This window comes from Diospyros lotus, chromosome 1 (assembly GCF_014633365.1).
Source record: "Diospyros lotus cultivar Yz01 chromosome 1, ASM1463336v1, whole genome shotgun sequence".
NCBI lineage: Eukaryota > Viridiplantae > Streptophyta > Magnoliopsida > Ericales > Ebenaceae > Diospyros > Diospyros lotus.
The window spans coordinates 34,074,818-34,326,710 of record NC_068338.1 but is presented as its reverse complement, the minus strand read 5'-3'; the positions used below and the strand labels follow the sequence as shown (position 1 = coordinate 34,326,710).

The 251,893-nt window shown below is 36.3% G+C and overlaps 17 protein-coding genes and 2 long non-coding RNA genes across 37 annotated transcripts; 10 read left to right on the top strand and 9 right to left on the bottom strand.

Moving 5' to 3' along the window:
* The first annotated feature begins 11,934 nt into the window (after positions 1-11,934).
* LOC127813563 (uncharacterized) lies at positions 11,935-16,537 on the top strand. The gene is made up of 9 exons (XM_052354933.1): positions 11,935-12,089; positions 12,206-12,271; positions 12,416-12,820; positions 12,903-13,161; positions 13,350-13,407; positions 15,251-15,337; positions 15,472-15,612; positions 15,736-15,874; positions 16,099-16,537. Exons 1-9 carry the CDS (start codon positions 12,016-12,018, stop codon positions 16,310-16,312), a joined length of 1,443 nt encoding a protein of 480 aa, XP_052210893.1. The 5' UTR covers positions 11,935-12,015; the 3' UTR covers positions 16,313-16,537.
* A 3,776-nt stretch (positions 16,538-20,313) lies between these two features.
* LOC127799490 (E3 ubiquitin-protein ligase HEL2) lies at positions 20,314-27,930 on the top strand. Of its 2 annotated transcripts, none has more exons than XM_052333572.1 (8): positions 20,314-20,551; positions 20,711-20,952; positions 21,338-21,640; positions 24,863-25,071; positions 25,161-25,209; positions 25,287-25,376; positions 25,494-25,556; positions 25,767-27,930. In XM_052333572.1, the coding sequence occupies exons 2-8, from the start codon at positions 20,785-20,787 to the stop codon at positions 27,426-27,428; spliced, it is 2,544 nt and encodes an 847-aa protein (XP_052189532.1). In that variant the 5' UTR covers positions 20,314-20,551; positions 20,711-20,784; the 3' UTR covers positions 27,429-27,930. The 2 variants fall into 2 exon arrangements, with proteins under 2 accessions (XP_052189532.1, XP_052189522.1); XM_052333562.1 differs by having other exon boundaries at positions 20,700-20,952.
* A 730-nt stretch (positions 27,931-28,660) lies between these two features.
* On the top strand, positions 28,661-45,994 carry LOC127799469 (uncharacterized). Of its 4 annotated transcripts, XM_052333528.1 has the most exons (20): positions 28,661-28,899; positions 29,143-29,447; positions 29,590-29,707; positions 31,611-31,693; positions 33,009-33,217; positions 33,323-33,452; positions 34,211-34,293; positions 35,402-35,614; positions 35,975-36,334; positions 36,758-36,929; positions 38,123-38,311; positions 39,769-39,972; positions 40,047-40,139; positions 40,956-41,164; positions 41,745-42,299; positions 42,402-42,482; positions 42,594-42,679; positions 44,113-44,853; positions 45,140-45,293; positions 45,400-45,994. In XM_052333528.1, the coding sequence occupies exons 1-20, from the start codon at positions 28,773-28,775 to the stop codon at positions 45,482-45,484; spliced, it is 4,197 nt and encodes a 1,398-aa protein (XP_052189488.1). In that variant the 5' UTR covers positions 28,661-28,772; the 3' UTR covers positions 45,485-45,994. The 4 variants fall into 4 exon arrangements, with proteins under 4 accessions (XP_052189488.1, XP_052189504.1, XP_052189512.1 ...); XM_052333544.1 differs by lacking the exon at positions 28,661-28,899 and having other exon boundaries at positions 29,304-29,447; positions 29,600-29,707; XM_052333552.1 differs by lacking the exon at positions 28,661-28,899 and having other exon boundaries at positions 29,304-29,447; positions 29,587-29,707; positions 31,611-31,676.
* A 4,611-nt stretch (positions 45,995-50,605) lies between these two features.
* On the top strand, positions 50,606-52,415 carry LOC127790663 (pectinesterase 4-like). The gene is made up of 2 exons (XM_052320292.1): positions 50,606-51,632; positions 51,727-52,415. Exons 1-2 carry the CDS (start codon positions 50,606-50,608, stop codon positions 52,413-52,415), a joined length of 1,716 nt encoding a protein of 571 aa, XP_052176252.1.
* A 741-nt stretch (positions 52,416-53,156) lies between these two features.
* LOC127798041 (acyl transferase 4) lies at positions 53,157-55,916 on the top strand. The gene is made up of 2 exons (XM_052331329.1): positions 53,157-53,719; positions 54,823-55,916. The coding sequence occupies exons 1-2, from the start codon at positions 53,303-53,305 to the stop codon at positions 55,702-55,704; spliced, it is 1,299 nt and encodes a 432-aa protein (XP_052187289.1). The 5' UTR covers positions 53,157-53,302; the 3' UTR covers positions 55,705-55,916.
* Positions 55,917-58,514: 2,598 nt separating this feature from the next.
* On the top strand, positions 58,515-65,732 carry LOC127789918 (ABC transporter B family member 11-like). 2 transcript variants are annotated; one of them, XM_052319016.1, is made up of 13 exons: positions 58,515-58,677; positions 59,821-60,244; positions 60,439-60,493; positions 60,618-60,793; positions 60,889-61,110; positions 61,199-61,437; positions 61,531-62,056; positions 62,155-62,428; positions 62,829-63,712; positions 63,845-64,111; positions 64,193-64,456; positions 64,577-64,870; positions 64,967-65,732. In XM_052319016.1, exons 2-13 carry the CDS (start codon positions 59,906-59,908, stop codon positions 65,315-65,317), a joined length of 3,891 nt encoding a protein of 1,296 aa, XP_052174976.1. In that variant the 5' UTR covers positions 58,515-58,677; positions 59,821-59,905; the 3' UTR covers positions 65,318-65,732. The 2 variants fall into 2 exon arrangements, with proteins under 2 accessions (XP_052174976.1, XP_052174985.1); XM_052319025.1 differs by lacking the exon at positions 58,515-58,677 and adding an exon at positions 58,715-58,985.
* Positions 65,733-67,931: 2,199 nt separating this feature from the next.
* LOC127789911 (protoporphyrinogen oxidase 1, chloroplastic) lies at positions 67,932-76,587 on the bottom strand. The gene is made up of 9 exons (XM_052319004.1): positions 76,042-76,587; positions 73,403-73,588; positions 73,170-73,254; positions 71,285-71,432; positions 71,110-71,190; positions 70,765-70,936; positions 69,251-69,410; positions 68,988-69,091; positions 67,932-68,367 (listed from the first exon to the last, which is right to left on the bottom strand). The coding sequence occupies exons 1-9, from the start codon at positions 76,513-76,515 to the stop codon at positions 68,068-68,070; spliced, it is 1,710 nt and encodes a 569-aa protein (XP_052174964.1). The 5' UTR covers positions 76,516-76,587; the 3' UTR covers positions 67,932-68,067.
* A 5,642-nt stretch (positions 76,588-82,229) lies between these two features.
* LOC127789903 (uncharacterized) lies at positions 82,230-87,663 on the bottom strand. Its single transcript, XM_052318992.1, has 7 exons — positions 87,442-87,663; positions 86,512-86,730; positions 84,595-84,736; positions 84,076-84,164; positions 83,840-83,894; positions 83,600-83,685; positions 82,230-82,576 (listed from the first exon to the last, which is right to left on the bottom strand). The coding sequence occupies exons 1-7, from the start codon at positions 87,508-87,510 to the stop codon at positions 82,421-82,423; spliced, it is 816 nt and encodes a 271-aa protein (XP_052174952.1). The 5' UTR covers positions 87,511-87,663; the 3' UTR covers positions 82,230-82,420.
* A 2,845-nt stretch (positions 87,664-90,508) lies between these two features.
* LOC127789885 (uncharacterized) lies at positions 90,509-163,219 on the bottom strand. Of its 4 annotated transcripts, none has more exons than XM_052318971.1 (20): positions 162,658-163,219; positions 162,418-162,504; positions 161,717-161,848; positions 145,266-145,337; positions 143,312-143,382; positions 143,114-143,213; positions 142,906-143,004; positions 130,808-130,934; positions 119,912-120,045; positions 119,767-119,826; positions 119,269-119,504; positions 110,553-110,982; positions 109,051-109,374; positions 108,297-108,899; positions 108,039-108,212; positions 102,195-102,425; positions 101,815-102,098; positions 100,258-100,506; positions 91,413-91,539; positions 90,509-90,732 (listed from the first exon to the last, which is right to left on the bottom strand). In XM_052318971.1, exons 1-19 carry the CDS (start codon positions 162,805-162,807, stop codon positions 91,413-91,415), a joined length of 3,690 nt encoding a protein of 1,229 aa, XP_052174931.1. In that variant the 5' UTR covers positions 162,808-163,219; the 3' UTR covers positions 90,509-90,732. The 4 variants fall into 4 exon arrangements, with proteins under 4 accessions (XP_052174931.1, XP_052174913.1, XP_052174922.1 ...); XM_052318953.1 differs by having other exon boundaries at positions 91,417-91,539; XM_052318962.1 differs by lacking the exon at positions 162,418-162,504 and having other exon boundaries at positions 91,417-91,539.
* Positions 163,220-164,288: 1,069 nt separating this feature from the next.
* LOC127789879 (TPR repeat-containing protein ZIP4) lies at positions 164,289-173,285 on the bottom strand. The gene is made up of 5 exons (XM_052318942.1): positions 171,891-173,285; positions 166,229-166,418; positions 166,083-166,115; positions 165,364-165,984; positions 164,289-165,219 (listed from the first exon to the last, which is right to left on the bottom strand). Exons 1-5 carry the CDS (start codon positions 173,207-173,209, stop codon positions 164,557-164,559), a joined length of 2,826 nt encoding a protein of 941 aa, XP_052174902.1. The 5' UTR covers positions 173,210-173,285; the 3' UTR covers positions 164,289-164,556.
* Positions 173,286-177,791: 4,506 nt separating this feature from the next.
* Positions 177,792-184,659, bottom strand: LOC127789864 (FRIGIDA-like protein 3). 3 transcript variants are annotated; one of them, XM_052318922.1, is made up of 5 exons: positions 184,497-184,646; positions 184,153-184,260; positions 180,204-181,263; positions 178,776-178,948; positions 177,792-178,401 (listed from the first exon to the last, which is right to left on the bottom strand). In XM_052318922.1, exons 3-5 carry the CDS (start codon positions 181,249-181,251, stop codon positions 177,979-177,981), a joined length of 1,644 nt encoding a protein of 547 aa, XP_052174882.1. In that variant the 5' UTR covers positions 181,252-181,263; positions 184,153-184,260; positions 184,497-184,646; the 3' UTR covers positions 177,792-177,978. The 3 variants fall into 3 exon arrangements, with proteins under 3 accessions (XP_052174882.1, XP_052174889.1, XP_052174876.1); XM_052318929.1 differs by having other exon boundaries at positions 184,153-184,243; positions 184,497-184,642; XM_052318916.1 differs by lacking the exon at positions 184,153-184,260 and having other exon boundaries at positions 184,497-184,659.
* A 2,175-nt stretch (positions 184,660-186,834) lies between these two features.
* Positions 186,835-189,424, bottom strand: LOC127793247 (UDP-glycosyltransferase 74G1-like). 2 transcript variants are annotated; one of them, XR_008021287.1, is made up of 3 exons: positions 188,771-189,424; positions 187,408-188,202; positions 186,835-187,194 (listed from the first exon to the last, which is right to left on the bottom strand). XR_008021287.1 is itself a non-coding variant. In XM_052324084.1 (2 exons), the coding sequence occupies exons 1-2, from the start codon at positions 189,422-189,424 to the stop codon at positions 187,474-187,476; spliced, it is 1,383 nt and encodes a 460-aa protein (XP_052180044.1). In that variant the 3' UTR covers positions 187,308-187,473. The 2 variants fall into 2 exon arrangements, 1 of the variants encoding a protein (XP_052180044.1); XM_052324084.1 differs by lacking the exon at positions 186,835-187,194 and having other exon boundaries at positions 187,308-188,202.
* On the top strand, positions 188,134-189,614 carry LOC127793258 (uncharacterized). The gene is made up of 2 exons (XR_008021290.1): positions 188,134-188,282; positions 188,790-189,614. It is a non-coding gene; the product is annotated as an uncharacterized LOC127793258 (long non-coding RNA).
* Positions 189,615-199,478: 9,864 nt separating this feature from the next.
* Positions 199,479-205,689, top strand: LOC127801709 (acyl-coenzyme A thioesterase 2, chloroplastic). Its single transcript, XM_052337066.1, has 5 exons — positions 199,479-200,032; positions 202,362-202,539; positions 203,860-204,329; positions 205,070-205,198; positions 205,330-205,689. The coding sequence occupies exons 1-5, from the start codon at positions 199,658-199,660 to the stop codon at positions 205,495-205,497; spliced, it is 1,320 nt and encodes a 439-aa protein (XP_052193026.1). The 5' UTR covers positions 199,479-199,657; the 3' UTR covers positions 205,498-205,689.
* Positions 205,690-206,406: 717 nt separating this feature from the next.
* On the bottom strand, positions 206,407-212,098 carry LOC127801708 (formin-like protein 1). Its single transcript, XM_052337064.1, is given in 5 exon segments — positions 206,407-207,413; positions 208,443-208,687; positions 209,519-209,599; positions 209,602-209,717; positions 209,826-212,098. Coding segments are annotated over 5 exon segments (3,249 nt in total). The 5' UTR covers positions 211,838-212,098; the 3' UTR covers positions 206,407-206,618.
* Positions 212,099-216,478: 4,380 nt separating this feature from the next.
* On the bottom strand, positions 216,479-227,218 carry LOC127812931 (mediator of RNA polymerase II transcription subunit 19a-like). 4 transcript variants are annotated; one of them, XM_052353547.1, is made up of 8 exons: positions 226,934-227,216; positions 225,506-225,551; positions 223,763-224,052; positions 223,343-223,570; positions 222,648-222,707; positions 221,458-221,596; positions 217,612-217,662; positions 216,479-217,453 (listed from the first exon to the last, which is right to left on the bottom strand). In XM_052353547.1, exons 2-6 carry the CDS (start codon positions 225,534-225,536, stop codon positions 221,546-221,548), a joined length of 660 nt encoding a protein of 219 aa, XP_052209507.1. In that variant the 5' UTR covers positions 225,537-225,551; positions 226,934-227,216; the 3' UTR covers positions 216,479-217,453; positions 217,612-217,662; positions 221,458-221,545. The 4 variants fall into 4 exon arrangements, with proteins under 4 accessions (XP_052209507.1, XP_052209498.1, XP_052209489.1 ...); XM_052353538.1 differs by having other exon boundaries at positions 216,479-217,414; XM_052353529.1 differs by having other exon boundaries at positions 216,479-217,662.
* A 1,665-nt stretch (positions 227,219-228,883) lies between these two features.
* LOC127793020 (ribonuclease 2-like) lies at positions 228,884-236,918 on the top strand. The gene is made up of 9 exons (XM_052323761.1): positions 228,884-229,184; positions 231,778-231,806; positions 232,009-232,082; positions 232,634-232,735; positions 232,842-232,845; positions 233,595-233,686; positions 234,974-235,135; positions 235,700-235,796; positions 236,501-236,918. Exons 1-9 carry the CDS (start codon positions 228,979-228,981, stop codon positions 236,551-236,553), a joined length of 819 nt encoding a protein of 272 aa, XP_052179721.1. The 5' UTR covers positions 228,884-228,978; the 3' UTR covers positions 236,554-236,918.
* A 574-nt stretch (positions 236,919-237,492) lies between these two features.
* LOC127812195 (uncharacterized) lies at positions 237,493-245,225 on the bottom strand. Of its 5 annotated transcripts, none has more exons than XM_052352598.1 (6): positions 244,941-245,225; positions 240,733-240,985; positions 238,954-240,071; positions 238,312-238,441; positions 237,934-238,191; positions 237,493-237,836 (listed from the first exon to the last, which is right to left on the bottom strand). In XM_052352598.1, the coding sequence occupies exons 2-4, from the start codon at positions 240,962-240,964 to the stop codon at positions 238,358-238,360; spliced, it is 1,434 nt and encodes a 477-aa protein (XP_052208558.1). In that variant the 5' UTR covers positions 240,965-240,985; positions 244,941-245,225; the 3' UTR covers positions 237,493-237,836; positions 237,934-238,191; positions 238,312-238,357. The 5 variants fall into 5 exon arrangements, with proteins under 5 accessions (XP_052208558.1, XP_052208539.1, XP_052208524.1 ...); XM_052352579.1 differs by having other exon boundaries at positions 237,493-237,857; positions 240,733-241,085; positions 244,941-245,224; XM_052352564.1 differs by having other exon boundaries at positions 240,733-241,085; positions 244,941-245,224.
* LOC127812223 (uncharacterized) lies at positions 242,490-246,335 on the top strand. Its single transcript, XR_008025843.1, has 2 exons — positions 242,490-242,627; positions 245,791-246,335. It is a non-coding gene; the product is annotated as an uncharacterized LOC127812223 (long non-coding RNA).
* Positions 246,336-251,893: the final 5,558 nt, after the last annotated feature.

Here is a 251,893-nt window from a genome sequence, read left to right as displayed (position 1 = left end):
TGCATCAAAAAATAAATTATTCAATTTATTGAATACATTAAATAAATATTTTGCAATTAAAAAATAAAAAAATATACCTTATACATTAAACAACAAATAAAATTATCCCTCCAAACGAGTGGACTGTCTTTAAAACCTATTTGTCAAACAAAAAAATTTTCAAACTCCTTCTGGCATCTAAATATAGCATATAAATATTTAGGAGTTAAAAAATAAAAAAATATATCTTACACATTAAACAGCAAATAAATATGATTAATGATGATTTCAGTGTTAATTCAATATTTTACATTCAATTTATTGAATACAGGCACCAAAAAATAAATTATTCAATAATAATTTATTTAATTTATTTAATAGAACAATTTTAATGCATCAAAAAATAAATTATTCAATTTATTGAATACACCAGATAAATATTTAGGAATACAACAGATAAATATTTTTTGGTGCAGATTCTAATGCACCAAAAATAAAGTATTCAATAATAATATATTAAACTTATTAAATACAACAAGTTTCAATGCATCAAAAAAATAATTTATTCAATCTATTGAATATAGCAGTTCTAATGCATCAAAAAATAAGTTATTCAATTTATTAAATACAACAGATAAATATTTAAAAAATAAAAAAAATATATCTTACACATTAAATAGCAGATAAAATTACCCCTACAAATGAGTGGAACTTCTTTGGAACCTGTTTGTCAAACAAAAAAAATTTCAAGCTCCTTATGGCATCTGAATACAACATATAGTGATTAAATAAAATACATAATTATTCAATAATAATTTATTCAATTTATTAAATACAACAAGTTTCAATGCATCAAAAAATGAATTACTCAATTTATTGAATATAGCAGTTCCAATGCATCAAAAAATAAATTATTCAATTTATTGAATACAACAAATAAATATTTAGCAATTAAAAAGTAAAAAAATATATCTTACACATTAAACAACAGATAAAATTACTCTTCCAAACGAGTGGACTGTCTTTGGAACCTGTTTGTCAAAAAAACAAATTTTCAAGCTCCTTCTGGCATCTAAATACAGCATATAAATTGTAATACCCCGAGAGCCCAAAGAAGTTAGTATATATCGAGGATAGTGTAAGAAATGAAACAACACCAGCTGGATACCTTTTGGGCTGAATGTTGGTAAAGAACTCCCAAGTTAAGCGTGCTTAACCTGGGGTAATCCAGGGATGGGTGACCCCCCTGGGAAGTTCGTGTAGGCCCATCAGGGTAAGTTGTTCCGGTCCTTCCTATCGTTCGATCGGGTCGTTACAAATGGTATCAGAGCCGACCCTTGGCGAAGGCGATCCGATGAGGGCGGGGAGTGGCGCCGGGGCTTGAGGGCCTGTACAAGGAGCAGCTTCTGGCAGGCTTCTAGGATGGCAGCCCCCAAGGGGAGAAGATCTGGGACCAGTTGTAAGGTCGCATGACGAGGATGTCATGTGCTCAAGGGGAGAGAATGTAATACCCTGAGAGCCCAGAGAAGTTAGTATATATCGAGAATAGTGTAAGAAAGGAAACAACACCAGCTGGATACCTTTTGGGCTGAATGTTTGCAAAGAACTCCCAAGTTAAGCGTGCTTAACCTGGGGTAATCCAGGGATGGGTGACCCCCCTGGGAAGTTCGTGTAGGCCCATCAGGGTAAGTTGTTCCGGTCCTTCCTATCGTTCGATCGGGTCGTTACATAAATATTTAGGAATAAAAAATAAAAATATATATCTTACACATTAAACAACAAATAAATATGATTGATGATGATTTCAATGTTAATTCAATATCTTACATTCAATTTATTGAATACAGGCACCAAAAAATAAATTATTCAATTATGATTTATTTAGTTTATTGAATACAACAGTTTTAATGTATCAAAAAATAAATTATTCAATTTATTGAATACAACAGATAAATATTTAGGAATACAACAGATAAATATTTTTTTGGTGCAGATTCCAATGCACCAAAAAATAAAGTATTCAATAATAATGTATTAAACTTATTAAATACAACAAGTTTCAATGCACCAAAAAATAAATTATTCAATTTATTGAATATAACAGTTCTAATGCATAAAAAAATAAGTTATTCAATTTATTAAATACAATAAATAAATATTTAGGAATTAAGAAATAAAAAAACATATCTTACAAATTAAGTAGCATGTAAAATTACCCCTCCAAACAAATGGAACGTCTTTGGAACCTGTTTGTCGAACAAAAAAAATTATTTGCTCCCTAAATGGCATCTGAATACAACAGATAAATATTTAGAAATACAACAGATAAATATTCTTCATTTAACCAATTTCTCTGCAAACTAAAACTGAGACATAGTATTTGCCATCGCTCAAATACTGCATATGCTGAGATATGTTGACAACACTCGGGCAAATTGGGCGTTCAAGATACGAGTCATCCAGAAGTAAGAAGTTTACAGTTATCATAACCAGAACGAGGTTAACAACATCATTTTAGTATTGTCTGACAAAGATGTAAGTTCGAAAAAGGCTATTTTTTGTTCTTACCATACACTTTTGTTGTTTTTGCTAATATATAATATGTGTAATGTGTCATTTATCATGTTGTGCAGGGGACATGAATGCATGCAATTGACCTATGTAGGTCTTTTTTTGAAGAAACCTGTATTCAGTCATGGACAACTATACGTTGCAATATCAAAAGTTACAAGTCGCAGTGGATTGAAGATACTAATATGTGATAAAGAGGGTGAACAAACAACTTCGACCACAAATGTTATATGCAAAGAAGTCTTCCAAAATTTATTTTAATCACAATGAAATAAAATTGTTGTTTCTTCACTAATTCATGTAGTATATTAAATTTACTATAATGTGTATTTCATATTTTGAACTATTATTATATATATATATATATTTGTTAAATATTGTATCTCGTGCATCGCACGGGGCAAGAACTAGTAAAGTTAAAAAATAAAATTATAACATTTAAGTTATATATAAAATTATAATATTTAACATTTAAAATTATAAAAAAAATAAATTTCAATTAATTAAATTATATATAAAATAAAGATAATTTAAATAATTAATTATATAAATGATAATAATAAAATTTTCAAAATTGATTATCCATACATACTTCACATATTCCTCATGACAATCAATTATTACATTCAAAACATGTCAAATTTTTAAAAAATTAATAAAATAAAATAAAATTATAACATTTAAGTTATATATAAAATTATAACATTTAAAATTATAAAAAAATTAATTAAATTATATATAAAATAAAAATAATTTAAATAATCAATTAATTATATAAATTATAATAGTCAAATTTTCAAAATTGATTATCTATACACGATTTCATATCTTCTTCCTTATAATTAATTATCACAATCAAGATAAGTCAAAAAATTTTGAAAGCAACAAAAAAAAAAGGTTAAAAATAACTATTAATTGAAAATTTTAATGCTATGATGACTTCCAAAAAATTAAATTGTTACACAAAATCTATTCACATTGATATGACTTTACATATTTTTTCTGACAATCAATTACCACATTCAAGGCATGTCAAATTTTTAAGAAAGCAACAAAAAAAAAAGTTAAAAAATAAAATTATAATATTTAAGTTATATATAAAATTATAACATTTAAAATTATCAAAAAAATAAATTTAAATTAATTAAACTATATATATAAAAAAATAAAGATAATTTAAATAATTAATTAATTATATAAATGATAATAATAAAATTTTTAAAATTAATTATCCATATATGACTTCACATATTTATCCTGTCAATAATAAAAATATAAAACATAATAAATTTTTCAAAAGAAATACAAGAACATATGATAAATATAAATAGCCTATACAAAATATTAATTTTGTCAAAATAACTTAAAAGACTTATTTAAAAAAATAAATTTAAATTAATTAAATGATATATATATAATAAATATAATTTAAATAATCAATTAATTATATAAATTATAATAATCAAATTTTCAAAATTGATTATTTATATATAATTTTACATCATTTTCCTAACAATTAATTACCACATTTAAGATAGGTTAAAACTTTTTGAAAGTAACAAAAAAAATAAAGTTAAAAAATAACTATTAACTAAAAAACTTAATGCTAGGACAACTTCCAAAAAATTAAGTTGTTACAAAAAATCTGTTCACATTGACAAATCAAAAACACGATTAAAATTAATTGATTGAAAACTAAAAGCACGATTAAACTAATTAAATAAATGATAATAATCAATTAAGTTATATATAAAATTATAACATTTAAAATTTAAAAAAATTAAATTAAATTAATTAAATTATAAAATTATATAAAACTATAACATTTAAAATTATAAACAAATAAATAAATTAAACTATATATAAAATAAAGATAATTTAAATAATCAATTAATTATATAAATGACAATAATCAAAATTTCAAAATTGATTATTCATAGATGATTTTACATTTTTCTCTTAGAAAACGTAAAGTTAAAATAACTATTAATTGAAAATTTTAATGCTATGACAACTTTCAAAGAATTAAATTATTACACAAAATCCGTGTAACGGCCCGCCTCCCGGAGCCTCTACCGCAGATAGAGGATTCGTGAGAGGGTCAATATTAAAATGATATCGAACAATAACGCACCTATAACACACACACAATCCCTATTAAAATCATAATCTCTTTTTATTATAACATCTCATAAATATCTTTACAAAACCATTCATCTCTTGGGCCCACCTGGGCTTACACAACATACGACAATCTTAAAAAAACGTAAACATTAACCTTAATAGAAGTGCAACGACATCCAGGATCTAGTTTCGGGAGAGCTCTGCACTTGCTATCATGACACGACGGTCTGGACCCAAACCCCAATGAACGTACCTGGAATGATGTAAAACAACATGAGTCGCAAGACTCAGCAAGTTCTAGAAAGAAAGGCTGAGGGTTTAGGATAAGACTCTTCCCACGACACCCCATACAATTCATGCCAATGCAGTCACACCATGTCCTGATTCATACGTGCCTTACTTCTACATGCATAACATAAAATTAGCTGCACATAAGGAATTAGGGGCCCACATAAGTCACACATTGGCACCCAAGTCCCGCATATAAACATGTTGTAGCCTAACATAGGCTACCATTTCATTTCCATTCCACCTTAGTTTCTTTGTCATTGTCGTCTTATCCTTCCGTTGCCGTGGGACTCTAACCCCCGGTCTTGTTATTGACGTGGGACTCTAATCCTTGGTCTTGTTGTTGCCGTGGGACTCTAACCCCCGGTCTTTTCCTAATACTCGTTACATCCTGACATAAGTCTGTACTCTCGACGCCTGGCACGGTACTCTCGTCCAGATAAACGATAATAATAAAATCATGTAATGCAACACGTAAGAAATGCAATGGCCGTTGTAGCATAAACGTGATGTCAAGGCCCCCATAAACCAAGCATCAGGCCCTGCTACGCCTCACATAGGAATACACACATGCAGCATGCTTTAAATGCATATGCTCACCTAGGATACCCAAATTGACTCTTAGACCAACCGGGTCATGCAAATGCTCATACATCCCATCACACACAAAGCATGTCCCCACGTGAATGCAACACAGCCATTTGTAGCACACACGTCATGAAATGCACAAACCAAGGCGGGAATCTGGAGTACCAGCGCTTCTGGCCGTCTAGCGCTTATCGTAACAACCAATGACTGGCGCTCATACATCCAGCCATCAACTGCCACGACCCACGGTCGACAGTCAGTGGCTTTGTACCCATACCCTTAGACACACTTACTAACACTATTAACTTTATATTCTCTAAACTTAACATCACATAACATTTCTCCATAACTTTTCATGTGCATAACCATATAGCATCATGATACCATTCTCATTTCCTTCTCATTCGCAAAAAACCATCTCAACTTACATAATAGACTTTTAACATATTTCCATAATATCATATCATTTTCTAAGAACCTATCCCCAGTAGGTTCGGCATCATTCCCAAGGAAAATAGAGCGATACAAAGCTCCGTAACGATCAAAATGAAAGACACCAAGATAACTCTGCTTAACTTATTCCGTCAACAATAATCTCATTAATAAAATATAAATCATAAGGTGGTTGCCACGCAGATTATTATTATTAAAGCATGGAACCGAGTTGGTGAGGGAGGGTTTAGAATACAAGAAACCTCGAAGACTATAACGGGAAATAAATAACGTGAGAAAAGAGTTAGGAGTTTGCCTTTATTTAGCTGATTCTGGCTTTCCTTGCGCTCCCGTTGCAAAGTAAAATGTTCTACATAAAATAAAAAGATGATGGCTCTATTTAATTAAATCTAATCATTTAATTTAATCATGAAAAATCCATAATTTATATATACGATATCTCTAAGTAATTTTACTCACTCACCTAATTACCTTTAGAATCAAATAATCCCAAAATCTCCTAATTTTTCTTCAATTTCTCCAATTTTTCTCTACTCCTTCCTTCACTGCTCGCAGCCCTTGCTCCCTCCCATTTCTTCTTCATCTTCTGCTCCCAGATTTCACGCCCACAGAAGCCACCACCCTTTTATAGATAAATTCTTTTTAATTTTTAATTTAATTCTTATAATCCATAATTAATCTCATCGATTTCATTCTCAAGTTTAATCATAACCTTTTGACTTAATTGTAAAGTAATTAAAATTTAAAGAAAATTAAATGAAAGTTGAAGTCCGCCTTGCGTCCCACGCTGATGCTCCCAATTTTTTAAAATATATTGATATAATATTAAATAATTTTTTTTTCTATTATATAATATATTTTTTTACTACCATAACTTATATGTGTGTATATATATATATATATTAATTATATGTCTATATCCATGCATTCACGTGTGAGCAGCTTCTTCATTTCCTTATTACTAATTTTTTATTTATTTTTAATATAATATTGAATCCAAATTTTCCAATTTCCTTTTATTCGTAAATATGATTATTTTAATACCTTTAAATATATTCCTTAAACCATGAATCCTCAATAAATCATTTCTCCAAAATTTTCATATATCTCAAAATATCCTCAAATACTACAATTAATTATTACTACTTATTTCTAAATTTTTGAGATATTACAATCCGTTTACATTGACAAATCAGAAATACTATTAAAACTAATTGGTTAAAAATAAGAAAAAATCGTTAAACTAATTAAATAAATCATAATAATTAATTAATTTATATATAAAAATATAACATTTAAAATTATAATAAAATAAATTTAAATTAATTAAACTATATTTAAAATAAAAATAATTTAAATAATTAATTAATTATATAAATGATAATATTCAAATTTTTGAAATTGATTATCCATACATGACTTCACATATTTCTCCTGTCAATCAATGACCACATTCAAGACAAGTCAAATTTTTAAGAAAGTAATAAAAAAATAAAGTTAAGAAAAATAAAATTATAACATTTAAAATTATAAAATAAATAAATAAATTAAATTATATATAAAATAAATATAATTTAAATAATTAATTAATTATATAAATGACAATAATAAAATTTTTGAAATTGATTATCAATATATGACTTTACATATTTCTCTTGACAATCAATTACCACATTCAAGATAGATCAAATTTTCAAGAAAGTTACAAAAATAAATAAAATTAAAAAATAAAATTATAATACTTAAGTTATATATAAAATTATAATATTTAAAATTATAAAAAAATTAAATTAATTAAACTATATATAAAAAATAAAGATAATTTAAATAATTAATTAATTAATTATATAAATGATAATAATCAAATTTTCAAAATTAATTATCCAGTTCACATATTCCTCTTATCAATAATAAAAATTTAAAACATAATAATTTTTTTAAAAGAAATATGACAACATATGATAAATATAAAGAGCCTATACAAAATATTAATTTTGTCAAAATAACTTTAACGACTTATTTAAAATAATCCAATTTTACCTAAATAACTAATTTAACATAACCTACCAATTAATTATTTTTCAAAATTAAGTAATAACATAAACTTATATAAGATTTTCACTATTTTTGTATGGTTTTGAAACTAATTAAGGGTTTTAGAGTTTTGATTGGTGGCTTTATTGAGAGAGAATGAGAGATAAATTATGGGAAATAAAATAAAAAATTAAATTTATTATTTTTTTAAAATTTACTTGGCAGTCGGTATCCAATGGTATTAATTGATATCTCAAGATTTCTCCCGATTTAAAAAAAATCTTATTTTTCTATAATTTATTTTAATTAAATTCTTATATTAATATTTAAGAATTAATAATATGGATTAGATATTATCTCTTCATATACCATGCTTACACCCAAGCACTATTAAGCTAAAAAAGTTATTTATAGGTTTCAAGAATTACACGTTTTCTACAAATTTAACCTTAATTAATGATCTACAAAAATTTTATTTCAAGTAAGAAAAAAAAATAAAACATAATAAAATATCAAAATAGAAACTAAAAATGAGCTGGAAAAGAATTTGACGACTGTTTTGTTATAATATATACTAGTGGTTCACCCATGCGATGCATGGGTATTGTAAAAAAATAATAATTATTAAAGTGAAAGTTATATAATTTATTTGGTAGTTACAATAAATGAAAATCACAATAAAGAAGTAAAAAATAAATAAAATAATCGTGTTATAATCATGAAAATACAACAAAAGGATCACATATTTTGAAAGATTTCCTTATATGCATTCAAGGGTAGACGAACAATTAAAAACACATAACTCTATTCTGAAACCATGTAAAAAATAAACTTAAATTAACATGTAATACAATAAATAATGCGTAAAAAATAAAAAAATTATACAATAACAGGAAAAAAAAAGAAATAAACGATAACCAACCTATTTATTCTGAAATATGTATTCAAGGATAGATATTTTTTTTTTATTTTCACGTATATTTGTCTCATATGTGCTTACCATACAAACCCTCAAGGCCTAATTTTTCTTAGTTGCATTTACATCATTCACTTGATAGAATAATGGTGCTATGTTACACCAAAAGACCAAACTAAGTAAAAAAATACGGTTAAATTTTACTAAATAAAAGTAAAAAAGAATAGAAAATTTGAGAAGAAGAATCGAGAAAGGAGAAGAGAAGAAATGGAAGGGTTGAACGGGAATGGAGAGGAAGAAAATAGAGATATTTGCTTTCTTTTATTAATTTATCTTTCTTCAAATTCTCTTATTTCTCTTAATTTATCAAATTACATGCCACCATTAAATTTCTCTTTTTTCCCACACTTTGCTACACAATTCGAATCTTATTTAACAAAATTTTCAAAACACAAATTTAATTTGAATTTAATTTCTCTAATTCCAACATATAGCATATCTTCAGAGTAGATTAAGGGGGAAAATGAGAATTAAATAAATGACAATAATCAATTAAGTTGAAAAATAAAATTATGACATTTAAAATTATAAAAAATAAATTTAAATTAATTAAATTGTAAGTAAAATAAAGATAATTTAAATAATCAATTAATTATATGAATAATAATAATTAAATTTTCAAAATTAATTATCCATATATGACTTTACATATTTCTCCTAACAATTAATTATCACATTTAAAACTGGTCAAATTTTTAAGGAAGCAAAAAAAAAAAAGTTAAAAAAGAAAATTATAACATTTAAGTTATATATAAAATTATAATATTTAAAATTATAAAAAAAATAATTTAAATTAATTAAACTATATATAAAATAAAGATAATTTAAATAATCAATTAATTATATAAATGATAATAATCAAATTTTTAAAATTGATTATCCATGACTTTATATATTTCTTCTCGCAATTAATAACCATATTTAAGACAGGTCAAATTTTTAAGAAAATAATTAAAAAAAAGTTAAAAAATAAAATTATAATATTTAAATTATATATAACATTAAAAAATATAAAAAATAAATTTAAATTAATTAAACTATATATAAAATAAGAATAATTTAAATAATTAATTATATAAATGATAATAATTAAATTTTCAAAATTGATTATTCATACATGGCTTTACATATTTCTCCTGACAATCAATTACTATATTTAAGATGGATCAAATTTTTAAGAAAGCAACAAAAAAAATAAAGTTAAAAAATAAAATTACAACATTTAAGTTATATATAAAATTATAACATTTAAAATTATAATAAAATAAATCTAAATTAATTAAACTATATAAAATAAAGATAATTTAAATAATTAATTAATTATATAAATGATAATAATCAAATTTTCAAAATTAATTATACACACATGACTTTACATATTTCTCCTGACAATCAATTACCACATTTAAGACATATCACATTTTTTAAAAAACAACAAACAAAAATAAAGTTTTATATAAAATTATAACATTTAAAATTATAAAAAATAAATTTAAAATAATGAAACTATATATAAAATAAAGATAATTTAAATAATTAATTAATTATATAAATAATAATACTCAAAATTTTAAAATTGATTATCCATACATGACTTTACATATTCCTCCTAACAATCAATTATCACATTTAAGATATGTCACATTTTTTAAAAAATAACAAAAAAAATAAAGTTAAAAAATAAAATTATAATATTTAAGTTATATATAAAATTATAACATTTAAAATTATAAAAAAAATAAAAATAATTAAACTATATATAAATAAAAAAAAAAAATTTACTTCGCAGTCGGTATTCGACGGTATAACCTAATATATCAAGATTTCTCCCGATTTAAAAAGTCTCATTTTTTTATAATTTATTTCAATTAAAATTTTATGTTAATATTTAAAAATTAATAATATGGATAAATTAATAATATTTATCTTGCCTTTTCATATACCAACATGCTTATATATTCTTCAAAACACTATTCAATCATGAAAAAAACCATTTACATGTTTCAAGAACTACATGTTTTTCACAAATGTAGACTTAATTAATGATCTATAAAAATTTCATTTTGGGTAAACAAAAAAATTTAAAAAATATAATAAAATATCAAAATAGTAACTGAAAATGGGCGGGAAAAAAATTGACGACTGTTTTGTTATCTAAGCCCACACTGCCTTTTTTTTCTTTTTTATCAAAGTTAACCGTACTCTATTTTCATTTTCCTCGTGTCTGATAAATAAAAATTATATTATCCAAAATCAATAATATAAAAAATTATATTATTCGACATCATCGACAACATAAAAAATAAATTGTATTATCCAACATCCACAACATAACATTATTATTTGATGTAATTTACCCGTTCATGGTTGTTCAAACATGCACCATTTTGGGTGGAGAGGGTAAAATTGGCAACTAGTCCCAAGTGTTCCCGACTGCTGGAAGTCGAGAATCAGGTTCCATGGCCGCGACCATACATTTTCGTGTGTGTATATATATATATATATGTAAGTGTGTGTGAGTGTATGTGTGTATATATATATATATAGGTGTTTTCGTGTGTGTATATAAATATATAGGTGTGTTTGTGTGTGTGTATATATATATATACACACACAAAAACACATGGCCGCGGCCATGAAACTTGGTTCCTATACACACACAAAAACATATGGCCGCGGCCATGAAACTTGGTTCCTATATATATATATATATCTATCTGTGTGTGTATTCGGGGGAGAGAGAAAGAGAGATGGGTGCAATAAGAGAGATGGAGAAAATGGTGCCTGCGCTGTGGCTGTGAAGAGTAAAAGGGAAGGAGTTGTGGGTGGCTGTGAAGGGTAAAATAGTACTTTTGAAAGATGCTGGGTGAATTTTGGCGGGAGTGGCTGTGAAGAGCAATAGTATGGCTGTGAATAGAATTTTCATTTAGAGAAGGGTCTAAAGGCTGGTGGTGCGCCGATCAGACGGAAGCCGTTTAGGGCGTGAGTTGAGAGACTGAAGGATGGAATGTCGGTGCAAGTTCTGGCTCCCAAAGAAGAACAGGTTCTGTGCCAACGCTCCTCTCCACAATTCCTCGTAATTCTCTCTCTCTCTCTCTCTCATGATTGCTTTCCTCTTCGCTTTGATGCTCCCCGTCATTGCTGATACTGATGGCCCATGGCTTTTCTCGGTTATGTGATCTGAGGGCTTAGGTTCTGCGGAAATCACACGGCGAGGTCTGATGCCCAGTGGGTTCCATGCCCGATCGACCCTTCTCAGTAATCCATCTCTCTTCCTCGCTGTCTTTGATTTTCCTCCCTCTTCGTCGTCTTCTTCTTCCTCTTTCTTTTCTATGTTTTTTTTTTTTTCTCTCGTTTTCACTTTACCGAAACCCTAAATTTCTCCCCCTTTTGTTCTACCAGTACTGTTCTAAAAGAAAATCTCGACGGACATCTCAGAAGATGCCCATTGTTGAAACAAGTTCACTTGTTGTCGCTGCAACCTTTCTACCAAAAGGGGATCAATGCTGGCACTGATGATGATGATGGTGGTGGTGGTGGAGGAGAAACGCATGGAAACAAAGAACAGATGGTCAGACCCAGGGGAGTCAAAGATTTCTTCCCCTCGAATAACTCCTCTTCTGGGCCGGTGGGTTGCGGCGTTTCCTCCGAAGCGAAGAGGATTGCTGTGTACAGTATGACCGCAACTGAACTATGCGCATTAATCGGCAAAATCCAGTCTGTTCATGCTTCAATATGTAGGGATATCCGAGAGTCGTACAGAATACCCAAGGCTTGTGGTGCATGGATTAATCGGCAAGTGGATGGGTACGCGGATTCACTATTTCCCTGAAACGAATGAAGTATTTCTGTTAGGATTGCTGGTAAAGATGAGTTATTTTGTTTGTAGGAAATTACCATTTCAAGAAAAACATGTTTTGCAACAATCTTCAATTCTTGGGAACTTGGAAGAATTTGGGGTGTTAAAGAATTTCAATGGGGAAATATCAAGGGATTGCCATTTATTTGACGTGCCATTTGATGACGGTGCTAATGTCCCTGCGGTGGTCGAGTTTGGTGCTGGGAGGGGTTACTTGACACAGGTTCTTGCTGACTGTTATGGAATCAAGCAAGTGTTTCTTGTTGAAAGAAAGGCATACAAGTTTAAGGTTAGTCAATAAAATGGAAAAACTTCCTTCATTGATTTACTGGTCTCAACTTCATTTCTAGACAACTTAAGACTGAGAAAAGTTCTTGAGCAATTGATAGGAGCAAATAGCTAAGCTTTGTTATCACTCTGAGCTTAGATTGATTAAGACCTTATTTACTTTTATTGGCATGAATATTCTACTTCAAGGCTGATCGAAGTTTGCGACAGAAAGAGAGCTTGAAATTAGAACGTTTGAGAATCGACAGTAAGGCTTTTGAATATCCTGCTTTTGGAGTGTTGTTTTATGCTTCTGGTTGATCTCTTTCATGCCTTTTTCTTTTTGTAATATTTTGCATTCAATAAATTTGACGAGGATAAATTGTGGATTAGATAATGGTTATTTTTCAATATTCTAACCCTGCCACAAAGTTATATCAATAAACTGCCATGTAACATGTACTTGAAAAATAATTTGATATGCTAACATAAAAACTTTGCCCCCCTCATTTGTTCTGTTTTTGTTCTTTTATCCTAAGAGGTTTTTGGTACTCCTTTAAACCCAAAGATTGGTGGGATTAATTTCTCCTGCAGGACTTAATGTGTAGTTAGAGGCTTTGTTTTTATAGGCAAAGGAATAATGGTATATTTGAGTCTTTGCATACATCAACGAGTATGGAAAACTTGCATATATTTGGTAGTTTTTCCTTTAGTTATCTACAAACATACAAACATGAGTGTAGCAACCCCAAAATATTAGCATATTATCCAAAAAAGAAAAAGAAAATTATTCTCAACTTCATCACACTGAAGAATAGAAAAAAACCAAACCACTTAACATTCAGCATTTCTTCTCCAGTGGTAAGTTCGCTGGTTTTACAAAACTGGGCCCAGTGTAGTTAAAAGTGAGTGCATGGCTCGCCTAAGTGCTCAGGTGACTCAAGGTGCAGGGGAAGCGCCTCACCTACTGCTAGGCAAGGCTCCTTCACTCAGGTGCTGCCTAGGCAAGCACCTCTGCTGAGATGTGAAGTGCAGCAAGCGCACGCCTAGGCTGTAATGAATCAAAATCAAAAGAAAAAATTGAAAAGTCTCTGAGTGTAATAGGAAGAGTAAAATGAAGAGGAAAATGCAAAGCCAAAGAAGAAAAGCGGATGCACCTGACGACTCCTGTTGTATGCTGTTCATGTTGCTTTTTCGTCATTGTTGCACTGTTTCTCAGTTAGTGTTTTAACTTTTCAGTTAGTCACTGTTGCGTTTTGTTCTATGATATGTATATATAATTTGTTCTAAACTTTTAGTCAATACTCAGTTAATATTTTCAACAAAAGAATTATATATGTTTGCTACAACTGTAAGCTTGTAACAGCATAACTTATTACTTCATATATGCTATTGTTTGTATGTTAATATTATATATTATATGAATTTATATAATTATGTAACTTATATTTTTTGTGTGAATATTTATATTATATCGTTTGTTTGTTTTCCTATAAGTATTTAACATTGTTTATTTTTTATATAAATATTGAACATTTGTTTTATGTCTATTATCTTTTTCATATTAAATATATTTTTTATTAATTTTTGTAAAATTTAATGCCTTGCTTCGGTCAGGTGAGCGCTTTTTAGCGCTTAGCTCCTCAGACAATATAAGGTTCATAGCGCCTTAAGGGCGCCTTTCACCCTTGACTACCTTAACCAGGCCTTAAGGCAAATTTTTGAGCCTGGTGCGAGAAAATATTCACTGTAACAGTGATGTCAGGTCATTTTGCTAACGTAGTATAACAATCTAACCAAATTAGCCATACGTATTAGTTGCGACTGCCTATTGTTTTGGATTTGTTTATTTGTAAATATTAGAGAATTTCATATTGTAACTCAGTAGTCTGAATAATAACATGTGCATTGGTTGGTGATATGATTTCCCACCATGATTATTGATATTTCTCTCCTAGTGTACCCTGCATGTTTATATAATGTATTAAGCATAGGTTTTACATCAGAATTTATCAATGAAAAGGATCCTTTGCCATGTATTTGCTGCAGTTCGGTTGCAAATTCTCATAATTTCCACTGCTCTTAGTATATGAAGTTTTCAACTTTTGCAGTTGAGGATTTAAAATTGAACGCCGTTGAGGCTTTGCAAGGAATTCCTTATTTGGCAATTGGTAAACATCTTTGTGGCCCTGCAACAGGTAGTGGAACTTTTTGTGCATAAGTTGAACTTTGGAAGTTCACTGTACTTGATGTTGTTGAATTAAATAACTAGTAGCTGTATAAGATTATGACTGCGTCAGCCATCTAAGAGTAGTTCGACTTTTTTTTGCAGATATGACTCTAAGATGTTGCCTTGCGGAACATCATAATCAGGGCCCTGCTGCCCAGGGCAATGGCAATGCCGGTTGTCACCTGAGAGGCCTGGCAATAGCAACATGCTGTCATCATATTTGCCAGTGGAAGCATTACATAAGTAAGCTTTTCATCAAAATATTTTAGTCATAACACACACCCTCACGGACATGTACCTCAATGTTTGTTTTAAGATAATGCAGGATCTCCTGTTTTTCAAAATGTTGTACCCAACTAACTGCAGATAAGAAATACCTATCAAATCTGGGAATAACCAAGGAAGATTTCCATGCAATCACATGGTTTACGAGCTGGGCAGTAGATGCAGCTCATGATTCAGATCTTTCGGCTGCTGTCAACTACAATTCGGCTCAGCAGATCATGTAATGGCACATTTCCCCCCAAGTGAATTCTGCTCTATCCTCCTATTAATTGCACAGTGATGTTTTCTCTTATTTTCTTGTTTGTAACCAATTTCTTGAGGGAAAGTGATGGCTTTTTTTTTTTTTCTTTTTTCCCTCTCTCTCTCTGTGGTTTTGTGCTTGAAAATTCTGTGCGAATCCCAGTAGTAATTCGTATGGCATATTTCATTTGTCATGTTTGGCAGTGGAGAGGATGATGATGCACATGGTGGTGTTGAAGAGATGTTCAGGAAAATGAGCGGTGTGGAGAGGGCTGTACTCGGCTTCATGTGCAAGGATATCATTGACATGGGGAGGTTGATGTGGATGAAGGAACTTGGATTAGATGATGCTGCTTTTCTCAAGTATATCCCATTTCACATCTCTCCTGAAAACCGGATGCTAATTGCCAGGGTGTGACTACGGTAACTTGTGAGTGAAACTTCAGACTGCCTTTTTTACAGCTTTGAAGGGAGGTTGATAGCGTTTTAAGATCCATTCTTGGCTAGAGAACCTTCTATATATATATACTATATATATATCATTGTTTTCTTTCTTTTTCTGTTTTCTTTTACTATTTTAAGCTTTCCACCCTGCATCTTGTGACTGAATTTCCTCCTTTTTTTTGAAAAAAATAATTGGGAATGCAAATTTGTAGGATTATTGATGTTGATTTATAAGTAAGCTGTTAATTTCATTCAAATTTGATTCATGGTGTGTGATGTGTAGGATACCTACCGCATCTACGTTTGTGCGCTTTCCTTTAATTAAAGCCAAATTTGGGTTGTCAGTTAATGGTATTTTATTGGAAATTTTTAAACTCATTTAGGATGTAACAAATTTTAACATTTAATATTTTATTATACCCATTAAAATGTCACACTTAGTTGAGTCATTCGAGTTTAAAAAAATAAAAACACAATAGCTTTAATTAATTTATGTATTTGGTCCCTGTCTTTCTCTTTCCCCCTGCCTCCCTTTAGCCCCTCCTTCGCTCATAGTGTACCTGGTGATATGATATTTTAGAGGACTTGTCTTTCAGCCCAACATCAACGATGCTGATGTTTAAATTATTAGGCTAAATAATAACATTATCAGGCTTTTGATTTTTAAATTATTGCTAAATTCATAAGGAGTGATTTATAATTCAAAGTGATAAAATGAGTTATTTTCCGAATCTTAAACCTAAATCTTAAATCCTTCTAAACAAATTAATGCACCTTTCGTATTTTGTTTTTCAATAAGTTATAACATTATTTTTATTTTTTAAAATATAATAAGTACATTTTATCTAAAATTATATTTAATATATTCACTAAAGGGTAGCATAAAATGTTTAGATATTTCTTAAATCTTCAACTTTTTAAACAATAATTAATGGATCACTGTCTTGGTTTAAACTATTGTACGAGTATTGTTATTTCTTCTTATTTGACCAAATTCAATGGTTTTAGACTTTTAGGCGGTTTTTGGCTTATTGGTTTCATCACTTACAAGTTATTTTTAAGATATTATTTGTTAAAATGAGTAAGATAATATTTTATTAAGATAAAGTTCAAGATAATTTATCTAAAAAGATATAAATTTATCTTGAAAGTTTAAGACAATAAGTTATGTGATTTTTTTAAAAAAAATTAACAAATATTATAAAAAATATTTTTATTTGTAATACTTTTCATATTTCATATTTTTCAGTTTATATTTTAGTTAATAAACACTATCTAAGTAGGGTTTGTTAACTAAGATATGTGATGAAAAAAAGTTAAATATGGGAAATATTTCAAATGTTTATTTTTTTGAACACGTTTGTTAAATTTATCTGACATTTCTTAGAAAATCATCACGTGAATTCTTATTTTACTTTTAACAGATAAATTCATTTGGTCCCTCCTTAAATAAATTTGTTTGATATTTCACATATAAGCTTAAATTTTTTATATAATTAATGTCATTTAATATATTTTTAAATTATCATATATTTTGACAATTTTTAAAATTTAAATAAAATTATTCATTTGCCTCATTTTTTAAATTTAACTTTCTCTCTCTCTATATATTTTATTATCTAATACAAATTCTTTTCATCAATTTTTTAAATTATTTTATTCAATTTTATATATATTATCTATTCTAAAAATATATTTTAGTAATTTTTAATTATCTATGTGGAATTCTTGTAAGTCCATCAATAATTATTTTTACTTCTTGAGTTTTTTTAAAATTTATTTTTTAATATGAATTTAAAAAATTAAATATTATTTTTAATTTTTTTAACAATTCACATTAATCATAAAATACTATTTTAATCATAAATTTATTTTTAAAATTAATATACAGTTTTGAATGAATTTAGTAATAAGAATATTTTGATAAAAAAAAATAAAATTATCTTGGGTTGATTGCCCTTGCACGGCTTTGGGTGCTGGTACCCTCAATTATGTCAGGGAAAGTAAATCACAAATTGAGTCTTTGTCTTTTTGGCCCTTGTGTAGGACCAAAATCAAACTCACAATCCATCGGATTAACATTGACATGTTATTCATCTGACTGTTCGACCTATGCTTTGAGGTAAAAATATATATATATATATTTATATATCTTATCTTGATGCTTATCATATGCATTTAACAAATATATGAAAAAAAATACAATTTTAAATGGATTCTAAAAGATTTAACAAATAGTTTTATATAAATCTTTAAAAGTTTTACAAGCTTATCTTGATCATTTTATATTTTAATCCAAAAAATATTCTAACTTTATATTGATTTTTCCTTATCTTACTCATTTTAACAAGCACTACCTTATTTCATAAGATATATGACTTATTTTATCACACGTTTATCAAATTTTAAAAGATTAAGAGGTGGTTTGGCTTATCTTTTTTTCAACACAACTTAAAAGTTGGATAGCATTTAAATTGATACTATGTTTGGATAAATACATTTTTAAACTATTAGTTAATAGTTATGTGTTTGATTTAAAATAGCTGATAAGCTATAAGATATTTACAAAAAAACAAAAATAGACATGTTGAATAATACAAATAAAATTGATAAAAATAATATTTTTAATAAAAATATTAAATATATTAATTCAATATACATTAATATATATATATATATAATGAACTGGAATTATAGACGAATGAGGTAGTTGGGGTGACGACGAAAAGAGACGATGATAAAGGCAATGGATGACAGACTGGGGCAAGGGTGATGGATGACGATGGAATTAAAGAAGGCAAAGAGATGAATAATGATATAGGTGAGAAATGTGTGTTTTGTTTTAGGATAAATACATAATTTTATCGATTAACGCAATAAGCTCCTAGCAACATTTTTGGAAAAGTTAGGGGTAACTTTTGCCAAACGCTGGTCAATTGGCTTTCAAGGTACACAACATTTAAATTATTAGATGTTGTCAAACACTTCAAAAAAATAAGCTATACAACTTATGAAGTAAATCAATAACTTATAAACGGTCAAAATGATAAGCCAAACACCTTTAAAATACTATTGAACTTATAAGCTATTGAGCTTCGTTTCAACAGTCAACATCGTTGTTGACATCGTCTCGAGTTTGGCTGGTCAATTGCCATCGTCCATCGCCTCCTCCATTGTCGACATCCTCCCCCATTGTTGTGTATGTGTATATATATATATTTAATAATCACTATATTTAATATATATATATATTGTATTATATATATTTTTTAACAATTGTGTATAATTTATTAATATATAAATATTAATTTATAATTTATTTTTATTAAAATAATATATTTATAAATTTTATTTATACTATTTAGTAATATGTTCATTTCTATTTTTTTTATTAAGTTATAATAATTTATCAAATTTTTAAACCAAACACATAATTATATAAATGACATTTTAAAGTATATTTATTTAAATACATTATCAATTTAAATATTATTTAACTTTTAAATTATACACAAATTATAAATATAAGGGGTTATTATCCTCTAAAAAAAAACAAAAAGGAAAGCCAAAGAGCCTCTTAGTTGGATCCTTTCCATCATCTTGGAAGTTGTTATTGTTGTTATTATTATCTTTGGTTTTTCTTGGATCTGGCTTCTTAATTTTATTTTGATTGTTAATTAATTAATTAAAATATATATTATATTAATTAGTATTAAGGGTAATATTAATTATTGTGTTAATAGTAATGGTTAAGTAATAGGAAATATATTGTATTTTTAGGTAATGTGTATTTTAAATATTTAAATAATTTTATTGATTGATAATTTTATTTTTTAATAAAAATAATTAATATTTCGCACGTGATAGTAATAATAAAAGAACCATCCCGAGTTTGTGGTTTCTTCGTGGGCACGGAAAGATAAAAATTCTCCGTAAATAAAAGAAAAACAATAAGTTGGAAAATCTTCACAATTCTCAAGTACGTGATTGAGCTTCGTTTCAAGAGTCGATATTAGTATTTAACAGAGTTTGCCGTGCGTCTGCGCTGTAGCGTTCGTTCTTGTTGTGCCTTTTGACTCGACGGACTTCCCGACCTTTAGTCTTCGATCGCCACTCATCCTCCCCGCCAATTTTCTGATTCTCAAATCGTCTCGATTCGATTCGGCCTGGTTGGAAGAGCAATCGCCATCGTTCTTCAGACGTCCGTTTTCAGGTTCTCCCTCCGTTATCATTTGTCTGTTAGTCTTCTCCTTTTAGTAAACGGATATCCATCTCGAATGTTGGCTTTTCTATTTCTTGATTTCTTTATTTATTTCGTGAACACATCAATACATCTTTCCAATTTGTTATTCGTTTTCAAGGAAAACCCTAGATCGTCTCGGCGGCTTCAGTCTTCGGCCTATCCGTTGGTATATTGTTCTTGATCTTGTATTCGATAGGGAGAGCATGGACGATAGCTGTGCGGTGTGCGCCGATAGCTTGGAATGGGTCGCGTATGGAAGTTGTGGTCACAAGGATGTCTGTTCCACCTGCGTGGCTCGCCTTCGGTTCATCTGTAATGATCCCCGTTGTTGTATATGCAAGACCGAATCCGACCTCGTCTTCGTCACCAAGGTTCGCTTTATATTCTGTAAATCCCCGTCGAAGCATACTACTTTTTGAATCTTTTCGCCAGTATCATATTCACATGATATTTGCACTCACTTTCCTCTTTAGATCCTAATTGGATTGCACCATCGTGTTTGTGTGGGGTGCTTTGTGCTTCATAGAATTAGTCTTTTCATATTAAACCTATGCAATTAGGAATTAGCATTACTGCGCTGTAGCATTCTCATATGATTTTCTCCCCCTCTCGCCCTGCCCCTTTAGGTTATGGAAACTATCTCCCAGTTTGATAAACAAGGCTACCTTAGCTTTGGGAAAACTTGTTTAGTTTTAACTTCAATTTCAATTTTCAACGATGACTGCTCTTGATGCTTTTCAATTGCTTGTTTTACAGGCTTTAGGAGATTATACTAGGATGATCAATGATTTCTCAATTTTTCCATCGGAGTTAAAAGAAGGTCGAGTTGGTTCATATTGGTACCATGAGGACACTCGAGCCATTTTTGATGACTTGGACCACTATAGGATGATCAAGGCAATGTGTAGGCTCTCATGTAGTGTATGTGACAAGATGGAAGAGCGTCCCCATGATGGACCAAAGAGGCGGGCAAGGTTTCGGAACATTGAGCAGCTGAAGGGCCATTTGTTTCATCAGCATAGGTTGCTTATGTGCAGCCTCTGCCTGGAAGGCAGGAAGGTGATGCCTTTGATTGTGTGTTTGTGTGTGCGGATTTTCCACATTCTCCCCCACGCTATTTATCATCTTACTTTCTTGTTAGTTGATATGCTACAAGCTTTAATTTCACCTTTTTTTTGTGAGTAATAGTCATTGTGCAAATGTTCCACCAGTTCATTGTGAATGAGAAGAATAGAAAATGTACAATGCCTGAAGAACACATATTGCATATTATGTATATTGTTCCGGAATGTCATCTTGTATGTATGTGCACATATGCAACTGTATTTGCATATTTACCAATAAAGGTCAAGATCAGACTTTTACGGTTTTCAATCACAAGTATGGATAGAATTTGGGAATTAGAAATTGTTAATTTACCAGTAATTTGTTTAATATATATATTTCAGGACCCTTATGGTAGCTAGATGTGTGGAGTAGGTTGTAACAAGTAAGGGGTAGCATAACAGGAAGCTGTTAGCAAAGCTGATACAGTTAGATCGGTTGGAAGGTTGTAACAGAAATAACAATAGGAGCCAAGGGTGTTAGGCAGGTGAAGGTAGTTGTAATGAGGATGGACCTATATTAGGGGTTTTCCCTCTCAATGAGAATTATGGATGAATTTGTTGATGAAATTCCAGAACATCTCTCCCTCAATACCCTCTAATCTCTTTCTCACTCAATCCTGTCTCTCTCTCTCTCGTTCTCTCTTTCTTCCTTAGAATCAAACCTTAATTCTCCTCATTAAGGAGAATTCCCTTGCCAGGTTTGAGATCTTAACAATATAGAAAGGAAATATGCCCTGTGATTGAAACTAGAGGTTGCTTTATGTTCATAAGCTAGATAGAGAAAAAGTATTCTAATATGTGGTGGTTCGATGATGCACATGGTAATATCATTCTAGTAGAAAAGCCCAAAGAGAGGTGGAAATGGTAGGAAGAACATTAAAGAGGGCACATATTTAATGTCGTGTTGGGGATGTTTAGTATTGTTAAATGTTAATGTGTTTTTCTATATCTGATGTATTTGTATAGGGAACATGAGTATTGGTATAGGGAACATGAGTATTGAATTTATTTACTTATTTGACTTTGGTAAATGCTAAGATTTTTTTAGGCTGCAGGACACAATCATATCGATCTTCTTTGATTTGGACTTGTTTTTGCTTTGACAGTTTAATTCACTGAATGAAATTGATCATACTGGGGCAATGTTGGATGCTGGTGAGGTGTTCCTCACTAGTTGATTGTGTACGAGAGCATGTGTACACGTGTCTTCTTTTGTGTTTGTCAAGTTGTAGTATTAATGGCATTATGATTGCAATTATTGTCTTCTCCTTTTCCATGTACCGTATCATTAACATAAATAACTCGATCTTTTAGATTTTCAAGCCCCCTCACCCATTTCCTTCTATAAGAAGGCGTAAGGGAATATTTTAGACTACTAATTCTTTATTTTTTTTTTGTTTTCCCTACTTAACTCATGGGTCAGCCTAGCACTTAGCTTAAGCATACTTTATCTCCATAGGTCTCTTAACATATTTTGAATTAACTAGCGACTTAATGTTAGACCATCCTGAACAACTCGCCAACATTTTAATTTTAATATTTGACGGTTCTACTATTCAAGCTTTTGCCTGATGACATTTTGCTGCGTGTTGTCGACTGGAAGAATTAAACACTGTTTCTGCCAAAATCCCTGCTATTGTTGTCCATTTTCATCCAACTAATGATAGATTTCCCTGAGAGCTTACTCGACAGTTCATGGCCAACAGTCAATAGTCCTGTTTCCTGCTTTTGGGTTCTCTCTTTTTGGTTCCTGCTCTGTGTATATTATAGGCTTTTCTTTCTAACACCTAGAGCTTCTAAAACATAGCCACTTGGCTCATTTTAGCCTTCATTTAGCTACCCCACACTTATATTTCAATGGTTTTTTAAATTAACTACCATTGATTGTAGGCATTTCTCTAGCATTCATATCTTGTTCTCCTTTCCTTTCCAATATCATTTCCATGATCTCCATATGCTTAGTCTAGGTTAGTGAACTTACCATATAGGCTGTTAGTTTTTTCATGCACTCATCATTTGCGCACATGCTACTATGTTTGCTCAACCCCTTTAGGCTAAATCATTTGGCGTTTTTACTTTTTTTAGCCAATTTGATCATTAATAACTGTCATTCTCTAGGGTGGAAATCATTTACCTTAGAATCTTGTAGGCAATTTCATTATAAATTCCTTTTTTTTTGCTTGTTAGTATAAATTCCTTTGTTGCAACCCACTGTCTCTTGTTAGGCCTACATGGTTTTCATTAGCATATCATGCCCAGAGCCATAATTTCACCAGAGAAAGCAAAACAATACATAACGACAACAAGCCGACAACTTTCAAACTTGTACATAATTATAATGCTTATTCATGCTATTTTAGGATTGCATACCCACTTGTCATTTCACTAAGTATGCTTATCACTTAGCTGTTACATGACTTCAAATTATGTGTATTAGCTTGTGTACAAACATTTATACAAGTTTACAGCATAAATACATAGCTCAGCAACATGCTCATGTGTTCATGTATTAGTCACTTCATGCTCATGTGTTCGTGTAAATCAAATTCATGCCCAGCAACAAGTTTTGGCAAATATATTGTGTGCTAATTTCTCACAACACATGCTATGAAAACCACATCTAGGCTAGCCAAATGCATGCACAAAGGAGGTAATATCCCCATAAGCACGTTTATCTTGCTGTACATATGTTGTGGCTGCTTCAGCTAGCTTAAATGGGTTGCTTTCTTGCTCAAAATTGCAAGAGATTCAAGTTATCAAAACATGCAACACCGACTGCAACTCTGAAACTTACCCACACACTGTTCTTACTCTTTTACAGCTATAATCTCTATACAAACAATATGTGTAAATTCTAGCCAAAATTCAAGGAAAAAACATTGCACAACAAATGAATCCTCCCTCCCTTGTTGTTGCCTCTTCCAAAGCTTTCTCAACAAGAAAATATACAAACCTGAAATGGGAGGTGTGAGGTGTACAGATGTGCACCCATAGCTTTAAAAAAATACACTTTGGGTGACTTGAGTTTACTTAATTGCTCTTGGACTCCCATAAAAATGCCACAATACCTGAGGCAAACATAGTTGCCAACTCCACTGAGTGGGATACAAGCTTGTGATTGTTATTGTTGTTGTCTAACCTTGTTATCTTATTAGCTTCACATGAAATGGATCAGGTATTTATCTGCGAACAAAAGCTATACACTAGAGCACAATTGAATCAGCATATAAATACGGGTGACTCGGAGGTGGATGGAACTGAGAGTGAAAGAGGTGGTTTTATGGGGCATCCTATGTGTGAATTTTGCAGAAGCCCCTTTTATGGGGATAATGAACTGTACTTGCATTTGTCTACTGAACATTATACCTGTCACATATGCCAAAGGTGAGATATCTGGTTTCTTAAAGTACATGATCTTTTGCTTTTCATAAAAAACAAGCAAGCTTACACCAGCCTTAAACTGTTCCTCACAGACAGCATCCTGGACAGTACGAATACTATAAAAACTACGATGATTTGGAGGTATGCTACTTCTGGATTTTGTTAGGTAATTTTAGATACAAATTATATATATGAATATTTTCTTTTTTCTCGGACAGCTCCACTTCCAACGAGAGCATTTCTTATGCGAACATGAGGCATGCCTTGCTAAGAAGTTTGTCGTCTTTCAATCCGAAGCTGAATTGAAGGTGATTTCTGACAGCCTATATGGAATAGTATTCTGGAATATGTTTTCCCTTTTGGGAGTTTCCACCTCAAGAAGTTTCTCGTTTTCAATCATTTAATCGCGTGACTCTAAATTTCAGAGACATAATACTATGGAGCATGGAGGGCGTATGTCACGTTCTAAGCGAAATGCTGCTCTTCAGGCATGTTTGGCGTTCTACATATAGCATTAAATATCAATCTATTTATTTCTCAAGAATCTTATTCATGCTGCTGTTTCTTGTCCTGTCTAAAGTTCACCTCAATTTTTTAACTTTGAAGCTGAACTTGTCAACATTTCTGGTCCTGCTATATCTTTCCTTCTGTTCGTAGGCACAAACATGCTAACTGATCTCTTTCTTTTCTATTCCCAGATACCAACCAGTTTCCAATATCGGCGAAGTAATGAACGAGATACCCGTCGTGGAAGGCGGCAGACATTTCATCATGATCATTCAGAAGAACAACTCTCATTGGCCATCCAAGCAAGTTATGAAACAGCTAATGCAGATTCAACATTTCTTGATCCGTCATTGTCGATCACACAAGTAGTTTCTGATCATGAAGATGCAAATGATGTTAATCCAATTATTCAACCATTTGAATTGCTAGCTACCACAGATTCGGAACAACCATCAAGATACCTTCAGGCCTTGTCACATAAGTCAAGAAATGCTCCATTGGAGGAGTCTTCCTTTCCTCCCCTGTTGACGACATCTGGAAGCAGTCAACAAAAACCCAAATGTGAGCCAGAAAGTTCACATAGGAACTCAATGGCAGCGCATCTTCGCAAGCAGAACAACAGCAAGGTAACGGTCTCCAATTCAGCTCAGGCTTGGCAGGCTGTGAGTCGTGCAGCTGTGCCATCAGCTACTGGTCCTACCCACGCTAGGGATGGTGCAACTGGATTATCTTCTACATCTAGACAGAACAAGTCAGCAACAGAAAGTAGGCTTGGACCTTCTACTTATTCAAGTTTGGCTCAGGTTCAACCAACATCATCAGTTCATGAGCCAACAACATTTGCTAGTTCAAGGAAAATGGGCATCACCAGTAGGATGAACCACTCCACATCTGCCCCAGACCTTGCCAGTATTTCATCTTTTGTTCCATACACTTCTGATTTCCCACCAGTCTCTGCAACACAAGTTCGCAAGTTGCCGACAAGTGGCCAGGCTATGCTGAAAGTGGAAGATGTCCATGCTACAAACAAGTCTTTGGTAGAGAGAATACGTTCTGCACTAGAATTTGATGAAGTGAAATACACCGCATTTAAGGAGATATCTGGAGAGTATCGCCAGGGTTTAATGGATGCTGAGACTTATCTAGGTTACGTGTATCAGTTTAGCTTGTCACACCTTGTCATTGACTTGGCTAGACTTTGCCCTGATGTTAAGAAGCAGAGAGAACTTATTGAGGCTTATAATGTTGCATCCCTAAGCAATGGCCTAGAAAATGGTTGGGGCAAGGGCAGCGCCCATATGAAAGGCAGTAATAGGTCCAATAAAGGTAAAGGGAAGTCAGATACCGAGGACAGCAGTTCACGGGATTACTTAGCAGATAACATTATAAGTACCGTGAAAAAATTGCAGTCAAGCTACAAGCCTTCGGAAGAGGAGGTTGAGGTACTGACAAAGGATGGATACCGTACTGCCAAAGGCAAATCAAAGGTCATGTCTGATGAGCCACAAGCAGAAATGAATGCTTCGAAACAACCCGCTGTAAAGCTGAAAGACAAAAATGGTTCCCACTCAAGTGTTGCAGAATCTAATCAAAATTCAGGTGATGCTGGTAGGAAAAGTAAGCCGCGGAAGAAAACGTCAAAGTTTCACAGGGCTCGTCTGGGGGATGGCTCAGTCGCAGCATTCTTGGATCTTAACAATTCTGACCCTGACCCTGACCCTGATCTCGATTCAAATCCAAGTGAAAGCGATTCAAACAATAGACCGACTGAAGCTTTGCCTGTGCATGGTGTTTGGCGAAATGGCGGTGGTCATAGACTATTAGCAATGAGTGCTCGAAGTGCCAAGAAGTAGCCCCTGGCTGAAGCTTTGCCTGTGCCCGACTGAAGCTTTGCCTGTACAAGTTCAGCTGGCCTATCTAATTTGAATGCTTAAAGAGATGGATTTGTTGTGTCAAATAGCGCCTTTAAAACTCATGTATGGTTCCCCGAGCAATATTACATGATGATTATGCCTCACTATTGGTGATGAATAGAGCAAATGCAGCATTGAATGCTTGGGGCTGGTAGCTATTTCTCATCCAGGCGTGGTGTTCTCACAATCTTGCAGCGTTTTTTGTGCTAATGCAGAAGTGTAGAGCAGGGGGGCAAGGAAGGTTTCACCTTTTCTTTTTTATTTTTTGCACTTCGTAGCATACTAAAAATATCGGTTCAATCAATTGAGAATGCGTCGGCTACCCTCCGGTTGGCGAGATTGGATCCTGGAGTGTTTTTGGTTATCTACTATTGTGTCTCTTTTTTTTCATAAAGACTGTTGGTTGAAGTTTGATGAAGAAACATAATTGTTTTGAAGTTTATTTCTAGTTTGCACTTTTTGGAGTATGGATGGACTTGGGATTTCATTTAGTTGCAGATTTTGTTGAGAGATGCATAAAACTCATTTTTGGTGGATGGAATGGACATCGGAAAATGCCGATTGTGTATATACAGTTGAATCCCCCATCCCCATGCGCATTAGCCATTTTAAAGAAAATCCACGTACGCAAATTGCTATATTAATAGTTTCAGCAGAATATAATATCTCACGCGTTTTAAGGTTGATCCCCAAATTAGTTCACCAGTCCAGTGTTCTTCCTTTGTTTTTTATTTGTGGGTCTTTTTAACCCTTTCTTTTCAATTAAACTTGAATTATTCGTTATTTTTGTGTTTGTTCTCTTTCTTAAGTAGTCTTAGTTTCTTCCTGCTCGCAGTTGTTTTTTAATCTTATATATATGTGTTGGTTTATATTCAAAACAAAGCATAAATTGTTGTAATATATATGTATATATAAGTTGATAAATGAACTGATTTATACAATATTGATTGAGTTTAGTTTTTTGGAAATTTATTTGATAATTTTATAAATAGGATAGTAAAATCCAAGTTTGAACACATTTTTTTATTTTTTAAAAATTTTATAAACCATAGTATCGATTCCAATGTATGGTAAGTCAATAGAAAAACACATTTACAATTTTATAGCTTCCTACAAACAAGAAAAATACCGAACACTAATCACAAGTTCAATTGTATATATGCATTGCATACGAAGAAGTAGTGGAATGCGGGCTGCAACCCATTAAAACCAGCGAACGTTTGTAAAGGAAGGAAGAGCGAAACAAAAAGGCGGGCATATCGGCGGCGGCGGCGGCGGCGGCGGATGGACATGTCGCCCGACGGAAAGAGCGATTGCCGCCTCCGCAGCGGGGCGTACCTCGGCGAAATCTCCGCCCTATGTGTCGCCGACTTTCCTCCTCATCTCTCTTATCCTCCTTACCTACTCGCCGGTAGTACTCCTTTCTCTTTCCTTCGCCTCTTTCTTCTCCTTTCGTTAGGTCTTTCTGTTTTCCGGGCTTTCACTCGAGCTTCTTCTTGCTTAGTTCCTCACAGAATACGCACTTTCATACGTTTTTCAATTCAACTACGGTTTGGTTCAGCTTTTCACTGGACAGTAAAAATCTCAGTGCAACTCGTGATCTTCATCCTTGTCTGGTTTTGCAATATGCTGAATGCCTTCTTTGAGTGCGCAGGGACGGGTTCGGAGCTTCTACTCTATGATTCGGGAACGGGAGAATTGGTTGAATCGTTTCACGTGTTCCAAGGCATTCGAGTGCATGGAATTGCTTGTAGATCTTTTAGTGGCAAAGGCGAATCCTCGTCGTCTCAGCTTGAGTTCAAGATTGCTGTGTTTGGGGAAAGAAAGCTGAAAATGTTTACTTTGTGCACTGACACGGAGTTGCTGGCCGGAGATCAGCCACCTGCAGTAACTCGTTTCAGCTTATTCCAGTCGTTACCGAAATTTAGTCATTGGGTTTTAGATGCTTGCTTCTTGAAGGTAACTAGTTCAAACTTTCCTGTTACTGAAATCCTAAACGTATATAATCTTTGCTGCTAAAATAAAACTAGTTCTGACTTTTTTCTACTCCCAACTCTTATAGTTTTTACTCTTTTTTATTTTGTGTTTGAATTGGTAGTAGGACTATGCAGGTTCTCTGCTCGAAGGAAGTAATTGTCTTGCTATAGGGTGCAGTGACAACTCCGTCTACATCTGGGATTACCTGAGACAAAGAGTAATTTTTGAAGTCAGATGCCCAGGTTAGTTTTCCCTAGATTATTAATCCTGGATTCACTCCTTATGTTGGCAAATCAAGCCAACCCTCACGTGACCCCCACAAAGCAGGGAGCCTGTGCACTGGGGACACCCTTGAACTATTTTCCCAAGTGGCTAATCTTCATTGCCCTCTGGATTCAATTCTGAAAAAAAAAAAGAAGAGACTTTTCTTTGCTTAAATGGAATCACATGTTCTGCTGCTATTGAGCCTAAGGATTTCCATGCAATACTCAAATTGTGTTGACAGAGAATCAAGTCTCTCCACTATTCATCTAAGTTTCACACATCATCTTAACCAGCGATTTGCAAAGACACTCTTACCTCCCTCCAGCCTTTCCACAAAAGGGATCATCTTGGCTAAAGGATACGTGTGTACTACATAGTTCCTTCATCTGTGCTAGGATCTATTTTCTTACCTGTTTGAAGTAAGTGTCTTTGACGCGTTGCCTAGGAATATCTCTTTGATGTGGTATCTCCTATGAACAATGTTGGCAAGCATATTGGAATAAATAAACATTGACAATGTTGTATTTGAATGATGTTAAGGCTTACTACCCTCTAGTGGGGCTATGGTTCTATTGGAGGGTAGTGCTGGTTGTGGCCTGAATTTGGGTTGTGACAGTATCTCCTATGAACAATGTCTCCTCAACATACCTTTCCCTCAGTAGAACTACCTTCTGAGCAATGCACCTAGGTTATTTACCTTGAGTATGCTAGGTCCAAGGAAAAATTGAGAGGTCATTCTACTTTTGACAATTTCACTGGGACTTATAGGGATTTTGTAGCAAGAAGGGACCCCCTGCCTTAGCTAGCATGGAGAGAGACACTAAAAGAGATAATATATGTTTCCTAAAATCCAGCAACAAGCAGAGTCGTAAATGCCGCTGCTTCCACATGGGAAGGACCAAATATTACTGGCTTAGATTTGTCAGAAAAGGTTATACCTACTGAGGCACAAAATAATATACTTCTCTTTTATATACTTAAATAATTAGATCCTATCCCAGCTAGATCCTCGCAAGGAGAAGGTTGCATAGAAATACGTCTCCCCCGAGCCTTACAAAGTGGGGAGCCTTGTGCAATTGGGACACTCTTTTTAAGTAATTAGATCCTTTCACATCTTTGCAATAATTGTCTTCACCCAAGCTCAGGTGTTGACCCCACAGTCTTTTTACTGATATAAAGAGAAGTCATCTTCCTTACAAGCAAGAAGATCCCGTTAGAGCATACATAATACATTCTGCTCCTCTCTCTCAGTTACCTCAGTGCTCTCCCACCCCTCCTTTAGCACTCCAGCTTTCACTGGTTTCAGTGACTGTCATTACCTCATAGAGCAACAGAACTTGATCCCTCTATCATCGATCATACTATTGATGCTGTATTTATCTGTATATCTTTTGAAGTAGACATCACAGGATGTTCACAAAATATGCATGAAAAACCAATTTTGACCCAAGAAACCTAATCAAGCCTTTTGATCCAGTTATAGAGACCCTAGACCTTTAGCATATTTGACCTTAAAACCTGGGTCATCCTCTTCTCTCTTTACTCTCTTTTGGTTGCTTCAGTTCTCTTCCAATTTTCACCATTCCCCTCACCTTGCTCCATTTCTCTCTTTATCCTCTTGTGTGCTCCAGTACTCTAGCAGCCTCACTACCACAGTTATTGGTATTCCCAAGACCTTGCCATCATAGGGAGACCTGCCATAAGACATATCTAAACACCTCCAAATTGATATTGGTATTTTAGTTTTGGCTAGAGTATTACATTTACAAGTACATGAGGCGTAATAAGTCTACTGAATATATCAAATTATCAACTATCAAGCACAAAGGGACAAGTACGAAGTTTTCATTCTTTTGACTTTGTTTATTTATTCACTTACAGATAAGTGTCTTTTATACTCCATGCGTATTTGGGGTGATGAACTTGAAGCTCTTCGTATTGCATCTGGTACGATCTACAATGAGGTACTTGTATTGAACTTTATGGCAATGTTTTTCTCCAAAATTACTACATGCCATCACTATTTTAGATAGATTTGATTATTGTGGACTTTACCTTTAGTCTCAAGCTTATTGATCTGATTAGAAATTGTTATTTATTTTGGTCTGTTTATTTATTTTTCTATTTAAAAAAATCATTTCTATAATCTCAAGATTGATCTGCCAATATTTTATTTTTTTATCACTATAAATTAATAGAAGGGTAGCCATGGCACAGGTTATTGATGCTGCACTTGTATCCCTTTTTTTCTCTGCCCAATTGATTCCATTAGCGAGCAATAATGGAATAATTCCTTCATAATTCAGGAAATATGGAGACATAAGTCACATGGATAGAGCAAATCTTGCTTGAACTGTCCCTATCATGACAAATACTTAAATTATCCAGTTCAGATAGAGACTTATTTAACAATTGCCTAACCACATCCATTACAACTTCTATTAACCAAAGGAGCAAAATCTTAGCTATTATGGATGTAACAAAACAAGATATTTGAGATGGTAGGTAGTAGGAACAATGCTATGGGTGATTTAGATGAGATTCATGTTCTCCATGCTTTTCTTAATGCCAAAATAAAACAAATCTTAGTATTAGACATTGATTGGTCTGATTCTGCATTGCTTTTTTTTTAAAATAAAGACAGGGTTTTCTGTTTTTGAAAGAGAGCCCCCTTTTTTAAGTCTTGTTCAGTTGCTATGTAATATGTGCTTAAATGGCTCCAGCAGTACTTACCACTCATTTCTCTTACCTTGAATCTCACTTGCTATGTACCCACTATTTCATGTTTGGATTTTCTGAATGGTGTTACTGAGTTCCCAACTCCATACAAATGCAACCCACTGCTATATAAAAATGAGATTTTCCATACTTGTAAAGATGAATACTGCTAGGGTTCAGAAAGTGATTGTTGACTGTTTGGTCAATGTATTTGTTCAAGATTGTTCTCATCTTGGTTTACCTTATTGTCAATTAAATTGTGATTTAGAGGGCAGGCTAGATTTTACCTTGTTGACAAATAGCTTCTTCTGTTTTTTAATTTTTTTGGTCATCTGTTTCAACTTTCAACTATCTACCATTCTGAATGTGGCCTGACTCCAACATGCAGCTGTTATTAACATGACATGTGCTTCAAACAAAATTCTAAGCAATATAAATTTGTGTACAAATAATTCTGCAAATTAATATTCTGATATCATGTCATGTATTTCTGTTCTAAAGTTGAAAATTTTCTTCTAGTTGTATCTTCAAATGAACAAAGATAACTTGTTGGTATTGCAGATTATTGTGTGGAAAGTGCTTCCTCACAACTGCGTTTCCTTGGAAAACCCTGTTAAACTGATCAGTTCATTGGGCAAAGATCTCCATCTTCGTGGTCAACAATATGAAACTGTTTCTATGTGTCGACTTGCTGGACACGAGGGTTCCATATTTCGCATTGCTTGGTCCCATGATGGATCCAAACTGGTATCTGTCTCTGATGATCGTAGGTGTGTAAGACATATCTTGACTGGTACTACTAAACTTCTTGTTCCATGGTCTCTTAGACTTTAGTGACGAGGCTCATGATAACATTAGCATTTTTGGTAGTACAGTGCTCGTCTCTGGGAAATTCATGCTGAAAGGAAAGAACCAGATACAGTGGAGATACTTGTCTCTCACTCAATTGGCCCTGTACTATTTGGACACACTGCTCGGGTTTGGGACTGCTGTATATTTGATTCTGTGAGCTCTGGAAACTCTTAATCTACAGCTTCAAAACTACCTTCCTCATAAATAGGGTTTTGGAATACAGACCATAAAGCAGTCTATTTCTGAGATACTTGCTCCCTTCTTCTGAAAGGATGCTATTTATGCATACAACGGACAAAGTGTTGTTTTTTGTGTTTCCTCAGATAAATTTCTTGTTGGGTCGTTTGGAATAGTGTGATTATTATGCTAAATCTATTTCTGGTTTCTACCACAAATTCTGTAAATACCAGCGTACTGAGCTAATGGTCAAACTGAAAGTAGCATTGGTGCAACTGGAAGAAAAATAACGAATTTCTCCATATGGTTCCTATGTAATTTTAGCTGAACATTCTGCCAGACACTTTCACTTAGCAGCATTTGCGTGTGAAAGACAACCAATGTTGTGAGTTGTTCAACTTTGGCCTCTGCTATACTTCTTGTAATAGTTTCACCAATTATGGAGTTTTTATACATTCAACAATGGTCATGTTTTTTCTAAACCAGATGTATAAAGGAAATTGGCCCCTCCTTCATGAGCTGATATTGATTTATTAAGTATTTACATTTTGACTAGTAAATGGTTTCATGAAATTGGCCATCATTTCTGTCCTTCCAAAGTTAAAGCCTCTCTCTCTCTCTCTCTCTCTCGCTGTGTTTTTCAAGACACAAAGTTGGTGTCTTTAACTCTTGATACTTTTAATGCAGAGATTGAAGTAGTTTATGAACTAACTTATTTGTGGGGCTTCGCTCAGGTAATAGTCACTGCTGGCGAGGATTGTACATGTCGCATATGGGGACTGGATGGTAACCAGCTTAAGATAATAAGGGAGCATATGTAAGTTGTAAACATTTGTCATGCATACTGTTTTGGATCTGACGCTCTACAACTTCAAATACGAGGCCTTAAATTCTTTATATTATACCATTTTGTAACTAGACTTGCTAATATCATATATCATTAGCCGCATAATGCGAAAGCCACAGCTGTGCATGTGTACCAAATGAGGTGTCCGTGGTTTTGGCATTCTCGTGACTTGCTGATTGACTTGATTGTCCAAATTTCCACTTGTAGTTAAGACTCTTTTAATTCCCTGCGTATCAGTTTATTTTATTTATTTATTTTACTTTTTTAAATTTGAGTTGTAAGAAGCAGGGCCTAAAGCTGTAAATGGAATGGATGCTTGATATGAGATGATGTTGAAACAGTTCAGATAACTAACAATTTACATGCCATAATACAAGTATGCCCGATTCATCATCTCATCCAAATTATTTAATTGTTTGGTTGGTGAGATCAATTTGTCCTGCCAATGCTTTCAGCAAAACTGTGTGGCTTACGGAAATATTCTCTTATTTATTAGATTACCACACAAAAAACAAGTTAAAAAAAGAAAAAAAAGTAAAGAAAGGAAGTTACTCTTGCTATCTGTGGTTGAGTTCCTTTAACACTTTGTGTTAAAGATATTACTTATTATCAAAGCCAGTCCCAAGTCCCAGATAAAGAGAGTTGCATTAGGTAGCCTTTCATGTAGCTGACCCACCTAGTGTGATTAAGGCTTGATTTGCTACTGTTGTTTATTCTTAGCATCTATGCATCTTTCCCTATCTAATTTGCCATCTATTTCAGCATCTATTTCAGCATCATTTGCATGATCTTTTGTCCCACTTGCATGACTTTCTTGTACTACATGGTATTTTCATTGCAAGGCATCCTGTTTCAAGTCACTTGATTTATCAATTGGTAGTTTTGGAGTTTTTTGTTACTTGTTCAATCAATTGGTTTTGTGTGCATTACTATAACATAACTGTGAGTTCCAACTATGGGAATTGTGCTTCAGCTAGCTCATCCATTGAATATTAAGCAACTTAATATTTATCTGTAATTTGATATTTCCTATGTTATTTAGCATTTTTTTCCTAATCTGTGTTTTTTAACCGTGCAGTGGGCGGGGAATATGGCGATGCACGTATGTTCCAAACTCTTCACTTCTTATTACTGCAGGGTTTGACTCTGCAGTAAAAGCACAGAAGCTGCACACTTCTCCTCTCAAAAACCCAGAGAGTTGTGTTGAGGACATAAAAGAGCTCCCTGGAAAAACGAAGTTTCTCACTGTTCATATCCCACGTCCATCAGAGTATATAGGACCAATGGACAGGTGAACCTTTTACAGCATTAGTGTGCTCTTAGCTACAAGAGAAAAAGCAAGAACAATTCTCTCTACTTAAGTGCTGGTGGTGGCATTTGTTGGTAACATACTAGTGGACTTACACAATGTACACAGATGAGCCTATATCTTGTTAATGTTTCTCTGATTGTGATCATCAAGAAGATGATGACAACATCAAGTTGTCCATGAATGTTAATTTGGACAAATTGTTGAGTAACATCCTGTATAAAATCAAAACTAGTAATGACTTGGATACATTTGGATTTTAGTTCATCTTCTTCCCCTTTTCCTATCATCTCAGTGAGGTCTTCATTTAATGGTATTCTGACCCCTTTGAACATTGTGCAGCAAAAGTGAATATGTAAGGTGCTTGCATTTTGCACGTGAAGACACCCTTTATGTTGCCACAAACAATGGTTACCTGTACCATACTAAACTATTTGACACGGGAAATGTAAAATGGACCAAACTTGTCCAGGTCAATGAAGCAGTACCAATTGTTTGTATGGACCTGTTATCAACAAGTTCATCTGACTATCCTAGCACAACTGAAGATTGGGTTGCTGTTGGAGATGGTAAAGGGCACATGACTGTTGTCAGCATTATCAATGATGCTCATACTCCTAAAGTCAGCTTCACTTTTACCTGGTCAGCTGGACCAGAGAGACAACTCTTGGGTACCTATTGGTGCAAGTCACTTAGTAGTAGGTACATTGCGATTCCTTGCTTTTAAGCAATAAGCATGTGTATGTTGCTTCCAGGGTTTACTTAATAAAGCATCTCCATTTGACTGCTGAGAATATTTTAGGTCTAATCATGAAAAGATCGAGACATCACTTATTCACAATTTGTGTGTGCTTTTTATGCTAAAAGCTTGTTGCGTGTGTCTGCATGTGTACTCTCGACACCAAGGCCCAAGAAATTATTATGAACTGTTATGATTGTTAGACTGGTCTTCATTGCCAATGAGATATAGATGGAATCAAGATGATTCTCTAATATGAATTTCATCTCTTACTGTATTACGAGTGCTTGGTTAATGTTAGTTTATGACTACCTAACTGCTCTTACTCCATTGTTAAGCTGTAAAAGGTGTGAAAACTCATTTATTTCAGATTTTTTATCATGCAGATTCATCTTTACCTCTGATCCTAGAGGAATGCTGAGGTTATGGAGGTTAAGAGATTCATTGCAATCTGTTTCACACAGTTCAAGGCAAAGGTGTGATGTGTTGCTAATAGCTGAGTTTAAATCGTGCTTTGGAATACGAATAATGTGTTTGGATGCATCTTTTGAAGAGGAGGTATTTGTTTCTCCCTTCTACAAACTTTGTTTTGACTGAAATTGCTTGCTTTGTGGTCTTTAAGTTGTTTCCTGTTAAATTGTCAATGGACATGTTATGCAAAGTTCAGACTACAGTCACATCACATGCAACCACTAAAGTAACCTAATCAAATGTTTTTTTTACTAGCCAGTCTCATTCAACTTTTTTTTTTGCACATCATTTTAATTTATTTTAAATTTGTCCGTCCATATATGATATCTTGTTTTCCCCATGTCTGGATTTCTTATCCAAGAATGAAATGACCTTAGAAAGTGGAACTACTGTAATAAAATAATAAGCAGTATGATACACTGGGATGTCAAAATTCCATTGCCAATGAAATTGATATTATGATAATCAGTAAAACATAAATGCCTCAACATGGTGAGAGATACTCTACAGTTTTTTCAATGGTTTTAATTCTGCTGTATTTCTATGTGCTTTTTCCACTTTTTCCTTTTTTTTTTCTTTTCCTAATTTTGGTGCAAGTTTGCTGACAGGTTTTTAAGAGCAATGATTCAAGATGGTCACCATATTAAGGGAAATAAATCTGTTTGTTGGAATTGATGTTGTAAGATAAGAGAGCGAAAAGGATCAATACACAGCCAAAAGCTTGGTGCATAGAAACCAGAGAGAGAGAACTCTAATTAGCAAAATATTTACCGCAAAGTGAAAAAATAAATAAGTGATTACAACTTCTTGCATCAATTTCATATATGAGAACCCCTAAGAACTTCAAATTCTACCCACCAAGCAATCTACTCTCAACTGTGCATAATATCATAATAAAGAACACAAAAAAGACAAAAGCCCCTTAAAAAAAGCAGTTACTGTTTCCTGAACTGTATTGCTACAGGACTTGATATGATGTCTACTCCTGCATCAAATAAAGAGGAGGATAAATGTTGTTTCCTGAGATTCTGAGTAAGAGGGTCCGTTAGTCAAAATTGCAACTGTGATGTGATTACAGATTGAACAGTAAAGAATCCAGAGAATTAGACATGGAGAAATTTGTTTTAGTGATACATGGGCGACATTTTCATGCATCAAGCTTGAAGATGGATTTTGAATGTTGATGTGACATTTTCATGCATCAAGCTTGAAGATGGATTTTAAATGTTGATGTTATATCTATCTATTCCTTATTGTATTTTGTAGTTAACTTTTTTCAGGTGCTGGTCTGTGGAGATCTCCGTGGTAATTTGGTGTTATTCCCTTTGGCAAAGGACCTGTTGAATACATCTGTTGCATCAGAAGTGAAAATATCTACCTTAAATTATTTCAAAGGAGCACATGGAATATCAAGTGTATGCAGCATTGCAGTAACTAATTTCAGTTCCAATCAAGTTGACATACACTCGGTATGGCCCAGTTGAACAAGTTTGTGAAAAAAGATGCAACTTATTTTTTGTGCTTTTTTCCTTATTGTCATGTCAAGGAGCCATGGAAAACAAAGTTGCTATAATTAATTGCTTAAAAGTTCCTCAGCAAAAAAAAAAAAAAAAAATTGCTTACAAGTTAGAACATTGAGAAATAACATTTTGCCTAACCCATCATCTTCCAGAAGTAACAGATAAAGGCATTGTTTCATTATAATCCAAAAATATTTCACATATACTAGATGGTGGTGATACCGTTTGGAGTTTGTTGTGTTTTTGCATTGAGTACATTCTAGAAGACTTAGGAGGAATCGGGAGAATACAAGAGTGATTCAAGCGGCTTAAATAAACTAAGTTAGGGAGAGACTAACTTAAGTTGTATGTATGAGGGGTGTATTAGACTTTGTGTAGTCTAGTGTAAAGCCTTGTAATTTCTGCCCTAAGTTGTCTATAAATAGAGACATATGTGGGCAGTCGCGGTATCATTCATTTTATCTGTATACGAGTACTGTAAAATTGAGAGGAAAGTCTAGAAAGATAGTGCTTTGTAATCTTGATTGTGTTGTACTTGTGTGAGAGGGTTTATTGTACTGATTCCTAAAGGATTTCTAGTGGATTGCTCTCGGGAACTAAAGGCCAGATGTAGGATTGCAATTGCAATCTGAACCAGGATAAATCGCTCTATCTCTTGTTTGGTTTGCATGTCTCTTACCCTATTTCCATTACTGATTTATATTTCTGTCATTGAGATTGGTTCGTGTGTGTGGTTGTGATTTGAGTGATCCTAGTGCTTCTAATTGTAACAGAGTTTGTGTGTCAGCTTTTTTGTTCTTAGTTTGCTTTTTTTGGTTGTTTTGAGAGGGGGGGGGGGGGGGGGGGGGCATATGCTATTTGGATATGACAGAGATGGACAAAATTCAGAATATTTACATCAATCTCTCACTAAACATTTTGGGCCTAGAGCTATGCTCCTAGAAAAATGTTCAGTGTGCAAGTTTGGGAACATAATAGTGAATTTAGCAGTCCTAGTGATCAGAATATATTTTTCCTAATTCTCTAAAATGTTCTTTTAAGAGGAAAGAAACTTATATGGTCAATAAATAAATAAATTTGGATATTAGAGTTTTGGCTTGAAAACTGATTAAATAAATAACTGTCATGTTCCAAGAAATATGTTCTTGTATAATTAATTTGAAGTCTATTTGTTAAAATGATAATAGATATAAAAGTATCTTGAATTCGATTATAAAATCTACAAGTTTATGCTGTTGCATCCTATTCTAGAACACGTGGTGTACAGCGTTCCTATCACCTACCAAAATGAAAATTAATTTTATGAAAGAAGTCCTATTACTTCCTCTTATAGATATTCAATTAAAACAGTAGGATATTATTGTGCGTTCATGTATGAATTTGTTTTCAATTTCATTGTTCTCCAGACTGGAGGAGATGGGTGCATATGCTACATGGAATATGATAGAGATCGGCAAAGCTTGGAATTTTTAGGGATGAAACAAGTGAAAGAATTGAGTCTGGTTCAATGTCTCTTTGATAGTACCTTCTCTGATGATTCAAGTAGCAGTTATGCAATAGGCTTTTCATCAACTAACTTCCTGATATGGAACTTAATGACCGAAGCAAAGGTAACCCCCAGCTCTGTCTCTCTATTCCTTCCAACTTATTTATGTCGCATTCCTTAATTTTCATATCCAAGCAGATTGTTCAAGTTCCCTGTGGTGGATGGCGTAGGCCCTACTCCTATTATCTTGGGGATGTGCCTGAAACACAGAACTGCTTTGCATTTGTCAAGGTTTGTTCTTTTTCCTGCTTTATTTTTTCCCTTAGAGATAATTTGGAAAGTAAATGATAAGTACCCCATCTATGTTTAGTCCACCTTGTTACAAATCATGCATGTGCAGATGGTGGGACTGTTACTAATAGTTTTACTTGCTGATGATTATCAATAATCTTGATGCTCTGAGGCAAGGATTATAATATTAGCTTACAATATGAATAATCTTGATCCTTGACTGAAACTGCTCCCTTTTTGTTGAGTTCTTGACCAGGGTGAAGGATTTTGGTGTATTAGGACGGTTTGATATGATCTTGAGATTATATTCTCTAATCACTAATTCATACTTCCAATTTCAGTTGTTTCCTGAGTTGCCATACAATGTATCAATCGGGCATATTTTCTCAACTTGTTTTTTATCCTGTCAACTTGACCACTGTTTAATGGTTTTATAAGACAATATTTTATGTTAATTAAGTGCTTGTCAGATTAATACCTCCCCCCCAAATGTGCTGTTATCGTACATGCATGCTTGTATGTTTATTTTTCTATTTGCCTATTTTTGTTGGACTTATTTACCTGTTTACTTGTTATTATTGAATAAACTTTTTACTTAGTAGTTAGTACAATGTAGTAAAGAGCTTTAAAGAGGCTAGCTACATTTTAAATATGCTACATACTTGTTAAAGAAGGCTTTCTAAAAGTTCTCATGTTGCTGTGATTTTTAAAAGATTTATGACTTACATCCATCAAATGGAAAGAGAAATTTCTACTAACCTTCATCTTCTAGTTTAGTTTTATTTTTTCATTGTTAATTGCTTTGTTTCTTTATAGGATGAAGTCATTCATATTCATAGGTACTGGATACTGGACACTGAGAGGAAGATATATCCTCGCAATCTGCATTTGCAATTCCATGGGAGAGAGACGCATTCCATATGCTTTGTTTCTGAAGATTCACTGTCTAGTTCAAAGCAAGTTCTCTTTTCTAAATCCTGTTGGGTTGCGACTGGGTGTGAAGATGGAACTGTGAGGCTGACTAGGTAGGTAATGTGTAAAATTTGACTAAGAACTGGATGTTAGGTGATAGATTTTTTTTACTTGTATTTTTTATTGCATTATCAAGTTTTGTTTGGCTTTGACTACAATGGTGACTACAAACCTCTGTCTGATGGGATGTCTACACTGCATATTTATTTACATATTGATATATGCTTGATGAGTGTGGACACATGATTGTGAACTAAGTGATAAGCCCAAAGGACCAAATATGTTAGCAATGGGTTCAAAGGATATCCATATTGGTCGTTGGTGACCTGTATGTTTGGCAAATGTCCATGTACATTATCCTAGCAACTCAACTAGGGATTAGAAGAGGTGGTGAGGTGGAGAATAAACACCTTGTTATAAAATAATTGGGAATTCTGGGGTTATTGATTTAATTCTTCCTCCCATCTTTTCAGTATTTGTAATTCTTGAGTGTTCTGCATAACTACAAAATTTGTATGCCAGAAGAAAATAACTGTATTGTTGTATATTTTTATATTGTTTTTCTTTGTTAGTATTGTTTATTTGATATATCTCAGCTGCAATGTGTGGCTAATAAAATAACCAATACTGCAGGTACGATTCAAGCATTGAGAAATGGTCTGCATCGAAACTTCTTGGGGAACATATTGGAGGATCAGCAGTGAGGTCTATATGTTTTGTGTCAAAAGTACATAGAATTGCAACAGATGTGACTGCCATGCCTGATGGGATAAATGCACAAACTTTTCCTTTTGATGATAGAGAGAATCCTAGCTTATTAATTTCTGTTGGTGCAAAGCGAGTCCTTACTTGTTGGAAACAAAAGAATGGAACGACAAAATTCAAGGAAGAAGCTGCAGTAATCAGCCTAGATTCTGGAGCCGGAACTGGTTTGAAGCATTCATCGGGGATGTTGTCAACAATGTCATTCCAGTGGCTTTCCTCTGACATGCCAACTAAGTCCTGCAGCACCTGTGATACCAGAGGGAACTCTGAGAAAGATGTAGGAGCAGCTGAGAATGTTTTTGGTTCCAGGGCATCTCACTTGGCGCCTATTCCAGATGACAGGATGAGGGAATCACAAAACTATGAAAATGATTGGAGATACCTGGCTGTTACAGCTTTTCTTGTTAAATCTGCTTACTCCAGGTGGACCAAGATTACAATAATAGCCTTTTGTGCTTAGGATATTAATAGTCCAAGTGTCCAACTGACTTTGATGACGCTGTCTCTTTGTTGTCACTCTTTCAGGTCAACTGTCTGCTTTGTTGTTGTCGCATCTTCAGATGCCACACTCACATTACGAGCTCTCTTGTTACCCTATAGGCTGTGGTATGCATAAAGCTGATCTTTATTTGCTTTCTGTGAAGGTTTGCCTTCATCTTTTAACCTTTATGGCATTATCCTTTATTCTTTGTTATTTCTATTGTTGCCTGGTTGCAGGTTTGATATTGCATCATTGGTTTCCCTGTCATCACCTGTTCTGACACTCCAGCATGTCATTGTTCCTATGGGTTTGCCATCTGAAGGTTAGTCTACCTTTTGGGTTCTTTTGATAATTTGATTAAAGATTTGAGTAAGTATGTGGAAACATCATGATCAAGAACAACAATAATCACAAGCCTTAATCACTAAACGTAGGTTGGCTGAATAAGAATGAGTATGATTGGGTTTGGACCAAGTACCCCTTCCTTCATCCCTGTCCATGCTTCCTATTTTTCCTATCCATTAATGTGCTCCTCCTTGTTGAGTAATTTTCTTAAGTCTCCAAGTAACCAATAGCCATTACATACTTGCTACCCAATCAATTTATATAAAAGTTTAAAAATAATTTATTCCTAAAAATTATTTGTATTCTCAACTATGTTTTTTCTACCATATTAATGTCGACATTTCAAATTACTACTAAATTTTTTAAAAAATGAAATGATGCAATAAAATAAATTGACAGATAAAGTAATTTGAATATTCAAAATGAAAATCTAAGAAAATAAAACATAATTGATAAAACATCATATGGCCAAATTTGACAATAAGGAGATCTAAACATTGAAAAGATAAATTATTTTCAGACAAAAATCTTATATCTAGACAAAAAACAAGATTATATGTATATAGAATAAAAACGTTTTTTTTTTTCACAAATATATGCAAGTCGAGGCGGGTCAAAGGACCATATATATGTCCTCTGGTGAGAAATGTTTTCTCTTGTTCGTTCTCATCCAAGGTCATATTTGGGGTTGGAGAGAGACCTGTTGCCGTCCCTACCTGAGTCTGTTTATTGACTGTAAATAAGGAACACCTTCAACATTAGAATTGTTGAGGAAATTACTCAATTCACAACGGAGTTAATTATTGTAGAAACATCAAGTCATAAATTTCTTCTGAATGTCATTGACGTTTGGAATAGACCAATGCTTGACAAACACAACTGTGCCTGTAAAAACAACTCCTGCAGTGGTTGACAGGATGCAAGTTTAGAATTCTAATTCAATGGTACACTTTCAAGCTTGGCTTTTGTTTTTTAGAAGTAGTTTGCTTTACTAAAACAGAATATGACAGTTCAAATTCTATTCAATGTCTACAACAGTTATCAGTACTTATTTGCATTGTTTTCTACCTCTGTCAATGTTTATTTTATTATTATTTTTGTTTTAAAGGATGGCTACTCTTTTGAACTCCAAGAGCATCAAGTTGTCCAGCTGTCTGTATCTTATATTCCTGCACTCAGTTATATTCTTTAATTTTTACGGTAAAAATACATTTTCACTGTTTAGGCTTCAAGCTTTCAAAATCAACCAACCCACAACTATGAATGCTGCGCTTCCTTTGGGCCTTCTTTTGATTTGCTTTCAATCCTTAAAAGAATGGGTTCATATACTAGTTGAAAGAATCTTAAATTTAGGTATGTTGATACTCTTGCCTGTAAAGGTTAACGATTATTTTAGAACTTGATTTGCAGACAATGTTCACACTGGAAGCTTGTATCTTGTAATTAGTGGATATACTGATGGGAGTATTGCCTTTTGGGATCTGACTGAAAGAGTCGACAATTTTATCCAGTCAGTTTCAGATTTTCAAATAGAAAAATCAATAGATTGTCAGAGAAGGCCACGCACTGGAAGGGGAAGCCAAGGTGGACGGTGGTGGAAAGCATTAGGCGGCAGCTTTGCTTCTAAAAGCCCATGTGATAATTTGAGCACGGGTAGAACAGTTGATAAAAGTGACCGGAGTATGCTAAAAACTTTTGAATGTGGAACCCCATCAAAGTTTATCCGTCCTGATACATGTGCGGCAACTAATGATCACTGTAGTTATATTGCTCCTCTTGCACAAGGGAAAACAAATGATTCCTCACTGGAATCATGCATGATATCGCCGTTACAAGTTCTGAGTAATGTTCATCAATCTGGGGTCAATTGTCTTCACGTTTCAAATGTCCATAATACTATAGATTCCAATTTTGGCCATCTGTACCATGTTGTAAGTGGAGGTGATGATCAAGCAATTGACTGTTTACTGTTTGATTTGCAAATACTACCATTAAGCTCCTATCCCAATAACAAGGACCGGGAAATCGGGAACGGTGTCAGGAAATGTGAAAATACTATCAGCTTGGTTAACTGTGGCCACAACCAAAATTACATTATGAGAGTTTTATGCCATGAAACAGTCACCTCAGCTCACAGCTCTGCCGTAAAAGGTACCGTATCAAATGCCTAAATGTGCAGTAACATGTATTTTTTCGGAATCTTAATAACACCAAGGTGGTTTTCATTTATTGTTGACTTGTTAGATGCCCTTTAGGCATTCGTGTTCATAACATATCCGGTTAGATGTCTCTTAGTCTATCATCTTTATTTACTGGCCGCGATTCAAGGACAGACGTGAACCTTTTTGTACTCTTGAGCAATTTCTTATTTTGAGAAATTACTTAATAGAAGCATGAGCCTGATGACGAACTAAAACTGGTTTTCCATGTTGTGAAGGAATTTGGACGGATGGGTGCTGGGTGTTCTCAACTGGTCTTGATCAGCGCATCCGGTGTTGGCGCCTTGGGGAGCATGGGAAGCTCGTCGAGCATACCCAACTAATCATTAGTGTGCCAGAGCCTGAATCACTGGATGCTAGAGCCTGTGACAAGTAAGAAACTTGTCTAGTTCCCTCCTGCTGCTGGTATTTCACAATCAGGATTAATCGTTGTAGTTCATTGTTTCTTCACTCTCGTGTTGTTCTTGTTTCATTCCAGAGACTCTTATCAAATTGTAGTAGCTGGAAGAGGGATGCAGATGGTGGAGTTCTCGACCTCTTCTCCCAAGGAAGACGAAGACTGAACATGCCCCTGACTGAAAGTCATGCTCAAATCCAGACATTTTGGTCTGAATTCAATAACTAACATGGCTGCTGTCCCCCAGCTTTGTGGCGAAGAACTCAAGTCAGAGTTTTCCAGGCTCTTCTAAAGACCAGCCCTGCGCGTCACCGTGAACATTTTCAGTCAAAGGCTCTCTATAGAATAGTTTTGTTCAATTTTGGTGTCTGATCGTACTGCCATTTTAGATTGTTGCTTTTGCTTTTAATAATCATAATGCCTCTGACTGAAAGGCATGCTCAAATCCAGAGATTTTGGTCTGGATTCAATAACTAACATGGCTGCTGTCCCCCAGCTTTGCGGCGAAGAACTCAAGTCAAAGTTTTCCAGGCTCTTCTAAAGACCAGCCCTGCGCGTCACCGTGAACATTTTGAGTCAAAGGCTCTCTATAGAATAATTTTGTTCAATTTTTGTGTCTGATCGTACTGCCATTTTAGATTGTTGCTTTTGCTTTTAATAATCATAATTAACAAAACTGATGTTTGTTTATACAACCCTTTTATTATTTCTTTTCATTACCATGCCATCCATTTCATTCATCAATCCAACCTTGTGTGGCTGGAAATACAATATAAAAATATTTATTCAAACGTATTCAATCGTGCTTATACAATTTTCTAATAAAATATATAAATATATTTTGACCAAATATGATGTTAAGTTTTTATTTTTTATTATTAAATTTTTAAAACATAACATCATTATCAAATGAAATTAAAAAAAAAAAATCATTATCAAATGAATTAAAGTTTAGCCTCGGTGTCAACTTTGAACTATTAAAATTTCATAACTATGCGCCCAAAACACAAAATGCATATATTTGGTCACATTTTTGTTTATTTTTGAAAGAAAGATCAATTGTGTGAATAAGGACACAATATATTGTTTTCTAACTTATTGATAAGAGGTAATATTTTTGTTATTTAGGGTATTTATTGTGAGTTTTATATAATATTATAGACTCTTTTTAGTACATAAAAAACACATTAAACTGTCTCATGCATGAGAAAAATTAAATCTGCGGTTCATATTTAATATGAAGTGTTGGTCAGATTATACCACCTAAGTCACTTTTGATGGTATAGTTACATTTTTTTTAATGTATTAAAAAGTTAGTTTTTACTCCTTTCAATTTTAAAGTATATAATATTAAGGATATATATAAATACATACATACATATATATATATATATCATCATTTTCTTAAACATAACTACTATTAGCCTATCAAATTACTTGTCCCGTTTATTATTTTTGTGTGTAGATATAATCAAAATTAGGGGTTAGTAATTATCAAACTCAACAATAGTAACAATAAATTATATATCGCACATTGTATAAGCTGATGTATGTTCATTTTTTTACAGTTCCCTTCAATAATTAAAAAATATAACGTTTAATAATTGATATTGTCGATATTCAGAATTAGCGGACCGTGATTTCTAGGCCGCAATGAGAAAATAAGTCAAAACGCAAAGAAGAGAAACAAAGTAGAATGTACATGAAAGTTTTTACGTGGATCGGCCAGAATAATGCCTACTCCACGACTGTTCTCTGGATATTCGGCACAGTCACAGTATATCATTTTTTTTTTCTTTATAATAGTTTTTGACTCCTATTTATAGTGTGAGGTGTTTACAATTTATATAAAATTCAAAATAATGTGATAATATTATGGAGACAAGATATTATTATCGATTCCATAAAATCGGGAGTGAGATCCGTATTACAAGGGATCTTGTCTGCTTTAGATAAAGTAGGTGGGTCCCGACCTCCAGTTGTTCTATGATTTTATTGTTATGCGAGTTAGAAATATTGCTGAGAGCTCGCTCGATTAGACCAATGAGCTGGGAGCATCATTGGGAGCTTGTTTGGTTCCACAATTTAAGTCTGGGTCTTAGCGACGTGTGATCTTGTTCTGACATGCTTGACCTTGGGCTTTTAGGGATTGGGCCGACTTGCTGGTCGTGTCCAACCCATAAGGAATGATGCAAAAAATACTCATAACAGATATATAAAATATCAAGATTTAAAATTATTGTTTTAAATATTTATTTTAATGAAACATTAGTGCGTGTATGAATGTGTCTATTTTCTTTAGTAAATGTCACATCATTAAAATGCATCAAATTAATCATAATACATAAATATAATATTTGGTCTCTCAACAATTAAAAAATTTAACATTTCACTCATGATATGAAAAAAGACCAAATTTGATATTAAAAAAAGATCTAAATTTCATAAAATGTCTAAAAATATTAAAAAAAATATAATTTCATAAAAGTCCTAAAAATAATAATAAAAAACTTAAATTTCATAAAAGACAAAAATTCATAACAAAAAAACTTTAAAATACTCAAAAAATTTTGATAGCATTTATTTTGTCATTACTTATTTAAAACCTCATTTGACAGTTTGTGAGCAAGATTCATGGATTCATTGAAGTTTGTTATTTTTTATTTGAATTTTTGTTATCACAATTTTCATTAGATCATTTTTATAATTTTTTTTGAATATTATTAGGTCCTTTTTTTTTAATAAATTTTTAAAGTCTTTTTATGAAATTTGAATTTTTTTATATATTATGTAGGTTTTTTTATGAAATTTAAATATTTTTTTATTAAATTTAATCTTTTTTCATATCAAGAATTAAATGTCAATTTTTTTTAATTTTGATAGGCTAAATATTATATTTATGTATTAAGTTTAAATTAATGTGTATCGCTCATGTAGTATTTTAAAATAATGACTTTATTTACTTTTGAAAATACTTAAAATAATTAAAATATTAAATCTTAACATTTTTTATATCAAGAATTAAACGTAATATTTATAAATTCTTAAAGGGCGTATGTATCAAGCCTCCATTATAATATATTTTCTCCATGCACGACTTATGTATGTAAGTTTGTATGTGTTGACGTTCAATTTCAGTCGACCCTGATTCGTTTTGAGTCGTGATGAGTAGATCCAAAGTGTCAAGAAGAAGAATATGAAGGTTTTAGATGTGAGTCAACACCAGAATTTTTACATGGTTCGGTCAGAACGCTACCTACTCCACGACCGTACTTTGATTATTTTCTCAGGATGACGGTGTCTGATTATTCTTCCTGTCCCTCATGATATTTATGATTCTTATTTATACTGAGGGGACATTTACAATTTAGATAACATATAGAAATACAATGATTACATAATGGGAGATAAACAACCCTTATTATCTACACAAAACTAGGAGTGAGATCCTCATTACGAGGGGCATGGGCTATTGCAGATAAAGTGAATAGTCCTACCTCTGACTTCTCAGCAGCTTTACCACTTATGCGAGCTGGCGATTTTAGGCCAGCGACCTGGACGGTCCAGCGAACTGAGGGTTTTATTAGGAGCTCGTTAGTCGATCGTTGAGAGCTCGCTAGGGGGCTTTACCAAGAGCTCGCAAGGTGTTTGCTTTCGAGCTTCTGGCTTCGATGGTGTATGAACTTCCTTTAACGAGGTCGCCTGGACTTTCTAGGCTCTGGGTGATTGGGCCGTCCCATTGGACTGAGCCCGACCCACGAGGAGTGAAGCGAGAATGGCATACAACAGTATGTATGTAACTATTACTTGTTGGCTTAATACATATTTTAGTCCCTGGAATAATAAAAAAAATGGCTTTAAGAATATCAACTAAATTGTGTTCAGTATTCATCTTTGAACAAAATAATTTTATACACTTTTAGTCCCTAGCTTAACCGATGTTAACTTTGCCTCGTCACTGACACGTCACTCCTCAGCATTGCCACATCACCACGGCTTAATGGATTTTTTAGTCTCTAGACTAATTAAAAAAATAGTTTTAAGAATATCAATTAAATTGTACTCACTATTCATTTCTGGACAAAATAATTTTATACATTTTTAGTCCCTGACTTAACCGACGTTAACTGAGATGTTAACTTTGCTTCGTTACACTGCCACGTTATTGACACGCCACTATCATGTCACTCATAATATCCACGTATGCTATCCATATTTTTATTAAAAAAAAAAAAACATCTACACACACCTAGCCATGGCTGTCGGCGACCTTGGGGAGCCATTTTCCCCCATTCTCCCTCTTTTCTCGTTTTAGACCATTCTTGCCTCTGCACCTGTTGTCGATTCAGCAATTGATGGTCGCCTCGAAATAGCTGGGGGTCGGGGACCCTAAACCTAACGGTCAGGGAACGACTGGGGGTCAGGGGACCAAGCTTCTAGGGTTCCCTAACCCCCAACAGCCGATGGCCATGGCAGCCAGTAGCAGACCGCTAGGTTCCTGGTCCCAGCCACCTCCCCATGGCCGTGGTCAGGAAGCCCAACTGTGGAGACATTTTTCTTTTTTATAAAAATAAGGACAATAGATGTGGATATTATGAGTGATGTGGCAACGTGATGAGATAAAGTTAACATCTTAGTTAATGTTGGTTAAGTCAGAGATTAAAAGTGTATAAAATTATTTTGTCCAGTGATGAATAATGAGCACAATTTAGTTGATATCTTTAAAACTATTTTTTTGATTAGTCTAGGGACTAAAAAATGTATTAAGCCGTGGTAGTGCTGATGAGTGACGTGACAGCACGACGAAGCAAAGTTAATGTCTCAGTTAACGGTAGTTAAGTTAGGGAATAAAAGTGTATAAAATTATTTTATCTATAGATAAATAATAAACGCAATTAATTGATATCTTTAAAATTATTTTTTTTATTAGCACGAGAACTAAAATATGTATTAAGTCTTACACGTTCAACCCATTCCCTCCAATATCGGAAGAAGTGTTGATTTTAGCCACAAATGAAGAAAGCGGAGGACGTACGTTCATGGAGGCTGCATGGCCATGCACCGAAAATTAACAAGCTGACCGAATCCCTCGCAGAGGCAGCCGGAAAATGCCTATTTTGGGGGGGGGGGCTCCGATCACCCTTTAAATACCCCTCCCCTCCATCCCAACCTTCCCAAGCTCACCCATTTCCTCTTCAATAAAATTATTTCTTCTTTTTGTCCCCAAACGATTTTAATTTCCCTTCCTCTCCTCGAGAGACGGGGGATTTAAAATTCAGGGGCAAAAATGGTGAGCAAAGCAGTAGCTTCTTTAGCATCTATCATCCTCGTTGCCTGCGTCATCGCCGGCGTCGTCTGCCTAGTCAACCGCAGCGGCGACTCCCACGACGGCGATCATGGTACTAACATTTCCACGTCCTCCAAAGCCGTCGCCAGCATCTGCTCAACCACCAGTTACAAGGACGCTTGCGTGAACAGCCTCGAAAATGTGGGCAAGAACGAGAGCGCCACCGCCAAGGACTACATCATCGCCGCCATTCAGGCCACCATCGAAGAGGCCAAGAAGTCCATCAAAGCCGCAGAGTCCGTCAAGACCGACGGCGGCAAGGACCCCCGCGACGCCATGGCCGTGGAGGACTGCAAGGACTTGCTGGAATTCGCCATTGAGGACCTCCAAGCAGCCTTCTCCTTCGTCGGCGACAGCGACTTGCACACCATAAACGATCGCCTTTTCGACCTCCGAAACTGGTTGTCAGCCGTCGTTTCCTACCAGCAAACCTGCCTCGACCAGATCGGCGAGCCCCAGTACAAGGATCCGATGGAGCATGGCTTGTTAAATGCCACTCAGCTCACCAGCAATGCCCTCACCATTGTTTCCCAGCTCGGCGAGATCCTCAAAGCCTTCCACATCGATATTGAATTGCCGAAGGGCGCCGATACCGGCCGCAGGCTCATGGAACTGAGCGTGGTCGGGCACGATGATTATCCCTCGTGGTTCCCGGCCGGCGACAGGAAGCTTCTCCAGGCGGGTCGGGCAAAACCGAACGCAGTGGTGGCTCAAGACGGGTCTGGGCAGTACAAGACGGTCGGTGGGGCGGTGAACGCAATCCCGCGGAAGAGCAAGAACAGATGGGTGATCTACATCAAGGCCGGTGTCTACAGGGAGAGCGTCATTTTGCCCAAAGACGCCACCAACGTCTACATGTACGGCGATGGACCCACCAAGACCATCATTTCCGGTTCCAAGAACTTCGCCATTAATAAGATAACAACCATGAACACTGCCACTTTCGGTACGTATCTGATTAATGGCGATTAAACCCATTTCAATTTGCTAGCTAAATGTATATCTAATGACTATATAAATATATTATATATATATATGCATGGATGCAGCTGCAATTGGACAGGGATTCATTGCCAAGGGAATAGGGTTCCGCAACACAGCCGGTCCGCAAGGGCATCAGGCCGTCGCATTCCGAAGCCAGTCCGATTTGTCGGCTTACTTCGACTGCCGGTTCGAGGGCTACCAAGACACTCTATACTACCAGACCAATCGTCAATTCTACCGCAACTGCGTAGTGAGTGGCACCATCGACTTCATCTTCGGCCGAGGCGCCGCCGTGATCCAGAACAGCGAGATCATCGTCAGGATGCCCCTACCGAACCAGCTCAACACCGTCACCGCCGACGGCACAAAAGAAGCCTTCGCCATCTCCGGAGTGGTTCTCCAGAACTGCAAGATCGTGGCAGAGCCTCAGCTCTTCCCCAACAGGTTCAAGATCAAGAGCTACCTCGGCCGGCCTTGGGACAAATTCTCGACGACGGCAGTGATGGAGAGCGAGGTCGGCGATTTGATCGATCCGGAGGGGTGGACCATCTGGAGCGGCTCCAACAACCACCAGACGGCGAAGTATCTGGAGTACGGAAACCGCGGCGCGGGCTCGAACACCAACCGAAGGGCCAAATGGACCAGAGTGATTAAGAAGAACGAGGCTCTTAAATACACTCCATCCGTTTTCCTCGAAGGAGGAAAGAAGGCCGTGAAATGGGTGCAAGGTACCGGTCTTCCGGTCACCATGGGACTTACATATTGAGCGATGGATCAATATTACTCGTTCACCACCATGCATGAAGAAGACGATGATCGAGGAGAAGAAAAAACTATATAACTACAGATAGACAGATGGGGAGAGAGAGAGATTGAGATTACATATGTAACATTAATTAATTATTTAATTCTCTCAATGAAACTTTCCTGCTGATTTGTCTGTAACTACTAACTTCCTTCTTTGCCCCTACTCTCCCTCTCTCTTAATTGGTGAAAAATGTTTTTTTTAATATTTATTTTTATAAAAAATTTGAAAAAAAATTTGATTTTCAATTAACTCATAAATTGGGACGGGACGTATAAATTTTTGAAAAATTGTGTTTAGTAATTAAATCTCTAAATTAATAAAAAAAAAAACTGAAAATATGTATTTCAGAATTTTTTTAATTAAGTTTAATTCACTTTTGAAAAAAAATGTATTTTTTAAATCTCTATTTTTATTTAGAAAATACGTATTTAAATATATTTTTAAATTTCTCATTTGGGTAAATTCCACTCAAAGGAAATTCAACAAAAAGACAAAAACACCCTTAACATTTTTAAAAATGATAATAACCTTTCCTTTTCATAACTTTCCATTAAAAAAAAAAAAAAAGTGACTATTTTACACGGCTAAACAACCTCTGGGACTTGGCCTTTACGCTTACGATCAATAGTATTCTTCTCGTAATAGAAGCAACCATCTGCCTTGCAAATATAGCCCCACCAAACAGAGTACAAACTTGTAAGCAAAGAGATCAGAGCCAGTTTCTAAATTTTTAAACTTTATCAGCGAATGGATGGAGCTCGATCGCATCCACACCCTTGTGTGTATATATATATATATGTATTAGCATCAAGTAATCTTCTACATGTCAAGCGATATTGGAGAAGATGAATTTCTGTGTGATCAGATCAGGCAGAGGCTTCGTCGCGCCGTCTAGGGTTACACCATCCGGCGTGCTCAGTCTGTCTGTGATCGACAGCTTGCCGGTCCTGCGATGCTACGCTCGGACGCTGCACGTCTTCAAATATGGGCCCCGAGCAGCGCAAGTCATAAAAGACGCGTTGGCCAAGGCGTTGGTTTCTTACTTCCCTCTCGCGGGCAGACTCGAGAGCTCGGGCGCCGGCCAGCTGCTTCAGATCGCGTGCTCCGGCGAAGGCGTTTGGTTTGTAGAAGCATCTGCAAACTGTGAGCTTGCTTCCGTCGATTACTTCGATGATGTATTGTCTATCCCGTACGATGAGCTGCTTCCTGAGGATCATCCTCCCCAAACTGATGAAGCTCGACGTCCCCTCGTGTTAATGCAAGTAAGCCTTCATATATCCCGTCCACTGGCTTCATTTAATTCACTAATTATATATGTATCAAAATGTCATTTACATTTATAATTTTATTAAATTTTCGTTCCATATATATAATCACTTTCAATATGCTTAACTTAGTAATAATTAACCCCTACATAAAGATATAAATTAATTTGATCTCTAGATTCCATTATGCGTTTACGCCAAGTATATAAACAATTTTTTTTTCTGAATATATAATTATATATATTATATAATTTGCATTGTTGATCTGGTTGCCGACACTTTTCCTAGTGTTTGCTCATCAGTCATCCAGGATGTCGACGTTTGATTTCGGCCGACCGTGATTCGCTTTAGGCCACGGTGAGTCAATCCAAAAATACCGAGAAGGAAGGAAAATCCCTCCCCCCAAAATTCCAAGCGTGTACACCAGAATCTTTTACGTGGTTCGGCCAGAACGATGCCTAGTCCACGGCCGCCATCTAATTATTCTCTCAGAGTGGCGGTATCTGATTATTCTTTTTTGTCTTTCTTGCCCCTCATGGTCTCTTTGATTCTCATTTATATTGAGGGGCTTTTACAATTTAGATAATATATAAAAATACAGTGATTGTATAATGGGGGACAAACAGTTCTTATCGCCTTCACAAGACCGGGAGTGGGATCCTCATTACGAGGGGCATGGGCTGTTACAGATAAAGTGATCGGACCCTACCTCTGACTTCTCAGCAGCTTTGCCACTCATGCGAGCTGGAGGTTTTAGGCCAGCGACCTGGATGGGCTAGCGATCTAGAGGATATTTCAGGAGCTCGTTAGTCGATTGCTCCGAGCTCGTTGGGGGATTACCGAGAGCTCGCCATATGCTCGCTTTACGAGTTCCGGATCTTTGGTGGAGGCTGGACCTTTCTTGACGAGGTCGTCCGGGCCTTCTTGGCCTTGGGTGATTGGGCCGGTCTATCGGACCGAGTTTGACCCATGCAGGGTGATGTGAGAAATACATATAACACATGACAGAATAAAAAAATAAAAATAGAGAATAATTTCAGAAGGATGCACCATACATATAATTAATTAATTAATTAATTAGTTGTACTTTTTTCATTCAGGTGACTCAATTTGCATGTGATGGCTTCGTTATTGGCCTCTCATTCTGCCACAGCCTCTGTGACGGTCTGGGCGCTGCCCAATTCTTGCGTGCCGTCGGCGAGCTTGCCAGAGGCTTTGACCATCCCAATGTCTCGCCTGTGTGGCACAGAGACTTTCTTCGTCTGTTGGAACAACAAAAGGGGGAAACATTTGCCTCCGAATTGCACCCAAAACGGCCATTGCCATCGCCGCCTCTCCTTCCGCAGCCCACTTACAGGCTCGAGCAGGCCAACATAGACATTCCACTGGACCATATCAATCAGCTCAAACGGAAATTCCACGAGTCGACAGGCCGAACATGCTCATCCTTCGAGGTCATAGCCGCTACGCTGTTGAAGCATCGAACGCAGGCCGCAATAAGCAACGCACAAGTAGTGAAGCTGGTGTTCTTTGCAAACTGCCGCCAGTTGGTGGAGCCGGCCCTGCCGAAAGGCTTCTACGGGAACTGCTTCTTTCCAGTGTCCGTCACCGCCTCGAGCGAGACCCTCTCAGAATCAGATAACGCTCACGAAGCGGTGAAGATGATCCAGGAAGCTAAGGCTAGGCTGCCGGTCGAATTTGCCAAATGGGCGAAGGGGGAGGCTGAGGAGGACCCCTTCGCGCCGCCGCTGGGCTACACCACGCTGTTCATATCGGAGTGGGGGCGGCTAGGGTTTAACGAGGTGGACTACGGGTGGGGCCCGCCCATCCACGTGGTTCCGATCCAAGGGTCACCGATCATACCCGTCGGAATCGTGGCTTCGCTGCCGTCGCCGAAGAAAGGCGTCCGGCTTATGACGTGGTGCGTCGACGGGCCCCATCTCCGGACATTTCTCAGTCAAATGGCAACTCACCTCCAATAAATACGGCATTGGCCCTTTCTTCTTGACATGTGAAGAAATTTATGCTCGTCAAAGCTGTTTGCTTTTCGTATTCTAGATGTGTGCGTGTACGTGTGCTCTTATTTTTTGTAATCTCATTCTGGATTTATGGCATTGTTTTGATATCTTTGGCTGTTTTGTTATCAATATTAGAATATATTCATTGAATTGACTATATACGAACCATAGAGGGGTGTGGGGTGTCGTTAACGGCCCAAATGGTCACAACTCACAACCCAAGTACGGGGAATATTATTTTGTGCATGTGGTGTGGGACCCCCCCCCCCCCCCCCCCCCCACCAGTCAAATTGGAGGGAGCAGAGAGGGTAGGGGTCGTCCCGAGTGGATTTGGCATTTGGGGTGAGGTGTTCGCATAATAATACAAAACTCTTAAAGTTAAAATATAAAGGGTTTGTAAACTTTCAAATAAATACTGTTTTAAAATATAAATCAAACTAAATTAAAATGAAAAACGATGGTTTAATACCCTTTTTGTTAAATATTTCAAACTGAATTAAATTATTTTAATATATAAATCAAACACTACCATTAATTAATTATACTTGATTAGTTCAATTTAACTATTTAAATTAATAATTTATTATATTATTTGTGTCAAAAACATAATAATTATTCGATATAAACAAATTAAGAAAGAACTTGAGTTCATTGAAGAGGTGGAATCCAGAGACACCCACCATCTACTAGCTCGCGTAGGGGGGGCGTGTAACACATGCATGGTGGGTGTCATCAAAGTGACCACCAGCGTTTCAATTTCAAAAGCAGTGGTGCAATCCCATTCCCACTGGCCAGCCTCTAGAATTTGAGAGATTCAAATGGAAAATTCTTTTAAGGGATGCTTCAAATGGATTTGAATAATTGAAAAGTATTTATTTTATGACTACTATTGCTGTTTAGGTGAAGCAGTATTAAACGGTTCACGTACGTAAGCTGACGTACGTGCATATATAGTTTTATGAGAGATTATATAATCCATCGAAATCTTAAATTCTAATGGAAATGCGTAGGCTAAATAAAATAGGTAAACATCTTATCTATTGTCTTGCAAATAAAGAAAGAAAAAAAAGGAGAAAGTGGGTCCAAAAGTTGGTGCCCAATGCCCATTGCCATTTCTTTCTTACTTTCTTTCTTCGCCTCGCCCCACCCACTATTAATAAGTACTTAAAAGTTTACAGACTTTTATTACATATGGACATGTTTGTGACGCGGGCATTGCTTCTGGTGACGCATTACCCCCTCACCGCCGACGGGCTGGCTGGCTAAGTGCTAACCCATAACCTATAAAATAGTCAAATATTTCTTGCAAGCAATTAAAACCCGTGGGATGACGTATGGGATGACAATATCTGTGCATTCTAATTCTATTTTTAGAAATTTAATTAAAAATTAGCCCCAACTACTGCCGGTGCTTCACAATCAAACAATTAATTTCATGAAACTTCTGGACTTGTTAAATAAAGGTCTATAAATAAATAAATAAATAAATAAATAAAAGATTTATACATAATATTCATGAATTTGAAAAAAAAAATATTGAGACCTTAATTTTCAATTACAGTTTGATTGCGTTAAAATATTAAAAATTTTGCTTTAGACCCGTGTTTGTTTAAGTAGTATTTGTGTATTAATATATATTGGGTTGTGTGTTATGTTGATGTAAATTTATAATACATTAATTAATATATAATATTACTTTAAATATCAAAATTAAATTGTTAAGTAGTTACGTTTTTATTATCTATTCTGAAATGTTATTTAAACATGTTATCTTTTTTGATATTCGTGCATTAATATATTATATTATGTATTAAATCAATACAAAATGTTATCCCAAATATAAAAAAAAATGGGTATTCGAGTAACATTTTTGACATAAAAATAATGAAGAATATATACAACTCTTCAAGTCATAAAATTAGTATAAAATAAAAATAAAAATAAAATTCTATTGAGTGACAAGTCACGCGCTTCTAGATTTCGAGATGAAACAAGGAATGAGTATAATGCTTACTTAATTAAAAAATAATTATTATTTTGAGATATATTAAAAACATAAATAATCTTTTATATTGTTCATTGAAAATCAAACTCAAATAAGGATTAAAAATTTGGTATTTCAAATACGAACCGTGAGAGTGGGGGGACAGTTAAGTTAACCATGCATACTTAAATAGAATTTAAGAATAATTAAAATTAGATTTAAATTTGTCTACTCAGATCCAATGAATTAATTAGGTAACAATTAAAGTTTAAATTTACTAATGGCGGCTAACGAGCAAGTGTTGATTTTCCTAATAATAATAATAATAATGCCCGCCCACGTACACTAAGTAATGAGACAGATAATGGTCTCTTTAGTTTACCTGCCAGAAGCATGACTCCAGTGGGCTCCGTCCGTCGCAGAGGGTTGGTTTCTTTCTTTCTTTCTTGGCCATCAAGGTTTTAAAGCCTTCAACCAACATCTATACGATTACTACGACTATACGATAGATAGGATAATAATAATAATAATTAATAAACCAAACCCAATGAATTATATCTTAGTTAGGTTTGGTAAAGTTTGACGGCCAAGCAGAGGTTCGGAGGGGTTCGTGTGTCTTGCGCTTCAAGAAAGCCGAATTCAAATCCGGCGACGTTTCTCTTTCCTTGAATTTTTTTGAATTTTTTGGCAGCGTTAGTTAAATGCGGAAGAAAAAAGCCAACTGTCCTCACGCAATCTATCTACATGTCAGTATCTAGGCTCGCCGCTATAAATACTAGAATAAACTAATCAATGGAAATGTCGAGTCTGTTGAAAGAGGATTTCCATCCTGATTTCACGGAGCAGAGAGCCAGGCAGGCAAGGGCTCCATCTCAACCGATCGATTTACAGAAGAAATATTGCCAGGGAGATTTTCACCTACAAAAGACGACGAGTCAGTCGAGTACAGAGAGGTGAGTTGTCGATACTGATGACGATGGTGATGAATGATGCGTTTCTGTTTTTCCACCTTCTACTCCATTCCACCTACTACTTTTCCTTTCTCTTTTCCTTTTTGGAATCACGAGAGCGCTACATTCGCTGGCCTGCGTCTATGATGTGAGAGAGAAGCGCTTGGATCCTCTGCTTGTCATCATCCATCCATCCATCCTTGTTCTTAAATGACATCATGAGATGATTAATTCCGATCATCCTGCTGCCATTATTGGCCTGGCGACAATCTTCAGTTCTGCCTGCTGAGTACTCTGAATCTCTTCTTCATGTACTTACTTCTCTTGCCTTGATTTAATTCTCCTCCGATTTCTCAACTTCCTTCGTCGTCCGAAAAATCCACTCACCAGTCACCGCGGGGAAAGAGTTCAGTTCAGTCTTGATTAATTAATTATTTTCGCTCTTCCGTGTTGAACTTCTGATCACGAAGAAAATGCTGTAACCTTTTTCTTCATCGTCGGTGATTATTTGTTGAGTACAGGAGTGTTTTCTTTTCCTTTTTTTTTTTTTTTATTTCTATGAAAAAATATCCCCTCTCTGACTTACAAACCAGATCTTCTTCATCTCTCTCTCTCTCTCTCTCTCTCTCTCTCTCTGCCTGACCAGGTCTCATCCCCTCACTTATTCACGGGCAGTGATCTAGACACAAATCCAGTCGATAGCAATAAGTTAGCTGGCCTTTTCGTGTGTAGAAAAAACGATGAGTATTAAACGCTGGTTGTAAATTTGTTTCATTTTCTCTCTATAAAAAGTTTTTCTTTCTTTGTTTTCTGACAGCCAAAGAAAAGTCTTTGCTCTGATTCGCTTAAGGAAACTTCAATTTTTTTTTTTTTAATCAAGATCGTGCTATTTCTTTCTTTAGTTTATATCAGCACAAATAGACTTATAAATATATATATATATTTGACTATATAGTCTATATATATTTGACTACTGTGAGGGAGAGCTCCCGGATCAACTAGATATTGGATTTTCCTTGAGCATTGCATCCTCTTGTTGCTTTTGACCCGTTGTCTTTATTAATTAAGATTATTATTATTTTCAAAGATGTTCATGTTTTTCTACCATTATAAATTCACACCTGCTACTGATTTGACCTTTTCCAGCTGCGGCTCGTAGTTTGCTATTCTGGGAGGAATTAAAATTCTGAGTTAGTGCGGGGGAGGATAACATATACTTGAAGGTGATAAAATGGCCGACGAGAATGGCTTGGTCGGTGATAAAGATATGCACAAGGCCGCCAAATCAAAAAGCTCTGCACTGGAAACAGAAGCTGGGACAAGCTCTGGTACAAATGCGGATCGGCATGACTCGAAGAAGACTAAGGAACATCAGAGCACCAAAACGGTTCCATTTTACAAACTGTTCGCTTTTGCAGACTCCATAGATGTTACCCTGATGATCGTTGGTACGATAGGTGCTGTTGGCAATGGCTTGTGTATGCCGCTTATGACAATTCTCTTTGGGGAATTGGTTGATTCTTTTGGACAAAACCAAAATAACAACCATGTGGTTGACGCAGTTTCCAAGGTATGAATCAGTGAGGAATCTTACTTTTCCTCGTATTTTTCTTCATTTGTATAGTGGGAAAGATGCCCGACCGACATGACAGTTCGCCATACTATCTGATTCACAGTGGTTCATATTTAGCAAATTTTGGGAAATTTTTTTTATCTCTTCTTCTTGTTGGATGACAAAATATGATTTGATTAATTGTGTTTCAGGTATCATTGAAATTTGTCTATTTGGCCATGGGATCTGGTGCAGCAGCGTTCCTCCGTAAGTACATCCAACCTATATGTATTTCAAATGTTGGCAAAGTTTGTTCAAAAGGGGACAGTATTAAATTACCATTCTTACCAGTATTTTGAATGGAAAATCTTCTTTTTTGTTTGTTTGTTAGAGGTGGCTTGCTGGATGGTAACAGGAGAGCGACAAGCTGCAAGAATAAGGAGCCTTTACTTGAAAACTATAATCAGACAAGATATTGCTTTCTTTGACAAAGAAACTAATACAGGAGAAGTTATAGGTCGAATGTCAGGTGACACTGTTCTCATCCAAGATGCCATGGGGGAGAAGGTATTACTGCCCTCCTCAAACAACTAAAATCTACAAATCGTGATGCCATATTTTCTTGCATTAAACTCATATCGCTCTGTCTTCCTTGAATGCAGGTTGGGAAGTTTATACAGCTGACCTCCACATTTTTGGGAGGCTTTGTGATTGCATTTATCAAGGGGTGGCTTCTCACTCTTGTCCTGTTGACCTCTATTCCTCTACTAGTAATAGCTGGTGGTGCCACGGCCATGGCCATATCCAAAATGGCATCCCAAGGACAAAATGCTTACGCTAAAGCGGCAATCATAGTTGAACAAACTATTGGGTCCATCAGAACTGTATGTAATTAATCCAGATGTGTTTAACTGGTCTCCCCTTTCGGCCTTTCCACCTAAGTACTTACAACGATTTTTGTTTCCTATCTAGGTTGCGTCCTTTACCGGGGAGAAACAAGCGGTAATTAATTACAATAAATCTCTTGTAGATGCTTACAACTCAGGTATTCAAGAAGGCTTAGCTGCAGGATTGGGTTTTGGAGCAGTTATGTTTGTCGTGTTCAGCACCTATTCTTTGGCAATATGGTTTGGTGCAAAGATGATATTGGAAAAGCATTATACTGGTGGTGAAGTGCTCAATGTAATTGTTGCTGTGTTGACTGGTTCCATGTGAGTGTTGCTTCCGACCTTAGTTTCTTGAACAATGTCTGAGATATATTTCAAATTCATTTACAAGGATTTGGTATGATATGGCTGTTTCAGGTCCCTTGGGCAGGCATCTCCCAGCATGAGTGCATTCGCCGCAGGTCAAGCTGCAGCATATAAGATGTTTGAAACCATAAATAGGAAGCCAGAGATAGATGCATATGACACCCGTGGAAAGAAGCTGGATGACATTCGTGGTGACATAGGATTAAGGGATGTTTATTTTAGTTATCCAGCCAGACCAGATGAGCAAATATTCTCCGGATTTTCACTTTCCATTGTGAGTGGCGTAACAGCAGCTTTGGTTGGACAGAGTGGAAGTGGAAAGTCAACAGTAATCAGTCTGATAGAGAGATTTTATGATCCACAAGCTGGTGAAGTTCTTATAGATGGTATTAATCTCAAGGAGTTCCAGCTGAAGTGGATCAGGGAAAAAATTGGTCTTGTAAGCCAAGAGCCTGTGTTGTTCGCATGCAGCATCAAGGATAACATAGCCTACGGGAAAGATGGTGCAACCATTGAAGAGATTAGAGCAGCAGCTGAGCTAGCAAATGCTGCTAAATTCATTGACAAACTGCCGCAGGTTCTAACTCTTACTTTTGATTACTTTATCCAGCTTATTCAGTTTAATGAGCTTGTTAATTCTTTATTCTGACTTGAGATTTTAATGTTTGTATTTAGGGGTTGGACACCATGGTGGGTGAGCATGGGACTCAGTTGTCTGGTGGACAGAAGCAGAGAGTTGCCATAGCCAGAGCAATTCTAAAAGACCCACGAATTTTACTCCTAGATGAAGCCACAAGTGCACTAGATGCAGAATCTGAGAGGATCGTTCAAGAGGCTTTAGATAGGATAATGAACAACAGAACAACCGTAATTGTGGCCCATCGGTTGAGCACAGTAAGGAATGCCGACATGATCGCAGTGATTCACAGAGGGAAGTTAGTTGAAAAAGGTACTTCTCAATACTGTCGCTAATTAGTTTACAAGTTAATGAGGGGAAAGCAATCGTGAACGTATATCTGAGAAAACCTGTTCTTTCACGCCTTCAGCCTTTGCTAACTGAAGACGTTTCCCAAATTTTGACAAAACCCCTAAATAACCACAAATAGTTCTATGAACCATGTTCTTTTTCTATCATCTGCTACATTTCCTGCTTCGATTTACTATTTAAATTCCTTAGCATATTAAAGCACTTTTTGCGATACTTCACAGCTAGCGGGAATTTCCAAGGAATAGTCCAGTTTCTGTATCCAGATTATTTTTTCTTGTTCGTTTAATAGATTTACATTTAGACCACAGTTATGATAAATAAATATTCCTCGTGCTAAGTGCTTTGCGTGTTAATCTATCAGGTTCGCACTCTGAACTACTTGAGAATCCAGAAGGAGCATACTCTCAGCTTATACGGTTGCAAGAGGTGAACAAAGATTCTGAACAAGCTGCAACAAACCAAGAGAAATCAGACTCCATAACAGAACAAAGTAGACAATCAAGCCAAAGAATGTCATTCCTCCGTTCCATAAGCCGCGGATCCTCTGGGGCAGGAAATAGCAGCCGCCACCTTTCAGTTTCATTTGGTCTACCTACGGGACTTAATGTTCCTGAAACTGCAGTGACAGAAACTGAAAACTCTTACCTACAATCATCAGAAAAGCCACCAGAAGTCCCGCTAAGACGACTTGCCTATCTCAATAAGCCAGAGGTACCTGTGCTGATAGCGGGATCTGTAGCAGCTATTGTTAATGGCTCAATAATGCCAATTTTTGGTCTATTGATTTCTACTGTGATTAAAACATTTTATGAGCCTCCCCATGAACTAAGAAAAGATTCAAAGTTTTGGGCACTCATGTTTCTCATCCTTGGACTGGCATCATTATTGGCATTTCCAACACGGACATACTTCTTCTCCGTGGCTGGTTGTAAGTTGATTGGAAGGATCAGATCAATGTGTTTTGAAAAGGTCGTTCACATGGAGGTTGGTTGGTTTGATGAACCTCAGCACTCGAGTGGAGCAATTGGAGCGAGACTTTCTGCTGATGCAGCTACTGTGCGAGCTCTAGTTGGGGATGCACTTGCTCAGCTTGTTCAAGACTCTGCATCAGTAGTTGCAGGATTGATCATTGCCTTTACAGCAAGTTGGCAACTGGCACTGATTGTCCTTGCCTTGATACCTCTGATAGGGTTGAATGGTTTTGTTCAAGTGAAGTTCATGAAAGGTTTCAGTGCAGATGCAAAGGTTTGCACCATTTAATTTCAGTTTTGCCCTACGTGTATATATATATATATATATATATTTGATCCAAAGATTCTTAAGATGCTCTTTTTGTTCACCAATAATTCATTACAATCTAAGTGTATTTTGGTACAGATGATGTATGAGGAAGCAAGTCAAGTAGCCAATGATGCTGTTGGAAGTATAAGAACAGTTGCTTCTTTCTGTGCCGAAGAAAAAGTCATGGAACTGTACAGGAAGAAATGTGAAGGACCCATGAAGACAGGGATAAGACAAGGATTGATTAGTGGCATAGGTTTTGGGACATCTTTTGCTTTGCTATTTTGTGTCTATGCTACCAGCTTCTATGCCGGAGCACGGCTAGTTGAGGATGGTAAAACAACATTCGCAGATGTTTTCCGAGTGAGTACATATTCCACATTATCCATAAAGAGTTCATTCTCTTATTTAACTAGACTAAAGTTTTTTCTTGTGGTCTTCTAGGTTTTCTTTGCTCTCACCATGGCAGCTATTGGAATTTCTCAATCAAGCTCCTTAGCTCCTGATTCTTCTAAAGCCAAGGCGGCTTCTGCTTCCATATTTGCCATTCTTGACAGGAAGTCGGAGATAGACCCAAGTGATGAGTCCGGGATGACTTTAGAAAGCGTAACGGGTGAAATTGAGCTTCGACATATAAGCTTCAAGTACCCAACTAGGCCAGATATTCAAATTTTCCGTGATCTCAGTTTGACCATTCATAGTGGCAAGGTAATAATCCTATTCCCCCCACCTACCAACAAACACACGCATTCCATATTCAAAGAGGCATTTGTTTGTCATGGTACAATATTAACTCCAATTTGTATTGCTATGAATCTCATCCTTCAGACAGTAGCACTGGTTGGAGAAAGTGGAAGCGGGAAGTCAACAGTTATAGCTCTATTGCAAAGATTTTACGATCCTGATTCAGGTCATATTACACTCGATGGAATTGAGATTCAGAGGTTGCAATTGAAATGGCTGAGGCAGCAGATGGGTCTGGTCAGCCAAGAGCCGGTCTTGTTTAATGACACAATCCGTGCTAACATTGCATATGGAAAGGATGGTAATGCAACAGAGGCAGAAATCTTAGCTGCATCAGAGCTGGCAAATGCCCACAAGTTTATCAGCGGTTTACAACAGGTAAGAGCACAGTGGAAGCAGTTGGAATTAGTTTCCATGATTTCAAAGTCACTGGTTGTTTATAGGAGCTCTTTTTACGTATTGGATTATTTGCAGGGGTACGATACAGTGGTAGGCGAGCGAGGAGTGCAACTGTCTGGTGGACAGAAGCAAAGAGTAGCGATTGCTCGTGCCATGGTAAAGAGTCCGAAGATACTGCTCCTGGACGAGGCCACAAGCGCGCTGGATGCCGAGTCGGAGAGAGTGGTTCAAGATGCATTAGACCGGGCGATGGTGAACAGGACAACGGTGGTGGTGGCACATAGGCTGTCCACAATCAAGAATGCGGATGTGATTGCGGTGGTCCAAAATGGTGTCATAGTAGAGAAGGGAAGGCATGACACTCTGATTAAAGTTAAAGATGGTTTCTACGCCTCATTAGTGGCGCTTCACATGAGCGCTTCATAATTGAGGGACAGAAGAAAGCGTCTTCCTTTCCTTTCCTTTCCACACACGGGCTTCTTCTCTTAGCTCTGCAAAATCTTTCCACTTCTTTATTAAATTAAAGGTAGCAAGCTGCAAGTTCCCCCCCTTTTTTTGGAGCCCACTAGTGGGGATTCTTGGGTCGACTCGCACCATATACAGTGGAATCGATATTTAAAGTATCATTACTTACCTTTTTAATACCTTTAAAAAGGTTTGTAATGTCTTTTTGTTGTTGTAAGACCTTGCTAAAAGTAGTTCAGTTTGCAGAATTTTTGTATCTTTTGTTCATATGTTATATTATTGGCATTAGAAATGTGTAGAGATTCAGGTAAATGCAATTGACTTTGGCTGGGAAGATTAGCCACCCAATAAAATTAATACTTGGTACATTCCATTAGCATTTTTGTTATATGTAAATTAAGACTTAAGCACTAGTAGATGTGACGTTGATCTATAATATTTTTGGATACTATTGATAAATGATTGAAAAATATGTGAAAAATAGTTATATATACTATTATATAAATAAATACTCTATTTTAGTGTCTTGAGGTTATGTTAATAAAGTATCTTTTAAAATATCTTTTAATTTTTTTTTTAAAAATAAAAATTAACTATGTTAATAAAATTTAAATTTATAACTTTTAATAACTAATTCATAAACAATTTTATCACTACACATTTTGTTTAAAATTTTACACAAAAAAAATAAAAAATAAACTGCAATTATCAAGCCCTACCTAATAAAATTAATTTAAATTTTTTTCTATTAAAACATAAATAATTCATTTGCTTGTTCAAATCATACTATCAGTGTTATTTTAATCAACAACTTAGTTTGGTCAACTTTATCAATGAATGATAAAGGCTAACGATTATTTTTACGCAATCTTATTTTTGGTATTTTAATTTTTGATTAAATGTTTTCTTTTCTATGATAAAGATTAAAGAGAATTTGACTCCATACCATTTATTTTGAAGAGTAAAATCTGAAAAGTTTTAACATTTTTTTTTTGTGTGTGTGTGTGTGTGATAACCTATTTAATATCTCAATTTTGATTGAGATAATAAAGATAATATGATTAAATTATTTACTTAATTTCAATTCCATATTATTTTTTGGTGATTTATCTAAACAATGAAATGAAATTCCAATTATAGTGGAATCATTTTAATGTTAACAAATTAGTTCCAATCAAGTTGTCAAAGTTACAAAAAAGACTGAACAAACAATAAATTGATACTCGATGAGAAATAGATTTTAAAATAAGAAATTATAGGATTTCTCAAAATTCCCTTTTTGTCCATCTAAAACTTATTATAATTTATGTAAACGAATTTCATTATTTTTGTTTGGCTTGATAAAAAATTTGGAAGAAAATTTTGATTGACATCATTGCCTATTAAAGAATTATATTATAAACAATAACACTTGAATAAGTTTATTAAAGAAAAATACTATTGATACTCTATGAGTTACATCATATAGATAAAATATTTAAAATACCTTTTATCTAAGGTGAGGCGATATGAAACGGTGAGACATATGACTAAGATACCCTTCATCTAAGGTGGTGAGGCGCGAGAGGTATTTTTATCATTTATGATTTATAATGTAGCTCATAAAATACGTATAGCATGGTCTTTCATTAAATTATGTCTAGAAACAATGATAAATTGAAAAACAAACTTAAACCATAAGGGTGTTATTATTTCAATATCATAATAAATAAAAATTGAAAAAATCGCTAAAGCTAATTTTCTCCATCAAATTTTAATTGAGAGAAAAAAAATTCTATAAATCCATTCCTAAACCAATTCACTGCTCTTCGATTCACACGACCATTCAAGTCACATCCTAATAATTCTATGATGAATGATCTTAGCTTTTCTCTTGGTATTCCTTGCAATGATAGCCCCTATAAATCCTTCCAAAATCTTACCTTCACATCTAATCCTTAACCAACTTGTGGGTCGTCACATACATTCACAATATTCAATTCTTCTATAATTAACTACTTTTTTTAATCTTACCTTCACATCTAATCCTTAACCAACTTGTGGGTCGTCACATACATTCACAATATTCAATTCTTCTATAATTAACTACTTTTTTTATTCGGCAAGTAATTTTTCTACAACTACTTTAACAGTGATAACCCTATCTTACAACCTCTTGACACATCTACTACCTCATCTTTTAAACTGTTATTCATAATAATCCTCCTACAAACATTTTATGAGCACTAAAGTTCATCTCTTGAAGGCAAATACCAATGATTTGTCTTTTGATCATTTGTATATACCACTTCCATGGATTTTTCTACATTTCAACCTTCCATCATCCAATCTCTATTTTGGTCTTAAACTAATTCTTTATTCGCAATCACCTATAGAAATGCAAGACCCCATATGAATTTAACACATTTCATTGGAGCATTGATGCAACCACTAACACATTTCTTCCATGTACTCATCCAACTTCAGTTAATTTTTCACTTCATAACTTTACAGTCTCTCTCTCTCTCTCTATATATATATATATATATGTATATATATGCGCGCGCACATACATATTATTAGACAAAAAAGAACAAGTTTGAATGTTTTTAAGTTAAATAGCAAGCTGAAATGCACCAAAAAAGACAAAATATAGGGTCCAAAAGGCCAAAAACTAAATTCTACTCATGAATGCACTCATACTCAAAATCCCTAAAAACCAAAAATGTGCACTATTTGTACACATACTGTGACAAAAAATCAGTGACCTCAGATGCAACCTCATAAGCACCTTCCACGCATCTGCCCAAGGCCACACCAGTTACATAATTGCCCCCAAGAAAAAGTCCTTTTGACCCACTGTTCCTGAGAGCAGACCTTGCAGCATCAAGGATATCAAAATGACCAACAAGGAACTGTGGGATAGCTTGTGGCCAGACTCTCACCCCAAGAATAAGTGGATCCTTTGCTTTAGCATCTATGAGCATCTTCCTCAGGTCACGGTCAACCGCTTCCACAAGTTGGCTCTGTGTCTGATAAGGGTTTGTTTTTCCAAAGAATGCCAAGGAAGAAAAGGCACGTTAGAATGAATATAAGAACCCAGAACAAAACCATCAAAAGCAAATAAAAATAGGAATAGAAAGGTCCACTGGAACATAAGGCAGACTTAAACAAATCACAAACCAATGAGGTTGAAAAGATCCAATATTGCGTGGTTGATTCTTTCCTTCTTTCTTTGGGTGCTTCAAGTTTGACACATTCAAATCTTATCTAACAGCATATACTAAGGGAAAGCTAGAGCCTGAGAAGGGTGGGCTGAACCTATGACCAGTGCCTCATGGGTGGGATGGGGATTGACTTATGACTGGGACCCTGTCCCCAGGTGTATTGGTAATAAGCAGCAGATGTTGAGACTGCAGCGAGGCTCAGGAAGATAAAAAAGCATAGCAGAATAAATTGGGGGAAAAAAAGGCAAAAAGGACGGTTGCTATAGACCCCAGCTTCCAATCACTTAACCAGATAAGATGTTTGCATGAGATTCAAAATGAAGCCTAATCAACTAGATTTTTACCTAACATCACAGACCTACCACTCAAACGTTCAAAACATCTACCTCACAATAAGTCAAAAACTTATTGAAAAGTTTTCTCACTTTTGAGATAATTCCAGGATTTGTAGCCCCTCCAATGTAGTTCAACAGCAGAATTCTTCCTGGTGGAGCTCGGTTGGGAAAGAGTGATGAGCTGTATATGGTTCCTGCAGCAAAGCTCACTTATATTCAACTTTCACTGTATTTCTATAATTAAATAATTTTATTTTTCATTTGTAAACCTCCACCAGGGTATAGATTTATGAAGTAAAACTAAGAATAATTAATAGTCATGGTCATCATTGCTGTCAATAAAGCAGATTTACCCAAAGTTTCAACCCCTTGGCTGCGAGGATGCAACTGGCCAAATCCCTTCAGTTCACCATCTATCAGACATTCACTGCGAATGGCCTCTTTTGGATATGAAATAGATACTGCTGCAACCGGTGGATAATAGAACTTTGACAGTGCATCTGCTGCAGTAGCCTGCAACCACATTGAATATAAGGTCAACATGCTAAAAATTCATAGGGGAAAAAAAGCTACCAAAGGTTTTACTTGAAACTAAAAATATAGGAAGCTATAATAATGACTACAAACAAGAATCTGCTCATTTTTTTCCATGGCAAATAAATTCAAGACATTCATTAACCTAACTTTACATGACAAATTTGGCTTTGGACTTGAAACTTACCACCAGTTGTTTCACATTCTGCCATACTCAGGACTAAGTCCTAGTAAATTTAGGAAAAGAAACCAATTGTTCCAGATAAGAAAAGAAATTTCAAAGGACCAGTTGTCAAGCAATCAGGAGGTGCATGGTCAACCTATTATATGGCCTACAATAAAAGCCATACCAACATGACAGCGCATGGCATTTTAGACACTAGAAACATATTTTCGTTTGATGCTTTGAGATCAGCATAATTTTCCACAGCCTCAGGATAACAAACATAGCACGAGTAGAATGATAGCCCAAGTAAGACTACCGTACTACAAACCTCTAAACATTTCATGAGCATACCAGGAGGTTTGATATATTGCATTACCAAGAATCTAGTAGTAACTAAAAAGATGGAACCAGGAGTGTTCCTCCAGTCAACTCGATTGCCACTTAATTTATGAATATAAAAAACATGAAAAATGGTACCACAGTTATATTGTCGTAATTAACAGCCATTTTGATGATATTTTTGTTTGTCTAATATATAGATATTAACATTCAAAATATATATATATATATAGATATTTAATGAATTACACAACTGCATATAAAGACTATACAAAATTTTAATGATCACTACTTACCCAAAATAATAAAAAATTAATCAGACAATTTTTTATGTAAGTGAGAACAAAACTTATTCAGCTGATTTACAAGCTATAAAGGATAAAAAGAGAATGTTTAAATTATTATAACACGGTGACACAGAAGACTAATGTGAGGTAGAGTTGCGATCAGCCAAACATAAACTTGCTCCTTGTAGTAAATTTAAATAAAATGGAGATCCAAAGGAGAGGATTTGGGAAACATTGCAAGGTAATCCAACACTCAAATTTGAATGGAAGAATGTAGTTTCAACCTAATCCATTTAGGAGCTTTCTGGTTGAGAGAAGCAAAGGCAAAATAAAAATGCCATAACAGGTTCAGGACTAACACACTAGCACACAGCCCATTTGAGGAAAAAACAAAGGGGAAAAAATGGGAAGATTGTGAGGTAAATGCACCAATCAAATCTGAATAAAAAAATAGAATTCCAACACAACTCACTTAGGAACTTTCTAATTATAAGCACAAGCAAAATAGAGAAGTCAACACATGATCAAGAGTGCAACATACTGAAAGAGGTTGTAACAAACTGCTTGCTACATAGGATGGAACAGTCATTACAACACTCCGGCTCTGCAGACACACCAATCCTTCTGCTGTTTCATATGTCAAACCATACCTTCCATTTTCCAATTTTACAATACTTGAAAGCTTCCAAGAGAATTTTATTTTGCTACCCAACCTGAAAATTTTACAATACTTGAAGGGTGTTAAAATGCACATGCAGGTAGAAAATCAGGGGAGAGTTCTATTATTTATTTTATGATAAGAAGAAATTTCCATTATAGCCACAAGTACTAATAAACCAACTTGAACATTCGCATCCCAATATCTGAAATATGGGCAATAGGATACCTTGCAGAAATTGCATCAGGTAACATGGTCAGTCCCTTCCTAAATGACCCAACTGTTTGGCCCTTTGGTTTTGGTAGACGCCTGCAAAAAGACCAGACACAGTGACTCAACATATCCACATGAAAAGATGGAGAAAAGAAATACAAGATAAGCCTGAGAACATATGTAATATTACGCATCTCGAGGCAGCTTTGGACTACTAGATCTTTTTTGGATTGCTTTGAAGGTACCCCCAATGATACTACCACCATTTTGCTCTAGGTTCCAAACTTTTCCAAATGCTGCTTTCATACTGAGTTTTGAGGGATTACCTGCATAAACACCTGCAAAAGGAAGGATGTTGACCACAATAAAGATCTGGAATGCAGTAACAAGAGGCCAACTGTTGAACCCACCACAAAGCTAAGAAACTAACTTTGTTTCACAACCTTCTGCAACACTTGGATAAGCAACTTCATTACATAATAAATAAGAGAAGGGCAGAAGGATCAATTTTCTGAGCTATCAAAAAGGCCTCTCATAATACCAGTTGCTCAAAACAACTTAACTGCAGAAGTGCCACGATAGTTCCATCTCCTCTCCCTAGCATCAGAGCACATTTTATCCATAAAATACAACAAAAAAAAATCCCAATAAACATACTAACGAACACAAATACTCCAGGTTGAGTTCTTAAAACAAGAATCCATATGCTATAAAGGCATTTTGTGAATTCAAAATCATGTTTTATCATCATCAACTTGACCTTAAGCGACAGGGATGAGCATCACAATATCTTAATGGACTACCTAGATTGTGTCCATTAAGATAAGTGATCATCCTAATAAAGTAAAATATATATATATATATATATATGAAACCAGTATCTTTGCCACCTTTTTCCACAAAATAATCTAGGCAGTCCAAATTAATGTCCTTCAAAATCAGAAGCCTATAAAACCTCTATATTCTTATCTGACACGAACACCTTCTCATTCTTCAGAAGTGATTATCTTAATCTTGCCTTTCACATTCCCAAACACCTCACACTCCCACCTTTCAGACCCTCTTTCAATAACTTCCACTTCTTCGAAAAGAGAGCCTCTACCACATAATTTGACCACCAACCCCTAAGCCACATGTTTCCAAACTAAAAATGAGAGGGCCAATCTTGAGACTATCACAATCATGAAAAACAAATATATGGTCCAACACAATTTGTGACAAACAAAAGACTGAGAAACTTAGGAAATTTTACTCCAAGTCCTCCAAACTATCGAAATAATAAATAACCAATTCCTTTACCAATTGTATGACCCAAAACAAACAAGAAGAGTGGAATGAACAGAAACATCAATAACACTTTCATCTCATGTTCAACCAGTTATCATATGCATTAAATTCCATGTATCTTTTAAGAATAGAATTGAAACAAAAATACTTACCCTTTTGGGTAGAAAAAAGGATAGTGATACAGAACCCAAACCAAAGACAGTAATCCCGATTGCTCGAAACCAATAGCAATATTCAATATTATTCATCAAAGTCTTTCCTTCTATACTTCACTAAAGAATTATTTATAGACAACTGATAGATAAAAACCTATTCTAACTATGATTCCTTGATATAATCTAATTAAGATTATAAAGGTAATCCCTATCTAATTAGGATTCTAGGAAATAAAAGAAATTCAAACAAACTAGGAAACAAATTAAAATAAAGAAACTAATAAAACAGATATTAATTTCTACTTTTATGTCGAAAATATTGTTTCCCAAAATATTTGTCTTTATGATATTCATTAGATAGGTTCACCATACATGATAAGCTCGATACTTTATTATCCAGTTGGAATTTTAACAACAGCAGTTTAAGACCATGTCTTGTATAAGTTCTCTACAAGCAGTACAGTTTTTTTTTTTTTTTCTTTTCTAACTTATTTACTCCCTTTGCACATGAGTTATGGTCCATTTTACCAACAAAAAAAAAAAAAGAAAGAAAGAAAGAAAAAAGGAAAAACAAAAACAAAAAAGGAATCCAAGGAAATTTGTAAGTTGCTTCAGACTGCTATGACATATTACCTGAACAAAATGGCTCTATCAAGCGCTCAAAAACCTCATCACCAAGGTTACGATGCACAAACTCCTCCACAGATTCCTCATGACCCTGTTACCTTCGTCAAATTATCCATAAAACACAAGAAATGACAATGAAGCACATAGACATGAGAGGAGAATTGCTTTCAAGTTATAAGTATGTGGAACTAATAAATCATAGTCAGTGAAGAAGGGGAGTGGACAGGAGGAGTACAAACTGGTGGAGGAGGTCGAAAGCCAAGAGCACCAAAGCCTGCCCTGAGTTTCCCACCAAAGCTCATCAAGTCAAAGAAGGGGAGATCACTTGGCTTGGAGGGTACAGGTCTTAATTTACTGTCCCATAATACAAAACGTGGTGCATTAGGGTCACCCAACACTAAATCATCCTTCAAACCACTATCTACCTGCAAGTTATATATATGGCATAAGATTGTATAAGCATTAGCTTTAGGAGTAGAAGAAACAAACCAACAAAAATATTAAATACTAGAAAGAAAAGAAGAGAAAAGAAGAAAGCACATTGATGAATATTGGTAGTACTTATCCTACAACTACATTTCTGGTGAAAAAAGTGGATGCACATACTTTGTGTGCTAGAAAGTTCTAGATTCTTTTCTCCATCTCCCTCTCTCTTCTTACTCCTCTTCCTTTGTGATTTTTAGGAGTATAATATGTGATCTGTTAGGGGTTTAATGTGTGAAATGTGATTTATTAAGATATAGACATTAATGAATGCCTCAAGACTTTCATTGAAGTTTTGGTTTTCTTGTCTAATGTGTTTTATTAAGGTATGCAAATGTGTCTGCATATCATACACAGTGCCTATTTCTCTAGCAGTCAAGTAATTCTGACAACAGCCAGTCAGCCACCCAAATAGAAGCCAATGATGACTACTCATATGGTGGTTAAAATTTTTGGGAATCAATTCAGCAATTAATTCACTCCCAAAATATATAAGAAAGGCAGAAGAAAACATAGTGCAAGACAGAGTTACTTTATACTGACCTAAGTGGCTGTGCTCCTTTACTAGCTCCACCAAGATGCATCACCACTATACTACATGACTACACTAACATTTTGAGTACTTTTAAGTTTTTTATTTATTTTATTTTTTTTGGTTGAGAAGTGCGTTAAGTTTATTTAATAGTGATACACAGTTATAACTGCTATTATTTTTAGTTAGCTAACAGATACACAGGAACAATTGAATTTGTTTGTATGCATCAACAAGAACCTAGCTAGATTACACTATATTTTTGGTTTGTGGATATAGGAACAATTCAGTTTGGTACAAAAAAAATGTTTCGATTTCATATTTCTGTTATTATTTTGTATTTTAACAGTTATTTATGAAAAGTTGAATAAAAAGCATTTATTCAGTGACTGCTCGTGAATTTCTGAAATTGTCACAAAAATTATGACAGCTTCAAACACTTAATTTCTGATTTCCTTTTTCTTCTCTGCTTTTTTTCTTCAGCTTCTACCTATCAGAAAAGATAAGAAAAACATCATAACAAGCCCTATTCCCGCTAGGTTGGATTGGCTAAAAAATTGTCATGTATCTTCCTTAATATACTATTACCAAGTATTGATGAAAAAGCTACAGCTTCCTTATTTCTCTCTCTCTTTTTTTTTTTTTGACATTTTGATGTTTGCCGCCAATATGTTGAAGAGAAGAACTGGTTTAAAAACTAATGAGTAGTGTAAGGCTTTGTTTGGGAGGAAGTTAGTAATAGAATGGAGTGAAAACAAAAAGGTGGAAAAAAATAGCGGAATGGAATGTAAAATATTTTCTCTTTGCTTGGGAACCAATAAATGATAATTATACTCTCTCAATAGATACGCAATTAAATGAGGTTAACTCAGTGGTACTCTAATGTACAAGGCTCCTTGCTTTGTGAGGGTTATTTGTATGCAATTTTCCCCTTACTTTTTTACAAAGAGATTGTTTGCACAACTCAAACCCATGACCAGCCAGTCAGAAAGAAACAACTTTAAAATTACTAACAAAGTTCACCCTCAACTTTCATTTAGTCTAATTTTTACTTCAATTAGTAAGCATGCTTACAAATTTACTAATAAATGAAAAGTGCCATTAAATCTTGTATTTGAATAGATCAGATGGACAAACATAAGTACCCTGATGGCATTAGTACTGCAGGAGCATCACTTGAGAGTACTCACAACATCTAGTTAACATCCAATAGTTTGTGCAATATTTCATTTATTCTATGGAATAATGATCAGTGCAAATAAACTGAGATCTCAACTAAGTCAATTGGGAATCAATCCCATAAATGACCATTAAATACAAATACAATAAGAAATTTAATGAATAGATCTGCTAAATTATCTTCATGCTACTTTCTCAATATCTCCTCTTGCTTTTCCAGCATATCTCAAATATAATGATATTTTGGATCAACTGAGACATTTAATTTTATATAGGATCTAGAAGATCATCATGTACACATAAAGGTTGTGGGAGCCCGATGTATGTTTTAGGCCAAAATCTTACTTATGTAAGGGCCATTAGAAAGAGAAATAAATAGATAGATTCTTGTTAAAGGTAAATTTGAATTTTCATAAAATTATTAACATTAATATTATTATCATAGAAAAATAAAATTCTCAATCAATTCTGCACTGGAGAAACGAAAAATAGGGCATTAGAAAAGAATTGATGAAAATTATGTATAACCCTTTTGCATGCGTCCATTTTCATTCTCTATTTCCAGAACACATTGTAGAAGTAAATTACCACCTAATAAATTCACAGCACCCAGAGAAAAAGAACGCGCAAACTACACATTATTTTGGCACATTGGACGACTCATGCGGGAAACCTAAAACTTACCACCATGGTGAGCATCGGATCAGATGGCTGGAAGCTGTTGGGACCTTCTTCCCAAAGATAGCCGTCCCTTTCCACGGTTATGATGTTGCCGCCGCCTCGATCTCTGGCCTCCGTAACGATGAAATTCGGAGCGACATCAGCGTGCTTGGTAGCCAGAGCCTGCGCGATGCTGAGACCACTGATACCGGCGCCAACAATCACGCAATCCAGCGCGGATTCGCCATTCCCAAAGTTGTCGGCACCGACCTTGGACTGAGCAATTTTTGAATCCTCGGCAATCGAGCATCGGAACTTCCGGCACTGACAACCGACTCCGTTTCTGGCAAGCTTTGATCGAAATGGACAACATATTGAGTTCTTTGAATGGCGAATGCTCGCCGGACCTAAGGTGGAGGGTATCGCTCGGCGATTTGGAGCGGGAGATAGACACCGCCAATTGCAGGCTATACGCTGAAAGTCGGGCACCGTAGTCATTGCGATCGGCGGAGCCAGACGCGTTCAGCTTTGAGTATCCTTCACTTCTGGCAACTCATTATCTTTTAGGGAGAACCTTTGATGTAAAGCGCTCACACTATTCTTGCTTGCTCTCGCACAACCGTCCGTTGACAATAAAGATATTTACGCTGATACCCCCTCAACTATAGAGAAATATCGGTCTTTAAGGGTCTTTAAACTGAAAGTGTTTTCCTTCGCACTAGAGATGGTAATTGTAATCGAAATCGTGGGGAATCAAATCGAAATCGAATCGATCAACGCGGTTAAAAATCATTTGACTGGATAATGATTTGGTTCGAGGAAAAACCGAACACTGTTTCAATGGGTATGGTTTGGTTATGGTTTTCACTAAAATCAAACCAAAACCCGAACCGAAACCAAACCGAATGGTGGGTAACTGAATCGAACCGAATATATATATATAATATATTATATATATAATATATTATATACAACCCCACCCACCTAAGCCCAGCCCACCTGAGGCTAGCCCACCCCAACCCAATTGCCTTGCTTGCAAACCCTTCTCCCATTCTCTTCTACTTTCTCTCTCAACCTCACTCTCACTCTCTCTCACCCTCGCTGCCTCTCGCTCTTCCACCCGCCTCCGCCCTTGTTCTCTACATGTCTCTTGCTCTCGCTCGCCCTCGCTGGATCTCTTTTGCTCTTGCTAGGGCCCGGCCCCTACTCTCGCTTGCCCTCAATCTCTCTCACATTTTCTGCCTCATTTCTCTTGCTCCTCCCCGCGAGCTCGCCAATCGCCCTCACTCTCTGCATCTCTCTTGCTCTCGCTAGGGCTTGGCCCTCTTGCTCTCGCTCGCCCTCGATCTCTCTCACCCTCGCTGCCTCTCGCTCTCTGCCTCATCTCTCTTTATATTAATTTATTTTTTATATTTATAATTTTGTTAGATAGAGTTGGCTCATTCATTTCAGATGGATATGCATCAATTTACGAAGAATATATTAATGTTGTTGATGAAGGTATTAACTTTCGTAGCTAATTTCTTTTTAGCTTAAATTACAATTTAGTTATACATATATTAATTTATTGATTTTAACAATTGTAGGTTTGAAAATGTGATTTTATATCCAATAAGTTTTGTAACTTTATGCAATAATAAGATAATTTTATTAGAATTTATCTTTGTTTGTTGTGAAATTATCAAAAAAATTTATGAATGCTATTTGTCTTTGTTTGTTGATATAGATTAAACTAAAAAAACCATGGTTAAACCGAAACTGAATGGTTTGGTTATGGTTTTAAATTTTTAAAACCAAATGGGTAATGGTTTGGTTTTGGTTTTAGTAATTTAAGTTTGATTTGGTTATGGTTTTGGCAAAAATCGAAACTAAACCAAACCATTGCCAACCCTACTTCACACCCCAACGTTAACACCATTACTTGAGTTTTCCAATTTTACCCTCGATGTTCATCCATCCATTTTGAGTAGGGGTGATAATTCGTGTTGACGGGTCGTAATCGTGTCGTGTCAAGACACACGTATAACATGTATCAGGCTAACCCGAACACGACCCGTTTAATAATCGTGTCAAATTTCTTAAATCCAAACACGACACGTTTATTAAATGTGTAACACGACACGACCCGTTTAACTAAACGTGTCGTGTCGTGTCACCTGTTAACTTGTTTAACCCGTTTAATTTAAACGAGTCGTGTTGTGTCACCTGTTAAACGTGTTATTTAGTTTTAAACATGTTATTTCGTGTATAATCATGTTAACGTGTTCAGATCAACCCACTAACTCTTTTAATTAAACGTGTCATTTCGTATATAATCGTGTTAACGTGTTCGGATCAACCCATTAACACGTTTAATTAAACATATCATTTCGTGTCTAAACGAGTTAGACGGGTTGACCCGACTAAGACATGAAACTAATTGTGTCATAAACGGGTTGACTCGTTTATGACCCAAACCCGATTAACCTCAACCCTAACCCGGTTAACTCCGTGTCGTGTCGTGTCATGTAATCAACTCGTGTCCAAAATTGTCGACCCTAATTTTGAGTCACTAACCCACGCATACGCATGAATTAACATCCAATTACAACTTAATAACTGATTTGAAGTTATATAATCAATTTTGACCCGAAATATATAAACAATATCAAAATCTTGCTAATTTTTAGAATATTTTTTGTACTTCTGGGCTACTTGTTCTTCAAAATTTGTTAAAAATAAATTTAATAAATCTTACAAGTTTGATCTCCTGCTCGCGTCACACATTTCTTATCTTGCCCGTTGTGGACGTGTCACTCCCAAATTTCATTGAAGACAACACCCCCACCCCTTGAACACCTCTATTGATCGTACCCTCTTACCCCCTAATCTCTTGAACATAGCCCCCTACCCCTGAACACCCGTTCCCACCCCTACACACAATTATCTCGCGCATAAGATGATTTAATAATTTTTTTAATATTATTATAATATTTTATAAATATTATATTTCTATTTATTAAATAATATTATAAATAAATTATAATTTAAGAATATTTTATAAAAAAATAAATTTAATTTATTATTTGTATCAAATATTATTTATAGTGCCCAATTCAAACGCTGACAATGACTTAAAACAAATAAATCATCATGAAAAATAATTATTAAAATTTAAAATTTTAATTTTAAAAGCTTCAGTTTAACCACAAAAATTAAATAGAAATTATAATTTCAATTAATAAAATAGTCATCTATCTAGTATTTATTTTATTTTGTTTAGATTTTAAAATAATTAAAAAAATTAATGTGTTTTATTGTAATTTTTTTCCCTTTCAATAAATCAGACTTTTTTTTATTAAAAACTCTCCTCAATTTTTATTTTTTTATTTATTTACTTTTTATTTTTTTTAATGAGATTTTAACTGCCAGCCTAACCATTTTTTTATTTTAATTTTCACATTTCAACCCCTCCTAAAACAACTCCCCTACAAACACCCAAACAACCATCGGAGCCCCCACCCCAATCAAAACAATTTATAAAAATAAAATTAATGTCTCAGTTGATCCCACCCTCAAATCAATCAGCCTTATCCTCTCAAATCAAAACTCTCTTGTATTAGTCAGCCTCCACTCTTAAATCAGAATCCACACCCGAACAACCCCCAAGCCCCCACCCTTGAATCAGAACAATTTCTAAGAATAAAATTAATATATCAGTTGACACCCACCCTCAAATCAACCAGCTCCTACCCTCTCAAATCAAAACTCTCTTGTATTAGCCGGCTCTCACTCTTAAATTAGAATCCTTCCTCTTTTCAGTAAAATTATGTCAATTAGCCCCTCAGCCCCAAATTAGAATCTCCCTTTTCTTTTTCTCAATAAAATCATGTCAACTGTCCCTACCCCCAAATTAAAAATCTCATCCCCTTCTTCATCAGTATTTAAACCTTAATTTTCTCACAGAATTCCACTCCATTTAAACATCACATCCTTGAAGATTTCTCACTTTTTCTTTTGAAAATTTCTCACATTATTATTTTTATTAATTTTGATAATTTATTTTTCATCTCTTCTTACCTTAATATATTTCATTTTGTCACCACTTTTGGTATATTATTCATATTTTGTATTTTATTTTCACTCATTTTTTTGCTTAAATGACACTTGTTTATATTTAATTTTCATCAACTTTAGAGTATTAATTTTTACTAGTTTAGAAAATCATTAATTAACTAATACATAATTATTTTTTTTTATAAATTTTACCTAATACAAATTGTTATTTACTGGTAGTATTAAAACCTTACTTTGTGGTTAATTTATTAATGCCTTGTGTTGTCCCAATATGTTATTTCTAATTAGAGCGTAACTTTTTTTGTAGGGGTGGAATCACAAAGTTCTGATAATGTGTATATTTCTTAAGTTTCCATTGGTTGAATTCCAAAAATTGGCCAGGTATTTAAATCACATGAGGAGGCGTACACTTTTTACAATGCATATGCACGAGAAGCGGGTTTTAGCACTCGAATCGCAAACAAAAAAAAAAGAAAAGGAAATGGGGTAAAACCATATGGAACTTATTTGTTTGTTCTAAGGAGGGAAAAACAGACGAAACCTATCAGATGGGTTGCAAAAATGCTGTGCCACAGGTTGTTGAAAGAAACTGTGAACATACATGAGTTGGGTGCAATGCTAGATTGTCAGTGGTAAAGAACAAACTAGCAATAGTTGGGTGGTTAGACAATTTGTGAAGGAACATAACCATTGTTTAACTGTTTCCAGTAGAGTACATTTGTTAAGATCACACCGAAATGTCCCAGCCACCAAAAAAGCACTTGCTTAACAATTTTCGGAAACCAATATACCAACATGTCAACAATTGCGACTCATGGAAATAGAGTCGGGCAGTCCATCATCAATGGGTTGTACTGAGAAAGATATCAGGAACTATGAAAGGGATTTACGTCAACAACAAATGGGTCATGATGCTGAAACACTAATCGAGCATTTCACATTTGAGAAAGAAAAAAATTCAAACTTTTTATTTGATTACAATACGGACTCGGACCTTAGAATGATTCGTTGTTTTTGAACTGATTCTGAATCAAGAAGATCATATGCCTTCTTTGGTGATGTCGTGGTGTTTGATACAACCTACAATACCAACAAGTACTCGATGATTTTTGCCCCATTTGTTGGTGTAAACCACTATGGCCAGATCATTATCTTTGGGTGTGGATTATTGAGTGATGAGACGGCTGAATCATTTGTTTGGTTGTTGTTAAAATTCTTAGAAGCCATGCCAAATCAAGCGACCCCTACTGTTATAATCACTGATCAAGATGTTGCAATTTCGAAGGCTATCTTGATGGTGTTGCTATTCACTCTGCATTGATTTTGCTTGTGGCATATTTTGAACAAGTTTTCAGAAAAATTCAACGCCATACTATATAAAGAGCAGTATCACAAGTTGGTGAATACCATTAAATAGTCTGAATCGCCCGAGAAGTTTGAATAGCAATGGATTGAGCTAATGGAGACCACTAATTTGGACAGTAATGAATGATTGATCAACATGTACGAAATAAGCAATTGATGGGTACCAATGTATGTCGAACATGTATTCAGTGCAGAAATGTCTAGCAGCCAAATAGTTAAAAACAATTACTCATTTTTAAAGAGATATGTCAACAGAAATAATTCATTGATGGATTTCATTAAGCAATATAAACAATACTTAATACGAATAATAGATCAAATTTATTTATAAATAATATTTAAAAAATATTAAATTATCTTATACACGGGATAATTGTGTGTGGGGGGTGAAAGGGTAGAGAGGTGTTCAGGGGTGAAGGGTGTTGTCTTCAATAAAATTTGAGAGTGACACGTCCACGTCGAGCAAGATAAGAATGTCTGACGCGAGCAGGAGATCAAACTTGATAGATCTTAATATTTTATTGTGCTACTAAAAGTTTTAGATTATAAATTTATAATTGAATAAATTTGAAAATTAAGACTCAGAGTTTCATAAATAAAGTTGAAGATTAGACAATTTAAGAGTTTCATAAATGAAGTTGAAGATTAGACAATTTAAGAGTTACTTAATACAAATAATCTTGAACTCATATATTGCAAATTCAATAAGTGCATAATTTACTTACCTTAAAATTGCTAGTCCAACTCACTATGAAAACCAATCAATCAAGGAATTTTTGCTCATCTCGAAATTCTCACTATATCAGGCAAAAATGTTAAGATTAGAGCAGCATAGTTTCCATTAATTATCTTGAGCACATTGGTTCCATAATCTAGAAATTACAAAGCTTTAAGCTTATCTAGAGAGATCAAGGCTGTGTGGATCATTAATTCTTTCAGCGAGGGCTTTAAATTTGACTCCATGGCTGTATATTGATACAGATCATCCATCTAATGGAAGCTCCCCACAATTGACAATTCTGCAAGGCAACTCAGGGCGATCGTATCTGCCTGTCTCCTGGGATTCGAGCTTCCGTACAACATCCATTCCATCAATAACATTCCCAAAAACAACGTGTCGATTGTCCAACCATGGAGTCTACAAAATGCAAAGTAAGAGCATTATGATTATATTTAAGCAAAAGATTATTCACCTTCACCTAATACAATTGAGGTTTAGATCTTTCAACTATGAAGAAATTTTTTGGGTTCAGCAGTGGTTGAATAATCAGAAGTATCTACAAGCCAGACCAATACAAACAACAGCCTGCACCAGACATTATTTGCAAAAAGGATGGGGATAAGGTCTGTCAAACCTCCTTTTTTTTTTTTTTTGCTTGAAGCAGGTTCGGCAATCAAAAAACTCCACTCCACCATATTCAATGTTCCATTCAAATACATAACTAAATGTATGCCAATTGGTCAAAGTAAATAGGTGTATCTCACAGGCGCGCGCGCATCTATATATCAATCTACTGACTGCATCCAGATGAGTATCTTTTAGGCCATTGCATTTCCTCAACCTTGCCTAGGCATAAGCTCTCACAAAAATCAAGGCAGATGTAGCAGAATCTGGTCTTCATGCATGTTGGCAAATAACTGAGAATACACTCAATATGCTAGGTCAGACTTTGTCTTAACTGTGGAACTAACTAAAGCTAAAGGTTTCCTCTTCCTACATCCTTTTTAAAAAATGGAAATAAGTTGTATCATATCACATCCAGATTTTCTTCCAGTATCAGTGTCATTCTTATCAATTTTGGTAGGCCAATCTGATGAGTTCATTGATGGGCTAGTATGATGGTTCTAATGATATGTGTGGTGCAAAAGAATGACATATTAACTGACTCCTTCATTTGGCAAGTGACCAATGTTCATGGTTTATTTATTAAAAAAATAGGTTGATCCACAGAGTAAAGTTTTCCAAGAAAGCTTCAATTTCTGTAAGGCGTTCTGAGTGAAGCATTATATCTCAAACTCACCGTTTCTACTATATTCATTCTATTTCTACCATCACTAGAAGCACTAAAGGGGCCTCTGTGGTGGAAGGAAGCCACATTTTCCCTTGAAAATGAAAAGGATATGTCAGTAATGTAACAGAGAAAGGACGCATATGTTGTACCTTAACTGTGCAAATAAAGAATTGGCTGCCATTTGTGTTTGGACCCGCGTTGGCCATGCTCAACACCCCTGGTCCAACATGCTTCACTGCAAATAATTACACTAAAAATATCAGTACTTCGTATACAACATGAACCTGACCATTTGAAGCTGAGAAAAGACAAGATGAGTATAGCATTCTTCACTGAGCATGTATGAAGGAATTGAAGTATTCTCATTTATTCTGAGGATTAACACTCACAGTTGAAATTCTCATCTTCGAAACTACGACCATAAATACTGATTCCTCCAGTGCCCTGCAGCCAGTTTACATCATAATTTTGTTGGACATGGCATTGTACTTAAAAAACCTTCCTCCTCCCCCCCCCCCCCCCCCAAAAAAAAAAAAATAATAATAATAATAATAATAAAAAAAAAAATCAAACCCAAGAAAGGAAAAAGAAAAATTGCTGGCACATAGAGAGCAAGAGAGTTCACATTTCCTTCAGTGAAGTCCCCTCCTTGGATCATGAAATCTTTGATAATGCGGTGGAAGTAGCATCCTTTGTAACCATATCCTTTCTCCCCTGTATGCATTATTTTGGAATAAATTCAAATGAAACATTCAATTCACTGTAAAAAATTTCTACTAGCAATAGCAATAACATTATCCAAGCATTTCTTGATAAGTCAATGTCTCAACTGCAATGTCCAATACCTTTCTAACAACAGAGGAACATGGTGAGATTAAAATCACCTATACAGAATGTCCAACATTCAAATTTTACAGCAACTGATAACTGCTTTGACCATTAACAACAATGCCCATATCTAGCAACATATACATGTTTCTAAAATCACAGAATTGCTTTCTTCCTTGACAGTATTACTAACACAATACTAGAGGAAGTAAAAAACAACATGAATTTACCATGTTTTCTTACTAATGGCATAACTTAGGGTTAGATTGATATTAACATGTCTAAAAATTGAAAGGACTATCAAAGCAGAGCTTGCCTGTGCACAAGATGCGAAAATTCTCAACAGTTTTTGGAACAACATCTCCAAACAGCCCCATAACAATCCTACCAATTGGTTCACCCCCAATGTCTACATCAAAGAAGCACTTGGTTGTCACTTTTGCTTGCAGCTCTAGATCCTAAAAAGAAACATCATGTTAGGGGTTAGAAGCAAACCAGGAACTAACAACAATAAAAAAGAAAAAATGGGGAGCAGAATGAGTAAAAGCACTACATATATGAGTTGAAAACTGTAGGGGATTAATAATGCATCTTTAGATGATAATTCCACAAAAATATTCCTAAAAAATGTTATCAGGGTTTCAAACAGAAAAATGACTAATGGTACTGTATTTCATAATATATATATTATTAGCAAAATGGTAAATCAAGATGACTTGGAACCTCTTCTTTTTATTATTTTGTTATAGATACATGACAGTGAAACTATTGCCCTCTGATTTTCTGATCTAAATCCTGTGGCCATGTTCACAGAAATAATTCATTATGCAATTCACTTTTGCAGTAATGAATTATTGCAAGTAACAACTTTACAGAAACTTCTCCCCTGCACAACCTTCTTCTTAGAAACTTGATATAAAAACTACAAAACATCCATGGCACATAGAATCAATTTCACAGAACTAAAACACCTTCAGCTACTTGTCATCACACAGCAATAGAAATAGAAGCAGTACCTCCAACCTGACCAAAAACAGAAACAGAAATAACAAAACAAAAATAACATATAACAAAAGTTCTGCAGAATAATAGCATGATAGCACATCCAACACTAACCACCAACCAGGGGCGGATCCACCATGGTTTCACTGGGGGGACAATTGACCCCTTTGCAAATTGTCAGTATTAACTATCTTCGCAAGCATGTAGCTAACGCCCCCTCTTCTAAAAACAATAAGAAACCTAACCATCATGTTAAGGAACTTCAAACCTCAATTCAACATAAGCAATGCCTTATATCTATAGCTATAAAGAGCACTTATTTTTCTGTGCTCACCATATTACCCTCAATAATGGGGAAGGCTGTCTTAGCAGTTAGCACCACCAAGGGGGTATCATTGCTAAGGTATGTCCCATGGTATCATGGTTTCAGGCCCAGGCCATGACAAATGGCTACTGATATCATACTGAAACCACAACAGTGTCATAGAGACGTTCGATTTGGGACTGAACAGGTTTTGGGGGATGGGAATCTGATTTGTATAGGCTGAACTGTTAGACAGTTGGCATTTTAATTTCATCATATTGGTTTATTGTTTTTTATCAGTTTTTTCAGTTTCTATTCCCTTCATTTTCTCTTTTGACTTTGTTAAAGTTAGTTGCTATTTTTCTGAAGTTAGTGGCTGCGTATGGCTCAGATAATGGCAGCATTTTCTCATCAGTTTTACCCACTATGTTTAGTGGCAAGTCTTTAGGAAAGTTGGTTATTTTCCTTGTATATAAAGACTGCAATCAATGAAAGAAGTATGCTGGTTTTTTTAATCACTTTGTGTCCTTGTTTCAATTATTGCTTCTCTGTTTTTTCAACATGAACTCACCACATCATCAGCGAGTTTAGTATTAAGGCATTAACCAAATCATCTTCTTCATTGAAATTGAAGTCATTATTTCAGTTAAGGACTTCATTACTGGTTAATTACCCAACTTTCAAAGAAGTGTTCATCCAAATAATGACCATTTTGGCTCTGAAGAACATAAGAACTTATTGGACAAGTCCACAAGTTTCACCACAAGCACATTAATTAACCTATCAAGTTCAATCACAAGCTGGGTTCGGAAATTATTTCCCAAACCAGCTGGGTTCCATAATTCGAATCCGTAAAGAACAGGGTTTAATGTTTAGTGATTAGAAAAACAAAAGGCTAAGTCCAAAGTGATGAGCTGTGGTACTTACTTTCACCATAGAGTTGATGCACACCAACCTTCGGCTTGCAACTGAAGGCAATTTGGAAAGTTGTGGAAGGGAAAAGCCTGATGAATAGTGACATCTTGATGTCAACGACACCCCTGAGAAGGCCAGGGTTTTTGGTTGAAAATAACTTGGATGCAAATGTTTTGTTCCAGAAACCATAGTTGGTCTTGCAACACTCAAAACATCTCCGTCAGACCAGCCCTGAAAAGCAATAAATTTACAGCTTGCATGAATCCTACACAACACAAAAGTTCGAAGAATAAATTGTAGCAGCTTAAGAGCTAGCCAGCCCATTTAAGGAAAAGCAACCCTTACATTGAAAAGAGGTTGCTGGTCAACTCTTTCCGGATAGAATGTGCCACATGCTTAATGAAAAGGATCTAATCATGAAACTAAAACTCAGCCTTTCAAGGTATTAGCAGGTTTCTTGCTTTTTTTTTTTTTTCCTATGGTGACATGAATATTTAGCAATATTTTTTCTTGGTAAATATAGCGTTTTACTTAAACGTTTTTATTTTTTTCGGCCATCCACATTGTGAACAGCATTTTAAGAGAAGGGAACCATTTCTAGGTTTGCACAAACTATATTCACAAGAAAAGCAAGTAAAGGCTCCCACCACTAACAAATTCAACTGTAAATGAAAATGCTAGATGCACTGATACGCTGTTAGAAATGTAGCAGGAGTAGGGTGTAAAAACCAATTAAAAAAAAAAAAAAAAGCATTCCAAAAACCTAAAGATTCATCTGAAGGAGCGAGTACGAATATCCCTATTAGTGTAAACTGCGGCCATTCTAGTTGCGAGAAAGCATTAAACCACGTAGAAATCGCAGCAGTGTATCGGTTCCATTGATGCAATACAACAAACGAATATAGAAATAGAGAGAGAAGCATATGATAGAAGCGGCCGGACCTTGGACCGGAGATGCAAACGCGGAGAATGCGCCGACACCAATTGGAGCCCCGATAATGGAGAGGCCATGGCCGACTACTACGAGTCCTCGTCTGGTCTTTGGTTTCGAAATTCGAACTAAGCTTTCAGCAGAGGCGTCCGTATAGGAAAAGGATAAGGCTCCTGGTCGGCACCACTCTGCACAAATGGCGGGGTTGGGATTTGATCACGATGGGCTTTGTCCGGGCGATATTTGCATAGGATGTTCAAATTGCTATTATTAAAATCAATTCTTTATTCAAATACTTTAATAACTTATTGAATTTTGGTACTTTTCCATACAATCTTACCCAACACCCTTACACACAAACCGAATGACAAAAATACCATTCAGTCAATTACAAAATATCTCTCTTTTCACTTCCTCTGCTCCAGCAACTATTTTTTTGTTGCCGACTCTTTCGTCATTGGCTTATCTCTCACCACTGCATCATCTTTCTCGCTGCCACCTCTCGTCACTGCATCATCTCTTTCGTTGCCACTACACATTCCTCCATCTATTGTGATAACAGAGAAAAGGATGTGCAGCGACAACAAAAGGTTAGTTGCTAGAGTAAGGGAAAGGAAGAGAAAAAAGAAGAATGAACAAAATTTTACAGTATATTGTGATATTTTGATGTGTGTATGAACCTATATGTACAAGTAGTAAAATCCTTATTTATTATAAAATTTGTTTATAAAAAGTTTAAAGTTCATATGATTTTGAAATTAGTAGAGGTGTCTGTCAATCCAATTATGTGGGTGATTTAACTTGTTGTCTATTAACATAACTTGATATGATCTATTATTATAATAAGCAATTTGTGTCAACATAACTTGAATATATAGGATTATGTTAAGTTAAGGATATACAACCCGTGATCTAGTCCAACACTCTTACGGGCCAACAACTCATGGCATGGCTCAACAAGACCAATTTGACCCATATGAATAATTTTTTAAAAAAATTATAAAATTAAAAAAAATTAATAAACCAAGTAATCTTTATAATAATTTAAATTTTGAAATTAATATCATATTAAATATTTAGTTGATTAGTGGTTACCCTTTAAAACATTAGACACTATTCTTATTAATAGTATTACAATTGATTGCAATAAATTTAAACTATATTTTCAAAATTATAAGTCCAATTTAAAGATTTAAAAATACCGTCAAGTCTAAATAGTCTCACTAGTATTTTAAGAAAATAATTGATGAATTATGGAATGTATGTAAATGTTAACATTATAATAATAACACATAAGAAGAAAAAATAGCAACACATGCAAATAATTCAATCAATTGTATTTTTCTTCAAAACTTATAATCAATTCAATAATAAAATACTTGAAATTTCAATTCAATCGCAAGGAATAGCTACCGATGAGAACCCTTCAAATGCACCACAAGTTTCAAACTTTAAATGCACTTTTTTTAATCAATTATATATTTCCTCATTTGACGCAATCAAATGAATGGTAAAATGTTTAAAATTTCATGATTCAATTGCAAAAAAATTCTTGCAAATGCACCACAAACTTCAAATGAATGCATTCATTTGAAATTTAAACTTTCAAATTTCAAGTTAAGGATCTCAATTTGTTTGTTCTGTTCAATATATTGTGATCTCTCATTTAATATCATTTTTTTGCTATTCGACTTTTGTTTTAACTTTGCACTCTAGTATTTTGTATTATTTATATTTCTTACTATAAGTTTAAACCCTTAATTATTTGATTATCATAAACATTTATTAATGATCATCCAGCCTTTATCGATTCTAGAGTGCCTGTAAAAATGCTTATCGCAACTGAAATTATAAAAAACTTTAGAAAATCAATAAATTTGACAATTGATTGTGATTTGTGAGTAAATTTATTATAAATAAAATAAATGTAAATAGTTTGGAAATTGCAATTTAAATTTCAAAACTGAAAAGAGATGAATCACCAAAATAATTGAAAGTTTATTTAATTTTTTTTAAACAAATAAAAATATGTTTTATTTATATTTTAAAATACTTGTAAATTATTTTTTTAAGAAAATCAATACATTATTTTTTTTAAACATTTTTTTAAGAAACATTTTAAAATACTTGTAAACATTTTTAAACATAAATACTCCCGTTTGACCCAAAACCTAATCCACTAAGACTAAGGCCAGCTTGGCCCAGCAAGACCTTTTTATTAACACACGTGAAAAAATGTATAATATAGTCGTAATAAAATTTTGTATACAGATAATAATTTATTGTGTTAATAATTATTATTTTATATTTTTGTGCATAAAAAATCAACCTATAAGATTTGACACTTATAATTTATTGTGGTAATATTTATTATTTTATATTTTTATACATAAAAGTCAACTTATAAGATTTGACACTTATAATTTAAAATTTGACATTATTTACAAAAATAATCTCGAGTATATACGTAAGAGAAAGAATATTCATATTGTTCTGATTATTTTCAAACTCAAGTAATACACACGTGTAAGGATGCAGGACGCGCACTAAATTGTCACGATCACATTAAAATTTGTGATATAGAATATTTATATAAATTTATTGAGTATGAATACAAACATGATTTAAGCCACTACATATATGAAATAACATAACGCAGCCAACTTCATAATTCATAATCTGCACAACACCTAACCTCACCTACCACGGGGGTTGAGTTGTAGTCCCCCCTAGTGCTAGGTAGGTGGTAACACTAATAAACTTGAGGCTCCAATTTGTGTCTCAATCGAACATAATTAGATAACCCCGAATGCACACAAGAGACTTGACATCGACGTGCTACCATTATCTCAAACATCGAAACGATGATCTGATCACAAGCTTCAACAATTCTACATTGTTGAGGCAACGTCTGCCCTACCGAGTATTAACGCAGAGTTGGGGTTTGCTATTTTGAGTCTGTCCATGTACATTATTGATATGAGAGAGAGGTGATCATATCTGAATATGAGGTATCTATAGCTTTGAATTCATATCTATGTTTCAGGACCATCTACATTACATCTATATCACTACAAATTGTTTTTTTTTTTTTTGGGGGGCGGGGGGGTTTACCAGCTTTACATAAGATAAAAAGCAAGCTTTAACAGACGCTGTTCAACGCCTGAGATCATTTATCTATCCTAATGTTGTTGCAGAGATGACCAAGTTCAGGCCTTGCATTCATCCACAATGCGAACTTCATCTCCGCCGGGGAAGTGCTGTAAAGGTAGGATCTAAATGTGATGAGGAAGAAGTATCTCCTGCAAACACACAAAAAGACAAATGTTAGCATAAACAACTAGCCCTGCCCTGGCCTCCATCCCTTCACAGTAATGTAAAGTTGTTATTATTATTATTTAATTTTTCAATTTGGCTGATGGTTGACATGGAGATGCATGACTGAACAGTATTTCATGACATATTGGTAGTGCAGATGCATAAACAAGAGAAATTTTTAATTCAGTGGAATAAATGGGCTAGTTATCTGCAACTTCAAATCCATTTAATTTTGGGTTAGGACGACAATGCATTCGATAAATTCATATCAACGATATCTTACAGTCATGCAATGGACATGACAGTTTTGTGGACTAGCTCAACCAATAGAGGCATGCAGAAATAAGAATCGATCAAATGCATGCAGTTACAAGATTGCGTCACCATCTGAATCAAAACCAGGGTCCACACAAACTGCTGCCTTTTAAGTTACAACAATATAGAAACTGCATTTAGGGTAATCAACTTGACCTCAAGTGAATCAGAAGCAAAAGCTCTGGCAAGATTAACTAAATTTATCCCTATCAATGGAACCCGAGGCCACTTTCATATTAAAAGAGAGGATGAAAACATAGTTCCAAGTAGCTAGAGCTGTTAGATAACAAAGTTCCAAGTAGCTAGAGCTGTTAGATTTCAGCGCTTCATCTTAATTGGGAACACAAACCTACCTTAGGGCCTTAATGCCCATATCCATAAGACATGCTCGTTGCTCATCGTCGCCATCTGGAAACTTCTCGAGTTCCTTACTATAATAAAGGATATCATCTCGCAAATGGCCAGCACCTGCACACCTGTACGTCCAATCCTTTTTATTAGGTGCTAGTACAGATTAAAAGAAATAAATGTGCAGCCTCAATGAAATCGGTCAAAAGGAGCATTTGTATAAAATGTGTTTGGTTAGGCTACTCCCGCCTATACAGAAAGAATATGACCATTGTCATCCTCCAAACTAGAAAAAAGATCATTTATATTGATTTGTCTTTCAGAAAAGTAGCAATAATGACAAAGAGAAGACTCCATTACCTTTACCTCATCTCCACCCATGCCTTCTACTAAATTACATGTAAAGAACCTATCTTTCCCAAAAAAATTGGTGCAATTTTGTTCAAGAAAAGAGTTACATATTCAAGAGGAAGAGGTCCCTCAAAAATCATGCTTAGAATTCTTTTTAACCTAGGTAGCATTCAAGTCCAACTTTTCCTATCCTCATTCTAACTGTCCCAGGTCTGCTCCTCTTGCTCCTACTGTCCTACATCTGATAATCCTCATACTATAGATTATTCCAATCTTGCTATTGTGCTTCGAAAGGGAGCTAGGTCACATGCTCAACATCCAATATCTAACTCTTTTCTTGTCAGTCCTTATTGCCTTCCTATCATGATTTGTCTTCCATATCTATGACTGCAAAGATACAAAAACACAACCCAAATGGAGGAGAAATCATGGCCCAGGAAATGGAAGCACTTCGTAGAGATAATATTAGGAACTTGTACATTCCACTAGGGAAGAAACCCATAAGGGTGCAAGTGGATATTCACTTTAGCATAAAATATTGAGATTGTGGACATGTGCAATCCAAGATAAGGTAGCAATAGGATATTTTTAACTTACAAGATTGTAAGACATTTGAACATCTGTAGCAAACATGAACTCCATTACACTCGTGTTCTCCTGTTTTTCATTAGTGATGTTTTCCCTTGAGGCAAACCTTAACTGGATCCTCCATCTTTTAGTGTGAAATTTCTTTCTTTATGGTGACCAGATGAGAATCTTTCATGGATATTACACAGGCCTCTCTCTCAGCCAAAAGGGAAGGTGACATTATGAAAAAGCATAGAGAACATTATTAACAACCTCTGAAAGGAAGGGTTTGGGAGATCTGCTGGAGCAATGCATAAGCATGGGAAGACAAAATGATAAGTTGTTATAGTGATCGAAAGAGGAAATAGAGAGCACAAAGAGTAATTTCAAACTAGTCTCATTCTTTCCTTCATCACTAAGATGCACCAAGCAAGTCAAGAACAGCTCCTTTGGTATATTCTATAGATGTTTTACTTAAAATGAATGAAATAGCAGATAGACAAAAAGAAGTATCTTCCTGTAACCACACAAAAGGGAAAATGAGAAGTGTTTGTTCAGACTATGAATACAACTCTTTTGCATCTTCGAAGAGCCTTCTGTTTTCTTCTCACCAATTGTACCACAAAGACAAAAAGGGTACTAGTCCAAGCAACTCTTTCTCAGCACCTTGGACAACCACATCTCACAAAGTAAATCCTTCAGTGAGTCTGACATCACTCATTGAACACAAAAAACAGAGTAAATGAGACTACACTTAGTAGGCAATAAAACAGTGAAGAAAGAAGCTTTGATACAGACATGGATACAGACAAGGACAAGGAAACAAACATGGACATGGTAAGTTCGAAAAAAAATAAAAAAGAAAAAAGGATATACAGATACAACAGGAATACTGTGAAAAGAAAAACTAATTTTCATACTTTTATTAACAATGTTCATAAATATAATAACCAAAAACAAAAGAAAAAATATTGAAAAAGTATCAGTAATCCAATGAAGATACCATTCATTTTATAACAATGATAGCATATAAAACTATCAAAAATACCACTACTCCAACATAAAGAAACCATTAAATCAATACTAGTGGTATATTCTAAAAAGAATCTCTGTAAAACATGCAAACAAAAATAATCCCTTCCCTTGATCCACACTTAAAAAGCACATATAGGGATAGAAGACACTAAAAAAATATGACATGGAAAAGTGATGACACGGAAGACTAACAACACAAGGAAAATGTTGGCATATATTGTGTGTAGTGGGTATAGCTTCCAAATTATTGCAATATTTTGCAGGAACTTGTGTCACCTAAAAGATTAATTTTTGGTGCAAACAAGTACAGATAAATACATAAAGAGGCCAACCACCTAAACTCCAGTTAGACTCAATTTGCCAGACCAGAGTCATAGCCACCATTATTGCAAATAGTCTTTCTTGAACATATCTGAGGACCAGAGTCTGCAACAACGGAGGGCTAATCTTACCTTATAAATAAAAGAAGAATTTATTACGAATTCAAGTCTGTTTGCTAACTTACAGAGAAAACTATGTCCATTCACTTTAAAAGTTCAGATCCAGAAATATATTTCAGCCATGACAAGATTTTTCACATATATACACTGACTGCAAGATGCATGACCTTAATGGAGTGGCAAGATAAAGTAACACATAATCTCTTTTAATAAGTAAAATATAAATAAAAATATAAATGCTATGGCACCTATTGCAATAATAAATGAAACTATGTAACTTGTCATATTTTATGGCCTACATGATGTTATGGTATTACCTGCAACTAGGTAAAACAAAGTTTGATAAATTCAGTTAAATTAACACAAGAAAGACAAATAGAAATGTGTTGATGTGAGAAAATCAAGAAGAAAAGGAAGGCATCGTTCAAGGAAAAAGGGAAAGGAAAGCAGCGTTCAAGGAGAAAAGGAAAGAATCCTTTCCCACGTCTGTTTCCATCATGCTGTTAGGAAGTTTCTTAAAATCTTCTAAATCTTGTTCTTTTGAATAGTTTTCTAATCTCAAATTAGGTTACTTTCCTAAATGTATTTTATGGTAACCCTCTCTGTTGTAATATTTTCTAAAGCTGTAAATATTCTACCCTATAACTAGGGCTGTTTGTGAATAAGATTATTAAGCTTTCTGTCCAAAGTTTACATGGTATCAGAGCCAAGATTCTGAAAGAATTCCGGCCTTCATTGCCCTCCTAGTTCTGTGTGCTTCTTTTGGCCTTCATGGCCATTTTTCTCAAGTAATACCTACTGTCATGCCTTCACTGCACTACTCTACCCCATCTATCTCTTCGAAATCATGTCTGAGATTTCTGAGATTGCCCCATCAGTGACCTCGGGAGAAATTAACACCTTTGATACTCCATTGGGAGGTCTACCCACTAGCAATCTACCCCCGGGATGCACCCATCTTACCGGTTGGATGGACGGAACTATCTGCAGTGGGCTCAGTTGGTAAAAACCTTTCTAAAGGGATGGGGAAAGCTCGATCATCTAACTGCTCCAGGTTCTTGTGCATCAGATCCCGGATTTCCAGCATGGGATATACAGGACTCTATGATCATGTTGTGGCTACGGAATGCTATGCAGCTGGAGGCTAGTAGAAATTATATGTTTTTATCCGCTGCTAAGGATATATGGGAGTCAGTTAGACATACCTACTCTAAAATCCAGGATGCTTTGGTTATTTCTTAAATCAAAATGAAATTGAGTAGTACTAAGCAAGGGGCTCTAACTGTTACTGAGTATTATAACAAAATGAATGGCTATTGGTTGGAACTTGATCACTACCAAAACATTAAAATGGTATGTGGTAAAGATGCAGCCACTCTCAATTCTATACTTGAAAGAGATAGGATTGTAAAGTTATTGGCTGGACTAAACACTGAATATGACCAAGTGAGGGTTCAAATTCTTGGAAGAGAAAAGCTTCTATCCCTCAATGAAGTGTTCGCTGTTGTCCAGAGTAAAAAGAATAGGAGAATAGCCATGCTGGGAGAAATCAGTTCCGAAGGATCTGCCATGTTAACTAATAGAAGAGAGGGATCAAAGTCCAGATTTCAACAAGGGCGGGCAGATGGGCAATCTAAATCACAACGCAAGGAAGGCCTGTGGTACTCCTATTGCAAGAAACCTAAGCATACTTGAGAAACTTGCTTCAAGTTGCATGGGAAGGAAACTGTGCTGCAAAAAATAGAAGGGTTCGAAAACATACCCTCCTGGAATCAAGCATATCTCTCCAACAAACAAGAAGAGGTTGCAGAAAAGACAGATGCAGTGGCTAAACAGAAGCTTAATGCTGATGAAATCAGCAAACTAAAGGAGTTTTTGAAGACTATCCAAGATGGATCGTGTTCCATTGCCCAACAAGGTAGTCCTTTAGGGTAATAACTTTCAGTTTTGTTCTTTAACTGCCATAAAAACTACTATGGATGACATTTGAATTCTAGACTCAAGGGCTACCAACCACATGTCCCATAGTTCCCATTTTTTTGATACCTATACAGCTCTTAAAAGCCCTAAACAAATCCTCATTGCCAATGGGACATCTATACCTATAAAAGGCCAGGGTAGGGTTACTCTCAGCCCTAATCTTTCTGTCCAACAGGTTTTGCATGTTCTAAACTTATCAACCAACTTAATTTCTGTCCATCAACTCACTAAAGACCTTAATTGTCGTGTCATTTTCTCTCCTTATGCATGTGAGTTTCAAGAAATGGACACGGGAAGGATGATTGGTGCGCCTGAAAGAAATGGGTTGTATGTTCTAACGAGGAAGACTTTACTGCCTGGTGGGACAGAGCCTAAGCTAGCATGCACATCTCAGTTTCACCTAGCTCTCACTCAAGTTTGGCTTCATCACTATCTGCTGGGACATCCACCTTTTCAACTGCTGAAATCTATGTTTCTTGAATTATTTAAGTACTTAGACTCTAGTTCTTTGCATTGTGATGTATGTAAAATCTCCAAGCATCATAGGGTTTCTTATCCTATTAGCAATAAACTGTCTTCACACCCTTTTGCCTTAATACATTCTGATGTTTGGGGGCATCTAGGATCCCCAATTGTTCTGGGGCTAGATGATTCATCTATTTTATCAATGATTGCACTCGAATAACTTGGGTATTTCTTCTAAAGAACAAGGCTGCTATTAGTATAGTTTTGCCTCAGTTTCACTCAATGATTTTGACTCAATTTGGCACTCCCATTTAGAAAATTAGGACTGATAATGCAGGGGATTATTTCAATCAGTCTTTGCATAAATTTTTCCAAGAAAAAAGGGTTATTCATGAGTCTTCCCACATCAACACTCCACAACAAAATGGAGTGGCCGAGAGGAAGATGAGACACCTCTTAAACGTCACAAAATCTCTCCTACATCATCATCATGTCCCTAAGAATTTCTGGGGGAAAGCAGTCCTTACAGCAGCCAGTTTAATCAATAGAGTTCCTTCCAAAATTCTAGGTCATCTAGGTCCTTTCCAGTGTCTTTCCTCACACTTTCCTGATCTCAACCAGCATACATCTCTTCCCCTTCGAGTCTGTGGTTGTGTAGCCTTTGTCCACATCCCTAAGCAAAACTGAGACAAGATGGATCCTAGGGCCCTTATATGTCTCTTCCTTGGCTATTCTCCTACCTAAAAAGACTACAAGTGTTATCATCCTCCTACTAGAAGATTCATTGTTTTGAAGGATGTCACATTTGTTGAATCTCAATCCTTTCTTAGCCCCTCAATCCTTGGTCCCAAGGGGGAGACTCAATTGATAGGTGACCAAGGCTCATCCCTCCCTAGTTTGGACTTAATTCCTCCTGAGACAGCTGCACCTATTATTTCTACAGAAGCAGATCCTATTCCCGACCATTTTGATCAGAATTCTACCAATCAAAACAGCCTTGATCAAGTAGGTAAATCTGAGGCATCAACCCCAATCAGGTTTAAAGGCTCTCCCTTTGTGTATCACAGAATACAACAGCCCATTTCTCAAGCCCAACAAGGATCAACATCTGATTCCCAGCCAGGTGTTGAAGCTATTTCTCCCTTAATTCCTGTTCCTTCTAATCTTGATCATGTTTCTTCTAACTTGGATGATTTGGACATGCCTATTGCTCTTAGAAAAAGGGTTAGACGTTGCACTCAGCATCCTCTAGCCCACTATATATCCTATCACAGGCTGTCCCAAACACATAAAAGTTTCCTGACTTCTCTAGATACCATTGTCATCCCTAAGTCAGTAGATGAGGCCTTAAAGGATCAGAAATGGAAGCTGGCTATGCAGGAGGAAATGAAAGCATTGGAGAAAAATAACACATGGGATCTAGTGCCAAGACCAAAGGGGCTAGTTCCAGTGGGTTGCATATGGGTTTTCAACTTAAAATACAATGTAGATGGGACCTTGGAGAGGTACAAGGCTCGTTTAGTGGCTAAGGACTACACCCAGACGTATGGGATTGACTATTTGGAGACTTTTGCTCCAGTAGCTAAAATGACCACTATGAGGATTATCTTATCTTTAGCAGCTCATTATGGATGGAGATTACAACAGCTAGATGTGAAGAATGTATTTCTTCATGGTGATCTAGAAGAATAAGTGATTATGGAATAGCCACCGAGATTCAAAGAAGGGAGAGTAGATGAAGCATGCAGACTTAAAAAGGCCCTCTATGGCCTTAAACAATCATCGAGAGCCTGGTTTGATAGGTTCTCCAAAGCTATGAGGTTGATGGGCTACCAACAGAGTAGGGGAGATCACACTCTCTTCTTTAAACATTCAATGAAAGGAAAGGTGATTGCACTCCTAGTATACGTGGATGACATCATTGTGACAAGAAATGACATTGAAGAACAGAGGGTACTAAAAAATCAGTTGGCTCAAAATTTTGAGATTAAAGAGTTGGGATCACTCAAATATTTTTTGGGAATAGAAGTTGCCTACTCCAAAGCAGGTATATTTCTATCTCAATGTAAGTATTTATTGGATCTCTTGGAGGAGACTGGTGTCATGACCCTGAGGATATGATTGTAATTGGGGGGGGGGGGGGGAATCCACGATGTATAAGCTGTAGGGCTAATCGTAGAAGTTTAGAGGTTAGGCGGGAATAACTAACTCTAGTACAAACAGTTAGCAAGGCTGTTAGAGTAGTTAGTTGGTTGTATTTTCTGTTACTTCCTTCAATTGTAAGCCTATAGAGGCTGGCAAGTTTGAGGAATGCATGATTTGAATGACAATTGAATTCTATTTCCCTCTCTCAATTCTCCTAGCTCTCCTTGGCTTTCTCTCTTCTCCCTTAATTCTTTCTGTTCTGTCCATTCTCTTTCTTTCTTTCTTTCTCTCCCTACCTTTCTGCTCTTCTTTCCTGCATTCTTACCAATTTACTTCCTAAACCCTAGCCAAACCCTAAGGTCGTAACAATTGATTTGCTAGGAGGAAAAGAAATGGCTACTCCAATGGAACCTAATATCAAGTTAGGAGAAGAAACCAGCAACCCACTAGTAGATAAAGGGAGGTCAAAGGCTAGTAGGCTAGTTGATTTACTTGTCACACACCCGACCAGATATTGCTTATGCAGTGAATTTGGTAAGTCAATTCATGCATAGTCCTACTGAAAATCATATGCATGTTGTGAGAAGGATATTATGCTACCTGAAAACTACCCCAGACAAAGGAATTTTATTCAAAACAGGTGGTTTTTTGGATGTACAAGACTATACAGATGCTGATTATGCAGGATTATTGGTGGATAAGATGTCTACTACTGGGTATTGTGTGTTTCTAGATGGAAACTCAGTCTCGTGGCGAAGTAAAAAGCAGAGCATAGTGGCAAAATCAAGTGCGAAAACCGAATTCAGGGTTATGGCACTCGGCTTATGTGAATTGCTATGGCTACGGATAGTTCTACAAGACCTAAAGATTGCTGTTAGTGAGCCAATGAGGTTATTTTGTGATAACCAATCAGCCATAAGCATTGCTCATAATCCTGTGTAGCATGACAGGACTAAGCTCAATGCAATTGACTGGCATTTTATAAAGGAAAAGCTTGAGAAAGGTATAATTCAAATGCCTTATGTTCCATTTGAGAAATAAGTAGTTGATATTCTAACAAAAGGTTTGGCAATTAGAAGATTTGGAGACCTAGCATCCAAGCTTGGGATGATGGATATTCATTCACTACCTTGAGGGAGAGTGTTGACGTGAGAAAATCAAAAAGAAAAGGAAGGCATTGTTCAAGGAAAAAAGGAAAGGAAAGTAGCGTTCAAGGAGAAAAGGAAAGAATCCTTTCCCACTTTTGCTTCCATCATGCTGTTAGGAAGTTTCTAAAAATCTTCTAAATCTTGTTCTTTTGGATAGTTTCCTAATCTCAAATTAGAATACTTTCCTAAATGTATTTTATGGTAATCCTCTCTGTTGTAATATTTCCTAAAGCTGTAAATATTCTACCCTATAACTAGGGCTGTTTGTGAATAAGATTATTAAGATTTTCGTCCAAAGTTTACAAAATGAATTAAGATTTATTATTAAATGGTATTTATGCTGACCTCAAATAGAGTTGCATGGACATGCTGTTAGCTAATTAGCAATTATTAAGAAGACAACTGTTAAAATTGGCAATGGTATTGATGCTATATTGAATTATTATCGTTTTATAAAGCAAGAGTAGGTTAATAGCATAGCCAACTAGAATAAGACAACCAACAATAGAAGTAACTTGTTATTTTAAGATTTTCCTCGCCATTCCATAATTTACAGTTATATATTGTCTATTGATTACAATGAAGCAGCATCTTGATATAATCAGCTTCCATTGGTTTGGTGCACCTTTTCACTTTCTTTTTATTTTATTTTATGTTATTCTATTATTTTTTTCCCTGACAAACATAGGTAACAAGGACAAAAAGAATTACATACCTTTCTATGATGACATCAACGTCTGCCTTACTCTTTGGACCAAAAAGAAGCACTCTAGTAAGGCTTAGTATATCCCTGTAATCACCGATTTTGTGTGCTTCATCAGAATGTCGATAAGGTAAAATTGATGATTGAGGTATATCTGATGACAACTTTGCTTCTGCCTGAAGTCTTATACAAATAATGGCCATAGCATATGCAACACCTCCAAATCCAGTGTGCGACACAAAAAGATAAGGCCCTGCGGAGCTGTAGCCAATAGTTGTTTTGATGTTACAAAGCCATTAATAGAATACAATTCAATTTCAAAAGAATCACACCAACTACAAGAAACCTGTCAATTCAAGAAACCAAGGATTAGTAAAGCTAATAATGCTGAAATCAAACTCCAGAAGTCAAACCTCAACCAACGTTCTGCAGTTTCTTTGTTTGTTGTTTTCTGAAATGGAAAAAAGAAAATGCCACTTGCCAGTTTAAACTACTAGAAAAGTTTCAATTCCGTTTGGTATTCTTTGGCAAGAATAGGAATTAAAATCCTACCTGTCAGTGTTTCCAGACAAAGATAAATTTAGAGGGGCTTTAAATACCTTTCATAAAAAAACCCTGATACTGATTAGCATTAGCTTTCGGTTTAATGTACTTTTTAATTTAACATTAGCATAAATGTTATGCAGAGAATGGCCTCGAAACAATATGCAGTCCCTATTTAGTACTCTGCCAACTTAATGATCTGGTTTTTGCCAGGCTCTCAATTGCAAGAGAACCAAATGAATCAAATATTATATTATCTTAGGGGCCATTTGACAAAGTTCAGTTTTTATTTTCAATTTTCTATGTTCAATTTTCGTTTTCATTTAAAAATTTGAAAATTTAACATGTTCGACAACTATATTGTGTTTTCAGTTTTGTGTTTGAATTTTTCTAAATTTTTCTCTCCTACTTCACCTGCCATTGGTGACTGGCAATTGCAGGAGGATGGTTGCTGGTGACCACTCCAATGACTTGCCACCAATTGAACAATGAGAAGGTGGGGAAGGGAAGAAAATTGAAAGTGAGATGAAAATTGTGGAAACCCCTTATTTCTCATTTTCAAAAATTTGAGAAGTTGATAAATTTTTTCAAAATTTTTGAAAACGGAAATGAAGTAACTAAATGCTATTTTCTATATTTTGTCTTCAAAATAATGAAAATGAATACTAAAAATTGGAAAATGAAATTCAAAACTAAAAACTGAAACTGAAAGGCCTACCAAGCAGGCCCTTAATATCCAATCTGAACATAAAGTAGACAACTTGGTGTTTATGTAGTCTTACTGACATTGTTGGCCAAAAAAAAAAAAATCTGATGATGAAGGGCATCCACATACTAAATTTAAGAGGTGGGCCATTAGTACTTTTATATCTGTGATACATCTATGGAGTATAGACTACATAAACCAACAACTAGAAGAGTTCATATTACTCACTGTTAAACAAAATGCGTATTGTTTAGCAATATATATATATATATATAAAAAAAAATGCATGTTACATACAATGTTGGGGAATAAATACTTACTCATCTTTACGATATTGTATTGCATCAAGATCAGAAGCCAATGCTTCTCTCTCTTTAGTTAACGGTATCCTCTTATATTCAATATTGTATCCTTCATCCTTCAGAGCAGCATAAACTTCAGCAGGTGTCTTCACATCATCTACAAACACATTCTCCCAGTATCCTATGACAATGGCCTGATTTGATGCAGGGCTGTATTCCTCACGGTGTAGAAGCATTCGACCACCAGATTGTTTGACTTCACATATTATATCTTCTCTCAATCGTGCCTCCAAGTGTTCCACCTACAAAATGGTCAAAAATAAATTAAGTATGCAAAGCAAATTAGCTAATCATAAGCAGTATTCTTCTTGTAATGGTATTTTTGAATAATAACATACCAATGGGCCGGTGATCCCCACATGCTTGAGTGTATCAACAGGTTGATTTAGTTCCCTAAGGACAAATGGAGTGTCATTGATATAAACAACCGCTTCTTCTCTTAGATCAGTTAAAACCACTTTCCTGGCCGCACCTCCTTCTTCAATGGGCTTCGCACCTAAGTATGCCAACATCGCTTTAGCACCATTAATTGTGGGGGTCGCCATGCTGTACACAGGGTAACCATCCACCTGAAAGAAAATAGGTTAGGGCAAAAGATCAGTGCCAATTGCATCTGATAGCAAAAGTTGAACTCTTGGCAAGTAAATTTGTGACAATGTTCAGATGAGGTATGTGGCAAAGAACTGGAAAATTCACATTTATTTTCCCTAATGCACAAGCCATATAGCTTCCAAATAAATGTGCCCATAGGGGATTACATAGGTTTCTCTTTGCCAGTGGTAGACATAGCATATAAAGATGTTTATATATAATTTACTAAATATATATAAACTAATGGATCGGCCAGGAAAGGCTGGGGTTTTGAAACTCATGCTAAGCTGGCCCATTAATCTGATCGGCCTAAATTTTTGCCCAAAGCTAACCTACTATGAAGCACAAACACTTCATTTTGGTGGTGAGAAATAGTGTGCAGAACTGAGAGGAAAGAAGAGAGGGACAGATCTATTCAGATAGAATTTACATGTATTTATACTAACCTGCTGTAACTGCCAATGCAGGAAGCTAATACAATACAACCAAGCAATATGGATTCTCAATAGGTGGTAATACCCATGTCTATTATGTACACATTGAACACATCAGAAACATGTGGGACACTTCAAATGACATGTCTTAACTTTTTGTCATTGTTTTTGGTTTTAACATGCCTAGGATGCAACAAAGATGCTTGTTCATATATTGGATACACAGCAGAACACATGTCTAGTTACATTCTTTTTTTATATGTTGAATTATGTTTGAATTACCATAAGATTGATGTAATGATACTTTGCATTGGATTGGTGTATTTTTTAATATTCCATATATTAATATAAGTATAGATTGAATAGTATTTTTGTATTAGATTAGGGATTGTTGCTTACTCTTTAGTGCTTTTTGTTCATTATGTTATTGAACATTATTAACAGAAAATGTAAAAGTAATATGTTTTTACCTTATCCATCTCATATCCATTCCCTTATTTTTCCCTAATCAATGAGTCTGTCTGGTTAAGGTAAAACTTTCTCGCCTAGGAAAGGATCAATGCTGCATTACAGTCACATCCTTCTAGAAGTTGCAGGATCACCTTCATTGATGTACCCTGTTTGTTCTTTTGATAGGTAGAACACATAACTCCTTTGATCGAGTAATTTCTAAACCTTTCCAATATCGAAGATATTACTCCATCATAGTCAATCCCAAGCCCAAATAAAGGAGGAAAGTTGTGTTAGGTAGCTGATAATTAAAAAAAATCATCACATCTTTTAACGTAGATTCTGGACATAGCATACTTCATTGGGGCATAATCCTCTTAGCAATATGCCATGCTACCCAAGTGCAGTGAAAAATAGGTTAGGACCACTACATTAGTGACCAGACGTGATGCTGAATTTGCAAGAGAATTTCACATTTTTACATAAGAATGCAAGTAAAGAAGTTAGTTCAAGACCAAAGAGTCACAATTGGATCATAGAATATTGAAACTTTGATTGGGAGATGATTAAGAAAATAATCAATATTATTTTCTTCTAAGAGACAAGATGGGTTGATGAGAAAGCTAAAATATTTTTTGAGCAAAGACATAAAATTTGACACTCAAAGAAGTGTCATACAAAGAATAACACGTGGATTATTATTGATAAGACTTTAAGAGATAGGGCAGTATATGTAAAAATCAGGATTATGATAATTAAAGTTACTCTAGGCGAGGAGGCTGTAAATCTTATTTGTAACATCCAAAAAATTTGGAAATAAGTAGTAATTATTAATTTTAGTATTTGAGGATATTTTGGAATATTTGAAAATTTTGGAGAAAATATTTATTTATGATATTTTGAGAAAATGGAAAATTACGGTAGTTAATTATTTTAGTCGGGAATATTTATGGAAATAAGAAAAAATTTAAATTGGGAGATTTCTGAAAATTTCGGGGTGGAAGTGAAATAAACAGGAATTATAAAGCAGGGGCGTAAATGGGATTTTTGGAAGTTCTGGGGGGCACCGGTGCAATTTTTGAAAGAGGATCGAGGGTCCCCTTAAATATAACCGCGCGCACTATATGGGTGAAGGACACGTGTGGCGCGAGTGGTCGCGTGCGAGGGCGGCCAGGCGACGGGTGCGGGATCGAGACCGAGGGGTAGCATACGCGCGCGGAAGAAATTGTTGATTTTATCAGCAAAGCCAACCCGAAACGACGTCATTTCGGGTTGGGGCGGTGGCAGCCATGTGCGGTTGCAGACGTGCCACGTGGCGGCGTCTGGGCCGCCCATCTCGCTTGTGCCCCACGCTTCTCCGTCCAGCTTCGTTTTAAGGCCAATTTTGGCCATTTTTTTGGCCATTTTAAAGCCAATCCAAGCAGCTGAAGCGAGAGAGAGAAGGAGGTCATGCACAGAGTAAGAAAAGGGAGAAATTATAGGGAAAAATAGGAAATTTTGGCATTATTTTAGTGTCCAAAAATATTCCGGTAAGTGAGTAAAATTAGCATAAATGTTATATGTTGAAGTTATAGAATTTATACGGCTAGATTATGTTGAATATGCGGTTAAAATTAATTAATTGAACCGTTAACTTGTTATTTTATACAAAACATTTTACTTTGCAACGGGAGCACAAGAGAGGCCTGAAAGCAGTCGGTTACAGGCAAGCTCCTAACCCTCTCCTCATGTTCTTCATTTCTAACGAGAGTCTTCGTTATTTCCGATATTTTAAACCCTCCCTCACCGTGACTCGGTTCCACGCATTAATAATGCAAATCTGCGTGACCACTATCTTATGTCTTATATGTTAATAATGGGTCTATTGGTGATTAAATAAGCTAAATAAATGATTCCTTGATGTCGCTTCCTATGTTCGTCACGGGATTTTGTATCGCCCCGCTTTCCTTGAGAATGATGCCGAACTTGATGGGCTAGGTTCTTAGAAAGGTCGGTATGGATTATGGGGTTATATTAAAGGGTTTAATGAGAAAAGTAAATGGTTCATTAACATGATAAGAGATGAGAATGAGAACGGTATTATTATGTTTGTGTGGTTGTGTACGTGAAGAGTTACAGAGAAATGTTATGTAAGGTTAAGTCTAAAAGATATAAATTAAATGTTGATCGTGTGTGTCCTAAGGATATGGGGTACAAAGTCACTGACTGTCGATCGTAGGTCGTGGCACTTGATAGCTGAATGTATGGGCGCTAGTCATCAACTGTTTCGATAAGTGCAAGACAGGCCAGAAGAGCTAGTACTACCAGATTCCCGCCTTGGCTTGGGCATATCATGATGTGTGTGCTACAAGGGGCTGGGTTGCATTTATTTGAGGAAACATGTTTTGTGTGTGATAGGATGTGTGAGCATTTGCATGACCCAGTTGGTCTGAGAGCCAATTTAGGTACCCTATGTGAACATATGCATTTAAAGCATGCCGCATGTATGTATTTCTACGTGGGCGCAGCATGGCCTGATGCTTGGCTTATGGGGGCCTTGCCATCACGTTTATGCTGCAGAACCCATTGCATTTCTTATGTGTTGCATTGCATGGTTCTACTATTACTGTTATTCTGGGCGGAAGTACCGACTCGGGGGGAGCTTCGGCTCGGCTTAGAGATTTGCTCGGGGGAAGCCCGAGGGAAGACCTTAGAGATTAGCTCGGGGGAAGCCCGAGGAAAGATCCGGTAGATTAGCCGGGGAGTGCAAGGCTATGATATGGGCGGGTTGCGGGGCATGAACCCGGTAAGGCTAGTCGGGGAGTGCGAATCCCGAACCTAAGGTTGGATGGTCTCATGCTATATACATGTTATGATTGTTAGCAAAAGGCATGTTATGATGACAGGAAAAGCCAAACGTTGAATGTCAGGAAAAGCTGACCAAGGTCAGGAAAAGGCGGGTCTTTATGGATAATGTTATGGTAGCCTATGTTGGGCTGCAACAGGTTTGTATGTGGGACTTAGGCGCCAATGTGTGTCTTATGTGGGCCCCGAGGACCGTTTATGCGCAAAGTTACTTTATGTTATGCATTCAGGGTAGAAGCACGTATGGTTCATGGCATGGTGTGTTGTGACATTAGCATGATTTGCATGGGGTGTCACAGGAAGAGTCCTATCTTTAACCGACAACCTTCCTTTCATGACCTTGCTGAGTCTTGTGACTCACGTTTGTTTTCCATCATTCCAGGTAAGAGAATTGTCCGATGTATCAGGTTCGTTCGACGGAGTTGGGTCCAGATCATCGAGTCATGATAGCAAGTGTAGAGCTCTTCTGAAACTAGGTTCCGGGTGTCTTTGTGTAATGTTTATAATTTTGAATTAGATATATGTTATGTAAGCCAGATGGGCTCACGGTATGAATGTTTATGTAAGAACGACTATGAGATGCTATGTGATTAAAAAGGTATGATTTAAATAAGGGTGGTATTTGAGTTGTAGTTGTGTTTTTGTTCTATACCACTCAAGTGATGACCCTCTCACGGATCCTCTTTGTGCACGGGGAGGCTCTGGGAGGCGGGCCGTGACATTATTAGTGCATACATACAAGAAGTTAGATTTGGAGAAAAGATAAAGACAAAATTTTGAAAGGATTTAGAGGGATTTTACAAGAAACAACTAGAGGAGAGAAAACATTATAGGGAGGAAATAGTAATGTGGACTGAGAAACAAATGGGTACAAAAATGTGCATAGAAAAGAAATAATTAGGAAAAAGCTACTAGCAATTTTGCCTGAGTATATACCCATAATAAATAATAGTATTTTCAAGAAATGGGATGAACATTTAGTCACACATAAAAATGCCTTATTAATTATCCAGACAAACTTATTTCTTATGAGGCAAAAGGATCACTTGTATTGTAAGGATTATAAAATTATACTGGGGGAGTTCCTAACCATTCAACATAGGCTTATGGTCCTTGATGTCCATACTAAAAAATGAAGTATGAAAGATGAAAACAAACAAAAGTGAAGAATTAAATAGTAGAATTTAAGAGATGAAAATCAAGTTATTTCAAGGAACAAATGAATAGCAGAAAAGATTGAATGTGAAAGGTAAAGTTGATCCAAGGTAGAATGAGATGGCTACCGCCACTTGAAACTTTAAGCGCAGCATGCTTTAGGGCTTTTTGTGTGTGAAGCTCCTTAAGTGAGGCAAAGACTGATACACACAAGAACAAAAAATTATACTTGAACTTCCACAAGAACAAAGTAAACGAGTCTAAACATAAGAAACTAGGCATTGGTTTACCAAAACAATAAAAGTTTGATCATGTTACTAGTTCACACTTGTAATATAACTATCAAATATCCACCATTTACACCTGGTAACTCAATATCAAATGACACAAAACTCATGAGGATTGAAGAAGACATTAAACCTACATTTAGCTATATCAAGAATGTTCCTGTACCTCCTATCTTATATCCAGAAAGGTGAGTTTAGAAAACTTTAACTCAAATATAGAGTATGCAAACAGGATGAATGCCTGCCTTATAAACAACGTTAACTTAAAGAATAATGTCTTGCAAAAGAATCACCAGCCATAGCACAGCACAGTTTAAGTATGCTTTCTCAGTCTGGCAGGTCCTCTCTTCAATGACTCAGTACTACCATTTGGTCCCATGTCTAAAGTTAGGTTTGATGGCTTATTTGGTTTTCATCATACCTTGTAAACATGAGGTGCACCATGAATCTGAATGGTGCTGGAAGTTTTCTGCCCAGGGAAAAAGTACATCTTAAGTATAGAGCCTTTTCCCAGAACTGAACCATTACGAGTATTCGCAATGGCCTCCATTACAGCATCTCCATGTTGGGATTCATGCGGAGCTCTCAAATCCTCCTGGGCATGGTACAAGTCTGATCAAATCAAAGTTAAATAGAGAAACAACCTTAATGAACAGAATCTTTTGGAAATATGACTTACAGGAACAGTAAAAAATTGCCCAGGCCTTAATCTTATTATCCATTTCATTCCTTGAACCTCTGGTCTCTGATGCAACCAATTCTTGAATCTTATCTTGGATTTGCCTTGTCCACAGAACCCATCAAATGCTTCACTTCCAAGGTATGCTGCAAAAGCAATCAAGCGAAAATAGCGCTCCAAATACTCTGCTGCTCGGCTCAGTTCCAGTCTCCTTTCCTTTGGCTCAACATGTTGCTGATTGAAGCCTTCTCTATATTGCAAGACAGCTTGGCGTAAATTCTGGAGAGCTGAACATCTATCAATAATGGCATCCAAGGCCTCTCGGCATTCCACCCCATTGTCAAATAATCTTGTTATCTTCCACAACAATAAAATGTCATTTATCCCAAACGCATGGCTTGGCTCTCTGTGATTTCTACCTCTTGTAGAACCAGAGACCAAAGCAGCAGCATGATCACTAGTTTCTTCAGCACTTGATGTACCACCATCCACCTCCTCCTGTGATGCATCATCAATCAGGATTCTAATGGGTCTCCCATAATCAATTCGAAGCTTTAGAAGGCAAGCAATCACAGTGCCAGTGGTTGTCCTTCCTATACCCATCTGAGAATCTTAACATTCATTAGAGAAAAGAGCATATAATGTTTCCTGCAAAAACATTACTTAACAATACACATATTTCACAGACACAGAAAAGGATAATGAATGCTGCCATGCATAAATGTAACCATCTATAACAAACTAAAATTTTTACCTGGCAGTTAAAAACAAAAGCAGTATCTTTGGAAGCTGATGCAACATTAATAGCCAAAGAGTCAAAGTCAGATCTCTTGGGAGCTTTACCATCAGTAATAGGCACACGGGCATACTTGATAGGAAAACCCTCAGACTCTAAGCATTTGAAAACCTCCAATGGGGTCTGAACTACATCAGAGCTCACATGTTCCCAAGAATCAACTATTTGCCTATCATCAGTTTCATGTATAACCATTATAGCACCCCTGTAGCGTTCAGCTTCTCGCAGAATATCTTCCTTCAGTCGAGCTTCCATCCTCTGTACTCGTACACGATCAATGCCCTAGATGTAGAAAAGCTTAGCATTACAGCTTTGACAAATCTGGACCTAAGAAGCAGACACTTCAAAGAATGTGTTGTTATGTCAAACACCAACACTCAAGAGGACAGTCCCAAGTAGGTGTTAAACATTCATTCGAATGTGTCTGTGTAAGTTTTAAGTTTTTCTGTAACTGGGCAATTCCCAAACACTTTCACAATATAGATTTATATCACTCAGTGCTTCCTCTCCCAGACTCTCTAATTTCAAGAACTTTGTACCCCAAAATTCTCAACATTTTAAGAATAGAGATCTACAAAATGTATTTATGGTGAAAGGAAAAAAAGGGGAAAAAAGAAGAAAAAAACAGTAACTACTGTCATATGCATGGACAAAATATATATTTATCTGTCAAAGGGTCCCTGCAGTATTGAATTCTAAGTCTTTTAACAATTTATGTTTCAGGATCTTTGTGTGGCATCGTATTCACATCTATGCTTGCTTATGAATTTTGTGAGGAACAAAGAAAATAATGGAAAATAATATCTAACCATTAGATAAAAGATGCAAATAAATATATATAGTCCTCCAGCATTACGCATACAAGGACCAGTTTGTTCATTCTGAGGATTTATGGGTAATTCAAACACCAGAAATTGTATATGTATTTGTCATGACCCTAGGAGCAATAAAAGGGCATCATTGTAATAGGGTTGCAATAGTTTGTTAGGATATTTTTCTCTTTTTATCTTTTTCCTTTTTGTCTTGTAGCTTAGGTGGTTAGAAAACTTTGTCTGGTAGTTAAAGTGAGACTATATATATATATATTGTCTCAGCTGTGGAAGAAGACATGATGAGAATGAATTGGATATTCTGTTTCACTCTAATATTTCTCCCCCCCCCCCCCCCCCCCCTCTCTCTCTCTCTCTCTCTCGGTGATCTCCTCCCTTGCCTTCTTTCTGTTCTCTCCCTCCCAACTGATCTCTCCCCCAAGTTCTTCTCTTAATATTCTTGATCTTCCTTTCATACCCTAGCTCATCTCTAAGGTTGTGACAGTATTTACCAGTAATTCAAATACCTTAAGATATTCTACTGGGATGATTGGCATATGAGGTATAACAACAGAGGTAGGGCACATGCCACACCCTACATTTTGCAACAAAAAAGAAAAACTAAATACAAGTCATTCCAATAGGTGTTACCGTGTATTCAAGCATGTTCTTGTATGGCCTTTCAACTTCACGAAGCACAAATGGTTTTCCATTAATGTAGATAACAGGTTCTTCTCGCATGTTGTGCCAAAAAATTGGTCGGCCACCTTTGGAGCTACCTATCCTGTGAATGACAGATCTAATTCCATCAATTGTTGGATTTGCAACACCATAAACTGGAAACCCAGGAATTTCTCTAAAATTAGGGGCACCCTCCACTCTTTCTGGTAAACTAAGGTTTTGACAGCCAGGACAGTGGTCACTCTTTAGAATAGTTTGACTTCCAAGAACCTCCCCATTTCTCAACGCAGCAACCACACTCATTTCACAAGGACGCCCATCAGTAGATTCAACAATTTCCACTAGTGATTTTTTTGCATTAATATAACCGAGTGCGCCCATTGGATCTCTCCGAAGCAACCTGCATTGAGCCACAATTGTTCTTTGAGAAATGAATGAAATATGCACACCAACAGTCAGCAGGTAAATGTGAACTAGATAATAATTATATGAATCAAAGAGAACATAATATTACAAATGAAAATGTTTATGCTGGCAATGGTGAAGTGACTTATCGAAAATTGAAAACAATCAGTTCTGGACTTCAGGCCAATTGAGTAATAGCTACACTGAGGGGTATATCAGTCCTTCTGTAGATTCTGAAATGAAATTTCCAGTAGATTGAGCATTATATGATCCATGTTTGGAGTAACTGACCAAATAGAAGACCTGAAGTAGGTATGTTCTCAGTATAGAACAAAACAAACTGCTATTCACACTTGTATTTGAACTTAGATGGGGTATTTCTACATAAGCAGGCCTCAGTTTGCTCCCAGAATACAGGGATACAAAATACAAATTTAAATATAGTACAACATATAAGATAGGATTCAAACTTAAGTGATAGTTCTATACTATCTTTATTGAACTACTTTATCTCTAACTTCTTATCCCTTCTTTATTGTCTCAGCCATCTTTAATTTTAAACTTTTTCAATCTCTTCTTATCATCTTATCTCCTTTACCACATTCCAATCTCTTCTTATCACCACAAGGCAGTAGGTATTTCGTATATTCTTCCTTCAACAGTAACTAGTGAGCTGAATTAAATTTTACACCTCTTTAAGTAATAACAGTCCGCCAGTCATCTTAACTCTTTTAGAGTGCATACTCTTTGAAAATAAAGAATTCCTGGTAGGCATACTTTGGGAGAATATAGCATCCCTGTTAGGCATACTCTTGGATAATCTAGCATTCCTGGTAGGTATTTGTTAACATGCTGTGGCGAATGCTGCAACTACAACCCTACTGAGAAGGTCACAGCATTACCTGTGCTTCGTGATTCAAGAGCATCCGGAATGCATCCACATTGTACATTAAAGTGGCACTGGGTCCCCCAAATACTTTTTGCTTATTTACAAAAATTACAGAAATCTCCCCAAACAATCTCAAACATGACATTTTCATCCCCACACCAGACTGCCTGCAGCCCTGCACATAGCCTGGCATGGCTGGACTACACTTTAGGCCAAGTCATCTCAAAATCCCTTCATGCATTTCTAATCAAATTTGGACCATTGGTGCACCTCCCTAAGACTATCAAAATGCCTGAGACACTTTCCCAGAATACCTCCCCTAGCTGGGTCTTGAAATGATCCTAAGGAAAGGGAAGCCCCCAGGACATACGCAAATTTGGCTTATGCGTTCCTAAATTTATGGGCTGCAGTCTCTTCTGAGGACCAAATAAGAACTATAGGCCTTCACTTAGCTGAGGAAAATCTCGAGATTCTCGGGGCCAGTGGCAGAGCCACTCTGTACTCAGTGGGGTCAATTGACCCCACTGAATTTTTTTTTCCCAGTTTACATGGTATTTGTAAAATTGTGCAAAATTCAAAATTAACTATATTGACCCCATCCATAGAAAATTACAAAAAGTAACTAAGAAAAATTGTCATTTGTAATTGGTTAAATCCTTTGATTTTGTGGTTAATCGCGAAAAATGTGTTTGAAATAATTACAAATAATTGTTAATGGTTTTGCAGAGGATATATTAGGAAATTTGTTAGTTAAGGTTTTTCATTTGTGGGAAACATGAAACTAGAATATTAATTTGTTAGTTTAGTTTTCTTAATCACATATAAAAATATCACCTCAAGCACCCAAATAGATTACTTCCTCATGAGACAAGAGGATCGGTTATGTTGTAGGAATTGTAAGGTGATACCGGGAGAGTGTTTGACTACTCAACATAGACTTCTAGTACTTGACGTCCAAGTAAGAAATTGGAAGAGAAAAAATCACATAAAACAAAATCCAAGAATCAGGTAGTGGAATTTAAAAGGGGAGAAACAACTAATCTTCAAAGAAAAATTAAGGGGTAGAAGGGAATGGAATGGAGAAAGACAGACAAACCAAATGTGGAAAGAAATGGCTAATGCTCTGAGAAGCACGGCAAAGGTAGTCCTTGGAGAGACAAATGGTAGAGCCCCTAACCTTAAGGAGTCTTGGTAGTGAAATGAAGAGGTACAATTGAAAATTAAAAATAAGAAAACTTGCTATAAGGCAGTATATTAATGCAACAATGAAGAAAATCAAAAAAATTATAAAGAAGCAAAAAGGGCAGCAAAAAGAGCTGTTAGTGAAGCAAGGTCAAAAGCATATGAGAATCTATATAAACGACTTGATACAAAAGATGGAGAAAGGGATATATATAAATTAGCTAAAGCAAGAGAAAGAAAAACACGGGATTTAAATCAAGTGAAATGCATAAAAGATGACAATCAAAATGTTTTAGTAAATGAGGGAGCAATTAAGGAGAGATGGAAGGAGTATTTCACAAAATTATTCAATGATGGTGGTGACACAAGAGTTAGGTTGGGACATCTTAGTAACTCCGAAGGGAATGTGAGCTACACATTCTATCGACGCATAAGTTCAAATGAAATAAGGCAAGCATTAAAAAAGATGAAAAATCATAAGGCAGTGGGACCAGATAATATACCAATAGAAGCATGGAAATGCATGGGAGAATAGGGCATCTCCTGGCTAACGCAATTATTTAACGCCATCCTTAAATCAAAAAAGATGCCAGATGAGTGGAGGAAGAGTACTTTGGTTCCTATATACAAGAACAAAGGAGATGTTCAAAACTGTGAAAATTATAGAGGAATTAAGTTAATGAGTCATACCATGAAACTCTGGGAGAGAGTAATAGAGCAGAGGCTCAGAAAGGAAACAAATGTGTCAGAAAATCAGTTTGGTTTCATGCCTAGTAGGTCAACAATAGAAGCTATATATTTACTGAGGCGTCTAATGGAAAGGTATCGAGATCATCAGAAGGACCTACATATGGTGTTTATAAATCTAGAAAAGGCCTATGATAGGGTCCCTAGAGAAGTATTATGGAGGGTTTTAGAGAAGAAATGAGTCAAAATAGCCTATATACAAGCCCTTAAGAACATGTATTATGGTGTAGAGACAAGAGTCAGAACATGCGGAGGGGATACTGAACCATTTACAACTACAATAGGACTGCATCAAGGTTCTGCACTAAGTCCATACTTATTTGCCCTAGTAATGGATGAACTCACTAAAGATATTCAGACAGATGTGCCATGGTGTATGCTATTTGCAGACGACATAGTGTTGGTGGATGAAACAAAAGAATGAGTGAACACTAAGCTTGAGTTGTGGAGAAACAATTTAGAATCTAAGGAATTTAAATTAAGTAGAAAGAAAACAGGATATATGGAATGCAAATTTAGTAAAAATGCAAGAGTGGATGATGTTATAATAAAATTAGAAGACCAAATCTTACAAAGAAAATACCATTTTCGATATTTGGGATCAGTGATTCAAAAATATGGAAAAATCCACGAGGATGTCACACATAGAATTAAGGCAGGTTAGCTAAAATGGAGAAATGCATCGGGGGTGTTATGTGATGGTAAAATCCCATTAAAATTGAAAAGAAAATTTTATAGGACAGCTATAAGACTAGTCTTGCTGTATGGCTCAGAATGTTAGGCAGTCAAATATCAGCATGAGCAAAAGACGAGTGTAGCGGAGATGAGGATGTTAAGATGGATGTGCGGACATACAAGAAAGGATAAAATTAGAAATGAAGTTATTCGTAATAAGGTAGGAGTAGTGCCAATCGAGGAGAAGATGAGAGAGACTAGACTAAGATGGTTTGGTCATGTGAGAAGGAGACTAAGAGACGCTCTTGTGAGGAGAGTTAATGAAATGGAACAATTAGTCACAAAAAGAGGTAAAGGTAGACCCAAGAAGACTTTGGGAGAGATATTAAAATTTGATATGAAATATATGGATCTAAATAAAGATATGACAAAAGACAGAAATACATGGAAGTCTAGAATTCATGTAACCGACCCCACATAGTGGGATAAAGGCTGAATATGTTGTTGTTGTTTATATAACACAGATGATGCTTATGTGAGTCCTAAAAGATAAATGTGCAAATCTATAAATGTTAAAATTTTGCATCATTATCAATTTGAATTGTGTTTGTGAGAAGTCAGAGATAGAACTCCAACCTAAAAAGCCAGTTTAACAGGTGAAGGGATCCTCCTCCTTATATATAGCCCATGTCTCCCTTGTTGAAGCGATGTGGGATTCTCACACTCCCCCCCACGCCGAAACTTCTCTAGTAACTGATACATGCCTAGGTGATCGGGCAGGGTACTGGTCCATGACCACAACCGAGGGTAGTCCCCCACCAATGGTTGGCTCTAATACCATGTGAGAAGTCAGAGATAGAACTCCAACCTAAAAAGCCAGCTTAACAGGTGGAGGGATCCTCCTCCTTATATATAGCCCAGGTCTCCCTTGTTGAGGCGATGTGAGATTCTCACAATGTTATACTATTATAAACAAGAAACTTCAATGGCTTAATAAATGTTTCGATGAGATCAATATTGAGTTGCTGCTTTGCATGGCCTTGAAGATTAGTTTTTTTTTTTTTTAAATCAATGAGAGCTCAACCACTACCCTTTGGTTGTGTACAAACTAATTAACTCAAAGGCATGTATAATAACACCCGCAAGCCACAAACACCACTAGGTAAACACAAAAAATTTGTGTGCACTTGCTCCTCAATGAGGTACACCCCTAGTTATAACGATACAGTTATACAACACTTTTAAAATATGACAATTATATTTAATTATAATGGTATATTTTGACATTTAAAATGTTAGTATAAGCATAACCTTTTTTTCTATTACTTTAATTAGTTGATAACTACACTTAATTGCATTTGTAAAATCAATATTTATTTTATTTTAATAATATTTTAAACCTTAATATATTGACCCCCCTGGCCTCAAATTCTGGCTCTGCCACTGGTTGGACCCTAGTGGTTTATAGCCTTGTTTAGGGCACCCTCCATCCCAACTCATGTTTGGCTTATGCCAATTGGAGTTCTCCACGTGAGCTCTTACTTTTGAGCCATATCAGCCCCCTAAACCTGACTTGGCTGAGGAAACAATGTAAATTACCCTGCCTTGGCCTGCAACCACCCTAGAATGGAGGAAATATGAAAGGTGAGGGGAGTTGATTGGAAACCCTTTGTTAGAGCCATTTTTGGCTTAGGGCAGGCCATCTCAGATTTCGGCCATGCCATTTGGGTTTTTATAGTTTCTTCTGCCCTTTAAGGTCCATTAGGGTTCCCAAAACCATCGGCAGGGATGAGACTCTAAGCCCCACACTTAGGCCAATTTCAAAACTCTACATGCCATGGAGGAATTCACCTGTACCTTTTCTGATTTAATGTCATATTCAAGTCTTGTTAGAGTAGTTGCTTGACCATGGAGTCCCAGTTGACTCAGCCCCACAGTCATAGGCCAACATTTCTGAAATAAAATATTTAAAGACCAGGCTTCAAACATTTCACAAGTATGGGAAAATTCTAACAGTAAATTGTAACTTCATTCTTCAGAGATAACTGTATTTTTAAGAAGTCGACAAGATAGCAACTTGGGAAAATGCTAAAATAACTACCAAATTCAACCCTCTATGACTCACATATTAAGGCAAAAAAACTGCAAATAATGTATTTTAATGCAAAAATAACTAAGCAAGCAATCTATGGTCAACAAGTCCTAACTTATTCCATATTTCTCCTGAATGCACTATTTATTGAGTTGAAAAGTTGAAACTAAGCTCTTTCTAAAGACACTCCATTTGTGGTGCTTATTGCATAGTGAGTAGACATATTTGAATGCATGCACTATGCAGCTGTATTCAGCCTGGCTGCATCAGGCAAGCCTTAATTAAGGCTTCAACATGGGCCTTCACTTAGGTTGGGCATTTGGGCTCGACAGGATTAGCATCTGTATCACGCACAAAGCATATTCAAGTCGAGGTGAATTGCTGTAGTTTATTTGCTAACGATATCATCTTGATGGATAAGACAAAGGAATGTGTGAATACTAAGCTCAAATTATAGAGAAACACTTTAGAATCCAAAGGCTTCAAGCTGAGGGAGTCAAAACCAAATATATGGAATACAAGTTTACTATAAAATAGAAGTGTGAATGATATCATAGTGAGACTTAAAAGATCAAGTTATTCCTAGAAACATAAGTTTAGATATCTCAATCGTCAGAAGGAAGATAAGATTATTGAGGATGTTTCTCCTAGAATCAAGGGAAGACAGTTAAATGGAGAGCATATAGTATTTTATGAAATTGTAAAATCCCTTTAGTGGTATGGCTTAAAATGTTGGGCATTTAAATACCAATATGTGCACAATATGAGTATAATAGAGATGAAAATAATACAATGCATTCGTGACCGTACAAGAAAAGATAGAACTAGGAAAGAGATTATCTATAATAAGGATGAAATGATATCTATATTAGATGTTTAAGACACCACTAAATAGTTTAGACATGAAAGAAGCAAGGAAACCACTAGTCGTACTTATGAAGTGAGTGAATGGAATGATAAAAAGCAAAAAGGGCAAAGGAAGACCACCCCCCCCCCCCCCCCCCCCAAAAAAAAAAAAAAAACAGATTTGATGAAAAAACCTACATGACATAGAATATAAGGCCTTACAAAAGATATAACCATAAATAAAACTGATTGAGGAGTTAGAGTTCATGTAGGGACGACTCCATCTTATGAGATTAAGGCTTGTGATAATAATGACGATGAAACTGTCAGCTCCGATAGCTGACAAGGGGATTCTTCTGGAAATTGAAGAATTCTGGGGAAGATAGGAAGAATAATTGGGAGAGAGAAAAAGAAGGGGAGAGGGAGAGTAACAGAAGGGAGAGAGAAATCAAATTCTTGTATATTCAATCATGAATCCTCATTCTCAGCTGTAGCCACATATATAGCCACCAGCTGCCATAACTAACCAGGAATGTACACCTGGTACAGCAAGGCTCTAACTAACTAGGTACAACCAGCTTACCACCATGGCTATAATTACTATTCTGCCCTTAGGAATGTGACAGAAACAATATCAACTCAACCTATCAAAGTTCCCACAGTCCTACCAGACAGGACTGGAAGAAATCTCCAACCCTTGGGTTTGTTTGCATCACCTCAAAGTCACAATCTATCTAGAACTGTGAGATGTTTCTCCTGCCAACTCAGAACCAGCGGTGATTCAAGGCAGAACTTCACATTGACTATCCTGCCAACTTAAGCCCTTGGGCAGACAAACTCTGCTTTCAGATGGAAGTAACAACAAGACACCCACCAGCTGCAAAATCCAGATGCTACATGCCTATCTACTCAGAAGAAAGATCTTGTTTTCTTCTCATTAGTAGTTTTTTTATTTTTTCCTTTTACAGGAAAGAAAATACAGTTAGGACATAAGAGCTCAACCCTCCCAACTTGCTTGCAGACATCATTCCTCACATCCAAATCTCAAACTGGCCACAAGATGGTGACCAAGGAATTCCAAACCCAATTAATCTGCGAGCCTATCGAAGAAAAAGACTTACTACAAGCCTATGCAGCAGTCTATGGCTTGACACAAAGTATCTCCCTAGTCAGGGATCATAAAACATTTCCTATCTATCCGCAAAAATTTCCAGCCTCCCTCCCTCCCTCCATAGAGAGATTTTAGAATAAAATAATTATAAGGATAAAAGATCAAAAGTGTTCTCATTAGATCATCTTGAAATAATAAATGTGAGGAGAGTTAGGGGTGTGAATGATGGAAGCAAGGGAATAAGTGGCTTTCTAGTATTTAGCTTTTTAAGAAATTAGAGATTGATTTTGGAGCTATGAGAGTACACCACCTACATTTGCTTGTATGTATAGTCCAGCTATCATTTTCAAGAAAACAGGAAAATGGCTTAAAGAAATAATCAAGTGCAAGTGACAAAAGGGGCAGAATGGAGTCAACCGAAAAGGAACTTTGAAACTTATGGAAGACATCTTACTACACCATACTCTAAAAGGTTTTTCCTCAAAATTCTTTGTAAGACCAAATTTCAGCCAGACAACTTCACTTGATGCCTATACATAACTCTTGGCAGACTTTCCACTCATTCCAGGGTCTTAAGTATTTTAAGATCACGAGTAAGTAAAATCCATGCATTAATATACAATACTTCTAGCATTACCATCCAAGCCAAGATCACCAAACTTTTATGTGATAAAAAATAAAAATAAAAATAAAAGTTGAAACTGCCCAAGGTATATCAAGTACTAACGAGAATATTTACCTGCGAAGTATGCTATACAGCTCAGGTCTTGCATCCATCCATTCAGCAAAACTGCTTTTATTGAGGTGTCCAGGATGGAGTGCTGCTCTCCCCGTATGAAGGTACACAGCGAAACATATAAGGTAGTAATATCTCTCCAAGTAATCCACAAAAGAGCAAAGTGATGCTTCCTTTTTCATCTCATCTGGTTGATGTAAAATACTATTGCGATAAGTTGCAATGGCTTCCCGTAAGTTCTGTAATTGGTCAACTATAAAGCCATCACTAAAAGCAAAATATTAAGATTGGATATGAAAATACAAACTTCCAAACCACAAGTGGGGAAGCTCTTAAGGAGCAATGGCAAGAACCTCAAGAAAGGCAAACAATGGGCAATAAGTAGCCAGTGAATCGAATATCATGACCCAAATTTCTGGGATTTAAGTCAGACAGACTTTTATGAGAAGAACAGGATCCTAGAAGCACCACTGAATGAGAAGGCATAATAGAAAGCTATACCTGCATGGAGGCACATTTATCAATGACTTTATCCACTTGCCTTTTTCCTTCAACACCGCCCTGCAGTCATATTGCTATCAGTTCAAAATTTCTAGCACTGGAAATTGAAAAAAGTGAACTGCCAAAGTGCCTCACTTTTTATTACCTCTAAAACACGAGTCAAGCTTCTAATGACTGAATATTCTCCCCTACGAATTGCCTCCTCTGAATTTGGCAAATTATCAGTGATGCTGGAAATAGAGTTAGATATTCTCCCTATTGAGTTGGTCCTTGGGATACCTAATTTATGCAAACATCATGAGCCAGAAGGAAAAGGAATTAGTGATCTTTGGAAAAAAATAGACAAAATTTAGAAGCATAGTTCATCCTTACTAAATTGGAAATTAATGGAAGTATTCAGGTGATCTATTAACTATGTTGAGGAAATAATCACGGTATGAAGAAGATAAAATCAGAGGAAGAAGATCAAGATAAAGCTTCAGCCGAGCTGTTCCTAAGAAATAGGAGAAGATTAAGCTACAGCTTTTCCTAAGATTTAGGAGAAAACTTAGGAGAAAAATTCTCTCCTTAATCTGTTGTTGTTTTGTATTTTAAATTCCTAGATTTTAGAGATAGATGATAAGAGTTTTTCTGTATTTAAAGGCATCTTGTAACCGAGTTAGTAGTGTGGAATATTTTGTACAATTCGTCTCTATTACTTAGAGTTTATTAATCCAAATTCTCTAAGTGCTTTCATGGTATCAGAGCTACCGATCCAGTAGACTGCATACTGATTTTTTTTTCCACACAAATCCAAGATGGCTGGTTCCTCACCAACTAGTGAAGTCTCAACTACTTGCCCTACAACATCTCGATTTGTGCCTCCAATTGCCGCCCCTATGTCCGTAGATCACCACACCCTTAAAATTACTCAACATAAGCTTAATGGGACCAACTTTCGGGAGTGGTCCCAATCGGTCCTGTTAGTTATGAAGGGCAAAGGGAAGGTGGGATATCTAACCGGGGGAATTCCACAACCTGATCCTGAAGCTGCAACTTATGAAGCGTGGGATGCTGAAAATTCCATAGTAATGGTTTGGCTCATCAACCCCATGGAACCAAAGATAGGGAGGACCTATCTGTTCTACAAGACAGCAAGAGAAGTTTGGGAAGCAGTTCAAAGCCTTTATTCAGACATGGAAATTATTCGGTGCGATCGGCTATAAGAACTTCTCGCCAAGGTAATTATTCGGTAACTGAATGCTATAACATGCTATCGGAGTTATAGCAGGAGATGGATTTGTTTTATGACATTAGTTGAGAGTGTACAAAGGATGGGGTGAAGTATTCTAAAACGGTTGAGAAGGAAAGGGTATTTGACTTCCTACATAGGCTGAATTTTGACTTAGATGAAGTTAGAGGAAGGCTGTTAGGAACAAAACCTTTTCCCTCTATCAAGGAGGCTTTTGCCGAAGTTAGGAGAGAGGAAAGCCGGAAGAAGGTTATGCTTCATGCATTACCTGAGATTAATAACTAAAGTGGTTCAGCTCTTGCTGTTTCTAAGCCAAGAACAACACCAATTCATGGAGAATCACAGAAAGACAAGCAATGGTGTGATCATTGCCACAAGCCATATCATACCCAAGAGACATGCTGGAAAATACATGGTAAACCAGCCAATTGGAAAGGAAAAGGCCAGAAGAAGCAGCCATCAGCTTATGCTGTAGATGCTGAGGAAGGTAAATCTGCAAATCTTACCTTAACTCCAGATCAACTGGAGTTTTTGCAGCAAGTTTTGAACCAAACAAATGTCACAAAACCATCAGATTCTGTGGAAGTCCCTAATCCAACAGTTTCCCTTGCAAAACAAGGTAATTTTCATAAGTGATAACTCTCTAAATTGTTGAATATGAATGACTGGATTATGGATACCGGTGCCTCAGACCATATGACTGGTTCCTTGAAGGAATTGACAGACTACAAACAGTGTGATAAAGTTGTCAAAGTAACTATGGAAGATGGTACACTCTCCTATGCTAAGGGAGAAGGCTCGGTATATTTAGATGATTTGTGGTTAAAATCTGTCTTATATGTGCCTAAATTGAGATGCAATTTGTTTATCTATCAGTAAGCTTACTAAAGACATGAATTGCAAAGTAATTTTCTCTCCAACTCATTGTGTATTCTGGGACCTAATTTCGGGGAAGATGATTGGCAATGTTGAGGAGAAAGCAGGCCTATATTATGTGAAAAGAGTTGTTGGTACCCCTAATTTTTTCAAGTTACATGATTCTTTTTTGTCTTCTGCTGTCTCAGATTATATAATTCAGTTATAGCACAAACAATTAGGCCATCCAAGCTTTAGATACCTAAAGATCTTGTATCCTCATTTGTTTGTCAATAAGATGATTGAGTCTTTCAATTGTGAGCAATGCATTCTAGCCAAACAAACAAAGAATCCCCATCCTATTCATTCTTATCAACCAACAAAACCTTTCTATATAGTACATAGTGATGTATGGGGACCAACAAAAGTTCCAAATCAAACTATCACTTGCTGGTTTGTCACCTTTATAGATGAGGGTGTGTTGGGTATTCTTGCTGAAAGAAAAATCTGAAGTATACAAAGTCTTCAGAAAATTCTATCAAATGGTTCTTAATGTTTTTCAAACCTCAATCCATATCCTTCGATTGGATAATGGAAGAGCGTATTTCTCAACCGAATTTGAAACCTATTTGAATGAAAATAGAATTGCGCATCAGAGTACATGTCCCTATAATCCCCAACAAAATGGAATGGCCGAAAGAAAGAATAGGCACCTACTTGAAACAGCTAGAACCCTAATGTTTACTAGCTTGGTGCCTACTTCCTTTTGGGGAGATGCCATTCTTATGGCTGCCTACCTCATCAATAGACTCCCCACTAGGGTCTTGCAATTCAAAACTCCCCTAAGCACTCTTATTGCCACCTATCCTCTTCTTATCCAAATGCTTAATTCTTTGTCTCCAAAAGTATTTGGCTGCACAGCATTTGTTCACCAATATCACTCTCAATTAAGTCCTAAGTCATTGAAATGTGTCTTTGTTGGTGACTCTCCCACATAACAAGGCTATAAGTGTTATTGTCCTAACACCAAGAAATTTTTTGTCTTGTGATGTCTCTTTTATTGAGAATCACTACTATTACTCTACCATACCTCTGCAGGAGGAGACTCCTAGTGCAGAGCATAGTGGAGATGGTGGGGATGTGGCTGTTTTTGGTGGGGATGCTGCTGTTTTTTCAAAGTTTCCTGAGACAGTTACTTCTACTGCTGCTATTTCTAATTATGTAACGAATCAAGGGGGAGAACAAGAAGAAATTCCAGAAACTTCTAAGGCACAAACACCTCTTCAGGTGTACTCTCTTGAAGGACTCTTAAACCAACACAAAGCCATTCATTAACCCCGGAAGAAGGTCCGGAACGTGAAGAGGAAGAAAGAACTGAAGCTGAAACAGCAGTGCCTCCTGAAAGAAATGCAGAAAATTCAGAGCCTGGATTATATAACTTGGATATTCCAATAGCTTGGAGAAAGGGGGTAAGATCATGCACTAAATATCCTATCACAGTCAAGGTAGACGAAGTAAAAATCCCTAGGAATATCACTGAAGCATTACTACTGCCAAACTGGAAGAAGGCTGTACTGGAGGAATTAGATGCACTAAAAAAGAATGGCACTTGGGAAGTGTTGAATCTGCCTCAAAACAAGAAAGTGGTAGGGAGCAAATGGGTGTTTACAGTAAAACACAAATCTGATGGGAGTATTGAGAGATACAATGTAACGCCCCATTTTGGGTATTTTAATTATGGGACTATTTAGCCTAAATCGCTAAGTTATTTATTGCCAGGGACTGAGAGTATTTGACGGTTCGCCCAGGAACTCGATAAAGAAGTAGTAGAGAGGCCAGGTAAGTGGAATTTCATGTCTTGTTAATTCCAATAATTTATAGGACTTTAATTGACTAATATGGGAAACATTAAATTTTAAGTTAATTAGGTATGCTTGAAAATATAAGTTTATGAGAATTGGGGTCTATGTTGAAAATTCTAAGTCAACGAGGTGAGTGGTGATGTGGTAGTCAAGTGTTCAAAGTGGGCATTGAAAAGTCAAAATGGGAAAGGAGAAATGGGAATGCATTCTCGGATGGCTTAATGAAGCCATTAGGAAGGCCTTCTAGAAACATGAAGTTGGAGAAGGCAAGAGAAAATTTGTGGGCTTGGAGAAGATTTTCTAGAAGCCTTAAGGGTGAAGATTGGGAGTGGGAAAACAGCTGGAAATGGGGTATTTTTAAGGTGTAAAACACTTATAACCTTTGAGTTAAGAGCAAAATTAGTGGTGGAGCAATTAAGTAAAATTTAATGGAAAATATATAAACACAAAATCTGAAATTTTAAGAGAAAAAGGAGGCATTTGGTAAGAGCTCTCGTGGGTCTCTTCCCTTCCAAAATCCAACCTCTCTTCTTCAATTCTCAAGCAAGATTCTTCCTCTCTAAAGGGTCCAAATCCATCAAGTAAGGAAGCAAGAAGTAAATCGGGCAAGTTCCCTTTCTTTTCTCCCATTATGGGCATTTAATTCCCTTTTGGGGGCTTGGTTTGGGAAATATTGGGCTGTTGTTAAATCCTCTAATTTGAGGTTTTGAAGTGAGAAATTGAGGGCTTGTGAGAGTAGTAAACTATGGGATTCTAGTATTGGTGATAGTTTTGGGGAGATAACCAAGTTTTGGGAAAAGAGGGGTTTTGGCTTTATTTTGGTTGATTCTTGAATTTGATGATTTTAAATCCTTGTTGAGTCATGTTGATAGCCAAAGTGGGGCTTGTTTTACCCCATGATTTTTAAAGGAATGGTGGTTATTGAATCAAGGTAAAGCATGGCAAGAATTTAATCTCTTGCATGCTTCATGTTCTATTTTAAACTGAGAAAATGTTCCAAACCAATCCCTAAGCAATCTTATTACATCCTCAAGTTTCCCCAATATCCTTTAGTGTATTAAAAGAGGGGATTGGCCTTGGTGAAAATGTGAAAATATTTATGGCATTAAGGTGATGAATCTTGGCACGAAATGACTTGAAATGGGTGATACGTGCGCATCATGGACATGGCTTTATGCATGTGTGTGAGCTTGCATTTATCACGAATGAACATTGAGCATGCTTTATACTTGTTGAGCATGCTTCATTGTGTGTGAACATTAAGGTGATGCATTGCATGAAAAGTTAACACGCGCTTGGGACATATCCCCCAACAACTAGTAGACTTATGTTATGCCTGATCGGCGTTTTACGCTCCTTCGATGACGACCGGGGGGGGGCATCCATTGGTGACAAACATAGACGAAAGTATATACATATTTATTTGGCTATAGCCAATAGTTAAGATAGGACCATTGGTCCCCAGAGAGATCACTGTTTCTTAGGATGCAAGTTCTCAGCCACGAGCCGATATGTGTTATTATTTTCTATGTGGGGTCACATGGCTGTATACGTGTTTACTGGCTTACGTATGCATGTTGCATGGCATAATTTACATTGGGTGGGTGAGTGGTTGTCCCAATCATATTGCCCCTTTCTGGTTCAAATATCACCCACCATATATCCATTATGCCTTGAATTCAGCTATGTTGTTCTTCTTATATTTCATACTTGCTAAGCCTTGTGGCTCATATTTGTCTTGTCTTCTTCACCATTCCAGGTAAAGGCAAAGAGGTAGCCGATGGGGGTCTGGGTAAGGTGGTTGGGTAGTTATGTGTGCCGAGACACCCTCAGACAAAGATCTTGGGAGTATTTTAAGAGGCTAGTGCAATATGGTTTTTCTTATAAAGCGAATGTAATATGTTTGAGGGATGTATGTTTTGTAAAATGATGAAAGTCTCCATGCATGGTTTAGGTTGTATAACGAATGGATGGCATGTATGGTTTGATATTTATTTTAATGTTCCCTCTTGCGTGCGATAATGTGATTGTTGAGTTTCCTATCTTCCCATTTAACGCTTCCTTTTCGAGGCTCCCTAGGTGTTGTGACTGTCTAGGAGAGGGGGTGTTACATACAAAGCCAGGTTAGTAGCCTAAGGCTTCACCCAAACATAAGGTATAGATTATAAAGAGACTTTTGCACCAATTGCAAAGCTCAATTCTATACAAGGGTTGTTATCTCTTGTAGCTAATTTGGATTGGGAATTACACTAATTAGACATAAAAAATGCATTTCTCAACGGGGATTTAGAAGAGGAGATATATATGAGAATGCCTCCCTGTTTTGAAGAGAAAGAAAAGGCTTGCAGACTGAAGAAGTCTTTGTATGGACTGAAACAATCTCCTTGGGCTTGGTTTAAAAGGTTAAGCACTGCCTTACACTAGCTAGGATATCAACAAGGACAGTTTGATCATACTTTGTTCACTAAACATGCTACTCATGGTCTGAAAACTATCTTAATTGTCTATGTAGATAACATTATTATCACAGGTGACAATCAGCAGGAAATAAGGGCACTAAAAGAATAGTTGCAGTAGGTGTTTGAAGCCAAAGATCTTGGACAACTAAGGTATCTTCTGGGAATGGAAGTAACTAGGAGTATGGAGGGAATCTTTATCTCTCAAAGGAAATATACATTGGATCTACTAAAAGAAACAGGTAAGCTTGGTTGTAAGCTAACCAACACACCCTTGGAACCTAACTGGAAATCTAAGGAAGATGGAATAGAGACAACAATTGATAAAGGGAGATATCAAAGGTTAGTGGGAAGGTTAATTTATTTATCTCTTACGCAACCTGATATTACATATGCAGTGAGTGTAGTGAGTCAATTTATGCATTCACCCACTAGCAAACACCTTGATGCTAATTACCATATCCTAAGATACCTTAAAAGAACTCCTGGAAAGGGTATTTTGTTCAGAAAGAATGAAGACTGAGGAATTCAAGGGTTTGTGGATGTTGATTGGGCAGGCTCCTTAGAAGACAATAAATCCACCTCCAGGTCTTGTACTAAAGTGTGGGGGAACCTTGTGACATAGAGGAACAAGAAGTAAAGTGTGGTAGCTAGAAGCAGTGCTAAGGCAGAATACCGATCTATAGCTCAAGGTATTTGTGAAGTAATATAGCTAGGGAAATTTATGGAGGATATGAAGGTACCAAATTCTAACCCTATTAGGCTATATTGTGACAGTAAATCTACCATAAGTATAGTAAATAATCCGGTCCAACATGACTGGATGAAGCATGATAGAATTGATACACACTTCATTAAACAAGAGATTGAAGATGGTGGTATCGATCTGATATATATTCATACAAGTCTACAAAAAGCTAATATTCTCACCAAGACAATGAACAAACAAGGCTTTAAACTTATTAGAGACAAGTTGGGAATGAAAGATATTTATTCACCAGCTTAAGGGGGAGTGTTGAAGAAATAATCACAGTATGAAGAAGATAAAATCAGAGGAAGAAGATCAAGATAAAGCTTCAGCCAAGCCATTCCTAAGAAATAGGAGAAGATTAAGCTACAGCTTTTCCTAAGATTTAGGAGAAGACTTGGGAGAAAAATTCTCTCATTACTCTATTGTTGTTTTGTATTTTAAATTCCTAGATTTTAGAGATAGATGATAGAGTTTTTCTGTATTTAAAGGCATCTTGTAACCGAGTTAGTAGTGTGGAATATTTTGTACAGTTCGTCTCTATTACTTAGAGTTTATTAATCCAAATTCTCTAAGAACTTTCAAACTATTTAAATGGAATTTAAAAATTCTAGCTTTAAAATTTTATTTTTCACATTTTTCATTAATAGGATCATTAAACTGTGCTCTACAACCAAGTTCATTATCAAATTTCTCAATAACTATAAAGGATAAAATACATCCAGCTGTCATCAATTTCATTGCAATTTAATAAATGGTAATACTTGACCAAAAAATGGCTTATTAGCACAAAAATTCAAACATTTTCGTGTTTTTGCGATTTTATTCAAAAGTTTCAATTTTGGCAATAAGATCCCGATTTGATTAATTGATTGCAATTTTATCCACGACCCGGATCCGATTTATTGGCGTCCAAGACCAACTGGCATGGCATGCCACCTGACATTTTAAAACATTTTTAGTGGGCCCCACATGTACATGTGTAAATTTGGCCTATTAGCATGAAAAATCTAAACATTTTTGCGTTTTTGCGATTTTATCCAAAAATTTCAATTTTGGCAATAAGGTCCCGATTTGATCAATTGATTGTAATTTTATCCATGGTCCGAATCTGATTCGAGAGGCATCTGCAACCCGCTAACATGGCATGCCACCTGACATTTTAAAACATTTTGAATGGGTCCCACATGCACATGTAAAAAAAATGATATTAAATATATATATTTAACATATATATATGTTATATATATATACATACATGCACAAAGAGAAGGAAGCAGGCAGAGGACGGTGATGGTGACGAAGGAGGACGGTGATGGCGACTGCTACGAAGATGAATAGTGACGGCAACAACCAATCTAGAAGCTGGAGGCGGCGATCAATTTGGGCTTGCTCTTGCTCACGGCGACAACGAACGATTTAGAAGCTGAACCGACCACCGATCTAGGCTTCCTCCTCCTCAGGGCCACCTCACATAAAGCAATCGATGGCCCTCAGCTCTTGCCAACTGATGACATCCTTTGCTGGTTGCCTCGCCCTCGTTGTTGGTTGCTTAAGCCGGCCCCATCGACGTCAATGATCGGCCATCAAGCTTCTAAATTCGGCCTTCTTCCAAATCGACCTCCATAATCATCTCCAACTTCTAGATCAGTTGTCGCCTCCAGCCCAACATCGTTACCTGTTGCCATCACTATCCTCCGCCTGGCTTCCTTTGTAAATATATCTATAACACACACACACACACATATATATAACATACATTTAACATTATTTTAGTTTTTTTATTTTTTGACGCATGTGCATGCGGGGTCCACTCAAAATGTTTTAAAATGCCAGTTGGTATGCCACGTCAACGGGTCTTGGATGTCAACGAATTGGATCAAGTCATGGATAAAATTGCAACCAATTGATCAAATCAGAACCTTATTGCCAAAATTGAAACTTTTGGATAAAATCATAAAAACGCGAAAAGGTTTGGATTTTTTGTGCTAATATCCTTTTTTTACACGTGCATGTGGGGCCCACTCAAAATGTTTTAAAATGTCAAGTGACATGCCACATCAACAAGTCTTGGACGCCAACAAATCGGATCCAAGTCATGAATAAAATTGTAACCAATTGATCAAATCGAGACATTATTGCCAAAATTGAAACTTTTGGATAAAATCGCAAAAAATGTGAAAATGTTTGGATTTTTCGTGCTAATAGCCCCCAAAAAATGGATAAAGCTTCTTTGACCATCTCCATCTATTACAACAGTACTCCACCAAAGTTCTTCAAAGTTTGATTCTCTCTCCTTCTAATTGTGAATTTTGGAAACCACAACAAATAGAAGATAATGCGCAGAGAACATGAGTGACAAGAACTCTTTTAATCTTATTAACATTTATTTCTTAAATAGAACCATAGTACATAATTCCTATCCAAAATCAATCTTTAGCATTAGCATTGTGTCTTAGATTGGCTTCAAAATATATGAATTACAAGTAGAATCAAAGAGTCTTTCCATTAGGAATCAATTTACAGCGAATAGAAAGTCTTGCAAGAAAAAAAGTTCATAAAAATTGTTTTACTCCATGTCCAAATCCAAATCAGATGATTATCAGAATGGAAAGTCTTTTCCCCATTTAAAGTTGATTAATACATTTCTATTGCATGCTACATTCTGCTAAGTGCACTATTAAGGAAGTTTGGCTTGTCATACCAAATATGACAATTTGTTAATGAAAAATGAATAGGAGAAATATGAATATTCTTCCTCACTTTCCATTGATCCATAGGGAGAATTATACAAAAATTATCCTAAGAACTCTCCTAAATTACAAGAATAGATTACAACAAATTTAAATGCACTACATTACAAATTTGAATGAATTTGAACTTGGATTCCCTCATCTGTTTTGAAGACTGCTTCATCCTTTCTTTCCTTTATCCTCTTAGTTTGAATTGTTCCGATCTTTTCTCATAACAACCTTTGAATCAATCTTTCTTTTATTCCATCTTCTCCAACAGTTAAAAATCAGTAAACCTTCATGATAAATTTGTTAACTTCAGCCAAAAGGTGTTGCACCTGGTTCACATGCTTTCAGAATTGGTGAACAGATGGTTCAAATTCAATGTAATTTTACCCCTCCCAGTTTTTTAGGATGTTTAGTCAGGTGGACCATGGTTGCAAGAGATTTTCTCCCTCTCATCCAGTTCAAGTACAGAATGGAAATCAAGTTATGACTTCAATTGTAAATGTTGTCTTGAGCATAACTAAAGCAGCCCAAACATTGAAAGAGAGTAGTGTGCTCGAGGCACAATTAATGATAGCTCAAAAAATTTAACCTCTGTAAGCTCAAAACAAATTTCAAGCCTTCTCAACTACAAAATACCACTACTGTACAAGCCACCACTTCACTTGCCTAAGGAAAGTCTTGCAAGAACATCCCCTGCAGTCACCAACTCACTAGGTATAAACATACCAGTCATCTAGAGCCTCTCCCTAATTCTTCATTGCAAACCATTTACCTCCAACACCATAGACTGCCACCCCATCTAAGGCCTGCAATCCTGTCTCACTCTCCCTCTCATGCTCATAACAGACCTATGCAAATATATATAGTTCTTAATAGTCATGTTGAGTCCTGATCTTTTAGATAATTATTCATGGTGTATTCTTATTCAGTATCGATGGTCTTACCTCATAAGTGTAGTTCAGCAGATATTCTAGAAGGATTGCATGTCTGTTCTACAAGAGTTAAGCATATCCAGCCACAACCACCCCCCCCCACCACCCCCCCCACCCCCAAAGGCGAGGTTTTATGCCACTGTACCATGTGGACAACACTAGAGCTAGAAATAAAATAATAAAGCAAGCAAGAGAACATAGAAAGCAAAACATTACCTGATGCCCCAATTCTATTAAGATAAACCAATGTAGCAATCACCATTCCAGTAGTAGTTCTTCCACGGCCCATTTGGCAATTAAAAACTACCTCAGCATTGATGTCAGCTTGAGAAATTTTATTAACCTATAGAGAGATAAAGAAAGAACCAGTGACATGTCTGCAGATCTGTTACAGGAATGTTTATCATTCTGATTATAATGCCACAATTACATTCAACAGATGAAGACTGAAATACAAGCATCCTATATGTGCAGAAAATAGATAAAATAATTAATGATTGAGAGTTCACAACATTCAGATAATACAAGCACCTTAACAGGCATGCAGTGCCAGAATATGTGCTACATAATTTGCATCTCAGATGGATATCCAAGAATTAAACCAAGTGCAAATGGGGTTCCATAACTTGTATAGGATTTCTTTTCTTTTTGTGCTTGAGTAAGGGAGCTATGAGATTAGAAAATGTACCGAGGTGGTGCAATCTAAAAGAAGATAAAATTGAGGCTCTAAGCATGAGTAATCACCATCCTCCAACAGAGGGAAACAAATTACTTTAAAGAACAACAAAACAAACAACATACCAAGCCTTTATCCCACTGAAAATAAATTACTTTAAAACTCAAAAAATAAGAAAATATTGGCAACTCCAAAGGCCATGAGACAAGCAACTAGCAAAATTTCATGAAGTGGGATAAACATTCCTCTCTCTTAAATGATCTTCCACTTGACTCCAACCATAAACTGGATTGATGGCCCAACTATAATACTCTGGGTCCCAGTCTAGGAGAGTGTGTCAGATAGAGAAGTGGGAAAGGATGGTTCAGATCAGCTAAAATAAGGAAAGACCTTGGGAAATGGTAAGAATGGACTTAGGAACAATTGTGAGATAACTTGTGGATAAAATGCAACTTCGGTGTTAACTGGCTGACTAACCACCCAAGTTGAAAATTGGTCTCAAGGGGCGTAGCCTGTTAGAGTGCCAATCATGAGTCTACTTAGTTGTCAGCTATCCACAAGGCTAAGATTTGTTTTTGAGTATGACCTATTATGCTGACAGTAGATCAAGAATCAACTTTAGAGTAAACTGATCTCCCGAGCTAAAATTGCCCCAGGGGTTGGAAACCAGTGACAGTTGAGGTGAGGGGCCGAATCTGAGAGCAGCTTTGGGAGACTACATGAACGAGTTTTTGCCCCAATTTTGGATATGTTGTAGCTTGCTATTAGGAAATTCTAGAATGCCTAATTTGCTAAATTTTGGTTAAGATTTGATCAGGATTTAAATTGGTCAAAAAAGGCTAATCGAAGCTGCAGAAAAGATTATTTAATCATGATAACTTGGCCTAAGCTATTCTAGTTAATTCCGGCAGATCTTTTTGTAAACTGGAAAGAATAGGCATGGAGGAGGAAATCTATCTCATTTTTTTAGAAAAACAATGGTTCCTCTCTTCTTATAGAGGAATGATACAACATATTAGGAAATATTCACAGAATATTCTTACATCTAAAAATAAAAACAAACAATCAAAGAAAGGGATTTGGGGCATCAATCAAGAGATTGGAATTGATTCTTGTTGATCAAGGGAATTGACTACTTTCCATTTCCATACTCCCCCTCAAGCCGGCTTGAAGATATCTTCCATAGCAAACTTGCTCACTAGACTTTCAAACGGTCTCTTGTGTAACCCATTCATGAGAACAATGGCAACTTGATCAATTGTTTGAATGTAGGGCATATAGATTACCCCATTGTCAAATTTCTCCTTAATAAAATGATTATCCACCTCTACAAGCTTTGTTCTATCATGGAGAATTGGATTGTGGGCAATGAAAATTGCAACTTGGTTGTCACAATAGACCTTTGCTAGTAAGACAATGGAAACCTCCAAGTCCTCTAGTAATCTTTTTATCCACATAACCTCACAAATCCCATGGGCTACTGAACGGAATTCAGCTTCAACACCACTTATGACTACCCCGTTCTGGCTACCCACAAAGGTGCAATAACCTGATGTAGATCTTCTATTTGTAACGCCGTCTACTCAGTTTGCATTAGTATAGGCCTCTATGTGAAGATGTCCTCAATTTTTGAAGAGTAAACCTTTTCCAGGTGTTCCCTTTAGATATCTTAGGATTCTATAGGCAAACTCAAAGTGCTTTGAACCTAGTGAATGCATTAATTGACTTACCACACTTACTGCAAAGACTATTTAGGTCAAGTGTGGGATAGATAGATGAGTCTACCCACAAGTCTTTGGTATTTCTCTTTATCTACCACATCCTTGGTTTCAGGAGGTTGAAGCTTCAAGTTGGGTTCTAAGGGAGTCTTGGCTACCTTGCATCCAAGCATTCCTGTTTCACTAAGTAAATCCAGGACATACCTACTATCAAAATCAAATTCTGACAATGGTGAATTCTCCTTGAATTGAGGAGAATTGGGGAAGTGAGAGGGAATAACAGAGAGAAATGAGGGGAAAACGAGAATTAGAGAGAGAGAAAGGCGGGAGAATTTTGTATTGATAATGAACTGAATGGTTTGTGGAGCGGTATCAATGTTCTTATATATTGATCCGGCTCCTAATATTGGGCGCCAAGGCCCACTTGATCATCCTTTATAGAGATAGTTTGAATTTAAAAATTTAGGCCTAATTGCCTAACTACTCTTCCCACCTAAACAATCAACTAGTTACAATTTCACCTAGTTATTGCAATTGTAATCCCATGACAATTCCCCTACCCTTCAACAACTTCTTGTCCTCAAGAAGATCAAAGTAGTCATGCCACCTTAGGAAACTACTTGAGCAAGTTAGGGAGATATTCTCAGGTGTTGTTCTCCAGGTGAAGATTGGACCATCTCACCAGTACCTGTGTCAAAGGGGCTCCTTGTCGATATATAATCCTTTCGTCAAGGATTGCCACAGGTCTAAAGGCCTCATTAGGATCCGAAAGTAGGAGAGCCAGGGTTGTGCTAACTAAGTTGGCTCCAACTGACTTCTTCAACAGTGACACATGAAACACTAGGTGTATCTGAGAGTCTAGCAGTAGCTAGAGCTTGTAAACTACCTTACCTACCCTTGCTACAATAGAATAGGGCCCATAATACTTTGGGTTGAGTTTAGAGTGTTGGCCCGAGGCTAAGGCCTTTAGGTGAGCCTGTTTAAGCTTAAGGTAGACCGCTTCTCCTTCTACGAACTCTCAATCACTCGTTCGGTCTGCAAATTGCTTAGTTCTATTTTGAGCATTGGCCAACTCCTTCAGCAATACCTTAAGTACTTCTTGCCTCTACTGTAAGTATGAATCCATCGTGGACATTGTGGTCTCCCCTGAAATGGTAGGGAGTAGAGGGGGTTTCTGTTCGTACAAAGCCTCGAAAGAGGTCATCTTACTAGAGCTATGGTGGCAACAATTATACCACCACTGAGCCAAGGATAACCACCAATGCCACCCCTTAGGTTATAGGAAACAAAGACATCTCAAATAGGTTTCCAAGCATTGGTTCACCCATTTAGTTTGGCCATTTGACTTAGGGTGATATGTTAAGCGCATATGTAGTTTACCTCCCAGGCTCTTGAACAATTATTTCCAAAAGAGACTAGTGAAAACCTTGTCTCTATCTAATACTATCGATTAGGGGACTCCATGCAGTTGTACCACTCTATTTAGGAATAGGCGGGCTACCTCTTGGGTTGTGAAGGGGTGAGTCAAGCCAATAAAATGAGAGAACTTGGTGAACCTATCTACCACAACTAGGATGCAATTCCCTTCAGACTTTGGCAACCCTTCCACAAAGTTCATGGATATGTTAGACCAAGCTTGAGTAGGGATAGGAAGTGGTTGCAGTAGCTCGGGAGTAGCTATTGTCTCAGACTTACACCTCTTGCAAGGTGTCACATTTCATCACATAATCAACCACCCACTTCTTTAACTTTGGCCAAGTGGTGATCCATGTAGGGTGTCCAAAATTTTCCTCTTTAATACCTCACTATCCCCAATGACCAATCGTCCATGATATCTCAGCACCCCACTCTTCATAGTAAACCCAGGTCGAATGCTTGGGTCTACAATTAGTTGCTCCATAACTTCCTTCGTCCAATCATCCTATTCATAACTGGCAGTGACTTCCTAATACCAATCAAGAACAATCGATGTGATGGATGCTACAGATCCTTCTTTTGTACATTTAGATAAGGCATTTGTTTCCTTATTCTCTCTTCCCTTTCGGTATTGGATGATATAATCCAATTCCATTCGTCTTGCCATCTTTTTCTTTTGGAGGTGTGTGTGAAGCCTCTGTTGCATGAAGAATTTTAAACTCTCATGATCCGTTTTTATGATGAATTGTTCCCCTGCCATTGACCTAGGGTTCATGACAGGTTTAAAAAGTAATTGGAAGGAATTGGGGGAGTTAGATCAGAAGAAATGGGAGGGAATTAGGGAAGAACAAAACAGAGAGGGAGATTAGGGAGAACCGAGAGAAAGAGAAGGAAATTGAGAAAGAGAGAGAGAGAAATCAGATTTCATTCAAAATATTCTTTTATGCCTTGAATGAGATAGGATCAGCCTTATATACTTATTGATCTAGTAGCTATGGTTTGCCGCCAATTGAGTTGCCAAATATTCAAATCAATACAATTGGAGGCATTTGTCCTTTAGGTACAAACCACTACAACTAAAAGGAAATTCATTTATTATCTAATTAGTACTGTGTCCTTGGATCATGACAATTTTCCTCCCTTATAGAGAGTTCTTGTCCCCAAGAACTTGTTGCAATTGGTCATGTTTCTTCACCCAACCTTGACTTGCTCTTCTTCTCCTTCTTTTCCATCCTCCAACCCTTCTATATATAGTAACCGTTCCCGGCAGACCTAAGCTAAACTATTCTCCACGCTGGTAGCACAGCCTTGCCTATCTCCTTTGTTCCATCAGAAGAGACTTAGCTACATTAGGGTTAGTATAAACCCTATGATTTGGACTTCCCTCCAACTGAGAACTGTTTGCGAGATGAATTTCAGTTAGGGGCTGGTGTTTCTTCATAAGGGCTTCCACGATCATTTCCTGTAATCACACACTTTCTGTAGCATGTTTGATTGTCTTAGGCTGGAGTATTTTGATTGTAGAACATAATTCTTCGTTCAAGCCACCAATGAAGCTTGATATGAAGTATCCTTCAGTGAGGGTGGGGTTTGAGATCAACATTAGGGCCTTCAACTCCTCAAACTTCTGATGATAGGCATGTACTGTCCCCTCCTACCTCAATTTGTTAAACTCCTCGACCACATCCAACATTCCTCTTTCCCCAAATCGATCACAAGGATCCTCCAGGAACTCTCCCTGTGAACACTCCTCCTTCACTCCACTCCATCCTTGGTACCACGCATCTCCCACGTCATTTAAGTAGGCAGCTGCTAAGGTCACCTTCTATTGTTCAGCCACATTGTAGAGGCTAAACACCCTTTTACATCGCCTCACACACCACCTTGGGTTATGGCCGTTGAATAAGGGGATCTCTATCTTAGGCATGGAAAACCTGATCCAATTAGATCCAGTTGCATTTCCCTGTCTCCTTCCTTCTTCATTCTCCCCTACCCCCAGTAGTTTTGTCTCTAATTTAGCAGATCCCTTGGATCTAGAATTCACTCCCTAGCCTTGCAAGATTGGCTCGAATCTCTCCCTAGGGGGAAATTCGACAGATATTCTCAATATCATCATGATGAATTGTTGCATCTGGTTTCAGAGAGCCTGACTCTGCTCTAGCATCTTATCTTCTAGCCTGGCATTTTGCACACTGCTCTCTTCACACCACAAATTCTGCAATGCCCCCATTCGGTTTTGCATATTCGTTACTGTCGATGTCACCTTTTGGAGCTACACTTTCATCTGCTTCATCCTAGTTTCATTTGCCATATTCCACTCCATGGTTACTTCCTATCGCCCGAGACTTGCTCTGATCAGATCTCTTAAAAATTCACAATTCAATCTTCTCAACTCACCTGAATCACCTAGATTTGAATTGCCTTTGCAATTCAACCTGCTTTGCTGCACTCTTTTTGACAATACGATAGGTTTCTATTACTGCTATGAATTGATCAGAAATTACCTGGAATACAGGAATTGGATTCGCTGGACCTACTTTTGAAATCGCCTCCTTGGATCGCAAATTGCTCTAAGGTTGCCTTCTTGAATTGCGATTACAGCAGCCAAAGTCCGTTGTTTCTATTGCGGCTAAGGAATTTTGTTGAAAATCAATTGGAACCACCTGGCTTGCTCAACTTCAGTTCCAAACAAAAATTACCACAGTCTTAGCCGAGAGCCAATCCTCCTACTTCTCCTTTAGTTCCAAGCCAACACTCACTGAAAGTCGAAATTGCACAAGTAGAAGGAATCGAAGGTGAAGGATGTTCAACAAGATTCGCCAAAATTGATTTGCCTTGTTGAACGAGACTTACTAATCTCACAGCCGAGCATCGTCTATAGCTCAACTTCCTAAATCAATTCTTGATCGCCTCTGAAACTGATTCTAGGAGTGGCGAATTGTAGGCATTGTTCCGCCCCAAGTCGAACCTACTGCAACAATTTCCTATACTCGTCGAAATCACCGTCGAACTTGCCTGGCCTTCACGTTGCGGATAAGAATTGCTAAGGTCACAACCTATAATTGATTAAAATCACAGTCAAGGATTAACTGCTCTGATACCAATTGTCATGGACCTAGGGTTCATGACAAGTTTAAAAGGTAATTAAAGGGAATTGGGGGAGTTAGATCAGAAAAATGGGAGGGAATTAGGAAAGAACATAATAGAGAGGGAGATTAGGGAGAATTGAGAGAAAGAGAGGGAAATTGAGAGAGAGATAGAAATCAGATTTCATTCAAAATATTCTTTTATGCCTTGAATGAGATTAGATCACCCTTATATATTACTTTGGTAGCTATGGTTTGGCACCAATTGGGCTGCCAAATATTCAAATCAGTTCAATTAGAGGCATTTGTCCTGTAGGTACAAACGACTACAACTACCATACAACTAAAAGGAAACTCCTCAATACAACTAAAAGGAAATTCATTTATTATCTAATTACGACTATGTCTTTGGGTCATGACACCCCCCTCCGGGTAATGTCTCCATTTTTTAACCGCAATCAGGACTGCTAACAATTCCTTATCGTACACACTCAACCCTTGATGCCTTGGGCTTAGGGCCTTGCTAATGAAAGCCAATGGCCTTCCCTCTTGTGACAGCACTGCTCCCACTCCTATGTTACTTGCATCAATCTCTAAGATGAATGGTTTAGAAAAATCAGATAGCCCAAGAGTAGGCACTTCACTCATTGCCTTTTTTGAGTTGTACAAAAGCCTCATCTACCTTCTCATTCCAAAAGAACCCCTCCTTCTTCAGTGGATTAGTTAGGGGCAATGTTATTAAAAGCTCAAGGCTCATTAAAGTGCAAAAGGGTGTTGGAGCTTGAGGCGCAAGGCAAGGCGTGCGCCTGATAGAACTAGGCGCATGCTTACTAAAAAAAAAGGGAAAAATATATATCCGACTTGAAAAATAAGGTATAAAATAAGTCGTAACTCCTAATGACATATTTACAAGTATGTTATCAAGGAAATTAAAAAATTCAACATATACTAATGAAAAGAACAATAAAAAAAAGCCAAAAGATATAATCTAAAAGTCTTTAAATCAACTTAAATTAAATCTTAAAAAAAAATTATAGATCTTAAATCTTAATCAAGATTAATTAATTCTGCATTTTAAATAATCTAAAAATCATCTTCATCATCAAGATCAAACATTTCTAAATTTTCATCATTAGAAGCATCATCTCTAATATCTTTTTCCACATCATCTACTCCTCTTGTTGGATGATTTCTATGGTTTAGAAGTGTGATGATAGTTTCATATATTTTTTTGGTAGGTAATATACTATACTTGAATTTGCATCTTTCTTTGTTTTGGTGACTTAATGTTGCATTTTGTTATTGCATGCCTTGAATTTGTTCAATTCTCCCTATCCATCTTCATCTAATTCAAATTCAATTGGAGCATTTGAAGTAGTAGCCTTTTTACTTATTATCAAATTTGTAGTTGAACCAATAAATTTAAACCCTAAACAGTAAAAAATTAAATAAAGTAACAAACAGTGAAATAAAAACCTTGAAAAACAGATAAAAATCCCAAAGCGCGCACCTTTGCCTAAGGCACCTTGGGTTGAGGTGCGCATCGCCTTTTGGTCTACGCCCGCCTAGAATGCTTTCAGGCACCCAGGGTGCGCCTTGGTGCACCTAGGCGTGCCTTTAATAACACTGGTTGGTTAGGGGCTTGCTAATCACCCCATAGTCCCTCACAAACTGCCTGTAATACCCTATTAAGCCCAAGAATCCCCTCAAGGCTTTCACAGTTGTAGGTCTTGGCCATGCTAGCATAGCAGCCACCTTCTTAGGATCAGTGCTCACTCTTACACTAGATATCACATGTCCCAAGTATTCCACCCGTGGTTATGCAAAAGCACACTTAGATTTCTTGATAAACAATTGATTGAACCTAAGGACCTCAAAGGTAATTTTTAGGTGATCAATGTGCTAGTGGAATAAGGGACTATAGATAAGGATGTCATCAAAAAGAAAAGTATAAATTTGCGTAGGTAGGGTTCAAAAATGTAATACATTAGGGCCTGAAATGTGGCAGGAGCATTTATAAAGCCAAAGGACATTACTAAGAATTCGTAATGCCCTCGATGAGTGGTGAAAGCAATTTTTGGTATGCCATCAAGGTTCATACAAATCTGGTGATACCCTAATCTAAGGTCTAATTTAGTGAAAACAATTGCATGCTTAAGCTCATCCAAGAGGTCTTCGATTATAGGGATTGGAAATTTGTTCTTTACAGTGTGAGTGTTGAGCTGGCGGTAATCAATGCAAAAGTGACAGCTCCCATCCTTCTTTTTAACAAGAAATATGGGTAATGCATATGGGCTTTAACTTGGTCGAATGATTGACCTTGTCAGCATGTCCTTAATCAATTTCTCGATCTCAACTTTTTGTTTAGAGGGATATCGATAGGCTCTGATGTTAATAGGTTCAGTGTTGGGTTTTAAAACAATGGAATGGCCATAATGTCTATGGGAAGAAAGTGAATGGGGTTCTTCAAATAAGTCCCTAAATTCAAGTAGAAGTTTATTAAGGGAATCTAGTTCATGTACCTCCCATTGTAGACTGTTAGGGGTGATTTCTCCTTTTCCATTCTGCTCCCTCTCCTCGTCTGCATGCTCTACTGCATGGATTGAGAAAAGTTGGGCCACCTGAGTCCACTTAGACTTCAAAAAATTTTGTAGCTTCCTCCCTGTTATCATCTTACATATCCTCGTCTTTGGGTTGCCAGTAAGGGTCATCCTCTTGCCCACCTTCTCAAACGTGACTTCATTTTGTTGAAGTCAAAACTTATAAGGCTAACTCCCTTCATCTAGTCCACACCAAGGACTATGTCACAACCCCCTAACTTAAACAGCCTTAAGTTTGCTTCAAATGTCTCCCTATGCAGCTCCCAACCAAATCCCACACAAGCAGATCAACACATCACTTTGTGACCGTTTGCTACAGTCACAGACAATGGATAAGTCCCTGTCAATTCACACTTTAACTTCTTGGTTGTCCCCTTATCCAAGAAGCTATGAGTGCTCCCGCTATCAATCAACATCATTAGCCTATTGTCCTGCACCTTCCCTTTTACCCAAATGATCTTACTGTTAGTGAGACCTTTGAAGGCATGAAGTGAGATCTCCACATTCTCCTCTCCTTCCCCTTCACCCTGCATGAATGCTCCATCGTCATTCTCCTCTGTTTTCTCTTCTCCTTCTAACAACAAAAGCTACCTTCAACATTGGGGCCCTGTATGTCGATTCCCACAATAGAAGCAGAAGTTGGACTTCCTCCTTTGTTCTGCAAGCTTCCCACTGTTTATAGGAATAGGAACAATTGCAGTTGAAGGGCTCCCTCCATGGCCGCCCTGGTTGGCCATTCCTCCTCTCCCCACACCTTTGCCACTTATCTAGAGCATCCCCAAACTCATACTCCTCATCAGCCACCTCTGCTTCTTCATTAACGCCTCCACTGTCAACTCTTGTATCCGTGCACACTCAGCTGCTTGTTTGATCGTTTTAGGCTCTTGCATCTTGATAGTTGGCCTCAACTCCTCACTTAATCCACTCACAAAACTAAAGACAAAATATCCCTCTATCAAATGTGGATTTAAGATTAACTTAAGTGACTTAATCTCCTCAAATCTCAATTGGTATGACTACACCGATCCCTCCTAACGTAGCTTATTAAACTCTTCTACTATGTCCATCATGTTTCTGTCACCAAACCTTTCACATAGGTCCTCCACAAATTTAGCCCACCGACAACCTTCTTTAGCTCCCATCCACCCCTGAAACCATGCATTCCCCGCATCATTAAGGTAAGCAGTGGTGAGAGTCACATACTGCTGTTCAGGCACATGGTAGAAGATGAACACTCTATTGCATCTACACACCCACCATCTCGGATTCACTCCATTGAACATGGGGAATCTCCAATTTCGGAAATGGAAAACCAAGCTGATGAGGAACAACTTGAATCCCCTATCTCCTCTCAATCGTGTTTTCCCCTACTATCACTAGATCTGCCATAAATTCAGAGGCATCCTCCATTCGAGGGGTCGGAATGTGCCCTGGCAAGATCGGGTCATATCTCTCTCTGAGAGGGAATTCTAGAGAGGGTCTTACCTAGTGTTGACTCGCGAACATCCTTACGAACATTTGCATTTGATCTTTCACTTGATTATGTTGCTCCCGGCTCTCCTCCCGCCATCGCTCCATGGCTCCTTCAATTCTTCTTTCCACCACTGTCTCCATAGATGATTCCATACTTCCCATCCAAATTTGCATATCAACCACTGTCACAGTGACCTGCTGACTAAGTTAGTTAATATCATGACTGTGTATCTTTTATTTGTTGTGTATTTGTATTTCTTGTGGTAGTTATGTCCAAGGGAGACAGTTATTGTCATATGGTTATAACTTTTGTATTTAAACTTCATTCAGGAATGGAAAAGGATCATCAGAGAAGTTATTCAAAATCTGGGTTGTATTGTGTAGATCTTTGGGTTCTCTTCCAACGAGCCCATTCAATTTGTCAAAATAGGTGGAAAAGGCAAGAAGAAATCTCATCTTCCTAGCCCTGACAGTAGGGATTCTGGATTTAATCACCCTATTATGAGATCGCATTCCAAGGGACCACATCATCTTTGATCATGGCAAAAGCTTCTAAACGGTGCCAGGTGGCTCTCCCTTGGCTAAATCATCAGCCATGTCTCAAGAGGGGGAGATGTGGCCAAGTAGGTGCTAGGTGCAGCCAGACGTTCACCTAAGAACTGCCCACTCCAACATCCTTATACATATTGACATTAAGACATGGTTTCACCATTACAATACACCACCTCTGCTAATTTCCCTCCCATGCTAAATACTGTACTGTACATGTGCACACAACAAACATATCTACCGAACTATTGTGTAACACTAATTACCCTCCCTCCCTCCCTCCCTCTCTCTTAGATCCATAGGAACACTAGTTTATCCCTATTGTAAATCTTTTGAGAGGTATATAGAACTACTGACCCTGTGTGGCCTTAGAACTATGTGCGCTCATATATAATACATACTTAGATAACCACAATGAGAGGATAGTCATTGGTGAAGCTGGCAATCACTCATCAAGAAGGAAGGCTAAAGAATGGCATTCAAGATATATTGATTATAACTACAATTATAGCATCCAAGACACACCAATTACATCTCACCACATTCCTAAAAAAGTATAAATCTAGTAACTCGAGTAAACATCCAGAATAAAATATTCTGGATAAAGACACATTGATGACAACAGCTCAGATGCTCCAAGCCTCCAACCTGAAAAGAAGACTAGGAACGCATAACACAATTTTCAGAGAGAGAAGAGATCAGAGCCTCTATCATGAATTAGAAAGTGAAACAATAAGTTGCAAAGTAAAATGAGTTGTATTGCAGGCAAACCAAATGCCAAAACCAGGACACTCACCAAAATATCAAAGTCCTGCTCCTCTGGTGATTTCTCATCTGTTACAGGAACACGTTCATAATCAACAAGGTAACCTTCTGCTTGCAGTTTTTCATACACCTAGTTTGGAGAAATATTTATGAAAAAAAATATAAGAAAATGTTGCAAATATGCAAAGTAAACTGTTCCACATCCATCAAGACTGAAATAAGAGATAGTTTTACTTTACCTCAAGTGGTGTTTGGACAGAATCAGATGTTACTGGTTCCCACTGATCCACCATCTGACCATCTGGTAGTTCATCAGTTACAAGGATCTTATTCCCATATCTGTTAAGTCAGGTTGCAAATAAAATTTTGTTATAAAGGCAATAATACACTTGGGGTAATAACATAAATTGACAAACAATTGCAGGCAGATAAAGTACCTCGCAGCTTCTACCAGGATATCTTCTTTCAATCTAGCTTCCATTTGTTCAAGCCTATCCCTGTTGATACCCTGATTAATTTAATACAAAAAGTTTACTAAGTGTTAGGCTAAAGTAACAATCATAAGAAAGGAAGAAAATGCTAAATGCAACAATACTACCCAGAGCCAACAACCTATTAATATATGAAATAGAAGCTGCTGTGCTAAAATAAATATGAAAACTATGTAGATCAACACCATCAATTTGAACAATCTAATCAAACACACGCATGAGCGCACAGAGTTATCAGGATTTTGAGTGGCTTCGCCCCATCATTAGGAAGCTTAACTGCTTACATAAATTCCTTAAAAGTTAAAACTTTATGAATATTTCTCAAACTAGCTAACAATTGTAAGGAATTTTTTATTAATCTAACATTATTTATTTTCTTATTTATGAAACTAACATTGGATTTGGGAATTTTACTGAAGTAGCATCGAATGTTATCCGAGCCTTGACTAAAAGAGACCCGCCGATTAGACAGGCAGGTTTGGTGCCAACAAAGAGCAACCAATCTAACTAATGGGACTATGTTTGGCCTAGACCCAACATTCCAACTAGCAGGTCTAGCCCAAGGCTCAAAAGCTGATGATTCCTCATTCATGATTTGGTGGGATGGTGTCAGGTCTTTGGGATAAGGTCAATTCTTTGCTAATTGAGAGAATTAGGGCAAAATTTAGGGGAGAAATGAGAGGAAGATTGAAAGAAAGAGAGGGAAACAGAAGTAAGCGAGAGAGAAAGCAAAGTCAAGAGAGAGAAATAGAGAATTTCTGGAAATATGCTTTTCAATGCCTTTACATTTAGCTGGATTAGATTTTTATATCCAAGCGGTTTAGTTTGGCGCCCAGAAGGCTGCCAATACAAGGTACAACTGCCAATACAAAGTACAACTTTGAGCAACTTGTTACTGTTTAACTGCTGTAAAAATACCAAGAAACCCTTACAAACATTAGGTGCATGACAGATGGGAACTGCTGAAAGGAATGTACTGAGAAACTTTCAGAGCTTCTGGAAGTCCCTCACATTTCCATGGCCTACAGCCTCATTCACCAGTACCTTAGCCCTCGTTCTCTCTACAAAAAACTCAATTCACAGTCTAAATATATGGTGATATTTACATGACGGCATCTTATATTGTGAACTCTGTTTGATTATATGGATCCCGAATGATTAGTAATGGCCATGTAGTGCTCACTTCTCAATTTTGTATTCAAGTTCCATGCTTATTGTTTTTCCTGTTGGCTGCCTCCATTGCATATGGGTGTTATTTTTTATTCACACCAACTTCTGGAACGATTAGCGAGAGAAAGTGAATGTGGTGGCAGTTGCCCAACACTTGCAAAGAAAATTTGTTTAGTGTTTGCATAGACCCGTCAGTTTAATTAGCGGGTCTATCCCAGGTGAGGTTCAGATCACATCCGACGCTACTTTGATAAAAATCTTCAATCCGATGTTACTTTCATAAAAAGTAATATTAATGTTGAATTATAAAAAATTTCCAATTGTAAGTTAAAGTTGAAAATCAAATGTCAGAGAAGATCAATTGATTGATAACAGCAAATTGAAAACCAAGCAAAGTACATTTCTCATCTAAAGTCCAAATCACTGTATAATGATCAAACAGGGAAAAAGAAGATAAAAATAAAGGAAAATATATGTAAAATTACATTTGCTAACCATATACCCATACCGATTGTGTTGCAAAATTAGCAAATTAATGGTATACAGAATAAGGAACCAAATGTAGTATGAATTAAAGAAAATCCCTGCATTCTCTGGATCATAAATTATGGACCATTGACATAGGAGAACATTAACATTATTTCAAGAGATGGCAAGAAGGGTGCAAACTCAAAGTAGCATGAAGAATCATAATTAAATTTAAGATAACACTGTTTCTTGAAAAACCTACCGTATATTGCAGATTAGAGAAGGGCCTCTCCACATCACGCAAAACAAACGGACGTCCATTTATATACACCACCTGCTTCAGAAATACAATTGAAACAACCATAGAAGATAAAGTGTATACATTCCAGAGATCTATGATACTGATCAACTGATGTTTCCCATAATGCCAACATCCAAACCTTCTTTTGCATTTGAAAACTAGTCAGAGTGGCTGTATTTGATTAATGCCTATAGGTGTTTCAAAAGTGCATTTTCAGAGTCCTGGAGAAGAAAATGCATCATAGGTTTAAATGCAGTTGAAAATTTTACGGTATTTTATTCAAAACATTCCTTCTATAATTCTTGGTGGTTCCTCATGGGATGTGAGTTTAAAGTAATTCTAGATGCCGGAGAACAAAACATTTCACACTGCACCTGTTCTTTCACATTTTCATCCAAGATCCAGGAGCCATGTGTGAGTGTGCACAATGGAGCACAAAAATCTAGTATCAGAAACATCAGTTATCCTTTGTGTTGATTCACAATAATTAATGTCAGCGATGAAGGATCAGATCTTGTCTCTATTCTCGGACAAGATCAAATCAGTGTTGATTGATGGTAATGATTATATGTATTTCCTAAATAAAGAGTGTATCTTCTAGATCTAGATTGATATTTTTATGGCAGTATATTTCCATAAGTTGTTGTATCCTAAAAGCTGTATAGGTTTCCTAATCTAGGTTTAGAATCTTTCTTAAATCAGTTTTAGCAACTTCCTATAGGAAGTTTGTGTATAAATCAGATTCACCTGTGAAAGGGGAATAAGATTGAAGAGAAGCATTTTTTTCCAAGTCCTTCTTGACATGGCATCAGAGCATTAGGATCCCAATTACCAGTTTCCTTGGGACTATCGTAGCTTTTCTCTTTCAGTCTTCCTTTCTTCTTTTCAATCAATCTTCTTTGATATCATGTCTACCACCCAAGACCTTACACCTGACTCGACTGATTCCAGCAATACAACAGAAATACCGTTTGCTGGAACTCACAATGGGGGCAAAGGGTGGGGGGGGAATTACAAAACCTTCAAGCAGCTTACCAATTGAACAGTAAGAACTACTTGCAATGGTCTCAATTGATCTGCACCTTTTTCAAAGGAAAAGGAAAGCTCAGTCATTTATTGGGAACAGGTCCTAAGGAGAAGGATCCGACATTTGCAACATGGGATGAAGAAGACTCCTTGGTGATGTCCTGGCTCTAGAACTCCATGATTTCAAATATCAATGACACGGTCATGTTCTTGACAATAGCCAAGGACATTTAGGAAGCAATAAGCCTTGCGTATTCCAAGGTCCGTGATGCAGCCCAGATTTATGAAATAAGGGCCAAGGTGGTAACAACCAAGCAAGGTGTGAAGACTATCATAGAATATGCAAACTCTATGGCAAGAACTAGATCACTACCAATGCTTGAAGATGAGATGCAGTGAGAATGTGGCACTACACAAAAGATTTGTGGAAAAAGAGAGGGCATACGACTTCTTAGCCGGCCTCAACATAGAATTTGACACGGTAAGGGTATAAATCCTCGATAAGGAGGACTTGCCTTCCTTCAACGAAGTAATTTCTTTAATACAAGCAAAAGAAGGAAGAAGGGGTGTCATGCTAGAAACTTTCCCGGGAGAAAGATCTACTCCAGTGTCTTTGAAGACTCACAATCAGAGCAAAGGGCCTAGAGAAGAAAAGAAACCTATGGACAGAGATTCTTTATGGTGTACCTTTTGTAAAAAGCCTAGGCACACCATAGAGAAGTGTTGGAAGCTCTATGGAAGGCCACCTAAAGGAGGATCGGAAAGGAGCCAAGTGCAAGGACAAGCATATATGGCCAGCAATTGCCAACAATCTGAACCAAAAGATTCAGAATAAGGAGAGGCCCTAGAACTCAACAGGGCAGAAATTGAACGATTAAGGAGTTTTTTGGGATCCCTCGACAAGAAGACTAAAAAATGTACCTACTCTCTTACTCTTACTAGTACTTCTTCCTCTTTTTTTCCCCTACATGTTTCAGAAATTGTGCACTAGAACTCTTGGGTCCTAGATTCTAGTGCTTCAAATCACATTACCACTTTTCCACATTTGTTTATCTCCTATAATCCTTGCCCTAGCTCAAGAAAAATTACAATGGCCGATGGCTCTCTCACCACTATTGCTGGCCAAGGAGATGTTCTTCTTAATGAATATCTCACCCTTAAAAATGTTCATCATGTTCCTAAGTTATTTACTAATCTCATATCTATCCAAAAACTCATTAAAGACACTAATTGCAGTGTGTTTTTTCATTCGAATGTCTGTGAGATACAAGAACAGGGCAAGAAAATGATGATTGGGCTTGCGAGAACTAGAGAAGGACTATACTATCTTGAGGAACTAGGTGGGCAAGACAAAAAGGAGATCCTTCCTCTCATGTCATGCCTAGCACAGTCCAACACAAATCAGTTATGGTTACACCATTACAAACTTGGTCATCCCTCTTTCCTCACTCTTAAGTTGATGTTTCCTGAATTAGCTAGGGGTCTAGACATTAAGAATTTTCATTGGGCTATGTGTGAGTTTGCAAAACATAAAAGGATGTCTTTTCACTTATCCAATAAAAGAACTAATTCTCCTTTTTCTTTAATTCATAGTGACATTTGGGGTCCATCAAATGTTCCCAATATTTCGGGGGCACAATGGTCTGTTATTTTTGTGGATGATTGTACAAGAGTAGTCTGGTTATATTTGCCGAAAACAAAGTTAGAAGTAAGCCATGTTTTCCCTATATTCTATAACATGATCAAGAATCAATTTGGGGTAAAAGTAAAACGATTTAGGTCTGACAATGCTAAAGATTTTTTCAACCAATCCATATCCGTGTTCTTTCAACAAAAATGTGTCATTCATGAATCCTCTTGTCCCTACACTCCTCAACAAAATAGAGTGGCCGAAAGGAAAAATGGCCACCTTCTGGCTGTTATTAGAGCTCTTCTCTTCCATCATAATGTTCCTAAACATTATTGGAAGGAAGCAACTAATAGCCACCTCTCTCATAAACAGACTTCCATAAAAAACCCTAGAATCTTGTAGTCCAATTCAAATGTTGACCAACCACTTTCTTGATTTTCATGTAACTAGTTATTGGCAACCCAAGATATTCGGGTGTAGAGCCTATGTCCATATTCCTATAGTCAATAGAGGGAAATTAGATCCCCGTGCCCTAAAGTGTGTGTTCATTGGATATTCCCCTACTCAAAAAGATTATCAGTGCTACCATCCTCCTTCAAAGAAATTTTTCATGTTTGCAGATGTGACCTTTGCAGAAAGTGAGTCCTATTTTAGACACTCTAATGCTCAAGAACAGAACCTAACTCTGTCCAGTAGAGATTATTCTCTCATTCTCTCATACTATGATTTGTCACCCTCCTTGAATTCATCTCCTAATCTGAAATAGGTATGACATCAGAGGAAATTTCTCTAACGACTCCTCGACCACTACAAGTGTATTCAAGGAGGAAGAAACTAGAATCTAACCCTATGCAAGCCTCAACATCCACTACTAGCTTTGACTCGACTACATACAAGATTGTGTCACGGAAGGGGACCTAGGACTGATACACCTTATAGTTACAATCTTGGTTTATTTTTTTTTGCTTACTATTGTCATTTCCATTTCACTGTAATTTTGTTATTTTCCTGCTGTAATTTCCCCTAGTGACATTAGCTGGAAGATTCCCATGTGGAGGGGAATTAGAATAGGACAAAGAAGCGGTTATAATCGCATGGAGGAGGGATCTGCTGTAGCAGTCCCCCTAACACCGAGTGTTATATATTTCCATCTTGTTGGAGAAAGAGGCATAGAATGATAACAACCCGAATTGATCCTCCTCCATTGCTCCAATCTCTCTTCTTCTTCTCTCTCATTCTTCACTCTTGTCCTCTCCCTCCCTTGCTCTGTTTTATTTTGTGTTGGTCGAACCCACTCCTAATTCAATTGGGGCTAGGAGTAGTTGCATTCACGGGTGTGCCGTGACAGATTGGCACTGACAATTCAGCCAACTTTCCAAAGCCATCCCCAGGTCATTCCATAATCGATTCCTCAACACTGGATGATAACCCTGTGAAACCTATTGAACCCACTCTTGAAACAAACACATCTAAGTGTGATCTTGATTGGCCCATTGCACTTAGGAAAGGAACTAGAACTTGTACCAAACATCCTTTACACCTATTTCTCTCATATTCTAAGCTATCATCTACCCACAAGGCCTTTCTTACCAATCTTCATACCATTCCTATCCCTAGAATTTTTTTTTAAAGCTATAGGGAATAAGAATTGGAAGGATGCCATGGAAGCTAAGATGACAGCCCTAGAAAAAAATCAGATGTGAGATTTGGTGCAATTGCCTAAGGGAAAACACCTGGTGAATTGTAAATTGGTGTATACTTAAAGTACAAGCCTGACAGGTCATTAGATTGGTGTAAGGTAAGATTGGTGGCCAAGGGATATACACAAGTATATGGGGTGGATTACTTAAGACACCTTTCCACCAGTGGCAAAACTGAATACAATTAGGGTGCTTCTATCTTTGGAAGCTAACCTATACTGGCCAGTGCATCAATTTGATGTAAAAAATGCAGTTTTGCATGGAAATCTAGAGGAGGAAGTATATATGGAAGTGCCACCAATGTATGGTCCAACCACACAAGAACCAGTAGTATGTAAACTAAAGAAACCTTGTATGAACTGAAACAATCTCCAAGGGCTTGGTTCGGCAGATTTACAAGTGTGATGCTCAACATGGCATATAGGCAAAGCCAAGGAGATCATACCCTATTCTTCCATCACTCGGCCACAGGGGGAGTGATAGTGTTTACTGTATACGTGGATGACATTGTTGTCACTGGAAATAATGAGGAGGGCATGCATAAGCTAAAAGAATGTTTGGTGAGAAAAATTGAGATTAAAGATTTTGGGGGATTGAAATATTTTTTGAGAATAGAAGTGGCTCATTTAAAAGAGGGCATTTTTATTTCTCAGCAAAAGTATGTAGTGGATCTCCTAAATGAAACTGGGATGCTAGGTTGCAAAGTAGTTGAAACTCCCATTGAACGAAATCATAAGCTAGCTTTGGAGGATAATATGGTTGACAAGGGAGCTTATCAAAGGCTGGTTGGAAAGTTGATATATCTAGCTCATACTTGGCCAAACATAGCCTATGCAGTAGGAATGGTCAGCCAATTTATGCATAACCCAAGAGGAACTCATCTCAAGGCCGTATGTAGGATTCTACATTATTTGAAAGGCACACTTGGGAACGGCATTTTATTCAAAAAAAAGAGAAGCCATATTACTAGAAGCTTATGCTGACTATGCAGGATCTGTTGTAGATAGAAGGACAACATCTGGCTATTGTACCTTGTTGGGGGGTAATTTGGTGACATGGAGAAACAAAAAACATAATATGGTTGCTCGGTCAAGTGCAAAAGCTAAGTTTAGATCTATAGCTTTAGAGATGTGTGAACTAATGTGGTTAAAGATATTATTAGATGATCTCAAGATTGAATGGACAACACCTATGAAACTTTACTGTGATAACAAGTTAGCAATTAGTATTGCACATAATCCAGTTCAACATGACAAAACAAAGCATGTTAAAGTGGATAGACATTTCATAAAGGAGAAATTGGATAGTGGATTGATTTGTGCTCCCTATGTTTCCTCAAGTGATCAACTAGCAGATGTGCTAACCAAGGGATTTCCTGGAGCCGTGTTCAAAAGAATGATGAGCAAGATTGGAATGCATGATATCCACTCCCAATCTTGAGGGGAAGTGTTAGCGATGAAGGATTAGATCTTGTCTCTATTCTCAAACAAGATCAAATCAGTGTTGATTGATGGTAATGATTATATGTATTTCCTAAATAAAGAGTGTATCTTCTAGATCTAGATTGATATTTTTATGGCTATATATTTCCATAAGTTGTTGTATCCTAAAAGCTGTATAGGTTTCCTAATCTAGGTTTAGAATCTTTCTTAAATCAGTTTTAGCAACTTCCTAATCTAAAGAGGAAGTTAGTGTATAAATCAGATTCACCCGCGAGAGGGAAATAAGATTGAAGATAAGCATTTTTTCCAAGTCCTTCTTGACAATTAACAAAATGATTTACAGAGAAAAGAGCACCTGTTCGACTGAAATTATCAAGGACAATCGAGGGGATGGGAAGAAGAGTAGAGTCCTCCACCTTTAAATCAATACATGAAACAAGCAGAAAAGGAATGCTTGATTGAATCTAAATGTGCTGAGAACAAGAAGTTAAATACTCTACCTATCCTTATCTTTTCTCCTAGAAAGTAGGAGATGAGATAGGATATTCTATCTCCTAAATTATAGAGATAACCTAAAATTCTAAACATACACATTCAAACTTTAAGGCAAGCATTAAAAAAGATGAAAAATCATAAGGAGGTGGGACCGGATAATATACCAATAGAAGCATGGAAATGCATGGGAGAAAAGGGTATCTTCTGGCTAACGAAATTATTTAACATGATTCTTAAATCAAAAAAGATGCCAGATGAGTGGAGGAAGAGTACTTTGGTCCTTATATATAAGAACAAAGGAGATGTTCAAAACTGTGAAAATTACAGAGGAATTAAATTAATAAGCCATACCATGAAACTCTGGGAGAGAGTAATAGACCAGAGGCTCAGAAAAAAAACAGAGGTCTCAGAAAATCAGTTTGGTTTCATGCCCGGTAGATCAACAATGGAAGCTATATACCTACTGAGGCACCTAATGGAAAGGTATCGGGATCATCAGAAGGACCTACATATTGTGTTTATAGATCTAGAAAAAGGCCTATGATAGGGTCCCTAGAGAAGTATTATAGAGGGTTTTAGAGAAGAAAGGAGTCCGAATAACCTATATACAAGCCCTTAAGGACATGTATCATGGTGCAAAGACAAGGGTCAGAACATGCGGAGGGGATACTGAACCGTTTAAAATTACAATAGAATTGCATCAAGATTCTGCACGAAGTCCATACTTATTTGCTTTAGTAATGGATGAACTCACTAAAGATATTCAGACAGAGGTGCCATGGTGTATGCTATTTACAGACGACATAATGTTGGTGGATAAAACAAAAGAAAGAGTGAACACTAAACTTGAGTTATGGAGAAACAATTTAGAATCTAAGGGATTTAAATTAAGCAGAAAGAAAACAGAATATATGGAATGTAAATTTAGTAAGAATGCAAGAGTGGAGGATGTTATAATAAAATTGGAAGACCAAATCTTACAAAAAAAAGACCATTTTCGATATTTGGGATCAGTGATTCAAAAAGATAGAGAAATTCACGAGGATGTCACACATAGAATTAAGGCAGGTTGGCTAAAATGGAGAAATGCATCGGGGGTGTTATGTGATGGTAAAATCCCATTAAAATTGAAAGTAAAATTCTATAGGACAGCTATAAGACCAGTTTTGTTGTACGGCTCAAAATGTTGGGCAGTCAAATACCAACATGAGCAAAAGACGAGTGTAGCGGAGATGAGGATGTTAAAATGGATGTGCGGCCATACAAGAAAAGATAAAATTAGAAATGAAGTTATTCGTAATAAAATAGGAGTAGTGCAAATAGAGGAGAAGATGAGAGAGACTAGACTAAGATGGTTTGGTCATGTGAGAAGGAGACTAAGAGACGCTCCTGTGAGGAGAGTTGATGGAATGGAACAATTAATCAAAAAAAGAGGTAGAGGCAGATCTAAGAAGACTTTGAGGGAGACATTAAAGTTCGATATGAAGTGTATGGATCTCAATGAAGATATGACAAAAGATAGAAATACATGAAAGTCTAGAATTCATGTAGCCGACCCCACATAGTGGGATAAAGGCTGGATATGTTGTTGTTGTTACACATTCAAACTTTAAATTATAAGATACAATAATTCAATCTATATGGCCGGATGGCCTTATCCTTCATAAACAATCTTCAACTTTGAATTTCGTCCAACACTCCCCCTTAAGCTGCGGAATAGATGCACACCATTCCCAGCTTGCCAATAAGAAATTCGAACCTTGGTCTCACCATAGCCTTTGTGAACACATCTGCTACTTGATCTTTGGTGGAAATATAAAACAAGACTATCCCTCCATCTTCAATTTCTTGTTTTATAAAACTTCTGTCTATCCTCACATGCTTCATGTGATCATGTTGAATAGGATTTTTTACTATACATATTGCCGATTTACTATCACTGTAGACCCTTGTAGGTTGAGCCAAGGGTATCTTGATGCGGTCACCAATCAAGACTCGGCCCAAGGCCAACTCAACCAAACCGGAACAGTATCACCAAAATAGTAGTGCCATAATGTTATTTTAATACTTCTTAAGTTTTAGAATTCTACTTGATTTAGGATTCTACTTTATATTTCTACTTGATTTAAGATTCTATTTCATGTTTCTACTTGATTTAGGATTCTACTTCATGTTTGATTAGGGTTTTATTTTTATTAGGATTCTAGTTAACTTTTATTTAGGATTTATTTCTATTAGAATTCTAGTTGGATTTTGTTTACAAATATTAGATGGATTTGGATTAGCCAAATACTATAAATATGCCTAGAATTTAGAGTTTGTAATCAAGTTTTTCTTAATCAAATTTCAGCAACCTATTTGGGTTTTCTTAGCAAAATAGTCTTGTTTTTGCGTCTTCTTGAAAACCAAACTTCGGCCATTGAAGTTTGCTCTTTCAAGGGTTTATTTTGGTGTGTTTTTTTTCACATACGCGCTACACGTTGCGTCAGGTGGTATCAGAGTGGTTCATCAACCAATCAAATGGTCAATCTTGAAGTTAACGGTAGCAACCAGCCTCGCGACGGTGATCGGGGGCTGCTCGTGGTTTGGAGAGCAATCGAAGAACAACGGGAAATAACTCGTACAATAGAGCAGCAATTGGAGCGAATCTGCAACCAATTGGGCGTTTTACAACGAGTTAAGGATAATCGGAACCGGACTAATGGCATGAATCAAGCCGGCTATGTTAAACCGAGAAGACCAGCCATTAATCTTGTCCTCATTAATCCTAGAAGACCAATGATGGATAATAGCGACGATGAAGATGATCTTGGTCGTATGATAGCCAACCCTAGTGGTAGAGGGGTTAGGAGGAATGCGCAACAACACAACCATTGAGGAAACGATGAGTATAAACTAAAGAATGGCTTTTCGGTGAGTTTGGAGCTTGATCTCGAAGATTATGTTGTCCCAGCAACCTCAACGTCTACAAACTCAGGTCTGATTTATGCTACTAACATGACAGAAACTCAAAGGTTATTAACTCATACTGGGGTATTTTCTAGTCCCGAGGGCTTAGACATTGCTTCGCAACCCAATGATGGTAGCATTTCTTCTGATCGACTTGCGACTGTAAAGGAGATGGAGGTCATGGTAGCAAATCCTTCTACAGTTTATTCAAGCTCTGGCATGGTTGAATCTAAGGCAATAAGAACATATTCACCTTCGCAATTGAAAAAACAAGATGGTCACATGGGTCTCTTTGTGGATAGGGGTGCTGGATCTCCTAGGCTAGTTAACTCAATTGCTGCTATAGCTGATCAAGTGCTTAGACCAAAGGAGGATTCAAGCATCAATATTTTAAGTGATGGAGAGACTGCTAGTAATCATGGAATAAATTTTTATTCGAAACAGTTACAAAAGAATGTTTCTCCAGGCAAGAAAAATTTATGGATGAATTCGAAAGCTGTTGAGGAGTCAAAATCAAGAAAGCTGATGAGAGGAGAAGGACCTATGATAAGATCTACCAGATTAGAGAAGCGCTCAAGATGGAAGGTTTAACGTCCTCAATCTAACAATAATAATACAATGGAGGCAGAGGGCAACAAACATGGTGATGGTTGGACCCATGCCAATGCAGATATGGCTAAGAAGGGGAGAAATGTCTTTGCTCATGTTCCCTTAGCAGAAAAATTCAAGCGGTTTAGGAAGATGTCAAGCAAAAGTTACACAAATAAGAAGTACAAGGCGACAGCTGACAAGCATAGGAAGCACAAGGTATTTGAGGTTGGAGATGAAGTCATGATATCCTTGAAGAAGGAACGGATTCCAGCAGGAAAGCAGAACAAGTTCAAGCCAAAGAAATATGGTCCTTACAAGATTCCAAAGAAGACCAATGACAATGCTTATGTTGTGGATTTGCCTAATCATATGGATATTTCTAAACATTCAAAGTGGCTAATCTCTCTTCATACTTATCGGATGTGGATTTGTCCAAACAAGATCAAAATTCGAGGTCGAATTTTTTCTCAAGTGAAGGTGAATGATGCGGTCACCAATCAAGACTCGGCCCAAGGTATTTGAGGTTGGAGATGAAGTCATGATATCCTTGAAGAAGGAACGGATTCCAGCAGGAAAGCAGAACAAGTTCAAGCCAAAGAAATATGGTCCTTACAAGATTCCAAAGAAGACCAATGACAATGCTTATGTTGTGGATTTGCCTAATCATATGAATATTTCTAAACATTCAAAGTGGCTAATCTCTCTTCATACTTATCGGATGTGGATTTGTCCAAACAAGATCAAAATTCGAGGTCGAATTTTTTCTCAAGTGAAGGTGAATGATGCGGTCACCAATCAAGACTCGGCCCAAGGCCAACCCAACCAAACCGGAACAGTATCACCAAAATAATAGTGTCATAATGTTATTTTAATGCTTCTTAAGTTTTAGAATTCTACTTTATATTTCTACTTGATTTAGGATTCTATTTCATGTTTCTACTTGATTTAGGATTCTACTTCATGTTTGATTAGGGTTTTATTTTTATTAGGATTCTAGTTGACTTTTATTTATGATTTATTTCTATTAGGATTCTAGTTGGATTTTGTTTACAAATATTAGATGGATTTGGATTAGCCAAATACTATAAATATGCCTAGAATCTAAAGTTTGTAATCAAGTTTTTCTTAATCAAATTTCAGCAACCTATTTGGGTTTTCTTAGCAAAACAATCTTGTTTTTGCGTCTTCTTGAAAGCCAAACTTCGGCCATTGAAGTTTGTTCTTTCAAGGATTTATTTTGGTATGTTTTTTTTTACATACGCGCTACACGCTGCATCATATCTTTAGGTCCTTCAATAGCCTCTCTAACCATATCACTTCACATATTCCTTGAGCTATCGCTTGAAACTCTGCCTCAGCACTGCTACGGGCCACCACAGATTGTTTTTTGCTTCTCCATGTCACAACATTTCCCCATACCTTGATACAATATCCCATTGTTGACCTATTGTCCTCATTTGAGCCTGCCCAATCTGCATCCACAAATCCTTTAATTCCCTTTTCTTTTGTTTTTTGAAACATTAATCCTTTTCCAGGTGTTCCTTTAAGATACCTTAGTACATGAAATACTGCATCCATATGTCTTTGTGTGGGAGAGTGCATACATTGACTTATTTTACTTACTACATAGGCAATGTCAGGTCGAGTCAAAGACAAATAAATCAACCTTCCCACCAAGCGTTGGTACCTCTCCTTGTCTACGGGAATATCACACTCTTGTTCTCTTGATTTCCAGCCCTTGTCTAGTGGAGTGCCAGTAGGTCTACATGCCAACATCCCGGCGTCCTTTAATAAATCCAGGGTGTACTTTCTCTATGATACAAATAACCCTTCTTGACTTCTAGCCACTTCCATACCCAAGAAGTATTTCATCAACCCGAGATCTTTGACTTCAAATTCCGCCTTCAGCTACCCTTTTAAAGTTTCAATTTCTTGTAGATCATCACATGTTACAATGATATCATCAACATAAACAATTAGAATAGATTTCTTCCCATATTCTGTGGTTTTCACAAACAACGTATGATTAGCTTGTCCCTATTGATACCCAAATTGAATTAAGGTCATGCTGAATTTTTTGAGCCATGCCCTAGGTGACTGCTTTAATCCATATAGAGATTTTCTCAACTTGCACACATTTCCTATGCCAGCCTCCCCTTCAAAACCAGGTGGGATCCTCATATATATTTCCTCATCTAAGTCCCCATTAAGAAATGCATTCTTAATATCAAACTGAAACAGTGGCCAATCTAAATTTACTGCAATAGAAAGAATTACTCGGATAGAATTCAACTTAGCCACATGTGCAAAAGTCTCCTCATAATCTATCTCATATGTTTGAATGAACCCTTGGGCCACCAACCGGGCTTTATACCTTTCAATACTACCATCAGCATTGTGTTTCACAGTAAATACCCATCAGCATCCAACTATCTTCTTGTCTAAAGGTCTCTTCACTATTTCCCAAGTGCCATTTCCTACCAGGGCCTTCATTTCCTCCATAAATGTTGCTTTCCATTTAGGATCCTGCATTGCTCCTGGGATATCTTTTGGAACAACTATACTGTCAACTTTAGCAATAAACCCTCTGAATTTAGGAGACAACTTACCATAGGTCAAATGATTTTTCAGTGGGTATTTGCACAGGACCTTACCCCCTTTCGTAGAGCTATGGGCACTGCCCAATCCATCCGTCCTCTGGTGCGACATCACTGCTAGTGTCATGCTCCTTCCTGAGAGTTTCCCTTGTTTCAGGGCTGTCTTTTAAACATTCTTCTTTAGTCCTATATGCATCTTCTGAAGGACCAACAGTTGCTGGTAGAGATGATTGACACTGTTGTAGCTTAGTTTGGTCTTTTGGTTGTCGGGAATAAACAAACAGAGGGTCAGCTGGTGGTTTGGTATTGTTCTGACCAGAACAATGGCCAGATACTACTGTGTTAGAATTAGTTGTTAATTCATGGACTGTTGGAGTTGTATTTGCTGTTGTAGGAGTCATTGTTAGTGTGTTATCAAAGGTTTTAATCATTTCTCCCCCTTGAGAATACACTGGTAGTGAAAGAGTGGGAGGAGAAAGTGGATTAGTGGGAGGATCCATAGGTAATTTGGACTGATAGTAGGGAATATCCTCATAGAATGTAACATCGGAGGAAATATAGTATTTTCGGTTCATAGGGCTGTAACACTTGTATCCTTTTTGGGTAGGAGAATAACCAATGAAGAGGCATTTTAGGGCCTTGGGATCAAGCTTAGTACGAGAGGGATTGTGATTGTGAACATAAGCAACACAGCCAAACACTTTAGGCGCAAGGGATTGGAGAAAAGGAGCGTGAGGATATAAGGCACAAAGGGTATCAATGGGGGTTTTGAAGCTCAAGGTCTTGGAGGGTAGATGATTTATAAGAAAAGTTGTTGTAAGAACCACCTCCCCCCAGTAGGAATGAGGGACATGGGTTGTGAACATCATTGCTCTTGCAACTTCTAAGAGATGCCTATTTTTCCGTTCGGCCACACCATTTTGTTGTGGTGTGTAAGAGCAAGAGCTTTGATGTAAAATTCCATGGTCAAGCAAGTAATTGGTTAGGTCATGAGAAAAATATTCCCTCCCATTGTCAGTCCTAAGAATGTGAATTGAAGCTTGGAACATATTCACAACAAATTGATGAAATTGTTTAAAGATACCACTAGCTTCGGATTTCTCCTTCATAAGGTATATCCAACATGCTCTAGAGTGGTCATCTATGAAGGTTATGAACCACCTAGAACCAGAAATATTTGGGAGTTTAGAGGGGCCCCAAATATCATTATGGATTAGATGGAATGGAGATGAGGATTTGGATTGGATGGAATGATGGACCTTAGACTGTTTTGCAAGAGTACAATGCTCACATGAAAAAATGTGATCTTTATTAATGAAGAATTGGGGATACAAAAATTTAAGGTAAGGGAAACTAGGGTGTCCTAACCGCTTATGCCATAACATAGCTTTGGCATTAGCGTTAACATTGAAAACAAATTTATTTGAATGAGCAGCTTCTAATGAGTTCTCAGGCAACCAATAGAGGCCATCCCTAGCTTCAGCACTGCCAATCATCATCCTCGAGATTTGGTCCTGAAATAAACAGTAGGATGGAAAGAATATCACTTTGCAATTCATGTTACTTGTAATCCTACTTACAGATAACAAGTTGTAACTTAATCCTAGAACATATAGAACTGAATCAAGTTTTAACTTTGAAATACACACTTTACCAAGACCCAAAGCAGGAGAGGTAGAACCATCAGCCATAGAAATCTCAATCAGCTTTCTACATAGTCTATATTCGGTCATACATTCCATGGAACTTGACATATGGTCAGATGCTCCTGTATCTATTATCCATACATCCTTAGGAATCTGTTTTGACACTAAAGAGCAGTGAGGGTTACCTTGCAGAGCAACGGAGGCTGTAGGTTGAGCATTAGAAGAATCAGCCAATCTTGTTCCTTGACTAAGCAGCCTGTATAATGTCTGTATTTGTTCTTCTGTCACATTTAAGTCTGATTTTAATCATTTTTCTCCACCTGATTTTGGCCCATCTTCACCAGATGCAGCAGCCACATAGGCTGATCTGCTGCCTTCTCGTTTATTCCTTGGTTTCCAATCGGCTGGTTTGCCATGGATCTTCCAACAAGTCTCTCGGGTGTGGTATGGTCTCTTGCAATGATCACACCATTGCTTTTCTCTCCCAGAATATTTTTGACCAAAATCCCCTTGCTTAACAGTAACAAGGGCTAAATGTTGGTTAGTCAAATCAGCAGTCGATTGAAGCATAACCTTTTGGCGGCTTTCTTCTCTTCTAACTTCTGCAAAAACTTCCCTTAAATTGGGCAGAGGTTTAGTGCCTAAGATCCTGCCATGTACCTCATCTAGATCACTGTTAAGTCCATGGAGAAAATCGAAAATTCGATCTTTTTCGATCATCTTATTATATTTAACACTATCAGCAGCACTCTCCCAAGTAATAGTATAAAACAAATCCATCTCATGCCATAATTCTACCAAAGTATTAAAATAATCTGTAACACTTAGATTACCTTGTTTGGTATTCCTTATGGCTGACCTTACCTCAAAGCTTTGAGATGAATTCTCCAAATCCGAATACATTTCTTGCACCGAGTCCCAAATCTCCTTGGTTGTTTTGTGGAAGAGGTATGTCCTTCCAATCCTAGTCTCCATGGAATTTATCAACCATGCCATGATGGTTGAATTTTTTGCCTCCCATATGCCATAAGAAGCGTCTGTTGGCGAAGGAGCTGGAGTCGCACCAGTCAAATATCTAGCTTTCCCTTTACCATTGATCACCAATAAAACTGATTGAAACCACTCCCTAAAATTACTCTCATTTAACTTATGGTGAGTAATTTGTAGTGGGTGATTGTCGATTGAATAGCTGGACATGTTAGGAACGGATTGTGAAGGAGTCGAAAGGTGAACAGCACTTGGGGAATTGGTGGCTGAAGTTTCTGTAAAGGTAGGGTTTTGGGTTGCATCGGCCATGATTTTCTTTTTCAAAAAAAAGGAAGAAACAAAACGGCAAAAACAAAAAACTACTTGAGGCCTAACCTAGGCTCTGATACCATGAAACAAGCAAAACAGGAATGCTTGATTGAATCTAAATGTGCTGAGAACAAGAAGTTAAATACTCTACCTATCCTTATCTTTTCTCCTAGAAAGTAGGAGATGAGATAGGATATTCTATCTCCTAAAATTTAAGAAATACTATCTCCTAAATTATAGAGATAACCTAAAATTCTAAACATACACATTCAAACTTTAAATTATAAGATACAATAATTCAATCTATATGGCCGGATGGCCTTATCCTTCATAAACAATCTTCAACTTTGAATTTCATCCAACAATACACATATCACATTTTATGGGTGTCATGTCACGAAAAAATTCATTCTCTCAACTCTCAACTATGTAATAATTATGTTAACGAGACCAAAACTTACATTGATGACAATGGAAATGAAGGAAAAGGGTCCAAAGGGTTTACTAGTCAGCTCAAGGACAAAAATTGCTCAGTATAAGGCTATTTTTACGAGCATGCAAGAGGGAACAAGAGTATTAAGTCCAGAGTTTATTGCAATGAGGTAGAAGCAACATGGTATCTGCATGAAGCTTTGAGCTATGGCAGCTGAACAAATGTCTCTGATTTTTAGCAAGCTTGCACTGTGTACTCAACAAAACTCATTGTGGTGTTGTGTGAGATTGACTTTCTTAGATAAAGAGTCCATACCAGGGTCTTGAACCCTTGATGCACTTTGAATCTAATGACATGTATTTGGATATTTGCTCTTGGATGTTTCTGCCTTTTCTTTATCTTCAAAATTATAGCTAACATCAATTGTTTCTATAGCACTTTTCTGTTAAGTTTTAGCACTTGCAAAAGTATTGACACAATTATTGTTCTATTTACAATCACAAACATAACTTGCTCAATGCTTGTATAATCCTACCTCATTTTTTATTATGGTAAGAACTTAATCTGCCCCTAAAACCTAGCATCAAAATAAAGTAGTCAGCTTTACCGGCTCCTCGCGAAGGTTTATCCAAAGGACCTGAGCTTGCTTCCCATCCATTTGAGCACCAATGAAATTAAGAACATTCCGGATCCCATCAATGGTGGGAATTGCAACACCATGAACATGCAATGAATCAGCCTATTGCATAAATAGAAAGGAAAAAAAATCCAAGCATGTTAGTTTTCTACGAAAACATATCTTATAAGATTCTACAAGTGTGAATAATATTAATATCTGCATCACAAGTATATAAAGTAGGAAGCACATACTCAAATCTAATTGCCAGCACAATAAAATCAGAAAAAAGGTCATCATATCCACGTTGTTTATATGGAGGAGTAATAAACACAGTAATGCAAGGCACTTAGGGCAATTCACCACACAAGCAATTACCCGGCAGAGAAATGCGGATGGACCCTAATGAGTCCAAATTAGATGTGAGGTCTCACGAAAGAAGCTCTAATACGAGTGGATTGCAGGGGCGGTTTGAAAATAGGCTAAGATGGAAGATCAAACAAGTTGTAGGAACGAATACTCTACACTGCTCCATTGTAATAGTGATTCAATTGCGGTTTGAAAATAGGCTAAGATAGAAGATCAAACAAGTTGTAGGAACGAATACTATACACCGCTCCATTGTAGTAGTGATTCAATTGTGTGATCTATAAAGGAAATCCACTCCGTTAGGCGAATCAAACTCCATTCACCTTATAACTTCGCCAATGATAGTTTTGTTGACAACTAAGCAAACTTCCGGCCTTTCGACAAGATTCTTGCTCAGCAAATTTGATTTGCTTCAAAAGGTTAAAAAGTATCAAAATCATAGTTCAGCAAAACAATAACCGGAGGCAAGTTTTAAAGAGCGTAAACCCAAAAAAGTTCAGAAGACGAGTAACAATTAGTAGACGAGCAATGAAACTGAAATTAAGGGCAATTTAGGGCAAAACCTGACGGTAATTGGGAGCACCATCGATCTGCGGCGATAAGCGTTTGTTCTGGCAACCAGGAAAATGATCACTCTTCAGAATGGTTTTCTTGCCCAGTACGGATCCGTTTCTTTGCATAATTACCTCCTCGGGCTCCATCGGCACCGACATGATGCACCGCTCTTCGGAAATCTCTATCACAAATTCCCAATTTCAGTACGCCACTCCTCTTTTCCACCACATAAGACGACAAATCCTCATTACTTCAGCAGAGTTCAGCGGAATTCAGAACCATTAGCAGAACAAATTCCCATTAGTTCAACCAAATCAAAGAGACCAACTCTTCCTAGCAGAACGGATTCGCAGAAAATGAGTGGACGGAACGCCGAACGGCGAAGAGGCAACCGAAAATTATGCGAGGAGTAGAGAATTTATCCGGGGAGCATTTACATATTCAGAATGGAAATCCGACGAGAGTCTCGATTGGAGTTTACTCAAATATGCTTCTTCGCGGCCAGTAGGGTTTCAGTCCGGCGCTGCCAAAGATAGTACACTGAACTGACCTGCCCTGACCTGACATTGCAACGCCTAAGGCGTGCGTTTGAATATATATATGATTTTTTCCGATCGATAAAGTATTATCGAAATAAGAATATTTTATTAGAATAATATTTCCGGTGCCATGTCGGTGCTGATGTGGCGTCGCGCAGGAAAAAGCAACCGATAGATATCCTTTGCTTTTTGAGCAAATTGCGCACGTTACCCCTGGAGTTTCACCTTGTTACACCACGTGTCCCTGAAAAAGTAACGGATAAACTTTACTTTTTGAGTATATTACGTACTCAACCCCAAATGTTTCAGTGAATTGCGTCAATGTCCGCTGAGATGAAACGAAGAAACTTTATTTTTGAGTATATTACACATGACACCCCTAATGTTTCACAAAATTAAATTGTGTTTATATTTATTTTAGAAATTACACTAAGTTACACTCCACATGTATACCGAATGATCTCTAAGCTCTTTCTTTTATCCTTCAATCTAATTTAACTTTTAAATAATTTGTTATAATTTTTAAAACATAAGAAGTCTTTATTTTTATGCCAAACATTATTTTGGTGGTACTCTTTTGTGCAATTAATATTTAAAAGAGGGCCTAGTGGGTAAGCCTAAAGTGGTTCAAAAAATTGGGTTGAGCATAATTTAAGCCTAATAAAAACTAAAAGGGTCAGATTAGCCCAAACTTAATTTAAAAGATTTTAATAGGTTTAACTAAAGCCCAAAATAAAAATAAAAAAAATGAAATGGGCTTGAAGAAACTGGTCCAACGCCCCTGCACTAAATTCCGAATGAAACAAATAAAATCTAAGACCCTCTTTCATCTTTTTACACTTCAATGCTTTGTTCATTAAATAAATAACTAAATTAATTAAAATAAATAAATAATATTAGATATTTAGTTAATTGAAATAAATATATAAACAATAATTTTACCGAAATATTAAATATAATATATCTCATTTAATTACTTATTCATTTTATAAAACATAATAAAGATGATTAGATTCGAAACCATTTTATTTATCATATTTATTTATCCAAACAATTAAATTGTAATTTGAAATTCTGAACACAACCAAAGAAAAAGGAAAAACTTTTACAAGTATGGGAAACCAGGTCCAAATTCTAAAGTATGAACACCTTCTAGTTTCTAGTGCAATGCATGTTGAGAGTGTTTTCTTGAAAGCTATCTGATAACAGATGTATAATAAGAAAGTTTATGTGTTCTGTCTACAAATTGGTTGTCAATTGGGTGTTGAAAAGAAGACTAAAACTAAAATCATGTACAAAGTGAAGGAATGTGGGACTATGCAAACTGGTGATCTATCTTACCTAGTAGTAGTAATGGTAGTAGTTTCTTCAGATTTCAGACCTGCATTCACTACTGTTCTCGAGGGCATGAAACTTCTTTTCGAAGCCGGCAAGAAACCCTTCCATGCATGACTTGTAAGCGTCCATTCCAGGGACCTTGCCGGCCAGTTCCAACCCCATATTCATCCACTTCCTCGCTGCCTCAACCTGCCCCAGCCTCGTGGGGAGAGCCGCTCGGTTCCATGCTGTCATGGCCAGCCACTTCCCCTCTTCAATTGGATACTCCCCCTCCTTTAACCCGACCATTATCCGGTATGCTTGCTTGTACAGTCCATGTAAAACATCATCTGAGTCGCCCTTGTGAACGGCACAAACAGCAATCAGTTTCCTGACTGTGAGAGCCACATGCCGGTAATTTGGAAAAGGGGAATCGAGGAGAGCAGAGAGACAGGTATTTAGGGCAAAGGTGGCTACTTCAGGATTGGAATGTGGGCCTTGTGAGGCATGGAGGCCAAGCTGAAGAAGATAATTAGGATTGCAAGATTTTGAGGCTGCAAAGCTTTTTATCAGGAGGAGCTGTTGGGATCCTGTTCCCTTAAGCCTTGCATGCAGATCATATGCATTCAAGGTGTATATAAAGAAGTAGTCAGGCCCAACCGTGGTGATCTCATCGCCATTTGATTGGTTCCTGGTAGAGATGCATGATAATATCTACATGCATGGATACGTGATCAGTAAGAGAGAAATATGAAGACAGCTGTGCAGTTGTAATCAGGATCCATGGTGATTTAGGACCTGAAAAGTAGAAATTTGAGGTGTTAAAAGGAAGAAATCAGGGAAACCGATGATTGCTACCTTTCCAGCTCTGTCTAGCAGCTCAATGGCTTGCTTCACTTCAGTGTCCAACATTATGGCCTTTTGATGCTTCTCATCAGCTATCATGGCAGATACAGTCAATATCAATGATTTGCAAACCATTGCATTGTTTCCTTCTATTTCACCATCTACCGTAACACCGTAGAATTCTGATGCCAATCTAAAGAATTCTGCGCATAATTCATAATTTTTCTCCTTGCCTGTTCTAGTCCCCATATTCCATGAGTTCACAGCAAGCCAATCCCGTTCCCTTCTGCCCACCTCACCTTTCCCAAAGAAACAAGCAGGACCAAGCTCACATGATATCTTATAACCTTGTTTCATGTATTTGAGGGCTTCAGACTCGTTGCTAGGGTCTTGTGTGAGGATTGTGACTAGGGTGCGCAGCACCATGACCTTCGTGGATGCCATGGGTTTCCCTGTGGGGTAAGAGTTTAAGAGAGTGGATAGAGAGGCAACGGCCACAGGAAGAGCGCGACAAGCAATAGCTTCATGGGCTGAAAGAGAGAGGAAGTCAGGCGTGAAGTCGAGGCAAGTAGTCATAGCTTGCACTTGAGTAATAGCTCCATTGTGGTCATTCTTTTGCAGACTAATCTTGAACTGCAGGAATAGAAATTATTCCAGTTTTGAAGTTAAATAATTAATAAAAAGGACAGAAAATGACTAATATAATACTGAGAGAAAGAAACAAATCAAACCTTAAGGAAAGCACATGCTATATTGGGTTCAATCTGCAGGAAAAAAAAAAAAAAAAAAGCATGAAGAAAAGTAGATCCTCCTCAGTTACAGAGAAATTCCTCTGTCAACAGAACAAAGCTCCAGTATCTGACAATTTATAGCATACCTTTTCAGCCTCACTGATGTACTCTTGAGCTCGATCTAGCTGGGAGAGGCCTAGGTAACAGAGACCTAAAATTCTGAACCCTTTTGCTCGGAGAGTCCTATTTTCTATATTATAAGGTACGTAGAGCATAGACTTTTCAAACATCTCCGCACTTGTCTCATAATCTTTAGATCGAAAATGGTCTGCAGCACTGCAAATGTAAAATGCAAAAACTATTAAATATTATATTGGTAAAAAAGTGCATACGGTTCCCGGGTAGTTACCCTTTATACTGCAACAGGCACATCATCATTTTATGAGTGGTACCATTCATGTAGTCAATGTGTAGCAAGACACCTTAAGCACCAATTTTTGGGTTAATTTTGTCATTATCTCCTTTGGTAAGCATACAATGCCGCCACCCACGCGATAAAAAGAAAGCGAATTAAAAAAGAGAGCAAAGATTGCAAAACATCCCCGGTTTAAGCCAATAGACATAGGACGTCAATACTAAAAGAGTGAGATGCTATTCCAGGTTGGGAAGACATCAACTACTATATAAAACAATATTATGCTCTCATGGATGATGGTTGGATTGTTTTTGAACTATAGAACCATGAAAGGGATTCAGTTAAGTACTGACACATGAAAGAGGTGGATAATGATGTCAAGTGCAAGATTTTCCTAGCAGGTTTTCTTCGTGCAAAAAAAAAAATGGTTACTTCCTTCCTATGTTGCATGGAAACAGAAACGAAAAACGTTTCTAATATAAAACGAAAATGCGGAAACGGACATTCTTCTAAAAAAAATAGGCATAAATGGGATCCAAAAAGAAAACGAGAAACGTTTTAAAAACGAGGAAATGGCTACTCAAGTTGTTTCCGTGCAACATAGCTTCCTTCTTGTTGCAGACTGAAATTCCCACAACCTTTTCTGCTAGGAAATTTGATCTATTTTAATTTTGATTTAGATTTCCGATTTTTATTTCTAGTAAGATTTGTTGGGAAATTTGATTTATCTTTTAGTTAAACTTTGGCCTATAAAAGGAATTAGTAATGTAATCGTATAGGTGACTGATGAGGAATCAGTTGAGATTTCTTCCCTCGCTTCCCTTGCTGAATTCTCTCTACCCCTCTTTATTTTCCTTCTTATTCCCATCATTTTTTCTCTTCTCTCCTTGGTTTTCTTCTCTTCCCCTTCAATTTTCTGATTTGCAATCTATCATGTTATCAGTTTCAGAATCAGAGCAAATATCAGTGTTCGAAAATGCAGCCTAGGCGGCCGCCTAAGCGTTGAGTGGCCACTGGCCGAGGCGATTTAGGGCTACTCGACAGCCCTATGTGCCATGCCCGACTAATCGGGCCTCAGCGGAGCCTAACTGCCTGGGCAGCCACCAGGGTCGCGCGCGGCCTGGGCCACCTAGGTCGTGCGCGTCTTGGGCCGACCTTATTTTCCCATCCCTTTCTCTATTTCCCTTTTCTCTTTCTCTCTCTGGTTGTTCATCGCAGCTCCTCTCTCTCTCTCTCTCGCATTCGATCTCCTCTTGGTCGTTCGTCGCCGCCATCGATCTCTTCTCTTGGTCCTGCTCTCTCGTTGCCGCCGACCTCACCTGTTGGTCGTTCTCTCTCGTCGCCACCAATCTCATATGTTGGCTATCATCTCTCGTCGCCGATCTCGTCTTGCTGTGGTATGTATCCATCTTCCTCCGCCAACGCAAGCTTGTGTTGCTGCTGCGTTGTTGCTTGTTGCAGCAGCAAGCAGCAACGCAAAGCTGCTCGCTGCTCACTTGCTGCTTGTTGAAGCAGCAAGCTTGCGTTGCTGCAGCAGCTGTTGATTTCATTAGATAACTTTTAATTAAATTTCAATGTTAATTATTCAATACTCAGGGAAAAAAAAGAAAACAGGAAGTGAAATGAATGATTCGGATAGGACTGGAAGTACGGGAGCATCATTCGAGGCCTCCTCAATTCTTAAAAGAAAGTCAAATGATGTCAGATGGGAGTATGGAATGTTAATTGATCCGAAGAATATGGATAAAATTAAATGTAAGTTGTGTGGTAAAATTATGTCTGGAGATGTTTACAGAGTAAAAGAACACATTGGCCACATTTTTAGAAATGTTTCTGCATGTCCAAAATCTTCTCCGACTGATCAAGCTAAATGTAAGAATGCTATTGCCGAGGCAAAGAATAAGAGGAAAAATAAGAAGAATGAGGAAGATTTGATGAGATCAACTGTTAATATCTCTGAAAGAGTGGAAGGGGATGATGAAGATGAATTGCAAGAGTTAGGTAGCAGAAAAACGTCCCGTACTCTTGGCCCTATGAATAAGTTTGCTAGCTCCATCGGCCTTGAAACTTGTTTGAGTGCGAGAATGACCCAAATGCAACAAACTATTAGTGAAGCACTATTTAAAGAGAGAACACAGTCTGTTCGTGAATATTGTGCTAGATGGGTGTATGAAGCTGGTATACCTTTCAATGCTATTGACAATGATAGCTTCAAATTGTTTGTTGAGGCGGTTGGTCAATTTAGACCGAGCTTCAAACCTCCCAGTCAATACCAATTGAAAGAATCGCTATTAAAGGGGGAAGTTGACAGAATAAAAGAGTTATTGAAGAAGCATGAAGAAGAGTGGGCACGAACTGGGTGCTCCATTATAACAGATGCTTGGACAGATAGAAAAATGAGGAGCATCATGAACCTATGTGTTAATTCTAATGCAGGTACTGCTTTCCTTTCTTCTAAAGAGTCTTCAGATGAAGCACATACAAGTGAACTTATCTTTGAGCATGTGGATAAGTGCATTGAGCAAGTTGGGCCGCAAAATGTCATCCAAGTAGTAATCGACAATGTTGCCAATAATATGGGAGCGGCAAAATTTTTGAAGGTGAAGAGGCCAAATATCTTTTAGACCTCATGTGCTACTCACACCATCAATTTGATGCTTGAAAGTATTGGAAAACTACCGAAGTATAAGAAAGTCATTGATTAGGCCAAGAGTTTCACAATCTTCATTTATGCACACCATAAGACCTTGTCCTTAATGAGGTCATTTACGAAGAAGAGGGATATAGTGAGACCAGGAGTCACTAGATTCGCTTCTGCTTTCTTGACTTTGCAGAGTTTGATGGAGAAAAAGGTCCAACTGAGGGCAATGTTTACCAGCTCTGAATGGGAGAAGTGCAAATGGTCGAATATTGTTAAAGGGAAAGCAGCATATGTTACTGTGATGAGCATTGCTTTTTGAAATGGTGTGATTATATGCCTTAAGGTTTTTGCACCTTTGGTGAAGGTGCTTCGAGTTGTTGATGCGAATAGAAAGCCTTCTATGGGGTTTTTATGTGGAGAGATTAAGCAAGCAAAGGAAGATATTAAGGAGGCCTTAAATAATCTTGAAAAGAACTATAAGCCTATTATGGAGATTATTGAAGCAAGGGTGAAAGATAGACTAAATAGTCCACTACATTTTGCAGCTTACCTTTTGAATCCCTACTACTTTTTCATGGATATGGATATACAACTTGATAATAAAGTGATGGATGGGCTTTTTAACTGTGGAGATGTTTTATCATTATGATGGTGAATTGCAAGGCCATGTTATAAATGTTGAGTTGCCAAAGTATACTCGTAAAGATGGAGCTTTTGGAAAATCGTGGGCAACTCAAGGGTGTGTGAAAAATGATGACAATTATAATCCAGGTATAAAATTTCTTTAATCCTTTCTATTGTGTATTAGTGTATAAATTAAATTTGTTTACTTTATACTTGTTTGACCTATGTAGTTACATGGTGGATGACTTATGGAAATCAAACTCCAAACTTGCAATGAATGGTGAGAAAGATTCTCCCGTTAACCACTAGTTCATCCGGTTGTGAAAGAAATTGGAGCACTTTTGAAGGGGTTAGTGTATATATGAATTATATTTATTTACTATCAATTAGTTATCCTTATTCAGTTATCATTTATATTGATATTGCTTTTATTTTATTTATGTAGATACATACGAAGAAAAGAAATAGACTAGACGTGAATCGATTGAACAATCTAGTCTATGTTCAATTTAATGCGAAATTGATGAACAAGCACAAAAGGGAGAAGGAAATAAATGTTAATGTGCTACTTGCTAGTGATGCTAGTAATGCACAAGGATGGATCGTTGATGGAGAAGATGATGAAGAAGTTGAGCCTGGTACAGGGCTCACTTGGGAAGTGGTTGGTGAAACATCGGGAGCAGACGAGATGCTTCAAGCTTGAAGAAGTTCTAAGATGAGAGAGTTTCATGAAGATGATTTTCAATCAGAAGAAGAAAATGAGTAAGAAATCAATGAATTTGATTTTGAATCCGATGAAGATCGTGTATTGGAAGAATATGGAGAGGAAGAAGACCAATTAGATAGTTAGACTTAGATTCTTCGAATATAGTTTATGTTGTATTATTGATGCTTCTACCTTCTTGAACTTATAACTAATATAATAGTTTATTTTCTGAGTCTTAATTCCATTATTTCACTTGTCTTTTCAAATTTGATTTACCTGAAAATAATATCAAATTACTTCAAAAGGTTTTTAGAAAAAAAATATATCATTTTTCCTAGTCGCCGCCTAGGCCCCACCTAGGCACCCTAGGCCCCAGTCTGACGCCTGACTAGCGCCTAGTGCATTTTTGAACACTGGAAAATATAGTTATCAAGAATCTGCTTGCCTCTGTTCCAAACCTTCCTTAAGCCTCACTGAATCCAGCCTGACTAATCTGCTGCGGGATTCCACTGAGAATGCTGTATGTGCAGAGAGAGTTAGAAGAGTTGTTTGTGGAAGCTGGAAATAGGCTCCTTCACCAACCCTCTTCATCCTATGAGCTCCTTCCTTGACCAAATCAAGAATTTTCTTTCAAGAGTGGATGCGTATGGAGGCATTGGTTGCAGATGAACTTCTAAGATCATCCAACCACTCACTTAAAGGTCGGATGATTGATCAGTGAGAGTCCACAAAACTCAAAGGCGAGTTTTTCTCCAACCTATAGGAGATTGATAAGAAATTTGATCTATTTTAATTTTTTATTTATTTAAATTTTGATTTAGATTTTAGCTCTTATTTTTTGTAAGATTTGTTTAGATTTCAGCTATTATTTTCAGTAAGATTTGCTCGGAAATTTGATCTATCTTTTAGTTACACTTTGACCTAGAAATAGACATTAGTGATGTAAACAGAGAGGTTACTTATTTGGAACAATTGAGATTTCTTCCATAGCTTCCCTTTTTGAATTCTCTCTTCCCCTCTCTACTTCCGTTCGTCCTGCTCTTTTGGTAAAGCTTCTTTTCCCTCCGTGATTTTCTTCTCTTCCCCTTCAATTTTCTGCAATATATCCTTCTGTGGTCACTGAATCTATCAAGCAGATAACATAATCATTACCTCATATATAGTCGAAGGAGAAGTCATGGGTGAAATTCTTCCGAAGCAAATTGGGTAAACACGGATGATGAAAAATCATAATCTGTTCAAGGTTTTTGGTGGTATAAAGGAAATGGTGCATGGCCAATCAACTAGGCATTGTTTCTTGCTAATCACTGCTGTTTGCTTTGACTATCATGACAGCAATGGCTACCACACATAACTACAATAAAAGAAAATGCACACAAGTATTTATGAACTGGGATTTGCCAGGTGAAAAATTTAACTTACCAGTTCCACAGAACGGCATGCATTGCTGTCCTCTCTTTTGCAGCTTCCTCTCCAGCAAAAATAGCCACCAGCCTCTCATCTGACACCAGTTCAGCCACTAACTTGGCCCTTATCCTCGAGCCTTCACTGGTCACACCCTCCCCAACCACCCTGCTAACCACCCTAATTGCTGCACCTGAACTAACTCGGCACCTTCCCAGGATTCCCAAGAAAATCCCCTTTGCAGTTTCTGCCCCAGCCACTCCAGCAGCCTGAAAATAGGACTCCACCGCTGATACCCAAACACCCTCCGGAATCCCCTCGTCTACCACCATACCCTTTAGCTCCTTCTCAGCCTCTCCGTACTTCCCTAGCCCCAAGAATGCCTTCATAGCCAAAACACTCAAGCTCGGATGATCATCTCCACCACCATCATCTCTCAACACCCTGACACATTTCAATACACTCTCGAACTCATCCCTCTGCAAATGTGACGCCGCAATGAACCGAAGTGTCTTTAATCTCAGTGTCTTCAGAGCAAGCGTTTCATCTTGCTTCCTCGCGATCCTCAGACCCTTCTCGCACAATTCTAATGCTTCGTTCATCAATTTCAGCCCTTCGTTCACGCCACACGCCTCATTCTTTGACAAAGCAATTTTTCCAAATATCAAGTACTGGTTGGCTAAAGCTCTATAGTTCTCTGCACATCCGAATAGAACATTTTTCCCTCGATTTAGTAACGTAATCGCTAGATTCCTGTCCGAAACTTCCCAAGCGGTTCTGGACCTCGCCATGTTCAGACCTAGGAGGAGTTTCCGTTCTTCGTTATCGGAAATAGCCCCAACATCGATCCTAGAGGTGAGATCGGCGGCTTTCTCGAAGCAAGTATTCGCGACATCAAACTTGCGAAGGTCGTGCCAAATAAGACCGGTTTTGTAGAAGAACGAGGCGGCCTTGAAAGCTGGGGACGGGATTCCGAGGACGTCTGTGGCTAGGAAAAGCAAATCGGCGGAGACCTGCCGGAGCTTAGCATTTTCCTCGCCGGATTTGGCGGCGGAGGAGGATCGCACCCCGGCAGCGTTGGCGAGATCAACACAGGCGTTCCAGAGGCGGTAGCTAAGCTTCCAGATCTGGAGCTTCACGGAATTGGAGAACGGAGCGAGGGAGCTCAGCTGAGTGAGACCGAGAACGAGGTCGGCGGTAATAGTTCCCGGTAAGGGAGCCACCAACGCGTGAAGTTCGAGTTCTTTGATCGAAGACTCGATTTGTGAGAGAACGTGAGACTGAGGCTCGTTGAGGCTCTGCCGGAGGTCTGGCGTCAAGATCTCGGAGATTCTCATTTCAGGCGCAAGTTTGTGGCCGGAAAATCAGATAGGAAGTTTTCTGGAGGGAAAAGAATCGTATATTGATTTTAAAATATTGTAGGATTATTCCAAACCGCCCAACCATAACCACCCATGGTTGTAATATATATATATATATATATTAGTGTCAAATCCGTGCGATATACGGAAGATGTAATTAAAATAGATTTATAAATTTAAAAATAAAAAATTAAACTCGTTATTTTAAATAATCATAACAGAATCGATAAATATATTTTTTTTATTTTAATACTCAACATTTTATCAAAATTTAAGTTTAATTAATTATTCACTATTTAATTTGTTAATAGAGAACGTTTTTAAATCAATATACCGTCATTCAACATGCTAAAGAATAATTAACACATTAAGTAGATTGTCACATTTTTTCGCTTGTCATTTCATAAGATTCTTGACACTTAACATTATATTTCTCAATAACCTCTCCAATTATATCTTTAATAAAAATAAAAAAATTTGTCAATTATAAATGCATAAATAATTATATAATAAACTTTATACTTACTAAATAATTCATGTTCGTCAAATTCAACTACACTCAAAATATTAGCAAATGACTTAAAGATAAAATTTTGTATTAAAAAACTTTCATCCGTAGCATCTACAACAGTAGTATTTGATATTAAGTTTAGTTTGTACTTGTGATTTGTAGTCTTATATTTCATATTGTTGTATCTAAGTATAAAATTGAACATAAAACATAATTGTCCATCACAAATCAATATTTTGAAAGATCAAACCAACTAACGCTTGATTGTTGTATGAATCATTTCACCCTATAAATTTGATTGTAAAATCTATATAAATAATTAACAATAAATTTATTAAGGAAAAAAAATATATTCATCCATGAAAATCATCTCAATGGGAATGTTATAAGTTTTTTACCTATCTTCAAAGCATAAAATCTCCCAAAGTCTCACAACTCAAATATTTAACGTCCATATTTTGAAAAGTTACTTTAAAAGGCTTTTATTCAATTATACAGTATTATATAAAATGAAAAATCTTGATATAAACTTCCTATTTATACGCAAAAGTTATTACATTTGAACAACAAATCATTAAATATTTACATTAAAATAAATGTAGTGATTAATTAATTATTAAAGTAAAATAATTTATTATATTATATATTTATTTATAAATTATAATTATAAATATAAATTAAAACTCCTAAACGTAAGAAATTAAGTTTTTCAATGCTAATTAAAAATTCTCTTAAAATTTTTAATTTATGCAATGATAACAAAACATTGAACATATAGATTTTAACTTATTTTTCTTTCACAATGCATTAATTTCCTTCCATGGTATTGAAAATATGATATATTAGATCTTAATTAGTATTGAAAAATTCACGCATTATTCTTGAATATGTGATATCTTAAATCTTAATTAGTATTGAAAAACTCAAGCATTAAATTAAATGTAATGATTAATTAATTATTAAAGTAAAATTATTTATTATATTATATATTTATTTATAAATTTATAATAAATATAAATATAAATTAAAACTCCTAAAATGTGAGGAAGCATGGGTTTTCCAATGCTAATTAAAAATTCTCTTAAAATTTTTAATTTTTTATCTTAAAATTTAATTTTTACAATGATAACAAAACTTTAAAAATATAGATTTTGACTTATTTTTCTTTTACTATGCATTAATTTTCTTCCATAGTCTTGAAAATGCAATATCTTACATCATAATTAGTATCGAAAAACCCATGCATTAGTATTGAAAATATGATATATGGATTTTAATTTCTTCTATATTCTTGAAAATGTGATATCTTAAATATTAATTAGTATTGAAAAACCCAAGGTATCATATTTTTAAAACTATAATATAGTTATTAAATTAAAATTAATAATTAATTAATCACTACCTTTGATTTGATGCAAGTTTTTGAAGGAAAAAAATTCACTATTGATTACCACTTGACAAAATACTTTGGCTGACTATCATATTTTAATATATTATATAGGATATATAGGATTTAAAGATAATATTTTATACGAATAAACGATTTTCTATTATTTAATTAATAGTTTAAGTTGTCTATTCATATTTCACATAAATAATATTTATTTTTGATTGATTGAGGAGATGACATGACATAAAATATTTATTTTTGATTAATTAATAGTATTGGAAAACCCTTGCAAATTTAATACAAATTTTAGAGACAAAAAATAGTTTGGTAGATTAATTTTTGGAGGGAAAAAATATTTGTAAACTATTATAATTTATTTAATATATTATATAAAAAAGATAAGATTTTATACAAATGGACGATTTTTTATAACTTAATTAATAGTTTAAGTTGTCTATTCATATTTATCAAAAATAATATTTATTTTTGATTGATTGAGGGATTAATTGATGAGAATATATGATATAAAATATTTATTTTTGATTAATTAATAGCATTGGAAAACCCATGTAAATTTAATGCAAATTTTAGAGGCAATTTTTTGGAGAAAAACTATATGTAGGAAGTTTGCTACTTTATATATTAAGATAATTGTAGGAATTTAAAATATTAATTATTAATTATTAATTATCTGATTAATAATGATAATGAATAATTAATATAATTGCATAGAAGTTGCCCAATTGATTATCCCAAAATGTGTGATTGTTTGGAAGTCTGAATGTCACATTGAAAACTAAATGATGTCCATTTTAATAATAGTATAAATTTAAAATATTAATTATCTGATTATTCTAGATGATTAATAATGATAGTGAATATTTAATGTAATGGTATAGAAGCTATATCTATCTAATTAGTGATTATTCCAAAAAAATTACGTATACCTTTTAAATGAAGTGTTATTTTAAATAATAACAATAGAAAATTTAAATATTAATTTTTTTCTTGAAAAAGAAAAAAAATCAATAAAAAACAAAAGAGCAAAAAAAAAATAAAAATTGTGAAGCCACTGGACGTGAGAGTTATGGCTATATTTACTTTTCTAGTGCTTTAGCTTGATATGGAGCATACTTTTGTTATGTTTTCATTTTAATAACAATAGAAATTTAAAAAAATAATTATTTAATTAATAATGAGAGTGAATAATTAATTTAATTGCATACAAATTATAATTAAATTAATTTTATTTGATTATCCCAAAATGTGTGACTCTTAAAAAGTGTGAAGGTCATATTAAAAAGTAAATAATGTCTTATTTTAATAATAACATAAATTTAAAATATTAATTGTCTAATTATTATTTCTGATTAATAATGGTAGTGAATAATTAATGTAATGGCATAGAAACTGTTATTACATTACTTATTATTCTAGCTGATTAGTGATTATTCAAAAAAAAAAATGTATACCTTTTAAATACTAATTTATTTCTTAAAAAAAAAAAAAAACTAATTTTAGGCGGGAAAGTTTTGTGCAGCTACTCTTCTACTTTAATAAATATTAAGATACCTAAACCAAACAATGCATTCAATAGTAGGAGCTCATATTAACTTTTCTTAATTTATAAAAAAAAATATTTATATAACGATTAAATTACAATTATAACAATTATTATTAATATATATACAAGATACAAGAGTATAATTATAATTTTATGGAGTCGAATAACTAATTTTCTTCATTATTATCCCTTTATAATAATTCATTTTAAATCTTAAAATAGCCTAAAATATGTATTTATAGTGAGTCAATTGTTGCCTTGCAAGTGAGAACGGAGTTTGGAGCTAAGTTTATTAATTTGTGCTTAATTGAACAAACAAAAATAAGTAAATAAATAAATTTGGACTATTGTGTGTGGCACGTAAAATGTAGTCAAATTCGTGTTCAAAAGTCATGATATGGCAAACACACTACAATTAAGCTCGAGAATCAATTTATGGACTCTTTTGAGGTGCAAGATAATGAGAGAAAATACAAGTAATATAAGACTTATTAAGTAAAAGGATGACAATATATTATTTCTCAATTATTATAAATGGGATAATACCCCTTGTAATTAGTTTATAAATTAGTTTGCAAGTCAACTGATTCACATTTATTTATCTAAACCATATTATTTTGCAAACTCTTGCATGCTTACGTGCAAAATAAAGGCATGGAGTGCTTTTGTTTTGTAATAATCATTCTAGGTGAGATAAACTTTATAGTGAGTTGTTTTCCCTCTATTTTCCGTGAATGCATTTTTAATTTAATACCACTATACTGACTTGCACGGATACATAGCCTACGTTGGTCACCGACGTAGAATTCTATTTCTCATTAATCTCATTTTTTAAAAATAATTCCCTCGTACACTGGCTAAATTAAACCATATATTAATCTCTATTTTATTTTAGTAGGTTTACTACAACCTATTTCAGCAATCGATATACAAAAGAACAAATAATTATTGGGACACCCCTGCAAACTTGGTGGTGATACGAAGAAATATAACATCAACCACCTCATTTCATGCTTAAACAGAGTACCAAGGCAATCTACGAATCAAGCAGCAGCATAAATAATAATAACAAATATAAGACGGGGCAAATAACTTACATCAACAAGAAAAACAGTACATATATTTAAAGGATCACAGTATCAGCTTGTACAAGAAATTAAAAGTCAACAAGGTCTGTTTCTTAGATACTAAATTCCATCATCATTACAACATCAAGGAAGTGAAAGGTTAACACTAGCTGTTAACAGGATCATGGATCAAAGTTTAGACAGTCCTACCCACTAGTGAAGATACGCAGCAGCCTGGTACTGGAATCCATTTCCGAAGAAGCTGCCATGACCGGCAGGAGACAGGGTGTAAGCAGCAGAACCCAGAAGCGACGGGATATGGTTGTCAGTTGGACCCGGGTAAACATACGCTCTGTCATACATATACTGTGGGTACCTGTCGGTCATTCTAGCATAGAAGTTCTTGTCCATGGCAACATTAGCAACTCGGGGGCCATGTCCAACACCACTGGCACGGGGTCTTTTGGGCTGAGGCTTTGAAACTTCGGTTGCCCTTTTCTTGTCTTCCTTTGCCTTCTCCAGCTGTAGAACTCGTTTTTGGAGTGGCTCCACGGGATACTGCTCTTCAAGCATGTGGTCTTCAATGCACTTTATCACAGCCTTTAGGGCAGACAGCTCTCTTTCATTGACCTCACACTGAACACCACAAACATTTATTTCGTCACTTACATGAGTAATCACAGGATTAGCCACACACACACACACAAAAAAAAAGGAGTAATCAAAGAAGTATGATATCCTAAAATTGAAACCAATCATATCCGGCATCAGCCCTTACTCCACTCTGGTTCAATTAAGACAAATCAGTACAGCAGCCTAAGGTTTCAGTTTGATTTGGATTCAAGGGTCAGAGTTTCAAATGTGAAAGGAGCTCCACATTCACATTTTGAAAACAAGTCTTTCATAGATCATATACGGTCCTAGCATTAAAAGTCCACATCATAACCAATTGAGGTTTGCTGATATAGCACAATTCCTCTTTTTCAAGTACTGGAAAATCATGAACAAACCTGTACGGTAGGAGATGAATTTCCACTTTTGCCAGGTGAAGAAACCTTGTTGGACTCGGTCAAGTAGGATTTCAGTAATGATACTGGTGGGAATTGTTCTGTCAGCTCAAATGCAAAAGCTAGGTTAACAGCATCAATATGCCTTCCATTATTCACCAACACAGTGATTACACCTGTAAAGTTCAAGCAGGATAAAAGGAACTGTCTCAATCTTCAACAGAGCTTACAGAAATAGGAAAACTTTCGTCCACTAGGTAAATATGACCTCAGATTCATTCCAAGCTATCTTTTGATATATAAAATATTTACTATCCTTGCTCTAGCAAGCCAAGTGGTGCAAACTTAGCAAGGTCAGAAAAAACAAACCTACTCAGTCATCAAGAATTATTTGTTTTTGCATTTTTACATGACGACTCTATATTTATGAACATTCAATATGAAGTAAATAGACAAAAGCTAGTTAACTACTGCATAGTCTCTCCTTAACAACATCTAATCAGAAGAGCAACTTTAGGGCATAGAAAGAGCAATGAAAAATTTAAAGTATTTTAATTTATGATATTAGGACTTACGTTTTGTTTAAATTTTGGAATTTACGTTTAATATCTTTTTTTTATAGGTTAGCCTTTTATTTGTAGTATAATATGTTTGGAGCTTTGATTTATTTTTTTAGTTAAAGGCATTAGTGATGTAATCAGGATGGGCAATTGATTTGGTATACAATTTGAGATTTCTTCTGTTGCTTACTTTGCTGAATTCCCTGTTTCCCTCTCTATTTCTTTTTCTTCCCCTAATTTCATCTCCTCTCAACCTGATTTCTTCTCTTCCCTCCAACTTTCTTGCTGTCCCACATCAAAGAGGCTTATGCCCTTGAAAAAACAGGCTATGCAAGGTATTAAATCTAAAGGATGATGGGGGAAGCTGAATGATGCAGACAATATTTAGGACAAGTTAGAGGGCTATTGCAAAATACACTACTACCTGATGCAGAAGCTAATTACACCAATATATAGGATATCCACCATCTTTAGGTGCACACTGCACCCAACATCCATTTTGTTAACAGACCAACTTACAAGGGGGAAGATACTCCTCCTGAAGCAGAAATCCATGTGATAGTATAGAGCAAGTGATTGTATGCATGTTGCAGACCAACATTTTATCAGCGAGTCAGTTTACTTCCTATCACAAGACACAATTATGCACATTCACTTGGTTAGTTGGTTCCCTTCCGAAGAATATGCAACGCAAAAGCCCACAGTGGAAGTCAGGTTTATGGTAAGCAAAGTCCTTCTGAATATACCACCCATATTATCAAAAATGATCCAATAAAAGTTCCAAGTTCCCCCTACCCCTCTTTCTTCCTCATGAGGCTAGGGGGCAGAGAGAGTATAGAGAGAGCTCAGATAGAGTAGGGCAAACACTAACCTGGCATTTTCTCTGCCAATCCAAGAGCACGACACAGTTCAGCTGTTTGGCGGCGACGAGAAACCATCGGTATGAGTTTGGACAAATCAGCCTGATCAAAATCAGAATCGATGCCAAAAGTGGCTAGAAGCTGTAAAAATGCATGAGCCTCCAAGGAGTTCCCATTGTAGGCATCCACATCAAGATCATCCAGCTTGGGTTTCCAATTCTCAGCAATTGCCTTTGCTCGTTGTTTAACACCTTCTGTAATTATATTGGAAACAGTGGTCCGATCCAGGTTCGTTAACAAAACACTGAGGCATTCCATCAACATGATACAGGTCCGGCGTAAACCCAATAGATTTGAATCTTTTTTCCCATCCAAATTTGACAACTCCATGCTGTAGAAACCATCAAGAGAGTCCAAAACCAGAGAAGCTGGATCAGCTGCAGCTTTTAATGCAAGAGGAATTTCTTCCTTGATGGCAGCAAGGTTCTTGCGATTGTCTGATATGAACTTATGGAGCCTGTCTGAATCCATATCTTGACATAATTTCACTAGTTCGGGATAAGACTTCACCTCCACACTTTCATTTTCAGAAGTCTTTTTCACATCTCCAAAGTTATTCCCAGTAGCCATGACATCAGATGGTTTCTCTTTAACAAATGGTGCCCCAACTTGTTCCTCACCGGTAGCAACTACTTCTGCAGAAGATAACTTCCTGTGCTTCTGGAAAGCATTAACAATAGCAGATACTGCAGCATCTCTTTTCTCTTGCAGCCCCTCCAATGAAGCTTTCTCCTTGGCCATAACAGCTGCCTCGCGCTTCTCCAGTATCTCCTGAGCTTTCGTTATTTTGGTCTCATACTCCTTTTCTTGGTCTTCCAATTCTGTGAAACGCCTTTTCAAGGACTTCTGAAGCCCCTGAAAATGTTCCTCAAGTTGCTTCCATTTTAGATTTAGGGTTATGGCTCGATGACTCTCAAGCTCAGCGAATGCTTTCTGAAGTTGTGCTATCTTGGATGACGTGGAGTCCATGAGCATAGCAACTGATTCATTATCTTCCATGTTAGGTAAGCCCTGGGGAAATCCAAAAAAACAATCCTCTTAGTTACCAGCCTTGACTTTGAATGAAAAATTGCAATCACTGCAAAAGTAGGAAGGGTACAGCCAAGCAGGCAGTGGATCACATACAGCACAATCAACACACTACTTGCTTAGGCATTAGTACTTTATGTTTTGGCAATAGCTGTGCCCATTTGAAATCTTGTTGGCAGTACCAATGAAAAAATGTTAACAATCATGGAGACAAAAAAAAAATAAAAAAAATTAAGTACTAAACAACTATCTGTATACAGCCAGCTACTAAATGAAATCTGAGGCTGGCTAACTTACTTAAACAACAAAACCTTACCTTCCCAGTTTGCATGAAATCATATTCTTTTTTATTGTTTGATACCCATCTGGCTGATATCACCATAGAATACCTTCATTCAGCTCCATCACTTTTCTATATCTTCTATAATTCATAACAGTTTATCTAACATCAAATCCCTCGCTCCTTCCTCTCTATCTATGTATTATATGCAAATATCACCAAAGCATATCATTTAATACCTACTTTATGAATATCATTTACTGCCACAATTACACCCCATGCTCTCCAACATAGGTCCTTGGTATATAGCCATCTACAGTTGTAGATGCTAACAAATTAGGCTTAATGTTAGTTTTCCATTAGAGGCTAGAACGAAACCATAAATAATTATGAAACCTAAACTGTGTATAGCATATTAATTCAACTGAACTGGCGCTAGCCTAATAATTATGTTTTGCAATGAATGTCACGGGATGGAACATAAGGCCAACCACTGAATAGGTCAGCTAGGTGGAAATGTAGAAACAATCTAAGCAAATTCTTTCTATATCACCGAGAGAGAGAGAGAGAGAGGGGGGGGGGGGGGGGGGGGGGAGTTATACAGCCATTGTGGGGTCAATGGTTTCTATGTGATTTTGATAGTAGTTATAATGAACCAGATGTTGTCTTGTCAGGGAGTCACAATAGTTTTTTTTTTGCTATGGTCACAATAGTTTGGAATATACAATTTAACTTCTTCCAAAAGAACCAAGATCTGAATAATAGTTGAAGCATGGACATATTTACTTTTCATAACTCATGTATATCTATTCTTGGCTTGGTTGAAGTAAACCAAACGGCCAATGTAGAACCAAACCAGTCTTAGACAATTATAAATCAAACAGAAAGGTAAAGGAGGTAGATTGAGAACAAATTGAACCATATAGGTCTGGTTTGGTTTATCTCTCAGTTTGGCTGGCTCATTTCAGGACCTCCACTCCGTAAGCAGTCAAGCCTAAAACACGCAACAATTCAAGCATTTCAATACCAACAATGCATTGGTGAAGGTTTCTTTTGTTCCCCATGCAAGAAAAGAAACCTTTTTGTATGCCCCTTTTCCCTTTTATTTATCATGACTCATAAGTCATTGCCCATTCTACTTTTGCATTACCAAAAGTGAGTCCACCAAAAACGCCAAGTGGATCCACACCATGCATGAATGCATATCAACAGCCATCCACCATCACATTATTCAAATCATTAGATGGACTCCAAGTGACATTCTAGAGTTGAAGGAGATGTAGGGGCAGGAAAGCAATGAGTGAAGGATAGCTTTCCTTCTTTTTTGCAAAATGTGTCTTGTTTGGGATAAAAAAATGGTAGAATTTTCAGGATATTTATCAACTATTCCTCAGAATGAAGCACTAACTCTTTTCTCTACCTTATATAGTTGGTTATAAAGTTGTGGATTTTAGCACTGGCACATTTTAGTTATCACTAAAAATTGAGTCCATGTTCTCTTCTCCTGCTCACTGTGGTGTAAGATGGTGTACAATCATGCTATCTTACCTCAAGGACACAATTCAAAAACTAAACTAAGAGCAATTAGAATAACTAAAAAATGCCAATGCATACATTTCTCCAGTCCAAGTAATTGACAAAACAACTCTAAAGTGCATGAGTCCATGTGCGTTTCAGAATAGAAGCATATGATGATAATATCCAATTCACTTGTGTTCTACAAGTGTTTCAAGAAGCCCAGAGACAAGAAGCATATGATGATAATATCCCAATTCACTTGTGTTCTACAAGTGTTTTGAGAAGCCCATGACTTCTTGAAAACTATTTCATGCCCCTATGCATGCCTGGGTAACAAAATAACTAGGTTTGGGGTAGGCTATCGACTCATGAGCTCCCAGCTATGTGTGTGTGTGAGATACATGGGTGGAGAGCACATAAAATGCCTTATAGACAAGATATTGTTTTTAGACAAGCATTTTTACAACCCAAAAAAGGAAATAAAAATAAAAACTACTGCTAATTGAAGCACTAGAGTCAGTGTGTGGTCCATGGGACATCAGAAATTATATTCAGTACATGGTATGTACCACCAAAATTAGGTAAATAAAAAACACAGTGCCTTTCAAGTAATGACTGTTACTTTATCTCGGAACAGACCAAAAGAGAAAATAGATGCTTTGAGTCTTTATCATACATATCCAATAAGAACAAAAAGGAAGCACTGGATGAACCAATCACAGTAAACCAGCAACGAATGTATTCAACCATTCCTTGTCCTAATTTTTTGTTAACTAATTAATGGTTAAAAAAGAACCAATTGTTAACCTCAAACTCAAATCAGATTTTTCTAAGCTCCCAAACCTTTTCCCTGCCCAATCCCGGAGAGCGAGAGAGAGAGAGAGATCCTTTTGCATGCCTAATACAGTATTAATATGAAATTTTGAAACGAGTAGCAGTAGCCACTTCATTACTCGATAGAAGAGAGAAATAGAAAGAAATTACTTAAAATAAACGTCAGATAAAACTTTGAGAACAAAATGCATGTCATAAGTCAACCCAAAATAACCAAAAAAAACAACAACACTACTTACCAAGTAGTATATCCAGTACCGTACCAATAACGTACACGGAAAGACCTTTTAATTTTGCAGGAAGGAAGTGTCAATACCAGACAGCTGATGGCTAGATCAACAAGCACACTGGACGAATTACATACCGGAAAACACAGATTAAACAGATATTACAATAAATGAAGATCAATAACGTCAATCGACGTGTCAACTCAAGTCTGAAATACGGGTTAACGGCAGTAGAAAGCGAAACAAGCGAACTTTAGTTCAAGCCTAGAAGATTAGAGTAAGCCTCGATCTGGAGATTAAAGGGGGAAATTGCAGAAATGAGCAAAAGCTCAAGAGAGAAATCGAAGTGGACTTACCGGATCGAAGCGACGGGGGCCGGGGAAACGATCGGAAGGCGGCGAATTTCGCCGGAGAATCAGACCATGTTTGGCGAGGGCTCCGCGGGACGCAGCGAAATCCCTAGAGAGAGAGAGAGAGGAGAGAGAATTGGGCATAACTAGTTGTATTTATTATCACACCCTTCGACACACGCTGTTGTCTTTTCGCTTTACGTTCCGCTTCAGCCAATCTGGCTTTTGCTATTGCCAATACAGGCTTGGGCTTGGCTACTGTCGGCCTGGGTTCGATTGGGCCGGAAGAACTCACGTTTGGGGCCTCAGCCCCCCCCCCAAAAAAAAAATATATATATATATATATATAAATAAAATCCTGTTTGGGTCATTTACCTTAATAAAAAAAAAACAAACTGATTTTGGGTCCTTTTCAGCCCTACTGATTTGGCATTTTAAATCCTTGGGTATTGTATTTTTCTGGTTTTCTGTTTTTTATTTTCTATTTTTTTTGGAAAATTGCATTTTTAAATCTTCAAAATTAGTAAAGAAAATTTAAAAATTTTTATTTCGATTTGTTTTTCAATTTAATTTAATTATGAAATTTTTCATTTTTAAATCTCTATTTTATATTTTATTAAGTTTTCTAAGTTTTTTGGGTTTTTTGTTAAATAATTTTTAAAAAAACTAAAACTATTTTCACAAATAAACGATCCCAAATAATCGGAACACATGGAATGTCCTTTTGGATTCATCTAACATAAATCTCTCTCAACAATTAAGTACCTTATTTTTACACTCTATTTAAACTTGTAATTTGTGTGATAGTAGAATAAATTAGGTTACAATAATAAATTAGGTCACAATAAATAAAGTAAACTACACTTAAACAGAACTCAATTTAACCTCAAATGACAATTTTTTCATTTCACCCCTCTACTCCATGAATTAGCACCTCAACAGTAGACTAAAAATTAACCTCAAATTAATTAACATAAACTTCACATAAGTTACACGACAATGTTAATTTTCAACTCTAAGGCATTGACCACAGAGGAAAAAAGAAAAAGAAAACCATATAGACCTAAGACTCGATCAGCTATAAATAAGAATTTAGTTAAGGTTGCAATCAAATTGAGATAAGATGAATTTAACTTAAGCCAACTTCTAAACTTAAGTATGAACTTGAGCATGACTTGGGCTCACATCATCAAAAGATTGTCAAGCCAAGCTTTGGCTTGAGTTCGGTGTAAACTCAAGTTTGACACAAGAGAAGAAAGGATGCTACAGTTGTTGGATAGAAAGAGAAATGTGTGCAGTGATGAGCAGCGATAATGAACAGTACTTTAGAGACATAACAGTAGGTGAAGACAAGGGATGTGTGGCGACAAACAGAGAATGATGGGAGACTGCAATGGGGCGACAATAATGTAACATAGGTGTGTATGCGTGACAGTACTTAGGCAAAGATAACGCACAACTAGCGACGCCAAAATAGCGGAAGACAACATGCGATGGCAGTGAAAAAGGGCAATTGGCGATGATTTAGGCTTAGATGGCGACTTGTAATGACGGCAAATGCTCCTTTCCTCCCTAGTCTTCAATTTTCTTTACTTTTTAGGATTTTTAATTTAAACAATTATTTATATGGTATTTAGTTAAATCTAATTTATTATTTTGTTTTATTAAATATACATATATTATATTAAATGATTAAATTAATATATAATAATTTTAAATATATTTAATTTAATCATATTATTATAATAATTTAAAATTTGATAAGATTATGTTAAATAATATATTTATAAAATTATAAATAATTGTATTAATATTTTTATAAATGAGTTTGTTCATAAGTTATTCATAAATTTTTAATCAAGTATATTTATGATCGTTTAATTAAATTTATTAGTATTCACGAATTTTTAATCGAACATATTTTTAAAATTTAATAAGTTAAATTTTATTAAATTCAAACGCGATTCGTTTATTTTTATAAATGAAATCAATCAAGCTTTTATCAAATCAAATCCCGAACTCTTTACGAACGATTCAACTTATTTACCATCGAAAAATGCTATTTGTACAGAAGCTTTTGTACAGAAAGCTTATAGGGATGATATATCGCGATATTTTGACATCAAAAAATCGCGATATTTTGATCCCTGCTCATCCCCTTCTCCCTCTCCCCCCTTTCCTCGCTGCTGCAACCTCACTCGTTGCCGCCTCGCCCCGCCGCCTCACCTCGCCTTGCCTTATTGCTGCCGTCGCTTGTCGCTGCTACTGCTGGGGCCGATGGTGTGAGAAGGAGAGCGAGAGAGAGACAGGGAGAGAGAGATGTTTTGGGCATTTAGGTCATTAATTACAGAGACAAAATAAATATTTTAATTCTTCTATAAATATTTCTGTAATATATATTCTGTACAAATAATATGACTCATTTACCATCAGAATCATTTTGTCATCCCAAGTGGCATCCTATTTTGGTGCGGTTGATGTTCTTTACAATATAACTTGGTTAGCAGCTAGCGACGTTGATCCCTTCATTTTTATAAACCACGATAAATATATAAAATAAATCAACACTTGCCGTCGTCGTGCGGCTACAATCAGTCAAAGGGTTTTAATCAGATTGCGTGTTTGGGCAGGCCTTTGATTCTTCAGGGCTGCTTTCCAAACGAAGATTGGAGTCCTCTAACACGTGTTTGATTGAACTTATACGCTGCATAAAGAAATAAAAAAAAGCTTAATAAAATACGGTTAAAAGCTGCGAAACCTAATGTCTTTTGCTATCATCGACAATAGTGTTATGTACCCAAAAGGCAAAAAGACAGATGATAAGAACAATCTCAATAAGAAGTTTCAATAAATTAATGCAACAAAATGGAGAGAGAGAAATCAAATCAACAATCAAAAGGCTATGAAAACTTGATACTTTTGGTAAAATCAGCATTATCTGGCCAAAATCCCCAGGATGCATGCGGGGCCAGCTAGCCAACACTCAAAACGAAGTGTTAAGATTCTGGAGAAAATCCACAAGTTCATCGACGTTCTTTTCGGAAGAACCGCCTTCGGAAACCGCCTCAATCGCCAATCTCTTCCACTTGGCCGAGTTCTCCTTAATCCGCTTTCCTCTCTCTCCTTCCATCACCTCTCTTAAGCAATGTTCCAACACTTCTCTTCGCACAACCCCTTTCTCGTCCTTTCCCGCTCGGATTCCCACTCCCCAAACATCCTCCACGTACTTGGCGTTCGTCGTCTGGTCCGTCCATAGCGGCACCGCTACCATAGCCACTCCCAAGCTCAGCGCTTCATACACTGAGTTGAGCCCACAGTGCGTGACAAAGCAGCCCATCGATTCGTGAGACAAAACCTCAAGCTGTGGACTCCACGCCACCACCAGCCCCTTCTCGGACTTCTCGAAATCTTTCGGCAGCTTGGCTTGTTCGGAAGCTCTCACCACCCACAGGAAGCTGTAGTTGCTTTGGTCTAATCCCCAGGCGACCTCTTCCATTTGTTCCGAGTCGAGATCGGCCATGCTGCCGAAGGAGACGTAGACGACGGAGCCGGGCGGCTTCTGGTTGAGCCAGTCCATGCAGGCGGCGGAGTGTGGCTTGAAGAGGTTGATGCCGTAGTCTTTGTCGTCTTGGAGCCGCTTGTCCACGTACATGGATGGAAGCGTTGGGCCTATTGCTCTCACCCGCCACAGTTTTGACATCCAATCCAACACCTAATCATAATATACGATCAGTTTTAGATATCCAAGTTGATTCGTAGAACAAATTAAGCACACAATTGTGACAACCAAGGGTTAGTCTAGTATTATGATGTTATATATAGTTGTTTTTCTGTGTCTAAAATTCAAATTCGGATTTATGGGTGTTAACATGGTACGTAGGTGTGATTCTAAACATTACACAATTAATTGATTTGATCAATTCAGTGTTTCTCTTGATATGGTATCAAATTCTCCATATACATAGTCTTTGTTTTAATCAAATAGCTGTTCTAACATCATATATATATCAGAGTCAAGCCTTGGCTAAGGTAAGGCCTAGTGATTTCTACCATAGAATTACGTACCAATTCCTTGTTGGTTCTTCAATTTGTTTTATTCTCGCATGCCACTACATATATTGAGAGTCTCCCGATAATTGGCCCCTGATTTTTGGTTATTTGATTTCTGCTCGATGTCTTTCATTTGGGCTATATATTATGTGTATAAACGATTGTTGTTAAAAAAAAATAACAAACGAACATTCATGTATCATGAAAATATTTCAGATCCTTATTATTACCTCTTCCTCCAACTTGTAGAAAACGGTGAAGAGGACCCAGTCCGCTTTTTCAATATTACAGAACTGATTCAGCACCATGTGAACGAAACCAGGATACGCCCCATGATCATGCACGTAAGAAGGCGTCTCCCATGGCTCCAACGGCGGCAACCCTGGAACCAGAACCGGCGAACCCGACAGCGGAACCGGAAGAATCCCCCGCTGGACATGGTAATATATGTTGTTGACGGCGCAAGATTGAGTGAAAAACGCAACTCCGACCAGCCCAAATTCCTTGGCCACATCGAGAGCCCACGGCAAGAATCCGTCGTAGATCACGGCATCAACCGGCTGGCCGACGTCGACGAGCTCCTTGATGAGAGAGGCTAGAGTTCGCGACCCAACTTCCTCGAACTTGGCGAGGTAGGTCTCAGGGCTTTCGGCCTGGGCATGTCCACCGTCGTCGTAGCCGTCGGAGATGGTGGCGAGGGCGATGGAGCAGGCGGCGTCGGCACCGTGCATAGACTTGGAGATGTAGACGGTGTTGGCGAAGGTGGGTTTGATGCCTTTGGAGAGTAAGCGCTTGGAGAATTGGAGCATTGGATTAATGTGGCCTTGGGCAGGGAAGGGGATAACGAGAACGTGAGCTTTGTAGCCTCTGGTTTGCTTCTCCATTTCCGCTTGCTTGAAGTTCAGAGGCCGGCCGGACAGCTTGCTCTGTGCGGAAGAATTTGTTATGAGACGGCGTTATGCGCAGATATTAAATAAATACTATTAGGGTGTCTTTGATGGAAAAGTCTTGAAAGCCCAGAAAACTGGCAGGGTTATTGAAATGGGACCAAAAAAAAATGAAATTGCCCTCTCCTCTCCTTGCTCTGCTCTCTCCATCTCTCATGGTTATTGCCTTGCCGCCGTACCTTGTTACCATGCTATTGTCACCTTATCTCGCCACAACTTGAAAATACAATGATGATCGATGAGGTGACGGGAGGCGATAGCCGCGAGGTCAATGACAAGGCAACAGTCATGAAAAGAGAGAGGAGAGAGAATGGTAGTAGTCCACATTGCAAATTTACAAAGTAGGTGGAGGCAATTTTATCTTCTTACTCTCATTCTTAAAGCCCCTTTGTCGTATTCTCTTGCTCTATAGAAAAACATGTGTTTGATTGCGATGGAAGCGATGGAAAGTAGGCCGAAATTTCAATTTTATAGAATTTTAATTCTTACCCATCCATAAGAATTTTAATTATTTGATTTTAAGAAAATTCTTTATTTTATAAACTAAGATGGATTTTGAATTTTATACAAAAAGAAAAAATTATTCAATGAAATTTCTTAAAATTTAATTAAAAAATAAATTCCATCCCAACTTTTCAAACGCACGTTACTGAGTTCCCAAGTCACACCATTAATATTTGGGTAATACTTGTTAAATGCATTAGAATCTTTAATTAATAAACAAAATAATTTATATTTATTAAAACTTAATTATTATCTTTATATTTATTATTAACATTGCTCGTGATATTTAGAAATAAATAATATATACATATAATAATATTATTTAAACACAAAATTATAATATTTTATTCGATGTCACATTAATATATACATATATATATATATATCTAAACTGCACTATTTGTATAGAAGGGGTTCACAGAACCCTTTTACAGGCGCGATATATCGCGATTTGTTCATCCTCTTCTCTCTCTTTCCCTTGTCTCCCCACCCGCCTCGCCCTCGCCTACAACCTCGTTGCCGTCTTGCCTCCTCTCGCAGTTGCAACCTTCCCTTCTTGTCGTTTCTCGTCCCTCTGCACCTTGCCGCCTCACCTCCTCCCCGCTACAATCTTTAGTAACTGGCGACCACTCAAACCAATCGAGGTGCAACAGGCAACGACGAGAGGCTATGTCGCATGAAAACACCTCATAAAAGTCGTTTCTTCATTTCTAAAACATCTCTTATTTTTATTTCGAACTCTATTTATGTCTATTTTTTTAGAAAAATATTCATTTTTATGTTTCCGTTTCCGTGCAACATAGGTGGGAGACAAGTAGCGAGGGCTAAGCGAGAGAAAGATAGAGGAGAGGCGAGGCGAGACAATGGAGACAAAGAAGGGGTAATTTGGTCATTTTATAACTTTTTATGTAACCTTTTTTATACAAATAACTTTATTCATATATATCTAGTAAATAGCTTTATTCATATATATCTAGTGTATGATTAGAGGGCATTGACGTATGCTGTGACATCTTTCTTGTTGTCTGGGACAACCTATGTGGACTAGAATTTTAAGTTAGCATTAGTCCAAGTTAGCTCTCTTTTATCTATTTTTAACCATTTTCTATAATTTCATTTCTTATCTTATTTTCTATTTAAATTCTCATTTTATTTATTTATTAATAAACATTAATTCTATTTTTTTTACTTTACCTGTAATTTTTAATACTGTAAAAATTTAATCTATATTTTCTAATTTAATAATAAATATTACTGTATTAAATTTTAACATTATTTAATATATTTTTAAAATCAATTTACTAATATTTTTAAATTAAATTGCTTTAAAAAAATCGAATTAATTCCATAATAATAAAATTTTCCAGAAAAAAGAAAACAACTACTACCGAGTAAAATGGAAAAAAAAAAAAAAATTTGCAGAAGTCAAAGCAAATGAAAGAAAAAGGCTGCCGTGGGTTGGTGGAGTTTGGTGGGAGAGACAGTGAAAGTGAAAGGGAAAATGAAAGAAAAAACAACAGGAGGGGGTGGTCCCTCCTGGCCTGAGATGCCTCCCGAGAAATCTCCCATGCGTGAAAGCTCCCTCTCTCTCTCTCGCGCGCGCACGCACAGGAAAAAGTTCAATATTCTATAAATAAATTCGAAAAAAAAAAACAAAGCAAGCAAGATAGATTTTAGATGCCGTCTCCAGTGCATAGGCGGGTCTAGAGTTTATTATCTTAGGGGTTTTAAAAAAATTATATTATAAATTTCATCAATAAAAAAAAAACAAAAAATCAGAATTTAACGAACTGTAATGGTGGTCGATGGTGTGCGATTGGCAATAAATTCTAACTAGAGACAAAGGAATAGTGATGAATTCGAACTCTTATACATTAGATGATGAAATTTGAAATTGAGAATTAGAGGTTAGGTTTGGGTTTAATTTTAGATTTGGGCTTGGATTTGGAAAAAAAAAAAAAATATCATCATTTTTTGGGTCAAAAAGTTATTTCATTTTTTTTTTAAGCTTGCATGGATTGGACTCATGGGTTAGATTTGTGTCTGTTGAAACAGATAACAAATAGATTATACTATAATTTGTCAAATTTATCTTTTTTATCGGAACTTCGTGCTTTAACAGTAACTATTACAACTGCGATAACAATATTGTGAAAAAAGATAGAATTACAGTAGATGACAACAATACATAAAGGCAGCAAAATTTTTGGGATCCACTATTTGAGATTAGGGAAATTCTATCGCGAACCCGAAAAATTACTCTTCATAACCCACGTCTTATCAAAATTTCTAATAATTTTAAAATACCTATTTTATCCCCCCCCACAGCCCACAGCCAACCTTCTTCTCCGATCACCTCTCATCACCGACCATCATCTCGCATCTCTCTTTCCCTCCTACATCATATACACACACAAACACATACATATATATATATATATATATACAGAGCATGGCCGCAGCCATAACAGTCGTGGCCATGCAACTAGCAAGCTCACACACACACCCATATATATATATACACACACAGCAACTCAGCACACACACACACACACATATATATACACATACTCACACACACAAAAGCATGGCCGCGGCCATGGTAGCCGCGGCCATAAAAACCTCCGCACCTCGCGGTGCGGAGGTTTTCAGCAACCCCGCACCGTGAGGTGCGGGGATTTCAGCAATCTCCGCACCTCGCGGTGCGGGAGTTTGCAACCCCCCGCACCGCGAGGTGCGGGGATTTTAACAATTCCCACACCTCGCGGTGCGGGAGTTTCAGCAACCCCCGCACCGCGAGGTGCGGGGATTTCAACAATTCCCGCACCTTGCGGTGCGGGAGTTTCAGCAACCCCCGCACCGCGAGGTGCGGGGATTGTTGAAATCCCCGACTGCTAGCAGTTGGGAAAGTCAGGTTTTCCCGACTGCCAACAGTTGGGAAAGCTAGGTTTTCCCGACTGCCAGCAGTCGGGAAGACTTTTTATATTTTTTTATTTTTATTTTAATTAAAATTTTTATTATAATAAAATAAAATTAAAAAATAATACAAATAAATAATTTTTAAATTTCTACATTTTAAGTAATTATAATTTAACTAATTTTAAATTTTAAATCATAGTGTTGAATTTTTAATACTTAAAAGAATTTAAAATTAATTAATTTATCTTATTAAATTACTTGAAGATACACATATCTAAAAATTTTATCATCATTTAAAATATATTTTTTTTATAATTACATATATTTAAAAAGAATATATTTTAAATGATGATAGGATTTTTAAATTTATCTTATTGAATTAGGTAAAGATATATATATATTTAAATTTATCTTATTAAATTTTTTTAAGTATTAAAAATTCAACACTTAATTACAATGATTTAAAATTTAAAATTAGTTAATTTATAATTACTTAAAATACAGATATTTAGAATTTATTTATTTATATTATTTTTTATTTTATTTTATTATAATAAACAAATTTAATTTAAATAAAATAAAATAAATTTAATTAAAATAAAACAAATTTAATCAAGCCTTCCCAGCAGTCGGGGAAGGCTTGATTCCCCGCATCGCGAGGTGCGGAGATTTTATAAATCCCCGCACCTCACGGTGCGAGAGTTGCTGAAACCCCCGCACCGCGAGGTGCGGGGATTTCAAAAACTCCCGCACCTCGCGGTGCGGGGATTGCTGAAACCCCCGCACCGCGAGGTGCGAGGGTTTCCATGGTCGCAGCTGTCATGGCTGCGGCCATGGAACTTGTATACATATAAGTGTGTGTGAGTGTGTATATATATATTTGTATAGGTGTGTGAGTGTATATGTGTGTGTGTGCTGGGTTGCATGGTCGCGGCTGCCATGGCCGCGGCTATGCTGTGTGTATATATATATATATATATAAGTGTGTGTGAGTGTGTATTTATATATTTAGGTGATGGCTGGGGATGAGAGGTGATCGGAGAAGAGAGTTTGCTATGGGTTGTGGGGGTAAAAGAGGTATATTAAAATTATTGAAAATTTTGATGGGACGTGGGTTTTAAAGAGTAAATTTTCGGGTTCTGAATAGAATTTCCCTTGAGATTATAGTGGATGACAACAATATGTAAAAGCAACAAAATTTTTGGGATTCACTATTTAAATGACAAGCAAAATTGACGATGATTACTTGCATTGGAACAATTTTTTTCATCACCCTCACTCAAATTTTGATTTAGGGGGCAAAATTAGCAATGTTAGAGATAGCCTTACACAACACAAATTAGGGGCAAACGAAGTCCAAGTTGGGAGTAGAAATTATTTTCTATTTCTTAATTATCTCTTACAATAATTATTATGATTTATGATTGGCTCACACCATCTAAATGTATGAATCCACGAGAAAATAACGTGATATAAAAAATTAATGTGGTTTAATTTAATAATTTATGTTCACAATAATAAATAAATAAATAAAATAATTTTAAATAGCTGATTACATCTCTCAAATTATTAACAAGTATAATTACTTGTCCGAGACACCCAATTACAATAATTTAGTTACTTTATCTCATAAATTATTCGATGTAATCCATTAATAATTAAATTAAGAATTATCTATTTACAAGTTTCAAATCACAATCATAATGAATGTGAGATTAAATCTTTTAAACATATCTTAATTTGTTCATAAAAACTAGCATACATACAGGGGTCTATAAGATATTGCTTAGAATACCATCTCACAAGACAAACAAGGATTTATAGACACATTTGACTTAGAAAACACCTCCTTTGCAATCAATTTGCATTCCAATATCTAGTATTGGGACTTTTTCATCTCTTTTTTTGATGATTATCCTTACGCGATTTTCTATACTCATGCCCTCGATTACGTAGGGAAAGATAAATCACAGATTGAGTCTTTATGTTTCATTTGGTAATGTGATTTAACTGCTTATAAGCTATTAGCATAGGATTTAAACTATAAGGCTTATTTTCTTACCTATTTGGATTTACCAACAACTTCAAAGTCGCATAGCTTAAATGCTAATGTATTAGCGTTTAAGGAAAGCTCTGGGACAATAGCTTTTGCAAAAAAGCTTCTGGGAGCTTTTGGAGTTGACTAATGAAATGACGATTTTGTTCTCTGTCAATTTCAATATTTACACTTCTTATCCATATACATTGCTGACCCTTCTCTTTTCCTTCAATGAAGCTCTCTTCTCTCACAGTATTTGTGCCTCCTCCATTATTGTTATCGCTGGATCCCTTCCCACAACGGTTGATGTTGCCGGCCATCACTACCTTCGCTGCCTAGCACCGCCCATCGCTGCCATCGCCTCCAGTAACGCAAGCAGCCATTGTCGTCTCCTGCTTCTAGATTCGCCGTCATGTTGCCATTGCTCGGGTCTCTTCTTTGGTTGTGTCTCTGTTGCCTCCTATTTCCAGATTTACTTTCGCCATTGTCGTGCTGTTGATAAATATCTAAAACCCTATGGTTTCCTTCCTAAGTATTAATATTTATTTAAATGGCAAATACTTGATATGTATCGATAAAATTTAAAAATAAATAATTTTATATAATATCTTAATATGAATTAAATTTATACATAAAGTAAAAAATTATATATTTTAAAAATTATTTTATAATTTATTAACATGTAATTATAAGTATTTTAGCAATTGAACATCAATTACAATTTTTTTTAAATATGTATATATATATATATATTTTGAATTTTATTTACATTATTCAATGGCATGTCCATTTTAGTTTTTTTTTGTCAAGTTTTAACGACTTATTAGTTTTTACAAATCAAACACATAATTTTACAATAATAGATTAAAAATACATTTATCCAAACACGTTATCGGATTAAATGCTACCTAACTTAAACGCTATTACACAACTTAAATATTACCTATTTTTTTAGTTCTTAAAAAAAAGTTTAGCCAAACTAAGTCTTAGCTCTTGCATAAGGGAGAAATGGAATTCACGACCCATCAAATTACATCGACATATTATTTACCTTTTCACCATCCGATCTATACCCTAAGGCTTCATTCTTTAATCTTGTGAATGCTTATTAATGGGGCAAGAGAATATAACCAATATTAAAAGATATTTATATCTAGACAACTTAGGTTTGAACTTGTATGTAGAGAAAGATGAGACCAACCCATAACATATAAAAAATAAAACCCACAAATTAATCCTTTTTGCGACTCATACCAAAAATTTAGAGAATATTTAATTTGAAAAAATAAGAAAAATAATCATAATTGGTTTTTGAAAATTAATTTTTGAAGTAAAATCATCAAAAAATAGCCACAATCTTATTCAAATATTCTAAAATATTAGTGTAATTATTCAACATATTTAAATATTTTTCAATCGATTATTCTATAACATTTTGTTAACGAGTTAATTACACCAATAATAACTCAACTTTGCATTCTATTACTATTTGATCACTAAACTTTGAAATGTTACATGTTAATAACTGATATTTCAAAACGATTACTGCTTAGTTATTAAACTTTAAAATGTTACCTCTTAGTCATTGATATTTCAAAATTGTTACTGTTTAGTTACTGAACTTTAAAATGTTACCTATTAGTCATTGATATTTTAAAACTATTACACTGAACTTTAAAATATTACCTGTTAGTCATTAATATTTCAAAACTGTTCCTCATTCGTCACTCATGAACTTAAAGTTTAGTGACTATCGAGTGACGAGTGAAAAATGATTTTGAAATATCAATGATTAGCAGGTAATATTTTAAAGTTCAGTGATTAAGCAGTAATAGTTTTGAAATATCAGTAATTAATAGGTAATATTTTAAAGTTTAGTGATTAAGTAGTAATAATTTTGAAATATCAGTAACTAACAGGTAATATTTCAAATTTCAGTGACTAAGCAGTAACCGTTTTGAAATATCAGTGATTAACAGGTAACATTTCAAAATTCAATGACCAAACAGTAATAAAATACAAAATTGAGTTATTATTAGTGTAATTAACCCTTTTGTTAACTGATATATGACAACAAATTTATATCAGTTATTGGAAATTTCTAGTCGACTATATATTTAATTTATTCATAGCAAGGCTCAAATTTGTCTTGTTTTGGTTGATTATGTAATTGAATTTGGTCAATCGTATATGATTTTTGTTGCACAATTATAGAACTTACTAATTGACTTTGGTCAATTAAATCGTACAATGGTTGACCAAATAATAATTCTTTTTGATAAATTTTAATATTTTTGAGAAACAATTGTTTTGAGATAATAATAATTCATTTCATCATATTGATTTATAAAAAACAATTGGCATCATTTGTTTTTCTTGAAAGTTTTGATATATTTTTAAAAAAATTATTATCAACAAAACTATTTAATTATACCTTGAAGTTAACAATTCATTTTATTTTCTAATCAAATCCCATGGTCGCTTCTTTATTTTTTTTTCTATTTCATGACCTGAACATATTAATATTCAAAGTAATAATATCCTTATTATGTGGACACAATAATATAATCTAGATATTAGTAAATTATTTTCGAGCTATAAAACTCTGTAAGCAAGAAATAAAATAATCAGAAGATGTAGGATATTTTTGCACAAAACATTTGATACTTAAGCCAAATCCTTGTATTCAAGAGAGGTGACAAAGCTTTTTTTGTGTGGATAGAAATTATTTATTTTTGAGAAACAAGAGTTTGTTTATTTATAATTAAGTTGGATACTTTGTTATAAGTACCATTAGTATATAAAGATTGTTTAGGACTTGAAATCTTGTGGATAAGGCTTATTCTTTTATAAATTATTGGAGGAATTTTTGAAGTTATATGTTTTCTCTTTCTTCATTGAGAGTACCTCACATGAGACTTCTCGAGGAGATCTCGTGATTCTCTGAAAATCTGATAAGGCTTTTTCGGAGACCTCTTAAATATGATTATTTCAACTCTCTCCCAAAGACTTATCGGCTGAAATGATCTCTGGGACCTTTTGGTCAAAGACTCTTATTTGAACTCTTATTGTATATGTACATCTTTTGGGTTTTTTTTTTTCATAGGCTTCCTAATTAATTTATATTTATTGGGTAGATTTATTTGGTCCCTTGGTCTTTTTCCATTGAGCTTTTCTTATAATTTTTTATTGAGTCTATTAATTGAGTTTTGACATGTGACACATCAAATATATATATATATATATATATTCTCAATGAAGATTGAAGATGTTTTAAAAAATAAAGTAAATTAAGATTTTGATCAAAAATTATTTTTAACACAAAAAATAATAAAACGTTCAGTTTAGGGACATAAAAAGATTTGACTAAACAATTCAGATTAGTTGATTAACACTTTTATAATGATAATGAGTTTTTATTAAAATAATATATATACTAATAGAATTAAAATACTAATAAAAATTGAATTATCAGAATCTTGGTTGCGTTCTCTTTACTGTTTTCAAGTCATTTTTAGTTTTCAATTTTCTAAAATAATGAAAACGCGTTCTCTTTACTATTTTTAAAAATATATTTTTGAAAAAAAATTATAAAAAAAATTCAAAACAACAAAAAAGTTATTTTGAGTATTTTCATCCAAAACAAACTCAAAACTCAAAATACATTTATTTATTTATTTATTCATATTTTATTATTATAATAGAAAAAAATATTACAAAATTCATTAACTTTAAAATGTAGATATTTTCTTAATAATTTATAAATATTAAATATATTTAATTTACTGAATAATCAAATTTATTGAATAAAATATCATTAAAAAATTATTTTCAAAATTTTAAAAATAACGTGTTTTCTAATTTTCTATTTTAAGAAATAATTTTTTAAAATGATAAAAATAATGTATTTTTAATTTTCTAAAAACAGACTATCAAAACAGAAAATTGAAAATGAATTTAAAACTCAAAATTAAAAATTAAAAAATAATGAGCAAAGGAAACGCAGTCTTATGTTTTTATTTTTATTTGAAACAATATATCAATTTCTAATATTAGAATTTGCTACGCGGGAATCCACGTGGCAATGAGACAGAGAGTCCACTAAAAATAGTTGGAGTGTAGTAAGTAATGGGCAATTTGGAGCAAATAAATATGAGACGAAATAGATTCCATCATGGACGCGCACACCCACCCACGAATAAAGACATGAGATGTTTATGGAAAGGAAAATGTTATTTATTTAGAGGCGGAGTCTCTGATATTTTGTTTACTATTAATAATTTGGGAAGAACTGAAGGCTTCCATGAGGGCCCAAACTGGAAGCCGAAGCCCAAGGACAACCAGTCGATGGGGATAAAAGATCATTGGGCCCAAACAGAGGCCCAAGAATAGTGATTTAGGGAAGAATTGAAGACTCAAGTGCTTGTCCGGAAGGCCCGAAGTGAGGCCCAAGTCAATCAGTCAACGGCTGAACCTTCAACGGTCAAATTGCTTTCCGGCAGTTGTGGAACACAAAAAAGGAAAGCTAAAACCCCAACCAACAAGCAAAGAACACGACGTTTCCGTTCCACAACTGTTTTCTACTTGTTCAAGGCTACCCCCCCCAAGTTCATAGACCCTGCTTTATTCAACGATATCGACGCCCATTTCTGAAATCAATCCACAAAAGCCTTCTTCGATCGTTACAACCCTTGAATTGCCTCAACTCCATGGGGTCGAATTCGTCTCCTTCCAATACGATTCCTGTTGTTTCCACTTTCGCCTCCCCCTTTCAGAATTCTCATCAGCCTGATGCTACGCGAAAGGCGCTCAGCTTGTGGCCCGGAATGTACCATTCGCCAGTGACTAACGCTCTGTGGGAGGCCAGGTCTAAGATCTTCGAGAGACTCCTCGATCCACCGGTTGATGCGCCTCCACAGAGTCAATTGCTCACCAAGACCCCGTCCCAGACCCGGACTACAGTTCTCTATAATTTCTCCACTGATTATATACTGAGAGAGCAATACAGGAATCCGTGGAACGAGGTCAGAATTGGGAAGTTGCTTGAAGATCTTGATGCTCTTGCTGGCACCATCTCAGTCAAGGTATTTCTTTGCGTTTCTTTTTCGTGTTTCTGGGGATTTATGTTATTTTGGTTTGTGGGAAGGCAATTGAGAATGCAGCAGACATCCTTGTTGTGTGACCCTGTTTATGGGTTTTGTGATAATTGCACAGATGGGTTGTCACTGTAACGGCTCTACCCACGAAATGAGATATATGACGAAATGGTCGAATTCCAAGTAAGGTATAGCTGTATAAGGTAAGGTCTCTAGTAGAGCCAAAATGGTGAAATTGTCATCCAATGTGATAGGGTGAACAAATTGGAAGGAAAAAGGGGACAAATAGTTAATTGATATGGGCAATTGAAATTTGGTGCCAAAATCGAGCTAATAGGTACCCGACACAGGGAATTGCGGAGGGGGTGCTAAACAGATGAATTTCCGAAAATGAATTTCCCGATGAAATTCTACAAGGGGTTAATAGACTTACCCACGATATAGTTAAATTGAAATTAATGCCAAAATGATGTGAATTGACTCGCAAAACTCACATTAAATGCGATATACATCACATAATGCCTAACTATTTTTGGTGTAATTATCTATCCCAATATTTTAATTTGTAGGAGCTTTAATGGTGAAAGACCACCTCAGCTCAGATGGCCAGCCATAGTGGGTGCCTTGGCCATTGATATATTTTCTAATTTTGCTTTCCTTAATCTACAATGATAGAAGAGTCAAAGAGTGATTAAGCTAACCAAATTCAGAGCATTGATCCATGATAAGGATCTTTATGGATGGCCAAGATTTAATCTTTCAATATTAAATAATTATTTGAAAATGAAAAAAAAGGATAAATAGTACAATGTCACCTTTTTTCCTTTATATACCCTTGACTTATCGTCATTCATTCATTTTTGACAGTCTGAATCATATGCTTTGACAACTCATATATTTATGGATGGTAAGGCATACTAAACTTCAACCACGTGCCATTGCATTTATGAAGGCTATTCCAAAATCTAGAAGTGAAATGTGTGTCTCGTTTAGATGGATTACTGATAGGTATTCCTTGCAATTTGACAATCAAGTATATAATTGGACCAACTTCTCTAATGAGCGAGTGATCTTTATCACTAGAAAGTGTATTGACTTAGTTAATCAATCAACAACTACCCATTGCAAGTCATGCCCGTGGGGTGTCTTCAAGAGTCTGACCACAAAATCTATTGTCATGTGCTTTTACTCTAATTTTGGTATCTCTAGTGATTGCAAGAACCCATTTTCTTTATGGTGTTCAACCTCAATTTTGTGACAACTCAAACATTGCAATCCATGATCTACTATGTCCTTTTACATCCTAAGCAACCAATTGATTTCCTGTGTGTCCTCATAAATTTTATTCCCTCTAGGGCGGATAATGTAATGTTATATGTGAGCCTCCTTTACCATTGCTTTCTAAAGGTCCTCAGACTTTGGCACATGCATCTTACCCTTGAATTTTAAATTCTAATAGTTGACACCTCAAACTCTATTCTACTTTCTTTTCATGTTCTTATTGAGTGGCATCACTCATGTTGCACTTTCATGTGTTAGACTTGAATATAGGTGCAAGCAAAGGCAAGGAGGAGGAGGTCACATAAGATGAAGCATGGTCTATATATTTATGATAGATCTTACTTGTGGACTTTATTTAATGGTACTTTTGTATGATATAATGTTTAGAGATTTTATGTATATTGGTTGTCCATGTGATTTGAGTTGCAAGCAACACATTAATGATATGAATTTTTTATGTAATTTGAAAGTATTTTTAGAAAGGGATTCCAAGAGTAGGATAGTCAAGGAAATCAAATAATGAATAACATGATATTAGTAATATTAAAAAATGAAAGCTTTCTAGGCGAAGGTTGTTTCAGTCACTTTCTTCATATAATTTTCTGAGGTTGATTTTATTGTTTGAACTGCCACTGGTACCGTGGGTAACATATAATTTCTTGTCAGTGATCATATGTTGACACTGTAGTAAGCAAATAATTTCTGGTTTGAGATCATAATACTTTTAATGCCAACAACTTCATATATTCCATGGTCTGGAGCATTCATTTCAATTGGCAGGTTGACCTTAATGTACTATATGAGACAACCAGTATTAGGCCAAGAAACAAAAATAAATTGCAGCAAATGATTAAGAGAAATATTTGCTATAGGTCTTGTTGTAAGACTAATATTCAGTGGCTGAGGATGGGTAAACCATTCTCCCTTACTTGATTGAATAATTAGCTCGTGCAGTGCAATTTTTTCACCCCATTGTAGAACACACTTTTCCACCACCTGCATTCACCTAATGATATAACTGTTTGTTTGTGCGTAGCACTGCTCTGATGATGATAGCATGACAAGGCCTCTCTTGCTAGTCACTGCTTCTGTTGACAAAATGGTGCTGAAGAAGCCAATCAGTGTTGACATTGATCTGAGAATGGTTGGTGCTGTTATATGGGTTGGACGATCTTCAATTGAGATTCAACTAGAAGTCACTCAGTCAACAAATGGTATTATATCAGACCCATATCCACATTTATTATCTTTGTGGTCTTTCAGGGAAAATACATTCATTTTTAATAGGAGGTTGGTTTCACCATACATAATCAAAAACCAATTAAATATCATAATGTTGCATTTTAGAATGGAAGAGATGAGAGGAAAAGAGAACTAGATTCAAGTACATCATGGTATTTAGAGAAGCTGTATAAGATTTTAGTTTCTAAATGAATTTAATGTTTAATTACATTCTTGCTTCCTTTTCCATCTTAATGGTGTAAGATATAAATCTATAGTGGCATGTCTACAGCTAGATAAAAAATTCCAAGTAGTCCCTATACCAAAAGTTTAGGAGAGAATAATTTATAGTATTTGCATTATTGGAAAAATAAGATCTAGTAGTTTCGTTGATTCAATATTCCAAGCCACGTGTTTACTGGAGAGGTACTAACTTGTCTACTTTTCAGTCTACTTATCAGACCACCTGTTAAAGCTTATACCACACTTGTTCAGGACATCCCATTTTGTATGTACCTTTATCATTTCAGAAATCCTGTCATCTGAATTATGACTGCTTTGTTACATTCTATACAAGGGATACTCACACAAATCTCGGAGGTACTTACCTCCATTCAATCATATTGATATGACCACATTTTTTTTGTTGCATTTTCTGTCTTGCTCCATTGAACATAACTAGTCTCTTTTGCAGGCCACACGGTTGTCTTTGTCCACTTCGTATACTAACAAAATGGTCCTAAACACAAACCTTCTCTAACTTATCAGTTCTAACTCTTCTGGGAACATTTTCCGGAATATCATTCTAGATTCTGCATCCTGCAATATTATTTTCCTGAGATAACTTGATTTTTTTTTTCAAGTTGTCTTAACAGTTTGTGCTATTCCAGAAATAGAGCTGTTGATTAGTTCTTTCATGTTAGGATCTTTCCTTATGTTGTCATGGTTATGAAATTTGCCAATGCATGAGTCAAGGCAAAGGTTGAAAACTAATGAAACCGTTGCTTCACGCAGATGATTAAATCTCAAGGTTGACTTCATGTTTTAGCCATTAGCCAATCTTAGCCCATGACCCTTCTGACCACCTCAATTACCTCCAACTGTTTTCTTTCTCTTACAGTGTTTTAATGATTGTACACTTTATTCATTTATTACCCAAAGCCTGTTTTATTATTACTTTAGAGGAATGTTGTGTTTTGTCAAGTAAACAGAAGAATACATAGGTCATTATTTCAAATGTTCTTTTAATTGCAGGGATATTGGCATTTGAGTTAAACTGTAGATTGTGATAATTGCTTCCCTCTGTTTTTCAGAGAGCTGTGATGCTTCAGAAACAATAGCTCTTACAGCCAACTTCATATTTGTGGCCCGTGACTCTAAGACTGGAAAAGCTGCTCCAGTTAACCGACTCTCTCCAGAAACTGAACAAGAAAAGTTATTTTATGAAGAAGCAGAAGCAAGAAGTAAACTGAGGAAAATGAAGAAAATCTATGACAGGAAGGAAATTGAGAATGGGGATGTAAACAGACTTGCAGCTTTATTGACTGAGGGACGCATATTGTGCGACATGCCAGCCTTGGCTGATAGAGACACCATCCTTCTTAGGGATACACGTCTTGAGAACTCTATGATCTGTCAGCCGCAGCAAAGAAACATCCATGGTCGGATTTTTGGCGGGTTTTTGATGCTCCGAGCATTTGAATTGGCCTTCTCAACTGCTTATGCGTTTGCTGGCATGATGCCTTACTTTCTTGAAGTCGATCATGTTGATTTCTTAAGACCCGTGAGTATGCATCATCAAACTTCCATCTTAATACTTGTGTGAAGTGTAAACAATTTTGAGAACTCTTTCAAATAGAAGTACTGAAGCAGAAATCCTAGAGTTTCTTGTGCCTTTTAGACAGAAAAGCCAGCTGTAAGACCATGCCAAAAAAAATACATTCACAAGTAAATAAATATAAACCTGAATTCAGTTATGATAAGCCAGCTGTAAAATTCCAAGTTGAGAACATAGCATTCATACATGACCGTGTAGATAAACTTCATAGTCTGCGGCTTTTTCCAGTCATAATTGCCCATAATAGTGCATGGAAGACCAAAGAATGGATTTCTGGGGGGAGAGAAAGAGAGAGAGGAGTTTACAGTTTGGCATTGACGTTCATACGATTCCCCACCCTCCCATTCCCGCGTTCTTTTCACGAATAAATTTACTGTTTTTTGATGCAAAGTCATCCATGGTTGAGCCTCCACCTAGTGAGATTCAAGTCTCCAGTACTCCTACGATCAGGCTCTTTTGGTGGTGGTGGTATATGGCTTGGCCTTTTATTTTCCTGTCATGTGCATTTCTTACCTACTGAAAGAAAATTGTTACTTCACAACCCTATACCCCTTGCAAGTTGCAGTATTTGGATAGGCGTTATCAATTCTTCCGAGACATGTTAACATAGGAACTACCACCCTTTCATTTGCAGAGAAACTTGTGCTGCATTTATGTATGAAAACTACATTTTTCTTGGTGAATAGGTGGACGTTGGAGATTTCTTGCGATTCAAAGCATGTGTCTTATACACAGAGTTGGAGCACTCAGATCAGCCTTTAATTAACGTTGAGGTTGTCGCTCATGTTACGAGGCCTGAGCTCAGGTCCAGTGAGGTATGTTTGATACGTCGGATCTGATAGCCATTTTCTTTTCAGATTCAGTCCTGAAGGTCCATCCTGTTAGAGAAGTCTCAACGGGTTGAAACATAAATTTTCCATCAACCACTACTTTGCCTTTGAAGCAGGTATCAAATACATTCTACTTCACATTCACTGTCCGCCCAGAGGCAAAGTCTCTGAAGAACGGATCTAGGATTCGGAAGGTGGTTCCAGCTACAGAGGAGGAAGCCCGAAGGATTCTAGAGCGCATGGATGCCGAGTCATTGCGGATCCTCAAAATTCCAAGCAACTAATCACCTCAGTTTAAACACATTTATAGACAGCCCAAAGGCTGGATTAAATAGGATTTGCACATTCTAGTCACATACAAGTATTGATATCGTTACCTTCAGTCTGGATCCATCTTACAACTGGATTACTGTTCCTGATAATGTGATTTAAAAAGATTATAATGGATTGAATATTATGATAGCACTGGTTCCGAAGCTGAACTTCTCCTCTGACTTATTGTCTTTTCTAGTTTCTGCTGCATGATGAACTGCATTTTCCATTGTTTTACCAAAGCTTATTTCTGTGACTTAGTATCTCCCGTGCTCCAAGGGATCAAGTGTTGAGGAGGGGAAGTTTACTTATGTGGGTAAATGATAATTAATTGTAAACATTGCCGAACCAAGGGCAATTCGGTCATTTTATTTTCTAATGATAGAAAATCTATGTTCGGTACATCCACCTTCCACCCCATGATGCCTGATATTTGCTTGCTGTCATTGCAAACAAAACTAACGGTCATAAAAAGTAAGGGGCAAGCATTATTGTCATGGCCCCAGTCCCTAATTATCCCTTATCAGTATTCCGCACTATTAACCTCTCTTACTTGATTACTGATTGCTTTCTTCAATTATTTGTTGTTCAAGTTTTTGATGCAATCATGCACCCACATGCAGTCTACCATGAAGCCACTGTACGTCATCACATCCTTTGTCGTTCTCAATTCCAAGTTCAGATCATTACACTTGAGAAAAATTGAGTCCAGCAAAACTAGCCGTTGCTTTTTGACCAAAATAAAAAAGCTTCAGCATCTAAGGGAAAGGGAAAGGAAAAGGAAAAGAAAGGTTTAGTTATAGCTGAAGCTCTTTCTTACACATTTTACAGGCGAAACCAGAAAGATTACGTAATTAATATGGATTCTTCCGTACTAAGCCTTTGCATATGTATGTGTACATATATATAGAGAGTAAAAAATTCCCAAAAACCTTTTACATGAAAGCTATATATAGATACAAAAGGTAAAAAATTACACTTGTGGAACTAAAGTTCCATGCCCAAACAAGCTCCTGTCCAGCCAGACTACATAGATTACATTCAATTTGGGCTCTTGCCTTGACCTTGATGTTCAACATAAGCCACAAAAAGATTAGGTTTCATCATCTGAGGAACTGAACTGATGCTTTACGGGGAATCCACTGCTAACTGGCTGCAACATCGGATTTACTGGAACTGGGAATTTGTGGGCAGAGCTGACTAGTGTACGCTCGTTGATCATTCCAACTTCCTTGCAAACCCGATCAAGAACTGTTAGGAAGTCCCTCACCACCATGAAGATTCTAAACGGATGAGCTTCTTCCTTGGCCGAGTTTCCATGAAAATATTCAGTTATCTCCTTCACTAGCGAAAGAGCAACGCTCTCTTGGGCTTGAATGCGAAAAATCTCCTCCTCCGCCATTTTCATGAACCTGTTCATCGACTCTGAAAATTTCTGGCTGCTGCCATCTGATCCCCTTGTTTGATTTAATCCTACAACCTCTGCAATGTTCCCAAGTCCTTTTGAGAGTTTCATTACATCACCGCTAAGCACGTCTGAATCCATGGCAGCAGCTTTCTTCACATTTGAGAGTTCTGAACTGAGACCAGAAACAACTTGGAGGCCAAGCTTCCTACACTTTGTGTCGTCATTAAAACTTGACTTTGGGTTTTGGTTACCATCTGAAAGACGAGCGCCTTCACTTCTTATTATTTCCTGCACAACAAAATGCAAGAGAGTGGTTTTCCCATCGGCACCCTTGACATCAACGAGCTTGAGGAGTGTGTCAAGCTTGAAGGCTTGGGCATCACCCCGGTTTGTCCCAACATTCATGCGGTTTCCAGTCTTCAGCACAGCTTCTAGAAGCTTCAAAAACATCCTGCTGCTCCTCAGTTCTTCACAGGCTGCCTGTAGAAATTAAAAAATTTCATTCTTGTAATTGAACTAAAGAAAGTATGTAAGACAGCAATTCAACAACTTTACTTCACCTAGCAACAAAACACTAGCTTCCTGCAAGTTGTACAGCACACACACGCACAAGAATAACATTTCTGGAGATTACTCATCAAACTTCTTAGATTAGATACTCTGAGTGCGTATCAATATCCCCACTCCCTAAAAACATTGTTCATCCATTCCACTAATCCGCTCCATCAAGCCAAAGGTTTCATTTCCATGAAATTCCTCTCCCAGAATTTGCTCAGTCTAGAATCATCAAACAAAATCATACAAAACTGACAAGTGGCATGAGGGCTCACGCCAGTAAAAATCTTACTCACTTAGCCTTATGAAACATAGCTTATTTGGAGTAAGAAATCTAGCCAGAAAAAAAGGGGGGCTGCCCTTTTTGAGCTTAATGATTTTGCAGAGCATACAAAATAGAATTTTCTTAAAAAACATAAACGAACAAAGATCTTTACTTTTAAGTTACTCATTCCTCTTCTCTTTACCTCCATAGGACTTCCTTAATGTATTTGGCTGTATCTGGAAGACTTCTTTTTAATTTCTGTGTATTTGTACCAATCCTCTTAGCAATTAATGACTTACATATCCTGTTAGACCATATCAGATATCTCAAATTTGATTTTCATGTAGGGTTACTACAAAAGTGAAGATGGAAATGAATCTACATTGTTTCGATGATAAATAGGTAATTATATGTACCGCATATGTCAAATATTCAAAAAAGAAAACAAAACTGAAAAACAAAAAAAATGAAAAGTTCCTGCTATAAAAAACTGACAAAGTGACTGATAATGGAAAAGCAAGAAGAAGAAAGAAGTGTTATGGGCAAAAATTTCTAGCCATATCTGATGTTATGATGCCAGTTCAGTGGATCTAATATTTAATTGAAGAATTCCCATCATACTAGAAAAATTTGAATCAGGTAATAACGGATAACAGCTAAAATACCAATGTATTAAGTAGTTGATTTACCTCAAGAGTATCAAACGATTTTTTGAGGTACTCAACCTCAGACTCAAAATTAGCCATGTAGAGCATTGCTTCCACCCTTTTAAACGCAAAAGGTATATCAAGCACTGCCTTCAGAAATCTCTCCGCAGGTCCAAGTTTGAATGGTGAATCATCTTTGTACTCTTTCAGTCTACGTTCTTCATCCTTTGTTGGAGCCATCTTCAATAAACTTTCAAGCAGCTCAGTTCCAAGAGCATCTGAATTACCTGTGTATTACAGTACCAAATTTAGTTAGCAAAAACACTTGGGAGTGCATGTTTGAGATGTTACACAGTGTGATTTGTTCCAGCTGTCTTTGGGTATAAGAATGATGCAAGGGTCCAATATTCTTAATAAATTCAGGGGCAAGTGGTATATCAAGTCTAAGAGAAATGCCTACGGCCTAAGGAATAAGTATTAGTAGAATATGAGATTGATTAAAAAATCCATTTATTGAGAAAATTAAATATTTTCAGGTACTCGTGCCAAAAGTTTGAAGAATGCAATTAGAAAATAGGGCCTTGATAGAGCAAGAATAACTGTAAGACATGAGTACATATTTGAACAATTTATACTAGACACATAATCCACACAAAACAATCCCAGCAGCAATATTCTGAATTCCCTACGACTTTCAAAATGCAATCTAGCTTACACTGAACAGCTGCCTGCCTCCCTTTATAATTCACCAATTCTAGAATTTTAAATTGCTAACTAATGGATCAAGACTTCAAAGGGATTATAGGATGATGCAAAAATAGATTATAACATAAATGGAAGTAAAAGGACTTCAACTAGTAAAGTACCATTCAGCAATAACATCAACAACAAAAACTGCTTGGCAATCATCCCGACTCAATTGAGCACAAAAGCAGTAAATATTAGTGTGGCAGCTTGTTAACTCAAATTGTAATGACTGGGCATATATAAACTATAAAAGTTAAAACAGAAGCAAACAGAATCACCAAGATACCAATATTCATTGCTCGTGGAGCATACATTATCCAACAAATCCAATAAAATATTGCAAAATAAAGTGAAATGCAGAGCGAAGTTACCTTCTGAAAGGGCTTCATAGACTTCCTCTATTGTTACATTCAATGCCCTTAAAGAAATTGCAATATTCTGTGCTTTCTTTGATCAAGCACCTTATTTTCCTGGCTTGGTGAGGGAAGAACTTGACGTCGAGTTGATTCTTTCTGATTTGAGTTCGGTGTATTTACAACAAACAGTGTTTCAATCATCTTCTCGTTCAATCTGTAGCCAACGATCCAAATTTATGCACTTAAAACAGAAATAAGAACGACCAACACATAACAAGTATAGGAGAACTAAAACAAGTTCAAGTTTAAGCTCATATCGTACTTAAAGGAGCTTGATTTTAGCTGATCCCACACCATTTCCCGATCCGAACTTGCTCTGACTTTATCCCAGTGTAGCGGCTTTAATTTCGGTTTTGGAGTCTCGTCGTTCTTCTCAACATCTTCAGAACTGGGAGGCAATTGGATTGGAGAAATAGTTGTTGGACTGTCAATAGCCACAGGCCTTGAAGGTGCTACTAGAACTGGTGGATTCAAGCTTGGCTTACGAAGAAGTGATGGAGTATGAACTGGAGTTTCCCAGTGTCCTGGTGGAGGTGGGGGCGGTGGTGGAGGCGGCGGCGGCGGCACAACAGAGACCGGCACCGGGTTCTTAATAGAATTTCGGATCCTCAGTGGAGATTCAGCTTTCGAAAGTGAAAGATCGGACATTCTTGGTGATGAATCTTGGGTTTTCTCCACGGGTCTTTCCGGCGAGGACAACGAAGACAGTGATGGAGATCGAGACCTTTCAACGTCTGACTGAGTCAAGACAATATTGTTAATTATCGCAGAAGACTCCTCATTTTGACTGGAAGCATTGGATATTCTTGGCGATGAATCTTGGATTTTCTTTTCCACGGGTCCTCCTCTTTCTGGTGAGGAGAATGAGGAAAGGGATGGAGATCGGGAAGTTCTCTTATTTCCAAATTGATTCGAAGTGGCGTTGCTAATTCTCTCTGGAGACTCCATTTGGTTCGAAACACTGGATATTCTCGGTGATGAATCTTGGGCCTTTCCCAAAAATCTTGATGGTGAGGACAAAGGAGAGAGAGATGGGGATCGAGAGTTCCTATTGCTGTTCAATTGACTCGTGAAAACGCTGTTAACCCTCACCGGAGACCCCGCATTTTGAATCGAAAAATTTGATGTTCTGGGCGATGAATCCAGGCTTTTGTCCGAAGCTCTTTCCGGTGAGGACGAGGACGGCGGTGAAGGCGACGCAGAACTCGTCAAATTAGCGAATTGTGTCGACGGTGGTGGTGGTGGACGGGGCGGAGCAGTCTGAACGGCCATCAAGTCCGGCGATTTTGGTCTTGAGCTTCTTGGACTTGAACTCGCGGGCGGCGAAATACTCAACGACACTGATCGAGTAGGCGAACCCGAATTTGATGAGTACGACGAAGAGGAACTCGATTCGCTAGTCCTGACGTCAAGATTTTCCGCCGCTACGGCAGCAAATGCTCTCCTGGAGGCCGATCCGGTGCCGATGGAGCTCTCGGGGCCGACTGAAGACCCTCTCGGAGAGTAAAACTCCTCGTCTTCCTCCTCACTGCCAGAAACCCCAATGGCATTTGTATTATTTTGCCGGAAATTTTGCTGGCCGAGAGGCGGCAACGGGCGGAGCTCCGGCGAGTCCATTTTCTTCAAATTCAGGTCTCGCCCGCCGCCACCGCCACTGCCGTGGTTATTTGGGCCGACATGAGCGTCGACGCCGCCATGAGAATTGACAATGGTGCCGAGGTAAAGAAACTCGGAGCTATTCGGAGGCGATCTTCGGGGCTTCGGTAGTCCATTGGGAGGGAGAACGCCAAGACTGTTGTCGGATCTATAGGTCTTGCTGTCGCCGAAAATTCCCCGTCTTCGGCGGCGGGCGTAGAGGAACAGGGTAATGGCGGTGACGACGACGGCGGAGACAACGAGGACGATGGCAACGGCAACGAGTTTGGACGAAGCGGACTTGGATTTTGGGTTTTTGGGGAGGCTGAGGGAGGAGATGTTGGCCGGGAAGGAGGCGAAGTTGGAGGGAGAGGGAGGCGACGGAGGCGGTGGAGGGGAGGTTATGGAGGGGAAGAAGGGCGGCTGCGGGGTGGGGTGGTTGGAAGTGGAAAATGGGTACTTCTTGGCGTGCGGCGGTTGGGGAGAAGGAGGCTGAGTCGGAGGGAGTGAATCTTGTGACCGGAAGGGCTGGTGGAGGACCCGGCGGTGGTGGGCGGCAATGGCGGTGCAGGTTAAACGGAAGGGTGCGCAGGATAAGAGGAAAAGTATGGAGGAGATGCAGAAGAAGAAGGTGGGCATGGTGGTGGGTTTAGAGAGAGAGGGAGGGATTTGGAGCTTGAAGTAAAACCAGTGTGGACTATTTTCACACGCAGACTCAGACCCAGGAGAGATCTACATGACAACTGAACAAAATCGAGAAAGCTCAAGTCTTTGTGCGGTAAAAGAAAAGAAAAATGGCGACACAGTCAGTGTGAGAAAAGTTTTGACGGTGGGAGAGAGAGAGAGAGTGAGTGAGGGAGAGGGAGAAGAGTGTGTGTGAATGCGTGCGGGCGAGTTAAATCTGAGGGAGACTTTTGGATGGTGGGAAAAAGGCTATAATGTTATTTCCAGCTAAGATTCTGCTGTTGGCTGGTGGTTTCCCAGTCAAAATTACTATGCTACTGATCACTGCTTATTATTATTATTATTATTATTATTGTTATAGTTGAGGACGCAACTGTAAATTCCAACTCATTTACTGGGGCCAGATACGGGATGGATGGATGGATGGATGGATGGATGGTTGGTTGGTTCAAGACTTTGGGGGATCCATTCATTCATTTTGAGCTTTCAAAAACATAGAAATAGATGATAAAAAAAGATGGATTAAAGCGACAAATAATATTTCCTCTCCCTGTCCTTAACCTTCCCTTTTTAAAGAAATTAACTCTTCTTTAACAAAGTAAGTATGAATTTAGGACATTGAATGCGTAGACAGGTTCCACTTGTTAGGGTAAGTTTTGTAAAGTCGGCTTTATTTAATCTTCTTTTACTCTACTTTTAATTTATTCTTTCTTTAAAATATCTTCTAAATAATAATAATAATAATAATAAATCCTTTCCTTTCCAAACCCTCCCTTCCTTTAAATCTTAAATTCTAACTTCTTTCTGCCCCATCCCCAATCCCCATCATCTACTCAAACGTGAACCTCTTGAAGGCAAAGAGCTTATCAAAATGTTATTATTCTCAGTATCAAAATGGAAAAGCAGGGAAATTTTCCAAAAAAAACAAAAATACACGATTTTTTGGCAAGAAAAATAGATATTTTGCTAATACCGCTGGGCTTAAGAAAACAGTGAAAGAGCAAGCAGACAAAGGAAGAAAACAGTGAGTGGTCACCGACAATCTCGGCCCGAGGATTGAGATGAAAGTCCAAGTGAAAAGAGCCGCGTTCTCACTTACTCCTCTTTGTGTGCGTGCCTGCGTTTCTGTTTCCCATTGGATTGGCGCTCCGGAGGAATATGAAATTCTGCTCACAAATCCATCCAACAATACGCGATCGGAATTCATACCGTATCAAAGTACGAGCCATCGGAAACAACGATCGTTCTCCGTCACCGACACGGAGATCCCCGCCATAACTGATAACCCTACCTAGCCGATTGCCGCTAACCGACGTCTAGAATGTTCACGACGATACATTCTTAATTTTTTACAACAAAACAAAATTATACTGACGAATTATATATAAAATTGCTGACTATTTTGACCAAAAACGTTGCCGTTTAAGATAAATTTATTAGTGAGTGGTGAGGCAAAAGTGAAAGTGCATCAATAATGGATCTAATATTGATTTATTATTATTATTATTATTATTATTATAAGCCTTTTGAATTGAACCCCATATCACGTGGAGATTTAAATCTGATGGAATTGCTCTTATGTGGCCGACACCTCTAAAGAGAAGTCCAAACATCACACACTCTGCTTAACACAAGTCCTTGCATTTTTTATATTTATTTATTTCAAAAGTTAAAAACTCACTGTCTTAAAGATTATTATTTTAAGTAAAACTTTTAAAAGAGTTAGATGGGATGGATGACTGTTAAGATAACTGTTTTCTTTAGGATTAGAGTTTAAATCATGCTTATGTGTTCTATTTGATAAATTTATTATTATTTAATAGACATTACAAAATCATCTTTAAGATAATCCTCCTTGCATGGTTTTTGGTGTTCATATTCTCAATTATATTAAAAAAATAAATCACAAATTATATCTTTAATTCTAATACAATACAAAAATTAAACTTATAACTCATCAAATTAGCACTTATATATTACTCTTCCAATTAACTCATCCATGTCTTTAGAGGGGTTCCAAAGCCAATGGATAACATGGTACATGAAGAAGGTACAAGGATGGCATGGGGAAGGCACGTGCATGGTCGTGGCCTTGTTATTTTTGGTATTATTGCACATGTAGCGCCCATATTAGATGCATGATTGTGCATTATGAATGTCACATTGGCATCCTGGACTTGCATTGTTCATACATACAGACTACATGCATGATTGTGTCTTCTTCTTCTTCTTCTTTTTTTTTTTTAAGAATTAAGCACGTGGAGCCCATCTTGTTGTGATTATTCTATAAGTAAAATTTTCACTTATTTGATTTTTATTAGTTTTAAATCATCTTTAGAAATCTTAATCTAAATAACAACTTTGTGCACTCAAAACAAATTTATCATCTATAATTTCTTTAATTTAAATAAGAATTTTACAATTTTTTTCTTTAAAAACTGTATTTTGTTTTTAATACATAATCATTCATACTTGTCATGTCAATACGGCATTTGAAAAAAATAATGTATTGATTATTTATCTAAGGATTATTCTATTTTGTCCAAATTAGTTTACGCGTGAGATGACTAAAAATATCAAATATCAAAAATATCCTCACATTGAAAACACCGCGTGCACATTTAAATAAAATTCGAGCAAATTTCATCTATGATGAAATTCGCCCAAAGTGAACTAGGTGGACTTCAACTCCGCCCAACGAATTTCATCTCAGATGAAATCTGCCCACACAATGTGGGAGAACTTCATCTGTAATGTGGGCAGACTTCATCTGTGATGAAGTTTGGTGGGTGGACTTCAACATTGTTAAAGTTTGCCTGATAATTTTTTAGTAAATTTGTGCGTCAACCTTTTTCAGGCACTATAGCACGACGATACTGTAGCACGACTCTTTATCTAACGCTTGTTCACTTTACTGTTTTCTTTTACAACCGCATAACTTTTTAGTGCAAAGTAGGTCATGTGACTGTAGAAAAACTATTTCTCTTACTTTACGCACAATAGGACCTCAAGATATCCTAGCTGTATGTTAATGGGATGACTAGAATGCCCACTTTAATCTTTTGAATCAAACACTAGCACCATTAGGATCACGAAGTAGGCTTGCTTTTTTTTTTTTTTTTTTTTGTCAAATCTCTATATGTCTTTTGTAGCTATGTTTTTTTGGACCGTTGAAATTTTTAAAGCTCCACCAAAAGCTTATGAAAGTGTGGGTTTCTTGGACAAAAAGTTTCAAATATATAAAAGAAAAAGAAAAGCCACAAAAGCTTGTAGATGAAGATTAAAGGTTGTCTTTTTTTACATTTATCTTTCTATCCTTTTTTGAGGGCATGCCATGACCAATTACAGGGAAGATTTATAAGTGTTTTTGAGGCCCCCGTTTTCCCGGAAATTGAGCAATTGAGGGCCTCCTGTTAACTTGATGAAATGCCCCTAGCTTTGGGGCAATTGTGTCTGAATAATCGAGCAGATTGGTGCGGAAGGTAGATTTTAGCACTGTTGATTGAGGAAGGTCTTAGCCTTTACCAAAAGGATGTCTGATGCCACTTTTTTTTCTTGTATCTCCACTCCAGGCTTTGTCCCCATTAGATATCATCTGGATTTTGATGCTTTTCAGTACCACAAATTGCTAGGTCTTTTAGTGGACAACCTATTTGAAGTAACATCATGGGATTCCGTGGGGAAAAAGAAAAGAAAACGGACTGTGATGGAAAGAAATAGGAGAAGCCTGAATGATGCTACTTCAAATAGATATGTTGAGGGTGGCATTTTTATATTTTTTAGCAACTTTGCTAAATGTTTCTATTGTAAGGACTCATGAATATCAATACGCCATGCATGTCAATAAAGAATTTTGTATAAAAATTATGTTCGTATGGCATTAATTAAGAGATAATAGGCAAATTAAAATCTCTATAGACTGTTACCTATGTAATAAGATTAAGACGTTACGTATATGGTATTAACTAAATTTAAAAAATATATAATAGGATGAAGTAAAGCTCATGTATCGTAATATCATATAATGCCTGATCCATGTCTGCCAGGCAAAGGGTGCCAGGGTGGGCAAGGAAGCCTCATGGACTACGTCTCTTGATTGCACATATGAGGCATGATTGATTTTTTTTTTTTTTTTTTTTTAATGCATGATTACCGTAGAAGCGTATTAGGGAAAGTGCTTTGGCGTTGTCCCTATTGTCATTCTTTAAGGGTTTTCTTCAAGTAAAGGACACATCACACTACTAACCATGGCAGGTAGGGGAAACAAACTTCCAGCCATTGAGCGAAAGGCTTGGCATCTAGAAAGTCCCAGATGCAATATTTATTTGATTTTGTGGGCTGGCTAAACGTCTTACAGTACTTCATTTTGAATATGACATAAAAACCATATTGGCTCAAACTCTTTCCACATGGGGAACAACTGGCGTTGGACGTGTATTGGGTTGACAACGTTTTCTGATTCCCGGAGAATCAGTTTGCACCAAATAATAAAATATTTTTCCCCTGTACAATCGTAATTATATTTTGTATTGCATATGATGAAACAAGTTCCATGGTGTACCCACTGCACCATTACCGCAGATAAGGCAAAAGATGTGATGTAAGATGTATTATATAACACAAAAAATATTATATACATGAATAATCTTTATACAATAATTATATAATTCACCCTTATTGTACATAAAGCTTCTAATATCATAGATAATATTAGTATCCATAAGTACCATAGAATTCCCCCTGAAGCAATTATTTATAAACGCATAGCAAAATCAATCACAGGACCGGTCACAAGATGCATAATATGATAATACTTGGATGGGATGGTGGCAGGGACTCAGAGGTGACCCACACACTTCAACACCAGAAAATCATGCTTCTAATTTTTTGGAAGGGAAGTATTCCTCCACTGCAGGAAGACATCACATCCATCTTCTTCGCAGCCCCAAAACAAGAAGAAAGATGCCAATGGTACATGAAAATGACAGCAGGTGGGGCATCAGGGGAAACACTCCATGATTGATGAACCAAAAATAGCTATATTATATTCCACAAACACGCTCTCACAGCCTCACTACACCAAGCAGAACCTTGAAATCTACTCAGCAGCATGAAGATGGTACTCCCAAAGCTTGGGTGAGATCTAAATAACTCCAAGGAGAACTTAAGATTTTGGCAAAACATGAGCCAAAATCATAGGCATTATTCAACTTCGTAGAAACTGCCTCTAACCGCTATATGGTTGAATACCATTGGAAAATATAAAAGTTGAAATGGAATTAACAACCCCACTATATACAATGGTTGGTTTAATGGCACTATTCGCTTCGTCTAAGTCTCCAGCCGAATTTCACTTTTCTTTTTAAGTTACAAAACCTCCGGCAGAATCAAGGGGGACTCATCAAAGAATACATAAGAAAACTGGTACAGGGTAATCCTTCTCTGAATAGTGTTGATGTGTTAAGTGTTGTCTCAAGGACAAATGTGAAGAATATAGACTAGCACTTAACCTACTCCTTCCACCATCCTCAGCTGCAAGCAGATATCAACTGATTATGAAACTTTAAAATTCTACACAACCAATATAATGGCAATGAATATTTGATGAGATATCCAAAGCATCACTAAACTGAAGAAAGGATAAAGTTCTGCATGTCACTACCCATTATATCAGAGACCTTATGATACAAAAGTTCATTTTCAGCTGTTTGCACTATACACTCAAATACCTTTCGGCAGGTGAATTCACCTCCATGACAATTGTTTGTTCGTCGAGAGTCCTGCAGGGATTGAAAAGCACAAGTAAGCTGACAAGCAATAAAGATAATACGACTTCTGAGCTGAAAATTTGTATAAAAAGTGAATGTTTATGAGGAGATAACATCTACAGCCAAGTGATTTTTCTTCTTGCTCCACCAAAAAGGAAGAAGAAAGACCAGGAAACCAAAGCTTGGAGGAGACTATAGTTCTCTTGCTAATGAAACTCAAATATATTTGAGCAATGGGAGGATCAACTTATTCAGAAAAGTGTGGTAAGTGTTAGCATTTGGGTTATAGGATACATCATTACTCCAGTTTCAGCAGAAACTTCAAAGCATATTAAAAAACTTACAAGGACAGATCACCCTGGAATAGGATTTTCATTCTTGAGACTTGGTAAGAAATAGTTCTGGTAATAGCAATTAGCCAAGTTTGGGACAGGGTTGTGACTTGTTAAGAGTTGTTAGTTCATACTACAGAGTAACTATAACAGATAACAGGTATATGACTGATGGCATAGAATCCTGCATTATATGTTAAATAGGAAATTTTATTTATTTAACTTTTGATATTAGATTTTAGATTTTTTAGCTTTTATTTTTAGTATATCTGTTTGGATAATTGTTAGTTAACAATTTTTTCTTTTTTGGTTGAACTTTAGCCTATAAATAGGCATTATTAATGTTATCAGGAGTTAGAAGTGGAATAAGATTGCAATGTGGAGAATCATAGTACTTCGTAGAAACTGCCTCTCCACTTCTTCCTCTTCTCTCAACCCGTCCAGATCTTCAATTCTTCTCCAGATTTCTTCTCTCCCCTCCCAATCTTCTCTTCTTCTCCAATTTTTTGCGACAATCCATCCACTATAATTTTGGAATCAGAGAAAACCCTGATCCACAGCATCCCACTTTCATCAGTGTTTAAAAATAACTTAGAATTCCCAACACATCAGAGACACAAGCATTTTGGAAGCAGCCTCTGCTTGAAATCTTTGAACACTCACCCAGGAAACTTTTGACAACCATCCAAGAGAATCACAGCCGCAATTCAACTCTCAGTTCAGAAGCAATTCAGCTCAGTTCTGGAACCATCAGAGAAATCCAACAGTACAGCAACTTGCACCGAATCAGATCTCAACATTACAGAAACCAGCAATCCATATTCATTGAAACACCAACACATTCACCTTCACTGAACACCCAAACACCATTGCCTTTGGATAACTTGCAGGACTGACCAAACATGACTAGACTAAACATTCAAAGACTGTCAGGGCCACCATCACCAACTTTGACCCCCATCTGAGACCATTGAAGGTCAGTAGGGAAAGCCCAATTTCCCAGTCGACATCATATACAAAGCCAAGAAGAATGACTCGAGCCTCATTCCAGACCTCCCTTCCTGGTTTGCATCCTCAGACCTCACCAACACCATTGCTTCCTTGCCAAAATCCTCACCGATTTCAATGAGCCCATGCAACACCTTTGCCGAGGGCAGGAATCCTCTCTGCAGTCATTCTCCTGCTACTACTCCAGAAAACTTTAAGCCTGCCATCCAATCCTTCATCCATCTCCTTTTGGACAAACCCTGATTCTGGTAGTCCCATATTGAATCCAATGCAGGCCATTCCTCTACTCAGATACAGCTTACCTGACCCAGCTGTTAACCCAACTTCAGCCAATCCTTAATCCTAGTAACTGATTCAAACTCAACTGAATAGCCCATTCTTTTCTGCCAATAGCCCGTCAGCCTTGGCCCAAATATCTGGAGCCCAAATTCATTTAAGCAGCTTGATCTCTAACTATTAGAGTTATGCCAAAATCAACAGGACCGGACCTTTCCATGAGGGCAACCAATTCTTCGATAAGTGAGTTGGTGCTGAGGACAGCATCTGACCACTAGCGACACAAGCATATGGCAGACAATAACAGGAGAGCATCCAACCATTTTCTGTCTGGTTTGGTGATTGATTAGTTCAAGCCTGCAAAATTCAATGTCAACCCTCCCCCTTTGATCGTCTCCTCTTCTCCAATTTTCTGCAACCAATCTCCTGTTCATCATTGATGTACTATTTGATTTCCTCCTGGGATGTGTCAATGATGTGTGACAACACAATGGTTTGAAAAGTATGTCTAGCACTCACATTTCACTCTAAAGAAAATTTCCAAGAGTCTAACATGGACAAGACATAAAAATTCCATTTTCCCACTTAAGTTTCATTTGTTTTAATATTTCTAAACCACAACGGCATTCTATTTTAAATTTTTTTACAATTCACATCATGTTTAATCATCACCACCTGTCTAGCTACTGGAATCAAACTTATACATATTTCAGTATACCAAAAGTTTAAGAAAACCTAACACATGGGGCACACCCCTATGCTATACTTACACTACTCCATGTATCATAAATGCCATCTACAGAAGGGGAATAGTCAATCACTCATAAAGCGAATATTTTAACAGTCACCTCCTGCAGATAATCCTTTTTTATTATTTCTTAATATTTATCTTCAAATTCCTGCTTGCTTTAGTTCTTTCCATAAACAAAACAACCGAGAGCTCAACATCCACCCTACCATTTTAGAAGTGAGGTACAGATTAAAGAGTATCATCTTTTTGCCATATGAATATAGGTAGCCAACATTATTGTGCGGAACCTCATATGATAGATTTGCACAGAACTTGTAATTCAATACATTTTGTGCAATCTCTGCCAAAGTGCATTATAACCAGAATTGTGATTCATATATACTCAAGTTCACCATAATATATTCTGGTTCTTAGTCCCTAGGAGCCCCTACCCCTGCCCAAAAAAACAAAAACAGCAACAACATTACAAGCCTTACATACCACTAGATGGAGTTAACTACATGAATTCTAACTCGCAAATTATCTCCACGGCCATATCTCTATCCAGTACATGGATTCCAACTTCCCAGTTATATGTCATGTATTATAAGATTTTCCAATCAAGTTTTCTTTGATCTTTCTCTACATTTTTTGCTACAAATATATTCAATTCCATTTACTTGCCTCACAAGTACATCTAGGTTTTCTTATTACATGTCTAAATCATCTTAATCTCATCTCATGCATCTTAACTTCACAAGTGTCCCTTCAACTTTGTTATGGATAATCTTATTTCTGATTTTGTTTTTTCTTATATGGCCACTGCCACAAATTCATTATAATATACTCATCTCAGTTACACTAATATTTTGCACATATTAATGCTTGACTGCCCAACATTCTGAACTAGATACTAAAGATGATCTTATAGCCATCTGATAAAACATCAATTTAGCTTTAAAGAGATTTATGATTATATAAAATGCTTACGCGATTTTTCCACTCTAACCATCTTGCCTTGATTTGGAGTGTAATCTCTCTTTCTTTTTAAATAATTAATCCAAAATATCTGAACTAATATTGGTTATTAATAACTTTATTTCCATGTCCTGACATAACATTATCCAAGTCTTTTACATGTTTAACTTGAAGTCTTTAAATTCTAAAGTGCTCCTTCATAATTCAAGGTGGGGGATCCTGTCCAAGTAGCAGTGGAATAACAGCAGATACAGACAGCCACACGCCAAGGCCAAGTTACTAAAGAGTATTTGTCAATGATGTATATTCCAGGTGAAATAGAGTGAAAATGATTGCCCAGGCATAAATGTTATCGACTAGTCATTTCAGGCCTAGTTCTGGCCATATCTCCAATGTATTCCGCAATGTATTAAATGATTTCAAGAAAAGCATGAAAGGAACATGCAACAGAGAACAGTCAATATGAAAGCAGAAAGTATGTACCTTAGATGGCTTGTCAACAGTTCGCACAGACCCTCAAAATTCTGAACCGAACATCTGACAAAATATAAAATAGGCCATATGTGCTCTTTCAACCTGGTACTCTTATGGCACCCATCTCATCAATCTTTGAGCTCTTATGCTGCAATAATATGAACAATGCACAGAAGACAAAATTAATGAAGAGAGACTGAGAAGTGAAGTAACATTTTGTATATTCATACTATCACTGTGAGAAGCTCAACAAATATGTGTTCATGGGCTAAGGGAAGAACTCTAAAAAGGTAAAGACTTGCAGTCTTTGTTTACCCTCTAATCTAACCAAAACAATCAATAATTGATGTTTCATTCATACTTGAGAAAAGAACATTAGAAGGTCAGCTTCCTCTTTTTAGAACCAAAAAAAAAGATTCAATTTTATTAGTAAGAAACTGGACAATTCCACCATTCCCCTTGTTTGGCCACCCCTAACTTCCAGTAGCGCAACAACATGCACCAATAAGCACATGCATGGAATCATAGTTAAATGTGCATATGAACTGGCAACTCTTAACTCATGTAGGGATATGCCATATGGATATGTTACCTATTAAGCACACAAAGGTGCTTAGAGTTATGCATATATGCAACAATATACATACCAATCTCCACACACACACACACACACACACACATATATATATGCATATACTTCATTGGCATTGTTGCACTTGCACAGATATGCTGACATCAAGCTGCACAACAATGTAGTAGATAATTTACATACAAATTTATGTAAACAAACATGCATACGTATTTTTTTGTCAAACACATGTATACTTGCACAGGTTTCATATAAACCTCTTTGCCTCAGTGAGACTATACACATGGATTTACCTCCTATACATGAAGATAGAAAATACATACATACATATATATACCTCCTATTCATGCAAAACATAGAATAGATGCATTTCTTAACTCCAATTAATAATTGATAGCTTGCTGATATAACAAATACCATCAAGCCTAGCTTAAAAATAATTCCAAGATAGAAATTTTTTAGCAGATTATGATTCAACAAACTTCTCTTTTTGTTATAATTTTGAAGGAAAATCAAAACTAATAGATCTTATTTACTAGCAGTATTTCATTATTCAGAGGCACCAAAGCTAATTTAAGGAATTTGCCTGTCCAGCCTGCCTCCATTTTACCTTGCTTTTCTTGTGACTGTGAAGGTCATTGAGATCTTCATCTCCATCATGCTTCCTTTTCTGGGATTAATTAAAAAAAAAACACTTTTAGATGCATTTCTGTTTGAAAAGCCCCAAAATTTAGAAGGCAAGAGGGTGATGAGACTGTATTCAGATACAGAATTCAAATATCTATTGCTGAACTGAATCTCAATCGGTAACAAAATGATTTAATCATTTTCATGGTTATGACTAACTGGAAAGCAAAAAGGGAAGCTTCTATACAAGATTCAGGTTAAAGCATTACAAAGTAATATTACTTAGGTAGTGTTTGTTAAAATGAGTAAAATAAAACTCTATCAAGATAAGTTTACAAGATAAGTTATCCAAAGGGGGAAAGGGATAAATTTATCTTGACAGTTCAAGATAAGAAGTCATGTAACTTCTTTCCAGAAAATTTAGCAAACACAATGGAAAGCACTTTTGTCCGGGATGCTTTCCATATCCCATCTTTCCCAGTCTATATCTTGGTTAACAAACGCTACCTTAATAGACAAGCCTAAATCTGTAAACTCCAGCAAGATTTAAAACCATAGAAATAGCAACCACACACTTAATCACACTAGGTGGCTCAGCTAAATGAATAAACAAAACACTCTATTAGACACCTAGAAGCTAAATTCTGTACAAGCAAAGCAGTTGAGTAGAAACCTGACCTTGTCATGGTGTTTCTTAGAGTGTTCGGCACCAGTATCATGAAGCCCGCCTCTATCTTTCTTTTTTTCCTTGTCCTTGTCTTTGCTTCGATCCTTGTGACGGTGTTTGTGCTTCTTATGTTCTTTATCCTTCTCCCTATCTTTGTCCTTGTGCTTTTTATGCTTCCTTTCCTTGTCTTTGGACTCACTTTTAGATTTCCCAGCAATAGTAGGGATCCCCTTATCTGCCTGTTGAGCAGAAGATAAAAATGGATCAGTAATTTGCAATAATTGACAGATAATTAGTAAAAAAAATCCCTTCCCGCAACCCAAAATTTTTATAATATAAGACAGAAGAAGAGACAATCATCCAGCATGAGCCATTAAAATGGAACCAAATAAAAAAAACACAGAAAAAGCTTCAAGGTAGCAAAATTTTACAGTAGGCAGATCAATTGGACCAGTTTCTCTGAGTTGAAAGGCTTCTCTGAGGACATCTAAGTCAAAAGGCTGTATGCGAGCATTTGTTTCTCTTGAATAAGAGGTATCCTGAATGAGCTGATCTAATTGCATCCCTTCCCCTTTCCTAATTTCAGAGTCTCCCACCACATTGTGAAGATAGTGCGTATCTGAAATCGACAAAGGAAGTGGCCTCTTGCAGAAGAACTCAAAGTGCGGCAACAACTTGTAGTGACTTATAAGATCCACAGCACCTGTTAGTTCTCTGGGCCCTAGCATTAAAGCCAAAGTCAATGACAGTTAAACTGAACCATAACTTTGAGTAGGGGGAAAACATCTAAGAAAAGATGCACTTAGGTGAACGTTCAATGCTATTTAACATCCAAAAGCCAGCCAACTAGAACATGAGACAAATGGGACAAAAAAGGAGGCAAGCCACAATGGAGAATCCACCCCTCCCACTTCTTCATGGGGAAGGGAGCACAAAATCCATGTGTCACTTAATGTAAGGATGGTTAGTGATCAAGATACCTTTAAGCAATAAAAACGAACTTATAGGTAAGTTCTATGTTTGATTAAAAGTAATGAAAGAAACTTTGGATGGTTAAAAATTATAAACCATATTTGAAGGAAGAATAACTTCTCTGCTTGAAAGTTCAGTGGTGCCCACACACCATCTTTTTGTTTATACCAAACACCAAAATCTTTTTGATCTTTTGGCCCAGAGCAAAGTTGAGACTTAAAAAGATAAAGAACCTCAAAATTCAATTACTCTGGGATAACCACACAGACACTATTCTTTTCCCATTGGAATAACCTTGTATCGATAAATCATATCTAGGACTGACTAACATGAATGTGTGTGTGAGAGAGAGAGAGAGAAGACAAGACTACAACCCAATAAGATAATTTAAAGATTAAACTATGAGTATAAGTTACCAACAATCTTAATGTCAATCAAATTGCAAAGAGCAACTGCAAACCTATAAACTATTATCAGAAAATTACCAGTCTCCCAAACCAATCAAATAAAAGAAAAGGAACAAAATATGCTCCAGACATGCATTAGGCTCCTCAACTGTTCGATCTCCCGAAGCCCACATCTGATAGGACACTTGTTATAAGCATGCTGCTCTAAGAAACCTAGTGATGAAGATCATAGAAACCAACATTTTGGGAAATAATATTTTAAGCGTAAAAATAGAAATTAATATTGTTTTATTAGTTTTTTTTAAATTTGTTTCCTAGCTTTTTTTATTTCTTTTATTTCCTAGACTCCTAAATAGGTTGGGATTATCTTCATAATTTGAATTAGATTGGTTTTAAGTAATCGGAATTACTGTTTGTCTTTAGTTTGGGTTCTGCATCACCTAGGGTACCTATCTCACGTCTTAAAACTCTACACAAGATGTGACTTCTTCTGGTTGTCACTTAAAAATTTAGCACCGCATCAAAATGTTGACTCAAATATATGTGTATCTAGATTGAAGTGATACTTCCATCATTCCAAGATGCCGAATGACCTTGCCTCAATGAAAATCAAGGACTGGTAACGATAACCCTCAATCAAGAATAAGAAAATGAATTAAAAAAAAAACAAGTCAGAAAAAAGAGAAAATAAACATAAACAAGAAAATACACAATTAAAGGACACCTTTAATGAAACATGTTAGAAGAAAAGTAATAAAAAAAATAAAAAGATGATTGAACTCCCAAGCATATTACCTCTTCCAAACTTGTTGCCTTCAGGATCCATTAATCAACATCTGACCTATAACAAAAGCGTGGAAAATATTTTGATTAAATTTCCAAATAGCAATCAAAGTTTATTCAACATGAAAACATCACAACCATGATAGGATTTACGGATACAGCTTTCTATATTTTAATACCATAGAGCACAACCAAGTAACAATGCCAGTACGATGCCTAATAAACATTAACATGGAATAAAGGAAAAAGGGAACATAGATAGCAAGAAGTCAGATGTCTCTTATACAAGCAGAGGGTCTTTACCAAATATCATAAACATATATAAAAAGGGGGTTCCAGAGCACAAGGCTCCCCCTTTAGCAAGGATCCGGGGAGGCTTGTCATAATACTTCACAGGAGACTAAATATCTTATTATTGGCACATGACAGGTCAGTGTTGAATCGCAGGCTCACTGAAATTTTACAGTTAGATTTATTTAGAAAGACAAGGACTACATAAAATTGGATGCTTAATCCTGAAAAGGACTTCCCCTCCTGTAGTAAAAAATCTCTACATGTATTAAAAAAAAAAACAATTTATGTTTTCTAGTTACTTCTAATTCGTGAACAACCAGCAATAGGCCAAACCACTTGCCATGACTTTGACGACAACAGAATGACACTAACATATAGCAATTTTAAACATGAGTAAAGTCTCAGCCTTCATGTTCAAGTATGGTAACTGACAAGTTGACATCCTACTGAACATAAAAACATAACAGCTAGAATGATCGACAAGACACTTAGACATGACATGGCATACGGTGGTCAAAAGAATTACAGAATAAGTGGTCATATATAAAGATAATTGGCGAGCTAAAATTTGTGTGGCCAACCTCACATGCTGTATTAAGATTTGTGATGAGGATGACAAGAGTGTAACCGTGTCATAAACCATGTGGATCACTGAGGTGTAATGGTGCAGCCCTTACCAAAACCAAAGCCTCTATTATCATTAGATTTCTATTTGACCCCATCTCTCATTTTATCAAAAATCAAGTTGGACAAGTAAGTAATAAATCAAGAAGAATTCCTTGGGCAAATGAATGAGGACTTTTGACCAAATTGAAGCATATGTTGATTACACGCCTACCAAAACCCAAACCATTAGGGTGATACCACTTTTTACCAACATTGTAATAAGCACCGGCGAATGCCCGAGCATACAAGATCTAGTGAACATAATAATTAAGAAATTTCAGGGACCGGTAACTAACTAACTAACTCGGTGCTCGCTTAATGTAAAATGCTTGCTACTTCTGCACGATATAACTATTACTCCGCCGCATAGAACATCACACTGATCACCGCCAGACAACTTCAACAAACCTACGATTAAATATTCATTTGCACTTCGCACACCGTGAATCAGCGTGTATGCCAGTTAGAAGATGAGTTTACCTGATCAGCGCGAGAGATCCACGCGGTAAACGCGGGCACGACAAACAGATAATTTTCGCCTCGTTTCTTGAAATTCGCCGGCTTTTCCACCATGCAAAGCAGTGAATCTTGCAGATAAACAGACTAGGGCTCAGCTCGGCCGGTCGACCTTTAGAAAGAGAGAAAGGGAGTGGCCTCGTCTCGTCGTCGTCCCCAAACGGGAAATAAACCCTAACACCTGTTCAGAGTTGGAAACCCTCTGGATTATACTCGAAGCTCTGACCCTTCTCGTTATATTATTCTGCGTTTTGCTTTATGCTCTCCGATAAAACAATATTTTATTTGACGATGAGATGAACATGAGCTTCCTACGTTTCTCTTTTTTTTTTTTTAATAATTTAATATATATATATATATTTTATTTTATTTTTTGAATTTCCGCAGAACTTGTCCTCTCCTCTACAAATTCATATGCATGAATTACGTTCCAGATTTCATTTGAAAAGTAACGATCCTAACTTTAAAAAATAATATTATTTTACGTATCTATCCTTTAAATTTAAGACTCTTCCCATTCCAAGATCCAACTACCCCTTGGAATTAAGCATAAATTGTCCGCCTCTTGCTCTGAATTCAAAGGGTATAACGGTCTTTTAAGAAATACCTATTTGGTATTATAGGGTTGGATATTTGTTAAGATGTAATAAATGTATATTATTAAAAAATAATAAATGAATAAATAAATACAATTTTTATAAAAATATTATTTTTTATATACATATTTATAAATGAATTAGGAAATTTGAAATTAAGTGTATTAAGTTATTATCAAAAGTGATAAAATTACGACAAGAGATAATAATATAAATAATATAATAAATAATTAAATTATTTATATAATATTTATTTTTTATATAATATTTAAATAAAAATATTATTTTGTTTACGTTAAGTTTGCTTGACATGAAGAGGTGTGGTTCACACTCTCCCTTTGATTTTATTTATGTCGAATAAAAGTTATATGCTCTAATGAATAACGTAATAAATTTAAATATTTGAATGTGATATTTAGAATAAAATATAATAAATATATTTTATTCTTATATAATATATATTTTTTGATAATTAATTAATATATCTAAACATTTTCTATTTGTTTTCATTGAAGCAAATGCATTGTATTTGTTAAGATGCAATGATGTATATTATTAAAAAAGATTTTGTTAACAAATGCCCTTAAGACATTTGTTAATGTGTACTTAATGTAATTCATTTTAAACATTTAAATACTTATATTAATTGATAAAATTTTAAAATATAGTATATTTATTTATTATTAATAAATTAAAATATTAAAAAAATATATTAAATACACCTTAACGAATGATCTTAAAGCATTATTAGCAAAACCTATTAAAAATGATATTTATTTACTCCACATTATATCATCATGGTTAGTGATAATTGATAAATTTATTGTGTTTTTAAATATTCATTAATTAATATTCTATTTATTTATTGCAACCAAACAATTTTTTTTAAGAGTGCCAATTCTATTCCCAAAATGTAATTTTAATTCATGAATAAAAGCGACAATAGAGATATAAATATTTTTGTTATATTTTTTTTAGAACTTCAAATATTTTTATTGAAGACTATAAAATACTTAAAAATTAAAATTTTCAATAAATGTATTTTTTTAGATAAAATATATTATATTTAGTTTAAAATAATTTTATTAATAGATAATAATTGTACCGTATTATGCAATATTTTATCTATTAATAAAAATATTTTAAAATTAAAAACAAAAAATATAGTGATTATAATTTAATTATTATACTAATAACAATAAATAAACTATTCTTTATAATAAAAGTGCTGTTGAGGCACTCAATTAATATTATTTTGAAATAAAAATGCGATGTTAGCGTCAACCATGGTCAAGCTTTGTCTGCTCGGAGAAAAAAGAAAGTTACAATTGTACCCCGCGATCTCTTCGCGCACAGTGCACAGCTTATTGCTTCTGCCAAGCACACACGAGCAGAGAGCCAGCGCCTGTGGCAATGGCTTCTCCGCTACTCCAAGTCCTTGTCTATCTGGAAATCTTGGTCTTGTTGATGCCGTCGGGCTGCGTTCCAAATCCCTGTCGGCGGGTCGTAGATGCGCAAGAACAGAGAGAGTTTGATTATTTCTTATTGTCTCTTCAATGGCCCGGAACCCTCTGTCGGAGATCCCTCAATTGTTGTTCCTCCAATGCTTGTTGCCGAGGGTATTCCAGCTTCATTCATTCCTTGATTCTAGTTCTGTTGTATTTGTACATTTATTCATGATTGTATTATGTTTTTGTTTTCTTTCTGCCGTTTCATTGTTTGATTAAATGTTTCTTTGTAGTTCTTTATGAGTGGGGTACCTTTCCTTTTTGTTCTGATGTCTATTTTTGAGATTTTATTTTGGGTAGTCTTCGGCTTCTCTTCATCATCCTCAATCTCTTTTATCTCGCAGGTGGTAGAATTGTTACTTGGTTAACATTTTTCATTCATTTTCTTTTTATCTTCCAATGTTACTCTCAGACAAGCTTTTCATAACTTTCTTGAATCTGGCTTGGTTGTCAACCCTAGCAGGACCGCGATGCATTGGTAGTTAGTTACCGTGTAATAGATGCACGAAGTTTGTTAGCATATTAATTGATCACTAATTGGCTCTTATCTTGGATAATTAAAGAAGGTTGACATAGTGGAAGGCGTGTAAGGAGAGTTAACCACGCTTTAACTAAATTAATTGTACTTGCAGAAGTATGCAAAATTTTATGGATTCCAATTTGTCCACCGCAAATGCCTTTATATGGGCTGCAATTCTAAATATACTAGGAAAAATGGAAAATCAGACAAGACCAACACAACTACATGATAGTTGGCAAGAGTAGCAAACCTTTAAAGGTAAGATAAAATTTAAAAAAAAATTTCCCAATCACATGGATTAGTACTATTATATAAAAAACTCAATATTATCATCATTCGATAAGGATCCCTAAGTCCTAACTCCCTAATATGTTAGCATCTTTATATTATGTTAGTTCCCTTCACTTTAAAAGACTCATACTCAAGTTAACATCTGGATACAGAGGTGTAACATTTATCATTTGAATCTGCCATACTGAAAAAAGTATTAGAGATTCCCATATATTTTGGAACACCAATGGCATAGGTGCTGCTGGTTGATATTCTTCAATATTTCATTTGAACCATATTTTTGAGCTTGAGTTTGTTGCAGGTTCCAAGTGGAAATACTCTTTGCAAACGAACATCATCTCCGTGTTTCTTTCCTTAAATTCTTTTTGTCGTTGGTTCTTAACCCTTGCTTTTACCTTGCATTAGTTTCTTATAATTTTTGCTTGAATCCTTCTTTTATTTTGCGAACTTGATCAGCTATATTATTTGCCGTGATGCTTTTTCCTAGAAGGTTTGATAGATTGCAGGAACCAGAGCATGCCTAGCTTGCATTTGAGTTGTGACTTCCCTGTGGAGCCATGGGCAACCCACTAGTACGGAAATTTAGGATTTGATAAAGTATGATCTCATCATGTTGACTTGCCTCCACTCCACATATGCTCTGAGTTAGATTATCAATTGTGCAAATTGATGGATTCCCCTACTGGGTTGGAGTGAATTATTGAAACACTATCCACATGGTTCGTAAGTGACTAAGAAACTTAGGGGTTGTTCTCTTTGTGTTTCAGTTTTTGATTTTGAGTTTTGAATTCATTTTTAATTTTGTGTTTTGAGTGTCTAAAAACGCGTTCTTTTTGTTTGTAGTGTTTTTCGCATTTTAGAAATTTTGATCGTGTTTGTGATGAAAACAGTCAAAATGAATTTTTGTTGTTTTGAGTTTTCTTTACAAATTTTTTCAATATTTTCAAGAATGCGTTTTTTAAAGTATGAAAGTAAACACGTTTTCACTGTTTTGAAAAATTGAAAACTGAAAACGGTCTGAAAACAATAAAGAGAACAAAACCTTAGTCTTAATATGAAGTAAGGACTGAGAAACACCATGTAGTCTCACAATCTGCCTAATGAACAATTAGAAGGAGATGCATGAGAGAATCTTCCAACAAAGAATGAAGTATGACATTTTGAGAACATGTCAACCACAACAAAAACATAATCAACACCTTGTTGTGTGTGAGGGATACCTAACACAAAATCCATAGGTAGGTCCTCCCAAATGTTATGAGTTGGTAGAGGAGTGTAGGCACAAGTGTTTTAAGCATGCAGTTTTGCAGATGTTGCTTATTACATAGAAAGGGCATCCTCAGTGACAAGGTTCTCCACTTTGCGAGTGTTGGGAGGGTCATATTTGTACCCAGCCTTACCTTTGTTATTTCTGCAAAGAGATTGTTTCTACTGCTTGAACCTGTTTCCTTCCAGTCACAAAGGAGGAATCTTACTTTTGCTATCAAGGCACCAAGGCACCCTCACTACTGTATTACATGAGATGATTAAATTGTTTCTTGTCTATGAAGTTGAGCAAAGTTTACAAACAAATATATATTGGATATTGAGTCCAAAACTAGTGACCGCCCAACTAACAACATAAAAGATCAAATAATTAACACAGTTTGCCATAAGTTAAAACCTACCAGCAATAGCTTTTGTACTTTTTCCTAAAATCTTTATACCACTAAATTAGCATGATATATTTGAGGCTAATACATCCAGGAATTGTGGTAAAATATAGTGAATGTACCTTACTATTTTGTTGTATTTTCAGGAATCTTATACTTTTCCCTTTTAAATTCTCTTATATTATGTGAAGTTATGCAAAAAAGATACTCATAATTTTTATTTTTTATGATTTTTCCTCAGCTCAAATGCTCCAACTGAGTTTACAATCCGTAAGTGTTTTCTTTTACAATATGAACCTAGTATGGTGGAATTGCTTTTCCCCCCTTCATATTTGTGTGTATCAGTAGAGCTAGTTTGACCTGTGTACCTTGGTCTCCAACCATAAATCTTGTCCATGGATTGCCATGATTTGCGGCATTTGCCTACTATTGTTCGTACTTATTCTGTATCTAATGTATCTTAAATTTTCAGATGGACTGTGGACTAACTACAATGATGGAACTTGGCCTGCATGTTGCAGTTGTTCTAATTTTGACATAAAAGAGGTGCTTATTTGTACTCTACTTCCTCGTTTTCGATTATTTTCTTCCATACCTCTCTTGTTTCTATTTTTCGGGTTGTACATGTTGGTCTAGATGTAAAAGGAACGCATTATCAAAATAAATAATATAAATCATCTTGCCATGTGTTTAGTTTTTTTTAGGATCTTGCCATGTGTTCATGCAATATATAATTGAATTAAGTTCAGATTCACTTCAAAAAATCAATCTTGCACCATGAAGTAGGGAAGCCATACATACAATGAGAAACCTTGAGCGGGCATGTCATTGATTGCACTATAAAGAACATTGTCTAAATGCTATGAATTAAGTTTAGATTCTCTTAAAAAGAAAAGAATAAACCTATCATATAAAATTGCATGCTTTCAAAGTCCCTCAAGAGTGCTGTTACTTCTCTCTCTCTCTCTCTCTCTCTCTCTATATATATATATATATATGCATGTGTATTAACAAATTTTTCAAAGTGGTAATTTGATCTAAGACAAATATAATGTTTTACGAACTTCCTAACAATGCTTGGTTCATCTCTTCTGTAGATCTCAACATTGGTTGACACCCTAGAGAAGTATTGGCCATCATTAACTTGTGACTCTTGGCCAACTTGTGATGGTGGAAAAGGATTATTTTGGGCGCATGAGGTCTTTATTCGTTGTAGGCTTGCTTGTTGAGTTTCTGATGCTATACCATGGTACTGACATTTTTTGTATTTCAACTGTGGCTACATGGGGCGACATTCATTTACAGTGGGGTAGTAATCTTCATCCTGTACTCTCTGGCAATGTAATTAATGAAATGTTTATTATGTGCATTTATAATGAATGAAATGTTCTTGAAGTTGAAGTGATGCTACATGTTCATTGCTAATGTACAAACTCTATCTCTAAGCTATGTTTATTAGTTTCTTACACACCTGCAACAGCAGGTAATTTGGAAATCAATCCCCGAGTCATCTGAATCCTAGTAGGAATATTGAGACTTAATGCATTGCTAACCCTTTTTTCTTTTTTTATTTCACAGTTATTTCCCATCCATGCCCATGCTCCTTTTGATCATCAAGATATATTATGTAACATATAAATTAGATAATTAAGTCCATGTGTATTGCAGCAAAGCTATCCGTGTTCTTTTGACTGTGTTTGATGCTATTAGATGATCATTTTTCCCCTACTTTTGTTACCATGTACCGTCAATGCAATTGTGATAGGTTAAGATGATTTACTGCAAATAGATCACCTAGGTTGAGTGCATCTGAACCATGGCAATATGAAGATATCTGTGGACAAAGTTTCTCTACTTTTACCTGAGTGCTCTTTTGGTGTGACCAACCAAAATGATTAACCCAAAATGTAGTTGTCGCCTTCAGGTTCATAATGTTATTATTATTTTTGATGAAAAAGTAAATGATGTTAAGATCATGTCCAAATTTTCTTTTTACCCTCAGATTCATTTTTTTTTATTAGTAAGTTTAAAGTCCACCTTTTTGCCTTTCATTTGCAGAAAAGCATGGGACATGTTCGTTTCCAGTTATTCAGGGTGAATACAATTACTTTTTGACAACCCTTAACCTCTATTTCAAATATAATGTCACGGTAAGATTGGGAAATTTTTGTGCTTATGCTGTTTTTGACATTGTTCTTCACTTGAGTACTAATGCAGAGTGACTGATGACATTCTTTCTTTTTCTTCTTCTTTAGTAGATGGCCTTTTTCTTACTTGGTATGCAGTCAAAATTGTTTCTCTTTTTTGTTTTTTGTATTATGCTTCCATACTGGCTGCACACTTAACGCACTTCTGTATAACAGGTTTACTTTGCCAAGGAATGCAACATCTGATGGCATTCTGACAAAAGCCAATTATCAAATTGTCCTTTCAGCTTTACACCATTTTCCAATGTCAACTTGAACTTCCGATTTTTCTATTTAAACCCTTTAACTTCACATTGAAGTCAATACAATAATTAGTTATTAGCAAATATGAGAAAAGCTATTGATGTGGGACAGAGAAGAAGTTGCAGAAAGTAGAAGAAGAGAGGGGAAAAACCAGAGAGAGAAGAGAGAAAAGAAGCTGGGGGAAGGGAAAAGGAGAAGATGAAAAGGAGAAGTTCAAGAAGAGACAGATGAATCAGATCTGAAGAAAGCAATTCATTTTTATTCATTCTGTCTAGTAGTTTCTTAAGTCCATCTTCTCTGTTCTGCATCTTGTGTAATATGCTTCTGCTCAGTTTGCTCTTAACCTTTAAGCCAGATGCAAAATAAAGCCTGGTGGTTCAATGTAGTGACACATGCTGGAAGTGTGTATTGAAGCCAATGAAAATGCGTCTGAGGAAAAAGAGAAGATAGCATAGAGGCATAATATGCATGAAATTGGTGCTCTAAGGCCCAAAACTTGCTTTCCCACCTTGGAAACCCAACCATTATACCACTAAACCAAAAATGTCTCCCCCACTCTCCTTTTCCAAGAACCATGAATAATAATGCAATATAAGTGACAGAGTCTTGAATTAATGGACCAAGGTATTCTTGTGGTTGCCCATGCCAAGCCTTGGTTTTGTCATCAGTATATGGGTGATAAATATTACTTTATACTATGCTTTTATGCTTGATTACTGTAGTTTATATTTTAATCTCAATGTGTTTTTTCTCTGTTTTAATTTGAAGGGTCTTGTACTATGACCCACATATATTGAGGAAATAAACAGTAATGAACCACTTTTGGTCTTAAGGATAGAAATCAGGCTGCATAAATTACTTAAAAAACTTATGTAAATTAATGACATTGTGCAAGAAAGGTATTTGACATAATGAATTCATTTTTCTTATCTGATTTTCTTTGTTCTGTTCATTAGATGACTAATAGTTTGCACTTTATGGCAACAGAAAGTTCTGAATGATGCTGGATATGTCCCTTCAAACTCTGAGAGATATCCTCTTGGAGGCATTATCTCCACAATCCAAAATGCCTTCCATGCAACACCATCACTGACTTGCTCTGATGGTGCAGTGGAGGAACTGAGATTATGCTTTTACAAGGATTTTAAGGTATAACTTGCCCACTTCTTGCTTCACAATCTGCCACACGTGCATGCTTGCATGGTGGACTTGCAGACAAAGCTTCTTGTTTTAGGGGGCCCACTGAGATGTTGACTACTTTTGCCTGAGACAGTTCTACTTGTGGAGTTCAATCAATATAAACAGAAAAACTAAATAAAGATGATCATCCATTCTAGACCAAAATTAAGCTAGAGAAAAGAACAGAATCTGTGCATACTGCATACACAGGCGGACACATGAGATTCCTGACTTTTCTTTGAGAAGAAAATGAGTTCCAATTCATATGAAAAAAATATGAAAAACATACACTACTACTTCTTAGGTGATACTGGTCAAACTAAGAGATTCGAAGTTACCCACTACCATATGTGCAATATATAATACGTGAAAGTAACTTTTTCCCTAGAATTTGAGGAGGGAGCCAAGAGAAGTAGGATCCATATGTATCATGTTAGAAGCTTGAATTCGTCATTGTCATTTGATATTTTTGTTTGCAGAATATCCTTGTTTAGATTCACATCTCGATGTTTTGATGATTTAACATTATTTCAGCCTCGGGATTGTGTAATTACATTTAGCAGTCAAGATGACATTCCTTCTTCCAACAATTGTCCCAAATATGTGAGATTTCCAGCATTCACACCATTGAGTAAGTTCTATTCTTTTATAATTATATGTAGATAACTGGTAACTTGCTTGAATGTGGAATAGGACTGCTCAGATCAAACTTCAATGTGCTAGAATTCATGTCCTAGTGGGATTAAGGCTCCATATGTTATTGTAGATCAAACTTCAATATATGATTGCTCATGGTCCTTGTTTGTATATCCTATTTTGTCTTCAGTACTCTTTGCTGTCAATTTGAACAATGAATATTCTTTTGAAGTACATCTTTCACTGATATTGACTCAATAGTCTTAGAAGCAGAGTTAAGAAAATGCAGTATCATATGGATACGGCTAAACAGAAATAACAAAATAATTACAATATGGTGCAGATTATGCATGAAAATCCAGAATTCATGCTTTATACAATTGTTGGCTCCCATATAACTTTCTTCATACCTTTTCATCAAACTCTCTTCATGTGTGCAAAGTTTGTCCGGTTCTAGAAGAGGTAATAGGACACTTTTGGACTCATGTCAAGCATGCTCGATGAATGCTGTATTCCTTGCAGGCCTGGCTATGTTTCGTGGCTCATAGTTATTTGTGTTTTACTGTTTTTCAATATTAACAATTTGGGCATTTTATATACTTTTCTCAAGTCTGGGAAAACAAAACATATATCCTCACCTGCATCGGGGTCCTCTCCAACATATGTTTAGTGTAATTTTTGTTCTCTCCTTACTTGCAGGGCTTGGAAATGGTGATGCTTCTTCATGGTCGACACAAAATGAAGCTCTTTAAGACCCAGTGGAGCCTGCAGACATTCTTGGTCCCCATAAAGAAACTACAAATTGCTCTATCGCATGTGTTGAGTCTTTTATGACTTTGATGGGGACCAGAGTGGGAGGTTCTCTCTTGGCTGGTGAAACTGTTGAAAGAATGACATCAAATTCATTGTGTGGGTTTATGCTATTCCACTTCCTGTATCATGTTCAGATCCCTGATTTACTGTTCTGGCTGTTGTACTGCATGGTCGACCCACTTAATGGGACTAAGGTTTGTAATTTTACCACTATTGTATTGCCACAAAATGAGATTTAAGGCTCATGATGTTTTCGTCTCTACTGTTGTATTACATATCCATTGCAGGTAAGTGATTGCATGCATGTCAGGCTTTCAACTGGTTTTGTCTCATTGACAAATACTACCCAACTTGATTATGTTGGGTGAGAATTACGACTTGTTTGAGGATGTTGTTGTTAAAGTGATCCATTGAGTTGGGGGAATCATTGATGGGACATCCTTTGATTAGTCTAATAACAAATATTAAATGTTAAAAATTTTCTATTAAATATTAAAATTTACTAAATTCTAATTAAATAATTTTTTTTAGTTGTGCAACGAGGAGCGGGAAAGTATATTTTAAAAAATAAGAGCATTTTTGAAAGTTCTTATGATGTTTAGCCAAATTTTTTTAAAAACAACAGTTTTACTAGTAACGAAAATTATTTCTATGCCGTTAAGTAATAGTAAAATTTAAGAATTTTTACTGTAAATAAGAAGTAGAAGTTAAAAATAGAATTACTCTCGTCTAAATTATTAACATTACTCTTATTAAAAGGTATTAACTACATAAACATTTTTTATTAATTTTTTTTATATTTTATTTTTAAAATAGTTTTTTTAATCATTGGTTAAACACAACATCACTAAAAAACATTTCCAAGGAAAAAAAAAGCATTTCTAAAGAAATAAATGATTATTACATAAACATTTTTCCCCGCAAGTTTTACGATTAGAACGATTACGAAAAGCTCACGGTAATGCCAAAAAGACTAAATAAATAGAAAAGCACCAGACACGTAGAGAGCTTGAATTGATCCAGCGTCAAACATTAGGCAGACGCCTTGACTTGCCGTTCGGTACCCAAATAAGTGATCATTTTGTGGTCATTCTATTGGATCCATGGAGCATTTGAAATGCACCAGAGAGTAGCAAAGCCTAGTGCAACGGTTCCTTGTTCCTCGTCCCCTACTATCAACTACTTCATGCTCTGTCGTGTCGTTACTGCCTGAGCTTTCTACCTGCAAGTTGCAACTGCCTCACTATCACAAAAACTTATAACTACATAATGCAGATGTATTCATGGAGACAAATAGTAAGTATATTCCAGTTTCCCACCTAATGTCAACACAATTCAAAACTCAAGTAAACCACTCGAAAACGGTCTCGAATGCCAGCTCAAGGCCAGATGCCATCGGATGAGGCCATGAAGTGCTTGAGGACCATCGTCTTGCAGACTAGGATCAACACGGGTCGTTGTAAGGGCTCGGGGTGTCTTCAGCAAAGTACATATCAAACTAATAGCCTAAGCGACCTTTGAATGGTTCCATTATCTCCGTGCCTCCAAGGTTCACACTTTGAATGTGTGAGGATCGACTGTTAGAATTATCGGGTAAAAAGAATGTGATTAGCAAAGCACACAAGAGCCAAACCCCAGGTAGGTACTAAACGGGATCAGTTAAATGAGGCGGAAAAGAAGAGTGTAAGACAAATTACTTGAACCATATAAGATGGAATCCTTTACGAGTCCATGCTGAAAGAACTATGCCTTGTCTCTCCATCTTGCTAAAAGCCACTTCATCCAGGTAGAAAAGCAATGCTTTGATAGATGTTCTGGTAAATCCGCCTATAAAAACATTATAAAGATTAGAAAATTAATTACATATGCTTGTCTACCAACAACAAAAAAATTTCCCCTCGGTCTCTCCAAAAGAAACAAAAAAAGCATAAGAGTAACCAAGTAATTTTTTTCAAAAAAGCCAGCAAAAACAGTTGATTAGACAAGATTTTTGCACACAAATAAGCTTTAAGGCAAGAATGACTAGGCATTATAAGCTAATAATAAGAATTCTTCAGCTAAAAGGCACTAAATTGGTATGCCGTGTTAAAATCAATTTTTTCATATTCCTTGATGCTTTAGTACCTATTTCATACATCTGAAATTTTGTGCTGCCTTTAGCAAAAATGTAAACAAAGCAAGCTAATCCAAAAGGCAAGATGTAACCTCACAATCAAATAGCACAGATGATAGAACATTATTGGCCTAAAGAATTGCAAAGGGTATCTATGATGGCAAAAGAATTGATGCCATGTATAAAGAAAATTAAGAATTTAAACAGAGATGAATCATGAACTTACACTGCTCCATTCTGTAGTGTACCCATCAATAGAAAGCAACCAACTGCCAGCCCTAGATTGCAAGCCCAACCTATTCTCTGATGTATCAGGATCCAGTAGTGCAATGTCATAGTTATCATCATCCAGGTTTTTTCTCCTCTTCTTTCTATGTTTTTCTCGCTTCCTTTGTCCGACTCTAATTGAAATTCTTTCATCCGTATCAGATTCCCAGTCTTCTGAAAATCCATCATGATGTAACAACTCATATTTATTGGACTTGCAAAAACTTATACCATTACCGGTGAACAGTGATTCCCAGGATTCTGGAGTCTGGAATGCCTCTGATAATCTGTAATGAATAGCCCAAGATAGTATACCCAACCATTTCACTGGGGCTGTAGAGCATCCTTTTATTGTTGGGGCCAAACTACTAAGATGACTTGAGAAAGTGCAGATCTGCATGACAAGGTCTTTGATTGTTGCTCTTTTCTCCTGTTCTTCCTCTTCATGTACAAGGCGCAGAAGCTGGCGCCCCTGACTTATAATTGCATTTAGGAGGAGTAGGTGATCGATAGATACAGACTCATTGCTATTTAAAAGAATAATCTCAAGCCAATCTGGTGGGTTACCAACATCTACTGATTCAATCCTTCGATTGAGAACTCCACGTAATGATTCCAAGAAAACACGCAAGTCTCTTTCTTCAAGAATAATAAGTAGGTGTTGACATAAAGAAGAGAAAGATTCTTCCACAAGAAATTCATTTATGACTTCCCATACTTCACTTGAATCTTCCTTGAACATCAAATCAATGAAAAGATCTACAAAAAATTTTGTATCAATGTACAAAATTTCACCATCTTCTAATGAATCAGAAAACTCATTTGATGACCAAAATTCAGGCACATTTTCAAGAAAATTTTCCACTGTTCTTTGGACATCCAAATCAAGGAAGTAATGAGGCTTTGTAGCAACCACAGCAGGAGATTGTCCATGTTTCCCTTTCCATTCAAGCTCCTCCCAACAGATGTCACGATTGACAAAAGCAAATTGAGACAATGCCTTGGCACCTTTTTTATGCCCCAAATTCCCACTATTCGAAAAATTAGAAAACCATTGCAAGATTCTCCTTGGATTTTCTGCAGTATCCAAGATTAATAGCATAATAAGAACTCCATGAAATTTCATGTGAAAAGCTGAGTCCATAACACAACCCCTAATGCATATTTATTGGCATGCTGTTGCAAAGCAATTTTACAATATGCAGAAAAGGGACCAAATAAGGTCATTCAATAGTCTACCATCAATGTTGTGTTTGGAAGGTTGGATTGTTTACAGACCAAACCTTCAGCACTATTTGCATTAAGTGGCTGACTGGGGACTTGCATTCTTTCACTTTGGCGAGCTGAGGCATTTGAATTTGTGCCAACTGCCTAAAGGTGTTGTCTATCCATTAATTGTTATAATCAACCACAAGAGAATCTTCAATATTATCTTAATAAATGTCAAAGCTTGATTCACGAGAACTAGGTTGAGCCTACAACCAAATAATTTGTGTTAAATTATTGACCACCAGCTCTCCTAAAAGCCTAAACGGCTAAGAGGGATATTTATTATATAAAGCCTAAATAGCTAGACAGGGATATTTTTTATATACTATTGTTTATATTCTCAACATCATCATCATTCACAAGCCTTAATCTCATTAAGTGGGATCGGCTAGATTTACAATTGGAACAATAATACGTCATACAATTAAAGAGGGGTGGGGAGAAAAATTTTATGCAAAAACAAACTCACTCTTGAAAAAATCCTCCAGAAGGTGACTTTTCTTGGCTAGGATAGACCCTGCTTTCTGTGGGTGCTTCTCAAAGATCATTTGCAAAACTTGAGTTGCTAGGCTCCGCTTCAGTGGCTTGGATCTCAATATCTTCACAAATAGCCCGCGATAATGGTGGGGAGTAATAGACTTTAAGCTTGAAAGATTGTTGCAAAGCCATAATCGAGCCTCAGAACGGCCTCCACATGACATAAGAAGGGACCAGATAACTGACTGCAGCTTGTTTAACAGGGATATCAGTTGCTTAACAGACTCAATGTCCCCATCACCAGCCCAATAAGATTCAGACAGAAATAAGTTAACCATTTAACACCTGAACATAAAAATATTTTCCAGTAGATAATAACTGAATGTCAGTCATTGAAGTTTGGGTTGATTAAACACACAATTCTTACATCACATAACCTATTGTAACCATCTAGCATATTTAAGGCCCATAATTATTAAAATTTTGCAAAACATTCTAAAAGGGTAAGAAATCAAGTAATAGCAATTTGAAAATAAAATTACGCAGGTGTTGCTTTAATACAATGTCAAAACTCCACTTCAGGATACTGAGCCTGCCATTAACTTTCACTATCTAGAAACTTCCTTCAAATACTAGCTTTGAAGGATTTCTTTTCCAGCCTTTGCGTGTTGTCTGGCTGATAAATGTGGATACTAGTTCACTGGATTCAAAACAATGATAAGTTCAGGTACTCCGACAGCAGTTATGCTGCATTCTCTCTCTCCAAGGCTAAAATATGATACTGAGAATCTCTGGTTTCCCCATCTTCTTTGGTATAGGGTTCAACCCTAGATGCTTTTGTGTGTGTGTGTGTGTTTTGTTATTTCTCAAAAAACAAAAAACAAAAACAAATGCACAATATTTTTGTGACTAAGCATTGGCATTTAAAATCAAATGATGAATACAAGGATCCATTCCAAGAGATGCAGCTAGAAACAGATTTCACACTAAAGTTAGGAGCTGCTAGCTGAAGATGAAAATGCTCTGGTTAAAAGGAATAGCTCCAAGCACATAAAGCGAAAAACACATAGCTGCTAGGAAACTAGAACTTTCAAATTAGGAAAAGAAAGATGAAATGTTCAATAATCTTCCTTGGATAATTCACTACTACAGGTTTGACTCTTTCTGTTTTCATTTTCTACCATTTGTTTCTAGCTTTCATAAGGAAAGCCACTTTTATAACTAAAGAAGTTGAAAAAAATAAACAATGTTAGGCTACAAACTTTGAAGTTTATGCATGTGAAGTAGGGGTGTTCGCGGTTCGGTCTGGCCGGTTTTGAGCCGGTTTAATGCACCGAACCGCAAGCTCGGTTTTCTTCATAATCAAACCGAGCGGTGGTTTGATTTGGTGTGAAAAAACCGCACCGAACCGCACTGCATTTTGCGGTTCGGTTTCCGCGGTTTCCTCAACACAAGATCGATGCTACTGAACTTAACAGCTTCGTGATGTTGAAGACCCGCACTACAACTCACCCAAAGGCCAGAGCACGCCCTATGTTCCAAACATTGCATAATCAACAGAGAGAGAGAGAGAGAGAGAGAATACCTATTGCGATTATGCCGCGATTCAAACAGCAACACGACCAGCGACCGGAGATGGGAATGGGAGGAGGAAGAAAATGGGGCGACGGGCGATCGGAATGGGAGAGCCGAGAGGGCGCTCAAGCCTGCGACAACGGTGGGCTATGGTGGGACTGGGGCCGATCGACTTCGGAGTGAGGGATCAGAAAGGGTGCTGCCGACTGCGACAGCGTGGGGCCGTCGGTGGGTTGGGGCCGATCGGCGATGGTCCGATGGAAATGGCAAAGAGGAGAGCAAGAGGGTGCGGTGGGGGGCGTTGGCCTTTGGGTGAGTTCTGGGGTTTCTGCCATTTTATAGTTTATATTATTATTTTTTTAATTTTATAAAATGTATGCCCAGTCTTCCAAACGTGCGGTCTGAAAGTTCTCCGGACCGAACCGAATCGCCAGTTCTAAAAACCGACCAGTTTGGTCCGGTCTGGTGCGATTTGGCCGAAAATCACGGTCCAACGATATTTTTGAACACTCCTAAATTCAGAGGTAATATTGTAAATCAAAATTTAGAGCCAATCAACTCATGTAAAACCGTCGAGCTCAAAAACATAATATCGAGCACAAATCGCTCACCTGAGAGTAGATATCACTATCATCATTATTATTGCTATTATTGTTTGACTAATAGTACACGGGCAGCACAGTTCACAACTCAATCATCCAGTAAGCAGTGCAGCAGCGTTAGATTGCACTTGCTATCTAAAATGTGAGCTAAGCAATTTTTTGATGAAAACTAAGCAATGGTCCAAATTAACTGAGGTAATAAGTAGAATCAAGACAGTAGGTGAGACAAATATCCTGTGTGGCATGTTATAGCCATAATCCTCTGCATGGATCCTCATGAAGACATGGACCAATTACATCTGCCCACTTGCTCCTTAGTTATGGTTCATCCACATTAACACTAACTAGAGCATATGGCGCCTTACCTCGAAATTAGGCACTTAGATGAATTCCCCATGAAATCTTCTATCTGCTTCCCAAACATGCTGAAAGCATACCCTTTGCTTTGGCCCAGCAAACCTCTAGAAGCATGCACCCCCCTTCTACTTGAAAAAACATAATCTGCAACCTCAGGTCTGTTTAGCAACTGCCCAACAAGCATAGGCACCTTGATGTTCTCTCCTGTAACCTAAGTGGAGAGTAACATGTAAGTAAGAAAAAGTCTCAGCGACACTCTCATCGCAGCCAAAGTAGAAAGCATACTAGGGATTATAATATAGTTGTGGGCACCCCTACACAGAACTTAAAATATTTGGCTCAACAGCTAAAGTTTATAGGCAGCCAAGACACTTGTCCCCCTTGATAAACTTGAAAATGAAAAAGGCACATGGTGCTTTGAACCTTCTTATACTTGAATATTACATTTGAACACCTCCACCATTGCCTGAGAATTGCAACACCATATTCAATAGTGCCTTTTCCCTTCAAAATTTTCAAGCTATAGAGGGTGGGGCACAGGGTAACGTCTCCGCTAGAGCATAGGAAATTTTGCACTCAAAAAGCTGATTCTATAATCAATAACAGGTCTTAATCTCTTCGCATCCAAAAGAAGCCTTTTTTGGTTAGCCTCTCTCTATCCCCATTACTCCCTCACTCCCTTGACTGCTATCGCTTTCACTTTTTAGGCTTCTTGTTATCTTCCACCATCTTGGAATGAAGCCTATTTTCCCTCCAAAGGGGCCACAAACGGATGATTCTCCCTTTAGGCCATACTGAGAAGTGATTTTATTACCATATTAAGACCCTAACAAAGAAAAAGAAGAAGAATATTTCCAGTGCCATATACAATGTTGAAAAGGTAGCATGAAATTCAAGACTCTCATCATTAACATCTGTTTTGATATCTCAGCCCAATAAGCAGCAGGAGTTCTAAAGAACCAGAAGTACACTCAAACCAGAGTTCCAAAACAACTTTCCCCATTTTATTGTCTTACTTGATTCACGCACGCGTGCAGGAAAATGGAAGGATCAGGTCACTAACTCTTATGATCGTTGTCAACTCTTAATACTGTGCCACATTCTGTGATGGTTCAGAACTAACAGGAAATGATCACAGACATGCAATTATAAAATTCCAATACTAGTAAACCCGAATTTGCATATCACGTGATTGATTCATCCACCTGCTTTAAGCCAAACATGTTCCCAGTGCTACGCATCCCTTCAAACTAAAAACTAGATTCCAACGATTTTCCCAATTAATGTTGACCCGAGGAAGTAATCCGATTCAATTAGTTTTTTCTTTGACAAGTCCATACCAAAAAGAATAAAATCGCAGGTCTTTCTCTTAGTATGTGATAAGTCTACCTTTCAGCAAAACTCGTTGCATGGGCACATGGAGCATAGGCAGAACACGGTGCATACATGCAGAACACGGTTGTTAAACAGGAAATATAGGCCATTGGTGCTTAAGATGATATCAGAATCATGTGATTACAAAAAACCGACTTAAGTTACTATCACAAACCCCAGAAAGCTAAAATTGATTGAATCAAGCTACACTAGGCGTTGATTGGAGGACTGTTTATATGTCTGTATGTATATATATGTGTGTAATGCACTAGGAATTGTAAACAACACTTACCTCAAACGCTGGAATCAAAAATCGCCGTCGCTTGGAAAGAGAGCTCCTTCTGAGTCCGCCAGGTTACATAGACCTCTCTAGTGGTTTACTTGTAGTCGGTTCCCAAATTCCTCCTGTTATATATATATAATCGTTCTATGCTAGGGGGTCGTACTTTCATTTCATAGAATCCAATCCTTCGCCGCAGAAAGTCGTAGACGATAACCGAGCCAACACCCGACCACCGTCCTTGTTCATCTGAAACCAGGGAAAGGGGGGCAAAATGCCCCAAACCCGACTTTATTTACCGACCCGCTTTATAAAGCCTGACCCCCCCCCCCCCCCCCCCCCCCTCCCCTCCCCAAAGGGGGTCATGGGTCCGGGTGCACCCTTTGGGGTCATGGGTCCGGGTGCACCCTTTGACCCATGACCCCAATCTGAAATTGGGCGGTCAAGATGGAGAAAAGCCTATTCTGAACCAAACAGCATGACCACTGCTGGATAACTCACTAGGGACAGCATAACCCCGGAACCAAACATCGTCCCACGGCTGGAGCAAAAATATGCTTTTGGCGTACGTGGAGGAAAAGAAGTCTTCCATTTCTCTCTATCTCACTTTGCTCATCTGGCATCTCTTCTGTCGGTCAATGGAGGAAACTCTTTGCCTCGGCAGTACGCCTCTACATATACGCATTGTCGCTTAGGGTTTTGTATATTCGATCGATCATTTTCGACTTCTCAATACTATTTCTATCAAATCAACGATCGGTTGCAGTGCAACCGTATTGATTTCTGATGATGCCAAGAGTCACTCTGCTGTGATTGAGTGGAAAATCTGATTGGAATAGTGACGTTTTGCTTTCTGCTATAGTGTGAGGTTTCTCTTGGCGATAGCAATTCAGGCATTGCGGCGGTGCAGTGTTCATGGCCTACACTGATGTACTGAGATTCTTGTTTGCGGCTGGGGTTTGGTGTGCAACCTATGCTTTTGTCGCAGTTGCTGGGATTTTCCAGATCTTCAACATTCTCCGTACCTCCCTTTTGAACTGACAGAGAGGTTTTAGTGGACTATGGCGCAATTTGTTTTTGGACATGCTGGCAGAGTGGCTGTGGGAAGGTGATCATTTAGATTCAACGCCCCCTGTAATTTTGTTGTGGTAGCAATTTGTTATTTCCTTGGCCAAAGTTATGGAGATTTTCCTCTAATAGTTTCTCTCTGGGGTTTGGAGATGGCGAATTTAAACAATGGTTAATTACTATTATTGTTGTGGGTGTTGGTGTTGTAATTGTTTTCATTGGAGGTTTTCCTACATTTTTCTCTCTCTTGGTTTGGAGATAACCAATTACAACAATGCGTTATCATCATCATTGTTGTTGCAATGGCTATTACTGTTATTGTTGTTGTTCTTGTTATTATTTTTAATTTTATGTATGTTTCCAGTGTGTAGTTTTTTTCTTTAGTTGATCACTCCATGCTGGCAAATTATACATATTTCTTTACCAGTGTGCATATTTGTTTGTACCAACGTTGTGAAACCATGAGGCAAATAATTCATATTGTATACATGTATCCTGCTGTGGAGAATTTTGATTATCCAGTTTCCATGGATAATGGTTCTCCTTTTTCTCTTGGCAGTATTGTTCAGCTTTTACTTATTCCTTAGTTCTGTTACGTGTTCAATGTATATACATTACATTCCTGACTTCTGTTGATTTTTCTGCCTTCGGTATTGAGATAGTGAAGTATTGTTGTTCTTGTAGATGCTAGGGAACTTATTTCTTTGGGGTGATGTTATGGAGGAGCTGGGATTGATTCCTCACACGGTCCTATTTATTGCAAGGGCTATCCTTTGCCTTTGTGGTTTTATTTGCATGCTCCCAGATCTTTTTACTCTTTCTTCTTCTAATACTTCTCTTATTTCTTCTTAAATTACGTGTTCCCTATTTCTCGTAGGAGAATGGGCATTATCAGTAAGTTTGATTGATTAGTATCCCGTAAGAGGCACAAAATATCTATAATAAATGACCTTCCCACCTCCCTTTGTAATTCTTCGGTTAAGTTTTTTTAATGGCCTTAATTCTCCATGCTCTGGCACCTTGGAAAATTTTGGATGATTAACTAACAAAGTAGTTGGATAACTACTTGAATGATGATTATTTATTTTTCAACTGCCAGGGTATTTGTTCACATTTTCATACCTATTACTTCTTTACCTACCATTTTTCAGTTGTCTTCCTAATTTAAAATTCATAAGACATGAAAATGCATTGGTACAAGGTGTTCTACTTTTATGAAAAAAACACAGCCCCCAACATGAAAAGATTATTAACGAAGCAAGACAAGTTATCACTTGTCTCCAGGCACTTGTTAAGTGATTGGGTCACGATAAATTGAGATTTGTATCAGTAGGTCGTGGGTTCGATTTCTTGCCTTACACAGTGAGACAAAATCTCTACCTACGATTTACTTCCTATGCTGAAATTAAAAACACGAGCAGCGAGAGACCGCGCAAAGCTGATAATCCCAAGACAAGTTATCACTTGTTGGAAACACATAAATATATAGGGTATGAAACATCAGCTTTCTCAATCTAGTTGATTGCTGTAGATCAACCTACTGAACTCTTGCTGTCTCTTCTCTTTAAACCTTTTTCTTGGGATGGGGTGTTAGTCATGGGAGAGTTCTCTAGCAGAAAGGAATGAGTTTTTTTCTGAATATTTAACTATTATTTTGTAGAATTCATTCTATCTACTTCGTACTGATTTCCAGAGAATTGATATTGAATAAATATTAACATTATTAACAATTGTTCCCATACCACCCATTTATTTTCATTCTCCGTTCCGTTGCTTCTGCTTTACTTTTAGGGCGTGGGGATGGGGCAGGTATTTTGGCAGCAGAGTATGTTTAATATTGGAGTGGGATCGTAGATAGGTAAAGAGAAGCGGAATGTTCAAACTTCAAACTCATACATGAAGGCTGTTGTTATATGGTATTAATATGTTGAGACATTCATATAAACTTATTAAACTCTGTCGTTTCATAATCTCTGAGCTTCATTTACTTTATAGGCCAGATAGAAATTTTTTGACATGTTCCTGCACTGAAGAGCTTTGTGGAGCAGCTTAGGAATTTCAATATTTGTGCTGTGTACACAAATTACTGGGTGCTATTGTGTCTACAGGAACTGAACCACCCATATTTCTTTCTGTATGCTAGTTCATGGCAGATGTGACCAAGTTTTTTAACATTTTGTGGCTTCCACCTTTTGGCAAGGTTTTGTTGGGGATATTACAACAATATTAATATTAACCGGTACAGCAAAACAACAAGTAATGACCGAAGAAAACGGCACCATTGCAACGAGCAAAAAAATAATATAGATCGAGTCGCGCCTATGCGTTATCTTGAAAATAGATTCGCCCTGCACCGACGATTAGCAAACTATAGCGACAATTTTAGTAGGATGAAACAATCTCTCTGACGGAACAACAGCCAAGAATGGCCGGAGCTGATAGAATCGTAATAGTATTTAGCTCTCTGGTGAACAGTGGAACAAGAGGGAAAGAGACACACAAATTGGGCTCTTTAGATTTCGTCTAACCCATGAACTAGACTTGAAAGCTTGGATTTATACACAACCAAAACGACCCGACAAAGAAGTAAAAAAATCGTGATAGCTGTAGCAGAAAAACCAAAGCCAGGAAATCCGAAAGCTGTTGGGACCGTGACAACCATCGTAGGAAATCTGGGACGCGCGAAAAAATTTCAGACACGTGGAGTAAAATCTAGAATGGAGTTCGGATTTTTAAGAAAAAAATAATATATATTAAATAAATTTTAACAAAAAATATATTATTTTGTTCTTTTTTATCCGATCAACAATACAGACGGCAGCGATGCCACGGGTGTGTATGGGTTTGCCCGCTCACAAAATTTGGATGCCCTTTAAGACCTAAACCCAAATACATGATTTAAGTTATTTATACCCACATAATCCCTCTTCACCAAGCAATGTAAGACAATTTACATATCTACACATTAAACATATGTACCCTCACACACAACCGGTTTAACTTAAACTACCCCTTGTGGGTCCTCAGTCCCCGCACATTTAGTTGCTTTCTATTTTGTATGCTTTCATCGTCTTTGCATCCAAAGGTTTTTGTTTTGTGACTTTTATCATTTTCAGCTACTTGAATCCAAAGCCTCAACCTTGAGTTTTAGTGTCAGAGTTGAATCAGAGCATTGCTCCACCATATGAGAAGTTTACGAAACATAAAATGAATTGGTGAGCCATAAAGCAGCTCGGTGTTTGTATTGCTTATTGATGGGGACTAGTGAGTTATTATAGAGCAGAGAAAGGAAGAAGCAAGGCGCCTAATATTTTGGGATGTAGAATCTATTTAATATTTTATCTGATTAGATTTATTGAAAGAATACTTATCTAATTAAGAGGTCAGTTGGATCCTATCTCTTCTGTGCGTTTATATATATGTTTACATCAGACAGATTCAAAGTTTTAAAAGTTATATTAATTGATTATTATACAGAATACCATTGTCATTGGTTTGTCCACTACACTGCTTCCCTGTTTGTTTCCCCAGTCTTCTACTCCTGTGCTGCATTATAAATTCGGTTCTAACTTCTCGCACATTGTCCATATTGAATTTGAATCCTAAATCATACCAATGATTGGTGATTCTTAGTCCAATCATTTGTTATGTCTTCATATTGTAAAAACAAGATCAATTAATGATTGTATACAAATTGAAAACTATCATAGACTACCTACTAATAATGAATTACCTTCAATATGTTCTCCAAGTACACGGATCATTCAAAAGAAAGAAAGGCAAGGTAAATGTATGGCAACTAATGAACTAAACATTGACATTGCTTTCGAAATATCAGAAGTTCCTCCTAGCTTATTATGAAATCAATGAAACTAGGACACAATCGAGAGAAAAGAATACTCGAATCTTTACTTAGAGAAAATAGATTGAACAAATGAGAACATTAAAAATAAAATGAAGACAATGCTGATTATATATACTCAGCAAGCCTGAGTCACCGCCTAATTAAGATTGAATAACTACGACATAAGTGCATATCAAAGCAATCTACTATATAGCAAAATATAACAACACAACTAATTAAATAATCATCAGCACAAACACAATAACATCAACTCAAGTAATATGCTCTTTCACATTCTCCCTCAAATTAGACTCCTTCTTGATCGGTTGGTTCTTTGAAAATTCTTGAGAGATTGTTGCCTGGGTAGGTGACAACTTTAGACTGAGTTTATCACACAAACACTAAAATATGCTCCTTGGTAAACTCTTAGTGAAGATATCAGCTAGCTGATAGGAAGTAGGAACATAACAAATCTCCACCTCACCATTTTTTACATTTTCTCAACAAAATACACATCAATCTCAATGTATTTAGTGCGAGAATAAAATACCAGATTTTCAACAATACTCTTAGCAGCCATATTGTCACTTCATACAATCGGTATATGAACACATTGACATCGCAACTCTGCAAATAGTGACTTCAGCCATAATCTCAATTACCCCTTAAGCAATAACTCTATATTCAGCCTCTCCAACAGACCGGGCAACCATTGACTACTTCTGAGAACTCCACACTATCAAATTATTCTCAAGAAACACACAAACACCACTAGTTGACCACCTGGTAACCCTATAACCAGCATGATTCGCATCAATATAGACAGCTAAGGATAAATCAGTAGATGCTGGTGAGAACAATAAACCCAAACCAAGGGTACCCTTGAGATATCTAAGCAATTGCTTACAAGCCATCCAATGTTGTTGTTTAGAATAGGACAAAAATTGATTGAGCTTATTGACTGCAAAAAAGATATCCGGTCTAGTGTAGGTTAAATATTGCAAGGACCCAATAATGGTTCAATATAGGGATGGATTTGAGAAAGAATCACCCTCATTAGTTAAGGATATAGCTGAATTTATGGGAGTATCACATGGTTTACAGTCTGACATAGTTGTGTTCTGCAATAAATCCAAGGTATATTTAGACTGTGTGAGGTAAATCCCATTATGATCTTTGTGAGTTTCAAACGCTAGGAAATAATGAATAGATCCTAGAGTTTTTAGAGCAAAATTAGTGTCCAAATCTTGAATAAATGCTCTAAGGGTTGTAGTATTAGATCTTGTGACTATGATATTATCTACATGCACCAATACAAACAACACAAATTGAGGAGTGCGCTTAATGAACAATGAAGCATCAAACACAGACATGTATAAACCCCTATGACTGTAAATCAACTCTCAACTTTGTGTACCAAGCTTGAGAAGCTTGCTTAAGACCATAGAAAGACTTCTTTAACTTACACACATGTGAAGTATACCAAGCATCAACAAACCTCTTTGGCCGAGACATAAACACATTCTCAGTAAGGTCACCATTCAAAAAAGCATTGTTTACATCCACCTGTTGAATATTCCAACCAAAAGTAACAATTAAGGTGAATAAAACTCGAATAATAGGGGCCTTAACAATTAGGCTAAAAGTCTAAGCATAATCAATTCTCGGTGTTTGAAGAAATCCCTTGACTACCAACCAAGCTTTATGCTTAAGCATTGTCCCATCAAGATTATATTTAACTCTAAAAATCCACTTATAACCAATGAGGTTCATATCATCGGAAAATGGAACTAAATCCCAAGTATGATTGCGTTGTAAGGAGGTAAACTCTTCCTCCATAACCTTAACCCACTATGAGTCTAAAAAGGCCTCATGAACAGAACTAAGCTCTAGGGATCCCACTAGGGCATGAAGAGATGTAAGCTGAAGCTGTTTAATCTTGGACCTAATAAGCATAGGATGAGTGGAAGAAGCTGGTGCAACTGTGTGTTTAGTGGCACGAGTTGCAAGTCTAGAACGAGGCTGTGAAATGACAACAATAGGATGTGAACCA

What these genes read in the sequence shown, in the direction of transcription:
- LOC127812195 (XM_052352579.1), bottom strand. Translation starts at nt 241,078, where the DNA reads ATGGTTAACTTATTTCTGTCTGAATCTTATTGGGCTGGTGATGGGGAC. An exon ending in TCTGGAGGATTTTTTCAAGA is followed by an intron (nt 240,072 to 240,732) that starts GTGAGTTTGTTT and finishes TGGATACTGCAG; the next exon opens with AAAATCCAAGGAGAATCTTG. An exon ending in ACACTACAGAATGGAGCAGT is followed by an intron (nt 238,442 to 238,953) that starts GTAAGTTCATGA and finishes ATGTTTTTATAG; the next exon opens with GCGGATTTACCAGAACATCT.
- LOC127799469 (XM_052333528.1), top strand. Translation starts at nt 28,773, where the DNA reads ATGGACATGTCGCCCGACGGAAAGAGCGATTGCCGCCTCCGCAGCGGG. An exon ending in ACTGCTGTATATTTGATTCT is followed by an intron (nt 33,453 to 34,210) that starts GTGAGCTCTGGA and finishes GGCTTCGCTCAG; the next exon opens with GTAATAGTCACTGCTGGCGA. An exon ending in TGCAAGTCACTTAGTAGTAG is followed by an intron (nt 36,335 to 36,757) that starts GTACATTGCGAT and finishes TTTATCATGCAG; the next exon opens with ATTCATCTTTACCTCTGATC.
- LOC127789879 (XM_052318942.1), bottom strand. Translation starts at nt 173,209, where the DNA reads ATGAGAATCTCCGAGATCTTGACGCCAGACCTCCGGCAGAGCCTCAAC. An exon ending in CATGCCGTTCTGTGGAACTG is followed by an intron (nt 166,419 to 171,890) that starts GTAAGTTAAATT and finishes TTACATTTGCAG; the next exon opens with TGCTGCAGACCATTTTCGAT. An exon ending in TGCTAGACAGAGCTGGAAAG is followed by an intron (nt 165,220 to 165,363) that starts GTAGCAATCATC and finishes CCATGCATGTAG; the next exon opens with ATATTATCATGCATCTCTAC.
- LOC127789918 (XM_052319016.1), top strand. Translation starts at nt 59,906, where the DNA reads ATGGCCGACGAGAATGGCTTGGTCGGTGATAAAGATATGCACAAGGCC. An exon ending in TGGTGCAGCAGCGTTCCTCC is followed by an intron (nt 60,494 to 60,617) that starts GTAAGTACATCC and finishes TTTGTTTGTTAG; the next exon opens with AGGTGGCTTGCTGGATGGTA. An exon ending in TTATCAGCGGTTTACAACAG is followed by an intron (nt 64,871 to 64,966) that starts GTAAGAGCACAG and finishes GATTATTTGCAG; the next exon opens with GGGTACGATACAGTGGTAGG.
- LOC127813563 (XM_052354933.1), top strand. Translation starts at nt 12,016, where the DNA reads ATGGAATGTCGGTGCAAGTTCTGGCTCCCAAAGAAGAACAGGTTCTGT. An exon ending in AGAACGTTTGAGAATCGACA is followed by an intron (nt 13,408 to 15,250) that starts GTAAGGCTTTTG and finishes CAACTTTTGCAG; the next exon opens with TTGAGGATTTAAAATTGAAC. An exon ending in CCAGTGGAAGCATTACATAA is followed by an intron (nt 15,613 to 15,735) that starts GTAAGCTTTTCA and finishes AACTAACTGCAG; the next exon opens with ATAAGAAATACCTATCAAAT.
- LOC127798041 (XM_052331329.1), top strand. Translation starts at nt 53,303, where the DNA reads ATGAATTTCTGTGTGATCAGATCAGGCAGAGGCTTCGTCGCGCCGTCT. An exon ending in GTCCCCTCGTGTTAATGCAA is followed by an intron (nt 53,720 to 54,822) that starts GTAAGCCTTCAT and finishes TTTTTCATTCAG; the next exon opens with GTGACTCAATTTGCATGTGA.
- LOC127789864 (XM_052318916.1), bottom strand. Translation starts at nt 184,634, where the DNA reads ATGCCCAATTCTCTCTCCTCTCTCTCTCTCTCTAGGGATTTCGCTGCG. An exon ending in GCCCCCGTCGCTTCGATCCG is followed by an intron (nt 181,264 to 184,496) that starts GTAAGTCCACTT and finishes GGATTTCCCCAG; the next exon opens with GGCTTACCTAACATGGAAGA. An exon ending in ATTCATCTCCTACCGTACAG is followed by an intron (nt 178,402 to 178,775) that starts GTTTGTTCATGA and finishes TGTGGTGTTCAG; the next exon opens with TGTGAGGTCAATGAAAGAGA.
- LOC127799490 (XM_052333572.1), top strand. Translation starts at nt 20,785, where the DNA reads ATGGACGATAGCTGTGCGGTGTGCGCCGATAGCTTGGAATGGGTCGCG. An exon ending in AAAACTACGATGATTTGGAG is followed by an intron (nt 25,210 to 25,286) that starts GTATGCTACTTC and finishes TTTCTCGGACAG; the next exon opens with CTCCACTTCCAACGAGAGCA. An exon ending in AGCGAAATGCTGCTCTTCAG is followed by an intron (nt 25,557 to 25,766) that starts GCATGTTTGGCG and finishes TTCTATTCCCAG; the next exon opens with ATACCAACCAGTTTCCAATA.
- LOC127793247 (XM_052324084.1), bottom strand. Translation starts at nt 189,424, where the DNA reads ATGGAGAAGCAAACCAGAGGCTACAAAGCTCACGTTCTCGTTATCCCC. An exon ending in TCTACAAGTTGGAGGAAGAG is followed by an intron (nt 188,203 to 188,770) that starts GTAATAATAAGG and finishes TATTATGATTAG; the next exon opens with GTGTTGGATTGGATGTCAAA.
- LOC127790663 (XM_052320292.1), top strand. Translation starts at nt 50,606, where the DNA reads ATGGTGAGCAAAGCAGTAGCTTCTTTAGCATCTATCATCCTCGTTGCC. An exon ending in TACGTATCTGATTAATGGCG is followed by an intron (nt 51,633 to 51,726) that starts ATTAAACCCATT and finishes CTGCAATTGGAC; the next exon opens with AGGGATTCATTGCCAAGGGA.
- LOC127812931 (XM_052353529.1), bottom strand. Translation starts at nt 225,536, where the DNA reads ATGGATCCTGAAGGCAACAAGTTTGGAAGAG. An exon ending in AGGCAACAAGTTTGGAAGAG is followed by an intron (nt 224,053 to 225,505) that starts GTAATATGCTTG and finishes CTTTAATGCTAG; the next exon opens with GGCCCAGAGAACTAACAGGT. An exon ending in CTAAGAAACACCATGACAAG is followed by an intron (nt 222,708 to 223,342) that starts GTCAGGTTTCTA and finishes AATTAATCCCAG; the next exon opens with AAAAGGAAGCATGATGGAGA.
- LOC127789911 (XM_052319004.1), bottom strand. Translation starts at nt 76,515, where the DNA reads ATGACTACGGTGCCCGACTTTCAGCGTATAGCCTGCAATTGGCGGTGT. An exon ending in GATAGAGCCATTTTGTTCAG is followed by an intron (nt 71,433 to 73,169) that starts GTAATATGTCAT and finishes TTCCTTTTGCAG; the next exon opens with GTGTTTATGCAGGTAATCCC. An exon ending in CCTGATGCAATTTCTGCAAG is followed by an intron (nt 70,937 to 71,109) that starts GTATCCTATTGC and finishes TAAAATTTTCAG; the next exon opens with GTTGGGTAGCAAAATAAAAT.
- LOC127801709 (XM_052337066.1), top strand. Translation starts at nt 199,658, where the DNA reads ATGGGGTCGAATTCGTCTCCTTCCAATACGATTCCTGTTGTTTCCACT. An exon ending in CTGGCACCATCTCAGTCAAG is followed by an intron (nt 200,033 to 202,361) that starts GTATTTCTTTGC and finishes GTTTGTGCGTAG; the next exon opens with CACTGCTCTGATGATGATAG. An exon ending in CTGAGCTCAGGTCCAGTGAG is followed by an intron (nt 205,199 to 205,329) that starts GTATGTTTGATA and finishes CCTTTGAAGCAG; the next exon opens with GTATCAAATACATTCTACTT.
- LOC127793020 (XM_052323761.1), top strand. Translation starts at nt 228,979, where the DNA reads ATGGCTTCTCCGCTACTCCAAGTCCTTGTCTATCTGGAAATCTTGGTC. An exon ending in ATTTCAAATATAATGTCACG is followed by an intron (nt 233,687 to 234,973) that starts GTAAGATTGGGA and finishes TTATGGCAACAG; the next exon opens with AAAGTTCTGAATGATGCTGG. An exon ending in GCTTTTACAAGGATTTTAAG is followed by an intron (nt 235,136 to 235,699) that starts GTATAACTTGCC and finishes ACATTATTTCAG; the next exon opens with CCTCGGGATTGTGTAATTAC.
- LOC127789903 (XM_052318992.1), bottom strand. Translation starts at nt 87,510, where the DNA reads ATGGCCTCTCCATTATCGGGGCTCCAATTGGTGTCGGCGCATTCTCCG. An exon ending in TTTTCGCATCTTGTGCACAG is followed by an intron (nt 84,165 to 84,594) that starts GCAAGCTCTGCT and finishes TAATGCATACAG; the next exon opens with GGGAGAAAGGATATGGTTAC. An exon ending in TCTTTATTTGCACAGTTAAG is followed by an intron (nt 82,577 to 83,599) that starts GTACAACATATG and finishes TGCATTTTGTAG; the next exon opens with ACTCCATGGTTGGACAATCG.
- LOC127789885 (XM_052318953.1), bottom strand. Translation starts at nt 162,807, where the DNA reads ATGTCGGTGCCGATGGAGCCCGAGGAGGTAATTATGCAAAGAAACGGA. An exon ending in GTGCTCCCAATTACCGTCAG is followed by an intron (nt 162,505 to 162,657) that starts GTTTTGCCCTAA and finishes AACCTTTTGAAG; the next exon opens with CAAATCAAATTTGCTGAGCA. An exon ending in GGCAATTTTTTACTGTTCCT is followed by an intron (nt 108,213 to 108,296) that starts GTAAGTCATATT and finishes TACCATGCCCAG; the next exon opens with GAGGATTTGAGAGCTCCGCA.